This window comes from Lynx canadensis, chromosome B2 (assembly GCF_007474595.2).
Source record: "Lynx canadensis isolate LIC74 chromosome B2, mLynCan4.pri.v2, whole genome shotgun sequence".
In the NCBI taxonomy this organism is placed as follows: domain Eukaryota; kingdom Metazoa; phylum Chordata; class Mammalia; order Carnivora; family Felidae; genus Lynx; species Lynx canadensis.
Window position 1 is genome coordinate 119,889,835 of NC_044307.1, and position 288,358 is coordinate 120,178,192.

The following is a 288,358-nucleotide window of genomic DNA, read 5'->3' on the forward strand; positions in this document are numbered from 1 at the left end:
TTTAGGGCTCTTACATCTTTAATTTTTCATTAGCCTTTTGGAACAAATCTTTCAATGAAAACTATTTTGAAACCTTTGATGATTTCTGCATGTTGATTAAAACAGGTATCTAATTCTGTTTGATTTAGGAACCCTTGCCTTCAAGTGCACTTCTTCAATGATCTTATCTAGTTGTAACATTTTTCATAATGGCCATTACAATTCTAGTTGCTTTTAGTAATATTTTGCCATGTTACTAGTTATCTGCAACTTTAGAGACTTTTGTCCTTAGAAATAAAAGAAGCAGGTGTACCGAGAGGTTCCACACTCAACTCTTTGGAATTCCAGGATCCTATTAATTAAGACTTTGGGTCTCTCAGAGCCAAACTAATACCTAAAAATGATGTGCCGCTGGGTTGGAGATTGTCCATGTTTTGCAATGTGCCTCAAGGCACTCAAGTTTTCTTGAGGTTGAAAGGTGACTAGTGTCTGTCTAACCTGCTCTGTGACCAACTTATCCTAACACAGGAGTCTTTGAGTGAGGTGGCAGGCACTCCAACAGCTTGACCCATGCCCACCAATTCCTGCAGCTTTTTTAAACCTCTGAGATCCCCACAAGCAATAGTCTTTATTTACACAAAACAGGACAAACAAATATGCGCCTCAACACACCAGTAGTAACCAAAAGATGTCACCGTGGACTGGCCAACAGAAGACTGTGCTCACCACCAGCAATTCCAAGTGTGGACTAAACCAGCAGACTCCTGACTGCAAACTGGAACTGGGGAAGGGATTCCAATGTGGAATTTCAGACTGAACCAAGGGCTAAGGACTGGTACTCCGTTAGAGCCTACTGTCAGTCTAGACTGACCTGTTAACCCTGGACGACAAAGCCAATTAGGTCGAGAGCTGTAATGCAAAAATTGCAGAGCTCAACTGAGAGGAGTTCACCAGTGGCCCTTGGCAATGGTGATAAAGACAGTGAACTCAAAAGGGTTCATGGGGCACCACACCTGTGTTTCTCATTGTCCCTGAATGCTGTCAGGAGTTCACCTTGGATCCCATTGCTGCCACCAAAGCTGTTCAGTAACAAAAATTCAGCCCAATAAATTTTAAAGATTGATTTGGCTTTATTTATTGCTTCATGAACCAGGTAGCATCTTGCAAGTAGAGGGGAGCTCCAAAGGGCTACAGAAAGGGAAAGGTTTTTAAAGGCAGGACAGGGAAGTCATAAACAGCAAAAAGGATTATTTCAGGTGAGTTTACCTTCCTTTGAGGGGAAGGAGAAAGTCCATGTGACAGATTACCTCATTGGTGCTGACCAGAAAATTCCTGACTGACTGGCTAAGACTACATTTCTGGGAGAGGCTGAAAGTGAAATTACGTCAGGTATTAAGCCCTGGTTTGGTGATGTGGCCAAGCATAAGTAACTCCATTTGGAGCCTTTGGCTTTCTTTTTAACAATGCCTAGCCATTGGTCAATGGTCTATTTATTGAAAGAATGAATTACTGTATAGAACACTTGGAACAACTCCTCAGAATATGGACAGACAGTTCTCCAAAAATAGCAGAGTAGAGGCGTGGTTGTTGATCTCATAGAAGATGGGCTCTGATTTACTACAGTCAGTCTTCTTGATGGAAGGTAGAAAAAGGTTTTTGGATATAGGATTCTGTAAGGTACTGAGATTTCAATAGAAGGCTAGTTCCCTTGAGCAGTTCAACAAGTTCCATTAATGCCTCTTCTGTATTGCAAGCATTTGTTCCTGTCTGCTGTCTTGATTTTTCAGAGTAGGGCTAGTGAAAATCTCATATCATAGCTGAAGCACAATCTTTGCAGGCTTAAAAGCCACTACTATTTTTTTAATTGAAAAATAGTTGGCACACATACATTAGTTTCAGGTATGCAACACAGTAATTTGACAAATCTCTATGTTATTCTATAAGCCAATATTCTAACTTGTTCTTTCTAGATTGGTAAATTCAGATACTTCTTACAGTCACGATATTTCCCCTTGAGTAACAATGGCTTGAGAAATCATAATAACACTAGTAACGCACTGTAGTAAGTGGTATATAAGCAGTTTTTACCTTCTGGGTGGATTGAGGAAGGCTTTCTAGACAAGGCGACAATTCAGTGGATCTATAGAGAATGAGTAGATGTCACTGGGAAGAAGATGAGTATAATTTTCAGATAAATCAAAGAGAAAGAGTAATTGAATGAGATATTGAAATACATGACAAGTTGGGGGGATAGTGTTAGTTGTCCCGCTTAATTAGGATTTAAGGTGTATGGGCACATAGGGGTAGTTATAAAATGCTGATGTTTAGAGATGAAAGGTTGTCTGGAATAAGATATTAAGCAATTTAACTACCAAAGCAAGCAATTTGCTTATCATTTACAAGGAACCACCAGAGGTTACTAAGCAGAGAAATGAATAATGAGAATTGAAACATCTCTAATTTTTTTAATTTTTTCCTATGTTTGTGCTAACCATGGGAGAAGACTGTATCAGAAGAGCAAGTTTGAGAGTTTCCGCAGTCATGAATAGCTTGAGCAGATTAAGTTAGAGATTGCTGCTGATGGAGGGTTCTAGAAGTGAGAATTCTTTTCAATGATGTGAGTCTTGAATATGAATGGAGATCGGAGATCTATAATAGCGAGCCAAAATGGACAACTCAGTAGAGTTCTGAGTCTGAAGAGATGGCTTGGTGCGACATTGAGACTTGAAGTCAGTCCAGAATAGAATTTGGGGATATAGCCATGGATTAAGTCTCCAATTTCACATTCATGAGGAAAGCCAAAAAAAATGAGAAGGAAAGCAGAAGCCTGGGAAATGTGTCTGTGTGGGTCTGGATTGAGAGGGCATTTCCACACGATAGTTCAACTGGGTTATGACAATTGTTCCTAGGCTGCCAACATCTCTCCCTCACTCTTAGGCCAACTTTTGTGGGGTGGTTTAACAGCATAAGAAAGTATGGGAAGTTCTTCTGAGAAGACTTCCCATTAAAACAACGTCTTTTTTATGGGGCACATGGGTGGCTGGACTTCAGCTCAGGTCACGATCTCACGGTTCGTGAGTTTGAGCCCCACGTCGGGCTCTGCTCAGAGCCTGGAGCCTGCTTCAAATTCTGTGTCTCCCTGTCTCTCTGCCCCTCCCCCACATGTGCTGTGTCTCTCCCTCTGTCTCAAAGATAAATAAATCATTAAAAAATTTTAAACACAAAAAAACTAGTATTTTTAGTCCAGCTGGATCCTATTTGGACACCTTGTCATTGCAATGTTGAGGAAGGATAATCGAATGGTCTTATCACCCTGTGACTGGCATAAAATAGAGCAGAGGCAAAAGGGCCTCAGACACAGACGACCAGCAGTCTGGCTTGCTGTAGAGATGAAAGTATGAAAGATGACCTTACCACAATGGCAAAGGCAAGATGCCTGTGAGAACACGGGCAGGGAGCGAATTTGGTCAATTTGAAGTTAGAATTACGTCTACAGACACTTATAATGAGCTAAAATGCAAAACATATTTGGAAAGGGAAATAGAGTAGGAGTCAATATATATCATCTACTGATGATTAGAATCTAAAATGCCAAAAAAAAAATTCTACAAAGGAATTAATGCAGCAATGCCATTTTAACTCAAAGAATGTTTAGTTTTAAATATTCGTACAAGAATATCAACTTCAGGGCACCTGGGTGGCTCTGTCAGTTGAGCATCTGACTCTTGATTACAGCTCAGGTCACGATCCCAGGATCAGCTCGGAGCCTGCTTAAGATTCTCTCTCTCTCTCTTTCTCTCTCTCTCTCTGTCCCTCTCCCTGGCTCACACTCTTTCTAAAAAAAAAAAAAAAAAAAAAAAAAAAAAAGGCAATTGCTTACTGAATGCTTATGAACAGGGAGACGTTGCTTTCCAGCATACCATATCAGATCTGAGAAACAGCTTAAAAGCAAACAAACAAGCCAACAAACAGAATTAAAAACCGCCTCCATCACTACTACCGCCATTTCTTAAAACACACAGAGCCACCATTTATGGTGTGTTCCAATTCAGTTAACTACTTTCTTGCTTTGAATAATACATGCCTCCAACCTAATTAAAGTGTTCCAGTCAGCTAAATTCGCATCCAAATAGAAGATTAGAACTAGCAAGTGATTATGAAGTAAAAAGAAATCCTGGGAATGCTAAGGGTTCCTTAAGAATATCTGATAGGTGAGTTCATTTAATGACAGAATCAGAAATGGTAGAGTGATAAGCTCAGAAAGCTACATAGGACTGAAGTTAGGCTCTAAGTTTATCAAAGTCTTGAGCTGATTTTGTTGTGCGGGTGAAAAGCTATCTCAAGAAAAAGCCCAAATTATTTCACTGGATTCAGATTTTAGTTTAGCTGTTATGATTTGCAGGCAGTAGACTAGCAGTTTCCTTGTTGTAATACTATTTGCCCTAATCAGAGGAATTTGGGGAGGCAGAGACCGGAGAAGCACAGACTGTCTCATTTTAATAAGAAGGCCCAATAGCAAGCAACTCTCTTCCTACAAAAGCACAATCTGAAATAGTTGCTCTGAATTTCTGCCAGGACACAGCTGCGACCCTGTTGTAGTCCAACTGAACGGTATTCTTCAACATCCTGGGGGAGATTCAGATATCATCATCTTTCAGTCATTATCCCACCAAGGTCCTGTGATTTGGGGATCTGAAAATAAGATACGATACGGAGTAGAAGAGAGTAAACACAGAAATTTGAAATAAGGCCAACCATTTTTTTTTCTTAGTGTAAGGTAACCATGTAACTTCTTTTCAAACCTGGATAGATTTGAAAGGAGATCCTATTAATCATTTTACCAGGACCATGGTGGGTAAGTAGGAACTGTCTTAGGCAGATTGGTCATATAATCAGTTTAGCCACAGAGAACCAAATTTCCAAGTCTAATATATTATTTCTTTAGTTCGTAATAGCTAAGCGTAACTAAAACTTATCTAGGGCTTCATAAAGTGTAAGCTCTTATTCTGGAATACCACCTACCTTCGTGAAAATATTTGGTGTTGCATAGGCCCTATACCTGTGATCTTATCAGGAATAAAAACTCACATTGGAAAAAAGAATCAAAGTATAGTTGACCCTTGAACAACATGGGTTTCAAATGGGTGGGTCTACTTCTACAGGATTTTTTTTTTTGGCTACAGAATAGTACTATAAATATATGTGCCTCAAACCTAATTAAAGTGTAAGTATATTTTCTCTTCCTTATGATTTTCTTAATAACAGTTTCTTTTCTCCAGCTTACTTTACTATAAGAATACAATGAATGATACATATAACATACAAAATATATGTTAATCAACTGTTTGTGTTGATGGTAAGACGATTGGTCAACAATAAGCTATTAGTCATTAAATTCTTGGGGGAGTCACAAGCTACATATTTTCATTTGCGCGGGGGATTGGCACTCCGAACCCCTAAGTTGTTCAAGGGTGAACTATAAATAATTATAAAATGAGTGTCCCCCCAAATTTCTAAAAGATCATACACATTCCGATTTCTACTGTATACATTGAATTAGTCATAGGAGAAAGTATCCTATAGGGAACTAAGCACTTCATAAAGGGTAAATAATCTATTTATAAATAACAGATTCGACTTTAAATCAATAACCATCAGAGAAAATAGAAGTACATTATTCATATTATGTCTGTTCTTTTGAATAGATTTTAATTGAGCCAATTTAAGCTTTAAATTCTTCACTTACAACTCAAACGTAAGTTCTTTATCAAAAACTGAACAAAGTCAATGAGCATTAAAAGAGTAAAGAAGGAAAGTGTATAATTTGTATTGACCAACCACTAGAACCAAAGGCTGTATCTAAGCAAATATGAACCATGGATCCCTGGGCCACCTTTCTTTCTCCTCTCAGTATTGAAATTGTTCTGCAAGGCCAAAGTTGTCTTTCTGAATGTAATCACTAATACTACTGCACCCCTTTATGCTGTTTTTCATAATTGGAAGAGTATGAACGGAGAGCCCCTCTGATGCAGACCTGCAGGATGGCCCTTCTATTATCTCTTCTCCATTCTGATCCCTTCCAATTTCTTTTTATAGATTTCTTTTTATAGAGTCCTATTTTTTTCTGTCTTTACTTTGAGCCTAATCTAGCAATCATTTATCATGGGCAGTTTTCCTAATATGGGAGCAGGAAGGTTTGTTCCTTCATTCTGTACATTTTTATTGAGAGCCCACATGCTCCAGATGTAGAGATCAACAGCAAAAAGAAGAGATGGAAATCCTTCCTCATTACTAGAAGGGGTAAAAAGAAAGCCAGTCTTTCAGGTTCATCAAAAGGGTGCAATATATATATTTTCTAGTCCTAAGATTAGTCACTTTTAAGTCATTCTCGGGCATACGTTTCATAGTATATATTGCATTTATATTATATACATATATAAGTGCAGAGCAAAGCTTGGAATCACAATAATGACTTAGGTTCATTTTGCAGGGGTGTTATGTGTAATCATGCAGTATACGCAGTAATTTGCTTTTGGTATTTAATAGGTCTTGTTTTTTCTTTGTTTTTGCCATCAAACAAAATATATTTCTGTACCAGCACATATAAATTGACGTCATCCTTTTAATGACTGCTAGTCATTAGTATAGATGTGCCTTGTCCCTATGGATAGGACATTTAGGTTGCTTCCAAAGTTTGCAGTGTCGCACGCAATGATGCATCGTCTTACACATCTTTTACACAGATGTGAGTGTTTCTGTGGGAGGATGTACTTTAGCATCCTGAAAAAAACTCAACTCAGAGGAAAAGCATAGGGTACAAGACAAAATAGTTTGTTCTCACCATCCAGGATAGGGCTATATTATTATTTTATGAGACACAGAAGTCTTTGCTGTCACCTTAACACTGGAGAACATATGCACAGAATGTAGATAATGATTGTGTACGTGCAGGGGGTGGGCTGAGAAAGGATAGGAAAAGTGCGATAGGAGAACTTTTACTTTTCCCTTCTGCCCTGGAATGGTTTGTGACAGGCAGGTATTCATTTTATTTAAAATTAATTTTCAAGGGGCACCTGGGTGGCTCAGTCAGTTAAGCGTCCAAATCTTGATTTTGACTCAGGTCATGATCTCATGGTTTGTGGGTTTGAGCCCTGTGTCAGGCTCTGTGCTGACAGAGGAGCCTGCTTGGGATTCTTCTCTCTCTCTCTCTCTCTCTCTCTTTCTCTCCCTGCGCCCCTCTCCCACTCACGTGCATTTGCTCCCTTTCTTTCTCTCTCAAAATAAATAAATAAACTTTAAAATTAATCTTCGAAAAGCATATGCAAAGAAAACAATAGTTTTTCTCTAGTCTCTTGGTGAAAAGCATAAGGCTTCTTTCACCCAAAGAAAATAACAGGTCTGGTTTTTTTTTTGTTTGTGTCAATAAAGTTTAATTAAAGAGCTGTTTCCAAAAAATTTAGGGTGAGAGGAAAGAATTTGTCTAAACATCAGCCTTTTAAAACAAGCAAAAATGAAAAATAAATTTAAATTACCTCTGAACCTCAGTCCTGATTTCTCTTCAGATCAACAAAACTGTGCCAAGTTGAGAACAGTTATGTAAAAAGCCCAACACGAGGAGTTCTTGGGAGATCCAAAAGAATTTCGTTAAATTGAGTAACTTCCTTCCTTGTAACCCCCACCCTGCTTTGTAGGCCTGGCTCCTTTGGTTCCTCATTTACGTCCTGGCCTGGTTTTATTTTTGCCTTTTCCAGTTTAAGAGGTCCAGAAGCCACTTCATGAATAATTAATCAAAACCTAAAAATGATTTATTCCGTGATAGTCTGTACGATTTAATAGTGCATAAAATACCATAGATCCTTGAATCACAAGATTTTTAGCTGTGAGGTGTTTGTGTAGGCCCCCCCAGCTTAGTTTTATAGCTTCTGATTTAGCAATTACCAGCACATAATTTTTACATAATTTCTCTCTGTGTGTGCTCCCATGTGTGTGGAGAGACAGAGAGACAGAGGGAGACAGAAATCTCATAAAAGCTTTAAAGTTGCAGTTTTTCTATGGGAAATATTTTGGGTTTTCTGTATTGTAGCCACTAAATGAATGTACATTATATTGCTGTGGTATCAGCTGATATGTTTCTATATTGTGTAAAGAGTGGATAATAAGACGCAGATCATTTTCCTTCAGTAAGAGAGATCAAGTGAGGCTATGAAAACCTAGGATTAGTCCCAAGTTAAATTGCTGTACCCAGTACATTGCAGCTCAGATATTACCGATCCTTCATTTCAGCCAGGCCTGCCTTGCTCAGCATCAGATCTTCCTTCACCTTTAAAATTCACCACCCCTACCCTTACCACACAGCACACTCACTGGGTATCAACCTTCAGTGAATGGTGTTGAACTACTTTTCTAACTTTTTTAGAGATGGTGCACAGTGAGGAGTAAATGGTATATTGACTCTTCTAAGGAAAACTTGTTCTTTAAAAATAAACCAAAGACGGGTGCCTGGGTGGCAAAGTCAGTGAAGCGTCGGACCCTTGAACTCGGCTCAGGTCATGATCTCACAACGGTTCGTGGGTTCAAGTCCCGCATTGGGCTCTGTGCTGATGGTGTGGAGCCTGCTTGGGATTCTGTCTCGCCTTCTCTCTGACCCTCTCATGCTTGTGCGCTCGCTCGCTCTTTCTCTCTTTCTGTCTCTCTTAAAATAAATGAATATTTTTTTTAATTTAAAAACTTTTTAATAAGGCACTATGATACAGCAGTGCTTGGATTCAGAGGAACAGAGATGAAGATTTCGGCCCGTATTGCTTATTCTTGGGAGGCGTGGCATTATTTTTCCTAAGGCCCACTGTTTTGATACTTAATGTTGGCATTCCTAATTCTGTTTTCCCTTGTTTAACGTCCAATGCTTTTAGGGAAGCAGACTGCCATTTTGGTCATATTAAAGTTCTTCACGGTTGCTCTGAGGCCTTCTCATTTTACTGTTGGCTGCCCTGCATGTATAATACATCATGCAAATTAAAATCCACCCATATCCTGCATTAAATATAATTTATACTGCAGTTACAAGAGTAGAATTGCAGGTGACTAGTTGATGTAATGTTATTTTTTGTAGACATTTAATTAAGTTAATTAATTTTCATTTTGCAGCTTTCCCTTTGTAGTTCGGAGCCAATACCCTCTTTTTCAAGTTTCAGTCATTTTTGTAAACCTTTAAAAATCTCACAGCGCTGGGGCGCCTGGGTGGCGCAGTCGGTTAAGCGTCCGACTTCAGCCAGGTCACGATCTCGCGGTCCGTGAGTTCGAGCCCCGCGTCGGGCTCTGTGCTGACGGCTCAGAGCCTGGAGCCTGTTTCCGATTCTGTGTCTCCCTCTCTCTCTGCCCCTCCCCCGTTCATGCTCTGTCTCTCTCTGTCCCCAAAATAAATAAACGTTGAAAAAAAAAAAAAAATCTCACAGCGCATTGGCACTGGGCTGAAATGGCTAACGGGTAAAATGGCCTTGATGATGCTAATTTAATAGAGGAGTGTATTCTAAAACTCTTTTATTAAAAAACTAGAGCCAGGTCACCTGGGTGGCTCAGTTGGCCAAGTGTCCGACTTTGGCTCAGGTCATGATCTCATGGTTCATGGGTTCAAGCCCCGCATCGGGCTCTGTGCTGACAGCTCAGAGCCTGGAGCCTGATTAAGATTCTGTCTCTCTCTCTCTCTCTGCCCCTCCACTACCAGTGCTCTGTCTCTCTCTCAAAAATAAAAATAAGAAACATTAAATTTTTTTAAATAGAGCCATTTATAATGGTTTGCCTTTCTAACATATATGTGGTTTTTTTTATAGTAAGCTACCTTCCTCAGTTTTCTATATCCATCCTAATTATCTAATTTTTGAAAAATTACTTTTCTTCTTTATATCAATTCCCTTTTCTCTTTTCATATTTTGATATTTAAGATCTGAAGGTACAGTTGTATCTTAAGGCAATTTCTATGACTTACTACTTATTGCCAATTCTTTGAACCACCGATGTCAAAGTGAACCTATTGGACCATTCCTCTCAAAAACTATGGCTCCAACTTTGGCTTCTAAAAAGATAGTTCTTTGCATGATAAAGCCTCCAGCCCCTCAATTGTAGTAGTTCTTATAAAGACCATGTGTATGCAAGCTTACCCTTCATGTTTCTCCAGACATTAATTTTTGTTAACATCTAAACCACAGTGCTCCATGCTGCCCCATTTTGGAAAATGAGGTATGAATGTAACTGTGGGATACATACTTGTCCTTGCCAAAGCATGGGGCACCCTCGGTTCACTGAGTTCAAAATTTCTCATGTCCTTCAAAGTTCAGGAACATTTTAGTCGAGTCTGCACACTGTTCTCAGTTTAGTTGAGAAACTTCTTCTGTGTGGATTTTTGGTAAACGTCCATCTCTCAACTGACACAGACAGAAAAGTGTTTTTTTCTTCTCTACTGTGTCTCCTATTTTACTTGTGGCCATCTCGGTGAAATGCACTTCTGTATGTTTTTATTCAGCAGAAAGGAAAAGCCCCATCCCAAGGTAGTTATTCCCAAGGAGAGAACATTTTCTGTGCTGTAGACATTGGTGGAGAGTGGCAAAATCAGGACAGTTTCAGTGCTTGCGTTAGGAAGACAAATACTTACATCATTAAACCTAAAGCTTGCTTTCTGGTACAGTTTTGTGGCCTGACCAAATTATTGATAGTGATTTCGGGAGGGATCAAAATGCCATGAAGATATTAAATAGAACATTTTTTTTTCTGTTTCTGGTTTATAATCCTGAAGGCAAAGGTGAATTGTATTTTTTTCCCCATACACATTGCCTTTTACAAAAAAGATTTCTATCTTACACCTTTGAGGAACCTCAAAAGTTTTAGGATGTCTCTATAGAGTCCGGTTTCTCTTACTTGGAAAACCTGAATATATTATTGCAGTACAAAGCTCACGTCAAGGCATCCACTCTCGGAGGATGGCACGGAATTCACAGCGACAAGAATGTTTTGGAATGCTGGCAAAGGAGCAAAAACAGTGTGTCCTCCCCACACATTTAGAAAAATAAAGGTACGGAGGACATGGCGTACTCCTTATTAAAGGCTTTGAAAAACACCACACCTCAGTAAACATTCCTCAGGAGCTGAGGAAACACTCTGGTCAATGGCTTACCTCAGCTCCCTTAATTCTGTGAAGCGGACAATAGCACAGACACAATGCCAGCCTTGGAGGAGGGAGAGCCAAGCCAGGGACATGCAGGCACACTCTCTCAACAAGCCCAGTGTCCCGCTTCAGGCAGTTTGTGAACACTCATCGCTAGGTAACCGAGTCTCGGTGCTTTCTTCTGCCCCTGAATGAGCCACTTTACTGTGTAACTTCCTCTTTTTTGGCCTTCAGAGCTCTTGGTGAGGCTCCCTTTGGAGCTCCACGGAGACCAACCCAAATCCAGCTGCCTCTGACGCTGGTTTATTTCCCTCCCTCCTTGGTTTGAAAATACAAGTAGCATCATCCTCTGGGACAGCAACCGGAGAGAACCAAATACTTAGCTTATGATCAGAGTGGATACTGCCGTTCCCTTTTGCTTCCTAAATGTTTCACCTGAAGTAGGAAGTATCTTTTCCACCCAGAAGGAAATGGTCTAGTAGGAGCTTTGCCATAATTTTTTTTTGTAATTTTTAAATTTTTATTTAGATCCAAGTTAAATTTTTTATTTAGATCCAATAAAAAGCTAAATTTTTATTTAGATCCATGATTTTGTATAATCATGATTTTAAGAGTAGAATTTAGTGATTTGTCACTTACATATAACACCTAAGTGCTCATCCCAACGCGTGCCCTCCTAAATACCTATCACCCCACCCAACACCCCTCCAGCAACCCTCAGTTTGTTTTCTGTGTTTAAGAGTCTCATGTGGTTTGCCTCCTCTCTCTTTTTATCTTATTTTTTTCTTCCCTTCCCCTATGTTCATCTTTTTTGTTTCTTCAATCCCACATATGAGTGAAATCATATGATATTTATCTTTCTCTGACTGACAGGCAACATTCTTGGTTCATTCCCATGACAGAAGGTTAGTACTAAACTGGCTTCCTGTCTTAGCTTGTGCACCAAATATTCTCTCCTGATGCCATTTTCCTGAATTACTAACAAACTATTCACTTCACTCCAGCCCCTTTAAACAACCCTAGACTCCCTGAGTAACCTATGCTGGAGTTTTGTAAAAAGCTAGTGACAGCCCCACTTCTGTCTTCAGACAGCATTTCTCCAGAGAAGTGCTTCCCTAATGCATCCCTACTGATATCGACAATTAGAAATACGTGTGAGATGGGGCGCCTGGGTGTCTCAATCATTAAAGGTTCCACTTCAGCTCAGGTCATGATCTCAGGGCTTCTGTGTTTGAGCCCCACATCGGGCTCTCTGAGCCTGTTTCAGATCCTTTGGTTCCCTTTCTCTGCTCCTCCCCCATTCTCTGAGGTGCTCTTTCTCTCTCAAAAAATAAGTAAATAAATAAAGTACGTGTGAGCTACAAAAAAGGCAGGTGTGTGGGCCTCATTCTGAAGATTCTTATTCAGTGTGTGTATTTGTGGGGCCCCAGTATCAATGATTTCTTAATTCTCGGGTGATCCTAATTCACAGCAGTTTTGTTAACTACCAATTTAGACCAGCTCTTGTTGTCTACTCCCCTCCTCATTTCTGATTTCCCTGTTTTTATGATTCCTGTATGTACCTCAGCTTTCCCTGTCTTGTCACTTGCAACTATGACATTTTTCAGATTTGCTACCCCAGTTTCAGCCTCGGCCCCACTCCAGAACATGACTCATGCCAACTCTACTATTCTGGTTTTACTCTCAGCCCTCCTACCAGGCTTAGGCCCCCTTACTTAGGCCCCCTCCTGCCAGGAAGGAACAATCAGATACAAGCACTTAGCAGGACTGGGTCTCCAAAAATGGCACCAGTGCAATAGCTTGATTTGTTAGACTTAAAAGGTTTTATGCAAGGGCTTTATCAAAATTACTATGAGTAACTTTGCCTATATATAAAGAGAGCTAATTCTCAAGATGGAAGTTTAGCTAGAAAACAAAAAGCATTTGGGTAGAAACTAACATAGAGTCAGTGTATTAAAACAGATTGCAAATGATTGGGAAAAAGCCTACATGTGAAAGTTTATTCTGTGCCTATTTCTCAAAAAGGGATCACTGAAGCTCAGAAATTCCCTTCAGAAAAATGTACCAGGCTGATATTCTGCAGCTAGAGGGGGAGCATGTTTATTAAAATCTACTTAGTCAAGGATCATGGATGACCTTGGACAGGGCCAATGTAACAGTATTCTTTTTAGCAGGGTCAGATCTTCTGCCTTTGTTTTCTGCCAGTTTCTTACCTTTTTCTCAATTTTAAATAATGATGTTATATCCTTCGCCAACTCTCTTTCAAGGCATATTCTATATATTTTTTTGTTTTAATATAATTTTTATTGACATAAAGCCTACAAAAAGTGTACAGACTATAAGTGTATACCTTAATGAATTATCACACAGTAAACACATGAAATCACCATCCAATCCATAGAACATTACCAGCATCTTAAAATTCTCTGCTATGTTCTCAAACACTACCCAGACTGCCTTTTAATCCTACAAATTAGCTTTACCTGTTTTTGAACCTTACATACATGACTTCCACTTAACATTGTGTTAGCTAGATTTGGCAATGCTGTTGGGTGTACCAACAGCCTATTTGATTTTTTTAGTAAAGAATGTTCTTAGGTATGTAATATGCAAATATCTCTGTCAAAAGAAGACAATCTAAGTTGCTTTCAAGAAGAAACCACAGCGGGGCGCCTGAGTGGCTCAGTCGGTTGAGCGTCCGACTTTGGCTCAGGTCATGATCTCGCGGTCCGTGAGTTCGAGCCCCGCGTCAGGCTCTGTGCTGACAGCTTGGAGCCTGGAGCCTGTTTCAGATGCTGTGTCTCCCTCTCTCTCTGACCCTCCCCCGTTCATGCTCTGTCTCTCTCTGTCCCAAAAATAAATAAGTGTTTAAAAAAAAAGAAGAAGAAGAAACCATAGTAAGAAGTATAGGCAGCACACTTTGCTTACATCCAATTTGATTTTCTCATTTACTTTATCAGCCTGACTTTTATAGGTGCTTTTTATGTTGAATCAGATGTACAAACTATACAGAATGATGCACATATCATAAGTATACAGGCAAGTAGTTTTCATTAACTGACTGTATCAGTATAACAACCTTTCAGATAAAGCTCCGAATACTATCAACACCCATAGAAGTTCTTATTTTTGTTGTCTTCCTGTCACTACTTATCTGCAAAGATAATTACTATCCTGATCTCAACAACACGTGTTAGTTTTGCCTACTTTTACATTTTGTGAAAATGACATCATGTGAAATATACTTTTCCTTGGTCTAGCTTTGTTCCTCTAATATGATGTTTTTGAAAGTCATCTAGATGTTGGCATATAGCTACAGAACACTAATTGTCATCTCTGTGTGGTATTGCATTATATGAATACAACATAATTTATCCACATAGATAGGGCTTTGCACTCTTGTAATAGTCTTTGAACAGATGTTTCTAATTTTAATGTTATCCAATTTATCAACTGTTTCTTTTTAGACTAGCGTTTTATGAGTCCTGTTTAAGAAATTTTACCTTCCCCAAAATCATTCAGATTTTTACTAGAAGCTTTATTATTTTAACTTTTACATTTGATCTACAGTATACCTAGAATTGATCTTAGTGTGTGGTAAGAAGTAGGAGTCAAATTTTACTTTCTTCTTCTATATGCACATCCAGATGACCCAGCATCATTTATTGGTGAGATATGGTTCATTGCCCTCTGCCTGGCGGTGTCACCTTTACCAAAACTATAGGTGTGTTTATTTCTGGACCCTCTAATCTGTTCCATTGGTTCACTTTGTCTGTCATTACACTTTGTCTTTCTTACTGTTGCTTTATAATAAGTCTTAATACCTGGTAAAGTGAGTCCTCCAACTTTACCTTTTCTTCTTTTCCAATGATATTCTAGCTATTCTTGACCATTTACATTTCCATATAAACTAGTGTGTCAATATTTGGATCCTCCGTGGATCTATTTTTATTGTCTGTTTTTTTTTCTTGATTATCTTTCAAAATTATTCAATGACTTACCATTATCCAGAGGATAAAGTCCAAGTTCCTTATGATAGCATAAAAGTTGTATTTTGCATTTCCATGATTACTAATGAGGCAATCAGATATTCATGTTTCTTGGACATTCAGATATTCACTTTTATACTATGCCTATTCACATCTTTTGACCATATTTAAAATTGGACCATCTGCCTTTTCTGGTTTTTGAGAGTTCTTTTTTTCTTCAGTAAAGACATATATTTGTCTTCATGTATGTCTCTCTTCTCATTACTGACCAACCTTCCTTTCTCAGTTTGAAGTCTAGTAACACTAAACCGCTTAAATTAAAACCATACAGATGTTACTTTGGTTATTCTACTCCCCCTAACTACAGTACCCATCCCCTTCCTTCTTAAACTGTCCAACTCCTACTCATCATGCAAAATTTAGTTTACACCTGATTTCCTTTCACAATTTCTTCCCTGAGGCCCTACCGTTAGCATTGCTTCTATGCCACTCTATGCTTGTCTCTGTCTTGGAATTCAGTTTATAATATCTGAAGTTATCTTTTTATGTATCTGCCCATTTTATGCATCCTTTTCATATCTGTGCACCATCACCTTGCATGATTTCTGACTCGTATTAAGTATTCAAGTCACTCAATATTGATGGCAATCTCCAGTCTAGACAGTTCTTGCCCAAGAGCAGCTGCTGAACAACTTGAAGTCTTGATTTGTGTATCTGTTGCAGCAGTTTTCGTGTTTGACACTAATTTTTGCATCTAGAATAATTGAGGGGATGATACCTAATAATAACATGTGAGAATTTGCTGTGCTAAAGGTTTCTGATTTTCTAAGGAAGCTTGGGCTATAAGTCCAAGTGGAGACTTCTCACTGCAGGACACTTAGCAACTTCCTCTTTCTGGCCTTCAGGGTTTCTGGTTGGATTCCCTTCTTAGATCCACATAGGCTAATCTAATTCCAGCTGCCCCTCTAAAGATGCTGGGACTGTAAGTTCACATGGAGGCTCCCTACTTGAAGAGAATTAAGGCTCTGCTGCCCCAGAGCATTATACCTCTTTAAGGGATTGCCAGAAGGAGAAATGCTTCAACCAACATCTAATTACTAATGGAAATGAAAGGAATAACTTAACCTCCTACCATTATTGCATTCAAATAATACCCAACGTGTTTTAAGTACTCCTCTGAAATCTCCTTTATGTCAATAATTTATATAATCTTTCCTCTGCTTCAGTGAACCGAATTAAAATCCTGCATAGGTAAGAAGAGACTGTTTCTGATGACTTCGATATCTGTGAGATATAGTATCTTTCTTTCTCTGTGGTTATACTTGTTAGCATAAGTGATATTTAGCCTGTGTGTATACATGTTGGTGGGGAAGGGAGGGGAATCAAGAAAGAATAAGTTGTTCTGCCAACCAGAAGCAGTTGTTTCTTGTAGTTAAATTGGATGCTCCCTAAGAAGTGTTTCATTGAAGTGTTTGCTTCAAAATGACTCTGTTCTGCTGCAGTGAGGAGAGACTTCCAGTTAAAACATTTAATTAGTTCCCAATTTAGTCGGCCAGAATGATCAGTCAGCCTGTGTTTTGGAACCTGAGTTTGTACATTCCTTGGGATTGGTGAGTCTTGCCCAGCGGATGTGGTCAACTGTGAATAGTTTGTATGCAGTTCACATCACAGAACAGATTTTTCTCCAGCCCCTTGAAGGAAAGCTAGAAAGGGATTAGGAAAAAGTGGGTGATATGGAGATAATACTTCTCTGTCTTCTCCTTAATCTCCCTACAGAAGCATATAGTAAGGGTATTTCCAGTATTAGAAGTTGTGGACGCTGGGAAGAGTATATGGAACTAAACTGAGCAGGATTTGGGTTTAAACTGATTAGATTGTTTTCACTCACTTTCGAGGTAATCATGATCTGGATAGTGGCTTTAGACACACTACATTTTAACTAAATTTTTTTGGCTAATACAAATAAATGATACACCAGGGTTTGTATGTATATATTAATTTGTGTTCTGTATGTCTGTGAAAAACTCAGTCCTTCAGTCCAGCTAACCATCCTGGTTTTTTTTTTCGCCCATAGTATAAATCTAACCTGCTTTTTCTGTCTATACCAGATGATACGAAGTTCTAACCCAAATTCTGTACAGTAGTAATAAATTAACCTAAAGAGTTTATAATATTTTGCTGAGAGAATACCTTCAGGCTTTCTAAGTTTCTCCTAGCCAGGAGGACTTTGAAAAGATGGGGTCTTTCTTTCCAACCTAGCTCTTTCTCCTTCATAGAACTCCAATCTCATCTGTCATTTCTCTAGTCCTAGCATTTAATGTTCTAGAAATAGCAAATAGAAATAGCAAATAGGTTCCTGCATTGTCTACGACATTTCCTATGACTCTGCTTTTGACTATGATCTTCACTTATCCAGAATGCCCATGCCCTTGCCATCATCTGTATAACAACATTTCAAATGTTATTTCTTCCAAGTAGACATTCCTGAAATCTCTACTTGGGCTAATGGCCTTTCCTCTGAGTTCCCTTCTGCTGTCATGATCAACACAGTGAGTGCAATAGGAGGATCTCAATATGTGTGAGTGAATGCGGTATATTCCCAACCTACATGGATTATCTTCAGTGTGTCCCTGTTTACTAGCCTCTGAGCATCTTGAGATCAGGGACTCTTATTTTGTTCATATTGTTTATATTTGCATTCCTGGAGTCCAGCTACAAGCCTGGATGGAATATGGAGGGTGCTCAATACTTTTTTGATAAGAAAAGTGACAGAGAACATTTTAATACCTTGTGAGCGATAAGAGCTAAGTCTCTTCCAGAAGATGACACAGTTTCTTTGAAATATTTCCCCATGTCTGAATTCTTTAAGATGCCGAAGCTAAAAGCTCACAGATGCATGCGTTACCATGTATCGCTAAGCATGCCCTCCTGCCTCAGGCTTTTCAGGTGGTGAAAGGGGAAAATGTTGGTGATTTACAAAGGGTTTTTACTAGTAGATACAGCTTCCTAGAACTTGAGGATACTAACTGACACGATCTGATAAAACACGAGTGTAAAGAAAGTTTTCATGAAGAATATATCATAGAAGGAAATTTTGCTAATATCAAAGATTCATGGGGGGAGAGTTAGAATAGAAGTAGAAGGTAAATGAAGTCTACTGATCAGTGAGTCATTTGGACAGAATCATAAGGGTCCACCAATGGAAACTGTGTTTTCTTTTCACATATCATGTTTTTGATGCAGATAAGTGAGTTAAAGTAGGGATGAGAAAAACACATATGTGGGCTAAATGGCTAAATTCTACCTAAGTGCTTTGATTCATACGCTTCATTCATTCAGGACTTACTTTTGTAAAATAAGCTCTGTGAGCTTTGGAGCTGGCAAAGAATGTTTGAGTTGAGTGTAAAAGATAACATTCTTGGAAAGCTTTTTGAGATATTTTAGTCTCTGTTTCAGAAATTAATATGAATAAAAATGAGAATACTTTATCTGGGAGAACATAATACCTCTGAAAGTATATATATTTAAATGATCTGGAAATTAGTTTCTTTGTTCTTACCCATTCTGCAAAACAGTAAGAATTTTGTTCCTTTGGATTCTAAAATGTAATATTCTGCTTAGTGTCAGATACCCAAGACAGCTTTGGAACCTAGGACTCAGAAAACAAGCATGGGAGTGGGCTGTTAAAACTAAAAGCAAAATAGCCTAAAACAAAACAAAATGCAAGTACTTTTAAAGAATATGCCCTATGGGAAAACTAAGAGCCAAGTGAAAATAAGCTGCTAAGATCACCCATATAGGGAGGTGGGTGCATAATAGGACCTCACCAAAATAAATGATCTCATCAGATTTTTGACATCTTGGTTTTCTGGATTATTATAATGGGTTGCCTTGCTGTTGTTCTGAAGAAAACAATCTTACTTTTCACTTACTTGCATAGAAAGCACAATTATTCATAAAAGGGGAATATCTTTGCAGAAACTTGAAAGTAGATACATCCAAATATCCAGGACTGCTGGATATGCTTAGAAAGAAAAAGCTGTGCGTTTCAGTCAGTACAAGCTTTGGCGAGTCTGTTAGGCATCACAGTTACAACACAAATCCCAGGTTTTGACTTGTGCTTCAGTAAATTCACACTCACATCATACTGTTAATATGCATGAGCTGAAAAACAAGACAATCCAATAGAATATAAATGGGCCTGATCTTCAATAACCTTGATTTATTTTCTTAGATTTATTGCAGATGCAGCTCAAACATTGTCTAGTGTTTATATGGAATTGAACTGGTAGTAGTATAAAATGGCCATCTGGCTTGAAAGATTGCTGTAGTTTCTGAAACTTTCTCCAAGAAATACCATTTACATACACAATTTAAATTGAATAAAAATAAAAAAGACTACTTTCACTCATTTTGGTAACTGTTGTAAATGGCACATTTAAAAATTTACTCCAGGCAGTTATAATCTGATGACATAGAACACTAACACAGTATCACTGAGTTTAGAGAATGTATTTTACATCTCTGGGCTCTGAAATATTAGCCCATGGATCATTGCCTCCATTTTCCCTTTTCCCATTTTCCAACTCCACTTTTGGTCCTGAAGTTTTTGGAAGAGAGTACCATTTCACATAAAGCTTCTACTCCCCCACCTTCTGGGCATTACTGGCAAAATCAAAACTCTTTTACCCTACAAGAAAGAGAGAGACTTCTCCCCATGTAAACATTGCTGACAGCTCTGTCCCATCCTTTGACTTTCCTAAAAGCATCAGAAAGTTGTTTATATATCGGTGGTTGCTGTGCTTGGAAGTGGTGCCATATTGATGTTCTTCGTCATGTGAAGGGGTTAAAGAGGTCTACCAGCTGGATGAGAGGATCGAGCACTTTCTACTGACTTCCCATAATTATGGAGACAGTCCTTAATTTTTCAACAGTACTCCTGCAGGTCCTTCCTTCATTTTGTTCAAATGGTTCAAATTGGTTCATATTGTTCAAATTGAGCCATCCAGCTGCTGATTGCCAGCCATGTTGGTTAGCCTTCATGAATTTACTGCCTAAAGGTAATGGTTCTTACATTTTTGCCCTCAATATCCCTTTATAATATTAAAAGTTGTTGAAAACCCCAAAGAGCTTTTGTTTATGTGGGTTTATATTTATTGCTATTATATCTATCCATATTAGATGTTAACACCAAGAAAAGAAAAAGTGTTTCCTGGTTGACACTTAAAATAAAAATCATGGGATGCCTGGATGGCTCAGTCAGTTAAGCATCCGACTCTTGACTTTGGCTTAGATCATGACCTCATGGTTCCTGAGTTTGAGCCCAACGTAGGGCTCTGCATTGACAGTGCAGAGCCTGCTTGGGATTCTCTGTCTCTTTCTAATAAATCAAACTTAATTTTTTTAAGTTTTAAATAAAAATCATAAATCTATTACATACAAATAACATATCTTTATGAAAAATAACTATGTTTTCCAAACAAAAAAATTAGCAAGAAGAGTGACATTGTTATACATTTTTACAAATCACTTTAGTGTCTATATCAATAGAAGAGAGCTGGATACTCATATCTGCATCTGCATTCAATCTGTTATGATATGTTGCTTTGAATTATAGTATATGCAGAAAATCTGCCCTCACACAAATATGTAGTTGGAAAAAGGGAGGGGTATTTTAATAGTGCTCTTATGTAGTCATGGATATTCTTCTCTGATATTATAGCAAAAATCAAGAAGTGGTCATTTCTTAAGAGTGAAAATCTTAAACCATATCAATGAACTTTCATACTCTTACTTTAAAATCTACTGTTCTGTCATGTGTTTTGACTGTATCTTTTATTTTATGGAATCACACTTATATCCTTTTGAACATATTAGTTAATAGGATTATGCAGGTCTTACAAGTATTGACACATTTCATTATTTTTTTATAAATGAGTATATTAAAATTATAAATGTTATTTAAAAATTATATTTATACATATATATGTATACACATATACATACATGTTTACATACATACATGTGTGTGTGTGTGTGTGTGTGTGTATATATATATATATATATATATATATATATATATATATCCGGCATTTGTTAATATCACCACCCATCTCATCAGAAGTCTTAATGTATTGAGAAGTATCCAACACAAGATGACAAATTTACCAAAAATCCTAATCTTCACTTTTGCTCTGATTTTATCATTGGTATCAAAACCTGTCAGTTGTTTTCCCTGGAGTAATAAGATAACTTCAATTCGTTTTTGATAAAATGTCTGATAAATTTCCAACTGTGAATAACTATAGCTTGTCTGTCAGTCAGTTTTTTAAATGAAAATCATGTTCCCTGAAAAAAAGCTGTTAGTACAGTTCTGACTCAAAAAAGATCACAAAATATTTTTCCTCAAGACAGCCATTACATTTTAGCAGAAGTGCTTTATGCACATTTCCCATTTCATCATACATAATATTGAAAAGATATGTATTTAAAAGTTTAGAATTAATAACATTAATTCTTTTTACTGTTTCATTAAAAATTTTAAGCAAAACTAGATTGAAAAAAAACTGCAAAAGTGGGACACCTGGGTGGCTTAGTTGGTTGAGTACCCAACTCTGTGTGTGTGTGTGTGTGTGTGTGTGTGTGTGTGTGTGAATATTCTTTTTTTGTTGTTTGTTTGTTTATTTATTTATTTATTTATTTATTTATAATTTACATCCAAGTTAGTTAGCATATAGTGCAACAATGATTTCAGGAGTAGATTCCTTAATGCCTCTTACCCATTTAGCCCGCCCCCCTTCCACAACCTCTCCAGTAACCCTCTCTTTGTTCTCCATATTTAAGAGTCTCTTATGTTTTCTCCCCCTCCCTGTTTTTATATTATTTTTGCTTCCCTTCCCTTATGTTAATCTGTCCTGTGTCTTAAAGTCCTCATATGAGTGAGGTCGTACGATATTTGTCTTTCCCTGACTGACTAATTTCACTTAGCGTAATACCCTCTCATGCTCAACTCTTGATTTCAGCTCAGGGCATGATCCCAGGGTTGTGGGATTGAGCCCTGGGTCAGGCTCTGCACTGAACGTGAAGCCTGCTTGGGATTCTCTCTCTCTCGGCCCGTCCCCTGCTTGTGCTCTCTTTCTCTCTCTCTCTCTCTCTCTCTCTCGCTCTCTCTCAAAAAGACAAAGCAAAACTGCAAGAGCATGGCAGTGAGGGTAGAATCATTACTAGCATAGTTTGAGTCTGTTGCCTTTGAGTCGTGGTAAAGCACAAGAAGCTTTAACTCTATGGTTTTTGCACTGTGAGTATGTCACCACAATGTAAGAAGCAAATTATATCAATATTATAAAGAAAATAATTTTTACATTGCAGACCCCTGAAAGGTCTCCAGAAGCTTAGGAGATCTGGAAGTCACATTTTGAGGACTGATCCCTCTTTTGGTGTGACTTTGTATTTTGACTTCCTCTCTCACTTGCTTTTTGAGTAACATAGCAGCTATTCAGAGGACATTTCGCTTGTCCTTACTGCCAGCCATTTTTCTAGATGCCAAGACAACATTGATTAGTATTGCCATGTTACTCTAAATCGGTACAGCCTATTTGCATGGTCGATGAAAAACATCAGAAAGTCATGGAAGTGTATGTAGGTCATGTTTAACATGTAGGAATTTAATGGGAAGATAATATGTGAAGTACTTAACCCCAGGCAGGGCCTGACACATTAAGACAATAAATTGTCTTTTATGCCTTGGCTTTCAAGAAACGTTGATTGGACTTAAAAGTGGATTTGGTACTCCACCAGTCTCTCTTCGATCCACTTCTATCCAGCTGCAGGCGCTGAGGTCTACTATCTTTAGACCAGGCCCACTTTTTCGTTTGGTCTGTATCCAGTGCATCTAAAGTGAGCTGTCTGCTAAATATTTACAACTTAGCTTTGCATTAGTTTTTTAATTGTAGTTCTATTCTATTCTCTATGTCCACACCTCTGCTCTAAGTATAGCCCTGCCTTAAGTCTTAGCCTGCTTTGCTCTGACCCTTGTGACTCTACCTATCTGTATAATACCCGCTGCTGTTACGCCTCCAAATTTATCAGACATCCAGGACAAGAATGCTGTCCTCACCTATTTCTATGTACTGCCTGCTGACCTCTCTTCTGTTCTAGGGACCCACTGGGAGGGCAGGATTCCTGAGTAGTGATACCTGCCTGAATGCGGCGTATTTGAATACAGATTTGTTCTGGCCTCCTCACCCATTCTGGATCCAGCTACAAAAGATAGATTGGTTTCTGTGAGCCTAACCCCACTACTTCCCAATTTATTTACATCCCCAATGGTCTCTGCATTAAGAACCTACAAGTCTTCTTTTTATTTTCCTTATCATCATCTTCATCATTTCTGTCCATATTATAAGTAGTTATAAGAAGAGCCCTCAGTGAATCTGAGCTAATTTTTCTCCTGGACCCCAAATGACCTGATGAATCTTATCACAACTCTAATAAACCCCTCAGTATTGCTTCTCAATAGACATGAATCCCGTTTTTGTACTCTCTGTTATTGTATATCACAGATGTTTGGAAAGATCATAATGACTAGAGGGTAGAGAAAGAAGGGCAAGACAGGTCAGTGAGACCAATGATGAGGCTCCTTAAAAGAAGCTAGTTTAGAGACCCTAGTGGCTAAGACTAGGGAAGGCAATGGTGTTGTAGACAGATGGAGAAGCTAAGCAAATACTTGAGGTAAAATCAGTAGATCTGGACTGGACATATGGGTTAAAACAGAAGCAATGTTTTTCTGCCTGGTTTGGACTCTGGGTGGACTAATTCAGTGATTCCACTGAAGATAGAAGAAGTATAGAGAATTGAGCTGTTGGAGGAAGATGATTGGGTCAGGGTCAAAGTATCTGTGGGATATCCAAGAGCAGTAAGATAATTGGTAATATGTACTTTGTGCTGTAGATACTGGACTAGACTGGAAAAATACTGAAGCATATATGTCATCAGCATATAGATCATAACTGAAATATGTGGAAGGATGGCATTGTCCAGAGAGATAATATGCTGGAAAAGATGAGGGTGCCTGGAACTGAGCATGGAAGCAACCAAATTTAATGGACATTCAGAAACATTAGGGCCACAAAGACACTGAGGTAGGATGGTCAACATTCTTTCAATAAATGTTATTGGTAAATTGCTAAGCATTCAACCTTTACCAAACCTTGTAGGAGACTCACAAGGGGAAAAAAACCTGAAAATTAAAATGAAGTAGAGCAGAATTTGTAGGATTTTTGTGACCCAAACTGATGTATATTCTGAAGCTATTTTAGTATTTCTGGGCTTTTATTGGAAAAAAGAACATCTCATCTAGAATTGAGATTAAACAGCGTAAGGATAAAGAGAAGGCTATAGAGGCTAACAATACAAAGGGTTCAGAAGAGGGAGTTATAATGAGCCTGAAGAGATGACAAGTTGTTTTACTCTTTGGAAACAGACAGTTAGAGGAGACTGATTAGTGAGCTGTCAAGGAGAGCTGGCTTCCTCGGGCACATTCTGGGCACAGTGGTTCAGATAGGTGGGAACCCTTAACATTAGTAATTGCAACATCTTCATAGAGCCTCATTCATTAGCCTTCATAGAGCCTTCAGTCATTAGCGTCAACATCTCTGTACCCATTCTCAATACTGAGACCATTGAGGGAGAGACTTTCTGTTTGTTAAATTTCATCTACCCCTTCCTAAACTCACATAGACTACTGATGTTACCCATCTTTATAGACAGCTCATTAGAGCATACCAGTGAAAGCAAAAATAAAATCTCACAGGATTTATAATAAGGATAACATAATGGAATTGGCTGGCTGGAATCATGATGTCAGAATAATGATAGCTCTCATTTCAGTGTTTCTAGATGCCAGGCCCTGGGGCACTTTATGTGCATTCTCTCATTAAATCCTTGTAATCCTACACATAGTGTTTACTTCTAAAGAATAACAGCCCCCAAACTTACATATGCAAATACAATTTATTTCTAATGTTGACTGTCCTTACATGTATATTTCAAGGCAATTAATATTGAATTTGTCTAGGCTTTATTTTGATTGGCTGCATCTATCTACAGTTGCCAAATTGTATGTCAAAGCCTGAAACTTCAGTTTGTGTTTGACGATCAAAGGAGATAACTTTCTTTTTTGTTTAGTTTAGGAAAATAGTACTCCTCTAAGCCTATTTGAACCCGACCCAAAACTTCATTTCTTTAAAAGTTTTGTGCTATGGCATTGAAGTTTCTGAGTTTGGCTGTTTTGGAAACATTAGTGATCCTATAAAGAAAAATCACTAAGGAATCACCAAATCAGTATTCTCTTAATGGCAATTTCTGGTTACATTTCTTGAGTACTTAGAGGAGAGGTTCCCCGGAGAAAAATATACTGTTGCTCTTTAGCTTTGTTGTATAAACTTGTCAAACTCAGAGAAGTACATTTAAAAATTATTAATACTATTGGTAAACTACATACATTTCTACTTACAGCTTTTTATTTTAAAGAGCAGTAATCTTTATGTTTTTGTTTTGGATTCCTTTATATATTACTTTGGAAATTAAAAAAAAAAGCGCTAAACAACAGTGTTGCATAACTGAGGTTAACAAGAGTGAACATGACTTGATTGCATTAAATTCTTGAGCCCCATCTGTTTCCACAAGCGTCTCCATTTTCATCCAGTGTGTGCTCCTTTTTTCATAGGCTAGTCCCCATGATTTATCGTGGTCCTACCAAGCCTTCTTCAGATGTCTGAGAAGAAGAGGCAGGCCAAAATTGTTACCCTCTACAAGGAGAGCAGTATATTCTCCTTGAGACCAATGCTGATGGATATCTCCAATAAACAAAACGACATCTGAGAGATCAGTTTCTTTTTGACCTCCTCCTCTTCTCTAACTATGCCATGTGAGACTCCTTTGTTAGCTATTTTTCACTCTTTACCCAATAGTACTGATGCCCCTTAATCCTTGCTTATTCTCCTGAGCAATATTCTCCATAACCACAGCTTCAAGGGTCATACACTGATGACCTCCATATCTCCAAACATTCTCATCTTTGGGTCACATATCCAGGATGCCTATTGGACATCCCACTAGATGAACCTTAAATAACTGAAATCTAACATGTGTCTGTTGCTGAATACTAAATGGTGCATGCATGGGATAAAACTCCACAAAACAAGGCAGGAAATAATGAGATGACTGAGGAGCTCTATACTGAGCAATTCCTAGAGCTCACATATATTCATGATTAGGATACAGGATTGTCCATCTTTTTTGAAGCAGGTATATAACTAGTTGATCTAATCATGCCATCAAGAGTCATGTGCTACATATCCACAGAGCGGCAGTCCTAAAGACTGAATACTATGCTGTAAGCACTTGAAAATGACAATTCCCCATTGTATTTGTATTTCTCTTGGACACCCTACCTGATCCTTCCTCTCCCATTTGGGCATAAATGGGGAAAAACAAAGATGACAAGCTCAATTGAGTTTCATGGTTAACTCTGAATTCCTTAAAGGATCTAAGCAAAGCACAAGTGGATGCAGTTTTGTGTGTACTTAAATGGACATGACACACTTCTCCAGTGTCTCTAATCCTTGTCCATGCTGAGAGCCACGTGCAGGGTTATCCAGCTGGTGAGAATAAACAACCATTCAGGGCTTTTGGCTTTCTCTGTGTGTGAGTCACGGAGGGGTGCTTGTTGGAGTGTAAAGAAAGATAAACACATGGCAGCTCTCTAAAGCCTGTTTCTGGAAACCTAGCAGGAAGGAACAGATAGCCATTGTTCAGAGCCTGTAAAGTGTTATGAGACTGGAGTGGGAAATGCATACTTGGGGAAGACCAGACTTTTGATGGATCAGAAATTGAAATGCTTGTAATTAAACTGGAGCTAAACCAGTGGTGACAGAGGGGTTTTTTGGGTGAAAGGATGTAGAGAAAACAGGACTCAAGATCAAGGAGTTGTCAAGTTCAGTTGGATCAGGAATTCTCGTAAGAAAACAAAACAAAACACTGGAGAAAACCTGATTTCCCCTGGAATTGACTTGACAATGTTCATGAGAAGGAAAAAAAAAAAAGCACTGAAGCTCTTTTGCTAGAAGCTACAACTGTATTCATGGCAATGGCCACCTTGGTAATACAATGTGGTAGGTACATACAATTGCCAGATTCTAGTCTGCCATGAAACCCCATTATAATACCTTTCTGTGGAAGCTTGTTCATGCCGTAAGCCTGTTTAGATTCTGCACATCTATGAAAGAGCTTGGGAAATAACCTGAATCCAGCACTGCCTTCGTATGCAAGTAAAAGGGTTCCTGCCCTGGGTCTTGCCCTTCAAGCCCTGCATATCACAAACACATGGCAAAGGAATTTTGTAAGGAGACATGGGTGCCCTTACTGTGGATAGAGTACTCAGTACTGACACAGTACAACCTATAACCATAGATATTCACGTTGTGACCCACATTGTTGGGGCTCCAGGGAAATGTTCGTGCCTATCTTGTGCCCTGTGTCCTAGAAAAAGTGACTGTACCTAGGACTCTGTTGCTGTTGGACAGAGAAACCACTTTGGTAAGAAGGCAGAATTTGAACAGCAGAAACCCTTAAGACAATAATATATATTGAGTGATTTATCAAATCCCTCCTTGCATATACTATAAATGCATATTCGTTCTTTCATAACAAAGTGTGCTCTTCCAGTAGTGATGAGCAACCATTGTTCTTGCTCTTTTTTTGTGTTCTGATTCATGCTTCCAGAGATATTCCCAAACTAGTGTGGTATTCGTAGCACACGCATACATATTGTGGCTGTGGAATATTTTGCAAGGTTAAAAAATTGATATTACTCTTCTGTTGATATTAAATTTCTATACCCATTGTGTTAGTCATCCAAATATCATTAGACCATCAACAGAACACAGATGTGAACACTGAGATGTGTAAAACTTAAGGTGCTTGTCCTTGATAATTTTCTGACTTCCAGCCATGTTAAAACCGTAGATTTGAACACATTTCCAATTTTGTCATTATGACAGTTGCACATGTCAAAGTAAGAGAACAAAACATATTTTTTAGAGTGTCTTAGCTTGATTTGTAACTTAAATATTAGGACATATGGTATGTTGGCCTTCAATTTTACTTTTGTTTTTTTTTAGTTCTATAGGCATTAAGTAGTTTTCCAATTGGTACAAATCATATTTTTTAATATGCAGAAAACGTGAAAAAAATGTGGAATGCTTCACAAATTTGTGTGTCATCCTTGTGCACGAGCCATGCTAATATTCTCTGTACCATTACAATTTTAGTATATGTTCTGCTTAAGTGAGCACTCCAATTTAACTCTTAATTTGTGTCCTGCAACCCTTACTCCTGGGTCTGTCTGAACACACTTGACCCAGCACTATCCAAGCGACCAGGGTTAGGCGACCTGGCTTCCTAGTTGTAACATTTCAACAAGGAAAGGAAGTAATGTCGTGTTAGCCTGAAAATATCTTAACTATTCACTCAGAAAATATTGTCACATGCCTTTGGTTCTGGTGATGTAGTTTCCTTTCTAAAGAGGATTTTCTTTTCCTGAAGAAAATCAGTCATTTTTATGTTCTGCATCTTACAAAGTTTTTTTTTCACTGAGATTTTCCTCCCAGGAGTTCTGGTATAGAACACATGCAGAATAAATTTGGGTCTTGTGCGGAGAAACACTTAGGGAAATCTTCATTTTTAAAGGTCACTGCTGTCCACAACACTTTATAATAACTGCACTCCCCATTTAGTGGGACTTCAGAAATATTGTTTATGAATTATATGTGGAGATAATGAAATATGATGCCAAATTTGTCTGTTTGCTTGTATACACACACCATACACAAATGTATATAATAAATATGTTCATAATGAATTTACCTCTGTAAATAAATGACAATAAGGAGAGCAGAGATGTATAACAAAATGTGTTAAATCTACATTGGGAGCTGATGTAGTGCCCAGGAAAAATTTTCCTAATTTTTTTATGTTTATTTATTTTTGAGAGAGAGAGAGAGTGAGAGAGAGAGCGTGGGTGTGTGCGCAATCACACACACACACACACACACACACACACACACACACACACACAAGTGGGGGAGGGGCAGAGATAGATGGAGACACAGAATCTGAAGCAGGCTCCAGGCCCTGAGGTGTCAGCACAGAGCCCAAGGTGGGACTGGAATCCATGAACTGTGAGATCATGACCTGAGCCAAAGTCGGATGCTCAACCAACTGAGCCACCCAGGTGCCCCCTGAATTTTACTATAATAGAAAGTAAAAGCCATCTATTAGTTGCCCACAGTAGAGAGAAGATAGTGGTTTGTCCTCAAGTACAAATGATGAAGAGGGGACCCCACCTTGAAGGAAGAGTCCCACAGCTAGGGTGGGTAGTCTGTGCTTCCTGCTACTCCTTTTTATTTTACTAATCTCTTAATGAGTCATCCTCCAGGATGCCTCCCCACTAACAAGGGCCCCGAGCTTCCAAATTCCAGGATGGGAGCCCCTACCTTCTCCTTTTCTTGGAGGTCCAGAACTATATGGACCTGTGTTGCTGCTTGATTTTGTTTCTTGTTATTTCTTAACTAGTTTTGGGATAAAGCTTTAGGCCTTCTCTTCTGAAGGAAAGTTAAGGAATCTTGAGTAGCTCTTTAAAGAAACCAAGCTGAAAAAGCCCTGCCCTTGAAACCATAACTTTAAACATATCACTGCTAAAGATTCTGTTTATTCTTAACATGCTTGGAAACATAGGATAAACCACTTGGAAAATGAAAAACTTGAATAAAGAGCATAATACGGCTTTAAAAGTACATGAGGTTTTTCATACATGTGTTGTATGAAGTGTATTATGTCAGTAAAGTAAATAAAGGCTGGTTTCTGATAAACTTAGTAGCATTAGATGTATTTATAACATCCAACACTTTTTAAACGTGGTTTAAAATTAATTATATTTTGAGGAAAATTAGGCAGTTTACATCATTGGGAGATAATTAGAGACACCCTCCTTTAAGCGTCTTGTAAACCAGACTACTGATTTCCAGGGTGCCGTAATCTGTGCAATAGAACATCATCTGTTCTACTTCACTATTGTCTTCGTATTTCTTTTGTTTGTTTATTTCATAAAGCCCTTTGGACTGGAAACCTCACTGTAGAATTGTCAAAGTGAAAATGAGATCTTTAAATATTTGTTACTGTTATGATTTTTTCTTATTATAAAATTTGAATCATACATAAAAATGAAAGTCAATATCTATTTACATTATTTCGTCCTCTTCTAGTTTCAGCCTAAGCCTCTATTGTCTCTATGTCTTGTCTCCTTTGCCCTTAAACTATACTATACAGTCCTTTGTTTTCTGATTCTCAAATATATTTGTCTTTCTTGGGCAGATAAATTTATCTGTCCCAAACTATTTTGTAGGCATTTCTATTTATTTCTTTTTTTCAACTTGGCTTGGTTCTCACATTCAAACTCTTCTACAAGGGTCCCTTGCTTTCTAGTTTCCTCATGTTGATGAAAATCTACATCATAATTGCTTTATATATTTGATTATTGGGCCCTTCTGCCAATTTCATCCCTTCCACTCCTTGCCTCTTCACTCTTGTAATCAATATGTTTTTAAGTTTCTTTATTTATTTTGAAAGAGAGAGAGAGCAGGGGAGGGGCAGAGAGAGGGGAGAGACAGAGAATCCCAAGCAAGCTCCACACTGTTAGCATGGAGCTCAATGCAGGCTCGAACCCATGAACTGCCAGATCATGACCTGAGCCAAAATCAAGAGTCAGACGCTTAACTGATAGAGCCATCCAGACACCCCTATGTGTTTTAATTCATAACTTAAATGTGGCTATCAAAGGTAATTAATCTGCTGGACCATTTGACTACCTAGCCTGGTTCTTTTCCTCATTATCTACTCAAAACAACCACAGATTCGAAAAACGAGGGGCTCCCAACCAAAGGAAACTGTGCTCTGTCTCTGCCTAACTTAAAACTATTAATAGTCAACAAAAAATACTTTATCACGTTTTTCTAACTGCATGTGTAGATTGATCTCCCCAGTCTTCAAATTTTGTCCTCTTCTTTCTCCAAAGAGTTGTCTTCACTTGGAAAAAATCATACTCGTCTCAGACCATTGTCTTCCATAACTCCATCTGGTTTTTGGAAGTGAATCATGTAGACTGCTCATTCTTCTTTAATCCTCTCACATCTTGTTGCAGTGAACAAATCCCTGCTAAATGTTAGTTCAGGCTCTTCATCCTGGAAATGGAATCAAGAGAAAAGAAACTGCCCTCGGCTGCATTTTTATTTGGAAGACTTATTTCTTTTCCTAAAGACTTTTATTTGGAAGACTTATTTCTTATCCCAATTCCCTTGTTTCTCCCCACTTCTTTCAGATACATTTTCCATGTGTAAAGTCTCCAGCCTGGACCAATGTCACCACTCATCTATGGTTTCCAAAACTCTAGCTACCACCAGCAAAGAGCCCCAAGTGCCACAGACACTGTAACTTATCTGCTGGTAAACTGTTCCCTAGATGTTGGTATATACATTTCTTACCTCTCCAGTTAGAGTGTAAATTCCTTTAGCTCAAGAATGAGTCTGCTCTATGATTGTCAAATACCATACCCTGTGGGTGATAAAATCCATTTAGGAAGTTGTGACCGACACTAAAAATAAATCAAATATAAGCAAAAAGAAGATAGATATCTCGGTGAATTACTCATAGTAAGAATAATAATTAATCAAGATGTGGAAATAGTCTGTTTATCTGTGGATAAATGGATAAAGAAAATGAGTATACAGAGGAAAGAAATATATGTATATAATGGAATGATATTCAGTCACAAAAAAGAAGGAAGTCTTGAATTCGTAACGATATGGATGAACCTTGAGGTATTATGCTAAGTGAAATAAAAGAGAGACAAATATTCTCTGATCCCACTTATATGCGGAATCTGAAAAAACAAAAACTAAGCTCGTAAATACAGAGCACAGATTGGTGGTTGCTATAGGTGGGGTTGGGGAATGGAAGAAATGGGTAAAGGAGGTCAAAAGGCACAAACTTCCAGTTATAAAATAAATGAGTCATGAAAAATGTAATATACAGCATGGCAACTCTAATGAATAATCCATATTGCCTATTTGAAAGTTGCAAAGAGAGTAGCTCTTAAAGGTTCTCATTACAAGAAAAAAAACTTGTAACTATATATGACAACTGACGATATGGATGTTAACCAGGCTTATCGTGGTGATTTTATAATATATATGAATGTTGAATCATTATGTTGTGTAACTGAAACTAATGTTATATGCCAGTTATACGTCAAGTCGTAAAAACAAAATTTAGAAATGGGAAGAAAAGAGTAAGAATTGTTTTGGGGAACCTTTTAGTATGTGCCCACTGGGCCATGACCAACATTTTGAGAACCATAGTGTAAGAGCACAATATGTGCTTGGTATTTGGTCATTTAAAGTTGTTAAAAGGAAAGATTTGAAAGAAGCCTGTCTATGCAGTTCTGAGGGTCTTTTTGTTACTCTTGCTGTTTGGTCTTCAGTCTGTGTGGGGTCTAAGCAGTCACTTAGGTTGCTTCGTCAGCTTGGTTGAGTACCTCCTTCCCTTGTTCAGAACATTTGGATGAACCACAGATTCCCTGAGGGAATTTGTATGCTGATGTAAGCCTCATGATGAACACCATGCATAAACTCCACTGTGGGTTTTCTATCTCCCAAATGGGAAGCTAATTATTATTGACATAAACTGCTAAGTTCCACGCCCTTCAATTTATTTTAGCACATATTCATGGAGTCCCTCCTCTGTGCCAAGATTGCATGGACTGAAGATATAGAGTTGAATCAGACGCAGGTTACACCCTAGAAGAGCTAATGATTTAATACAGGAGCTAACAAACTGCAGCCCGCCGGCAAAACCTGGCCCACGGTCTGTTAGTGTAAAGAAAGTTTTATTGGAACTCAGCCAGGCTCAGCCACACAGAACTGAGTAGTTGAAACAGAAACCATCTGGCCCACAGAGCCTAGATATTTACTGAAATATATCTATGAAAACGTTTGCCAATCTCTGATCTAATAAAACCTCAAAATTGAAGATAATACTTTTTTCTATTATATTTCCATATGCAAAAGTGACAGATATATCAAAAGCAATGTAGTATTCTCCTTATTTTTATGACTAAACAACATTGATCCCTGATCTGTTGGGAGCCCTTAAGAGTTGACGAGAAGTGGCTCCTTTTGAAAAGTTGGTGACAGAAAAACATTATGATCTTAACGAAATGACATTTCATGTTTTTCTCTCTTACACGTACATAACCACCCTGCCCAGAACTGGGATGTCTGAAAAGAGTGCCAATATTATCACAAAAAATTACAGAGCTAAATCAGCTGAGCATTAGATCAGAGATCACCCAGGGCCTGCCCATTAGCTGAGGATAGCTCATGGTTATCATATGCTTGGCTCTGAAATTTTTGAACAATGTTAATTTGAGAAATTAATATCACATTAAAATCTGGGTCTTCCAATTCTTTTGAAACGTCAGATTTGGCAACGGTAGGGAACCATTCCCCATGACGAAAGCCCATGGGAGCTGAAAAGCAGCTTCTGTCTTTGAGTGAGACATACATGCTCCAGATTACTCTGTTTTCTTTTTTTTTTTTAATTTTTTTTTAACGTTTATTTATTTTTGAGACAGAGAGAGACAGAGCATGAACAGAGAGAGAGGGAGACACAGAATCCGAAACAGGCTCCAGGCTCTGAGCTGTCAGCACAGAGCCCGACGCGGGGCTCGAACTCACAGACCGTGAGATCATGACCTGAGCCGAAGTCGGACGCTTAACCGACTGAGCCACCCAGGCGCCCCAAGATTACCCTGTTTTCTACTGCTCCCAAATATTTCCTTGACTCAAGATTGTCAATTCCCATTTTCAACAAATTTACATTGCCATTTTTCTCAGTAAAGAAATTTCTCTGTAGCTGTTCTTTTAAAAGTAGTATGACAAGATTAACCAAAAAAGATTATGTTTTTAAAAAAACTTTGTGAATTTAATATGCAGGCAGAAGGTTTTCAGTCTGCACTCACTTTACTAACTTATGTTCTTTTTTAGCCCCCTGTGGAAATGATAGTTTAATGTCTTAACGCCCATAAAGAAAAGCAGAGCCGAAATGTGGCTTAGAACAGTGATCTCCAAAGAGATCCTAGGGAACGTTTAAGATAAACTACTGAGGTTTGGATAAAAAATACTGGAATCTACATAGTTGATCTCCTTCTTACTTTGTATTTTATATTTTTATATATTTTATAAGCTTATAATATAGTTATAAAGCAGTACATATAGCTATACACACATACATATACGCATACACATGTAACTGGGTAGATAGTCAAATGTATTTTAGTGATGGAGGCATGTGATCAAACTAGCCTGCAGACTTTAGTCTCGGGAACCGGGAGAGATCTGGGAAATCATCACATCCAAATGTTCATTTTACAAAGAAAGAATCTGAAATCCCTGGAGGTGAAGTGATCTGGTCAAAGGCACAGCCATGTTAGCAATATACCCCACTGCCTGCTTTTGTCACCAAGGCCTCCATGGGAAAATGAGACCAACATGGCGATAAAAAAAATCCCCCGAAATAGCTGGGCAATTTGTAGGAAACTCAGACTTCTTCCTCCAGCGTAGCACACATTTCAACTGGTGGTACCTAGAATAGCTTCTCTTTTTTGTGTGAAAAATGGCATCTGACCATCTCCCGACTGCCAGTAGAGGCCACCACTGTGGCCGCCTTCTCATTGGCCAGCTCTCACTGGCCCTCTTCTGCCTTCTTTTCCTGTGGAAATAAAATATAAGGGCAGGAGAAAGGACATATTTGGTAATGTTACGCTCCTCAGCTTCCTGCTCGGGGCTGTCTCAGCTGCAAAATGTCAAGGGAAAAAATATCCCTCCAACTTGGAATGAATTCCAGACAGACCCTGATGCCTGCAAATTTGTCAGAGGGAGAGCCAAGTCCAGAAAAGCAGAACATGAAGAAGGCTCATTATGCGACTTCAAGAGACGCTCAAATAATCAGACACTCTGGTATTTATGATTTTCCCCATTTCAGATGGCCTGTAGTTCACAACATTCCCCTCCCTTCACCGCTGATTCTGAACTTCCTTTTAAATTAAACCTCAACAGTTATAAAAAGACTCTCACATTACTTGTAAGCCACAGGCACTACTGGGAGACACTGTTCGTACAGGCCTGTTTGGGGCTGGAGAAGGACAGCTCTTTTTGATTATTAGTCTGGGAAGGGCAGGCCAGGCAGGCAGACTCACTTCACCTTGACCACACCATTGCCCTCCTCTGCTTACCACATCTGTGCCAGGACCCCCTGCCACTCCCAGCGTTTGATACAATGATCTGTACTAAAAAGCAGCTGTTTTGTGCCCTTGGCTTTCCTTTTTCATTGTGGCTTTTATTGTAATGGGGGCGGGGGGCGGGCACGAATCAACCAGCAAATTGATGCCGACTCTCCTGGTTTGTGAATATACCAACAGGACTTGTTTGTAAGGTTGAGTTCTTAGGGGGGGATCTTAGTCTGTTCCTGGCATCCAATGCGTTTTCTTTCTCCTTTAAAACCATTGCCACATGCTGGCAAAAAGGTAAGGAAACAGGATTTGTAATCCAAACCTCATTAAATTGCTACATACACATTTTCCCTTCTGCTTCTCGCTCTTCAGTTCTAAATGCCGTGGCATTTGTTTGTACTTGGTCACCCTGAGTCCTTATTTGGGTTCTCCAGTAGGCACGAAGGCATCCAAGTATCAGTTTTAGCAACCGATGGAAGTACCCACATGAGGAATCGGGTGTTCAGTCCTAACATGCGGTCTCGACGAATAAGGGGCTTCTGTTTTCTTTTCCTAAACCGTCCAGCATCTCGACGCTGGTTTTGCTCCTCAACAGTCTAAGGTTTGTGCTACTTCCATGGTGATCGACTGTTAGGTCATAAACATTAGATTGTGGCATCACCGGATGAGTCAGTCGGGAGGAAGCTGGGCTGGAAATACAGCTGAAAGCCTCTGTTGACAGACAGATGCCTTCTTAATCATGGCCTCCGTGGGGAAAGGAAAACTATCCTGGGCCCACCCCCGGCATTGATTCACAAACCTGGACTGCTCTGGAAGAGGCCCGGAAAGCCCATCCTTGGGGGATACCACTGTTCCCTCCTCCAGGCTTCTCACAGGATAGCCACACAACTCACAGGAGGGGGAAACTGAACAAGGAAGCTCTTTCTGGTTACTTTCTGAGTGTCAGAAAAAAAAAAAAAAAAAAACAAAACAAAACACACAAAAAAACCAGCTTTCATCTTTTTGACGTCTTGAACTGTTCCTTCTTAAAACAGCTTATATTGTCAGCATTGCCTATTCCTTGGTGCATCCGTTTCTGGTAGGGTTCCTATTCCATTACATCGGCCTTGTCTACAATATGGGCATCCTAAGAGTTCACCTTTTGGAAGGCTGGAGGTGGGACTACACAATATCATTTTGTTCCCCTTCATCAATTTGTCCTGTCTCTTTTAAGCCCTGGGGACTACTAGAAATTTTGCCATCTTTTAAAAATTTCTTTACAATTTCTTGAGTCCGTATCTCATTTTAGAAGAATTGATTTCATATTTCCAAATTTAGGTTTTTAGAGAGCATGATGTCAAGAACCACTGTGCATTAGGCTGCTAGGAGACTAGGCAGCAAGAGAAACAATGTCCTTCCCTGTGTCCCCTATCAAGAACTGCTCAGTGCTCCTGCCAGCCTGTTAGGCTTTATCATCCAGTCATTTTAGACCTGCAAGAGAACATTCCATCAGGGGATCAGGTTCTATCATTTCACTGGTATGCAATGTAAGACCACAGAAACTCTAGTACAAACAAATTTTCCATGGCTCAGATTAATAATAGATAGCACTTAAATGGTCAGTCCAATTGTGTTCCCTCCCTGCTAAGGACAGAACACATGACAATAAGCTGAAAATCCAGCCAGGCAAGTCAGACCAGAAGCAAGGAAGAATTTCTGGCCTCAAGGTTACAGAAGAAGTTGTAAAGTTCACCTCTTGAGGCGAATCTTTAAGATGATCCTGAAAAAGCATATGTGAATGGTTATGATCCAGTTCTGACTGGAGTTGGGGGACACATTTATATGATTTCCAAGCTTTCCTTCAAAACATAAGAGTCTTGCAGTGGTTGAAACGTGACTCTGTGCATTTCTCACTGCTATTGAGATTGTTATTCATGATCAGGCTACTTTTACGTAACAAAGACAGATTCTGCTGGTTGGAAGATAAGTGAGGAGTTATTTATTACACCTCTCTTGTTTCAGTCAGGAGAAAACCTAGGCACAGAGAGGTCATTGTCAGATACCTAGAAGAAGAGCTGGGCCTACAGTGCAGACCCCCCTCAGCTCCCTGTGCTGCGTGCTTTACTGCACCATAGTTTTACTAATAGTATAAATCTATTTAAGCTGTAGCTCCAGTTTGTAGGAATTTTGTTTATTTCGTGAGCAGCACTGAGACAGAAATATGAGAATCTCTGGGAATTGGCATGGCTAAATATTACAATTTAGAAGAATAGTTTAGGCAAAGTACAAAAGAGGAAATGCTATTTAGATGAGTTCATTTCTACTCACTAAAAAAAAAAAAAATTAAAAAATTAAACTCAAGATCCAACAACATTTTCCTTTACTTAGCCCAACATCAGAGGCTTTACACAGCAACTCCCCAAACAAATCTGTTTCATATATTTCATCTTTCCAACTAAGGACCTTTTTAAATATCTGATCTTGAGTTTATTAACTTCTCTTAGAAAAAGTTCTATTTCATCTCTACAAATGCAAAACTGAACCTGATTTTACCTCTCTCTTGTTTTATAATTATTTAAATGGATAATGCTGACTGCTCTTAGAAGACATCCAACAGCTTTAATTTCTAAGATGTGACTTCCTTCCCCCCACTTCTCCCTTCTTTTCTTCCTTCCTCCCTCCCTCCCTCTCTCCCTTCTTTCCTTCCTTCCTCCCTCCCTCCCTCTCTCCCTTCTTTCCTTCCTTCCTCCCTCCCTCCCTCCCTTCCTTCCTTCCTTCCTTCCTTCCTTCCTTCTTTCCTTCATCTTGGAGAACTGCTTGCATTGGTTGTTCATTTGTAGAATTCTCACCTGCCTTTATCTTGGAGGATAATCTATTCATTTTGATGAGGGAACATAAGGCAGCTGAAGGCCAAGCACAAGCTAGCACAACCCCAACCCTCCTAACCTCAGGTGGGTTATATGTGATATTCCTCAGGGACTTCTGGCTGCCTAAGAACAAAGAAAAGGACAATCTTACCAAAAGCCTAACCTCCAGTAACCTACAGACTCCCTTTCCTGGAGTCCTAATATCACCCTCATCAAGATGTAGGGGTTTAAATGCTTGCCACGGTGATGTGGGTAACAAAGGCAAATGAAAAATTAAATTCTCTCACTGCCTACAATCCATTGACAAGTCCTTGCAACAGGCAGATTGACCTTCGCTAGGAGCTCAACTGCATCCTGGATGCTACGGGCAAAAGGGAATCTTGGCTTAACATTATCCTGACCCCCCAGGATCCTGTGAGTCTCCTTAAACACATAAAAATTTCTTTGCAAAAGTCCTTTATCTTTAACCCCCAAGTATATGTTGGCAATTATACTCCAAGCGTATGGCCCCTGATACACATCTGAAGGGTCTCATGACTGAGGTTTTAGTAAACAGTAATAAATGGCATTTTCCTAACGTCAGCTAGCCCCTCAAGGTACTGGAAACCTTGCTTCCAAAATTCCTTGGAGACTTACACTGTCCCTAACTCCCTCCATACCTGAAGGTATATAATCACTCTTCACAATCCCAGTACAGCTCTCTTTGTGCCCACAGGTCCTGTCCCTGTGCTTTAATAAAATCACATTTTTGCACCAAAGACGTCTTCAAGAATTCTTTCTTGCCCACTGACTCCGAACCCCACGATCACCCCCAAAATCCATCAATTTCACATTGAATTCCAGTTAAATTATTCCTTTGGTTTTCTGCATGGAAGCTGCATTCGAAGGGCTTTCTCAATCCTATTCTGGATCAGAAGTCATGGCTCACAGATGCATTTCCTTTGAATGACTTTAATACACAGGAGATAAAGTAATTACAGTAAATGATAAAATTCGCCCCTAAAGCTGATATTAACATTATAATATCTCTCTTCTTCCCTGTTTTGGTCTTTTTAGATTCTTTGTTGGGCATCGAACAAAATCATAGTTTTAGTAAACTTCCCACGAAGTCTGAGTAAGCACTTTCCTAGTTGGTTTGATTTAGGGCGTTCCAAAAGCCCTTTTTATCCCAGGTGTTATTTTATCTGTCAATCAACCGGAAACTAAAATTCCAACTAAGGGATTGCACTGTTCAGGTTAAGACACCTCCAAAACGCAGTGTGGGGGTTGGCACCCAGTGGTGTCACAGTATTAACCCATTAGTACCCATGAGTACGTTAGTTTTATATAATGGATCTCAGCATGGGATCCAAAGGTTATATCCAAGGAGGATTATATTTTGGTAGTATACATGCATGGTCTAGATTAATTATGCCAGGAAAGGAAGCCCAAGTTGGACAAGAGCGGTGGAAGATTAAGGTAAAAATAAGAGAAGGTGCCAAATAGACCATGACTCAATCACAGTTTTCTCTTCACCTGTTTCGGGAGGCTGTGTTTATATTACTCACGTTTCAAGCATTGTGAATACATCTGTTGCCTTCTTTCTCAAAGGTCTTCACAGCTGTTCATGGACTTGACTCTTCAGGTTGAGTGTGAAGTGAATATATCATTAAATGAGGGTTTGTTGGATCCAGAGGCCCTTTTAGAGTAGTATATGTGCAGCAGAGTAGGTAAAAACTTGACAAAGCAAGACAGGAGTTTAGTAGTCAAATTTTATGATGGTTTCCATGGGTCAGGGGAGGCAAGCAAGGCATAGAATGTAAGAGAAAAGGGAATTTAGGTCATTTTTTAAGTTAAGAAAAAACAAGTTGGAATAAGAAGGCTGGAAATACTACTACAAGTCAAATACCCATTTTAGTTCCAGAGATGAATTGTGAGAAAGTAAGTCTCAGCTCAGCCTAGTGAAGAGACCATTGTTGTCTTGCTTTCATTGCTATTCTTTTCAGATAAAGCAACAAAATACATCAGCACTGTGTGTGTGTGTGTGTGTGTGTGTGTGTGTGTGTTGAAGTAGATTTCAGAAGACACAGACAAACTATGAGCTATGCATTACATTTCCATCAATGAAAATAATGGAACATAATCATTTGGCTGCTATAACTGGCTATTTGTATCCAGCAAATTAGAGAAAATCTGGTGATACACAACTGCCGTTTTCCAGAAAGTGACATTTTGAGGGAATAAAATCTTTCTAGGGATTGAGTTTTGGAGATTAGTTAACCTGGCAATTTCGCTGTGGAGTGGGGTTAAGAACAGTGTTGTAATTCAAATAAAGGTATCACTCCTCTCCTTTACCTGTAGACAAAACTGATTACCACCTATTAAGGCTATCAGGAAAATAGTAGCAAGAGTTGTAACAGTTAAATTTTACATCCAAATTAGGGAGTTAGTACAATAAGAGCTTTAATGATTATTTCGAAATCAAAATTTGAACACATGCAAAACATATCCACCGGAGAAACATACATACATTTCTCATGAATTGGTATTTCATTCATTCACTCATTTATTCACTCAACGAATGCTATTTGGAACTACTATGAACCTACTAAATTTTATTGGTCAGGGTTCTTTAGAGAAACGGAACTGCCTAGATGTGTATATATCTTGTTAGTTACATGTATAAAAAGAGGGAGATTTATTTTAAGGAATTGGCTCAGGTGATGGGGAAACTTGGCAAGTCCAAGATCTGCAGGATAAGCCTACAGGCTGGAGAGCCAGGGAAGAGTTACAGTTTGAGTCTGAAGGCAGTCTTTCTGGCAGAATTCTTGGATTGGGCAGTTTCAGTCTCTTTTCTCTTCAAGCCTTCAATTGATTGGACACAGCCCACACACATTACGGAGGGTAACTTGCTCTCCCGAAGTCTTCTGACTTAAATGTTAATCTCATTTTTAAAATAGTTTCACAGTTGGGGTGCCTGGGTGGCTCAGTCGGTTTAGTGTCTGACTTTGGCTCAGGTCATAATCTCAGGTTTGTGAGTTTGAGCCCCGTGTTGGGCTCTGTGCCAACAGCTCAGAGCTTGGAGACAGCTTTGGATTCTGTGTCTTCTCTCTCTGCCCCCCCCCCCCACACTCTGTGTCTCTCTCAAAAATAAATAAACATTGAAAAAAAATTTTTTTAAGTAATAAAAAGTAAAATAGTTTCACAGAAACATCTACAATATTGTTTGACCAAATATCTGGGTAACATGGCCTAGCCAAGTTGGCACATAAAATTAACCATGCCATGAGGGCTAGGCATAGCCCTATTATTTCCTGTTATGGAAATAACCATTATCTCATGGAGCTTACATTCTAGTGCCTTTTATAAATTTGAGACATGTTGCCACAGACTTTACAAAAAATACCTAAAGTTAAATTCAGTTGGTAGCATTCTTACCCTCACCTTTTGGAGATGATGATGATGATGGTGGTGGTGGTGGTGATTATTTAGCATCTTCCTGGGATTACCTGGATTGAGAAACCTCATGTACTAGTAGTTATACTTAGTTTGTTGCCATTTTTGGCAATGCTAGGATCACAAGAATCTTTCTGAAGAATGAGGCATCTTTTTCTTTATCCTACTAAGATTAGAGCAGTAGAAACTATGATCATATGACACTTTCCCTAATACTTTTAGAAAACTACACAAGACATCTCACTGAGCAGAATCAGACTGTGAAGCACATGAGAAAATAAGGGACCAGCTGTAATATCAGAGACACACTACAGAAAGTTTTATGGATTCCAGTTTGTTTACTTGCAAGGGAAATGTCTGAAAGCCTGAAGTATACATTACACATAATTTGGCTGCACTTAGAGGAAAATCTTGGATTGCCCTGAACCTTCTAACTTTTATCAAACAAAGAACCTATTGTCACCTTTCCATATCCTTTGGTGAAACACAGAAAATTTCCATCTATGTTTTACTTATTATTATTTTATTTTACTTTTTTTTTTTTTGCTTACAGTTTTTTTTTTTTTTTTTTTTTTTTTTTTTTTTTTTTATTCCACTTCAATACACCTGTTTTCAAGTGCTAAGTGAAATCACTCCTTATCCTTGGGAGAAAATGACACAAGAAATGATAGTCATGGAATCTTCCTCTGGATGTGGGCACAGAAATAGTTCTCAAAATAAATCATGGCCACACACAGGTAGCTTCTTCATGCGGTGACTTGGTGACTTCACAAGATAGGCCCCACCCCACCCATCTGGGACGAGCATGATGGGCTGTCTCCTCTCTGGAGGCCTGTAATTATAGTACAAAGACAGAGGTGCATCTATGAAAGCAAACTTTGTCCAGATCTCTAAGGTACATTTTGCTTCTACAAATTACCTCACTTGGGGGCTCATGGTAGAAGAAGTCATTAAATGTCTCTGGAAAGATACATAGAAGAGCTGGTAACATTGTTTCCTCTGGGGTGGGGAGCTCTGGGTAAGGGTAGGGGGGGAAGCTTACTTCTCAATGCAAGCCTCTGTACTATTGGAAATTTACTATTTGCATATATTATCTCCTTAAAATTAGCCACCTACCTAGCCGGTTAACTAGCTAACTATATTAGTAAAATATTTTTAAAAATCCAAATAACTATAAATACCTGAATCTTCTGTCATTATTTAGTTACCTGATCAATTTAACTCTTAAATCACTTATTTCCTCTTTCTTTCTTTTCTATTTTTATTTCAGAGAAACTGTGTACCTAAAGTAAGACTGAGGGGCGCCTGGGTGGCGCAGTCGGTTAAGCGTCCGACTTCAGCCAGGTCACGATCTCTCAGTCTGTGAGTTCGAGCCCCACGTCGGGCTTTGGGCTGATGGCTCAGAGCCTGGAGCCTGCTTCCGATTCTGTGTCTCCCTCTCTCTCTGCCCCTCCCCCGTTCATGCTCTGTCTCTCTCTGTCCCAAAAATAAATAAACGTTGAAAAAAAAAATTTAAAAAAAAAAAAAAAAAAGACTGACCTTGTTCCTCCCTGAATATATCGGGCATATTCCTGCCTCAGGTTCTTTGCAAAAATAGTTTGCAGTGACTGGAAAATTCTCATATCCATTATCTGCATGACTTTCTCCTTGCTACTTTAAGTCTTGACTCAGATATCACTTTCTCAGTAGGGCCTACCTTGACCACCCTGTTTAAAATTGAAAGCTTAAAATAGGTGATGGAGATTAAGGAGTGCACCTGTCGTGTTGAGCACTGGGTGATGTATGGAATTGTCAGATCACTAGACTGAACTGAAACTGATACTATTAACTGATAGTTGATATGTCAACTACCTGGAATTTAAATAAAAACTTGAAAAAAATTAAATTAAACAAATATAAAATTGCAAGCTTACACCTCAGAATTCCTTATCCACTGTATTTTTAGTGCTAACTACGTTCTTTTAAAGTACTGTGTAGTGTATTTATTCAAAATCTTTATTGTCTGTATCTCAACACCGAACTACGTTCCTTGAGGGCTAGGATTTGTCCGCTTAGTTTGCTGCTGTTTCTCCGGCATCTAAATACTGCCTGGCAATCGTAGGTTGTTATGAAAAAAATTGCTGAATAAATGGGAGAAAAAAATGAATGAGTTTTCTTTTCCAAATATGTTATCTTCGACCGAATACCATTAAGTAATTTGAGATTGGCACATGTAGTTTTAAATTCTATTAATGATTCCTGTTTTTCAAAAACGTTCTTTAACATGTATTTGGAACATAAATTCAGGAATGATCTTCTCTCATTTTTGCAAGAGGAAGTATACTTTTTCTTCTGTTACTTCACAAATCTTCTGGGTAGCAAATATCCTTGGGATTGTTAATGGTACTTTACAATTTATATTGTTATTATTGTATTATTTCTTGTTTATAGATTTTTAATTTCTGAGAATATTTTGGGCATAGTCATTCTGTTTTGGAAAAATTTACCATCATTGTTTATATTTATCTATGCTTATATGCATTCAACACTCATCGCCTCAGATAGGTTTAATCAACTAGAGTAGTCAACTTGTTACCTCAACCAGAAGATTTAACATAGGGAAATTAAGCACTGAAAAAATGCACCAGAGGACTGAGGGCCAGAGTAAGCCTCTGCCTGTTCCAGTCTCCATACCACTCACCTCTGCTGGAGGAATAATAATGGCTTCTGCTTCTCCCCTTTCTGCAGAATTAATCTTTTCTATTATGCTCTGAGATATAAATGGGCAAAGGATTAGTGTTATCAACCCCCAGAAGTCCCTCAATATACAGAATTCGATAAGCTTCAAACCTAAAAGCAATAGAAAGAAGAAAGAAAGCATACTGAATTCATCAGAGTTTGATCCTATTGTGCCTTTTTAATTTTTTTAAATATAATTTGTTATCAAGTTGGCTAACATACAGTGTATACAGTGTGCTCTTGGCTTCTCGAGTAGATTCCTATGATTCATGGCTTACATACAACACCCAGTGCTCATCCCAACCAGTGCCCTCCTCAGTGCCCATCACCTGTCTTCCCCTCTCCCCTGCCCTCTACCCCCATCAACCCCCAGTTTGTTCTCTGTATTTAAGAAACTCTTATGGTTTGCCTCCCTCCCTCTCTGTTTGTAACTATTTTTTTCCCCTTCCCTCCCCCCATGGTCTTCTGTTAAGTTCCTCAAGTTCCACGTATGAGTGAAAACATATGATATCTGTCTTTCTCTGACTGACTTACTTCACTTAGCATAATACCCTCCAGTTCCATCCACGTTGTTGCAAATGGCAGGATTTCAACTTTTGAGCCAAGGGTGTTTGCTAGTTTATTTTGGAGCCATTGCTGTATAATTGTATGCATATTCCATAAGTAAATGCCAGTGATGAACACATGTTCTTGTCCCTGTTCCTATATAATCATGGCATGATGGTCCAGACCATCTATATCTACTCCCAAGACAGATAATATCAAGGTGGGAAATCCCAAAGGTGCCATCCGTAATCTATATAATATGCCTGTACAATAGTTTAAGAAAATGAGTGCCCATTGTTATTTTAAATTAATAATTGCCCAGTATTTGCTTATAAAACCTTTCCCTACCAATGTCACCTTATCTGTAAGATGAGAATATAGTAGTACTCATCTTGTAGGATTATCGTGAGGATTTAATGAGCTTTTATAAAAACAGAGAGAGAGACAGAGACCAAGTGACAAAGAGTCTGGAACAGTGCCTGGGCCATTGTAAGTGCATAGTAAAATGAGGGGCTGTCATCACCATCGCCATTATCATGATCATGGATTCTTGTCCAGAAAAACTGACAGGTGTATGTGATGGATTGATGCATTGGACTTAATTCTTTATTCCATCCTGCATCTATGCCTTTGCCATGGTCTCTTCCTGGGCAAAGTGTGGTTCTTCACTGCTTGAATTTGAACTTGGTCATATGACTTTTTTCGGTCAATAGTATATGAGCAAAAGTGACAATTTGCCAGTTCTAAGTATAGACATTGAGAGCCCTGTATTTCCACTTGTCCCCTTACACTTCTGCCATTGCTGTGATAAGAGTCTCCCCCGAATTTGCTCATGCCCCTGTAGCCTGGGCCCCAGAATGAATACACATAGGCCAGAGGCGCCTCGGTCAATCCACAGAACCACAGTGACATAACAAAGCCATCCGGCCAAGCGCACCCTAGATCATCTGAACCCCATTCTGCCCACATCCACGTAAATAATAATAAGTGATCGCTGTTTGAAACCTCTGAGTTTAGGGTTAGATTGTAGTGTAACTGTAGGGAACACACACACACTTCATTTCGGATATACCTACACAGAAGACCTACCCCTGACAGAGTCAAGTGATGACACCTGCTTTCTGGCTGAATTATATTACATGTTTTGCCCAAATGCTGGCTGGGGCTGTCTCTGTGAACATTGCCCAGAGTAGTGCCGCAGGAAGTGAGTGAGTGTGTGTATGTGGGGGGGGGGGGGGGGGAGAGGTGAGGATTGGTGCCAGTTTCTGCCTTCTGTGTTTTTGCCACTTTCAACAGTCTGCCAGCTGGTGCAGCTGTACCCTTTGGACAAATGATATGATATCCTGGACATTAGCCTAAATGGTACCACACATGTGAAGAGCTACAGCTGCCATTTGTTGTGCTTCTTGCTGTTCTTGGCTCTGTTGCAATGCCTGGGGGTGGCAAAGACTTCTACACATGAGGTGTGTCTTTCCAAGATTCATAGATAGTGTGTCTTTTCAAGATTCTAAAATTCGCTCAACGCAGCCACTAACGATGATGACCGTGCATGTGGAAAATAGGCCAGGTTCATTTTTGAATAGTTTGATTTTTTTTTTCCCTCAAAGTAATTATGAAAGCAAATTAATCATAGAAAATTAATCATAGAAAAAATATAACATCATATAGTTTGTCCTTCCAGGAAAAAAAAAAAAACTAAAACTTCACTCATACTTTTAGTATATTTTTACATTTTTTAAGGAAAGAACATTTATTCCTTTCTTTGCCTAATAATAGTCATACCAGCATATATGTAGACAAATCCTATGTGGTAACCATCCAGTAAATCAGATATGTAATTAGTTTCCACTGCTAAGTAAAAAGGTGATTTGTTCTGCATATGTGTCCTGGAATAATTGAAAATCATTATTAACTAGCACATACTTCTGTCTAACGCGATCCATCTCGAAAATTTCTGACTTGGTTTAAAACCAAAAAATGTGAAAATGAGAATAAATGTGAGCCCAACAGAATATGTTATTCAACATATTTTTAGTCCATCCCAAACTGAAAGTGATTTTTATTGATGCTATTGGAGATGGGAAAAAGAATAAAAAGAGAAAAAAAAGGTGAATTATATTTATGGTCCAGCCAGAGGTAATAATTTACTGAGATGTAGTATAACCACCCTTCGGAGCATTATCAGTGGAGATGTAAGGAAATAAATATATAGAGTAGTTGTTTTCAACCCTGGTGGCAAAAGAGACACTTGGGGAACTTTTTAAAACTATCAGTGCCAAGCTTAACCCAAAGCCTTCTAATTTAGCTGGTCCTGGGTGGGATCAAGGAATTCATGCTTTATGGAAACACCCCTCATGAATCTAATGTGTGGGGTTAACCCCGCTAGTATATGGCATTTTGAAATTGTCTTAAGTCCAAGAGGATGTTAAAATGAATACACTGCCTATTTTCAGACTTCTTTAGAGGATTTGAACTTCCAAGTAGGGTTTTGGAGGAAAGAAGCAGAGATTGACACAAAGAAGTGTTTTTTTCTTTTAAAATCAATTCTGTAACAAACTGAGGGTTGATGGGGGGTGGGAGGGAGGGGAGGGTGGGTGATGGGTATTGAGGAGGGCACCTTTTGGGATGAGCACTGGGTGTTGTATGGAAACCAATTTGTCAATAAATTTCATAAAAAAAATAAATAAAATAAAATAAAATGTAAAAAAAATAAAAAAATAAAAAAAAAATAAAATCAATTCTGTGATTTGTATTTTCTCAAGTTTTACAATTTCAATCAGCCAAACTTATATTCGTTAATTCATGAGATGGTGATCTTTGCCCACTAGTTGCCTTTATCGGTATTTTTACCCGATGTCAGTCTAGATTGCATTTTCATATCTGTCTTCTTTGTAAACCTGTGACTTCACCCAGAGGTGTGCTGGAGCAACTTAAGGGTGCTTGCAAAAGTGGCCTGTGCATGTCTCTTTCCAACTCTTAGGTTCAGGAATGTCGAGTTGGTAGAATGAAATTAGCCACAAGAAAAGTGTTTACATCATGGAAATTGGCGAATGCTAAAAAATCAGATACTCTCTGATCCCACAGATGATTATTAAACATTTAGTAGCACACGCTGATTTCAGTGGAAGAGAATTATGGCACATAAGTTGATTTTTTAGTTGTTTATCTCCGATATCTTAAAATCAGAAGTCGTGATTTTTAAGTACCTATTAATCTGGGGGAAAAGTAACCTACATTTTACAAGATGCCTCTTCTGTATTTTTTTTCCTATTGAATCCCCTTCCTCATTTTACCCTTTCCACCCACAACAGAAATTCCCACATATTCTGTGCTGAGAAGAGATTACTAGAGTTAGCTGAAAATCATTCTCTGCCGTCTCATGCCTCCACTTACGACCCCATACCAGTGTTCGGTTTTTCATCTCAGCTACACAGCAGCCCTTTTTTGTTTGATGAAAAAAGATAACCAATAAAATAAATTAGCAGTCTTATGATTGACCCTATTTTTTTGTTATTCAAGGAAACCCAAAATGAAGCAAAATAACCAAATTTTGCCAAGGAAAACATTTTCAACCATTTCAATTACTGTTTTAATTGGCTAGGTCTGGCTGCCAGATTATCTTCTAATCTCTACAAGAATGTTATTTGGGAAAAGTTGAAATATGGCCTGCATGGAAGCCACATTCATCTCTTCAGCACATTCTAGTTGGAATAACTCCCTCAGCATACTGGAATCATATTAGAGTAAAATTGGCAGTTCCTGGAAGAACATAATCCATAGATCATATAAAAGCCTAATTCACTATCAGCATATTATTGAAAAGTCTGAAAAATGTTGTGTGCCCGAGTCCAAGATAAAGAAAAGTGAGGATACTGAGATGTTTGTATAGCAAATACCTCTGGACAATGTGCAGAAGTATGTGTGTGTATGTGTATGTGTGTGTGCAGGACTGTGTATGTGTCTGCGTGTGTATTAATATAACAATAGAAGGAAGAAAATGGTTGCAGTTATCTGAGTTGGTTTCATGAAAGCATCTTGGGCTGTGGGGTGTGTTTTACGAAGATTTTATAGAGAAATAGTCCCAGATCCTTATCAGACTTGGTTTAGAGACAGGAAAAGCCTTTTCTTGTTTGTTTTAGCCAAGTCGTGAAGAGATTGATTTTATGACTAGATTATTACATTTTCAGACTGCCATTTCAGTGTGTTCTCGTTCAAGTGGGATGAAGTTACTCTGCACATTATTCTTTAACATTTATTTGTAGTCAGATTCCACAGACACCAGAAAATACACAAAAAAAATATGTGTTGCTATGATAACCAATTGGGTTCTTACCCTAGAACCCTAGTCTTTTCAGTAAATTTGGGTTGTCCGGCACTGTATTGAAATCACAAAATTTAAACTAAAGTAAAGATTACCAGCATCTGTTTCATATGTTGGGACAAGGCCACCACGAAGGAGCATGCATGATTGTGCACTGATAGCCAGAAGTTTTGTTGTAGTTGCTCAGAGTAAATACTTCTCTGAGAATCTACCCTGTGGTGTCGTTAAGGGGTGTGGAGAAGTTTCTTTGGAATTAACAGGATTAAACGACTGGAACTGGGATCCCACACATTTGTCTTCTTTGATCAGCTTCTTTATAGGCATCTGCAGCAGAGAAAGAAGAAGCTTGCAAAGTCCAGTCCACATGATTTAATTCCACAGTGGCACTCATTCACTCAAAAATTATAAACACAATGAATCTCTAGATCTGAAGCTGTCAAGGGAGAAGGGCATGCAGGGATAGAGAGAAGTACAAATTTATGTTCAGGTGAAAAGAATCTCAGGAGTCCCAAAGCCCATATGTCTCTGATGATCTACAGGGACCATCAACCATTTCTTACCTTCCTGGTTGATGAACTGCTTATTTCTTCAACTAACGGATCTTCTCAACTTCTCAGTGGCATTTGTGATGCTTCAGGCCTAAGAGGAACACCTTGAGCTGAATCACTGGTCCAATTTCCCTCAAACTTTATTGTCTTTACCAACCTTGTGTCTGTATTACACCATCATCAGACCTGAGTGAAAGTCTAATATATCTTCTGTATCTCCTCACTTCTCCATCCTGCACGCAGATTTTTCAGTAGAGATTGAACAGAGCATGGCAATGAGACCAGCAGCACTTTCACAACAGTGCCTGAAGCTCGTATCAACCAGAATCCTAACAGCAAGCCCAACGCAACCACCTCCAGGGTCTACATGCTGCCCCAGAGCAGGTTGGCATCCTCTTGCAGGGCAGCACTTTTCAACTTCTTGTCTTGGCACCGATTTGTATGCATCAATTGCCATAAAATCATGTGGTTTGAAGCCATCTTAGGGTACCGAGTTTGTAAATGAGTTAGTTTTTATAATACAAATTAGAACCCTTTAAAGCTTATGTTTGTGTCAGTGTCTCTCTCACTTGCATGCATTCTGGTGTACTTTGCAGGAGAGAATAGAGTTGCAGCTAACTGCTCAGAAACTGTACATCACTATAGCCCAACAACCAAGTGAGAGAGACTGCTACTAATGGGTCAATAACAACTGTGGAGATTCTGAATCATTGGAGCGCTCGACAAAAGAAAGCTAATGGATGATGTGAAAATCCACATATGCCCATGAGAGTATATTGAGCACATAAATGTTGTTGCTTGGTGTGTTCCTGAGAAGAGACATTTGAGAACCACTGTTTTGGAGTCAGAAGCAGCACAGAAGAATTCATTTCAGCTCCAAATGGGTTATTTAACCACTGGCTGTCAGACATGTAGACAGCGTCATGTTTTAGTTTGACCTAGATTTGTAATGGGATGCGCCTAATTCCTTCAATGAAATGAAACTTTAATGAATCTTTAGGTAGAACTCTTAAGTGCCAAAAAACCATTTTCCCAGAGCTAGTGTGAACTTCTTGACAAACTAAAGAATTTACTCTTTTTGAGCCAAGAGGAAACCTCTGTTTGTTATACACTCCCATGCCATTTGATTATTGAGGGAGAAGGAATGGGAGTGGTATCCAAAACAGATGGGAAGGTGAGCACCACGTGCTTATTGTCCCTGGGAGTGGACCCTTCCTTGCCCTCAATGTATGTGCTAAATGAAGTCGGATGTGGTCAGTCAAGTGGTTGTAGCTAAATTAGACTGTTCATGGGAATCAGCTTCTTTGGCCTATTACAGAGACCTTAAATACCATTTTATAAATCCTGAAAATAAGTCTTTCTCTAGATAAACATCAGTAAAGAAAGGATTGGGGGGATACTACTAAACACCTTACATTTATAGACATCTTATAGATTTTATACTTGGAAAAAATACTATTTTGTAACCTGACATGGCAGCCAATACAGGAAAACCAATGAAAGATTCACATGCAGGGAGAGTCGTGTTCCTACAGCAGGAAATAATTATGGTCAGCCATGTGGGAGTAGAGTCATCCCAAAGTTAGCTGACTACAGTGGATTAAGTTCACATCTGGCTGATAGAGACGATCCAAAAATGATTCTGGGAATGCAGGAAAGCATTTGACAGGGCTGTGATTTTGTCTATCTTTGTGAGCACCAGCTGACAGTGCTTCATCCATGCATTCATTATGACATCATTTTATGGACAATTCATGGACCAAGAAGATCTGAGAATCCCTGGGGTGATGGGAAATGCCACGGACATCCATGGTCTTGGATGCTCAGTGAGTAAACAATGATTTTTAAGCAGTTCCCAAGGCCTGAGAAATAGTTGGTCGTCACCCAGGTCTACACCCTTCAGCATGAGTTTTCTTGGGGAGGAGCTGGATATGTCTGCAAGCCCCATACTGGCCCCACATGTCTCTAACTAACTAGAGTAAATAAAGCTAATATGGAGGAGATTGTCTTGAACTGAACTCTTATGGAAAATGTTTGCACGAGGAGTCTGAATGCTAAGACACTAATGTCTCATTTCATTGGTGCCAGTTAATGCCCTGTCATAGCACTGGCATGCATAAGGCATGAGTGCAGTGTTGCTCTGGAAAAACAAAAAGAAATTCAGAAAATTCTTACACCTGCATGCCTAAGCCTTCATGATTATAATATTTTAAGCATTATATGGAAAGATACACTTTCAGCTTAGTAGATAATAGGTACAGATACATGCACACATATATATATTCATACTCATATATAGATATATATAGAATCATCCATCTTGGACATTCAACTGACTTCTCCTATATTAGCTCTCATAACTCTCAAGATTCTACATGATATCTAAACTAGGCTTATTTTCTTCCATCATACCTCTATTCTGCATTTCCACTCCTACCTCAGCTGAGTATCACTGTTCTCTGTAATTCTTGTTTAAGACAACTGAAAAGATACGATTAAGTTTCTCTGAAAGATGTGACCAATGACTTTGTCCTCTGCCAGCTTTCAGGACTTTGTTTACATGTCTCTCATTTTACATTCCATTGCTTCTTGTAGTCATCATTATTTCAATACATGCTCAAAGATCTGGAGTGTGCATCTCAATACATGTTACATTTTGGAAATGATCTGTTAGCTTTTATTTTAGGCAGCTTTGCTTGTGAAAAACAAAGCTGATCTGTATTTTTCACTTAGGTAACTTGACTTCTCTTTTTGTGACTGAACCCAACCAATCAAAATATTCACATTCAGTGCATATTTGTAGTCAGGTAACAAAAGTCTGTAGTCAGTGCATATTTGTAGTCAGTTAACAAAAGGGCCAGGTACAGAAATGATTGAATTTGCAAATTGATCTCCAGTGCCATAATCTCTCCCTTTGGCAGTAATATCGCTAGACCTCCAAGTTTAAAAGATCTGTATCTCTGGTTAGAGGGCTTACGAGGAAAATGCTTTTTTGGCCTGTTGAAATTGTTCTAACTAAATTCATTTTACTTCTTGAACTCATGATATCAAGTTAGATATTTGCTGAACATAGATAAATGAATGGTATTCTCTCAACTAATAGACATGCCCTTAGTTCTGAATGGACCAATTTCAACATCAAACATGTTTAACTTAGCAAACATAAATTGACCATGGGTTTCTTTTGGCAGCTACTAATTTGTATGTCTGCTTGTTCACAAGATGTATATTACTCCCTTATGACCCTGTGCCACATGAATCATATGAACATTACTGATTCCTGATAAAACATACTAAGTATTAAAGCACTATCACATACTTTCAAGTATTATCTCACTGTGTATGTTTATGAAAATATCAATAAACTTTCAATGATACTAATAACACAGTGATTATTTTACCATTTTGCATTCCCGCCAACAGTGTAAGAGGGTTCCCCTTTTTCCACATCCTCACCAACATCTGTTGTTTCCTGAATTGTTAATTTTGGCAATTCTGACAGGTGTGAGGTGGTATCTCGTTGTGGTTTTGATTTGTATTTCCCTGATGATGAGTGATGTTGAGCATCTTTTCATGTGTCTATTAGCCATCTGAAAGTCTTCTTTGGAAAATGTCTATTCATGTCTTCTGGCCATTTATTCACTGGATTATTTGTTTTGGGGTATTGAGTTTGACAAGTTCTTTATAGATTTTGGATACTAACCCTTTATCCTCTATGTAATTTGCAAATATCTTCTCCCATTCCATCGGTTATCTTTGTTGATTGCTTTCTTTACTGTATGTACAGAAGCTTTTTATCTTGATGAGATCCCAATAGTTCATTTTTGCTTTTGTTTCCCTTGACTCCAGAGCCATGTCTAGTAAGAAGCTACTGCGGCTGAGGTCAAAGAGGTTGCTGCCTGTTTTCTCCTGTAAAGTTTTGATGGTTTCCTGATTCACATTTAGGCCTTTCATCCCTTTTAAATTTACTTTTGTGTATGGTGTAAGAAACTGGCTCAGTTTCATTCTTCTTCATGTCACTGTCCAGGTTTTCCAGCACCATTTGCTGAAGAGAGTGTCTCCCCACCCCACCCCCAATTGAATATTCTCTCCTGCTTTGTTGAAAATTAGTTGGCCATACATTTGTGGGTCCATTCTGGGTTCTCTATTCTCCTCCATTGATCTATGTGTCTGTTTTTGTCCCTGTACCCTACTTTATTGATGATTACAGCTTTGAAATACAGCTTGAAGTTCTGAATTCTGATGCCTCCAGCTTTGGTTTTCTTTTTCAAAATTACTTTGGCTATCCGGAGTCTTTTGTGGTTCCATACAAATCTTAGGATTGTTGGTTCCAGCTTTTTGAGGAATGCTGGTGTTAGTTTGCTAGGGATTGTGTTGAATGTGTAGATTGCTTTGGGTAGTGTTGACATTTTAACAATATTTGTTCTTCCAATCCATGTGCATGGAATGTTTTTTTTCATTTTTTTGTGTGTCTTCTTCAATTTCTTTCATAAGCTTTCTGTAGTTTTCAGCATACAGATTTTTTACCTCTTTGGTTAGGTTTATTCCTAGGTATCTTATGGTTTTTGGTGCAATTGTAAACGGGATCAATTTCTTGATTTCTCTTTCTGCTGCTTCATTATTTACGTATAGAAATACAACCAATTTCTGTACATCGATTTTATATCCTGCTACTTTGCTGAATTCCTGTATCAGTTCTAGCAGTTTTTTGGTGGAGTCTTTGGGGTTTTCCACGTAGAATATCATGTCATCTGTGAAGACTGAAAATTTGACTTCTTCCTTGCCAACTTGTATGTCTTTTATTTCTTTTCGTTGTCTGATTGCTGAGGCTAGGAGTTACATTCAGTACTATGTTGAACAACAGTGGTGAGAGTGGACGCAAACTGGTGCAGCCACTCTGGAAAACAATATGGAGGTTCCTCAAAAAGTTAAAAATAGAACTTCCCTATGACCCAGCAATTGTGCTACTAGGTATTTATCCAGAGGATGCAAAAAAGCTGATTTGAAGGGGCACTTGTAGCCCAATGTTTATAGCAACACTATCAACAATAGCCAAATTATGCAAAGAGCCCAAATGTCTATCAACTGTGAACACACACGCACACACACACACAATGGAATATTACTTGGTGATCAAAAAGAGTAACTGCAACATTTGCAACAACATGGATGGAACTAGAGTGTATTATGCTAAGTGAAATAAGTCAGAGAAAGATAAATATCATATGATTTCACTTATATGTGGAATTTAAGAAGCAAAACAGATGAACATAGGGGAAGGGAAGGAAGAAAAAGATGAAAACAGAGAGGGAGGAAAACCATAGGAGACTCTTAAATATAGAGAACAAACTGAGGGTTGCTGGAGGAAGGTAGGTGGGGGGATGGGTTAAATGGATGATGGGCATTAAGGAGGACATTTGTTGGGATGAGCACTGGGTATTATGTATAAGTGATGAATCACTGGGTTCTATTCGTGAAACCAATACTATACTGTATGTCAACTAACTTGTATTTAAATAAATTAATTTTTAAAAAAGAAAACACTCTCTATTTGAAAGAGGAAAACCAAGAAATAAAAGTTTTAGCAAGGCACTCATTCTTATATTGAATCTACAATTTTCAGTACAATTTTTTTTTGTAATTGTTATTGTCTGATTTAATGTCTGCTTTAAGAAAAAAAAAAACACTGGGGGGCACCTGGGTGGCTCAGTCGATTAAGCATCTGACTTTGGCTCAGGTCATGATCTATGGTTCATGAGTTCAAGCTCCGTGTCAGGCTCTGTGCTGACAGCTCAGAGCCTGGAGCCTGCTTCAGATTCTGTGTCTCCCTCTCTCTCTGCCCCTCACCCACTCACAGTCTGTCTGTCTGTCTCTCTCTTTCAAAAATAAATAAACATTAAAAATTTTTTAAAAAAGAAAAAAAAAGCCAAATTAATGTGGCTTTAAATGATAGATATAGAGACTTTAGTGTTTCATTTAACAAGAAGCCAGTGCAATATTTAATTTTAAATGAAATAGACAAAAATCAGTTAATATGTACATTGCCAGTCAAAGCTATTCTATGTTATTATGAAATACCAGACTTATTTTAATATATATTTATCCAAAAGATTAAACATATTTCAGTGACAGGCAATGTAGTATCTTATACAGAATATGGGCATTAGCATCGGGCCAACCCAGATTCATATTATATTTTTGCTACTTAATAGCTGTGTACCATTGGTACAAACTTAAACCAAACCTTAGATTCTTCCTCTGTAAAAAGGGAATAATTATACTTTTTTTAAAAGCTATAGTGACATGTTCATTGAAGCACCATTCATAATAGCAAAACTGGAAGAAAAAAAAACACCTCAGTGTTCAATTCCAGTTGTATTCATCAAATGTTGACACAGTAATGCATGTAAAAAAGCATCTCCAAACTCAGCTATCTGCAATAGCAAGCATTTATTCTAATGCTCATGTGTCTGCAGATCAACTGTGATTGGCTGATTTAGACTAGGCTTGACTGGGCTGCTCTCTGGTGACAGTATTTGGCTCCAAGGTCCAGTTTGGGTTCAAATCTGTTCCAGATGTGCTTATTTGGGGTCCCAAGCTGAAAGGACCAGCATCTATCTCCAGTGAGTCATCAAGGCATTAGAGCCAAACCAATTTGGGCAAGCACAATTATCATCTCTGCCTAAAATTCATTAATTTCCATTGGCCAAAATAAGTTCCATGGCCAAGTCTGACAGTGTTAGAAAATCATCTGCAGTCAGAGGGGAGAGAAGCAAATATTTGCTGTTTAATAATCCAAACCATCACAGTAGCTAAGTAGTATTTTAGTGACTAAGCAACATTCATGTGATAAAGGCTTATCTATCATTGAAAAAATAAAAGTGTAATAGGGAAAAAATGATTGGCATGATAATATGCTTATGATCTGTTTTCAAGGGAAAAATACACTATAAGAAGACATCTGTGTGGAAAATTGTAGGAAGATTTTGGAACAAAATACTAACTAACTGGTTATCTTTGAGGAATGAGATATTGGATGATTTTGATTTCTTCCCTTCTACATGTTTTTCAGTGTTTTCCAAGTCAGCTGGATTGATTACAGATTATTTTTTGTCATTTTAAACACTTTATTAATAAAACTTGTTTTTCCAACTTTAGGAAAACTTAACTTCTTATTTGGAGTGAGAGTATCACCACATTACTGTGGCTCAAGTGAGAAAAGAAATGAGAGAGTATGTTGTAAATTATAAAGCAGAACAAAATGCAGGAGATTATTTTTATAATAATGGATTATAAAAATCCATTGGATTATGTCTTAAATTCCAGTATTCTATATTTCAAGTAGTTTTTCTTTGGAATACAAAAAAATGTTTTTATTTCATCCTTATTCCCAAAAGATATTTCTACTGAGTATAAAATTCTAGGCTGACATTTCTTTACTTTCAGAGCTTTGAAGATATTATTTTGGCTTCCAGTGTTATTATTGAGAAGTCTGCTTTGGTTTAATTTTTATTTGTTTGAAATTATTTTATCTTGTTTCTCTTTTAAGATCTTTTTGTCGGGGCGCCTGGGTGGTGCAGTCGGTTAAGCGTCCGACTTCAGCCAGGTCACGATCTCGCGGTCCGTGAGTTCGAGCCCCGCGTCAGGCTCTGGGCTGATGGCTCGGAGCCTGGAGCCTGTTTCCGATTCTGTGTCTCCCTCTCTCTCTGCCCCTCCCCCGTTCATGCTCTGTCTCTCTCTGTCCCAACAATAAATAAAAACGTTGAAAAGTCCAAAAAAAAAAAAAAAAAGATCTTTTTGTCTTTGGTGTTATGCTTGACAACGTATCTAGATGTGCTTTTTATTTTTGGACTTCCTGAAGCTAAAAGTTGATATCTATCAGTGATGGTTGAAAATTCCAAATCATTAACAATTTGAATCTTTCCTTGTTTACATTCTTTCTCCTTCCCTGTCTATCTCTCTCTTTCTCCATCTGAAACTTCAGTCACCTTCTGTATCTTCTGTTTTGCTTAACTCTAGTTCATATTTTTAAACTCTGTCCCTGTACTACATTCTGCCTAATGCCTTTATTTTCAGATTCATTCTGTGGTTCTTTTTTTCACATGCATCTAGTGACTTTTGAAAAGTTTCTTGTTCTTAATAATCTTGATGTCTTGCTTCTTGAAAGATGTGGCTGATACTCATTTCATAGTCTGTATATGTCTTTTCAAAAGCTACGATACTTTGAGTTTGATTATTTTGGTGATTCTCATTCACAATTGTTTGTATGGCTTTAATCTCCTTCTGAGAATATTCTTTACTAGTTCATTTACTGGGATGTTACCATTTGCAGGCTGTTGGTTTTGGATTTTTTTTTTTTTCTTCTCTGATATCTCCCCTTGCATAGACTCCAGGCTTTGTCTCTACTTTGCCCATGCAGCTGTGGGTCACCAAGTATGGCAGATGCCCTCGGGGCAAACAGTGATTTTGGAACTAATCTCTTCCTTTGTATTTATAACTTCTTACTGTCTATCCGTCAAGATTTCCTTGTCTTTCCCATTAATTTAGACGAGTAATACAAAAATATATTATTTTACAAACACTTATTCAGTAATTCTAAGTATTATTTTCTGAAAGAGTTTTTCTGGACAACTATCCTACCATATTTTCAAAAATAAAAGTACCCAATCATCTTTTTTAATTACCTGCTTACCTGCAGACAAATCAAAGCTCTGTATCGATATGTGCTATGATATGCATGTAGAAATCCCTGAAACTAATCCCATACCTGGCACATATAAGGCAATGAAGGAATAAAGAAGAAATGAATGGAATCAATTATATAATCTTATATCATAAGATCTTTGAAAACTAACTACAAAGTCAAGAAGTGTAAGCCATGTCTATTTTCCCAAAAGATTTGGAATTCATTTAACATTTTTCATTTTACTATAAAGATGCCTGAAAGAGATTTCATAGCCTAGTGAAAATGTTAATTATCTGAGAAAATTAAAAAGTAAAATATCGCTAAAAATCTATAATTTATGCATAACTACATATTTTTAAAAAATTAATGGCAACCAGCAGAGAAACTGCAATTTGATATCAGGCCACTTTAATTGCCTAGTTTTAACTTGTTTGCAGCCAAGAACAAGGCAATCTGATGGGTGTCTTTATCCCTAACTTTATTTGGTAGAAACTTTCTGTCCTCTACACAAATGAGCCTAAATAATAAAGGGGAAAAAATACAATTCGTGCTAAAAACACCTATATTTTAGGGAAAAAATTGGAGCCTGAGTCCTAGAGGAAGATTTGAAGCATAGTAACTTATTTTTTATGTTAATCAGGTATATATGGCCCGATCACAAAAAGCTGAATTCCATGGGTTGTATTTTTTTTATTTTTAGGTTTTGTTTTGCTTTGCTTTTTGAATATTCACAATTTTGTAAAGCCAAACATTTAAACATGGAAATATGAAATTTTTATATACTTTTACTGGGATGTTCCTAAGCTTTCTTCAAAAAACTGCATTGATGAAATTTCCCAGGAAAAGGGCAGACCTGTGTTAGTGTGTATGTGCCTGTGTGTGTGTGTGTATGTGTGTGTGTGTTGTGTCTACCTGTGTGTTTACACTTGTTTGTGGTTCACATATTTTGTGGTTAAATTATCCAAAGTTTGTTCCCTCCCTTCTGATGAAGACTTGCATTCCAACTTCATTGCAGTGTGCCGTTCTTCTGTGTGGTTTGCTTTTTCTTGCATCTGAAAATAATTTGGGAGAAACAGAAACATAAAATTTGATTTGGCCTGAAAAAATTTTTCTTCATTTCTTTTTAAAATGTGACCAGTCCAGCCATTTCCATATAAGGATAAAGAGTCAAAGACTGGCTAATCCAGGAAAAATGTGAACCTGAAGACTTCTTCACATCAGATATTTGGACGAACCAATCCTAAAATATCCAAGACTTATTCCTTGGCTCTGAGAATTGCAACATCATAAGGATAGCTCTTTCCCCATTAGTGGCAATTCTTTTGCTTGTTCACACTTGGCCATTGAGATTTTCTTAAGATTCTTCTTGAAAAAGATTGAGTTTAAGTAGAATGAACCCTGCAGTCCTAAAGTCATAAGAGATGCAAGGCAAAATGATTTTGTTTTGCAAAATATTTAAGTCTGGAGGATTTCACTCCAAAATTAGACCAAAAATAGAAACCATTTTCTAAACTATGGAACATCCAATTCAATGAAACACCACCCAGGCATATTTACAAAAGTTTTGAAACTATGGTATGTGTTTATTATAAAATTAAATGGAAAAGTAAGCTCTAAAATTATATGATGCTACATTAGTACAACTAGGACTTCCTTTAAAGCTGTAATAGAAAAACAAATCAGATAAAAATACACCATCGAACTGTTAATAGTCTTTATCTTTTGTTTAGAGAGTATGGGTCTTCTTAAAAACCTGTCACTTTTCTAAACTTAATGAATGTGGGTATTTTATGATTTTATTTCCATATTATTGATGTATACAGTTATTTTGAAGGGCAGTGTGTTAAGGTAGAACAAGTTTCCAGAAACCTAAATTCTGATTCTGTTCTTTACCATCTAGTCATGAGAGCTTTATAGTGGAATATACTGGAATAGTCCAAAAATACTATTATCCTGAGACTATATTTCATTCACACCTTATTCTGGTGATTTATAGAGAATGTATTTTCTATTTTGTTTACATTATATAAGGAATAAGATAGCTATTTAGAAACGTATTTGTAGTGACAGATGTCACAAATCACATTTTTTCACTTTGAAGTGACATTTCAGACGCAAACATTTGCCTTGATGACCAAAAAATGGCTGGATCTGGTAAGCTTTAAAGTGATTGCTCTGCTTTATGTGGAGAATAAGCACCAATGTGTAATACTAACAGAATACAAACAAAGGTAGGTTAGGAACCATTGCTTTTATGGATTTCTATGTGTTAGGTTGTCCTATGCAAAGGCACATTTCTCTGTTAGATATTGTTGTAAATCCTCAGGCTGTAGTAGGTATTAATCATAGGAAATACTTCATGTGAATTTATATACCAAATAACTAAGTATGTTTTCTCTCAACCCGAATTTTTACATCATCATACTAAGTTAACTTAGTTCTAAAATAAAACCATGAAAGTTTCCAGAATTTTTAACTCTAATGTATACCCTGGTTCCAGTTTTTAAGCTGACATAATCCAGTTTTCAGCATGAACTGTAGAATGTGCCTTCAGTTCCTTAGAAGTTATATACTTTTCTATTCTTTACTGTATTTCAACAGGAATACTTTTCCCTTTAATCAACGGCTGATACATTTTGGTACCTTCAAGTAATACCTTCTGTGGATATGATTTCTTAGAAGTTTTTTGAAAAATGTTATAAAATAGCCTACAGGAGACCACAAACATTCCCCTGCAACATAGTGCAAATTATATGCAAGTCTCATGAACAGCCTACCTATTTAAATTATCCAGTAGAGAGTTCTAACAGTGGTTTGTGAAATTGTAGCCTGTGCCATTTAAGGCAGACCAATTGCCTTAACTGTTTTAAGAGCACATTTGTCTCGACCAGTCTGGTTGAATTTTTTTCAAGGAGAAAGTCATTTTTCAAGCAGTAAACATTCTTATGGATATGAAATCCATATGGAAACCTGGGCATTGTCAAGCAAATACTGGTGGATATTTTGAAAGACCATGGTCATCACTCAATCAGATTCAGATGGGTTTTATTCAAGATGATTATAGACTTCATATTTTAGTCGAATGAGGCTAATGAACAAAATTTTAGGTAAAAGCAAATATTATTGCTTTATTGTGTCTCATTAAATTTTTTAACATTCTGTATTATACATACTGATTGACCTAGCTTGGGTAATGGGCTCACCACATCCCTTAGGAAGCACAGATCTCTAAAGCAAAACTGGGATACTATTAACAGATGGATGGGAATGAACTTTGAGAAGGCAAAAAAAAAAAAAAAAATCCAGTGCTTTTGATTTCTTTTCCTTGTTTCTTAAGTTACAGCCAATAAGGTATATGCATGAAAAATATTAGTTTTCCCTACAAGTGCTACTTATTTGAAATATTTTTTCTCTTTCTTTCTCTCTTGTTCCTTCCCTTCCTTCTTCCCTCCTTCCTTATTTCCTTCCTTTTGACTTTCTGTCATTCCACCCTTTCCCCTGCTTCCTTACTCCTCCCCTTCTTCCCTTCTTCCCTTCCTTCTATCATGGCCACACTGGCATTCCAAAGCACAATATTGGAGGTACAGGCCTAGTTCAAGTTGACAATTGGCACTCAGAATCAAATCAGACAATGATTCGTTTATCATGGCTTTTTTCAGTTTTAGCTTGCTACAAAGTCATTTAGATATGTGTGAAGCATTAAGCTATTCTTTTCTTATAATAAAATAGTAATTGCTCTTTCAAAATTTAAAAAGATAGATTTTTTTTCAATTTCAAGTATTCCTCCAGATATATTTCTGAAAATCCTATGCTCTGCTGTAATAAAATAATTATAGAGTTAGAAAAGTATTTTTAAAAGAAAAAAATTGTGGAAATGGGTCTAGGACTATTGGTTTGCTTCTCAGTGTGCTCAGGGCTGCTTTTTGATATTAAATAAGTAATATTTTTATATTAAAATTGGTTCAAATTTATATAATGACACCAGCGATGTCTTTAAAATAGTGCCCTCTTTAAATAGGGCACTACTTTAAAATAGTGCCCTCTCAAACACTAGAAATTTTATGTTCTGCAGGCGAGCAAGCTGGAGAGCTTTTGTGGCATGGCACAAAACCTTTCCCAAAGGTGCTGTTGTCGTTGGAAGTTGCATTTTCCCCACCTACCATTCAGTCTATTATAAGTTTCATGATTGAAATCTTTCCCATTTTTCTTTTATCTCCTCCTGCAAATCATTGCCTGAAAGTCCAGCTAATGATGTGCATCTTACATATTGGCTGAATTTTCCATATTAGACTAGAAGATGCTGTATATACATGGTTCAAGGCTTGTTTATGATTGTGCATCACTAACCCAGTAGAATCCTCCCAAAGACAAGCTAATCTTGATTGCAGTTACGATGATTCACATTTTTAAAAAATCTAAGCGTATATATAGAGAGATCATTTTATACTAAAGTAATACAGTCAATGGGGCTGATTTCAAACTATCTCTTTAAAATGCATATGCTTATAGAGGGAGGTAAGAGTTCAATTAAAATTTCAGTAATAAGAGAATTCCACTTCTGAGAAGATGGAGTAGATACACTTTTTCTTATTCCTCCTGCTATGGACAACTAAAAATCATACAAATATATAAGAAGACTGAAAGATGAGAGAAGAAGGCAGACTGCCTAGGGACCTCAGGACCCAAGAAATGAAACAGTGGTGAGTTCCTTGTGTTTTATTTTTGCCTCATATATCCCAGACTTGGAACCAAAGAAACTGGTAACTAAGAAACACAAGTGGATACAGACCAAAAAAGCCCCAACCAAAGCCTGCTCTCCATAGCTAAAGGGCCAGGAATAAGAGAGTCTAGCAAGAAAGAAAAATTTTAGACAGTAACCACTCTACTTTAGCTAAATACCACAGGAAAACAACATCAACAGTATGGCCCCACCCGCACCCATGCCTGCAAATGCTGACAAGGAAGTCTAGACTTCCACCATCATCAGGCTATGAGGAGTGCCCTCCAGCATTGGGGTATTGTCAGGGAAGCCTAGTGAAGCATCAGAATTTTCACCACCATCCAGCAGTAATGAGGCCATCTCCCCACTCTCTCGAGTCACATGCAGAGCAGTAGAATGTATTCCTTTCTCTAGGATGGTATCAGAGGATGCTTAGTGAGGAGTATGAATTCTCACCTACATCTAGCAGTAATAAGGAGTCCCTTCTCTTTTCAGAAGCCAACAGAAGCTGGAAGGGAAACCGGAAACACATCTAGCAGTAATGAGGTAATACCCACACTTTACCTGCCACAGTGCTGTGAGAGGAAGCTAAAACTAAACCCAATAAAATTACCAGATACATGAAGGGACACTACATAACATTTAAATGTCAGTTCACCAAAAAGACCTACGAATCCTAAATGTATATGCACCAAAGAGCAGAGCAGCAAAATATGGGAAGCAAAAACTGATAGAACTGAAAAAAGACATAAATTAGTCCACAGTAATAGTTGAAGATTTCAGTATCCTTCTCTCAATAATTTATAGAACAACCAGACAGAAAACCAGCATATATGTAGAAGAACTCAACACCACCATCAATCAGCCCACAGGCTTGAATTGACATTTATAGAAAACTCCCCCAACACCAGCAGAATATACATTCTTCTCAAGGATCCATGGAACTTTGCTGAAATAGACTATATCTTGGGCAGTGACACAAACTACAGCACATTTAAAATAATTGAAATTATACAAAGTGTAGTCTTAGACCACATTGGAATCAAACTAGATACCAGTTGTAAAAAGATAGCAGAAAAACTTCTAACCATTAGTTTATTTATTTATTTTAACGTTTACTTATTTTTGAGACAGGGCGAGACAGAGCATGAACAGGGGAGGGTCAGAGAGAGGGAGAAACAGAATCTGAAACAGGCTCCAGGCTCTGAGCCATCAGCACAGAGCCCGACGCGGGGCTAGAACTCACGGATCACGAGATCATGACCTGAGCCGAAGTCGGCCGCTCAACTTACTGAGCCACCCAGGCGCCCCTAACCATTTGGAAACTAAACCTGAGTCAAAGAGAATGTCTCAAGGAAATTTAAAAAAATACATTGAATTGAATATTAAAAAACAACATATCAAACTGTGGGACATAGCTAGTGCAGTTCTAAGAGGGAAATTTATATCACTAAATGCTTATATTAGGAGAGAGGAGATGCCTCAGATCAATAATCTACACAAATAAGTTTTATAACTTAGAATTGGCCAAATCTTCAAAAAGCACAAGTTACCACAACTCACCCAATATGATATAGATAATTAAGATTATTGCAATAGCACTAAGTAGAACTATTAAGAAAATTGAATTTATAATTTTAAAACTATACAGATATTTAAAGAACAGCCAACATCTATTATACACAATATTTCCCAACAAAAAATAGAATAGGAGAAAACATTTCTGAGTTAGTTTTATGAAGCTAATATTACCCTGATACGAAAATAAGACAAAGGTAGTACAAAAATGAAAAGTAAGGACTAATAACCCTCATTAATATAGGAGCAAAAATCCTTAACAAAATATTAGCAAACAGAATTCAGCAATATATAAAAATAATTATATGTCATGACAAAGCAGAGTTTATTTCAGGGATGCAAGGCTAGTTTATTATTTGAAAAATCAGTGATGTAATCCACCATATTAATAGGCTAAAGAACAAAAATCACATGCTGGTATCAGTTGACACATAAAATGCATTTGACAAAAATTCAATATTCATTTATGATAAAAAAAAAACTCCCAGAAAATTAAGAATAGAGGGGAGATTCTTCAACTTGATAAAGAACATTTTCAAAAATAAAAATGAAATCCCTACAGCAAAGACAGACTTAACGATGAAAGACTGAATGCTTTCCACCCAAGATCTGGAATAATTCAAGGATATCTGCTCTCAATGATCTTATTCAAGTAGTAACTAGAAATTCTAGTCAATGACATATGGCAAGAAAAGGAAATAAAAACCATGGAGATCATTACACCCCCAAAAGTGAAATACTTAGGTCGAATGCTAACAAAATATGTGCAAGATGAGAAAAACTACAAAACTCTGATGAATTCAATTAAAAAAAGAACTAAGTAAGTGAAGAGATAGTCCATTTTTGTCAACAAAAAGCCTCAATATTGTTAAGATGTCAGTTCTTCTCAACTTTATACATTCAGTGCCATCCCAATCAAAATCTCAGGGAATTATTTTGTAAATATCAATAAAGTAGTTCTAAAGTTTATACAGAGAGGCAAAAGATCTGGAAGAGCCAACACAGTATCAAAGAACACATTAGAAGACTGGCACTACCTGACTTCAAGACTCACTATAAAGCTACAGTAATCAAGACAGAGTGGTATTGGTGAAAGAATAGATAAATAGATCAATGGAACAGAATAGAGTGCACAGTAGACCCACATAAATATAGCCAACTGATCCTTGATAAGTGAACAAAGGCAAGACAATGGAGCAAACATGGTCTTTTCAGTAAATATGCTGGAAATAACTAGACACCCACATGTAAGAAAAAAAAAATGAGTGAATCTAGATACAGACCTTACACACTTCACAAAAAATCAACTCAAGTGGATTATAGACATAAGTGTAAAATACAAAACTATAAAACTCCTGGAAGATAACACAGGAGAAAAATCTAGATGATCTTGGGTATGGCAATGACTTTTTAGGTACAATTCCAAAGGCATGATCCATGAAAACAGTAATTGATAAACTAGAACTTCATTAAAATTAAAAACTGCTCTACACATGGCAATATCAAGAGAATGAGAAGATAAGTCACAGACCAAGGGAAAATATTGGTAAAAGATATATATATATCTGATAACACTGTTACTCAAAATGTACAGAGAACTCTTAAAACTCGGCAGTAAGAAAACAATAACCCAATTAAAAAAATGGGTCAAAGATCTTAGCAGACATGTCACCAAGATATACAGATAGCAAATAAGCATATGAAAATATGCTCCATATCATATGTCATGCAGGAAATGCTAATTAAAACAAGATACTGCTACACATCAAGCAGAATGGCCAAAATCCAGAACACTAACATTAAATGCTGGTGGGGATGCAGAGCCACAGGAACTCTCATTCACTGCTGATGAGGATGAAATGGCACAACCACTTTGGGACACAGTTTGGCTGTTTCTTACAAAACTAAACATACTCTTACCAGGCAATCCAGCAATTGCACTCCTTGGTATTTACCCAAAGAGTTGAAAGCTTATGTCCACACAAAAACTTTATACAGGTGTTTATAGTAGCTTTATTTATAATTGCCCAAACTTGGAAGCAACCAAGATGTCCTTAAGGAGGTGAATAGTTAAAGAAACTGTGGTACATCCAGCTAATAGAATATTATTCAGCTCTAAAAAGAAATAAGCTTTCAAACCATGAGAAGACATGGAGGAAACTTAAATGCATATTACTAAGTGAAAGAAACCACTGTGAAAACACTATGTACTGTATAATTGCAACTATATGACATCCTGTAAATAACTGACTAGGGAGATAGTAAAAAAAGTCAGTAGTAGCCAAGGGTTGGGGGATGAAGCAATGAATAGACATAGCACAGGACTTTTAGAGCAGTGAAAATAAGTTGTTTGATACTATAAGAGTGGGTGCAAGTTAGTATACATTTGTCCGGACCAATAGACTATGTAGCACCATGAGTGACCATTAGGTAAACTATGGACTTTGGCGCGATAATGATATGTCAATGTACATTCATCAATTATAGTAAAGGTTCCTGCTGGTGAGGGATGTTGATAATGGGTGAGGCAATGCATGTGTGTGGGCAGGGGGTATATGAAAAATCTCTGTGCCTCCTCTCAACTTTTCTGTGGATCTAAAACTGCCCTCAAAAGCAAAATCTTAAAAAAAAAAAAAAAAAGCCCACATGGATTATAAAGGAAAAAATAAAACTGTTTATATTTGTAGATGATATGATTGTCTCTGTAGAAAATCCCCAGGAATCTATAAAAACTACTAGACTTGATAAGTAAATTTATCAAGATTGCAGGATACTAGAAAAGCATATAGAAGTCCATTGTAAGTCTCACACAGGTGTTGGACAGCATCAGCAGGGTCACTGGGTTAATGGTGTCAGCAGCAGTGTCCAAAGCTGCAGGTGGAAAATGACTGAGTAAAAAAAATACATGTATATTTTTCTGAGAGAAAAACAAGTGGTGGAGGGCAGTGGAAAAGAAAGAGAATCTGAAGCAGGCTCCATGCCCAGCATAGCATAGACCTTGATGTGGGGCTTGATCTCCTGACCACGAGATCATGATCTGAGCCCACGTCAAGAATCAGATGCTTAACCAACTCAGCCACCCAAGCAGCCCCCAATATTTTTTAATTAAAAACTAATAAAATAAAAGTGGATTGTAATTCTGTATTGTAACAGTGAACTGTCAAACACCAAAATTAAAAATACGATGCCATTTTTGTTCACTTCAAACAAAAGACATTTAGGTATAAATCTAACAAGTACGTATGTTAGAAACTGTAAGATGCTGATGAAAGAGATCAAAGAAGATATAAATATAGATCCATTGGATGTTTGTGAATTGGAAGACTCAATGTAAAAAAAGATGTCGGTTGTCCCCAAATTCCCATACAGGTTTAACACAATTTCTGTCAAAATCCCAGCAAAGTTTTTGTGTAGCTGGAGGTAAGATTATTTTAAAATGTATATGGAAAGGCAAAGGAACTAGAAAACCCTGTTTAAAAAGAGTAAGTGGAAGGAACTCCTCTTCTTGATTTCAAGACTTACTATGTGACAGTAATTAAGATTGTGTGATGGTGGCGGAGGAATGCACACATTGATCAATGTAGTAGAATAAAGAACCCAGAACTAGATTCATGCAATTATAACCAACTGATTTTTGATGAGGAAGCAAAAGCAATGCAATGAAGGAAAAATAACTTTTTCAATAAAGGGCACTGGAGGGATTGGATGTCCATAGCCCAAAAAAAAAAAAAAAAGACACCAACCTCAGCCTAATCTTCACACCTTATATAAACTATATCAAAATGGATCATAGACTTACTGGTAAAATGTAGAACTTCAAGGGGCGCCTGGGTGGCGCAGTCGGTTAAGCGTCCGACTTCAGCCAGGTCCGTGAGTTCGAGCCCCGCGTCGGGCTCTGGGCTGATGGCTCAGAGCCTGGAGCCTGTTTCCGATTCTGTGTCTCCCTCTGTCTCTGCCCCTCCCCCGTTCATGCTCTGTCTCTCTCTGTCCCAAAAATAAATAAACGTTGAAAAAAAAATTAAAAAAAAATGTAGAACTTCAATACTTTTAGAAAGGGAAGAGAAAAGAGAAAATGTTATGGATCTAAGAGTAGGCAAGGAGTTCTTAGACTTGATACCAAAAGCATGATCAGAAAGTAGTCAATTGATTTCATCAAAATTAAAAAAGAAAAACAACTTCTGCTCTGAGAAAGACCTTGTTAAGATGCTCAAAACAAGCTACAGACTAAGGAAAAAAAAATTCCAGACCACATATCCGACAAAAGATGAATATCCAGAATGTAGGAAGACTCAAAACTTAGAAAACAACTCCATTAGAAAACGGGCAAACACATTTCCCTGGACAGGATGCACAGATAGCACATAAGGGCACAAAAAGATATTCAACAACATTAATCATCAGGGAAATGCAAATTAAAATCTCAATGAGATTTAACACCTATCAAAATGACTAAAAGAAAAGAATAGTGACAACCCAAATGCTGGTAGGAATGTGGAGAAACTGGATCACTTATACATTGCTGGTGAGGATTTAAAATGATCTAATTGTTATGGAAAACAGTTTATTGGTTTCTTAAAAAACCAAACATGTAACTGCCATACAACTCAGCAATTGTACTCCTGGGCATTTATTCCATACAAATGTAAACTTATGTTCGCACAAAATCATGTACACAAATTTTCATAGGAGCATTATATGTAATATAAACTGGGGTGGGGAGGGGAGATCCTGTTTAATGGATGAATGATTAAACACACTGTGGTATTCATATCATCAAATAGAACTTCACAATAACAAGGAATTAACTATTGATACACATAACAATTTGGATGAATCTCCAAAGAATTACATTAAAAAATGCCAATCTCAAAAGGCTACACACTGTATAGTTTCATTTATATAACATTCTTGAAATAGCCAAACTGGATAAATGGAGGACAGATTAGTAGTTTCCAGGAGTTACAAATAGGTGGGAAGGAAAGGGAGACAGGAGAGAAGGAAGGAGGTGGCTATACTCTAAGGGCAAAATGAAAGATCTTTGTGGTAATGGAAAAGTGACGCATCTTTTTGTTTTTTAATCAAATCCTGTTTAATCTTTTGTATATTGTTTTTTTTTTTTAAACTGAAATGCCAGTTGGTTAACATACAGTGTAATTTTAGTTTCAGGTGCACAATATAATGATTCAACACTTCCATACAACACCTGGTGCTCATCACAATAAGTGCACTACTCCTTAATCCCCATTATCTATTTCACCCATTCCCCCAACACCCCTTTTCTCTGGTAACCACCAGTTTGTTTTCTATAGTTAAGACTCTGTTTCTTGGTTTGCCTCTCTCTCTCTGTCTCTCTTTTCCCCCCATTGCTCATATGCTTTGTTTCTTAAATTTCACATATGAGTAAAATCATATGGTGTTTGTCTTTCTCTGACTGACTTATTTTATTTAGCATAATACTCTCTAGCTCCATCCATGTTGTTGCAAATGGCAAGATTTCTTTCTTTTTTATGAATGAGTGATATTCCATTGTGTATATAGACCACCTCTTCTTTATCCATTTGTCAGTTAGTGGACACTTGGGCTATTTCCATAATTTGGCTATTGTAGATACTGCTACTAGAAACATTGGGATGCATGTATCCTTTTCAATTAATATTTTTGTATTCTTTGGGTAAATATCTAGTAGAGCAATTGTTGGATCGTAGGGTAGTTCTATTTTTAACACGTTGAGGGACCTCCATACCATTTTCCATAGTGGCTGCACCAGTTTGCATTCCCACCAACAGTCCAAAATGGCTCCCCTTTCTCCACATCCTTGCCACCACCTGTTGTTTCCTGTGTTTTTGATTTTAGCCCTTCTGACATGTGTGAAGTGATATCTAGTTATAGTTTTGATTTGTATTTCCTTGATGATGAGTGATGTTGAGCATCTTTTCATGTGTCTGTTGGCCATCTGGATGTCTTCTCTGGAGAAATGTCTGTTCATGTCTTCTGCCCATTTTACACTGAATCGTTTGTTTTGTGGGTGTCGAGTTGTATCAGTTCTTTATATATTTTGGATAGTAACCCTTTATCAGATATGTCTTTGCAAATATCTTCTCCCATTCCATAGGTTGCCTTTTGGTTTTGTTGGTTGTTTACTTTGCCATGCAGTAACTTTTATTTTGATGTAGTCCCATTAGTTTATCTTTGCTTTTGTTTCCCTTGCCTTAAGAGACATATGTAGTCATATGACACATCAGTCATAGAAATTACTGCCTGTGCTCTCTTCTGGCATTTCTATGGTTTAAGTTCTCCCATTTAGGTCTTTAACCCATTTTGAGTTTGTTTTTGTGTATGGTATAATAAAGTGTTTTTCATGTGGCTGTCCAGTTTTCCCAACACCATTTGTTGAAGAGATGTTTTCCCCATTGGACATTCTTTCCTGATTTGTCAAAGATTAATTGGCCATATAACTGTGGGTTTATTTCTGGGTTTTCTATTCTGTTTAATTGATCTATGTGTCTGTGTTTGTGCCAGTACCATGCTATTTTCATTACTACAGCTTTGTAATATAACCTAAAGTCTGGAATTGTGATACCTCCAATTTTGTTTTCCTTTTTCAAGATTGCTTTGTCTATTCCAGGTCTTTTGTGGTAAATTTGAGGATTGTTTCTTCTACTTCCGTGAAAAATGCAGTTGGTATTTTGATAGGGGTTGCATTAATCTGTAGATGGCTTTGGGTACTATAGACATTTTAACAATCTTTATTCTTGCAACCCATGAGCATGGAATGTCTTTCCATTTCTTTGTGTCATCTTCAATTTCTTTCATCAGTGTTTTATAGTTTTCAAAGTATAGGTCTTTCACCTCTTTGGTTAAGTTTATTCCAAGTATTTTATCATTTTTGGTGCAATTGTAAATGGTATTTTTTTTTAATTTCTCTTTCTGCTGCTTCATTATTAGTATATAGAAATGCGACAGATTTCTATACATTGATTTCATATCCTATAATTTTACTAGTTTTGTATCCTGCAACCTTAGTAGCTATTTGCTGGAGTCTTTCAGGTTTTTTATATGTAGTATCATGTCATCTGCAAATAAAGTTTTACTTCTTCCTTACCAATCTGGATGCCTTTTACTCCTTTCTCTTGTCTGATTGCTGTGGGTAGGACTTCCAGTACTATATTGCATGAAAGTGGTGAGTGAACATCCTTGTCTTGTTCCTGACCTTAGAGGGGAAAGCTCTCAGTTTTTCTCCTTTGGAATATGATGTTCACTGTGGGTTTTTTATATCAGGCTGTTAGGGTATGTTCCCTTTAGACCTACTTTGTTGAGAGTTTTTATCATGAATGGATGTTCTACTTTGTCAAATTCTTTTTCTGTATCTATTGAAATAATCATATAGTTTTTATACATTCTCTTGATGTGATGTATTACATTGATTGATTTATGAATATTGAACCACCCTTGCATACCAGGAATAAATCCCACTTGATTGTGTTGAATGATTTTTTTTACTGTATTGTTGGATTCTGTTTGCTAGTATTTTGTTGAGAATTTTTGCATCTATGTTCATCAGAGATATTGTCCTGTAGTTCTTTTCTTTTCTTTTCTTTTCTTTTCTTTTCTTTTCTTTTCTCTTCTTTTCTTTCTCTTTTCTTTTTCTTTTTCTTTTTGTGGTATCTTTATCTCATTTTGGTATCAGGGTAGTACTTACCTCATAAAATGAATTTGAAAGTTTTCCTTTCTCTTGTATTTTTTTGGAATAGTTTGAAAAGAATAAATATTAACTCTTCTTTAAGTGTTTGGTAGAATTCACTTGTGAAGCCTTTGTTTGTTGGGAGTTCTTTGATTACTGATTCAATTTTATTGCTAGTAACTGGTCTATTCAAATTTTCTGTTTCTTCCTGCTTCAGATTTTGTAGGTTGTATGTTTCTAGGAATTTATACATTTCTTCTAGGTTGTCCAGTTTGCTGGCATATAATTTTTCATAATATTCTCTTATAGTTATTTGTATCTCTGTGGTGTTGGTTTTTGTTTCTCCTCCTTCATTTGTGATTTTATTTGGATCCTTTTTTTAATTTTTTTATTTTTTTATGAGTCTGTCTAGATTTTTATCAATTTGGTTGCTCTTTTTGAAGAAATAGCTCCTGGTTTCATTGATCTGTTCTATTGTTTTTTAGTTTCCATATCACTTATTTCTGTTCTAACCTTTATTATTTCCTTCCTTCTGCTGGTTTTATGTTTTGTTTGTTCTTCCTTTTCTAGTTCCTTTAGGTGAAAGTTAGGTTGTTTATTTGAGATTTTTCTTGCTTCTTGAGGTAGGACTGTATTGTTACCAACTTCCTTCTTAGAACCACTTTTGCTGTATCCCAAAGGTTTTGGATTATTGTGTTTAATGTGATGCACCTTTAACATGTCCACATCAATATCTTGGCTGTGATAATGTACTACAGTTTTACAAGATGTTATAATTTAGGGAAAACTGGGTAAAAGGTACATGAGATTTCTATATTATTCTTTAGAACTGCTTGTGAATTATCCCCAAATTAAAGGTTAGTTTTTAAAAAGTGTCCAGTAAAAATCACCAAAATTAAGGTTTACAACATCAAATTGCTACTTAAAATTACTTATTTTCAAATTTTAGAGTGAAAATTATCTTTCCTAGAGGTACTTGGGGTTAGGATAATTTCCATTTAAGGTCATGGAATTTCTTGCTGTCAGTTACTTCTCCCATCCTGTATTAAAGAAATTCTTGCAGTGCCATTTATAAAAGTCATTAGCAGTCTGAGTTGGGGATGTGATAGATTCTAGATTTAGCCAGTTATTAAGTACTCAGAAATATTCAGTTATTAACTACTCACATAAATGATTGTGGTATCCCTTTTGTCTCCAAGCATATTTATTAACTTAATATAAAAGTTAATATAACTTTTAACTGTATTAAAAGATGGATAACTTCCAACATTGGTAGAGAGAAGGGCACATACACAGTTGGTGAGAGTGTTAATTGCCACAGATTTTTTGGAGAAATTTGGTAATAAATAATAAAATATAAAATCTCTCATAGTCTTTGGCTCAGTTGTGGCTCTTGTAGAAATCAAACATAAAGAAACAATCATGCACAAGGATAAACAAGTATGTTCACTATAGCATCAGTTATGATCATGAATACCGAGAAATAACCAATAGTGGAATGTTATATTCACACTATGGAATATTATAAAGTCATTGAAGAAATAGATCAATATGAATCCCTGATTTTAGGGGCTAGGGGATTGTTGTTTTCCTTTTTACTTTATATGCTCCTCTGTTATTTAAATATAGTTTCAACAAACACAGAGTATTTCTGTAATTTTTTTCATGAAAATTAAATGACATTTATGATAGTTAAATAAAGCATGCTTACTGAAATAGAACTAGCACTGTGAAAACATTTGTATATTTTTGTGGAAAATAAACTTGCTAAAATAATTTTTACAATAATTTTCCAATTACTAATATTTGTTAACACAATTATGAGGATAATTATGTGTAGTAAAACTTAGATATGGTTCAGCTTAAGATTTCAAACTGTCAGCAGACTTAGGGGTATATATAAATGTATCTGTCACTTGTAAGTTTTTTCTTTAATTAATCAGATATCAAAAAAATTAAAGACCTAAACTTTAATAATTTTCTAAATATCTGAGAAAAACTACTGTTTCCAAAAAGAGGTCAACATGAGTAATGAATGTGTGGGCATTGGACTGGACATTGAACAATTTCTATATACAAAACACATCTTATATTAATAATGGTATTAAGAGTTTTCACTATATTTAGGTCAAATAAATAAATAAATATGATTCATTTTTCAGCTGTTTATTTGAATAAACCTTTAAAAGAAAAAGTAAATATTTCAAATATTGACATTAAAAATCTTTACTATATCGCAGATTTCTCAGGACTTCGGTTTTCTCACCTTAAAAAAAGGGAGGGGCAAGGAAAATACTAAATCAGTGGTGAGCAAACTTTTTTGCACCAGGTCAAATACAAAAAAAAAAAAAAAGAGTATTGACAGGCTACATTTTTAGCAATGGAAATTGCATCTTTTAAAATCAGGAAATGCCACAACTATCAACTGGGCTTAAGCAGTCCTTTATTAATTTGCTGTCACTTCAGGGTTTCAAAATGTTAGCCAATTTTCCATAAGTTGCATAAATGATATACACTGCAGTATCCAATTATAATGTTGTGGCTTGAACAAAGTTTGTTTTTGAAAATACTTCTGAAACAAATTTATTGTATAATCTGCGTGATGGTTAATTTTATGTGTCAACTTGGGTTGGTCATGGTACCTAAATATGTGGTTGAGCATTATCCTGAATGTTTCTATGATGGTGTTTTTAGATGAGATTACCATTAAAATTTGTGGACTTTGAGTAGAGCAGTTGTAAATGGGCCTCATTCAATCAGTTGGAGGCTTGAAGAATAAAAGACTTGAGTTCCCCAAGCATGATAGAATTCTGCAACAGCAGTCTTTTAACTTGATGGCAACATCTGCTTTTCCTTGAGTTTCCAGCCTGACAGTCTTTGGACTTGAACTATAACATTGGCTTTTCTCTGGGTTTCCAGCCTGCTGGCCCTTCCTGCAGATTTTGGACTTGACTGCTTCTATAATCGCATGAGTCAATTCCTTAAAATAAATCTTTATATACATGTAAATCTTTTACATACCTATACACACGTGCACGCGCGCACACACACACAGTCCTCATTTCAATGTATCTCTGACTTAGTCAATAGCTTTCACTGATTGTTTAGTGAATCCATTCGTGAATCTTCTTTCTTTGCAGACCTGACTAAAGTACACCAACATATTAAAGACCACAGAGGTCCTGAGTGGGGGCAGTGAATCTGAGTTTTCCCTCTGACAGATTAGGCTATATGTGGCCAGAACTCTCATGTAGTTCCTTCTTTGAAGTTTCTCCCAGAGAGACCCTATAGTCCATAATTCTAAATGTAACATTTACTATAAATAGGGTGTATAAGTGATTGTGCAATTTGGAACAAAAAAACCAAGCGGTGAACACTTGAAACAACTGTTGCTGTTATGGGCATGGGATTTTTATTGGATTTGGAAACACTGGTTTTCTCATAGTAATGATGGTTTAACTGGTCAGGCTGGTGATAAAAAGGGACTCATAGATAAGGGATTCATAGATAAGATCATGTAAGGGACCCATGGTCATAAAGCAAAGGTACAATAGCTGCCAATGTTTATCATCATTCCAAATACAAAATTGTGCTTCATCTCATAGAATTTTAGAATTGGAAGAGATGTTATAGCAATGTTACTTCATTCAACCTCTCATCTTAGAGATTAAGAAATCAGAGTCAAAGAGGTTAAATCACATTTTATCAGACCTACCATGTCTTAAGATAAAAACAGTATGTAAGGATAAGGCACAGGAAGCACTAAACGGCCCAAGCAAGCAGCAGCATCTGGAGTCTCAGACTGACATTTCATCCATCACAGTTGTATGAGACAAGACCTCTTCACCAGCGTTTACCTATTCTGCATAGGAGGTCTTATAACAACTGACAAAGAAAGAAAAGAGCAAAGCTGATTTATGAACTGTCAGCTCAGTATGAGTATGCAGGCTAAAAATGGATTGGGACTTCTCTACAGCCCCTCTCCATGGTGACCTTGAAAGACACTGGTTGGGGAAAATCCTCTCAATAGACAGAGCTCCAAGTGGCACAACTGATCAGTCTTTTTCGTTGGAAAGAAAATAGCCCAAGATTAGAATCTATGCAAATTCATGGGTGGCAAATAGCTTGGAAGGAAAAAGATGGGAATAGAGGGACAAGAAGGTCTGCAGTCATGGTTTGTGGATGGAATAATGGGAGTGGGCATAAAGTGTGAAGATCTTTGTATTGCATGTTTGTGTCCGCAAGAGAACGTCTATCCTGGAACAGGCATTAAACAACCAAGCAAATAGAGTAGACAAAATGTCAGCGAGACCATGTCAGCCAACTCTCTCTGTCATTAGAGAACCCAGTGTTTGAACACTGGGTACAAAGAAACAGAGCAACTATAGTGTGAAGGATGGAGACTCTGTGTGGGCCCAACTATATGATCTCCCATTTACTAAGACTAGTATAACTTCTGCCACTGCTGAATGACCAACAGTTAGCAAGAGAGACCAATGCTAATCCCCAGATACAGCACCATCCCTGCAAGAGGCCAACCAACCATGTAGTGGCAAGTTGAATATATTGGCCTCATTCCACACTAGAAGAGCCCTCTATTCATTTCGTGTTAACACTGTTTTACTCTATACATATTCTGGTATGGATTGGCTTTTCCTCTTTGAAGAACCCCAGACAGCATTATCCATAGGATTACAGAAAGTTTAATCCACCCACATGAATTCCCACTAACATTGCATGAGACTAAGGCAGTAAATAGTTCTTAACCAGGGCTAATTTCCCCCCAGGGGACATTTGGCCAAGCCTGGAGACACTGTTGTTGTCACAACTGGGAGGATGCTACTGACATCTAGTGGCTAGAGGCCAGAGTTGCCGCTAAATATCCTACAATGTATAGGATAGTTCCCCATAACGAAGAAGTATCTCACCCAAAATGTCAATAAGCCACTGTTCAAAAACTCTGGACTAAGAGGCCCACTGTATGGCCAAAGAGGTGCAACCGTGGGCCCACAATCATAAGATTCACAGGTGCTGTCATAACCCACAACATCCAAAAGCAGCTGGCATGGAAGAGCAATAGAATAGCTTGTAGATAGCACAGATAAGGCACAAGCTCAAAAATGAAAACATGCAAGGATAGGGAGTCATCTTCCAGGATGCACTATATACTCAAATCAATGACTATTATATGGTGTTGTGCCATTAGTTAGAATACATGGTGCCAGAAACATAGGGATGAAAGTAGGAATGATCCATAGGGAATTGCTGCTTCCTTTTTCTGAAATTCTGACCTCTGTGTGTTTAGTAGTCTTTGCTCCTAAGGTGGAAAACATCCACCAGGGAAATACAAAGTAGGATTTATGCCTGTGTACCTCATACTCCTTATGCAAGAAGCCAGCAACAAGGAAAGGAGCACCATATTCATAGAGGACATTGATCTGATCATCAGTAGGAAGGCTGATATGACATATTGGGGACAGGGAGGGATATGTTTGGTATATGGTTATCTCTTAGTACTTCTTTGTCCTATTTCGATGGTAAATGGACAAACATAGTGGCCACGGTCTCAGAAGGTCAGAAGGGCTTAATGACCTGGGGTTTAGATAATCAGAGATGTGACTTTGGGTCGCCCCACCAGCTAAGCCACCAAGACCAGCACAGGTACAAGCTGTGGGAGACACGAATCTAGGATAGATTGTAGAATAAAGAGACAATGACTTATGACAGTTGTAGCCTTAAACTCACATGCACCAGTGAGAGCTAGGGTTTTCCCCATTAATTTTCCTCTAATAAGTTTACCCTAAGAAAGACAACCACCAGAGTCCTAGAAGAATGACTTTTCGAACAAGAGGAGCAAAGACGTGCAAGAGCAGACAGTAATGGATGCTGTGCTACCCTGCCCAGATCCCTCTTCCAGAAAGGAAGGACTCGTTCTCTCAACTGCTGAGTGTGTTGCTGGCTGATAGCCCTCAGTTGCCAGTCCTGTCTGGGATTTGCTCTCCCCTGGAGAGAGCCTCATTGCTCAAGATCACTCTTTTTCCAGAGGGCAAGATGCATCCCAAGACTGGTTGATGTGGGGTATGAAGGCCTTATCTCCTCTCCCCAACTCAGGGTATGTCTAAAGGGCCATTACAACCTCATGGCTCCCCTTGGGCTCGCCTTAGGTGTTACTGCATTGTGGCACAGCTTCTCCCTTGGTCTCACTCTGCTTCCTTACCATCCTGCACAGGTGTTCATCCTTACAGAAATTCCCCCAAAACTTTGTGTATGCTAAGCTCCATCTCATAGTCAACTTTCTGGCAACTTGCAATTTTAATACCTACACTGCAGTCCATGTAAAGATACAGTGAAAATATGCTGCTTCAACTTGCCAGAACTTTCCTTCTTCCTTGAAAGCTTCCCTTCAAATGCCTGTTCACAGACACACATCATCGTCTTCCTTGCTTTCACCTATTCTCTTTCATGTTTCGGAAAGTTTTCTGCTAAAAGCCAGAACGGCAATTGTTAGGACTACAAAGAAAAGCACATAAGAGGCTGTCCTTTCTTACTTAATTTTCATCTGCAGCAAGTACCCTATGATATAAAGATTGAAAGGGATTACAATTAGTTTAGTTTACCAAATATTTGGCCTGATGCATTTGTTTATGAAATGTAAAACTCACCTTGATCTTGACTCGGTTTTACGGGTGCTCCTTTTTTCTTCTTCTTTCAAATGCGTAGACTTTATGTCAATGTTGATTTTAATCACCTTCAGGAAGACATAACTTTGATTTGTCCAGCGACAGGGTCAGGTTCCTATGTTTTTCATTTCTCTTCTTGTGCACCCGCCTATATTGGGGGTGGAATTGGGGGTGCTGGCTGAAGGGAAGGGTCTGTGCCAAGTGTTAAGTGAAGAACAAATGAAGAATCTCAATAATATTACAGCCCACTTGAAATTATAGTCAAATGTCTTATTGGCCAGACCTGAATTCTAAATATTTCCATTCAGCAGATAAACCCAGACTATTCTCTTAAGTGTACATTTCTATGGGAAAAAAATCAGAAAAAAAAATAAATATAATTGGGATAATTTCTTTAAGTGCTTGATAAAATTCACCAGTAAGACCATCTGAGCCCAGCCTTTTCCTGGAGGGGATTTTTTTTTTATTGAGATTTAATTGACCTATAACATTATATTGGAAGTTTAGGTGTACCACATACTGATTTGATGTATGCATATATTGCAAAATGACGACTATGACAAATCTAGTTATCCATCATCACACCTAATTACAATTTTTTTTCTTGTGATGAGCACTTTTAAGATCTACTTTCTTAGCAACTTTCAAATACAATACAGTATCGTTAACTATATCACCATGCTGTACGTTACATCCCCAGGACTTATTTATTTTATAACTGAAAATGTGTACCTTTTGATTACCTTTTAATTATGACTTTTATTTACTTAATAGGACTACTCAATTTTTTCTTTCATTTTTATCAATCTGGCTTGATGTTTTTCTCAAAAAAAGTTTATCCCTTTCATCTGATTTAATTTCTTTTCATCAAATTTATTACAGTATTTAATGTTTCATTTTTTCTTATATTGTCAAATTTTCACCTATATCACTTACCATCAGCCAAAAAACTTTGTCTAGCATTTCTTGTAGTGCATATCTGCTGATCAACCCTTTCCCAGGTTGACAGGTTGACATTTTTTCTTTAATAAGTTTCAAGATGTTGTGCCATTGTCTTCTGATTTTCACTGTTTCTGATGAGGGGTCAGCCTTCTTACTGTTGATCCCTATATTTAAAGTATATTTTCTTCCTGCTCTTATTATGTACTATTTGACTTTGGCTTTCAGCAGTTTAAAATAATATGCCTGGGGTTTTCCCCCTGCATGGTGGTTGCTTAGATTCTTATAATTATGGGTGGATTTTTTAATGAAATTTTGAAATTTTCCAGCCAATATTTCCTCAAATAATTTTTCCACTCTATACTCTCTCCTCCTCTCTTTCTAAGACTCCAGTTACACAAATGTTAGTTTATTTACTGTTTTTCTACAGGCCACCAATGTTTTGTTTTTGATTTTGAAAATAATTTTTATGCAAAATTTGCTATTATTATTAATAATTCTGATACAAAAATCAAAAGGTAAACACTATCAACAATTCATATTATACTATTGGAAGTAGAAGTTTTTTTCTTCTCTTCCAAAGTTGGTACCTCATTTTCTTTTTTATGTCTATTGTCTTTGCCAGGAATTGTAGTCTCTATTGATCAAAAGCAAGGATAATAAGCATTTTTATCTTTAATATAATCTTAAGGGGAAAATATCTAAAATTTGACCATAGGGAAACAGTTTGCTAAGATTATTGAAAGATATCTTCAATAAACCTCAGAGAGTTTCCTAATTTTAAGTATTTTGCTGTTTTTAAGTAAATTTTGAAATTTGTTGCTTCTGTTTCTCTTCAACTCTTGGGGAAATACAGGGCAGTCCTCACTAGTGCTAGTCTCTAAACATTGCAAAATGTCTCCATTTCTGAATCCATGTAGGATTGCACTTCCTTGTCCCATAGAAGTCAGATTCGCTGTGTTATGTGCTTTTGTTTATGATGTGGGCAGAAGAGATAAGTGTCACTTGTGGACACGATTCTTCAAAGTCAATGTGCTGTGGTTTGCCAGGTTCCCTTCTTACTTAGTGACTATGTAAGCATTGGTACAGTAGGAGCTTCCCTCAGCCTGCATCCCTCAGTGACTATGGTGAACAGAATTTTTTGTCAGTGTTTATTGGACGGGTAACATGAGAAAAATTTAATTTTTATCATCATCAACTGCTCAGATATTAGGGTTGTTTATCACGAAGAATAGCCTAGCCTATCTTTGTTTTTATTTTTATGCTAAACCATTCTTTTATTGGAGATACTTACATGTGATCATAGTATTTTTAATTTCATAGCTTCCTTTTGTAGATAATACCATATCTGGCATATCTAATAGGCAAAACCAGGTAAGCAATGAAATTTAGGAAATATTTTCTTTAAAAAAAAAAAAGCATTTTCTTCCAAGTTGATTATATAGTTCCTGTTCTCAGGGAATATTAGCCAGACAGTTTATTTAAAAAAATTAAATAAGTTCCCAAAGATAATTCTACCTGTGCTATGTGAGTTTGGAGGAAAAAGAAGAAGAAAACTTTTCTAGACAGAGTGATCCTGGAAGGCTTCCTGGAAAAGGTGACACTTAAACTGAGCTTGAAGGATGAACAGAGTTCATAGGAAAATTCTAGGTATGGTCCATTAACTAAATATATTATTAGGAAAGTATAAACAAGCTGTATTAGTGGAACAGCCACACATACACTTTGCCTCACTTACAATAAACAGCAGAGTTAATCTGTAGGAGTGTGAATTTGATTCTATAGGCATCGAAGGCTTTTGGGTAGGGGAGGAATTTTTTAGTTTTAGGAAGATGATTAGTATTACCATAGGATGAATTGAAAGAGGTAGGTACTAGAGGCCATGAGAGATTGGGAGGGACAAGGATTTTTCATTGTCAAGGTGAGACAGCGAGGACCTGGACAAGGGGATGGAAAAGAAGGGGCAACTTTGCATTTTGTTGAGCTACATTGTTTACAGGTATGTTCGTCTGTGACTTAGCACTTGGAAACCTAACGTTCTTGGGTTTTGTGTACTGTAAGCCATATAAATAGAGTCTGTAACTAGATACACCTTGTTGGATAACCACTTTTTTATGTTATTGACTCAGTATGCTAATGTTTAACACTAAAGCCAAAAGTGAAAACGCAGATACTTAGGGAAGGACAAGTTGGCAGCACAAACTTCGGGGACTTAGAGTATTTTTTTGTTTGTTGTTTATTTTTGGCCTTGTGTTACACTATCAGCAGTTGTGATTCAGGTATCCTTGTTTATTCCGATGGAAAAAGAACCATCCCACTGAAACCAAAGTGCCATTATAAAGAGCTAGCCTCAACCAATAGGCCCGTACTTTGCCATGTCTCACATGACAGGGAAGGGGTCACATTCAGGGACCGTTGATCAGACTTTTTGTCTGCTTTTGAAAAGGCATTTGGAAAATTGTGATATTTTTTCATGTTCTAAAGCACCATCTGTCCAAGGGAGAGGGGTTGGCTGTCAAGCATGGGGGAGTTTTGGGGGGTTCTAAAGTAGTCACTTTGAGAGTCGTTTCATAATATATTTGTCCGTGTGTCTTTCTTCCAGTTCTGGTTTTGTTACCTTCTCTCTGTGTTCAATATAAACAGCGGGACAAAGGGAGCTATCTTCCTGCTGCTCAAAATAACTACTTAGTTGGGTAAAATTTATAATGTTGAATTCTACTTTTAGCCAGGAAATGCAAACAAAGCTTGGAGACTGCTTGTTCCCTGACCCCAAATTCATTCCATGTTGCTATAGCATCACCCCTGAGAAAATGGGCCCGCCTGTTTTCCTCCCCATAGACGCACTCAATGGGCTTTTGTCAGCTCTTGAATTATAGCATTAAAATTTAAACACCAGGGATTTAATGGAGGATTATTATGACACTCCAGTGCATTCTTTCTGTTGCCACTAGCAACAACCCAAGGACGAAATAAAATAATTGTTTTAAGAGATGCTGTTTTCCTAAAAGATGAAGGCTCTACTTCACATTCTTAGAGTTTTATAAACTGGTTTGTGTGGGACTATTACCATGAGAAGAGTACTGATAGTATATAATACCAATCCAATGATTGAAGGTATTTTTTTTTCTTTTGGTTCACCAATCTACAAAAGCAAAAGATATTTTCACAGGCCCCCAGAAGATGAACTTCAATCTGTTGCTCCCAAACACATTCTCCACTGTCTGGAAGACGTGCAAAGGCAATGGTACAGCGTTCTCCATCTCAAATCCTTCAAAGTGCTGTGGGAATAAAAGAATCCCCGCCAAAAGCCCCAGAGAGATCGGTCTGTCTGTATGGTATGGTAATGATTGAGGCTAGTCCAGATAGGTTTCTGGGAGAAACCCAGCTATTGAAACTTAATGAATGGAACTGAGAATTTCTTGTTACAATACTGTTTGTTTCTTCGATTGGTCATATCCTTGGATCTAAGAAGACATCAAAATACATAATAAAAGCAAGATATTGTAGGATTGGTCTTTGAATTCCCATTGGTTATATATTCTGAGCAATTTTCTTATAGGTAAATTTGCATCTAGATTTATTTTCTCTACCAGCCATTTGCCTACTAATTGTGTGACATTCTTACTTCTTCCCTGTTCTGATGTCAGAATTCAGGTTAATATTCAGGATTGTATTTTTCTTTTTGGCAACAAAGATTGTAACAACTTTCGTTGCAGCTCCCACCTACCAAAATATGGATACAGCCTTTTTCCCCCACTTTCAAAATATTTGTAATTTTTTTAGTCTTTGAAATAAATTTAAGTTCATTGTATAAATAACACAAAATGACTAACAGGCAGTAAATAAAGAGTCCTTCGAATTTTCACCACCCAGTGATAATACTTCTTAACCTAAATGTGATTCTTTATATACAGCAGTGAAAATAAGTCTTATTCTCACCAAAGACTTTTCAGGATTCCCTTGTCCTCTTCTCAGAAGCAACCCTATCACCAATGCCTTGTGTTTTCGTTCACAGGCAGTCCATACAAACATCTTTATATGTGCTATTTTTCACATGAAAATGATAAATTTTACATTTGTCAACTCCTTGCCTTTTTATGTAACAATAAATCTTGAAACAAGAATTTGTATGGAGGACCATAGCGGTGGTATTGTTGTGGGACCAGAGGGTTTGGGGTTTGAGGGAGGAGTGTAAGGGATTTGCCTAAAAGTTGCCTTTTTAGGCAAGCACACCATTATTTGCTAGGTTGTATGTAACCAGTCAATAAATGGAAAAGGTTACGAACCGTGCTCTATTCATACTTTACGTAACACTGAGAAAATACTGTCCATAAAAACAAAAAAAAATTATTTTTATTTGTCATGTTTTGGGGTAATTTGACCTGGTTTTTATGAAACAACTAGTTTCTCTGTCTAGTCCCTGAATTAGAGATTTTTAATAGTTCCTTGTCATTTGCTATCAAAAATAATCCTTGCAAACATGACTGTATGCAAACATATCAATATACTTGTACTCTAAATTACTAGAAGTTGAACTACATAGGTCAAAACATAATGTCCACAGATGTTCACCATCAGGGAATGAGACCAGGCATTTAGGAGAACATCTGTGAATTGAGGGCCCCTTTGAACCAATGGCATCACTTTGGAAAGCACAGTGGGAAGTGGAATTTCCCCAAGAGAGCAGCTGCCACTTTTCATATAAAGCTGAGATGTAGCTGGACCAGGCTGACTGTGCTCTTCAATATATCATTTTCACCCAACAAATGATATTTATTTGGCTATTCTCCTTATTAGGCTATTCTCACCTTGTTAGTCATTGAGTTCTAGTTGACCCACCCAAATAATGGGACTGTCAAGCCAGAAAGTCACAAGGCTTCCATGGATCAGGTGTCTAGCTTTTCTAAGAGCCCAGTAACAAGCTATAACTGGTTTCAAATAAGCCATACCTGGTAAGTATGCCAGAGAGGTGAAGAGTCTGAAACCCCAGTGTCCCTCAGGGTAGAGGCTGCCTCCCTTTGCCAGAAACCTCAATTGCCTAAAACTTGTCAATGAAACTTGAGCTCAAAGGTGTCATTAGGGTTGTATGTTCTATTAGCACTTACCTATATGTGGTTTCCATGATTGGGAGAATCCCTTTAGCACTTTTGGGATGAGGAAGTACATTCAAATATGGAAGAAACAACAATACATTGAATTGGCCCAAATTTCTCAGCTCCCAAAGTCACATTAGCTGCCCTACCCCCAACTTTGAACCCTGCCCAAACTCCATTCCCAGAATCTGGTTGCCCACTCACCCAGCGGGACTGGGTAAGATAGTGACTTGGACAGTTGTATTTAGCAGAGTTCCCCAGTATAATGAGTGAGATCATCTTTGTACGATCTTTGGTCTCTTTTGGGGACAGGGAGAACTCTCTGTAAAGCAGTTGAGATCACAAGAAGGGAAGAGAGTAGTCAGAGGGTGTGGAGGGAGAGAGGGGTTTTATGCCATTAAACAAAGCTTTACATTCAATTTGAGTCGGTTTTAAGCACATACTAACTAGCTTATAGCTCAACAAAAAAGAACTTCTGACGATTTTGGTGTGCCCAAAGCTCTGTGTTGAGTAGCAAGGTCCTCAGCAGTGACACCAGTTATTTTGGCTTTGGAGCCTCTTTGGGTCATCAGTTATAGCCTCACTACCTTTAGCTGAGGTTGTAGGGCTTGCTGCCCCATTGTCATGGTAACATTAGCCATCTACCTTCCGAGAGGAGAGTGAGTAAAAATCAAGGCACCATTTGGGCAGCTTCATTCAATCCTACCTCTCACTGCTCTAAACATTTATTAACAGGCAGGGCAGTAGGGGAGTTTTACCACACCACTTCCCACTTGCCCAGCATTTACTGTCAGATCCCGGAGAGTCTCGTCACATTTTCAGACCTGGTCTGTGGGACCCTTTCCTTTCTCTTCCAGAAGTCAGCATCCCATCCCTGTCACCAAAACTGTTAACAATTGTGAAGGATCTGATATGTTCTCTTGTTTGCCGACTAAAAAGTTAGAATTTGTATGAAGGAACATAGGGGTGATATTCTTGTGGGACCAAAGGGTTGAGAGCTCGAGGAAGGAGACTAAGAGGCACCTTGATAAGCATGATTAGCAACATGAACAACAGCCATTTTTGAGAGTTCCTTTTGCTCCCAAGTACTGTGGAGGTGACACAGATGGACCCAGATATAGCCTACATGTGCAGTGGTTTGCATTCCAGAAGAGAAACCCTTAGTATAAAGGTCAATATTTTATAATGAGCAGTAAGCATGTCTGTTCTTTGATCCAGAGGGAGATATTATCTTCATTATAGTAGATAGTAAGCATGCCTGCAATTTTTTCCAGTGGGAGACACTATCTCTACCAGTCAAAGGTATTCATTATACAAACATTCTTAAAAAGGTAGTCCTGAAGAGGTGCCTAGGTGACTCAGGTTGTTAAGCCTGTGACTTTTGGTTTCGGCTCAGGTCATGATCTCACAGTTTATGAATTCAAGCCCCAGGTCGGGCTCTATACTGACATGTGGAGCCTGCTTGGGATTCTCTCTCTTTCCCTTGCTCTCTGCCCTTCACTCACTCATACCGTCTCTGTTTCTCTGAAAATATATTAAAATTTTTTTTTTTTAAAAAAGGTATTCCTGAAGAAAAAAGTCAGTGCCTCTGTTCTTAAGATGTTCCAAACTGTGAGTCTCATGGAGAACTGTTTCCCAGTGCATTCCATGGTCTGGATGTACTTAAATGTATTCAACTTGCCATTTTCCACTCCCCCCACTGGTGGGAATTCTTTTATTAAAACCCAGTACCAGCTTCTGTAAATAATTCCTGTGTATTATTTATTTCTATTGGATTATTTCCAAGGTCGAATGATTAGGTAGAAGTGGATACATTTATCCTCAACCAAGAGGTTGTTAATATTAACATTTTGAACAGGTGTGTCCAAGAATGACCCACTCCCTAATGTGGAAAAAAAATAGTGATTAGCTTCATATTCTTTAATTTAATCTCTCCTAGAAAAGCAACTAAACACAGAGACTATAGAATTTAATTAGACCTTCTTAGTCCATTTGGGCTGCTGTAACAACAACAGACTGGTGGCTTATAAATGACAGAAATTTATTTTTCACAGTTCTGGGGACTAGGAAGTCCAAGGTCAAAGCACTGAGAGATTCAGTGTCTGGTGAGGATCTACTTCCTCGTTCCTAGAGAGCCATCTTTTCACTGGATCATCAAATTGTGGAAGAGATAAGGGAGCTCTCCAAGGTCTATTTTATAAGGGCATTGATCCCATTCATGTGGGCTTCATCATGACATAAGTACCTCTCAAAGTCCCACCTCCCAATATCGTCACATTGGGGATCAGGTTTCCACATAAGAATTCTAGAGGGACACAAACATTCAGTTCATCACAAAATAGTAATAAAGAACCTTAAATATAATGAATAGGCAATTGATATAGTTACTTTGAAAAGACAAAGCTCTGATATAGCCATTATATCTTATTCGGACAATGAGAAAAGGCTAGAAAATGTTTACATGCTTGTTTCCATAAAATTTAAGGTAAGTCTACACTTAGCCTATATCTCATCATGATGAAAATTGAGTTTTTGTCAAAAGTTTATTTAAAAAGGAAAAAAAAATTCTTAGAGATTCTACGGACTTTTCGTTTGTAATTCCAAGTATATATTTTTTAACATAAGATAGTACGTTTGTTAATGTTTCTTGTAAACTGCTGTAGTCACTTGTCTTTAATTATGTTTCTTGTATGAGATTGAGGTTACCCAGTAGTCTTATAATAATTAGCTGATTCTAAGACCTCCTTAGTTTATTCTATAATTGCCGTGATAATGGCTTAAACTTAGTAGCATCACAAACACACTGAGAATTTTATTTTTTTAGAGTGAGTTAGTTTATTTGTTTGTTTGTTTATTTATTTATTGAATTTTATTTTTTTAGAGTGAGTTAGTTTGTTTGTTTGTTTATTTATTTTGAGAGAGAGAGAGAGAGAGAATGAGAATGAATGGGGAAAGGGCAGAGAGAGAATCCTAAGCAGGCTGTGCTCTGACAGCACTCCTAATGTGGGGCTCCATCTCAGAACTGTAATAAATAAATAAATATTTAAAAATAAATATTCTTAAAAAAGAAAGAATTTTTTTTAATTTGTCAATAAAAATAGAAAGAGCCCTCCGTATCTACAAATGGTGGGAAACATTTCATTCTGCCCTTTAATTAAAAAAAAAATTTTTAACGTTAATTTTTGAGAGATAGAGCAGGAGTGGGGGAGGGACAGAGAGAGGGAGACAGAATCTGAAGCAGGCTCCAGGCTCTGAGCTGTCAGCAGTCAGCACAGAGCCCAACGTGGGGCTTGAACCCAGGAATGGACAGAGAGACCATGATCTGAGTCAATTAAGAAGCAGCTACAAGAAAAGCTTCCTGCCCTCCCCCTCTTTGCCTAAAAGCAGGACATACATTTACAAAGGTGTCCCTCTTCTTCTCTCGACCAAGAAGGACAAAAGTTAATCTCTGGAGACTTTAGACCTATCAGCCTGGAGATGTCTCCAGAGGAATCTATATAACAAACTTCACTGCCTAGCCCTTATCTACCATTAGTGTCCCATATATTTACCTCCACAATTAGCCACCCCTGGAGACCAAAGGTCCTTTTCCTGTGTCTTGTCACTTCTCTAAAATTGTTTTGTTTCTTTGCTAAGATACAAAGTCAAGTTCTAACCAAACCTTCTGAGTTGCTAGGGAGGGTGACTCCCATGTATTATATGCATGATACACATGTCAAAAAACTTTTATCTCTTGATAAATAAATAATAAACAAACAAACAAACAAACAATTTATTACTTTGTACTCCTAGAGGTCAGAAACCTGACCCAGATCTCACGAGAGTAAGGTCAAGGTGTGAACACAGCTATGTTTCTTGCTGGGGCTCAGGGGAAATTTTTAAAGGCTGCTATGTCTCCAGGTTTATGGTTTCTGCCATCTTCAAAATCAGCAATGGTGGGGTGAGTTCTTACACTGTCTCTCTCCAATTCTCCACAGCTGGGAAATGTTCTGTGCTTTTAAGAATGGAAAGGATTAAATTGGGTCTACCTGGGTAATCCAGGCAAACCTTCCCTTCTCAAGATCCTTAAGTTAATCACATTTGCAAAGTTCCTTTTCCCAAGTAACATAGATTCCAGAGATTAGGATGTGGAGATCACGGGGGGGGGGGGGGGGGGAGGGAGGAAGGGGGCGGTTGGGAGGGAATTATTCTCCCTACCATACCCAACAAGTAAATATGAGAAAGGAAAATTAGAGGTCATGAACATATGTGCAAATATTTTACACAGTATTTTTACAAGTATTTAACAGTATATTCAACAAGTATTTTGGCAAAAGACTACTTTGGGAATCTGAACCTATGATCATATTATGGTCAAGAAATTCAACATTGTTGAATTGCTTAGAAAATTTATAAATATAATTCAGTGTGTTAAAAGAAAAAGACATATAATCATCTCAGTAGCTACAACAATTGCTAGAGTTCAACAATTATTTATGATCTTTAATACTCTTAGTAAACTAGTAGTAAGAGAATTTCCATAATCAGATAAAAGAGATCAATGGAGAACCTATATTAAACATCAACTTTTGAGACAAAATGCTCCTTTCAACATGGAAGCTTAAGATAGTCAAGTAAGACAAAAAGAAAGAAATTATAAAATTTATAAAATTTGGGGGAAAAATCTAAAATCTTTATAATTCACAGATGAAAAACCCTAAAGAATCAACAGAATGAATAAGACAATATGGCCAGTTTCTTGGAAAAAAATTAATATATAGAAAGTTGGGGGTGCCTGGGTGGCTCAGTTAAGCATCTGACCTCAGCTCAGGTCATGATCTCCAGGTTCATGAGTTGGAACCAGCCATTGGGCTGTCTGCTGTCAGCACAGAGTTGGCTTTAGATCCTCTGTCCCCCTCTCTCTCTGCCCCTCCCCTGCTCACACATGCAGGCTCTCTCTCTCTCAAAAAAATAAAATAAAATAAATTTAAAAAATTAAGAAAGAATAAAACTGTATATAGTTGCAATAAAGTGTTAAAATGTAATTTTAAAATAGATACCATTTTTTAAATGTCAACTGAGAGTATAAGATGCATTGAAACATAGCCAACGGAAATGTGTAAGGCCTTCAAAGATAAAACCTTTAAATATTATTGAGAGGCTTTAAAGAAGGTCCAAATAAACATAAAACTTTGCCATCTTCAAAGAAGACTTCTTATTATACAGACATTAGTATCCCCAGCTATCCTACAAGTTATCATCTAGAGTAATCTTTTTGTCTCTGGATCTTGAGACAAGTGTAATAAATTTCCAACAACATTATTCATATAAATACTTGAAACTTAAATGATCATAAGCAGAAAACATCATAAGTAAATAGGGGTAGAGTGATCAACTGGAATGTTATACAAAAGTGAAAATAATGAAGCTTTAAACACATGTGGGAAAAAGTGATAAAACATTACATATATGATTCAATTTTGTAAGACTCAAAAAACAAGAGAAACTAAAGAATATATTTTGGAAAACTTTTTAAAAATGAACAATGAATTCAAAATTCAGGAGAGTGGTTACTTTGGGGACAGGATGATAAGATATGAAAAAATGTACAAGTATACACAGGTAGTTCCAAACCTGTTGGTAATACTCTAGTTTATAAATCTGGAAATTGATTAATTGTTGTTTATTTTATTATTACGTTTCAGAACCTACATATATGTTACATATATGTAACATATGTTATATATTAAACACCATATAATAACAATTTTATAAGTTATGTATTATAAATAAGAAGAATAATATTATTAAAATAAAACAAAATACAACAACTATAATGTTCTCACCATCGGTGATAACTTTGGTTAATATTTTGTTGTATTTCCTTCCAGTATACACACATACACACACACACACACACAAAATATTTCCTTTATTTTATTTTTCTAAATAGGATCGTATTATTTAGAGTACTAGACATTTTCTCATTTTATAAACATTGTGAGCATTTCCTTTTTTTCTTAGTACTTCAAGATAGAACTTCTAAGGGTTCTATTAGTTTCCATTATCTTAATTGCTGTAACTTATTTACCCAGCACGCTAGTTTTGACATTGACATTGCATTCTTGTATTGTTCTGATCGTGATGAATACAAGAGTACCTAGTCCTTTGTAAATATAACCTAGATTGTTTCCTTAGTATAAAATTCTAGAAGTAGAACTGCTGAATGAAAGTATACAGATTTCAGTGATCAAATTGACCTTTACTTTAGACTACACCCATAGGTATGAGGCATAATTTTTCCTTCCTCACATACTGTAGTATTAAATTTAGTGTTTAGCATTAAATTTAATACTGTAGTATTGAAAAAAACACCATGTAAATTCTGGGAGGAATAATGAACCTAGTCAATGGAGAAATCAATATACCATTTTCTTATTCTTTCTTTTTTGCTTCTGTCTTCCAGTCATATACATAAACAAACCACTGTAGATCACCAAGTATTGGGAGAAAATCAGAAGAGCAAAGAAAGAAACTGATACCCTAGGCAAAAGAGTATTCTTATCAAAGGAAAATTTAAAACACTCATCCTAAACAAGTTTCCAGAGACTATTTTATCACTAAAACAAAAATATGTTGCTGTGAAAAAAAATCCAGAAAACCAAAAGCTTGAAACTATGCTTCCAGAAATAAAAATATGTTAAAACCATGATTATGGAAATAAAATTATTCATAAAAAGATTAAATAAAAAATAGTCCCTGTAGAAGAACCTAGTCACATTAGGACAATCTCCCAGAATGAAGAGCAAAAAGAGATGAAAACTGGATTATGGATGTGAAAGTGTTTTGGATATTAAGCCACTACATACATAAAACATAGCACTATTATGGGTAGTGGAATGTAATATACAATGGAAGAATTCTAAATATTTAGACAGAAGATTGGGGCAAATATATTTAACTAATACATAAGGATATGAGGATACCCATGTGTTTGTATCTGATTGAAAAGTTGAGTAATACAGTTTAACAGTTTAGTGTAATACTACTGGCTAACAGAGTAAAACAGTTTAGTGTAATACTACTAAATCACTTTTTCTTTCAGAAGACAGCTTTCATTATAGAATTATTTTCCAGCATTGTGGAAATCACATAGGTTCCTAGAAGTTACAAGATGGAATTTCATTCAAGCTAGAAACATGGGTAGCATGGAGTTTCATGCATGCTTCTGTGATTGTACGAAAGCAGTGCTCAGATGGGTATACACAAAAGACCAAAAATGGTCATTAGGGAACATGGGTCAGTTTTACCACTTCTTCAAGGGTTGACTTAAGTTCAGACTTACAACAAGGATTGTGCATAGTTGTTACTTCACCTCAGCTCAATTTTCTTTTTTAGCGGCTTTAAAACCAAACAACCACACATAACTTCATTTGCATGTCAAGCTCTCTGTAATACATTCACGTTTGCATTATTAAGCAATTTGAGTGTCTGCATGTGGGTTTTCCAAAAAGACATGTGCTTCCTACAAGATAAAAATGCTCAACTTGATGGTCCCAAACTCCTGAAATAGGACCCCAAACGTACCTGAAACCCAACAGTAATAATTCCAGGAAGTCCGCTAACACCCTTGCTTTCAAACCACAGATATATTCCACTCCTTGAAAAAGCACCTTTGGCCTAGTGTCGCTTCTTAGCAACAAGAGGTTAGGTTGGTGGCATACACCATTTCCAACAAAATGAGGAAACCTAAACCACTGACGAACGTTGTCAACTCCAGAAATTGGGATTAGGTTATGGAGGAAAAAAAAATATTAAAGGAAGTGACCCTGATAAATATTGACTTTCTGGCAAGTTTGGATCTATTCATACTAAATAAAAATATGAGGTTTCTTAGTGACACTTGACCTATGAAGTCATCTCCAATAATGTTATAATATATTGGACAAGAACTGCAAAACAAATGATTCCCCTAACTGAGCCAAATTATTACAACAGCCTTTGACTAATTCTCTCCATATTATGCTTTCCTTTTGCCAATTACCACTCACTTCCTCCATATGGTTTTCCTAGTTTATAGGAATTTCAGGCTGTCCATATCATAAACTTAAAGAACAATGACCACAGACAGAAAGTATAAGCAAAATGTAATCATAATGCAATATCTTAATTGGGAAATAAAGGTGAAAAAGAGCACAAAATTACTGGAAAATGTACAAGAAACAAGAGATAAATTTTCTGGGTTAAGTTCAAAGAATTAGACTAGACTCTGAGAGCTCTATTTTCCAACTCATTTCTGACTTCTCATAAACAGAAGTCAAAGTCTAAGTTTCCATAGCATTTTCCTCTTTCTCCTCTCCTAAATTGGGCTTAATTCAATTGGCCATCATATTCTTCTATAGGAAATGACCACTGTTAACACAATAATTTTATACTTGATACAGATATATCTCCAAGTAAATAATGTCATGAGTAATATAAATTTCGATCATATGTATGCCAGACAAAAAGCACAGTGGCTCCACACACATTATGGTATATGGGAAAACGAATGTAAATATGAAAAATAATGCATGGTCCTTATACCCATAAAAACTTGCCAAAGACAAGAGAAAAAAGACCTATTCAAAAAGGTCCAGGAGTCATGAGCGTAATAAACAAAGAGGTGAAGAGGGCCCGGGGGGACTAAGTGCATGCTGGGTTTAAAACTACATTTTGACATTTGAATGCTGATTTTATGGCATGAACTTTTAAAAAGTCCTGTTCTGCTGCCATGGTTGAGTGCTCTTCCAGATCTGGGATAGAAGGTCACTTTTAAATACTGAACCATGATATAATGTAGGATGTTCTCCTGGTTGGATTTCAGGAAAGCCAGCTACGCATGAAGTCAAGATGTATATATCTAGCTCCAGCCAACTGGATGTAATACATAGCTCAGGAAAATGCCATGTACTCTATTTACGTCAGAAACTCTGACTTTAATATTGACAAAATAATTGTTGCAATTTATCAAAGAAAAACAATCCACCATAAAAATTTTCTTTTGATGTTATGGGGATAAAACGATTGTTCAGTTGACTGATTAAACTCACTTTTCAACCAACTGTTGTTTTATAGAAACATGGTCCTGGCTTCACAACTCTCTTTTTTCCCCAATTCAATTTATGATTCATTTCATGACCATGAGAATATAGTAAACTAGTGCCCCACTTATCAATGGTTTAACAATCATCATGGGGTATATTGAGTAAATCAGTAGATATTCCACTGGAGCAAAAGGAATATAAAGGTGCAAAACAGTCCCTAAACAGGCCTGAGTTCTTTCGTATCCTGCTGTTCAGCATGTTGTATTTCCCTGGGCAAGTCACTTTGACATGTCAAGAGGGAGATCTGGCAAGTATAAGATTGCCAACACCTGTTTCCCCTGGCCACATTATAAAGAAATCCTATTACCATGGGGTAGTAAAGGTTCATTTTGTTTTGTTGTATTTTGTTTTAATCAGGAAGGCAGAAGAGCTTATGCAATAGGTTTGGCTCTGCCTCTTGGTAACTGTATGACATTGTACACATTTCACTCCCTTTTCGTGCCTCAGTCTTCTTATTTGTAAAATAGAAGTCGGACTAAATAATCTCTCTGGTTCTTTCTAGCTCAAAATGCTATTATTGGAGAAAAAAAAAAGTGCCTCTAGGCTTCTAATTTGAACGCCAGGTTTCAGCCTGATGTGAATTAAACTGTCTGGGTTATAAACCAACTAACTACAAAACAAGGTTTATAATGGAAACAACAAGTGACCCTTGGCTGCGGCAAAGCTAACAGTTCCCGCTATAATATTCAGTTACCGCTCATATCCCTGGGCAGTAACTAGAGTGTTATGTAACAGTGACTATTGCAGGATTACCCAATCCTTTCACCTAACCCTAATTGTACAGTCTGCTTGTGGTTCCTTTAATACCTGGTTCTCTTCAATGACAAGCTCCAGCGTAGCTGCCACCACTAAACCCAGCTCTTGCTGGTTTAAAATAACAGTTACATGCAACTTGCAAGTACTGTCCTTTTTAGAGTACATTATTTTTGCTTCCCCTCCTGCCCCTTTTCTAACTGGCAACGACTTCTTGCCCAAAATGACCTAGCACTAGGAAAAATTCTAACAAATAATAAAATGCTCCAGTACAGGTAGAGTACATACTGTCCTCTGACTTAAGGCACAGACCAAGTAAAGAGGTCCAGCTGGAAAGACCTAGAGGAAAGGCAGAGAGAGATGATTTATGTTAACTACAACAAATCTAAAATGGAATGGAATTGACTCTTTTTGCATTTGCATATAGCCTGTACTCCCTTTATTATATACAAATGTTTTAACTTTCAGTCAAAAAGGATGGATGGCAAATTTAGAAGAAAAAGAACATTTTTTTTTTATTGAAGGGCAATTGACATCAATTTTTATAACACAAAAAAGAAATGGATATCTAGGTAAATATCAAGTCTGACACAAGATGAAACAATAGGTTTATTTCAAGATTTGCATATCATCTGAAAGGTTCGTGATTAGAAACAATGTAAACAGTTGTTCCTCAACGTAGCACAATCCAATAACCTTTTTCTCAAAATATATTAATTTTTTCAGCTTACAGGATTTTCACATTCCTATTTTTGAAAACACGGGTCCGCAGAAAAAACAAAGTAACAATCAAAACAGATAACTTAATCAAATAATCTACACTTTTTCAATGCATGGTTATATTAACATAATAAAGATATTACATTTATACATTTTGCATGCTATTTATGTTTACCAATCACTGTCATATAAACATTGATATTTAAATATTATGAATAATATCAAAAATGGGTATGTATTTTATTGTTACAATGTATTTATCTACTCTGTTTGAATTTGATTATATCCAATTTTTGTATGTATTTTGTATGAATGATACAATAGACACACTTTTGTAAACGTTTTTGCCTGAATATCTGATTATTTTGTTCCTTAAGCAACATGCCTTAAGCTATTTATATAGACTGCCAACTAAATCTAAAAGCTACAGCTAAAATGTAAAATTATTTTTCATCCCCTAATGCCAAGTAAGTGTATTATACTATAAAGATAGAAATGACACAAGGTAAAAACAAAAAGTCTGTATGTGATGCAAAGTGTTTATATACCTGGGCACTTCATATTTAAAAACCATATTTTTTACGTTTATTTATTTTTGAGAAACAGAATGAGACAAAGCATGAGCAGGGGAGGGGCAGAGAGAGAAGGAATCTGAAGCAGGCTCCAGGCTCTGAGCAAGCAGTCAGTACAGAGCTTGATGCAGGGCTCGAACCCACAAACTGTGAGATCATGACCTGAGCCCAAGTCGGACGCTCAACCAACTGAGCCACCCAGGTACCCCATATATTTCAAAACCATATTATAATGTGCTAAATTCTAATAACTATCCAGAAAGAGAAATTCATTTAATTACGTTACGTATGTTAAATAAAAATATTTGTATAAAACCAGGTTTATGGATGACAATCATAAAGAGACTTGGTTGTGGATAGATTTTTAAATATCATGATATAAAACAGAAATTATTGGTAAGATGAGAACTTCCCACTATTGACATTGCATATGTACCTGCAATCACACCCATCCTGGTGTCCTTTTTATATATGTATACAGTGGAAGGAGTGCTTCTCCTTCCATCTGAAGTTAAATCTTTGACTTACTGTCTGAGCTCAGCATCCCCCCCGCCCAACACCTGCTTTCAGGGATATTGCTTTATTCATTGTTTACCTCCTCTCCTGTATCTAAAGTTCCTTACTCTGTACTAGATTTTTTCCATCAATATTTTAAATGTGTACAAGTCTCTTCCATTGTTAAGATCTTTTCAGTTTCCACTTTCTCCCCTACTTATTACCCTATCTCTTTCCTCCCTTTAGCAGCCAAATAGTTTTTGGAAAAACATTTGTAGAGGCTGACTGTTTTCCTTACTGTCCTATCACATCTTAAGTAGCTATAAAAGGGATCCCACTTCTGTCATTCAGTGGCCCTTGTCACACTCTTAATTGTCCTATTATGTCTCATCCCTGGCCAGCCTTTTTCTGTCTCTTTGGGCTCTCCTTCTTCTTTCCACTCTTGTGTAAGGCTGCTGCCTTTTAAGTCATGTCACAGTTTATTACCTTCTGTCTTTGAATTTTGAATACTATATTGTTAATTAAGCAACACAATCAACTTTGTAAATACATATTAGTAAACGTTTTCATCATCATTATCCATTCAGTTTGTATTCGCAGTCATACATTCGCTTAGCTGCCATAGTTTGTACTCTTTTTTCTTAAGCCTGCTGCTGGAGCTAGAAAATCCCCCATTTAAGTCCATTTTCAAAATCCTAGAATTTTCTAAATAAAATAGCAAGTTTACAAAGTGAAAACAAATGTTATTTTAGAGGAGCGTGTCTGTCTATTTGCTAGGGGAAACAAAGATCTTTGAAAGCAAGCAAACTGCTTTCTAAAATTTATTTTTACCATGAGCGGACATGAAGGATGACCCTGAGAGGCTTGGCTGCCCAATGGACAGCCTCATTCTTGTCAGAAGTGCCTGCTACTGGCACCAGAGAACATGTCCTTCCTTGTATCCGTCAGACTTGACTCGGCAATTAGCGTATGCTGCCCATACATGACACAGGGAAATGAAGAAAAGAAGATTCCAAGCTGACAGCCTATAGCTGGGCCTCCCTCTCTCAAAGCTGCTCCTAAGAAGGTTGGGTTGTGTTTAGTCAGGCGCATATAGGACCAATGCCCTGCCTTCTTCACATTCTCGAAGATACTGTACTTAAGTTCTTTCAATCGACATGGTAAGATACTGCTTCAAGTTTAACATCAACGTGGCGAGATACTGCTTGTTTTCTAGTAATGAGCTTGATTAATGCCATTGTCTGGTGACACATTTAGGCTTCCTAATAGAATTTTTGTACTGATGTGGCTTGAAAACAGTTCGCGTGGGTATGTTTGGACTCTAATTTTAGTGAATTACATGGTAATGAGGAGCAGAAGAACTGGTTTATGCTGGCAAATTCTTAAGTAGGGGAACCAGAGAACCAACCAGATCACCTCTGAGTGCATGATTCTGAACATCTGGATGCCTATTGTTTTGTTTGTGCATATTTTACTTTTAATACAACTTTTTGTGGGTTCGTTAAAAGTCTTCTCAAAAGTAACACTGTGCGGCGCCTGGGTGGCTCAGTCGGTTAAGCGGTTAAGCATCCCACTTCGGCTGGGGTCATGATCTCACGGTTCATGAGTTCAGGCCCCACGTTGGGCCCTGTGCTGACAGCTCAGAGCCTGGAGCCTGCTTCCCATGCTCTGTCTCCCTCTCTCTCTGCCCCTCCCCCTCTCATGCTCTGTCTCTCTCTTTCTCAAAAATAAATAAACATTAAAAAAAAGTAACACTGAGAAGACCTCTAAAATGTACATAAAAAAGTGTGCTTTAGGCCAAAATAAAATTGTTCTTTGGACTTATAAAAACCAGACAAACTACATGTAAGGATAAAATTCTGAGTGGGAAACAGAGCCCAAACACCAAACACTCTACTAACAGACCTACAATTGGTAAAATTATGCTCTTGTTTGGCACAGGTCAAACATTCCCAAAAGTTGTACAGCCACATAGTGGAAATCAGACATAAAACAACCTTAGCCATTGGGTGAATTTTATTACTTATCCAAGTAAAAAAGCACATTTTTAGGGCATGACAGACTGAAATGTAAGAACATACAGTACAAACTGTACGCTAATAAAACTTTGACTTGCGTGTGGGTTGGAAGCATGAATTTTCATGGCTAGACCAAGTTATAATCGTATTCTTGGGCTTTGGATTTTTCCTTTTTTAATAGTTCAAGGATAACCTTCTATTTTGCAAATTGTTTCTCAAAATATGGATTAGAGAGAAAAAAATGGAAGTGGTAATATTGCAATAAAAGAGTCTGAATAAACCTTTGGCAAATAGAAGGCCGTTTCCAAATGATTAGTCAGAAGTCTATCTTAATTTGGAACAGAGTTCTGCCGAAGACAGTGGAGGAATGCACACACACACACACACACACACCAAAAAACAAACAAACAATGATAATGTATATCCAGCACTATTTAGGTTTATATTTGTGTAGGATAAGCCATTTATTATAGACACTGAAAGTGGTTATTAAGCCAAACAAGATATTAAGAAGAGTACCATAGCCAAAGCCAGGATGCCATCAATTATAAAACCCTTCCTTCATATATATCAGGTAATTATTCTTGGGATAATGCAATTGTGAACACAGTGCTCATTCAGATAAAAATCCCACTGTAGATCAGCTGTAATAACTTTGTTTATTGTAAGATGAAATGGGAAAAATCAAGCCCCAAATATCTCCTGAGCACAATACCCCTAAAAATGTTTGGGTAGATTTCTACAGGTTTCTTATCTATACTGTCAAGCTTAGCTTCTTGAGAAACAATGTTTTATTTTGTTTTACCTTCAACACAGAGCATAATAGCTTTTATATTGAATCTCTAAACAAAAGTTTATTCAACTAACTTGCTAAGAATTTGTAAGTTTAAAAAAATTTTTTTTAATGTTTATCTTTTTAGAGAGAGAGAGTGTGAGTGAAGGAAAGGCAGAGAGAGAGGAAGACACAGAATCCAAAGCAGGCTCTAGGCTCTGAGCTGTCAGCACAGAGCCTGATGCAGGGCTGGAACCAATGAACTATGAGATCATGACCTGAGCCGAGGTAGGGCACTCAACTGACTGAGCCACCCAGGTGCCCCAAGAATTTGGAAGATTGGATAAAGTAGCTCTCAGATTGACTCTAGAAGAGTGGAAGATCTCTTTAATAGAGTATTATTTATAGCCTCAGGTTGAAAGGATCATTAAATCAAGGCATAACTGGGACACAAAAGAAATTAACACATTAAATAGGCTGAGACTATGAATAATTAAAGAACCAAGTAAATGGAGAGATAGTTCATGTTCGTAGGTAAGAAGACTCAATATTGTCAAGATATTAAGTCTTCTCAACTTAATTACAGATTCAATGCAATCCCAACCCAGATCTAAGAAGATTATTTTATGGATATCAACAAAGATTCTAAAGTTTATATGGAAAGGCAAGAGACCCAGAGTAGCAAACATATTATTGAAGGACAAGGACAAAGTTGGAGGATGGACACTCTCTGACTTCAAGATTTTCTATAAAGCTACAATAATCAAGACAATGTGGTATTGGAGAAACAACAGACAAACAGATCAGTGTATGAGAATAGAGATCCCAGAAACAGACCCACATAAATATAGTCAACTGATCTTTGAAAGAAACAAAGAAACAAAGGCAATACAATGGAACTAAGATGATGTTTTCAACAAATGGTGCTGGAACAACTGGATATCCACATGCAAAAAAAAAAAAAAAATCTAGACACAGACCCTATACCCTTCACAAAAACTAACTTAAAATGAATCATAGACATAAATGTAAAATGCAAAACTATACATTCCTAGAGGATAACAGAGGAGAAAACCTAGATGACCTTGAATATGAGCAATGACTCTTTAGATACAACCCTAAAGGCATGCTCCATGAAAGAAGCAATTGACAAGTTGGATTTCATTAAATTAAACTTCCATTCTACACAAGACAATAAGGGAATGAGAGACAAATCACAGACTGGGAGAAAATGTGTGTGAAAGACTCATCTGTTAACGGACTGTTATCCAACATATATAAAGAACTGAAATTCAACAATAAAAACCATTTAAAAATGGGCCAAAGACCTTAACAGACACCTCATCAAGAAAGATACACAGAGGACAAGTGTGGGAAAAGGGGCTCTGCATCATGTTATCAGAGTAATGCTAATGAAAATGACAATGAGATGCCATTACACATCTGGTAGAATGGCCAAAGTCCAGAACACAGACAACACCACATGCTGGAGGGGATGTAGAGCAACAGGAACTCTCATTTGCTATGGGAATGCAAAATGAAACAGCCACTTTGGGAGACAATGTATTTAAAAAAATAAAATAAACATACTCTTGCCACATAATCCAGCGATTGCACCCCGTGGTATTTCTCCAAAGAGCTGAAAGCTTACGTCCACGAAACAAAACCTATATGCAGTTGTTTTATAGAAGATTTATTCATAATTGCCAAAAGTTGGAAGCAACCAAGATATAGTTCAGTAGGTGAATGGGTAAACTGTGTTACATCCCAACAGTGGAATACTGTTCAGCTCTTTATGCCATCAAGCCATGAAAAGACATTGAGGACACTTAAAATGCATATCACTAAGTGAAAAAGCCAATCTAAAAAGGATACATACTGTATTATTCCCACCATATGACATTCTGGAAATAGTAAAACTGTGGAGACAATAACAAGATCAATGGTCATCAAGTGTTGGCTGGGGGGATTGAGGTGAATAGTCAGAGCACAGAAGATTTTTTAAGGCGGTGACAATAGTCTGTATGACATCATAATGATGGATACATGTCATTATATACTTGTCCAAACCCATTGAATGTACAGCACCAAGAAAAAACCCTAAGGTAAACTATGGACTTTGGGTGATCACGATGTGTCAATATAGCTTCATCAATTGTGAAATAAATACCACTCTAGCAGAGCATGTTCATAATAGAGGAGGCTATGGCTGTGTGGGGACAGGAAGTACATAGAAAATCTCTGTACAAATCCTCTCAATTTCACTGTGAACCTAAAACTGGTTTTAAAAAATAAAGTCTTAAAAAAAAAAAAAAAAAGATACCTAGACTATCATGATGTGTGGCTTTCCCCAAGTCCATTAATCTGTATGAGCTACAGTTCCTTATTAATATTAAAAACTCCTCCAACTCTAAAAGTCCAGAGCTCCATGAGATGACTGATCTCAGCTGGAGATGACCGTATGCCAACACCATTTACCCTCATCCTTTTATTGCTCCAAGTCATTTAGAAGGAGCCCCTATGATTTGTTAACTTTTAAACACAATCAAGTTCATTCTCCCCAAGCTAGAAACATCTCAGATACATTGAAGCACCCACATCATTCTGTTTGTCTCTGAAGCAGATAAATGGTTATATCCAAGAGAATTATAATGTCCCTACCTTTGTCCCATTTCCCAAAATCTTACTTTCTCAATTCTCCAAATTAGTCTTGTTGAATAAATTGTTTTCTGATAAGGTGAGGATGTCTAGCAAACAAAGCAAATTTAAATGTTTGAAGTCCCAGCTAGTGATCTTAGTACAGTATAAACAAAGCCAGCAACAACTAACTTCATTATTGCATTGTTAACCTTAAACAATCTTTAGAAAGTTCTCATTTCACAGATGGATCTTTGCTAAAACGTGCCCACTTTGGCTGTTTAGGAATTCAGAACTTTAAAACGTGTAATTTTTCCTACTGGAAAATATCGATGTTCAAAAAAAACCCCATTAGTTTTAGTTGCTCATTTTCATGAAAATAGTAAAAATTAACAAATATTTATGAGTTTAAAATACAATCCCCTCGAACAATCCAATCTCCCATAACTCCAGGATGCTACAGCCATGACCTCTTCAGGACCTCGTCAGCAAGCAAATGCATTAAATTTACTTCAGACCTGTCCTTGAATCCAGTATCTTCAGGGCAACATTACTTCATAAGTCAGGGATCTGCTATCAGGGAATGCACCCCAGTCCGCTGGCAGGACAGTCCGAGTCGCCAGCAGGAACAATTGGGGAGGTTGCAGGCTTGTTTATGTCAAAAGCTCTTGGTGCTAGACAGCAAAAGGAACTCCTTTAGAATTTGTTCCCATAATAGTCCCCGAGGTAATGACGCACAGCTGTGGAGAGGAAATGGGCTTTTTAATTTGTTAACCATGCCCAGAAAAGAAGAAAACAAAATGCTCAAAAGAGACTATAAAGAGTTCTTTTTCAAGTCTCCTCCAGAAACAGCTAAAAAAAAAAAAAAAAAAATCAGTACAAACTATTCCCCCCAGTCACACAAAATGTATGTATATATGGCTTGTTTGTTCCTTCATATGTATCCCAACTTTGATTTGAATCTAGTGAAATCTTTTCTTCTGACTTCTCAATTTCACCTTTTCTTAATGATCACGTTGTCTAAAGCCTGCTACCCTAAGACTCCAGAATCATTACTGCTGAAAGAGCCCATTTGGAAAAATTCAGCAAGTCGGGGAAAACAGACCTAGACTTTTAGCCAAAAGATTGAGTTTAAGAATGTGATTTTCTTTAAAATGCGGGTGTCAGGTTTTTAGAACAGGACGTTAAGTATTTTAATCCAACTCCACCCTTACCCAGGCTCTTTCTTTTTAAGAATTGTTTCCCGTTTCTTATGTTTTTAATGCATTTGCTTTGGTTATCATGAAATATTTCAAATATATGTCAAGTAAGATAGTACCATAGCAAGTGTCTGGAACCAAGGTCCATCTACCAACCTCCATCAAGTTTATCAAAGTTTATCTACCAACCTCCATCAAAGTTTATCATACTTGCCTCAACTTTACATGTTTTTTGTTAAGAAACAGCTCATTACAAATATGACTGACGTTCCCTGACCACCTCTCTCAATCTTAGGGCATTTCCTTCATTCTCTGCCTTCCCAGAGATAAGCATCAACCTGAAGTTGGTTATCATTCTCAAGCATGTTTACACCATCACAACACAATGTCCAGTGTTGTTTGGCAGGTTTTAAGATTTTACGGAAATGGTATCATGCTTTATGCATCCTTCAGTCATGTCCTTTCTTCCATTAATATTGTGGGGAGACTCAGTCAAGTTGATATGTACAGCTGTAGTTCGTGCCCTTTCATCGTGTACCATATCTATTTGCAAGATTTTTCCACAATTTATCTGCCCAATGTTTTTCTTTTTCTTTTTCTTTTTTTTTTTTTTTGCTATTACTCATGACACTCTGGACATTTTCATACATGTCTCTTTGAGCACATATACCACAGATTCTCTAGATTTCAACTCTGTTTGATATTGCCATATTTCAAAATGGATGTAACAATTTACACCTTCTACCAGGCTCCAAACCTTCGCAACACAAGTTATTGCCAATAATAGATATAATTTTTGTTAATCTCAAGTGTGGTTTGCAAGCGTGAATTTCTTTGTTTTCTGGCATCTTTGCCATGTTTATGAGATTTCAGTTTCTATTCCAACCCATTGCTGGATTTATGGGAGTTATTCATTATTTCTATATAGTTATTCTTTGTCAGGTATCAGCATTATTAATATCCACTCCAAAATGTAGATTTGTGAAAACTTTGTTCATAGGTATTTTTGTTTCCTGAATAGATGTTTTCAAAATTAATATACTACAATTTATCCATACTGAACTCGTTACCCATCCTAAGGTCATAAAGATATTCTCTTAAATTTTCTTTTAATAGTATTAAGTTGATCATATAATGTTTCTTTTTCAGCCTACTAAGATAGGTCCTTAATAAATGTCATACTTCATTTTTTAGTACTTCATTTAAATTTTCATCTCTCGGGGCGCCTGGGTGGCTCAGTCGGTTAAGCGTCCGACTTCAGCTCAGGTCACGATCTCGCGGTCCGTGAGTTCGAGCCCCGCGTCAGGCTCTGGGCTGATGGCTCAGAGCCTGAAGCCTGCTTCAGATTCTGTGTCTCCCTCTCTCTCTGCCCCTCCCCCGTTCATGCTCTGTCTCTCTCTGTCCCAAAAATAAATAAACGTTAAAAAAAAATTTAAATTTTCATCTCTAAATTCACAAAGAAGTTTGTCTTCATAAATGGCTTTTCTTGTACTATCTTTGTTTGGCTTTGGTATTAATATATATTAATCTAACAGAACCAGTTGCAATTTTCATTCCTTTTACAGTCTTCACATAGTGGAGGTTATGCATTCTTTGAATGTTTTATAAAACTTACTTCTAAAATTTTTCAGCCCATATTTGGAGAGAAGGGTCAGAATCCCCTAAAATACTGAAACAATTGCTATAATCATGCCAAGGGTTAGTAGTTATTTTCTGTTTTATTCTATTTCTTTTTAGCACAATTATTGGCAATTCATTTAATTGTTTAAATATATGGAACAAATATTGTTATTAGCATGCACAAATGATTTTCAAAGTTGCATTGGATCTATATTTATGTCTATTTTATTTATGTTATTTATTTATGTCTTTTCATTTTACTATATCCATCAGATAAAAAATTTGCCATATGGGTATAAAAAAGGACACTTGTGTTGAGTACTGGGTGTTATATATAAGTGATAAATCACTAAATTCTACTTCTGAAACCAGTACTACACTATTTGTTAACTAACTAGAATTTAAATAAAAATTTGAAAAGAAAATAAAAACCAAGGGCCCCTGGGTGGTTCAGTTGGCTAAACATCCAACTCTTGATCCCAGCTCAGATCTTGATATCAGGGTCATGAGTTCAAGCCCCACACTGGCCTCCACACTGGGCATTGAGCCCACTTAAAACAAACAAACAGGGATGTCTGGGTGGCTCAGTCTATTGAGTGCCTGACTCTTGATTTAGGCTCAGGTCATGATCTCACGACCCTGTGTTAGACTCATCGCTGGGTGGGGAACCTGCTTAAGATTCTCTCTCTCCCTCTTCCTCTTCCCCTCCCCTCTGCACCCTTTTTTTCTCTCTCTCAAAACAAAACAAAACAAAACAAAACAAAACAAAAAAATAACAATTTAGTTACTGATCTTTCTATTAGTTCTTTGTTGTCATTTCATGGATTTCTGCTTTTCCATCTATAACATCCTTTCTTCCTTCTTTAGGTTCTTTTTGTTCTTTTTCTAGGTTCTTGAATTAAAAGCTCATCTATTTTCCAAGCACTCTTATATACTAATAAATGCATTTAAAAGTCTAACTTTCCTTTTAAACAGTCACTCACTAGCAGTTTTATTCTCAGACTCATTTTAAGAGGAGGATTTTGATTTTTTTCCCTCTATTCCTCACTCTGTCACCATTTTATATAATAGTTTTGCTTCCACAGGTGATACATGTTTGCTTTTTTTTTCCCTTTGTTTCTTGTTCCAGAGTTAAGGATAGTACCATTATAGAGACAACCAAGAATATTGTAAAATTTTAAAACTATATATGTTTACATTTCTTGTAAATCATTGGTAATAATACACAAAGTGTTAAGACAATTACTATTTATTCCCTGTCTTATGAAAAATTGATATAAAAAAAAAACCTTACATATAAGAGAAAGGACTTGAGGGGGAATGATCCATATGAAATGATAAAATGTTTGCCTTAATGGTAATGTCCTGTTATGCTTCTCCAATATTTTATATGTATCTGTTGACAACCACTTGAATGGGATGATAGAGCAGAGAAAAAAATGCGTGAGTTAGAATCCATTGGCAGTGGAAAATAATCAGGCACTGTCTTTGGGCATTTGCAATCAAAAAATGAAACAAACAAACAAACAACCCAAACATGGTTTCTAACAATAAGGGATGCACTGCCTAGTTAAGCTAAAGCAATCTTTAAATCATAATTTATGTAAATGAGGAAATAAAACCCATTTAGAAAATAACATATTTAGACATAACTCTTTGGGTTATGTCTATGTGAAAGAGGCCTTTAGTAACAGAATAATAGAAAATAAGGACAAGCATAACTGAGAAAATGGGAGTGTGAAAAATATATTTTTATTAAAAATGCCAGAAATAGCATACATTTAAATTTTTAAAAACTCACTTAAAATCTTTACAAAAAAACCCCATAATTTAGAGAACTTAAATCTGGACCTTTATTGTTCGTTTGTTTTCAATAGAAATTTTATAATTTAGTGCTCTTGAACTTCAAATTACTTTAATCCTTTTTATTTACAGGTTTTTATGGTACTTTCCACAACTTGTGAACCTGTGTTTTAGCATATATTCTTACAGTAGCTTACAAAGAAGAAATACTAGCACAGAAATCTAGAGACCTAGCTTTGTATGTAGTATGTGGAAAGAATACTTTTGAATTTGACACATTTTTTATTTCTGCCTCTGCCACTTACTCTTGTCATTAGAAATTTCACTATGTGGGGTGCCTGGGTGGCTCAGTCGGTTAAACGGCCGACTTCGGCTCAGGTCATGATCTCGCGGTCCGTGAGGGCTGTGAGTTCGAGCCCCGCGTCAGGCTCTGTGCTGACAGCTCAGAGCCTGGAGCCTGTTTCAGATTCTGTGTCTCCCTCTCTCTGACCCTCCCCTGTTCATGCTCTGTCTCTCTGTGTCTCAAAAATAAATAAATGTTAAAAAAAAAAACAAAATTAAAAAAAAAAAAAGAAATTTCACTATGTGATGTCCACATAAGGAATTTTGGTGTCACTGGTAGTTTATCTACCTATCTAGCTAGCTAGCTCTACCTACTTATCTATTGTCAAAAGCTTATGAAAAAAACAGAAGTGAAACCAACAAATCACTTAAGTAGAGATTTTATTAGTAAAGGACAGTAAATTTTATTAGTTTTTCTAATTTTTTAATTTATTTTTATTTTTTATTAATTTTTACTTTTATTAGTAAAAAACAGCAATTTTTATGAATAAAAGACAGTTTGCAAACCAGAAGCACTCAAACCAAAACATGGAATGAAGCTTGGAGGTGTATTGTTATAAATAAAGCAGCTTATATAGTAGGAAGGCAGTGAGTGTTTATTTTTTTAGTGGTTGGTTACAATATAAGAATTTTCTTAAATGGAAAGGGATTGGTTAGTGGTTACCTCATATCAATGTTGGTTAACTATTTAAGTTTTGTTTATGATTTTCAAAAGCATAACCAAGAGGCGACCCAGGTCAGGTTGACTTCACTTGTCTTGTAACATAAACTAAATTAAGCTTTGCTTGTATGGCTAACTGGCTTTGTCTGCTCAGGGAATTTTCAGGTCTGTTCTCCATTTGTGTTTGATATTAACACTATCATATATCTGGTATCCTTTTCAACCTGCAGTTTCATTACTTCTATGCATGTTGTAACCCATTACTCTTCTGTAACTTCTATAAGATGATGTCATAACTTCTAGATCTACCTTTCATGTCATTTAATTTTTCTTTTTTTAAATTAAAAAAAAATTAACGTTTATTTATTATTGAGAGACAGAGAGACACAGAGTGTGAGCAGGGGAGGGGTAGAGAGAGGCGAGACAGAGAATCTGAAGTAGGCTCTAGGCTCTGAGCTGTCAGCACAGAGCCGGACTCAGGGCTTGAACTCACGAGCTGTGAGATCATGAGCCGAAGTCGGTCGCCTACCCAACTGAGCCACCCAGGCGCCCCCATTTTAATTTTGCTTAAGAAATGAAGTAAGTTTCATCTTCTTTACCTTCTAGGGTATGTTCTATAAGAAACCCTTGGCTTGATCTTTCATCATGTTGATTTTTTTATTTAGCTTTTTTAACATATAATTTTTAGTCTCTTATCATGCAAGATTTCAAGCATATTACAATAGAAAAAATATTATAATGAGACCTGTGGATCTGCCATTAACTTATCTTTAATAATTATTAACACATGGCCAGTTTCGTTTTATCTACCAGTACTGACTCTGTTAAATTTTAATTTCTATGATCAGATTTTTAATTTTCACAATGTTTAATTATTTATTCTATGTGCTACATGTTGACTTGTAGAATTCTCAGTTTTCAGGTATAAATTATTTGGTTACACAAATCTGTGGCCTCCATTTCACTGTGTTCTTAAATGTTCATTGATTCTTGATTGTGCTGTCAATTTCATGGCCGAAATTTCTGGCTAGACTCTCTGCTGTGTGTGTCTGCATGACCCAAGGAGCAGTTGATGGTAATGACGAGCTGCTGGAATTTGTGCAGCGGCCTATTTGCAGAAATGTCCTGGAAAAGACAGGTGCCACTGCACTGAATACATCAGCAGCTGGTCTTCTGTGTGTGAGTACAGATCACTTCTCCTACGTCTTGCCAACCACTCAGAGTTCTGCCCCATTCCTCAAACCCAAGCTCCCACATACTGGTGCCTCTAGGATGCAGAACATCCTGAACGGCCAAGAAGTCATTTACCAGGTTTATTGCCTAGATGCTGCTGCTACTGTATCCAACTAATTACCCTAAGAGTTGCCCCTGCCTCTGTCTCCTTCCCATCCCCCCTTTAGGTCTGTTCCCAGGGCCTGCATAATATTGCTTCACTCCTATTTGCTTTCCATCTTTCAGTTATTCCCTATAGCTTCTGCTCAGGGAGAGGTTTTTCAATGGGCTGTGGGGGTGCCTGGGTAGGTCAGTCAGTTGAGCGTCCGACTTCGGTTCAGGTCATGATCTCATGGTTCATGGGTTCGAGCCCAGTGTGGGGCTCTGTGCTGACAGCTCAGGGCCTGGAGCCTGCTTCGGATTCTGTGTCTCCCTCTCTCTATGCTCCTCCCCTGCTCACACTCTGTGTCTCTCTCAAAAATAAATAAAGATTAAAAAATTTTTTTAAGAATATGGGCTCTGAACTCAGGCAACCTGGATTGAATCTTGGTTGGATTCTTGGAAATCTTTCTATTTCCTGTGTGGCCTTAAGTGAGTTTATTAACCTCTCTGTGCCTCAATTTTCTCAACTGTAAGATGAAGATCAAAATGGTTGTAAGGATGAAATATGTTGGCATCTAAAATGCCTGGGTGGCTCAGTTGGTTGAGTGTCGGACTTCAGCTCAGGTCATGATCTCACAATCTGTGGGTTCAAGCCCTGCATCAGGCTCTCTGCTGTCAGTGCAGAGCCCGCTTTGGATCCTTTGTCCTCCTGTCTCTCTGCCTCTCCCCCCAACTCGTGCTCTCTCTCTCTCAAAGATAAATATTTTTAAAAACCATTAAAAAATAAAATGCTCAGAAAAATGTTTGATTTAGAGTGCCATATGATTCTAAAAAACAAAGCCAATTTTATTAAACTTGCCGGGCAAAGGAGATCCGTGTTCAGAAACACCTCTGTACACAAAACCTGAAAACACCAATTCTAGACAGGCACAGATTTTAAAAAACTCTATCGAACATAGGGAGCAATTCTGATTGGCTCCTAGCTTTAAGCAGGACTGTTTTAATATAGGTGGCATTCTGATACGTTCCAGTTTAAGGCTGGTTTGTTTTTATCTTGTAGTTTTTATACTATTTCAAACAAACAAGTTTCTCAAAGTGTATGATTTTATCTTATTTTTTACCACTTTCTTTAAAGCTTTATTTATTTATTTTTGAGAGAGAGAGAGAGAGAGAGAGAGAGAGACAGAAAATGCAAAGCAGGCTCCAGGCTCCAAGCTGCCAGCACAGAGCCTGATGTGGGGCTTAAACCCATGAACTTCAAGATCATGACCTGAGCCGAAGTCAGAGGTTCAACCAGCTGAGCCACCCAGGCGCCCCTCAAAGTGTATGATTTTAAACAAAAGGGTTTCAAGTGTTATTTCCTTGCTGCTGATATGATTCAAAGAACAAGGCTTTTGGGTACTCCATCACTGAGGCTCACCAGTTGGAATGTTGTAGAGCTTAATAATAGTAAGTGCTTAGTAAATGCTACTTGCTACTCCTATTATTACTGTTACTACTTGGAGTAGATATTGTTATATCTGTTCGTCATGTGGCCATTGTGCCATCTGTTACTACCCATGTGACCTTGGACAAGTTATTCAACAACTTTCATCCTCATATTTGTCATTTGCAAATTCAGAGAACACTATCTGTCTCCTCAGGTTCGATTGCTATGGAAACTAGAAATAAGGCATGTAATTGCACGATCATGGTGACTTTTCAATAAACTCTAGTGCTTGTAATTATAACAAGTAAATATACTGTTCTGGCTCAAGTGGTTAAAATATCTGTTGGAAAACACAACTGTCCCTGGATTCGCCTGTGACTAGCTGTCCCCATCAAGTGGAAAGATTGCGTTGTTCTGATAAATGCAACATGATTTAGTGCTCAATCTAATAGTTCATTTAGTGGCCCAACAGGCACTGCTCATATTTCATTATTGTGGGTTATTTCCACTGCCGCAGTTTCCAGTATTGTTAGATAGGGCATTATGGTGCTTGAGCTCTATCAGTTCAGAGTAGTGTGAATCAGGCGTCACACAGGAACTAAAAGGTAACCTAGGACAGTGACCCTTAAATTGGGATAATGTGGGCTAAGGCAAAAACTTAGTAAATAGTGGGAGGCACAGTTTTGAGACAGTACATTTTTAGGTCTTTAGTTCAGTTTGTACCCTTTCCTCAAAATGACCTACCTGAGGACCCAAGAAAGTGTCTTGATGGAAGTGAGATCCGAACTCTACCACCTTTTCTATCTATTGCCCCCTTCCTTTTCATTTTATAAAATAAACACACACCCACGGGGATGCATACTTCAAGGACATGAAACAGGAGGACACTTTGGAACAGTAATATTTTGGGGTGACATTATATTGCCAGTCAGGTAGTTTTAATACTCAACTTCCAGCAAAACTGAAGAAGAACCCAATAAATCTATTAACTGGTGGAGTATTAAAACTCTTTCAATGACTGATAACAATGTGATATTTGGCACTTAAGTCAAGAGGAGTTCAACAAGTGAATGCAAGTGGTCCAAAAGTCCCCTTCATGTTTTATTTACGTGATTATGTTTTTTTTTAGTTCACATCTATGAAAATTTTTAAATAAAACAGAATTGAAACTGAACTCTCTCTCATTCTAGCAAAAATTAATATTCCCCCAGGGATAGGTGACTTACTAAAAATAAGAAAATCTCATTCATCTCACTAAGAACTGCATTTCTTTTTTTTTTTAAGTTTTTTTTAAATATTTATTTATTTTTTGAGAGAGAGAGACAGAGTGCAAGTAGGGGAGAGCCAGAGACAGAAGGAGACACAGAATCCGAAGCAGGCTCCAGGCTCTGAGCTGTCAGCACAGAGACTGACTCGGGGCTCGAACTCACAGACTGTGAGATCATGACCTGAGCTGAAGTCAGATGCTTAACAGACTGAGCCACCCAGGCACCCTGAAAACTGCATGTCTAACATTTCACTTTTTGTCTTAATAATTAGCAACATTTTAGTGTGTTTTATATCATTTTAAAAATTGTATATTGGTAATAACTGTCATGAGAACTCAATCTAGACAAAACATTTAAAACATAGAGTCTCATGGTCATAGAAAAGTTAAAAACTTTTAAATTTCACTTTCATTTATTCAAAAAATTTAGTCAACACTTATTAGGCCTTGTCTCAAGTGCTAGGAAGTCAGCAGTGACAAAACAGAAAAGAAATTTCTACCCATATGAAGTTTGTGTTCTACTTAGATAAGGCTCAGATAAAAAACAAGTAACAAATGCATAGAAAATTTAATATTTTTGTGCCAAAACATGTGGCAGAGTATTTAATGATTCCAAGCATGAAATATTTTAGGATATTTGGTGGGGAAAAACACGAGTTTAAGGGGAGAAAAAGAACATTAACATTAATAGGAAAGGCTTGAGCATGGGTGATGGTGAGAATCATATGGCTATAACCTTAGATCCCACTGGAATATTAAAAGACTAATATAATAGTATCCTAAAACTTTTATTTTATTTTTTAATTTTTATTTACTTTTTACAATATACTGGAAATCTCATCCTTCAAAAATAATGAAAAAATGTAGATATTGTCTTTAAAATGTACGAGTGTACACAGTTTTACAAAACCAAGTGAAGCAAATCTGAGGACCACTAGATAGAGTTCTCATTAGGGGAGGGCAAAGGATGATGCTAGAATGTAAAGTAGTGAACACAATCTTGATTTTATTAAATGTATTTTAGTCGTGTGATAAATATCACTTAAAAACCCGGGTATGAATTCATGTCAATTTTTTCCTAAATATTCTCTTTATGTTTACATCAAAGCACACAATTGTTTGAAATTTGAAAAACCAATGTTCTTTTAATAAATACAGTGATTGAACAACTACTTCTGATGTTTAACCAAAAACAATCTGACAAAACCTCAAAACAAACAAACAAAAACAGTGAATTCTGGAGATTTTGATAAAATTATTTATTAAAAGAAAAGGGACCCACCTTTATAATACTCATCATTAGTTTGGAAGTTACTTCTAATAATAGTAGAAAATATTTGTGTAAACATTCCTCTGATTCAACAGCTCCTGAGACCTGGGGTAATTGAAACCCATTATATCTGTTATGATTTTGAACATCCAGTACTGCACTAACCTAACTCCTTTGTTTCTGGTTTCTACTCACTATAAGAAAGCGATCATAGGTGAAGTTAGGAGGGCTTGTCTCCATCTAGTGGTCAGTATATTGTACTAATACTGTTATTCTACAATCAAAATATCATGGGCATTTTATTTTCTTAACTACAGTGAAAAATGACTTTGACCAAGATACTATCGTTATTTTCTAACCATGTCTGTCAAATTTGACAATAATCAGCTAGAAGATAAATATCTTAATATAGATGCATTGATATATATGGCTTAAATATATTGCCCACCCAAAATTCCATTAGACTGTTTCTCTGCTCAAAAAAATAAGAAGAAAAAAAAGACTCTCTTCCTATTAAATGTAATTTCATAGTTTTTCCATGTACCCTATTTTCATATTAGGCATTTCATCTTGACACCTACATGTAAAATAATATTCATTAACATATACAGAAGATTGATGACACTGGTTAGGGCTGTTCTTAACTAACAGAAAGAGTATTGTGTCTAATTACATTTAAAGTATTGTTTATCAAATAAAGGGACTAATTCCTAATGGGTCTGTCATACCTAGTATTTTCCTTTGTAGAAATGTGCCATTCTTCATAATGACGTTTTTCTCTTTCTTTTTTATAAATCCATTATAGATAAGAATAGAAATCACATATTGAAATTGTATTACAAATATAATACTACTTTTATTTTTTGGTCTCATAGAGTTTATATTATTATCTCCATTTTCATTTAACAAAGGTGTCAGGTGACTCTCCTACCCCATTAAGACCTTAATAAGATTGGCTTATACATTAAGCCTAGAAGTCCAAACCCTGCCCCAAGATTTCTGCAAATGTCCAGAAGGTTCACACTCTCAAAGCCATCTCCATCCATGGACTTCTGCATTCACACAATACATCTGTTGTCTGCAATATGGCAAACCAGACATGAAACTGGACCCCTTCTTAATTTCCAAAAAAATACCAATTCAGCCCTGGCATACATGAGTATAGGAAGTGTCGCCGAAGATTAGAAGGAATGGAAGGAAGACAGACAAGTTTAGTCACATCCATTCAAACTTCAAGTTGAGCATTAGGCAGGTAAGTTCCTAAGATGTCCTCCTTTCTCTCCCCTACTGGGAAACTTACAGTGGTCCTTCTCTCCACCAGCTCTTCAGACTCCACCAAAGTCATTATGACAGATAGGATGATACCTTTACAAAGGAATTGCAAGCACTTTTTTTCTAACATAAAAGAAAAGAAATTGATGCTCAGATGCACAGTTTCACAGGAATACTCTGCTAAGTATTTGAAACACAAGTGAGTAAAGATGTCCTCCAGATCTCAAAATTTTATATTCTTTTTAAACTTAAAAAAAAAAAACAGAAAAATGGTTGGCCTATCAGGTGAGAAGTTATTTCCTATATAAAGTGTGGATTTAATGTGTAAGCAACTCAAATAGAGGTCCACCCAGCCGAGGAAGAGGGAAAAAAACTTGTCTCTGTCTTTAAGCCATTTATGGCATAATCAAATGGTTATAGTTTTATTTTGTAACCTAGAAATTGCTTGCCTTGAAGCCCTAGAATATGTGGTAAAGGGTGCCTTTATACCTAAATTAAAAATTCAAAAAATTAAACATGAAGGTAATACCCTGACTTCATTTTCATTAGAAATAAAAATAGGTGATCTCATATGAATTATTACAGGTTAGGTTTGCCTTATTTTTTTTATTTTTTCAATATTTATTCATTTTTTAGAGACGGAGAGAGACAGAGCACGAGTGGGGGAGAGGCAGAGAGAGACGCACACACACAGAATCCAAAGCAGGCTCCAGTCTCCAAGCTGTCAGCACAGAGCCCGACGCAGGGCTTGGACCCACGAACTGTGAGATCATGACCTGAGCTGAAGTCAGACACTCAACCAACTGAGCCACCCAGATGCCCCAGGTTTGCCTTATTTTTAAAAGTCTTGGTATTCGGAAGGTGTCCCCCTCAGCTTTTTCTGACCTTTAACCAGTTTTCTCTTGGCCCCGATTACCAGGAGGAATAGAGAAGAGCTCAATCAGCAGAATAAATGGATAAGATTAGAGGCTTGCCTCAAATTAAGAAAAGGGCTTCATACTATGAAAAAAGGTGATATGGGAAAATGACAGAGACCAGTTAGTACTAATTTATAGGCTATACAGTTCTTTCATGTCATAACAGAAAATATTTGTTCTACAGGTTAAACCTGGCTTGATATACTGGGTTTGAGTAGTTAAAAGATTTCTGAGCCATTAGGACAAGGGTCAAATGGCAACAAATCATGGCCAGTGACTTTCGTGGTTTCTTCCACCCTCTGGGAAATAGGAAACTGTGTAGGCTTCTTAGGAGAAAAAAAATGGCTAGATATATTCAGAAAAATCTTACCAATACTAACTCCCAAATGACAAGTGTATTTCATACTGGATAAAGATAAAGGAGGCAAATATCATATCATGTATTTCACTGTCACAGAATGTAGAACAGCAAAGCTCTCTAATTCCTCAATACAGCCAGGTTTTCCTTGCCTGAGACTCAGTTTCTCCTCTTTTCCCCATCACCTGCTGAGGTCGCTGGTCTCCATAAATGGCTCCCCAAAGAGCCTTGCCTCCTTTTATTCATCACCTGTGTACCTTTCCCCCTTGAATATGGACTTTCCCTCTAACTCATTGGGAAACAACATAATGCTGAAGAAGTGATGCTACAGGGCAGATGAACCTTGGTCAGGGAACATCTTACTGATTCCATCTCAGTTTCTTAGGGCCTTACTCTCTGTGAGCCTTGAGCCACTATGCAAAAAAAAAAAAAAAAAAAAAAAAAAGTGCTCCAGTTGTGACAGGGCTTGGAACACATGGCATGAATATCACATAGAGCACAGGAATCTCCCTGTCAAGCCCTGCCCAAATTCCTTACCCATAAAGTTGTAACATATAACAAAATGGCTGCCTAAAGGCTCTAAGTCTTGGGGTAGATCATTACACAGCAGTACATAGAACACTGGGTTCCCATCAGATCACTTTCCAGGACTCAACACAGATTTTGTACCTTTAGGGAAGCCTTTTCCCACCTCATAGTCTAGGTTGGGAATCCCTTCTAGGCACTGCCTAATCCTAGTAGTTTATATATTGTATTATAATTGTCCACATATTCTTGTCTGTGACTAGGGAGAGCAAGGATCATGCCTGAATTGATTATTATGGTACCCTCAGAACCAACAGTGCTTGGTATTACAGTACTGTAAACAAATGTGCCCCATTTAATCAATGGATGCATTTCTTATGCAAATAAACACAGATCTCTTACTCCACTGAAAATAAGCCCTTTCCCTGTTATACTATTTGATAATGAGCTTCCAGTAAAAGCAATCATGTAGACTATATCTCAGCAAACTGTAAGAGGAACATGCAGTGCCCAAGCCACAAAGCCACTCAAATTATTAAAATAACTGGAGGTTTAAGAAATAGATTTGGGCAGTAGAATTTCCTTTCTAAACATTCACTGAACTCCATTGTTCTGGATTTTGACCGAAGTTTGTTTTATCTTGGATCAGTGCTATTCTCATAGCTTTTATGGGTAAGAAGAATTTTAAGACTGTGAAGGCTCATGATTCTGTGTATTATAAATGAAGAAAAAAGCCCTCTTGTATCCTATAAATAAGACATCTGTGAATTGGCAAACGCTAGCACAAACAAGTTCATTTTGTGACAGTAAAACTGTCACGAACACGTTTAAACTGAAAATATACAACTAGGAAAAGTTTACAAGATGCAGATGTCATGCAAGGCAGCAAACTGAGCCAAATGACCCAAAAGCTGTAATGGGCAGGAATTTTTATGAAATGAATAAGAAATCAGAGAAACTGAAACGCAGATACACAATAGGATGACCCTTACTAATATGTCACTTGGTGGGTTCTCGGAGTCATCTGTAAAGTGGATTCTTTTTCCACAAGTATCTGACCTTGATTGAAGAATTACCAAGGAAAAGGCCAAAGGTATGACCACGCACCCATCTCAAGTCGTTAGCTTTGGTCAGTCTTCTTAACTCCTGGTAGTTGTTTATAACTTCTTGTGAGACCCACCTCAGTGCTCTTCTATCATTGTGTGTCTGAGAAGGTTCTCTGGGATAAATGGTATTACAGCTTCTGCCACACACAGCAGCCCCCACACATTGCCTTCTCTGTGGAATTCTTTAGGAAATGAAATTCCGATGCACTGACATCTCAGTTAGAGAGGAATTTTTCCTACAACATATTTCTTACCAAGAATTTCCTATCAAAGAAAAGGGCAGTATGAGAACACTGGACCCATGTGACTTAATAAATTTTTTTCTGACATACTGCAAAATGTAATATTATTTTTTATATCCTAATTTACTTTTTCCCTTGCCTTTAAGGTCTTGTATTGTCAACTGCATCTTATATTATTTAAACGTTATCTGAGGGTACAAGCAGGAAGGGAACCCCTGTGAAGTCAATACTGTTATTCGAGTTTCTCCCAAGGGGAAAAATTCAGATATGATTGAGAGGTTACATGTCACAAATTAGAAAAGAATACATTTTGAAAGCGCCATATAATCAGTTGAAGCCTCTTTTCTTCCATAACTGATCTGTTTCTCTGTATTCAGAATTATATAGATTGGAACTCAGCATGACCTTAGATATATAGTCAAAAGTTCTTATTTTAAAGTCAAAGCCTAGAAATCTTTTTTTTTTTAATTTTTTTAATGTTTATTCATTTTTGAGAGAAAGAGAGAGAGGGAGACACCGAATCCAAAGCAGGCTCCGGGCTCTGAGCTGTCAGCACAGAACCCGATGCAGGGCTCGAACCCACAGACTGTGAGATCATGACCTGAGCCAAAGTTGGCCGCTTAACCCACTGAGCCACCCAGGCGCCCCTCAAGGCCTAGAAATCTTAACTAAACTGCTCAGATTCACAGAGCTGGTGGCAAAGCAGGAATTATCTGCTGATGTTATTATGAGTTTGTTTGACATTAATTTATTTGTCTATGAGACCCAGATACTCAAAACTTCTGAGTCACATAGAAAGTAAAATGTCCTTGAAGAAGAGGCAGAATGCTTTATAAATCCTGCATTCAAAATAACTAAGTACAATTATTGGGGATATACTACTTCCCCCAAAAGATTTTATTTGCCCGCTAAGTGACAGCGGAAGAAATAAGAAGAATTCCCAAATAACAGCAGCCAAGAATAGTTAGATATTTTTCCAGTATTTTTCCAATAGATATTTTCCCATATTTTTCCAACTCTTGATCAAGTACAATATTTTTACTTCCTGCGAGGGGCAAAAAGTGGGCCGGTAATAAAATGATTTAAGAAAAGCGATTTAAGAAGCAGGTACTCAGTTTCTTCTTTTAGTGAAGAAAATGGAAACAGGGAAGTAGGCTTTTGGGTAGCATGAGAAGTATGGAGGACAAAGGCTGAAGTGGGAAGAAACCAGGAATATAAAAGAAAAGGATTTCTTTAAGGGAATCAGATGCATAATTATTTGAGTATAATTATACCAAAGAAAAACTCTGGCACAATTTCACTTGGCATATCACCCTGCCTCTTCTGACTTTGATCTACTGATCATGTTTTCCCATCCAATAAATCCTTAGCCATTAGGAAATATTCTTACAATGCCAACAGATTACTTGTATAAGGCATAAAATTAGTTTAAAAATAGAGTTTTAATTGTTTTTTCATGCCAAAGATCAACAGTAATCCTTTCCCAAGGTTGTGTTTTCTTTATGTCTTTGCTGTATAACATTTCTATTGACTTTCTGAACTCAAGTACCAAACAAACAAAATGGCAGCCAGCAGGCCTCACAACAGAGGAGTAAGGATAAATCCATGAACAAGCCAGATGTTTCACATGCTTGGGACTACACTTTTCCATCACACCTCATTATCAAGCCACCCATGAAGGTGATCTTATTGAGGTCAAAGAAGCTGATCAAAGACATATAATTAGAAAAAAAAAAAAAAAGATTATCACATGAAGCTTGAGGTTTCTTCCTTAGTAGTAAAGTAAGAAAAGAGGGAAAGATTAAATGTTTCCAGAGTTGAACACTGTGTTGGGATAGGGCTCTTAATGAAACACAGCTGCTAAAATTTGCTCCAGAGTTTAAAACAATAAACCTCTGATATTCCATAGAAATGATAACTCTGTTGAAGTGCTCTTCCCAGAGCCAAACCCAGAACATGGGATTGAAAATATCAGGGCTCAGAGAATGCTGAAAGATGAAAACTGTTTCCATACGTGGAAATAGAGCACACATCTCACAAATCAAGGATCAATTCATTTAGGCCAGGAAGGAAGGTTAAAAATCCAAATCACTTCACTTATGTGTTGCTGACATCAGCGTATTACTGTAGGTACTCATTAGGATGGTTAACATAATGTTTACATTTTCTTTCTGTGGTTCTTTTCCACTCTCCAAGTTGATTAGAAACATCACAAAATCTTAGATAGCCATATTGCCATTTTGTCTTTCATACTTAAGAAATCCAGCAGATGACCTTTGGGTGAGCATCTTTATGCAAAACTCAGGATAGTGGGGAGATAATCATGAAGAAATGATTGCAAACATCTATTCATAAGTTATGTACTGTAACGAATTGTATAAATTATTTTTTTAGAATTTGGACAAGATTAGCTGATTTTTCAAAAGAGGGAGGAAAAAAAGAACTTGGAGAAGCATAAAGGAAGCCCCAGACTGTCTTGTTACTAAAGACTATTTTTGGTTGGTTGGTGGGTAGATGGGTGAGGTAGACTTGTTTCCCCCTTAGAAGAAGAGTAATACTGTCCAAGGTCTGTTTCTTGAGATAATGTTGGGGTTTTCCTGGATGACAGTAAGTAAAACTGGTCTGGGGGACAATATATATTGAAGACACCCTTCTCCATCTGAAGACATACCAGTAACTATACTTGGTGTTTCATGCTCCTTAATTTTATTTAGTTTTCACAGCTTCCCATGACATATGTGTTTTATGATTCTCAATTTATGGATAAGAAATTTAAGGTTCAGAAAACTGGTGGCTGAACAGGTTTTTTTTAGAGTTTTGGGAAGAAGCATTTTCTTACAAAATTTACCCCTAGCAGAATTTTCTAGTGAATCACTCACAAATCTGTTTATAAATTTTTGTCTCCCCTGTGCAACAACTATACTATTTCTTATTTTATTGATGTAGTCAACAAATCTTTATGAATTAACCACTATGTGCCATGTACTATTCAAAGCACGAAGGATGCAGGAGTGAAGTAAGCATAGAGCATAATTCTAATAAAGGTAGAGTAAATAGACAAGGGAAATGCATAGTTGTGTCAGATGGTTTTAAATGCTATGTAGTAAAAAGACAAGAAGGGGTAATGTAGAATGCCAGGATGCAAGAGGAGTACAATAGATTGGTCAGGGAAGGCCTATTGAAAATGTAAATTTAAGAAGAGACAACATTGGAGAAGTCACCAGCATTTCTGGTGTCTGGGACAAATGAATTCCAATTAGAGACAACAGCTGGAATAAAGGCCCTAAAGCCACATGTGTTTGAGGAACAGCAAGCATACCAATGTTACTAGAATGTTAGGAAGGGTGGGAAGGGCTTCAGAGAGGTTATTAGGGTCATGTCACAGAGGACTTTATAAGCTCTGGTAAGGCTTTGGCTTTGGGTTTGAGTAAGATGAGAAGTCACAATGGGTTTCGAATGGGATTGTTATTATCTGATTTAAGTTTTCAAAGGATCCCTCTGGATGCTATATTGAGATTCGTTTATAGAGGAACACAGGTAGAAGTTACATGACAGACTAAAAGATCATTCTACATGCTGGGATAAGATTTATTTATGGGGAGCCATGTTGGAAATTGTCAATGTGGCTTATTTATGTGACTCCCCATGCATCTCTGCCTTCCCAGTTCTTAAGATTTCGTCTCAAATGGGGTCCATGGAAACTCCACCTGGCAGTCCGTACAGCTCATTCCCATAGTTAGAGTAGGAGGTTTTTATTTGTAAACCATTTTAGTGGTGCTACTTGTTATGGGAAAGATACTCCATCAGCATTGACTTCCTGGGTCATTCCTTCCCTCCAGCTTCACAGACCCCTATATGAACTTCTCTATTTTGGTTACCTTTATTTGTTTTTTGGTGGTGGTGGTGGTGGTGGTTGATTGGTTGGTTGGCTGGTTGGTTGGTTAGTTTGGGTGTGTGTGTGTGTGGTGTGTGTGTGTGTGTGTGTGTGTGTGTGCCTTGTGGTTTCCAAGATGTCTCAAAGCAACATTGAAAATAGAGATTGGCTTCTGTTTATCATTCTTATACTTCTGGATGATTTCCTTTCTGATAGTCCTTATTTATTCCTGCCAATCAGTGTTTTCACAAGTATCTCCTTCCCTCCTGCTGAAGAACTCATAGTGTTTCTTATAGCTCAGATTTGCTGAAAATGAACTCTCTCAGCATGGATTTTTTTTTTTGGTCGCTTTAATACAATATTGTCTTTTTTTCCCCTTTCAGTCCTTTAAAGTTGTCTTTCTGTATTCTGGCCTCTGTTGTTTCTACTAAGAATTCAGCCTTCATTTTTATTGGTATTTTCTGGAGTGTAATATTTCAAGATTACTTTATCCTTAGCATTTGGCAGATTGACTATGATGTACTTAGTTTTGGTTTCCTTTATATTTATCTTGCTTGGGGTTCACTAAACTTGAATCTGTTGAGTACCACAGATCTCAGACACTAGCTGATCAGTTTGTGAATTTTTCTCTTTTCTTTCTTTTTTCTTTTTGCATTTTTTTCTTTGTGCTTCAGTGTGTATAAATGTTGTTGGTCTATCTTTAAATTCAAATTCACTGATCCTTTTTCAGCAGTGTCCTGCTTACTGTTAAGCCCATCAAATGAATTCATTTCTGATACTGAATTTTCTATTCTATAATCCCATTTAGTTCCTTCTTGTAGTTTCCACTTTTCTGATGAAATGTCTCACCTTGATATATGTGAGTCTTCTTGTATTGACTGATTCTTCTTTTGGTTTTGGATTACCTTCCAGTCTCTTTGCATGTCTCATAATTTTTATTTGCTGGACATGCTTTGTCACTGTCTCTTTTCAGCTACATTTTCACTTGATCCACAGGTTTGGTTTATTTATTCACTGCCACCACCTTTCTGCTCTTTTTCTGTCCTTCATTATTATGTCTCCCTTGCTTTTTATCACATTGGTGTTTTTTGAATGCCTCTTGGGAGTAGTGGGCTAATTTATTGTGAGATAACCAAGTCCCTGTTTCACTAAACCCTTGCAATCTATTAAAATAAGAAAAACAAATGCTTCAATTCTTCCATTTTGGAGAATTCTGATTCATACCAGTAAAGGTTGAGATCAGGGTGGATAAGAGGAGCCAGGGGAGGTATTATGAAGGAGGAGAACTTGAAGAGTAGGTTATTGACCAACAGAGAGGGAGGAGAAAGAAGCATTTTTGGCAGAGAGAACAAAAACCTAAGGGATAAAGAAAAATAAGTAGGACATTTGCAGATCTGTGAAGAAAGAGATGAATAGGAGAGCTAAGGTTATGTGAGATCAGAAAAAAATCATGATGAAAGAAACTTTTTAATTCTCTTTTTCCTCCTTGTTATTTATTCTTTTATGATTAAATCATATGAGTAGTATAATATCCTCTACATTATTTCATTACTTGTCTACAAAGAGCTATCGATGCTATTTCCTGCCCTAATATCTTTATGCTCTACCCTATATGTTCAGTAACTTTATGAAAATACAATTAGGATGTTTTCTATTTAGATTTGACTTTTCCTTACCACCTTAGATTAATTCTTATCTCCAAAGTCAAATAATAGAAAAGTGAAAAATGAATTGTCAAACAAATGAATATTTCATCTGTGAGGGTTGAAACCACCAGTATGAATAATTATTTTGGTGAATTTATTGATTTTTACCAAACTTGCCAATCAATATGGTTAAAATAATTAAAGTATCTATATTAACACCAATGAATCATGAGACCCAAACTCTTAATTGTCATTTTTCATTTTGTCAATTGCCGTGCTAGAAACTATTTTCTCTTCTATAAACCTTTAAATTCTCTTCAAATTCTCTTTTATGACCTTTAAATTCTCAACTCTGTTGGACTTCTAACACATCAAAAACATCATCAGTATTCTACAAAGAACAAATAATAATCACAAAAAGTGTCTGCTCTGTGGTAAAAGAAATTCCTGACAGGTTCCTCCCTAAATAAAAATAAATGGAATGACTCCCATAAAATTCATGTGGTCTACACAGAAATAGTTGGACTTCATTAAGACCTCAAAAATGTCTGGTTAAAAACATAAGAACCACATTAGGATAAACTTCCTATTGATGAGATCTCTCAGATCATGGAATCCCCATTAAAACAAGCTTATCACTGGAAACCCTGAAAAATACACTGAACAAAACACTAAGCAGTAAAAGTAGCAATCACATATTATGTGAAGGCAGACCAAAACTCCATCTTACCCCCAAATACTAAGATCCTCAGAGATTCATGTAATACTTGCATTTTCCCCCTGCTATCTAGAGTTGCTTCTTCAGTTAGAAATTATATAAGCATATCTTGCCTCTGTGGTTTTGGTTCAACGTCTTTGACTTGTTAGATTATTGATAATCAATGAAACAAAATGAAACTGTCCTTATTTAGAAACCACTGTCTCTAAATCCTAGGATTTCCACAGTGTTCTCAGCATTGCTGATAGAACTCTATTTTGACTCCCTATCCAATCTATTGGGAGGCACAGGACTTACATTTATGAGAGGGCTGGCCAGGTCAGAGCTGCTTTCCCTGGCCCTGGGGGAGAAGAAAGTTAATTAGGTTGCCAAAGATTGAACTTAGAAGCTTTTCTTCATTAATTTTATTGTATTCTTAACATGAAATGTAGAACTAAATTGCCATGTAAGAAAGTAGTATTTAAGATATCTCTGTGGTATGTAAATTTAAACGATTGATATGACAGTTTGATCATAAAATGATTAAAATCATGACACTGTAGAAGAAAAATATGACTGTGTTGATGCAGATAATAGTGATAATCTCCAATAAAGATGCTTTATTTGAATAGTGACCCCACACCAAAAGAGCAAGTAATGTTTTATGCTCTTGGAGTTATTTAACCCAGAAACTTCTACTCTGGTTGCATGCTTCTTTTAACAAGGCTACAGAAGCATCCATAAGAAATACAAGTGAAGCATACCCCTTATATAAACACCTGAAAATGTTATTGTGTCACCTTTCAATCTGTCTCCCCTGTTAGATTTGAGCGAGGGACTATTTCTTTGCATAGTCGCATCTCAAATTCCAACTCCATTCCATTGTGTCCTTGAATGAGCAGTTTGGGTGCAATGCCTGGAAACTGAAAATTCAGTACCTGGTTTATTTGCTTCTGTTTGCCATATGTAAAAATAATGCAGGGAAACAGAGCTGAAGTATACAAGATGAAGGAAACATATTATCATAAAATATGCTAATGAATTCGTTATCCCATGTGGAACTGGTTAAGACTTCTAAATACCTTCACCAAGCTACTAACAGTTTATAAGACATAATTTGTATAATCCCAGATCTCTAAGTATATAAAGCATATAAAGTATTTCTAAAAGAGAGCGTGACATACTGACTTCATTGATCTCTAGATTGTCATGGCTTTATTCCTACGAATGGAATGATTGATAGAATTCTATTCCTTATCGGTTGCATAATACAACCTAGTGTGTGTGGTTCTAGTGTTTCATGATATATTTTATGTGGTTGGCATATGATTCTCTTAACAGCCTGTACCCCAAAGTTATGGATCATTGGTGTGGTTCTTGTGTTGTTCACACGATATTTCTGAAACTTGGATATAGTTCATGTTTTACTGATGTGATCTGTTCATGTCTTAAAGAATCTTTTTCATTTGTTGTTGTGTTTTTTTTTTCCTTTTTCAAGGAGGGACTCGTCTGGAATTCTTTACTCTTCAGGGTTTGGGGTTTTCTAAAGGTTTCCAACATTGAAGAGAACAACTTTGTCATATTAGGAGAGGAGGAACTGCTGTCTTTAATGGCAGGTTGACAAAGGCACTTTGTCCCTGGTGTCATTTTATTATATGACTACTGTGTTCTCCCAAGAAGGCTGAGACCACCTACCTGCACATTGAAAAACACAGCTGAGATCTGTCTTTGTGACCCAGACACATGGCCTCTCAACTTTTCTCTGTACTGAAGGAAAACATCATAGCCCCAGCCAGATGAAAACAAGCACTTTTTCCCCCCACTTTTTCTGTGGGAAAGATGAGCTGAAACCAAAGTTAATATATTTGAAAAATCTGGGAAAAAAACAGAACAGATTTTTTAGAAGTCATTCCTTTAGCCCCATCGGTATGCTATTTGAAGGACTCTTACAAAGAAAACTTCTGTTGGAGTGGAAAACACTGAATGAAACCCATGTTATGTGAGACTTTAATTCCCTGGAGCTGAGAAAGGTGAAAGAATCAGGTCCCTATACTCTTGGACTGTTTTCATTAGTTACCAAGAATGTTTATGCAATCGGTTTTAGCTACTTCATTAGGAATCCCCTTCATCTGTTTGATAGAGTTAACACCAATCAGTTAAAGCTGATTTTAAAAGCACTGCTATTATAGTATATATAGCACATTTGTGAGGACAAAGATGTAGAAAAGGAAGAACTTGTTTGTTCTGTTTATTTTTTGAGATGTTTGTTATTCACCAACCGTGTATCTGCACACATGTCAACAATGCAGCCTAGCGCGTCTGCACTGAATCAACTATGTAATGTGATTTAGGTCTTAACGCTTTCATCTTGGAAGGGGTATTCTTGGCACAAAATACCTGATTTTACACAATGAACTCATAGAACCTGAGCCAATCTTGTGAAGCCATCGGCTCATGTAAGGCTAAATCACTTAATATAATCCCTGCATATGGCCTCTTCCATATTTTTAATCACCACATTACTGGCAAATTTAATTCAACAATACCAAAATGAAAACTGCTGGGCCATTTGGTATTTTGCATGATGAACTTTCCCCTTTCTACCAAGAGCAAGAGTTTCATTTCTATCAGACTAAACAAATTAACTGAGAGGACTTTAGCCCAGTACTTCTCTAGCTTTTTGGAGTCTGATTCACATTAAGAAATATAGCTTACACCAGGATATAAATATAAATCAGTAAATATATGTTAAAAATATATGTATATATATATATATATTCCATCCAAATATGCAAATATATAATCCAAAAAAAAATTTTCACGATAGAATACTCATGCTCATTTTTTCCCTAAGAACTGAATTTATTATTTTTAAATCTTAATTATTTTTATAATTTTTTTTCTCTTTTTGTTGTGGTTTGAACATTTAATATAGATTTACCCTTTGAACACATGTTTAAGGACACAATACAATATTGTTAACTATAGGCACCATGTTGCATGGTATACTCATACTTATTTTAGATGGTGGCCTTCGATAGGTTCTGTTCTATTCTACTTCATTAATGTGAATTTTATTTATTTTTACTACTCAGTTATGTGTCATGAGTATTAATTTGAAATCCATGGCTTTCTATGACATTCACCTTGGAGTTGAAAGCCTGGCACACAATAAAATTGCATCTAAAACAATTAATAATAGCAAACTCTTACTGAACACTGAGCTAAGCACTTGTTTTAATTTATTCACTAACCTATAAATCTCCATGATAACCATGCAAACATTTTATAGTATAAAGGCATAGGTGGGCAGATTTCTTGACAAGGGTTACATAGGTCGTTAGTGGCTGTAGATATGAGCCCAGGACTACCTATGCTCTTAGCCACTACATTAACACCTAGACAGAAGGCTGAGTATTTGGTCATGTCCTTGCCTTAGGAATATTTGGTTGACCCCAAACTCTTGAAATCACAGAAGATATTTGGAACACTTTACATGGTCCTCAGAGGATCTCCATAGTTCTAAAATATTTATGGTCTCCTCAACACTCTTAAATTGTATATGAACTTCAATGGGAAGGCAGTGAGAGGTCTTTGCCTAGGATTGGCCTTCGCATAAAAGTCAGTTTATTCTAAAGCCTGGGGCAATAAATGTACTGGATGACTTATTCTAGAACTAATAAGAGGGAACAGTAGCCTGTAGTACAGGCCTATGATCAACCCTGGGGATAAGGAGGTGGGTAGGATCATAGCTTGCAGCCTTTTCTTTTCAGCAACTGGAGTGATCAAAGCACTAAAGTCACTCCCAACATAGAAGAGAGATTCATAGATGCAGTTCCCCTATTTTGACAAGTTCAGTTTTGCTTGGCCCCCGACCTTTGTAACAGGTGTGGGACTGACCATAGTCTTTCACTCCTGTTAACATATGGGGCAGCAATCAACAACTCAAATTTGTTGAAGAACAACCTTATCATGATATCTCAGAGTTCAGTTAAACAAAGGTCTACCCTCATAGACTACCAGATTATTGTGTTCTGATCAAGTCAGACTAATTGATGAGCAAGTAATTAATTGGTTCAGAGAGTGCTCAAAATGAGTAGGTAGTTTAACAGAAATAACTAAAACATTGATTAAAAGTTTAACATAATCCTAGGTTTAATTCAATCAAAATAATGATTATAGATATTGGTGAATGCGCAAATAAGGGCAAAGGGCAGGCCTAGCTGTCGGGCAAAAAAGATGAGAAGTGGATCTCTTATAGGCAGGCAGTTATTACATTTTTCATTCATTTGTTATTTTTGACTGAGGGGGGACTAAAAACCTTCTTACCTTGAGGGTTTTTTTTTTTTTTTTGACTGACTTCTCTGGAATGTCTAAAAAGAATTAAAAATAATTTTAAATTATGCCTTCTCTGAGCTTCTTTATCCTTGGAAAAAAAATAAGTATAGTCACAGCTAAATTTCAGGACCACAGTTTTCATAGTATAAATATGCTCTTACCTGATACGTGCTTTTGCCTTCCATTCCCAGAATGGAAACTCTATGAAGGCCGGACTTTGGTCTGCCTTTTCTCATTGCTGTATTCCCAGCATTCAATTTCCTAAGAATTTTCAGCTACTTATTTTCTAAATGGTTACTTTTTTTAAGTAAAACATTTTATTTTATTTTTTAAAGTGTATTTATTTTGAGAGAGAGAGAGAGAGAGAGAGGGCAGGGGAGGGGCACAGAGAGGGAGGGAGAGAGAGAGAGAGAGAGAGGGAATCCCAAATCCCAAATGGGCTCCACGGTACAGAGCCCGACATGGGACTTGAACTCACAAACCATGAGATCATGACCTGAGCCAAAATCAAGAGCCTGATGCTTAACTGACTGAGCTATCCAGGCACCCCTAATGTGAAAACTTTTAAACCATTGAAAGGTTTTTACAAATAATTTCATTGTTTTTTTAAAGCATACATTTCTTAAAAAGCGTAATTCTCTTAGGGTAATATTTGTTTCTTTGCTTAATAAAAACAGAGTTAGTATATACAATATAAGCTGAGAACAGAGTCTGCGTACAGTTAAAGAAGTTCAGATAATCAAAACCTCAGTGAAAGATGCTACAATATTCCTTTCAACTTTAGAAACCAAGGGTCTGTTTTTTGAGGAAGCGTCTTGTGATACATTTGTATTTATCAATGGTGAACAAAAATTATTATTGAATAACAGTTCTTACAGTGATTGTAAATCATTTTTCAAATAGTTAGTGATGAATTAATAATGAGGTACAAGAGCCAGGTGTCTAAACTATTCCCTAGGGGGGAAATGCTCATCTATGAGAGATATTTTTCCTAAATTGGATGTTGGTAACAATGACGGTCTCATACACAGGGTTTTTAATTACTCAAGTCACCGATCAAGTAGAAACAAGTCTATGAACTCCTTGTGGAGTTGGAATATTTTGACCTACCCAGGAAGACAACATCCTACACCAAAAGTCTTTTCAGAGATGCAAAATGTGCATGGCATTTGTTTGTGCATAAAGTTGTAAAGCAGATCTCTAGAAAAATCAAAACTCTCCTTATACTAACCACAGGGATAATTGAATAGGATATTGAAAGGTAATTATTATCTAGGCTTAGAAAATCATGTTTCTCCCAGTTGATGTACATATGTATATCTTTCATAGACCTCATGGCCTGTAGGTCATAAAGATCCTCAAAGATGCAGACTTTTAGATCCTATTCAGCTCATTAGCAAGATAAATTAGGGATTTCTTCTGAACCCTGAAACCATCATTCATTTATGAAAACATTTTGCTTTAATGGTTAGTTCTATAACAAAGAGGTTTTTTGTGTGTTCAAGTCAATAGTTACATTTCAGGGAAAATGTGTGTGTATATACTATAAATAAATTTATATGCTAGTATATATATGTATATATGTATTTATACTATAAATGGAGATAAATATACATCATATATATATATATGTATATATATATATACAAACACATATATATATACACCTCCCTGGTTTCAGTAAATTATATATCTTTACATTTCATAAGTTTAAACCCACCAGGTTTTACCGACCACCCTTAAGATGAAAGCAGAACTCAGGAGACCCCTCTGGGTTTTTATTTCACTTAGTATTTGCCCTCTAATTATCCTGTCTTTATTGCTAGGTTATTGATGTATTTGTCTTACTCAGCATTTTAGTTGTTTTCAGCAGGAAGTTGGTCAGAAAGCCTTGTCCACCATATTGCCATGATCAATAGCTGTGTTTCATGTATTTTTTTTAAGTTAAACCACTAAATGTGACATCACAAAGGTGTATAATTAGTTCACTATTCTATCTCCACTTATATGTAAATACATCCCACCTCCAATACGCATTCCCTTTGTGACAGGGAAAGTTACTTAACCTTTATGTTTCACTTAGAAATGAGGATAACCATAGATCTTATTCCGTAAGTTTGCAATACAGTTTGAATGAGTTAATGCACATAAAACAGTATAAGTGCTTGACATGGTATTAAGTGTTGATAAGGGGTGCCTGGGTGGCTCAGTCAGTTAAGCATCTGACTTCAGCTCACGTCATGATTTCACGGTTCATAAGTTCAAGCCCCCGAGTCGGACTCTGTGCTGACAGCTCAGAGCCTGGAGCCTGCTTCAGATTCTGTTTCCCTCTCTCTCTGCCCCTCCCCTGCTCATTCTCTATCTCTCTCTCTCTCTCTCTCAAAAAATGAATAAACATTAAAAGGGTTGGTAAAAGTCTAGCTATTATTTTTATGCCTATACCTATTCAGAAAAACAAGTTTTTGTGTGACTGGTGTAGCTGGCCGTGAATGGCTAGAAAAGCCCTGCTCAAAGACACATGCCCACTTGCAAATTTGAAACTAACAGAAGTCTTGACAGAGTTTGAGAGTGTTTGGTTGACAGAATGCCAGAAATTTTCATCAATGGTTTAAGTAAAACAGTGAATACATATATAATGTACGTTCAAAATAAAGTAGTAATAGTATTATAAAGGAAAAATCATAATATACTATAAAAAATAAGTGGAAGCAGTTAATAAAGATTAACACATTATTCCAGAATAGTTGTTACATGAGCTGTGATGCTTATGGTTTGTAGGCAGCTAGATGTTCTATACACAAGACTTCTAAATACTTTAATATAGTGGTGTTTAACTCTGCCTCATATCCCTTCTGCAGTGAAATGCTCTACCCCTGAGCTATGCCCCCAATTCATATCGCTTCTGGATTCAAACTATTGTGATACCTTATATTTGGAGAACCTGGGGATTTGAACAGGTGATTTGTGAAGAATTCTAAGCTGTTGACATATTTATGTCAACAAAGTATAATCATACTCAGTAATGGGTAGAGAACTAATTTTGAGAACCATTTGAATCTAGGCTCTCAGACTAAGTTTATGAACTTCAAGGACAGCAATAAATCAGTATTCTGAGAACTGCAAAGAATCAATAGAGACTTAAGTTCTCTAGGTGCTCCGTTGGCATTTGCTGCCTCTGCCATTGCGGTTGTTGATGATAATAATGACAAGGAAAGCCTCATTCTCCTTGGTAACCTTGATCATTAAGGTATAAAATACACGTCTTCAGCATTTTCTTTTCTTAATTTTTAAAATGAGTCTTCAATGGATGAAAGGTGATTTAGGGACGGTATCTCTGGAGGCAGAGGGCTGTTTGTTCACAGGTTGGGGACAAGCCTGTATGGCTTGCATTTGCAGCTTCCCACAGTGTTATGGAAACACAAGTTAGCCTTGGCCTAGAAAAATGGCTCTCTGTCATTCTCTGGATGTGTGCATCTTCTAGGCACAGGCTGCCAAAACAAACAGGCACCATCAGATTCCTTTCCACCTCCCACAGAAGAGTGGCCTTATTGAGGGTGACCTCTAGAATGGTGAGAAAGGATTCATTCACCCATCACTGCCTTTGCCCTCCCCAAATTCTTAGACCCTCACTTGAACCCTGCAGGGGGTGCAGACAATCAGCAAAGGAATGTTTTCATAAACACCATTTTTCAGACAGTTTTTCATCAGTGAAATACGAAGTCATGCTGGAGCCTTCCTCAGCCTGTACTGCTGTGGACTGGTTCAGTAAAATGCCACCTTGCTGTTGATCACGGTTTTTATAGACCTACGTATACATGCAAATGTACTTAATCTGTAGGTACTCATTAGTGTGATCTGAGATGTGCCCTTGCTGTTCAGTGAAAGGTGCAGAATGTTAAAACGCTGGAAAAGATTTTAGAGATTAATTAATCCAAGCCCTCTTTCCATGTAAAATGCACCTTGCTTGTGGCTCAAGGATTCACAACCACTCAACAAAACACTTACTATGGGAAATATCTTGAATATTTTTATAAATCTGCCTATCATTCCCCAACCCTTTTGAAAATATTTATTTTATAGGATAATGGGTCCAAGTCACCTGTTAATAATTACAGTGAGAAATTCATTCTGATGCTTACACGTTGTAAGATCGATGAGAAAAGACTTTAAATGGGGGGGAAGAAAAGTATGTTATGAAGTATTGACAGTATAAGTATCTTTATTGTAATCATCTGATTCTAAGAGTATTTTTATCTGGTGGTGTTTTCAAATGAGTAAGCCGAAAGCAAATGTGTGTCTCAGGGCCTGATATGTTACAAGCCTTAAACTTGGTGTCTTAAAGCACATGAAAGAAAACAGTTCTTGTTCACAGAGAGCTGACAGAAGTGAAGGTATCGCAACGCGTTCGCGAATCAGAGGACAGAATGATATGGAATGGAGTGCCAAATTGCACAGCACCCAACAGCAGGGAATCAGGGTGACAGGGAGATCAAGGGTAGCTGGGGAAAACTTTACAGAAGAAGTGGGATGTGAGTTTGCCTATGGTTACAAGGGGAAGTCTTTTGTTTTTATTCCATTTAGCGTGGACCTTCCTAAGCATGAACTGGCATGGAAGAACTATTTGTGACCACGTCACCGAATGAAATGGCCAGCGAGGGAATAACGTGGCTTTTGTAGACCACACATCTACTAGTCATTAATAGGATCTTCTGATCCCTAAGTGGCAGGGTTTCACTTACCAGGTCTGTTGTATAAGTTTAAACACAGAATCTGGTGGAAAGAAATAGGGTCTAGAAACAGTGATAAAACAGGAAAGTGAAAATCACATGACTTCCTCAATTGTAATATTTCATCGTGTAGTATTTCATAGTTCATGAGTGAACTTTTCAGCTTTCCCATATTAAGTCCTTCATCAGTAGTTAGTATATAAACAAAAATAAATGTTTGCAATTTATTGATGATGTGACAAGAGGAACGGTAAAATCAAATTCACAGAACAGAAGGTCTTGACTAAAGTTTGTTCAGCAGAAAAGCATGGCGTATAAGGGAAAGCGTTGGCTGCCCCGCCATAGGAAAATATTTATAAAATTATACCACTCACGCGTAGACACACGTTAGCACACTCATCACTCAACCAAAACAACTTTCAAACTTGTTTCGGGTATACCCTTTTAATAGTTCACCCAAAGGCAGATTGCATTCATCGCTTTTTATGAAACGAAAAGATATATAATTAGCTGGAACCAAGGCTAATTATAACATATATTATAATTCTTATATTTTATATAATAGCGTATAAATCTATTTATAGTACATACCCACCTACTTGCACACACACACTTTTTTCCTGAAATGTAAGGATTTACTTGAACACATGAAAAACCTTTTTGTTATACAATTCACCATTATTTTTGAGACAGAGGGAGACAGAGCGCGAGTGGGGGAGGGGCAGAGAGAGAGGGAGACACAGAATCTGAAACAGGCTCCAGGCTCTGCACTGTCAGCACAGAGCCCAATGCAGGGCTCGAACCCACGAACCGTGAGATCATGACCTGGGCCGAGGTCGGACGCTTAACCGACGGAGCCACCCAGGTGCCCCTACAATTCACCATTAAAGCAAGTATGTTTTTACCAGTAAATGAGGGTTTCACAAAGGTTCAGAAGAAATCTCTAATTTATCTCGCAAATGAGTTATGATTTAAAAGTCTGTGTGCATCTATGAAGCTCTCTATGACCTATAGACCAAGTCTATGACATACAGTAAACTGCTGCATTAGGGATCTATTGCGATCTATTAGTGATCCACTCCAAAACACATAACTTAAAGCCAACAATAATTATTTATTATCTTTCAGTTTCTGCAGGTTGTGAGCCTGCCCAGAGAAAGGAGATACAGCTTGTCTCCATTCTACAAGGTTGGGGCTTCAACTGGGAGACTGAAAGCTATTAGTGGAATTATTTGGGGGTCTCGTTCACACACATCTGAGGCTTGTCTGCTGGTGTTGGCCATTAGCTCAGCCAAAGCTGTCAACCAGAACATCTACAACATGACCTCTCCACGTGGCCTAGTTTTTTCATGGAGACTGGGCTCTCAGGGAAAGTGTCCTGAAAGAAAATGCAGACAGAAGCCACATTCTTTTTATGACATAGTCTCAAGTAGTCACACAGCATCATTTCCACAAACTACATTGATTGGGACCTTTACAAGCCTCTGCCTAGATTCGAGCAACAACAGCCATAAATACAGGTCAGTGTCTTTGAGGAGGAAAAAGGAGCTAGTTCTCTAGAAGGGCTCTCCGAATTCTTCTGAGGTGATGAGTAAGGCTCTAGTTTTGAACTGGGACAAAGGGATCATATGTGTGTTCTCTCTGAGACTCTTCTCAAACCCCTCAAAATATACCTACCAGATCCATGCAAGGAATCACTGTTGTTCTCAAATTTATGTTTAGCCTTCTCCATATGTCCTCACAGACTGTGTGCCCTCCAGACCCTGCCTATATCATCAGTTTTATCTTTCACTTTCTTAACATCTGATTTTTATTACATGGCAATGTTTTAGTTGTTAAAAAAAAAAAGTAGGCCCCCACCAGTTATGATTAGAAGTCAGTGACCCAAAAACTGTTCCATTTTGGACCGGTCTATATAAATCCTTGGCCTTTTGTATGGGAACTGTCCATTTGTGTACTTGGCTTTTGTTGTTGTTATTATGCTTCCTGGCTTTCCTTTGTCTATTCCTTGAGAGTAAGGCCACCAAAACAATTCCTGAAATGATGCTGATTCTTCAAATCTCTCCTGGAAGCTAAAGAGGAAACATGTGTTTTGCACATTGGAAAAGCTGGAAATGGCTATTCAGGATTTGGGTTTATTCAAACCACTGATTTCTAATTTGTAAAATTCTTCAAATGCTGTTGGACATAGGAAGGTCTACTAAAATTGTTGAAGGTGTTTACTTGTCTGAATTACGTATGTTTTTGGGCATTTCCTTGAAGGACACGGTGAGTTAGCATGGCTCCTGCTTGATGTTCCCCTTAGCTAAAGATACATCGCTGACCTGACTTTTCTGTCACATCATATTCCTTATGTGCCAGTCTGTCACCAAGGATTTGTTGGGCAATTCTCGCACGCTGGATCCCTGGTATCCCATGGTACACAAGATTTCCATCGTTCTGGCCACTGTGAATTTATAGTCTGGTGATTATGCAGCTTCCTTTATTTTTGAGAAAAATGTTATTTTTTTTTTTTACCTCTGTAGGGTAAACATAACATTTAATAAGAATTTGTCACAGTTGATAAAGTATCAATGCCTTTTGATGCCAAAAGGGACCGGTGAGTTGGTTATAAAATAACTACAGATATTTATAGTTGCAACGATGATAAAATCTATGCTGCAGGACTTTCATATTTATATTTTCAGGAGACACATGATATCTGTGTCAGTTGTATAAGCAAATAAAATAGCTTAAATGTTATTTATGTATGTACTTATTTATTTTATTTAGTGGTAGAGAGAGTGGGAGCGGGAGAGAGGGGCAGAGAGAGAGAGAGAGATAGAGAATCTTAAGTAGGCTCCGTGCTCAGTGCGGAGCCTGATGCACGGCTCAATCCCGCAACCCTGGGATGGTTACCTGAGCCGAAATCAAGAGTCAGCTGCTCAACCGATTGAGCCACCCAGGTACCTCAGCAATATAAGTTTAAATGATTTTCACTTATGACTCTTCTCTTCCCAGCTACAAACAATACTGTTTCTCCTACTTTTAAATGTTCTTCCAAGCAGTGGAGGGAGACAGTGATGCTCCATAAGTCTGATTTGTTGTAGCCATCCTAAACGTATCCACTCATTATTTTTTTTTCTGAGATTGTTGTAAAATAAACGATGTCTACTAAGTTTTGGAAATATGAGTGGTTCTCAAGAAATGTTCCCTAAGGTAAAAACAACAGTCAAACAGAACCAAAATCTTCTTACAAATCACTGCTTGACTGGTTTTACTCTCCTATAAAAGCCAAACTTGTCGAAAATTGACCTGAATTCAATATGTAAACCACTTTTCATATAGAGATAACTTTCCAAGTAACCTGGAAGCAATTTGGAACATATTTCTCCTGCAATTAATTTTCCTAAGAATTTTGTGGAAATGTTAACCTTCTTAAAGTGAGATATATACCACAGGGTTTTTTTTTCTAATTATCTATTTATACACGCTGTATGTGCGTGTGTGTGTATATATATGTGTCTGTGTATGTACATACAATAATTATTTATGAAAGAACAAGGCAGATCTGAGACAGGAAAATGGACTGTTTATTTTGCTGTCTCTACTTCTAAATACTATGAAAACATCCTCCTTTGCTGCCTATTCAAACATTGGCAAATTACTTAGCAACAAGCGCATATATTTGGGGTATATTTTTTTAGTCACCACATCAGTGTCAGGGATAAGAAATATTATCAGGCATGTGCCTTCCAAAAATATCACATTATCAAAAAAAATAAAATCGCACCAAGTAGGTCAACCATTCATTAAAGTCTGGGGTAACAGCAGTCAAGAAAAAAGTAGGTCTGGCACAGCATAGAGAAAAGCACTTTGTCTACAAAAGAACGAATACTAAAATTTGGGTAGGGAAGAGGAAATTTCTTCCTCTTCAAGTTTTTCTTTAATCTTTAAGTATTCATTCATTCAGTAAATCTTTATTAAGTGTCTATATTAAAGACCTCAAGGCTGGGGGGTGGGAGAAGTGGAGAGGTGTTCAATGGGTATAAAGTTTCAGTTATGTTGGATGAATACATTTTAGAGATCTGCTGTACAGCGTAGTGCCTATAGTTAATAATGTATTGTGTACTGCCAAATTTGCTTAGAAAGGAGATCTCATGGTAAGTGTTCTCACCGCAAAACAAAATAACACAAAAACCTACAAAAAGAAATGAACACAAGGAAACTTCGGGAGGCGTTTTCTATGTCTGTCATCATGATTGCGGTGATGGCATCATGGGTGTTTGCACAAGTCCAAACTCATCAAATTGTCCATGTTAAATATAGTCCCTTATATATCGATTATACCTCAATAAAGCTGGTAAAAAATTTTTTTTAAAGAAAAAGACATTGCTCTAGGCATTCAGGACAAAGCCGTAACAAAAAAGTATCTGCATGGATCTTACTTTCTAGAAGAGGAGACAGAAAATGAACATAATAGAATATCAGTTAGTGATATCCTACCATTGCAGGTGACATGTCTTCAGCCTAAAGTTTATCACCATCATGATCACATACATCCACATTAACATTGGAGTGACCGTCTTAAAATAACTTTTATTCAACACTCATAGAATAATCACTAGGCCAAGCACTATGCAAAGCAAGTTAAAAGATAGTATCTCGGCACTCTGGAGGCTATCTAACACAGGTGAAATTGGCACAAACCAACAAAGGAACACCTACTGGTTATGCAAAGTTAATTTCTAATCAACATTTGGTATTACGGAATGTGGGGTTACAATTATAGGAGGACTAGGAAGTGATATGTAGACTGCCTGTCTCCAGACTACTAAACAGACTTCAAACTTTCCCCAACAAAGGAACAGACTTTCATTAAACTCAGGGAATTGCCACAATATTTTCCCCATACTCATTATTCTAAGAATGCCTAGATAATCCTTTACACTTTCTGTTACAGCAACGCCAGAGGTTAGCATGAACAACCTCCTTCCTAGGATCAAGGCATCATCCCCAGGTGATCCTTATTGTTTCCCTCAATGCCATCTTGCTTTCAAAGAAAGTCCCAGCATGGGGACAGAGTATCACAAAAATCAAAAACAGAAAGCAAAGTATAGTTGGGTCTCATATGAACTGATTGTGAGTATGGGAAACCCTAAACCTTCCTGACCACAGCCATTAATCCATGTTCTACGTTATGACCTTGTGAATTCAGACAATAATAATTGGTGGACTTCTTATTTTTCCTGACGACTGATAAATTTGACACAATACATCTCTTTGGGCAGAGTCTTTGGTTCCAGGTGACATCATAAGGTCCCAGTCAGACAATAGATTACTGTCCTTGGGTCACAGGTCAATGTAAGATCCAATCAGTGATAGCAGTGTGGCCTGTGGTGCCTTCTGAGTGAGGGCGTTTCTGAGGATGAGGACGTAAATAGGAGAGAAAATGAAAAATGTGAGTATCCACGTTAAATGAAAATATATCACCTAGAGTTGACCACAGAATAGCACATTGAATTATCAGATTCATTAACTATCCTACAGTGGATCTCAGTATCTCAAGGTGGTGGGAAAGAGAGTAGGTAAATTTAGTTGGAAGGAAGGAGAATAAAAGAGAGAAGGGGGAATTAAATAAGCCTTCCCATCCAAGAGTCACATTCAGGTGGTATACAAATGGGTGATTCTTTGGGTGTATAAAGATAATAGCAGGAGTCCCTTCCTAGAATGGAGTGTGATTGTCAAAGTGGGGTCAATATAAAAACCGCTTTTTCCTCTTTCTTAATTTTGCTAGAAGCCAGATCTCTGTGTTTGACATGAAATGGCAAATTTTCAGTGTTCATCTGTAGACTTAACAACATAGTTACGGTCTTAATGTCCATGAATAATCTAGCAAGGAAAAAGATGAAAGCATAAAATGCAGAAACCAGCAAAATCCTTCCGAGACTGGAGGAAGAGTGAACTGTATTAACAGGAATGAGCTGAACACATCTCCCCAGGCTACATAGTCCCTTCTGGACATATCCGAAGACTCAACTCCTTGTCTTCCACAGGAAGGGGATATAATGTCTGCCAGTGTAACTACTTACCATGCACTCTACGAGACCCCGTTCCTTCCCAGAGGGTCCAGCTCTGTGCTAAAAAGCACAAGGAAAAGCAAATGGTTTGGAAAGAAAACTTGTTGATGTCTCTTTTCCCCAAAGGTACTTCAAGCAGTAAATGAACACACACAATCTGTGTTTATTTTCTTTTAAATATATTTTTGAAAATATTATGTGATCCAAAATATGTGTTTTCAATTTTGCTTGCCATTCCCTGGCCACGAGTGATGTATTTTATCCATATTCATAACCATGCACAAACTTTCTATTCATAGCTCACTGCAGTATAAATTCTGGCTACAGGGAGAAATTTCCCTGTGGGCCGCATATGGTAATCCTTTACCAGAGGCCTGGCTCCAAATCAGTGTTTGCATTCCTCTGATGGCTCAGGTTAAATGTAAAGGAGTGAGGTATTTGGGTCTTCCTTCAAAAGATTAACTGCATTTACGTGTCCAGGGAGGATAGGACAGTGTGTCCATAAAGCCTTGCTAGCTTCAGGAATGTCTAACCTGACTTCCTGTCATAAACATTACATTTATGAAAAAAAAAACCACTTTAGAAATACGCCTGTTCAAACTCGGTGCAAACCCTTCCAACACCAGCTCACCTTGGCAGCGGGAAACCAGCACCACAGTCCCCAGTGCCCAACGCCAGGAGGTCATGGGCATCCCCACTGTCCTCCTCTTCATCCTCGGTGTGAGGAAAGTCATGCCCCCTGGGGTTTCTTCTGGGTGGGAGAGGTAGCCCAGTGTGTGTGCACCGCTTGGAGAGGAGGCATGTTTACTAAGGGATAGCTTCAAAGCTGTCTCATAGAGGAAGTATCTATCCCCATGTCCACCCCTATCCCAGAGAACAGGGTTTTAGTTTCAGGTAGGAATCTTGGTTGGATCCCCCTCCTTTGAGTGACTATGGCCTGCCTCTCTCCCGTGCACTTTGATGAGGTGACACTGGCTAATGACAGGCTCCTCTTGGTGCCCAGCCTTGGAGGGTACCGTGCGATGCGTGCCTGTGGGCTGATATCTGAGATGATCCGGCCTTTGGAAGTGAGTGAAGTTGCCTCCTGGGTTAAGACAGTGAGTCCAGGGCATTTCACTTTTCAGAGTTCTTCACCCAGTCACATCTTCCCACTTGGCATTCATTCCTACGGCTGCCAGTGAACTGAAACTGAGAAGCTATGAAAATATACACAGGAGAGAGAGGTAAAGGAAGGGCATGGGCTGCTCCATCGGGCTCCAGTCATAACTTCCTCTGGTTTCTTGTTCTTGATTTTCTTTACTTGGCAGTTTTGCACCAAAAGAGGTATCCTCCTTCTCCTCTGATTTGTCTTTGTTGGGAATGTAGGGTCAGTTCGGGGGAGGAAGCAAAGGGCTGTGTTTAAATCCAAAAGGAAGCAGTCACAGAGCGCTCCTTCTTTCTGAGGGGTGCCGTTCCTCTGAGGTAAAACAGGAGCAGAATTCGGGTGTTGTTATCGTACATTTCCCAGATGCGGTTCTCAGGTTTCCCGCAATGCAACTCAAAAAAATTCTTTTTACTATTAAACTTGGATCCATTCATGTACAGTTGTTGCAATCAGTAATTTGAGTTTTTTCAAACTGACTGGCATAAAGTTAATAGCATAGACCAAGACCAGCTGTGTCAACAGAGGCCAAGAAATTATTGAATGGCCAATTCATTGATATTTATAATCTTGTATAGATAATGTGCCAGTAATTATCATCAGCAAAAGGTAATGAAAGGTTGATCTACATTCTGTATACACCAAAGACAACTACATCAATAACCCTCCTATTAATAACTTGGGTATGTCTTTCTCCAGAACAAGTCTACAGTCTGCTTCATTCACCGATAGTATACTTCTTTCTGTATCTTATGTATCTAAGAAAGAATTAATGAACACCTACATTTTCTGGGAACTGTGCGACACTCGGGGGATATAAGATATGGCTTTCTTTTTTAGCATATCATAAGCAAATATTAAATATAATTAAATATAATTTTGGAGATGAATAAGCCAATAATTATGATACAATGCTATAAATATAATTTTGGAGATGTGGTTAAGGTATTATAGAAACAGAAGGTATATATCTATGTCATATTGGGAAGTGGATGTCAGAAAAAAATTTCTTTGTAGAAGAGAACTTTAATTGACTCCTGACTGATAGACAAGATTTAGGAGACCAGGATGATAAGGGAGCTCAATGGATTGTTCTAGCATGTGCAAAAGAATCATTATGGAAGAATGTTAGGAATCTGAAGAATCCATAGTTTGCTAAGATTGGAATATAGTATGCACTCTGGGGACATGAGAAGTTAACATGGAAGAATTAGGGAGGGGAGTGGTTCATCAAAACTTTGATGTCATTGCATGCAATTCGCAATTATCCTGACATCATTACCTTCCTGGGGAAGACAGTGCAAGATTTTCTCAGGAGAATTATCTATGGTTATTTTAGAAAGGTCATTCTGACAGTGGCATTGAGGACTGATCAAGAAGAAAAGAAGGGCAAGACTAGTATTAGGGAGGCCATTAAGCAGCTACAGAAATTGGGTTTCAAAGAAAAGGAACTCTAGAGTCTGAAGGGAAAATACTCTAAAGTTCAGTGCCCAATTTAGGGGAAGGGAAAGTACATGAGTGAGGGAAATGTCAAGAACTGCAAAAGGTAGGAGACTTTACCCTACTTATGCAAGCTAACAATTTAACCTACCATAGTTTCGTGGATGCTGATATTAACAGATACACATATCCAGGGTCAAAGGAGAGTTGATTATTCATACCAATAGCAGTAGCCAGAGTATCTGCATTTTTGTGCCAGTTCCCTGAACCTCCATGTCTAGAGGGAGATACAAAGAAGGGCCAGATGACACCTGCATACACAGTAGAATGCATTATAAGAAAAAACTCTCGAGTTTAGGGAACCCAAAACTTTTATCATGAGCATGAAGCATACCTGTCCTTTCCTCTGGAGGGAAACACTCTTCTGTATCTTCCATGACTGTAAGCAAACCTGCACTTTGCTCCAGAGAGAGACACTACTTCTGGCTTTCAAGGCTCTTTACAAACATCCTCGTAAAGACAATACAGAACAATGGACACTCAGTGCCTTGCTTGCAAGACTTGCAGAAATATGAGAAACCCATGGAGAACTGTCTCACAACAGACAACCCCCCAAGGAAAAGAAGAAACCAGAATGTCTTCCAGTTCTTTGACATGAGCACCTAGATGAGAGAACTGCAGTGGAAACTGGAGGAGAGGTTTTGGTTCCTCATGGTATCAAAGCTGAAATGGTAAAGTAAAATGAATCTTCAGTATCGCAAGATAGATACATCAAATCACATATGACAATGGTTAACCTCTAAGTTCACACGGAGTTTAGAGTTCTCATCTCACTATTTGAGTGATGAACCTCCTTAACCAGTATGCTCCTCTCGGGAGGAAATTCAGAACTGCTGCCACCTTTGAACCGATGTCCAACTTGGATATCTTGATATGATCCCCATTCTTCTGGCCTTCTAAGAAGAATCAGTGATATTAAGAGAAACCATTTCAAGAGTAGAATTAGCAAGAGATGTATGATTCAATCTTTGACACACTGTGAAAACGATGGGTCTTTCTGAATCTTTCCCAGACCAAGGATAGGAACAGTTTTAAAGAGACTGTGATCATTCACATGGTATCTTCCAAGCTGAGAGAAAGACCATTGAGTGTGTTGTGGACTGAATTATGGTTTAGGGGTCTCTCATACATCTATTCCCGGGTTCACCACAGCATGGATTTCCCTGAGTTGTAATTCTTTGGTTACAATTGTTCATCTCTTCCAATAAACCATAATTCATTTCTTGAAGCTACAGAGTGTCTACTCCTCTTTATATTCTCCCCATGCCTTATCATGTCAATTATGTTATATAAATTGTAAATGAAAAGTCAACTTATTTTAAGTTTAACGTTGGCATTTTAGAAGCTCTTTTGTCCTCCATACCATATATCTTGGATTCTATCCAATAAGTCAAATTATCTTCAGAATTTAAGTATAATGGCTCAAGCAGTTTCTACAAGCAAGATTTGGAAAACCTTATTATGTGCCATCAATATTTTATTCTTGAGTGAACATAATCCCCACACACCGAAAAACTGAATCACTCTAATCCATATGTTCCTTCTTAAGGTCATTAACACCTTTGGCTACTTTGATGGAAAATAAATTGCTCTATGAAAAAAAAATAGTGACATCACTTTATTAATCCGCAGATTAAATATAAAATTTTAGTTTCTCTGAATCTTAACAGCCCAATTAGCATTTGTCTTGCTGTTAGCCTTTTTAGAGAGATACGATCTATTTACATGTGTTAATGTTTTGCAGTTGCTATAGTTTGCCCAGGCCCCAAGGCTTATGTCACTAAAACCATTACAACATTTACAAAGTGATTTTGGTATTACACAGAGAACAATCAGTGGCTTTGTATACCACCATTAATTTATATTTGAAAATTCATGGTCTGGAGTTTTACAGTAGAGTGAGATGGTAATAATAAAATTCGACAGAAAAAAAAAAAAAAGGAAAGTGCTTCTAGATACCTGATTAGAATGATTTGGAGCAGGGTTATGGAGACTTATCAAGATTTTGTTAAATCAAATACTTCTCTAAAGGGGTCAATTATTGTATTATTTTCGGAGGCTGGATTAGGTTCTGAGCAAAGTACCATAAACTCAATGGCTTAACAAAAATTTATTTTCTTACATTTCTGGAGGTTGGATGTCTAAGACCAAGGTGTCCGCTGGGCTACTTCTTTCTGAGGACTGTGACAAAGAATGTGTCCCATACCTCTCTCCTCTTCCAGTGGTTAGTTGGAAATCTCTGGCATTCCTTGGCACATCACTCCGCCTCAGCCTTGAGGTTCTCCCTGTGTGTGTGTCTCAACCTCCAATTTCCTCTTCTTATAAGGATACCAGTCAGCTTGTATTAAGACCTACCCTAATCACCTCGTTTTAACTTGATTACCTCTATAGAAACTCCATCCTCAAATAAGGCCACATTATGACATAGTGGGAGTTAACACTTCAACATATGAAATTTGAGAAGACATAATTCAACCCATAAAAGCCAACAATATCCATATCCCCACTTTAATAGTCAATCCTCTTTTAATGCATTTGGCTCTCTTCTCCAGAAGCTACAATCTCTTTCAATGACAAACATTAGCCGGCAAGGAACGAATAACACTTCAATGAATTTGCTTGATTGGAAAATAATTTAGGTCTCAATTTTTTATTTCAGAACTTTAGGCAATATTTTTTTAACATAAGCCAGAAATAAAATTCCAATAGAACTGAAATCATAGTTTGGTGCATCACCACTCCCAACTTCCATCTAGAATTTCAATTATCAAGTAAAAGATACTGAATTATGTGCTTAATTATGTGCCAAAATGTCTAGGACTGTTTTGAGTACCTCCCAGGCCCTTAATAAATATACTTAACTTTCTCTAAATATATCAGTTATGAATTCTAGGCTTAAGAATTAACGCATTTCTTTACTATCTACAAAACAAGCTAATTCCCTTATAGGCTTTATCCATTGGGTCAGATGGAAATCTCATCCCAATGGGATTCTAATGTTTTAATGCATAGACATACCTTGTTGAACTATCCTTATCTCATCCGTCCAGGGACAGCTCTTTCGGGTTCAAAAGGAAATTCCTTTTTTCTTTTCTAATGTTTATTTATTTATTTTGAGAGAGAGAGAGAGAGAGAGAGAAAGTGAGAGTGAGTGAGAGAGAGAGACAGAGAGCATGCATGCGTGCTTGTGCCGGTGGGGGAGGGGCAGAGAGAGAAAAAGAGAGAGAATCCCAAGCAGGCTGCATCCCATCAGTACAGAGTTAGACACAGGGCTTGAACACACAAACCTGTGAGATCATGACCTGAGCCAAAATCAAGAGCTGTACGCTTAACTGACTGAGCAGCCCAGGTGTCCCAAAAAAGAAATTCCTTCTTATCTCATTCTTATTCAAACCACTCCCTCTGGCCTCAAAACTTATTGAAACAATAGATTTTACACCCTAATAGGCTCAAAGCCTAACTTATTAGCAATTAGAAAACTTATTCTCCTTTCCCTTAAGACAGATTTTAATGTTTAAATCTTCCAGGAAGGAAAAAGAAATATTTGTATTTTAGTCTTCTAGTAAGTTAAAGAAAGGGAAGGAGGTAAGAGAATTCTGTTGATATAATCAAATTCACATCCAGGCTAGACTCTACTATAACTCCTTTGAGGACAGGAGTCAGATCTATTGAATCCTCCTCTCTGTGGACAGTGAGTTGCTAAATGCCTAAAAGTAGTTCTTTACTGCCACTTACCTAGGAAAAGCCCTCAGGCATTGTGAGGGGAAAAGTGGGACAGTGTATTTAAGTTCAAAAGACAGATATTTTTGAGTGAGAAGACCCATGTTCAAATTTCAGCTTTTGCTGTTTCACCCGTTTTGAGCCTCGGTTTCCGCAACTATAAAAGAGATAAAATCTTTCAAGACTTTTGTGAAATTTAGAGATAACTTATCTCCGCTGTTTGCCTCATAAAAGTACTTCACATACGGCTAGCTGTAGTATTTGTTATTTATCATTTTGTTGTCACTATGGTTTTACATTCCCAACTAATCATAGAGTTTGGCACATAGCTGCCACTCAATGAGAGGCGCACTATGGAAAGCTGAAGCTTCCTCATGCTTTCCATCAGCTAGTATCAGCCTACCGAGGGTTAAACTTTAGTGCTTCACTATAAGACACTGTGGTAGATAGAATAACGCCCCCCTCTAAAGAAGTCTATGTCCCAGTCCCTAGAACTTGTGAATATATTACTTTCTAGGGCAAGAGAGGATTTTGAGGGTATCATTCAGTTAATGATCTTGAGATGGGGAGATTATCCTGGTGGACCCAATGTAATCACAGGAATCCTTATAAGAGGGAGCAAGAGGGTCAAAGGAAGAGAGACCAGAGAGGCGGATGCAGAAGTTGGGGGAATGTGCGTGGAAAATGGAAGTCGGGCTGCTATCACAGAATACCCCTGATGGGGTGGTCAAAAAACAGCCATTTAGAAATCTTCTGGTATCCCGGGAAGTGACTTCACTTTGGGGGAGTAAGACCAGCAGAGTTGCAAGGGGTTGCAGAGACTAGGTTGCGGCCACAGCCCACTGCTAGTTTCGCAAGCACACCAGTGGAGCGTGAGAAGATTACACTATGGGAAACCATTCTGCGTCTACGTGGGGCATCTTCACCCTTGAGTCCTTTTGCTTTTATTAAATTAGACCTTATGTGGCTTGGCTTGGCATTACAGGAGACTGCAGGTAAAGTTGAAAGAAGACAGATGATGTTCCAGGGCACGGGGTACAAGATGCAAGAGAGTCAATCACTGGATGGTAGAAGGGACAGTAGCGTAGCCCCCAGGACAAGAGAAAGCTGTGTGCGGGGAGTTCATTATAGATGCTCTGCAGAGAAGAGGAGAAAGCCTTCAAATCCCATGGTGATTTGTATGGTAGATTCTTCTTTTTTTTATTTATTTATTTATTTATTTATTTATTTTTTTTTTTATGAAATTTATTGACAAATTGGTTTCCATACAACACCCAGTGCTCATCCCAAGAGGTGCCCTCCTCAATACCCATCACCCACCCTCCCTCCCTCCCACCCCCCATCAACCCTCTGTTCTCAGTTTTTAACAGTCTCTTATGCTTTGGCTCTCTCCCACTCTAACCTCTTTTTTTTTTTTTTTCCTTTCCCTCCCCCATGGGTTCCTGTTAAGTTTCTCAGGATCCACATAAGAGTGAAACCATATGGTATCTGTCTTTCTCTGTATGGCTTATTTCACTTAGCATTACACTCTCCAGTTCCATCCACGTTGCTACAAAGGGCCATATTTCATTTTTTCTCATTGCCACATAGTATTCCATTGTGTATATAAACCACAATTTCTTTATCCATTCATCAGTTGATGGACATTTAGGCTCTTTCCATAATTTGGCTATTGTTGAGAGTGCTGCTATGAACATTGGGGTACAAGTGCCCCTATGCATCAGTACTCCTGTATCCCTTGGATAAATTCCTAGCAGTGCTATTGCTGGGTCATAGGGATGCAGGGCTGGTTCAACATTCGCAAATCAATCAACGTGATACATCACATTAACAAAAAAAAAAGAGAAGAACCATATGGTAGATTCTTCTTAAAGGGATAGCTACCAGTAACACGTTGCCACCAACTTGTTGAACATAAAGGGAATCAAACACAGATAAGAGTCCTTACTCATTCCCAGGGCAAGTGTTCCTCTGTAAGAGTTTCATTAATCAGGGATGCTGTTAAGAAGAAAACCAAGAACATACAGTGTCCTGGAACCTAAGTGAAGAAAGTGTAAAAGGGATGATCATTCATGCCAAGTGCTGGTCATAGGTAAGATAAGTTGCAGCCTGAATGGTTATCTGAGATTTATAGCTGCTATATTTAAATAAAATCAATGTATATTTCATATAAGCATCTATTTTATGCCTAGACAATGCAACACTTGGGCACATAAACATGTAAGTTGTTCTTTCATTTGATATTTAATTGTGAGCGGGGGCGGCAACGCACCCCGCTTGTACTGCCACTCATAGCACTAACTCATCCCCACTGTGTTACTCTGCACCCCGTGAGCGCTATCCTCCCATTGCTATGTACCCTCGGCTTTTGTTCTGGATTATTCTGCCCTGCATACTTTTCGACCTTACGTTTCTTCAGCCAGAAGTGTCTGCACCCTTGTCCACTCAGTTATCCCTCAACCAAACTCAAGTCTTCCTCTACAGGAATAGCCTTCCTTTTTCTTCTTCGTTTTTGACTAACGTTTATTAAGGGCAATTGTATGCTGGCACCGAGCTAACATTTTCCATGCATGATCTCATTGAATCCTCAAAACAACCCAAGGAGGAAGGTTCTGTTATTATTCCCACTTTACACAAAAGGCACAGAGAAGATAAATCATTTGCCTGAGGGTCACTAACAGTTAAGTAGTAATCTAGGACTGTGAGCCAGGTCAGTTGACTGATTCCAGAACTGGAGATCTTAACTTCTATACCACCCTCTCCTCCCACTGCCCCCCTTCTTTTTCCCCCCCCCCCCCCCACTCCCTGCCCAGAGAACAACTTGCTTCCCCTCAGTGCACTTGCCTGCCTGCCTTCTTGGCATTACATACTTCTATCATATGTCCTATGTTGTTTGTTAGGCAGTTTTATATATGTCTATCTCTTTATTAGACTCTGAGCTTCTTCAGGACTTACACTTTTTTTCTTTTCCTCCTTACCGTATTCTCTTCACATGGATATATGGTAGGATCTATAGCAAGTCCTTAGTGTTTGTTGACATGTTTCTCTTCCGTAGTACAGAAAGGCCTTCTATGTATTCTAGTCTTAATATTTGGCTTAACAACGATGTTTTCTGGTTGTCACCTAAAAACAGATATATAAATAAGAAGTTTCCTTCTATTTCTTGTTTTACCATGTAGGCTCCCAGGATGACATCATTTAACTGGTGTTTTTTTCTGGATAACTGGATAACTATGATGGAAAAAACAACAGAAGAAGCAGATTTTGACTGACATTTTGATGCAATTGATGTTATGAGTAAAGAAGTGCTCATTTTCCAAAACCTGAGGGTTCAGAGTAAGTATGTGAAATAAAGTAGAATTCTAAGGGAATGTTTTTCACATGTTTTTGCTTCCTTTGCAGTAGTAGATAGACTCTTGAATGATCAGTTCTATACTAGGAGGGGCTGTGTTTAAATTAATGAAAGAAAAGTTGTTTATGTATTTTTGCTTCTCAGGCAGGGACCTCTGGTCCATTATTAAAATGGCCAGCATTTTATTTTTTTCTCTTTTTCAACGTTTTTTAAATTTTTTTTATTTTTGGGACAGAGAGAGACAGAGCATGAACGGGGGAGGGGCAGAGAGAGAGGGAGACACAGAATCGGAAACAGGCTCCAGGCTCCGAGCCATCAGCCCAGAGCCTGACGTGGGGCTCGAACTCAGGGACCGCGAGATCGTGACCTGGCTGAAGTCGGACGCTTAACCGACTGCGCCACCCAGGAGCCCCTGGCCAGCATTTTAGTTAAAACTTCATCACATGTTGGCAACACAGATCTGGACCCTGAGCCCTTGACCAAAATATAATTTATGAATCTTTGCATGCTAATATGTGAATCATTCATTTTTAAGCATCTATTATGGTAAAAAAACAAAAACAAAACAAACAAAAAAAAACCCCAAACGGCTATTTTGAAGTTCCGTAGACAGAAACACCACCTCCCACCAGCTCTGACTCTGATTGGGTCTTGTAAGCTGGACTCACCCTGATAGATGCTTCACACTGGCAGCCCAGCCCCGTAAGAAGGCACTGTGTGTCCAGCAAGCACTAACTCTCCCGTGCAAGGCCATGGTGCTCAGAAGGTCATGCTACCCTACAAAAGTGAAAAATACAGTTAATCAACTTCAATCTCATGGACTCCTAAGGGGATGTTGCTATGGAAAGAGGAGTGTTGGTTCTAAGGTAGGGTATTTATTCCCTAACGTATCACGTGTCCATTTCAAAAGTAATTAATTTCAACAGAAATCTTTCCAAATAGTATTTTCTATATTTTTCTTTATGAACTAATAACCAAATGTCATTTGAGATTTTGTCCATCACTTACTATCGCCAGTACGAACATGTCTTAATGAGCTCTGTTGCAAGGCTTTGATTGTTCTGAGGTTTCTCGAATTGATCAGGGTTTGGGCTCTTGCACTAAATGGCCTTATATAAACTGATACAACTGATAAAATGTGAGGGTTTTTTTTTTCCTTTTAGCGTTTTCCCCATGTTCTCCTGTGTACTCACTCCTTTCTGTGAATAATGTCAGTGATTGCAGATCTGAGTTGCCTTGGACTTGACAACCATTTATGTCTACAGTAACAACCGATAAGTTGTGTGATGCAGTCACAACTCTGATGTGTGTACATTAACAGTGAATACAGTTGGCGTGAGGGCAAGCTGTGCCCTCCCAAGAATACTTTGTCTGTCCCTTGGTGCCTTGATTTGGTTTGTCCTTTTTAGCTGCTCACAGCTGCTTTGTTTTTTTGGTTATTTTGTTTTTTCCTGGCTTGCAATTGTATTCAAAACATAAAACGCTGCCAAATAGATGAGTTTCTTAATAGACCAGGTGCTGAAGTAATGAGTTCATTTATTTTGTACTTGCACAATTATTTTCATCTGCCGCGTTCCAGAATTTGTATTTGGTAGTGGTAACTGGCCTCTGAAACCTTGGCCTGGCTACTTGCAAATCCTTTCTGGCACACTTAGCAGCTGTGTGACTTCAGGCAAGTTGCTCAACCTTTCTGTGTCAGTGGTGTCATATCTATGAAATAGAAGTTAATACGAGTACCTAACTCATGGGGCTCTTGTGGCCTACACGAAGCACCATTGCATGTTAGATTTTGTTAACATTGCTATCACAAACCTGGAACCGTGGATCCTCAGTGTTAAACTGGATCAACAAGGGTGGTCAGTATCCATGATCTGGCTGTAATGTCGCTGCCTGCAAAGATCTTTTCTAAATGTAATCAACCTTCACTTTGAAATATCAGGGGCACCATGACTCACTTTTCTTTTGGTGCTTACGGTACTGCCAACTGCAGTTATGGGGGAAAAAAATATCTCTATAGAGGGCAAGAACTACAGTTTTGATTGCCGTGGCCTAAAGCACCAGCGCTCAATCAAAAACTAATTTGAAATTGAAAGCAGATATATATATATATATGATAGCTTTTTCACTCAAAAAATATATATAAATGCATATAAAATAGCTTAATCATAAAATATATATAGAAATATATATGCGTGTGTATGTGTGTATATAAATAAATATAAATATAAATATAAATATAAATATAAATGTATATATATTACTTCTTGAGGAACACTCGTGATTAATGATACAGAGGAAAACTTGCCCTGGGAATGAGTAATGTTTACCTGGTAAACAAAGTTTTCAAAATGCTTTTTCAGCTCTGAAAATCAGTAGAAAAAACCAGTCACCTCAAAGAATGTGACTTCTCAGTAATAACAGCAGGACCTTCCTCTCATGTCCAGACCTTTCTCTGGGAAAGGGAAAATCAATACCCTGCAGGGGATTTTCCAGGTTGACTTTCTCCAATGTTCTTTGGCTCTGGCGATGCTTGTTGACAGCCCAGACGGAAAATGTTGAAACTCTTAGACGAGCGCCCTTCCAACTACATCAAGCTGAAGCCTGTGGAATATCTCTTTGATATAACCACTCTGTTTCACACTCTTCCAATTCTCTCAAGCTCAGAGGGGAGGACTGTGGATTTCATGTGGCCCACTTATCAGCGATGACCGGTCTGTCTGTGTCATTGGTGACAGATGATGGTACTTGACCAGTTCACATTCCATGAAAGTATTCACGGACTCAAATGTGTGTTATGGCGAAAGGAGAAACGTGGCGCACTGTAGGGTAGATGTTTTGTGTAGCTACTTCCAAAGACAAAATTCACCTCGGAGGGCACCTTGGAGGCGCAGTTAAGCAGGAGGAGGTGTGAGGTGAAGAAAGCACTGCGGTCTTGAGGGCAGGGAAGAAGTGGCCTCTGAATAAGGTACGGTGGGTGTGCCCCAAGTGTCTCGATGTACAAACATCCCCTACCCCCCCTCACTGCTCCTCTTCTCTGCTTTCCCTCCTCGGAGGGACACTCCCCTTCTGACCTCCCTCAGCCTCTCCTTGCTACCAGACAAACAAGCTAGATCAGACACTTCACACCACCTTGTGGCGACATCTAACAATCTTCTAAAAGAGTGTTCGTTTCTTTTGCTCAGACGTATTCCCAGAGCTTTCATGCAGCCACTCCTTTTCTAATTAAACAAGTTTTATTTATTTAACCATATAGGATGACTGCAAATCTGTCTCATACCATTAAATATTGTCACGTACGCTATTTTGTACTTTTGCAGCACAGTGGTCGTTAAGGATGCTCTGTCACCATTTGTTTTTGTGTATTTTTGCTTTTGTGCCACTGATTAACAATCAACTCGGGGGCGCCTGGGTGACTCGGTTGGGCATAAGCGTCCTAGTCTGGATTTCAGCTCAGGTCATGATCCTGATCTCATGGCTTGTGAGTTTGAGCCACGGTGCAGAACCTACTTGGGGTTCTTTCTCTCCCTCTCTCTGCCCCTCCCCTGCTCACTCTCTCTTTCTCTCTCTCAAAATAAATAAACTTAAAAAAAAATGATGAACTTGTATAATATAAACATTTCTTTCTGTTAAACGTAAGGCAGAACTACCGTTGAACCAAAGAAGCAATAATTTTATGAAATAGTAATAATATAAAATTGTAACGTCAGGAAGAATGTAGAGAGAGAATCATATTCTGGGCTTGCTGAGCTCTGCTTAGGGTTTCAAAACTTCATTCCTACACATCACCAGGAAGCACAGAGAAATTGGTTGCCCTCCTGTTTTCCTAAGCTAAGGCCTCCTCAAATAGTTTATAGCAGTAATAGGCCTGCTATGATTCACCTCTCTTCCAATAAAAGCTACAAGTCATTGGTATATCCCAGACCCTCCTTTGTTCATAAAGATTCAGTAACTTGGAAGATGGATGGTGTGTCCTAGCTGAAGAATAAAGTCTCCATATAAAAGAACAGTTGAATTTGAAGAAGACTCATTACAGTGTTTGTATTGTTCAAATAAAAGAGATATGAACAAATAGCTAAAGGCATGGAGGTGTCCATGGATAAAAAGAAATGTCATATTCAAAGAAAATAGTAAAGAGAGACTTCTAGGTTTGGAAAGAAACTTCCAAATTCTGATTCATTAGCTGAGAAAGCGAAGAGACATAACCAAGTTCACACATGGCGCTTTGGTGGCAGTGTGGGACAAGAGCCAAGTATCTCTAATCTTCAGTTCGTTGGCCCTTCTTGCAAGAGAGGAAGAGATTCAGGCCTTGTTGAAATAATGCTAATGAAGCTAAACAAGACAGTGCATTGTTCTAGGCTGTATGTAAGAAAGAGTTCTATGCAGAAGAAGAGGAGGATTTTATCATAACTGTAGGTACACCAAACCACCTTGTCCACATTTCTAGACGACTCCATGAATAAAGACACAAGTGCTACTTCTGGGTTTCTTGCCAATTACATTAGCAGATTTCAGCAGATTGTTAGACTAAAAGGTGATTAGGTAAGTTCTGAAACTGTTTCATGCTTGGGCTTGTACCAACTGCAGACGTAGCCCTCCAGTTTGCACAAGGAACCTCCGAAGCCAACTTAGAATGAGATTCTTGGTGGGTAACATCCTTCTTGGCATATCTTTAAAAAAAAAAATATTTTATTTTATGTAATCTCTGCAACTTAATGCCGGGTTTGAACTCACAACCCAAGATCAAGAGCCACATGCTCTATAGACTGAGCCAGCCAGGTGCCCCCGTCTTGGCATATCTTATTTCCAAAAAAGCCAAGCTTCCATGTAACTGCTATCTGTTCTATTCTCAGTCATGGATTTCAATGAAAGTTCTGCTTATGTAACTAGAAAAACATCACATCTGATTTTTATCATGTGAAGCTAAGGAGAAGTTCCCTCCTATAAAGTTTCTTTCTCAGTAGAGCTAGGACACTCTTACTATTTTTTTATATGATGGTGGTCTTTGCACTTGAGGAGCAAGTGACAAGGAAGACAAGTGTTGCTGGAATCCAACATGCTTCCCCAGCATGCGCCGTGCCATGATCTGTATCACTCATGTTGAGCACATCAGAGGCAAACATGTTGGGACATCTGTGGTTGTGTGATGTCAAAGAAAAATTTACTGCAGGCTTTGGCTTGACAAGCTTTGAAATATTTCCCAGTTTTTCGGAGATATTACAATACATTCCACATATAATGGATTTATTATTTTTTTTATGCCGCCGAAATGTGCTATATAGGAAAGACAATATGGGAAGTTGCCTATGTCTACAGGATTCTAGCTCCTGTATGTTTCAGTGCTCTACACATACAAGTTAGGACCTGGGCTGAGTAGGGAGAACAATTATCACTAACACATTACATTGCTGAGCTACCAATCTTTGTATAAAATGGGGTGTCTAGGCATTCAGACAACAAAGCTGAGGTCATACAAAATGGTGACTAAGGATGTGGCCTCACAGACACTGTTGCTGTTATGTAGAATGAGAATAGCTATGCTTTAGATTTGCTGTAAGTATTCAATTGTACAATACAAGTTGAGTACTACTCATTACTTGCGCAGATAGAGTGTTCTAAAACTGTTACCTATAATCAGCATGACATGATGCTAATACCCTGGATTGGAAGTGGGAACAAGACAATAATCTACACCTTGTTTGAATGATTGGGAATAGTAAAATATTTGAAGTCACTTGACCAATTGATTTTTTAAAGATTTGGAATAACACAGACTTATGCTTAACTTGCCTTTTTAAACAGTTCATTTCACATGGGGTGCCTAGCATAGTGCTTTGCATATAGTTTGGGGATAATAGATACTTGTAAAACAAATCAAGTTTTAAGGAATGAATAAATGCATTGTTATTTATCACACAGCATGCAATTTGTTCTTTCAAATCCCATGCAAAAACTGCATAGAGATTTATCTTTCACCTTCATTCGCCTGAGCACATATGAGAACTGTAGGAAGATACAAATACAAGACAATGAATAGTCTTACTTTTCTGGCCCTCATTTAAATAAATGTGTTCATTTTGAGTGACGATATGTTAGTCGTAATGATATATGTTTTATTGTAGAGTGCCTTACAGTTTTTAAAGCACATTCACATGAAATATTTCACTTAGACTTTCTGGGCAAAGAATGTGGAGATCATTGTCACTATTTTATAGAAAAGGAAAGATGTTCAGGCAGATTGACTTGTCTAAGGTCATACAATTAGTAAATGAAAGAGAGAGAGGAGTCTGCACAGGACTTTCTCAATCCATGTTTCTTGGATGGATGGATGGATGGATGGATGGATGGAAAGATAGATGGATGCCTGCATGAACTAATGAATCAGTTACACATATTCTAAATTTACTGCTTTTTCTACTACACCAAAACAAAGAAACTAAAGAATTGTATCTTAATGCTTGTATCTATTCTTACTCTCATATCTTTTCTATTTATGGCAAAATTACCATATTTGAAAAAACAAGTTAATCTGTGCACAAATAATTACTGGCACCTACTAGGTATTAGGTACTGACAATATAGATGTAAGAAAAAAAGAATCTCTTTAAGAGTTCATATTCTATTTGTGAATTGGCGAGCCCAGACAAGAAACACTACGATAGAATAAATGTGATCTGTTCGGCTGGTGCTTATTTATGGAGAAGATGAAATGGAATAATATGACAGAGACTAGAATATAGAACATTACAGGGAGGTTAATGTCTTTTCAGGGCTAAATGAAGAGGCTTTTCTCCTGAGGTAAATGGGAAGAGAGCAGTTGTGAAGATGTTGAGAGAGAACCTTACTTTTTCTTTCATTATTTTTATAAATGGTTTTAAGAAATCTATATTTATATGTCTCTCTATATATTTTTAAATATCAATTATAAGCAGTCTATTAATTTATAAAATCTTCCTACCTCTTTATTATTACTTACAAGCATTCTCTTTTAATTTTTTGTTTGTTTGTTTGTTTATTTATTTATTTATTTATTTTTGAGAGAGAGAGAATCCCAAGCAGGCTCTCCACTGTGAGCGTGGAGCCTGATGCAGGGCTCAAACTCATGAACAGTGAAATCATGACCTGAGCTGAAATCAAGAGTCAGATGTTTAATTAACTGAGCCACCCACGTGCCCCAGACTCTCTATTAATTTTCCAAGTTGTTGCTAATTCTCAGTACTTTTAAAGCTGCTTAAATTTTACAGAGAGATGGTTTATGCATATATTCTAAAATCATTTTTTGTCTGTCTGTTGCCTTAATTGGATTGATTCAAATTGGGGTAACTAAAATTTTTCTTTTATCTTTTCAAGAAATTTCATTTGTGTCAAAGGAGTCTGAAGGGAATATCGGTATCAAAAATTTATGACAAACTGGAGTAAGAGAAGACGATTACGAGGACGGGAGCAAATGAACATTCCCTTTTTCCAGATTTTTAATTGGATCCTGGTTATTGATTTTTCCACAAATAATGTTTAGAGGAAATTCATGATTTAAGCAAAGCACAGTTTAAGAGATGTGGAATCTGTCACCATAACAAGACTAGACATACAGTAAACCTGAACTAGAACCCCAAGGAAAGTCTTGGAAAGAGCCCTGTAACTTTATAGTTTTTGAAGATAGTTGCAATAAAAATGTGCAGAACAAAACAAACTTAACATGGAATCAGGTCCTCTCCTGACAAGTCTGATGCATCTCTGTGGGTGCATCATGATGGCAGGTCAGGGGACAGAGTGATTGCCTGTTATGTGCTGTGGATTTTAGGCAAGGAAACACAGGAAGCTGTGAATTGTAAGAATGCAATTTTCAAACACACACACAATATAATGTTACCTAAATGTAATGTAATCAAAGTGGTAGAATAAATAATTAAACTATGGTATTTCTGTGTTCAGGAGTAAATAAGTTAAATACATGTATGTAAATAATATACAAAAATAATTTAAAAAGTGAAAAACAGCATGGTGGGGGGGGGCTTGAAAATACAGGCATTTTTTCACTATATAGTTTAAGAAGTTTTTTCTTTTTGTTTTCTTTTTTTATTAAGTTTTTAATTTTAATTCCAGTGTAGTTAACATGCAGTGTTATATTAGTTGCAGGTGCACGATATAGTGATTCAACAGTTCTATACATTACTCAGTACTCATCGTGATCAATGTACTCTTAACCCCCTCACCTATTTCACCCATCCCCCCGCCCACCCTCTGGTAACCATCAGTTTGCTCTCAACATTTAAAAGTCGGCTTCTTGGTTTGTTTCTCTATAGATATCTTTTTTTTTTTCCCTTGCTTATTTATTTTGTTTCTTAAATTCCACATGAGTGAGATCATATGGTATTTGTCTTTCTCTGACTGACTTATTTTGCTTAGATTACACTCTGTAGCCCTATCTATGCAATTGCAAATGGCACGATTGCATTCTTTCTAAAGGCTGAGTAATATATATATATATATATATATATATTTGCACATTTGGACTCTTTCCATAATTTGGCTATTGTTGGTAAGTACTGCTATAAACATTGGGGTGTATATGCCCCTTCGAGTCAGCATTTCTGTATCCTTTGGATAAATACCTAGTAGTGCAATTGCTGGGTCATAGGGTAGTTGTATTTATAATTTTTTGAGGAACCTCCATATTGTTCTCCAGAGTGGCTGCACCAGTTTGCATCCAGGAGAACTACCAATTCTACTTCTATTGTACCAAGATAGATGGCATTCACTAGATTCGCACGAAGATAAATCTGGACATTTGGAGCTAGAGTGTCGGCATAATGTCATGCTTACTGTCACAATTAAAGGATATTAGTTTACATATAATATTTTTTATTTTATTTTTAATTTTTTTTTTAATTTTTTTTTTCAACGTTTATTTATTTTTGGGACAGAGAGAGACAGAGCATGAACGGGGGAGGGGCAGAGAGAGAGGGAGACACAGAATCGGAAGCAGGCTCCAGGCTCCGAGCCATCAGCCCAGAGCCTGACGCGGGGCTCGAACTCACAGACCGCGAGATCGTGACCTGGCTGAAGTCGGACGCTTAACCGACTGCGCCACCCAGGCGCCCCTACATATAATATTTTTTAAAAAGATCTCCCTGGGTTCGTGATTAGAATATATGGCTGCACAGATGTTTCCCAGCCGATACATAAAAATGTTGCTATTTTCTCCTTAATATCCTAATAGTAATTTCCAAAGGGCATAGTACTGGATTTAAATGGAACGTTGGTCAGGGAGCCTGGGTGGCTCAGGTGGGTTAAGCATCCGACTTTGGCTCAAGTCATGATCTTGCTGTTTGTGAGTTGGAGCCCTGCATCGGGCTCTGTGCTGATGGCTCAGAGCCTGGAGCCTGCTTCTGATTCTGTGTCTCCCCCATCTCTGCCCCTCCCCTGCTCACGCTTTGTCTCTCAATAATAAATAAATGTTTAAAAAAATAAAAAATATGTATATTAAATGGAGCATTGGTCATTTTTGGTTGGCAAGCGCCACCTCCTCATCAGAAATTTTAACGCTTTCTGAAGACAATGACATTTATGAACTGGAAGGAAACCTGGCATGCTTAAAAATTGTGAAGAAAATTAATCTATACCTTGTGGTAGAGTATTCTGATTTTCAGCTTATGATTACAAAACTAAATTTAGTTATCCAACCAATATCTAATATGCTAAGCCAATTTAATTGATAGTTTTCTCAGAAAATTAAATGAAGCAAAATGAGCTATTTTAAGGTAGGTAAATCTTACACCATAAAAGATAGCTGCTTTTCAAATAACGCCCATTGGATTTTCAATATAACCTATTAGAATTTTGTTTTTGTCCCTTTTTTGGGAGATGTTTTAAGTGAAACATAGAAACCAAAATCTACAATTTGGCTTCCTTTCCTCCAAGGCATTCTTATGCTCAATTCCCACTATTTTCAGTTTTATTCAGTTGTTCCAAGAACATACCTTTTCTCAAAAAGTAATTTTTTCTCCAACTTCAAAGGGAAAATTTAGGAAAGGTCAGAAAACGCAGACTCCCTAAAAGTGTACTTGGCCTACTTCTTCTCAGAACTTGAAAACAATTGGGTTTCTTTTTTTTTTTTTTTTTAATTTTTTTTCAACGTTTTTTTATTTATTTTTGGGACAGAGAGAGACAGAGCATGAACGGGGGAGGGGCAGAGAGAGAGGGAGACACAGAATCGGAAACAGGCTCCAGGCTCCGAGCCATCAGCCCAGAGCCCGACGCGGGGCTCGAACTCACGGACCGCGAGATCGTGACCTGGCTGAAGTCGGACGCTTAACCGACTGCGCCACCCAGGCGCCCCGACAATTGGGTTTCTTTAGTTCAGTCTCTCTACATAACAAAAACTATAGCAGAATTTGTTGCTGTAACTGTAAGCTTGACCAATGGCAGAGTATTAAGCTTAGAGCTCAGGACCATCAAATCACTTTTGTCCCTACTGGTAAGAACTTAAGTTCCTTTATAGTTGGTCCCTTTTTGTCACTGGTTCTCACAGTCAAGACTGGTCTTTATAACCACATACATTAGCCCAAAAGACTTCACTGCTTTCTTCAGGTTTTCTGTTTTAAAAAATCAGAAGCTTCGCAGTAGACGCATGTCTGACCAGCGTGCACTGATCAGGTAGGATATGCAGACATTACATTTACAATTTATTGTAGGGATGTGATATCATGATATAATGGTAGAATGTAGGAATGTGATACCATGTGATATGCGATATAATGAGTTACAAATAAATAAGAACAAATGATACTACAGAATTCCTAGAAAAGCATGAGGTCAGGAATCAAGTGTAATTCACAGGGATGGGAAGTATTAAAATAAAATCTGTGGTGATTTCAACGTTCTAAGGAGTTGAGTAGGTGTTTGAATAGTAGTGACAAAATAAATCTCTATTCAGTTCCTTTCTACTAGGAAAGGCTGAAATGTCAAAGTCCCTGCTGTGTGATGACACCCAGAGTAGATAGTTCCTTGTTGAGTGGCACACATGAATGAGTCCTTCGGAGGTAAACGTAGTCTCAGAGATGAGTGAATGGTGGCAGATTAACTTGAAAGACATGAAAAGGTGATGGGCCAGAAAAATGGCGGAGCAGAGTGAGTTAGGAGAGGCCTTGAGCAAGGAACAGGCTGTGTAACACGACCAGGGAAGTAGCCTAAAGACTTAAGAACAAGGACGGGCAATAATTAATTTTGTGTTATTTGCATCCCATCACTGTAGAAAATCACTATGTTGCACCTAAACTTTGGTAAGATTTGAAACAAACAGAGCCACCAGTCTGGTGAACTCATCATTTTTAAGACTTAGCCCAAATGTTACCTCTCTTCATGACTTGACCTGACCCACCCATACCCCAAGAAATCCATCAGAGAAAAGCAATTTCTTCTCACTCTATGTTCGTAGAGTACTCCATAAATAACTTCTAGAGCTTACCCACTGAATTATATCGTGCTGCTTTGAAAACGCGTCTCATCTATTAGACCATGGGCTATTTTAAGCGAGGGCCCCTTTCTGTTCATCCCTGTGACCCCCAAATATTAGTACCATCCTGGGCTTGGTGCCAATAACCGTTCAAAAAATTTGATTGAAATGAATCGGTCAAGCAGTTCTCTAAGGACAAATAAACTTTTCAAAAAGAAATAAAAGGTAAAAATGAGAAGCTTCAACAGCTGCTCGCTGATCACGTAGCTGGGTGAATAGAGAGATACCCAAATTTAATTGTATTATAGTAGCAATTAGTATGGACTTCAAATGTCCGGCAGATCACTGTCCAGGACACGGCACTTTGTACACAGGGCCCTTACGGCCTTTGTACGACTGTATTACTGCTAATTATTTTCAAGTCTCCCGCAGAAGGTAAGCACCTCAGCCGGGAATTTCATGCATTCCTGTATACCACCCCTGAGGTTATAGCACCTGATGTACGTAGTATGGTTCTAAAAAAAAGTTTGAGAAAGAAAGAAGGGACAGGTTTAAAAGAGTGAGGGGGGGAGAAAAAGACAAAGGGTAAAATTTTAAGAGTGTGGTATAAAGTTATGACAAAAGAATTTTTTTGCTGGGTTGGAGGTGTCTAGGCCAAGGAAGGCAGTCACACACACACAAGTTTCCAACTTGACTGCCACTGAGCCAAAAGAAAATCTGATTCCTCCCGGTCTCCTCCTCGCTGCTCAGGTGCCACATGCGTATCTGACTAACGTCAAAACAGAAAGCTGGACTCCTCAAACAAAAATGTGCTGGCAAGCCATCCGGTGACCTTTAAGAATCAATCACTGAAAATGGGCACTGGAGTGAGAGGAAATGATCCTCAGGTGGCCGTCTCTCTTCTACATATGCTGGTTGGCAGAGTGGCAGGCAGAAAATTATAAGGAGCACATTTCTTGTTTTCAAACTGCCTGCCCAAACCTTTCAGTCTTTTCCATAGCTTTACTGCAAAAAATAACACTAGCCTTAAATTTAACAGGATGTGAACGCTCCGTCTACGTTTTGAGACAATTCCCCTCCTATGCCGCTGCGCAGCCTCCTGGCCTTTCCCTTCTCACCCAGTGTGATCTGCGTAAATTGTTTTAACAGCCGGATACCAAGAGCAAATATTGGCCTTTCTTCTTCCTGTGTCCCAGGATTTTGCCCTTATCCAAATGCAGCCCGGCAACCGGCCAGAGTCAGAAGGAATTGCCTAGGTCTTATTTATTAGCTCAGTGTGGATAAACACAGCTAATCAGCAGCTCTCACTCTTCCTTCCTTACTCGGACACTTTCTTTCCCTTTGCAAACCTGGGGTCCAGCTGCCTACCTGAAGCAACCCACTGGGGCTTCTTTTTAGAAGGCCATGCCCCGTGCGGTGTGAGACAGCAAATGCAATGCCTGCCCTGTAGAACATACAGCTTCTAGAATAAGATTACTCCTTTCGCACGTCTCCAAGTAGTACCCGTTCGCAAGCTTGACACATTGTTTGCTACTGAATAATTCGTAGAAATAGACACAGGAAACATGTTGTGTTTATTTCTTTGTTCCTCTTCTGTTTGTTTTTGGAATGAAAAGGAGGAGGGGAGGAGAGACAGTCGCATCATGTTTTAGCACGCATTCTTTTAAGTAAAAAAAAAAAATCTTTCAAAAAACTCAAAAATCAAACTATATTCGAACTTGGAATAGAGGTCGCCTTTCCTAAAAGATACGTTTCTAGCACACGCAGAGGTCAGTCAGAAGTAACGTTGAGCTGTTCTCTAAAGCAATGCTGTATTAGAATAATCCGGTTATAACATTTTTGTCACCAGCCTATAGGAAGAAATTGCCTCACTGAAGAAGTTTCTATAACGTTCCGAAGTGAAGCTAATACTGTACATGAAATACGACTGGCGAAACGACCTTGTTTTCATTTTGAACAAACCTGCCCACTATGATACATACATGTAATAGTCACTGTACATCCAGCTGTGAATTAAATGTGAGGATATACATGCTTTGGAATAAAATGTGTGCTACATTACCATCGAAAACACTTTATTAGCCTTATTTCTCTTATTCATGTATCACATGGGAATAAATGTCAAAATCTCTTCATCTGTGTCCTCCCTGCGCTTCCTTCTTGGAAATTTGCTGTGAATGTATCTTCAGGGCCGTACAGCAGTTGAACTCAGGGAGTCTATTCCTGCGACCTTGAAGTCTACGGCAGCAGTAGGAAAGGCTTCTTTGCGACAGGTTGGTGTAAAACTACGTTTGTTGGCAGGACAGCTGGCATCACTCCGCTGGCTCCAAATTACAGAGTAGACATCCTTAATCAAGGAAGCTACTTTCTCCTGCAGAGTAGAGATTAGACTCAGCCTTGCCAAATACGGAGATCCAGACGGCTAAGTAAACCTATCTCTTGGGCTGCTTATGGAGTTAGAGGAAGTCCGTTCGGTTCTCTGAAGTCCCTCTATATGTCTTCTCCTTGTGGTCTCTTATCTATCACAATCACCCTGGGACTCTGTCAAGGCCAATTGGAGAAACTTGGTCGGGACACGATGAGCTACTGCTTTTCTACAGTTCTGAATTAGAGAGAAGAAAGTTTCTGACCTCTCCCGCCCTCTGAGTCAGAGAACTTTCCAGAATGCTAATAGTACTGGACAGGCCTTGCTCCTGGAGCAGCTAGTGCCACGACAGGAGAGTTCTGCAGTTTGTAGAAGCAGCACATTCTGTTCCTTTTCTTGATCAGCCAGCCAGAATAAATGAGAGCGGGGCTCCCCTCATGCCTACAGCTGCATTCCAGCATGGACTGGAGAGGTGCCCCTGACACACGGTGTTTTCTACTGGGAAACGTGCTAAAACTAACCAGAAGTTCCTCAAGTCCTGGCTGGGGAGGTATCACACAGTCAGCAGAGCTCACTTTTCCTCCCTCTGCACACTCTTCCTCGCTATCTCTGGAGCAAGTGACCTTTGGCATTCTGGAGGATTTATAATTGTTGTGTCTTAAACTTGTAACTCTCTAGTAATGACCAAATTGTGGACATTTCAGTGGGCAGAGCACTTTCCTATACTAATTCCAGGCATGAGCTACATACAGAAAGATTTTTTTGTGTGACTTTTTCTTCCACAGGCCCCATCTGGCATTTGCAGCCCAAGTCTGAGGAAATCTAATGCGCAAGTGAAACTTCCATCTGCCATCTATTAGGCTTCCTGTCTAATGTTGCCTCTTTGGGAAAAAGGCACCTGGTTTTCCAATAAGCCATCTGGGGAAAGAGGGTGAATGGGTCCGGTTCTCTGATGGCTCTGGGGCACCACGTCGCTGAGGCCCGCAGGCAGGAAGCCCACTCCTCGTGAGAACAACCCCCAAGCCCTCCCCGTGAATGTCAGCAAGGCCATGACGAGGCACTCCTCTACCTACTCCAGGCTACCTCCAAGCCCCAGCACAAGCATTTGACTTTGGATCCGCTCACCTAGCCCCACCCCCTCTAGCGCTGGCTTTGGCCAGAGCGGACCTCCCACCCCAGCTCAGGCCTGGCCCTGGCGTCCTCAGCTGCTCACACAGGTTAGGCGTTCTCGCTTGTGTCCCACACAGACCTGCATTCCTGCCTTCCTGCTGACCGATGCACCTGTGCCCTGGAGTCCTGTCTCTCCACATCTCTACTGTGTCTCTGAAATCAAGGTTCTGTCTCTCAGAAGGCAAGGACGTTGGTTGGGCCAGGGCACAAAATAGTGGTGGCAGGTGGGACGGGAGAGAGCCAGATCCTGGGGTTGGAAGCATGGTCTGGGGACCGTGGGTACTTGTGTGTTCCCTGACCTCATGCAAGTCTCTGACCTGCTCTCAGGCTTGGTTTCTTCATCCTAAAAAGTAGATCGTACTAACACTGAAGGAATAATTAAATATTCTATTTGAAGTCTTTGAGACCGGGCTGGCAAGCACATGGAGCTTCTCATTAGGAGCTTTTTTTTTATTGCCGTGACACCAACATACCTCCTGAAGAAATGAATCTCAGCATTTGCCATACCAAAAAGCTTTCAAATCAAATATGCCTGGGAAATGTTGTGAACTGAAGCTTACCCAAGGTCACATGAGGTGGAGCTGCCAAAACTACTTAACGGCTCTGCTTCCATTTTTCTGACCCACAAAATGGGACCAAGAATAGTCTCTTCCCCCTATTATATTGTAAATCATGCGCCATATATTAAACATTGAGAAAAATACCTGGCATATCACATGTCAAGGAGAACTTTTACAACTATTATGACTACAACTCTTTAATGATACTGAGAAGTCTTGCAATTAAAAAAAAAGAAACAAAAAACAACTTTCTAAGTTTCTGAACCATGTGTTTCCCAAACTTACCTGGCCACGCATCGCCTTTCTGGTGACCAGCGGAACACATGAGCTGAAGAACTGAATCCTTTAGAGGCGTGCTGTGTTCAATAAGAAGCTTCTGGAGATGTTATGTCTTAACTGAAAGAACTTCTTATGCTGTAGTCATAGCCACTGAGCAATCCTTGACATGTATGGTTCATGCTCCAGGGGAAAACATTTGATAGTGAAGCATGGGCTTCAGAGTCCAGACTCAAGAGCATCCTAACAGAGGGCCAAGATTATGGGTCTGAGACTCAGATGGTACTGAGTCTAAATCCTCACTATTTACTATTCTTTTTTGGAAGAGAATTATTTAATCTCCCTAAGCTTCAATTTTCTCATCTATGAAATAGGAACCATTGGGGCAACTTCGTAAGATTGTTACCTAGTGTAGTGCATGGTTGAGCCTCAAGAAATTATATCTCCTGGTTATTATAATTGTATTACTATTATCTTTGTTATTATAATCCCTGATTCTCTGCCTAACCAGCATATGGTTTTCAGCACAGTACACGTTTTGTTTATGTCTGGAAATTCCTCATGGACTTTTGAAGGTTAAATGAGAAAATGCACTTGAAGAAGGTAGCCCAGGGAAAAGTGTTCACTGTAACACTTCTCTTTCCCCAGCTTGTACCTTCCTATAATATTGACTGTAGCCCGTTTCATACTGGTCCCCATTGTTTCTTGTATTGAGACTTTTTTTTTTTATCAGAAGGTAAGGTAGATTATAAATTCTCTCCCCTCACTTGAGCCTTTTCTAAGAACCTAGAATATACTAAACATATAGGAGATTGTGAATCACTGTGTGAAAAAAGTGGAACGTCAAATATTAATCAGACTAGTGTAGGAGAGAGTTTCAACCTAGCTTCTTTCTGGAACCCTTCAAATCAAGACCTAAAAGAAACACATTTTCTAGTTTTATGTTCCAGTGTGAACAGGCCCCACTTCTCCACAGATCTCTTGGCATACTTTTTTCTGCCTGAATTGAAGTATTATAGTGGATGTGCCTTAAGTTCAATCACAAAGTCTCCAAGTTGAGACAGCAAATTCCTATAGGTATTTTATTCTGCAGAATCTTATCTTCCCAGAAGCAGTCTGCTCTGCTCATTTTAGTGGCCTGAGTAGCTTCCAGAAAGCTGCCAGTAGTTACCCACAGCCCCTAGGGCATAAGTCAAAGTCCCTTAATTTGTCTTAAGGATTGTGTGTTAAGATAATTATATGACAAAGGGCACCCCTTACATCTGAAAGTCTAGTGATCTCAAATTTCTACCTTCCATAACTACTCAGAAGGCAAGAATGGGCCCTGTGATGATTAATTGCATATGGCAACATGACTGGGCTAAGTGATGGCCAGAGAGCTGGTAAAACACTATTTCAGGGAGAGTCTGTGAGGGTGTCTCCAGAAGAGATTAGCATTTGAATAAGTGAACTGAATAAAGGCAAATCATTCTCCCCAGTGGGGAAGGCTTCATCCAATCTCTTGAGAACTTGCTTAAGTAGAACAAAAAGGTCCAGAAAGGATGAGTTTGTTCTCTCTCTCCCTCTCTCTCTCTCTTTCTCTCCCTCTGCTTGAGCTGAGAGATGCATCTTCTCCCGCCCTTGAACATCAGCACTCCTACTTCTTGGGCCTTCAGATTCAGATAGGGATTTTCATCATCAGCCCCCATTTCTCAGACCTTTGGACCGGACTAAATTACACCAGTTCTCCTGCTTCTCCAGCTTTCAGACAGATGTCTCTGACTTCACAACAATGTCTGCCAATTCTTATAATAAATCCCCTCTAGTCTATCTGTTTATCTGTCGTGTACCTATCATTGATCTCCTATTGGCTCTGTTCCTCTGGAGAATGTTGATGAATATAGACCTCATAGGATGGCCATACTACGCAGACAGTTTCAAATTTAAAGTTCATTTACACTCTCTTTATTTTAGAAAGCTGAGAAGATAGACAATTTTTAAAGTTTATGTATCTATGTTGAGAGAGAGGAGGCGGGAGAGAGAGATCAAGCAGGGGGAGGGGCAGAGAGAGAGGGAGAGAAAGAGAATCCCAAGCAGGCTCTGCACTGACATGGGGCTCAAACTCACGACCCGTGAGATCATGACCTGAGCTGAAAGCATGAGCCGGTTGCTTAACCAACTGAGCCACCAGGTGCCCCAAAGATAGAAAAATTTTTTAAATGAACCAGAAAAGTATACCTCCATTTAGGAAAACTATGTTAATATCTATTTTATTTTTAAACAAGCCTACATTGTGAACAACTCGGTTCATTTAAAACAAAATAAAACATAGGTAGTTTTTTGCTTATTACCCAGCACACTTTTTGAAAGTAAGAGCTGTATCTTTTCTCCCTGTTCACTTTGCATACAGTACAGCTCCTGATATTTAGCAGGGACAAAATATGTGTTTCATCTAATAATTTCTATTCAAGCAGAAATATTAATAGAAATATTAAATATAATAAAAATATTAAATTTTATAGTTCAAAACATAAAAGTTAATTTGCACAGCTTTCATGACTTAACTGGTTCCTCCATTTCATGATAAGAATCATATCTGAATTCTCACAGATAGGAAATGTAAAGGTTTCTATTCATTGAAAAAATTCAGTGAAACCAGTATGTTTTTATTACACCAGACACCAGTTAAACATTCAGATTCTTGAGATAAAATCTAAATTTAGCAACACTTCTCACAAATGGATGTTGGCAATAAATTGAGGAGTGTCTTATTGTTTGTTTCAATTGGAAGTGTCTAGGAACACTTATATGTCATTGTTTTTGACAGATTCCACTGTGTGCAAGACAAGAGACTGGGAAGCACTGTTTGGGTTCAAAACCAGTACTGTACTTTATGACAAATGTCTTTAAAAGGCATATATAATAAAGGGTTAGTATCCAAAATCTAAAAAGAATGTATCAAACTCAACATCCCCCCAAAACAAGAAATTCAGTTAAGAAATGGGCACAAGACATGAACAGACATTTTTTCAAAGAAGACATCCAGATGGCCACGAGACACATGGAAAGATGCTCAATATCACTTATCATCAGGGACATACAAATCAAAACTACAATGAGATAGCACCTCACACCTGTTGGAATGGCTAAAATTAACAACACAGGAAAACAAGAGATATTGGTGAAGATGCAGAGAAAGGGGAACCCTCTTACACTGTTGGTGAAAATGCAAACTGGTGCAACCACTCTGGAAAACAGTATTGAAGTAAAAAGTTAAAAATAGAACTACCCTATGATCTAACAATTGCACTTGTAGGTATTTATTCAAAGGATACAAAAATACTGACTCAAGGCACATATACCCTAATGTTTATAGCAGCATTATCAACAATAGCCAAATTATGGAAAGGGCCCAAATATCTATTGACTGATGAATGGATAAAGATGTGATACAGACACACACACACACACACACACACACACAGGAATATTTCTCAACCATCAAAAATGAAATCTTGCCATTTGCAATGATGTGGATAGAGCTACTAAGCAAAATAAGTCAGAGAAAGACAAATACAATGTGATTTCACTCATATGTAGAATTTAAGAAACAAAACAGATGAACATAGGGAAAGGAAAAAAAAGAGGAGGCAAACCATAAGAGACTCTTGATAATAGAGAATAAACAAGGTTGCTGGAGAGAGGGGAGTAGGGAATGGGTTAAATGGGTGGTGGGTATTAAGAAGGGCACTTGTTGGGATGAGGACTGTTATATGTAAGTGATTGAATCGCTAGGTTCTACTCCTGAAACCAATATTACACTATATGTTAACTAACTAGAATTTAAATAAAAACTGGAAAAAAAAGATGAACTTTATTGTTTTTATTATGCAATAGAAAATTAGGATTGCATTCAAGATTTCTATGCAGATCCTCAAATGCCCACCCAACCTTCTGACAAAATTCAAATCCTTAAATTCTTATCTGGATTCCTTCCTGAGAATTTACCACTCTCTTTGCAAACGTGACAAATCTACCACAAGGGGGCACTGTGCTCCTAATTGGCTCCAAAAAGAAGCTAAAATCAAAACCTCATTTGGCATTCAGTCTTGGCTCATACACAAAGGTTCCAGCTGTTGCAAAAAAAAAAAAAAAAAATGTTTACATGGGTCTATTGTATCTGGATGGTGATAAAACAGATGCCATTATGAAGTCAATAGTTCAAAATGCAAGGAAATAAATATGTGATGAGAACTTTTGGCTTGCTTACACTTCAAATCATTTTTCATCTGTACCACAAGATGGCGCCTCCTTCCTGCTCATAGCTATGTTGCCCGCACTGAGCCAGCAACAATTTCTTTTTTAACACTTCGGGTTGAATAATCAGCACTGTCATTCTGAAAGTATTTCTTACAGGTGGAAGTTTTATTAAGAAACTTTTTTAACTGTTACTTTAGCTTTTTTGTATTTTTCATCTATGAAAATGTGTTATTTGTAGAGAATGTGTTTCTGTTAAAGATGAGCAAATGTTAAGACAATAAAATGGAAAACTATTTACTATGAGGGATTTTCACTAGTCCATTGAATATAAGCAAGGCTGTGTTTCACGTGTCTTTCATGTCCAGTATTAGCTTTAAAATCTGTCCACAAAACTGATAGAAATGTTTCTTTCACACAATCAGCAAAAATTCTTCCATGAACCATGAGGAAAATAAATTGTTTTTTGAGGAAAATGATTTCATTTCTTGGTGTTGCAATTGGGTTTTGGGCTCTGAGTTTCTGGATCGTTTTCTAACTCAGAAGGCTTGCCCGTGTTTTGCCTTTTCACTTGCGTGGTCCATTGTTACAGTTCTCAAGCTTGAGGCATTTCTGGGTTGTCTTGCAGCATCTTGAACTGTGACTTTTTGTAGCATGAAGGTGATGTACTTTCCTCTCTAGGAAGAGGAAGGAAGAGGGCAGCATGAGTGTGTGTATGTTTATTAGAAATATAGACCGAGATGATAAAGAATTTTGATGAGTATTTTTGAGAAACTATCACATTGCTTTAATTAACCAATTGTGAGCATTCCAAGCCCATCCTCTGAGATTACGCTTCAGTAGGTATGACATAAGGATGAGACTGGGAAGTTTTATGTTAACAAATTATTCCAATATGATTCCGACACATCCAGGTTTTGGAATCACTGACAAGATAACTGGCAAAAGACCAAACAAAAGATAATAAGAATTTGACTTGGGGGTGCCTGGGTGGCTCAGTCCATTAAGCGGGCTAAGCGTTGGACTCTTGATTTTGGCTCAGGTCACAATCTTACAGTTCGTGGGTTTGAGCCTCCAGTCAGGCTCTGCACTGACAGCTCAGAGCCTGCTTGAGATTCTCTCTCCTTCTCTCTTCCTCTCTCTCTCTCTCTCTCTCTCTGCCCTCCTCCTGCACTTGTGCACACCTACTCTCTCTCTCTCTCTCCCTCTTTCTCTGTCTCTCTCTCAAAATAAGTAAATAAACTTTAAAAAATACAATTGAACTCATAACACTCAAGGATCTATGAGACACAGGGACAGATGACTATGAAAATTGAAGAGGTGGGTGAAATCTATGATGAGTTCAAATTTTCCAGTTTAGGTGAGTGAGAAGACTGTGGGGTCTGTTCACGAAAAGGAAATAGATAAGAAGATGGACTTTTTGGAGCAAGATGAGTTCTAATAAAATTTGACCTAATATAGATGCCATATATATTCTTACAAAATATAGTATATACCTATATAACATAACATATAATATATGTTATATATTATATATAATGTAACACCATATATATAACAATATAATTACACACACACACACACACACACATATATATATATATATATATATATATTCCATGTTGCTGTATGTAGTCCAATATGTTGGAGGCCAGGAATTATCATGATACAAACAATAATGAACCCCAAGAAGGACAGAACCCTAAAGAGCACCAACATTTAAGCCTGAAAGTTGCTGGACCACATAAATCCATTCTGTATGGCTCACTCAGCATTTTCTAAATTTAACTTAATTTTAAAAAATTGAAACTTTTAGTTTAGGCTTGTGTTCTTTAATTTGACCAGAGACTTCTTCTTTCCAAATTTTCTAATAATTGACAAGTACAATGCTTATTTATATTACTGGCTTGGCCACCATAGTTACTGAATTTGCCACCTTAAATTCAAGGAGTGGGTAGAGTTTAGGAAAAGATGGAAGTCTGGGGAAGAACAAGAAGAGAAACTCTGAAGAGAGAAGGAGGTAGTGATCCTTGCATTAAATGTGACTGGGAAGTGAGATGAGACTGGTCTTGGAAGCAACCTGGATTATCATCTAATAATTTGTAAAAGAATCCATTTATTCAACAAGTGTTTATTGAGCACTTTCTCTGTACCTGGTAGTATGTTGGGAGCAAGTGAGACAACAATAAACAAGATGGTTAGAATTCTTATCTTTGTGGAATTTAAAGGTCAGAGGACATAGAAAATGATGCGGGGAATATACAGTAATGAATCTTCTGAAAAAGGGAGCACATGATATTATTGGGTAATAGATGAGGAACCACCAATCCAGATGTGAGGGATGGGAAGAGTCAAGAGACCCCTGGAGAAGTGGACACCTACAGCTGGCCCCTTCTGTCTGGATGTCTGACTTCCTGTGGCTTGAACCAATCTGACTCAAACTCAGAAAACTCAAGAGGTTTCTGCTCCTCTTGCTTCTACACTCCTCCCTGACCTTACTGTTCCCTTTTCAACTGGGCCCCATGAAATGGATGGAAACCTCCCATTCCTGCCCCACACCCAAGGAACCCCGTTGACCAGGCAGGTACGCTTTTCTCCTTCCTTGTGGGAAAAGTAACAATTCAGGCAGAAACCAAGTCATTTCAGATATCAACCCATAATGAGATTTGTTGACATATAAGCTTACCAATTTCATAAGTATTTATCTAGGCTGTCCTGTTCAGTGTCAAAGGAACCCAGTAATCTCCCCGAGTTGAGGAGACAGAACGGGGCTTACAAGAAAGCCAAGGATGTTAGTATTCACAGGAAGGTTATAGAGAGGAAAGAGATGAACAGAGAGAAAACCCCAGGCATCTGCAGGGGTCCTCATTAAGCATTCAGTTGACTACTAATCAGCTCAGCTGAAGCCAGGGGAAAAACCATCTGAATTGTTTGGAGGGAATAGTGCCTGGAGGTTACACTACACTGAAAGTAATGCTAGAGTCTGTTTCCGCCAGTCAGAGTGAAAAACTCATAATTAATGGGGGCATTGGCTAAAATGCTGAGACATTTCTTGCTTCAGAAGTGAGGAAAAAATTAACCCTAGGCTAGATGTTTCCACCAACAAAACTTAAAAGATCTGGGGATTGAACTGTTTCCAAGTAACTTAAGAGTGATCCAGAACAAAATTCAAGAATACTCATAAGAACACAAAAATATCCAGCAACCACTACAGCAAATTTCAAAGTGTCCAGCATTTAATCAAAAATTACTGCCAAGAAAGTCCTGTAAGGATACAAGAAGATACAGTCCATGGGGGGGGGGGGAGTCAATCAGTTGAAACTGATCTAGAGAGGGGAAGGTCATGGGATAGTAGCCAAGGGCATTACAATAGTTATAACTATATTCCATATGTTTCAGAAACTAGAGGAAAGATAGAGCATGCTAAATAGAGAAATGGAAGATATAAAAGATTCAGTTCAAATTTCTGGAGATGAAAACTACAATATCTTTGATGAAGAATACAAAGAGTGGTAATAGAGGGGCGCCTGGGTGGCTCAGTCGGTTGAGCGACCGACTTCGGCTCAGGTCATGATCTCACGGTCCGTGAATTCGAGCCCCGCATCGGGCTCTGTGCTGACAGCTCAGAGCCTGCAGATTCTGTCTCCCTCTCTCTCTGCCCCTCCCGCGCGCGCTCTCTCTCTCTCTCTCAAAAATAAATAAACATTAAAAAATTGTTTTAAAAAGACAAGGAGTAGTTAATAGAGTGTACATTACTGAAAAGACATTACTGAAAAGACATAGCAATGGGAAATGACCAAAATGAAGCACAGTGAGAAAAAAGACTGATCTGAAAAGGTAAATACATAAAGCACCAATCACTGTGGTACAATTTCACGAAACCTAATCTACCAACAATTGGAGTCCCTAAAGGAGGAGGCTGGAAGACAGAAAAAATATTTGAAGAAACAATAGCCAAAATTTCCCCAAATGGGATGAAAACTCCAAATCCCAGATCCAGGAATCTCAACAAGCCCCCAGTGCAAAAAACATGCTGAAAAATACATCAAGGCATATCATAATCAAATTGCTCAAAACTAGTGATAAATCAAAAACAGAGAAAAAGACCCACTATGCACAGAAGAATAAAGATGATGATAGTACATTTTTGTCAGAAGTAATGTCAAGAGCAACGTGTATAAAACACTAAAATAAAGAAAAGAAAGAAAACTAACAGCCTAGAAATCTTTACCCAGCAAAATGTCTTTCCAAAAGAAGGTGAAACATAGACTTTTTTGCAATATAAGCTGAATGAATTTAATGCTCGAAGACCTGCACTGCAAGAAATGTTCAAGGAAATCTGACAAGCAGAAGGCAAATGATACCAGATAGAAAGCTGGATCTACATAAAGAAAGGAAGGTACTGGAATGTTGATTGCATGGGTCGAATGCTTTTTCTTATCACCGAAATTTCTTTAAGGGTAATACACTGTTAATGTCACATATCATGGGGTTTATAACACATGTAGAAATAAAGTATATGACAATGACAAAAAGGTCTCAAGAGGAGAAATGGGAACATACCGTCGAGAAGTTCTCACACTGTGCACAAAGTAATGAGAAATCACTTGAAGGCAGAATGAGAAAAGTTAGAGACACACACTCTACCCCGTCCAGTAACCACTAAAACAACATAACTAAGAGTCCTAAGTCGCCAGCAAGAAAACAAGGTGAAGTTATAAATAAGATTCAGTTAATCCAAAATAAGGCAGAAAAAGAGAGAAACGTGAACAAAAACCAGATGGAACCAGTAGGAAACGGTAAGGTAATAGGTTTGGAACCAACCATATCAGTAATGATATTGAATGTAAGTGGTCCAAAGACACCAGTTAAAACACAGAAATGACCAGATTGAATAAAATAGCAAGACCCAACTACACACTGCCCCAAAGAAACTCACTTTAAATATGAAGAGGCATATCAGGGAAAAGTAAAAACACGGAAAAATAACTACCATGCTAACACTAACCATTATCAACTAAATAAATGAAAATTACTTTGCTAAGAATAGCATCAGTCTGCTGACTAAATTTATTTATGTGAGGAACAATATATAAGGGGGCGGGCCATGGAATGTGTGAGGAATGTCTGTACCTTCCTCCCAATTTTGTTGTAAACATTAAAGTGGTCTTTAAAAATAAGGTCTTTATGGGGCGCCTGGGTGGCTCAGTCAGTTGGGCATCTGACTTCAGCTCAGGTCATGATCTCGCAGTCCATGAGTTCGAGCCCCACGTCGGGCTCTGTGCCGACAGCTCAGAGCCTGGAGCCTGCTTCTGACTCTGTGTCTCCCTCTCTCTGGCCCTCCCCCGCTCACATTCTGTCTCTCTCTCTCAAAAATAAACATTAAAAAATGTCTTCTAAATATAAAATAAGTTCTTTAAAAAAAAAAACAGTATCTACAATTAAGTGTCTTCTGTTAAGCACTTCTGTTTGTCCCTTAAACATCATCCAAATAATGTTTCATATATTTCCTAACTGTAGGAGAGATGAAAATGTTGTGTTGTTAGGGCGTAGTGACATTTTAGAGCAACCACTAAAGGAAACCGAGTGTTAAATGAGAGAGCGGACCTGAGCAGCGGTATATGTATTGTTGGTATCCAGACATTATCAAGGGAAAACGTTGTTATTTTGCTCCCGTACACTCTGACAGAATCAAGTTGGCAATGATCTTTGAATAAGAAAGACTGTTCTACAGAAGTTGAGAAAGTCTGGCTTTTGGAGGGAAAGGTTTTCATTAAAAATCACATCAGCCCTGGCAACGAGGCTGAGACCATGGAACATTCTCAGACACACCAGGGGCCCTCGCAGCTTCAGCTGAGATGAGTCACCAGACAACAGAGGCGGCACAAATGAGTTCAGCTGAATTAAAGGGCACAGCAGCCCCCGTCCTCGTTGTAACTGCAGCTGGCCCCAAGCTGGAGCAAAGCAGACGTTCCAGATGATGTTTCTCAACTCCCATTCCTGAAATTGAACGTTCTCCTGACACTCCACACTCCCCCACTGAGGACAGATCCCAATCCTAATAGTATTTATTTGTGTGACTTCTCCAACAAACACGCAGTGAAATGTTTCTGGTACTTAAAAAACTTTTCATGTACACTTTTTTATTTTGGACTAGCTTAAGATTCACAAGGAGATGAAAAATTAGTACAGATAGTCTGTGTACCATTCACCCAGCTTTCCCGAATGACGACACCTGATATAACCATAGTGCATTGTCAAAAGGAGCAAACTGATCCTGGTATAATACAATGAACTAAACTACAGACAGTGTTGGTATTTCGCCAGTATTTTCATGAACTTTCTTTCTTCCTTTCTTTTCTTTTTTTTTTTTTTTTTTTTTTTTTTGGAAGAGAAGGGTACATAGACTGAGAGATCTCATCACATGTATATATTTGTGTAACTATCACAATCAAGAAACAGAACTACTCGATCACCACAAAGAAACATCCTCACTTTATTCCTTGATAGTCAAATCCTACACCCGACCCTAATTCCTAGCAACCACTGGTCTCTCTTCCACCTCTACGACGGTGCCATTTTGACAATATTATATAAGTGGAATTGTACACTGTGTAATGTAGATTTTCTAGATTGCCTTATTCACTGTGCATAATGACGTGGAGAACCGTCCAAGTTCTCATATAGCAGCTCATTCCTTTTTACTGCTGAGTGGCTTTTACAGGGGTTGCATGTACCCCGGTTTGTGTTTCCATTCATCCATTTAAGAACATTTGGGTTGGGGTGCCTGGGTGGCTCAGTCTGTTCAGCGTCCCGCTCTTGATTTTGGCTCAGGTCACGATCTCATGGTTGGTGAGATCGGGGCCCCACATTGGGCTCTATGCTGACATCGCGAAGCCTGCTTGATATTCTGTCTCCCTTTTCTCTGCTCCTCCCCTGCTCGTTCTCTCTCTAAGTAAATAAATAAATGTTATAAAAAAGAACATTTGGGTTGTTGTTTCCAGGTTTTAGTTATACAAATAAAGCTGCTACGAACATTCATGTAAGTTTTTGTGTGAACACAAGGTTTCCTGTCTCTAGTATAAACACCCAGGAGTGTGAAGGCTGAGTTATATATTAAATGAATGTTTCCTTTGATAAGAAACTAACTGTAAACTTGTTATCAAAGTGGCTGCACCATTTTATATTCCTACCAGCGATGTGTGAGTGATTGATACATTTTTGCTTCATATCCTCATTGGCATTTTCCCAGTGTATTTTTATTTTAGCCATTCTAACATATGGACAGCGGTATTTGTATGATTGTTGTTCATTGTGTTTCTCACCCATTAGGCGGTCGGTTCCAGAAAGTTAGGAAATTTGTCATGTTTCTGGCCTGATCAAGTTGGTGCTAAGCACATGCTGTCCAGCTGAGAGGAGGTAAACAAGAAGAAAGACAGGAAGGGAGAGTCCGAAGGTTTAAGGTAGAAGGTAGCAGGGAGGGTGGGGAGACATCACGAGGGAAGAAGAATGACGAATCTAAGGGGCCACAGTGTTGGCTCAAATGGCTGGATCCCCCAGTGATGGAGAATGTTCCTGCCGCTGGCTGGGCATCTGTTCACACAGTGGAGGCCACGTCCCTTAAAAGCAAAGGAGGCCTTCAACAATATGTGGCTCCTTCCGTTCTTTGGTAGGAAGAAGGTCACACCTACTCCCAAGGGACAGAAGGGAGCCCGTCTTTTCCCTTGACCTCCCTCTCCGTAACTTTGTTCTTTATCAGTCAGGCCCATTTCTTCTTACAGCAGACTGAAAGACAATGCACCTGCTGTTTAGAGGGCGCCCGTTTTCAACTTGGCACTAGATTCTCCTCTTAGGATAGAAGCCTCTTGTTTTCCTTCTTGTTTTATACAGATGCCGCTTTTGTGGGTGACAGGAGAGGATGCATTAAGGGCTAATTATCTTGCCAAACCTTGGGTATGGCTTATGCACACACCTACTGCGGACGAAGAAAAAGGGAGAGAAGTTTGCTTTCGACTCCTTTTTAGCGCCTGTTACCTCTTGTAGGAACACACGTTCATTCTTTTACCGGAAGACCCCTCCACCCAGCACATCTCCTCAAATCCTTTTACTCCCACCACATCCTACTGAATTCCTTTTCTTTTCGGAAGGAATAATGAGGTTGGCTGTATTATTGTCCCCGTGACCAAATACTAATGTTCTATTTTTGAAATTTTAGGCAGCAGCCAGGGGGGCAGAGTTTTTCCCTTCATCCCATACGCCTTCGAATTCCTGAAGCTGGATCACATGAATGGTTATCAATTTTGCCTATTTACAGAATGAGCCCTGCCTACAAAACCTGGCCTTATACTAGTTTTGTTTGCTGTGTTTTTCCACCAGAAATAAGCTATCCCATGAAAGAACTTCACACGAAAACAATTTATTTTGTCTGATGTTACATGCTTTGTATTACATTTGGTACAAAACACTCTAAGTTCAGAATTTGTTTTAGAATTTTAAATACTAAATATATTTAGCTTCTTGGGATTTGGGAACCCACTTTAAAAATTTTTTAGGGGCGCCTGGGTGGCTCAGTCAGTTGAGCACCTGACTCTTGGTCTTAGCCCAGGTCGTGATCCCAGAAGCATGGGATTGAGCCCTGCATCAGGATCTGTGTTGAGTGTGGAGCCTGCTTGATTCTCTTTCTCCCTCTTCCCCTCTCCCCTGCTTGCTCTCTCTTTTTCTCTCTCTAAAATATTTTTTTTAATTTTTAAAAGATTAAAAAATGTCTTCAATGTTTATTTTATTTATTTGGAGAGAGTGGGCAGGGGTGGGGCAGAGAGACAGGGAGACAGAGAATCCCAAGCAGGCTCCACACTGTCAGGGCAAAGCCCAACGAGGGGCTCAAACCCATGACTGTGAGATCATGACTTGAGCCCAGATCAACAGTGGGACACTTAACCAACTGACCACCCAGGTGCTCCAAAAATTAAAAAAAAAAAAAAAAAAAAAAGCATAATTGGAGAAACTCTAATCTACATATTTCACAATTATTCAACAAATATTTATAATGAAAGGACTAAAGACAATTCGCTATGCTAAAGTCTAGAGGGGTTACAAAGGGAAACGATAAAAACTTTTCGGCTAAATCACATTCTACAGTCTAGCGGATGTGGATTTTTCAATAACCATCAAAAGAGGATTTTTTAAAATTCAATATTGTATCATACCTTTTTCATTGTACTTGGGTCACCTTTAAATCAACCCTTTGTTCATTGTAATGAAGTAAGGCAAAGATTTAAAGTCAATTCCTCACGTCAAAATAGGTTCTTAGAGCTACCGGTGAGCTTCAGACTAAGCATGCACAATTGTCTTCTGTAGATACACACTATTGGCCAAGGGACACAGTCCAAACTCTCCTCCCCTGCAGGCTCTCCGCTCACACATCCCGGCCCCCAGTTCCCTTTTCATTCTGGTAGGTAGAGTGTTCAAGAATATAATTTATAAACTAGATAGAATAGGATAGGACCAAATCACATGAAAAATAAAATTTTTATTAGAGATCCAGGCATATCTTACTTAAAGAAAGCTCTTTTATTTTTTTAAGTTTATTTATTTATTTTGAGAGACAGAGAGAACATGAGTGAGGGAGGGGCAGAGAGAGAGGGAGAGAAAGAAAATCCCAAGCAGTGCTCTGTCAGTGCAGAGCCCGACGTGGGGTTTGAACTCACGAACCCTGAGATCATGACCTGAGCCAAAACCAAGAATCAGATGCTTAACTGACTGAGCCACCCAGATGCTCCAAAGAAAGCTCTTTTAAACTATTGATTTAAATAAATTCATCTACAGATAATACCAAAAATAAGTTAAAATTTCTAAAAATACCACTCACATTGAGGGGAAATAGAAAACTTAGCCGTATACAATATACCTGTCAAATATTGCAAGTAAAGATGTGTACTATAGGTGAAAAGAAACTATGTCCTATGGCCATCAGAATTGATGCCATATTAGCTATAAAAAGGGACTCAAAAATTAGAGTCGTAAAAATCCAACCTACAACCTCTGTTTTTCTCACTATATTTGAGTTTCAGCTTTTTTTGTTTACCAGTGTATTTCAAGTCTGTAGCAAAGTGTCTGACTCAAGGTTGAATATGACTGATGAAAAGTTAAATTTGTTTAAAGGATGCATAGAGTTCTTGCAGAGCCCATATGTACAATCACATCTCAAGTAAGAAAAGACGGACTGCAGGAAATCTCTGTTAACCATAAAAATAGAGATTTTTAAGAGAAGGAGAGAGAGAATTTCTGTAGTTAATGAGGAATCACAAAAGCAACAGAAGAAAACTGGCAGCCTGAGAAGTAGGCTCAGTATACCGTATTTGCCCAGTTCTCCAAGTGCAATTACTGTATATGGCTCCTGACCGGAGTCTGAAATTGTCAAAATTAACTCCAAACCCTGTGGTTTCATAACTTGGAGACTATGGAGTTTTAAAGAACAGAGTACTTCATATGAGGACTGAATGGATCTATGGAAAGCAACACCATTCTTACAAATCCACTGTGCTGAGTGATGGAATCTATGACTCTAGCATCTGTGACATTAAGCATTGGAGAATTTTCCTCAACTGTCCTGGGAAATCCTTTACACGGAGCCAGTGATGTAGATTCAGAGAGTTTTAGGGGGGGAAATTCCTCCACTGCTTCTTGTTTGCAAAGTGCATCCTCACAACTGCTCATGATTTCTGCTGAAGGGCTTCGAGCCGTTAAAGTTTACTTTTAAAGAATAAAGAACTAATGGACGAAGTAATAAAGAGACTGGGAAGTAGTGATCAAGATGGTTAGATCCAAATTAAAAGTGGAAATTAAATTAGAAAACAAAACCAAAAAAGTGAGAAATGAGAGAACAGAAGGTTAAAGAACCAAATAATTTCAAAATGGAAGGTGAAGTATGAAAGGCAAGCTACAGTAAAACAGCAATTTGGAAATTTTAAAAGGAAGCTTAGAATCATCTCTGTAAAAGCTTAACAGACTTAAGACTCATCTTGGAGCTAAACCCTCAGAAAGAAAGTTTAAGCTTCAGGTAACTGAAGTTAGAATTAGCTCCAATAGGAGCACCTGGGTGGCTCAGTTGGTTAAGCATCCACCTTTGGCTCAGGTCATGATTTCATGGTCTGTGAGGTCTGTGCTAATAGCTCAGTCTGGAGCCTGCTTTGGATTCTGTGTTTCCCTCTCTCTGCCCTCCCCAGCTCTCTCTTGCTTGCTCGCTCTCTCTCCCTCTCTCTCAAAAAATAAAAAGAAAGAAAGAAAGAACTCCAATAAAAGTGATAGGGAAGGAAGTAGAGTTGGTGTGAAAGGTCAGACCAGGTTCTGTAAAGACCAGCAGATACACGGAGCGCCCTCTAGTGGCTAATAGAGAGAAATACTTTCCTTGTAATACAGATCCCTCCCACACCACTCTTTAATTTCCCCTATCTTTCCTTATTCTTGCTTAACAGAATATCACTATATGTTTGGAAAAGTCTGTTTTTCCAGATATACACTATTAAAAGAAGACAACTTACGGAATAATTGCTCAAGGTGATGTGAAGTTACTGGTAATCAAATATGGAAGAAAATGTTTCACAAAGCAATAAAAGAGCAGACTTTATAGCCATTCACATACAAAACTAATCATATGAAAGACAAGAAAGGTAAACTGGTTCATTTTAACTCTGAACTAGCATTTCAGTGAGAAGAGATTATTTCCAAGAGGAAAAAAAGTGCAAAATATGGTGTTTTTCCTCCTCAGAAACATAAGACATAACAAGCAGTCATGAGAGATTCTTTTGAGTGAGTGATTGTCAAACTCACTCATATCTAATATTCATTTGATTAAGTATCATTCACTCAGCCAAAGTGGTTTGGGTAAAGTCAAATTTTAGTTGCTTATATCTGAAAAGTAAGAGAAAAAAAATCTCCATTTCTTGTCAGAGAGTGTGCATCTCAATGTGAGATCTTGAAAAGAGAGGAAGAAAACTAACCTTGACAGCTCGGTGTGCCAGGTGCTATATCTTCATCACCACTTTTAGTCCACAAGCAACTTTATAAGGTTAGATCTTATTATTCCCACTTTATCAGTGAGAAGACAAAAACTTAGTAAGTCCAAGTAATTTGGGTCTGACTTATCCAGGTGTAGTTTGTAAAGTGATTGAAACGGGTCTCCCATGATTCCATGCTGTCTATTTAGCTTTTCTGAATATAAGCATTCACTTATAAGAGCAGTTGTAATTAAATGAGAAATGTTGTGAAAACACTGCAAGTTCCAAAGCATTATATAAATGCACAGCATTATTTTGCTCGTGGATATTTAATAGGGTTATTTAAAATTATTAAGGAGGCAATTGGTTCAACTCAGGCTTGCATCCTACACTTGTAGATTATTCCCCACCTTTTCCAATATCTTTTCTTTTGTATTCCGTCAGTTGCACACCATTAGTCTATGTCTATCGATCGTAAACTTTCCAAAGACAGACAGCCTTATTTGTCAACTTTTCTCAAATACCTTATTCATCCCGTGTAATTCGTTTTAGTATATTTCATTTTACTATTTCCTCTTAAATTCCTTTTTAGAACTCTCTCTATGTATTATACTACCTCTAGATTGATAAAAATGTAGTGTTTGTGTGTTGGCAAAATAAGAACCGGAAGGAAGGAATAGACCAGTGAGCACACATGAAAGGACTAGGGCTGTTGGGCTATGTTTTGTAGTCGCCCATGAACAGTTTGGAATCTTCCAAAAACTTGTTACAGAAACCTGAAGATGTTCTGCCAGGAAGGTAGTGTGCCCCAAAACATGTTGCTTGGTGAATGTTGCTTCACCACAGCATGGTACATTGGGAGATGTTTCATATTACACAGCTTCTCTTGGACTTTCAAATGTAGATTTATATTTTATTTTATTTTTTTAATGCTTACTTATTTTTGAGAGAGAGAGAGAGACAGAGAGACAGAGAATGCAAGTGGGGGAGGGGCAGAGAGAGAGAGGGAGATACAGAATCAGAAGCAGGCTCCAGGCTCTGAGCTGTCAGCACAGAGCCTGATGCAGGGGTTGAACTCATGAACCACGAGATCATGACCTGAGCCGAAGTCAGTCGCTCAACCAACTGAGCCACCCACGGGCCCCTTGTGTATTTATATTTTAAAGACTCTGAAGAGTTCTGTTGTAAGCCTGTTTAACCCTAAAATAGTTTTCCATGACTTTTTATATTTTCCAGAGAACACAGCTCTAGCCAGGGGAGTAAGGGTTGCTGCCATCAGTCTATTCAATTATCCGTTTTCTGCTCATGAAGTACCAGTTTGACTATGCTGGACTTGGGAGATGTTTCATAGTACACAGCTTGATTTTGTAGGGCTTAGATGATCAAACTAAGATATAAACTAGATTCATGGTCCAAGTCTATGGAAAAAGGATGGTCCTTGATGATGAATAAGCTTTTCACAAAGCTCAATCTATTCAAGTGGAAGGACTGGCATTTATTCTGAATACTTCCGCTTTTCAAAGCGAAATGTTGGTGATGGGAGATTTTAGCTGACTCAGCCAGCTATGAGCCTCATCACAAGACTATCATCTCCATCATGGCAGAGACAATATCTGCTTTTGAGTTCTGAGGCCAACACTCTAGGGTAGAGCCTGGTTCCAAGCAGGCTTTCAATGGCATTTGTGAAACAGCAGTTATTCTGATTAGTGCTCCATTTGACAAAATGTGTAGTTGGCACCCCTCTACTGGTCTGATTGTTTCCAACTCAAAATCACTGAGCTAGATGAAAGTCAATTGTGCTAAAAATATGTATTTCAGCAGAGACAGCTTCTCCTCTATTTTGCTACAGGCAGCTTATAATTAAGCATTATACACCCAGCCCCTTTTACATCCTAGTGAGGCCATGTGACTAATTTTAACTGACAGAGTGAATCTGGAAGTGATTTATGTCACTTTTAGATCATGTATCTCTCCATTAGCAAGGTGAATGCACAGGACCCTTAGGATCTGGGGTTGACGGAGTCACCAGCTCTCGAGTACCTGAATCACCTTAACAAGTAGAGTCAGTTACCAAATGAGTCACATGCATTGAACTATTAAATAAACATGAAACAAACCTTGTTGTGTTAAACCACTCATATTTTGGTATTTGTTGCATTAGCTAGTGCTAGCTTGTATCAACATATGGATTCCCACAGATATCCTTTCATGGACATATACTAGAAGCATATGCACCAAAAGGTTAATTGTCTAGGTAATAGGGCTAACAGATTTTGCCATTTCCTTTTTCAAAGTTACCATATTTTCTAGATTTCCTTCAGTGAATAGGCATTATTACACATTAGGTTTATAATCAGGGAAAAACACAAATAAATTATAAATATTTTTGAATGAGTCCAAACTCCAAGACCTCTTGCTCTTTTGTTTTGGGGGTCCTTCCTCACTCCCTGGATTTTTCAAGCCCTTTGTTCTGGACCTCCAAACCAGGCATATGCCCATCTGTAGCCAGAACCGGCAAACTGAGGAATAATCCCCCAGCGGCATGTGAGGAATAGTCCCAACCTAACTTCTCTTCTCGCCTCTGCAAAATGGTGGGCTAATGCCTAGTGGAGAAAGACCACATGGGTCACTGTACTGTCGGTGGATCCTTAATTATGTCATTCACATTTGTAACTTTGTATTCTGAAATAATTTCAAACGCCAAAGAAGAGATTTTTAAAAACCCTTCACCCAAAGTCTTCAATTGTGATCATTTTACTATATTTGAATTATCATTCTCTTACTGTAGATACATAGATAGATAGATAGATAGATAGATAGATAGATATAGACAGATAGATGATAGAATTCTGAACCATTTGAAAAAAACTTAAACAAGTTGAAGACATCTGGCAATATTCATCTAAGTTCAACTCACAGTTACTAGTTTAAAATTCTTGAAAAATACAACTATTAATTCTGTAATTTCATTCAAAGTAATTTATTGGAAGAAGATACTTATAATCACAGCAAAGTTTATCATACTGAAAAACAGAAGGCTTATGTGTCCAACAATGAGTTTGGGTGAGCAAATCGTACAGTGTCATCATGTACAGGGCACTTACAGTGCTTCCTTATGTCGTCCTGTTTGCTATTCATCATTGGTCTCCATAGCCATTAAAATTGAAGTTCAAAGTTCTTAATACGTCTGCCTCTGTGCATTGCATCTGTTTTATTATCACTAGGACTCTCTTGATCCTGCCTGAGACCACCTCAAAAAAAAAATGATCACCCCCAAAAACCCTCAACCTCACATGGCTTTGATGAATATTCGCCTTATCACATGTTTTTTCCCACCCTTCCTGCATTAAGAATCAAAGCAGGGATCACCAGACGTGGACACTCCATCCTCCACTGGTCTCAGGCACTCCTTCCTGCTGCCTAGGAGACAGGTAATGCAACTTGACCAAGGGCAGCAGCAAAAAAGCCGGGGCTGTTCAGGAAGTTCTGCTCATTGTAAGAACAAACTAATTTAGAATTGACCCGAATCCTACCAGATTTTCAACAGATCGGCTATCCTAATTTCAAATAGAGAGTCCTGTGCCTCAAACACATACATATTCATGAGAATTCCTAAGAGAAAAAGAATGTCAGCTTTATTCTTTTCAACATCAGCTGAAGAAGTTGATTCCCTGGTTCCACCAACGCAAGCGGCCAAAAGCTGTGTATCCCTTTCTAGCCTGTAGATTCACCTTCCTGACTCAGAACACTGAAAACAAACATATCACTATGGAAGTTCCACAGGAAATCACTTTACTCTGACATCTCAAATTCAGACATTCTGCAGTAAAATAAACACGAAATTTCAAACAGGGAGAGTTGGGGATTATCGTGTTCCTCGTATAAATATCTGTATGGAAAATCACAAAATTCGATATAGCACTTATGAAATAAAAACAAGTAAACTATGAGATACGCCTCATAAATAGTACAAACATTTCAGTAAGTGGATAAATTCTGACAACCAGAAAGGAAACACTCTAAAATACGGTATTTATTCAAAAGACGATGTTGTTTGCAGGAGAGAAAGGGCTTAAAAGAATGGAATACAAAATGCAACATTTTCAATCAATTTGGCTGGAAACATCAGTACTGAATCTCTTGCTTCTCTCAAGGAGCATACAAGATACCACACAAAAACTTAATTTTATTGAGTTTATTCATACGATCCCAAAAGACTTTGCTTAAGAAATGAGGAAAGGACACACAACAACATTTGGCTGAACTATACCAAGGGAACCTAAAAGGAGACAAGATCTTCCACTGGTGACATTCTACTAAGGAAAGTTAGTTCATTAACTAATATAAAAAATAAATCTACAACAGCAACTGTGACTCAAATTGAGCCAGGATGCGGCACGTGTGACACCCAACGTGGTCAGGGAGGTACTGCAGAGACCTCACGCCCTCCTAGGTTGGCTCAGACTATCCCCCTTTGACCTGACACCTCATAAAGGACCCCTCACAGCATGGGGTTTGCAGCCAGCTACCTTTTCTCCTCAGCCTACAGTCCACCATATACCATTTCCGTGTTTCTTATAGCTTCTTTCTCTTTAGAGAGTGATAGAGCTCAAGATAAACTCCCCTGTCCAGGGCAGAGCAGGGAAGGATAAAGAAATGCTTTGAGATGGGTTTGGGGTCATTTGGGGGTACCAAGAGACTCAGATAAACCAAGAAACTAGAATGGGCATCTTCAAAAAGCACAGAGGTAAGGGGCCCATTGGTTTTTCCCAATCCCATTGGATTGACAATGAAACACAGAAAGAACCATTGTTGCCCTGGGGAAGTCACACCCAAAGAACAAGAAAGAGGAAGGAACACGGGAAGAGAGAGTGCTTCCTTTTATGCTGTTAAGATGGAAGTCTTCTGAGAAAGGAACATAGAAGCCAAATGATCAAGTAAAAAGTGAAATGGCGATGATGAGTGTTTACATAAAATGAAATATGGAAGGAAATCAGACACTCTTTCACTTCCACTTGACTTTGTCCGAATTTTTAAAATTCGGTGGTGTTAAGTCAGTCCAGTTTTGCTTTATTGGCAATGGATACATTTTATCAGACGTATCTGAGCAAAAGAAAGAGAACCCAATCGGCATCTCTCGGGTAGACAGGGAAGGATGGTGTAGGGAGGAAGGGCGTGTGTGACGGGAAGGTCTCCACACTCCTCACGCTCTGCTCTTCATGTCCAAAGTGTCTTTGACCTGACACGTTCGGATCACAGAAAACACTGTCCCCCAGCACAGAATTATGACCACAAGTGTGTGCTGTGCCACAGGCTGCAGAGTACCATGAAACACACGAGCAGCTCAAGAGGGTGGTTTCTGGGCGGAGAAGAGGAAGAAGACGTTCCACACACCAAGGGCTCTGCTTTATACGGTCTTTCCACGTGTGGAGGTAATGCTGTCATCCCTTGAATCTGAAAATGAAAAAGTAAACAATGCCAGTGATTGAAGAGCAGGTTCGCGGCCAGGCTCGCTCAATACCCCTCCACCCCCCCCCCCGACTTCTGCAGGGTAAAAGGGGTGGGTGGCATGGTGACTGCTTAAGGAGTCAAAGGTCAAAGGAGTTGGAGCCTGAGGGATTCTGAGGGAGGTGGAGAAGAAAGCCAGATGCGCCTTTGGGATGGAGAGACACAAACCAGGCTCTGTTGCTTTTCGAAGCTCTCATCTCATCCTATCCCCGCTTCATTCCAGCCTTAGCTTAACAGCCAATCTCCCTCTTCAAAGGGAGTGGAATCAGGAGTTTTCGGTCAACCCGAGCAGTTATGGAACAAGTAAATTATCAGACATATCAAACGACAACTGAAACATCGGATTCATGGATATTTGTCCGTTCCTTAGATTTTGCCTGGAGGGGATTAGGTAACATGTGACATCTGGCTTCTCCGAAGATTCAAACAAAGTAGGGCTCACCGACCACTCCGCGTTGTCCGTCTTGGAGCATCTCACGTTCACCGGCAAGCTAAGGACAAGCTTGTTGAAGGAGAGACCTTCCTTTTTAGCCCATTTAAATTTATTCATTGCGTCCATGAAAGAGAGGTTTTTATACTGCTTGGGGCTTTTGATAATGAAAGGCCAGGTCCTGAAATTAAAATAACCACAATTAGTCAGGTTCAGAACAAAAGCATGACACGTTTCCATCACCGTTCAACATTCTAAAATAGACCTCACGCTGGTCCATTTTTACACACATAGAAAACCTAACGCAAAGGATTGATAGACCCATCAGCAATTGCCAGAAGAAATACATGCCAAGTAAGGAGTCTTTTGGAAAGAATGAAATTCCTTATTGTAGTACCAGATGGGTAATACCCTAGACAAATAATTTTGACTCAGAAAGCTTCCCAGCCTCACAACTCCTTGCTTATGTGTTTTGGCTCTAGGTAACAACGTAACTCAGTACACGTTCAGTTCTGCAGAATGTAACGCGAACGGCGTAATGAAGAAATCTGTAGGCTTTTTTGTAAGAGACAGAAATTTCAATTCCACACAGTTGAAAAGCCTGACCCCTGCTGGCTGCCTTGTTTTGGCTTGCCTAAGAGATAATAAATGTAACAAATCTGGAACTGAACCAGTGTTCTAAAAATTCTACTGAGAAAAAAATACTCTTGCTTTTACTTGCCACTCTAAAAAAACACATTAATGTCCAAGAAAGGAAGAAGAGATCCCAGAAGAATGATACAATCTGCTTGAAAAGATACTCTTCAAGTGATGTCTTTGATTAAATGTTAAGTTTTGTGTTACTGATTCCCAAAAAAAAGAAGTGTAAGGAAGTGTTGGAACACCACCAAGATTTACATGAATAAATCCATGGGTCTTCCCAGAGATTATCATGGGTAACCAGCAGGTATTTGGCTCCCACAACATCCCAAGAAGCTATTTCAGTGGTTTTGGTAATTACCAACCAATTAATTTCCAGTTGAGGCATTCACACTTTTAATATTGGATCTTCTTCATTTATTTATGCCTTTAATTACTCTCTCTCTTACACACACAAGCTACTCAGGCACTTGGAATATTAGCTTTTTAATTAAATTGAACATCTTTTATTGACCTTTTAGAGATAATAAATTTTCAATGTCTAAAATAAAATTATTTCCCCCTTACTCTAATAAGTGAAACAATGAGTAAAACATTGGGTAATATACAAGGACCTTTACATTCTTCATTTCTAACTTCCTTTTTCTCTTAATTAAAATCAGTATATCTTTGTTGAGTTTTAAATGCATTATTTTGTACAGAGACCTTAAAGTACCTAACTTTAAATAAAGAAAAAGCAATTGGCATCACACTACACTAAACACAGCTAGCAATGACCTAAAATCTATAGCATTCAAAATTTAAACATCCTGTGAAGACTTGTAGAGATGTCAATCAGAATTTGTACAAAATAATAACTTGAAAGGGGCCCATTATGTTTACATACAAAGTCCTTTTAAACACACGAAAAATTACAGCTAGGTTTTATTAAAAATAAAAGTTTTAAAATCAAATATTAAAGGGGCGTCTGGGTGGCTCAGTCGGTTGGGCATCCGACTTCAGCTCAGGTCAGGATCTCGTAGTTCATGAATCGGAGCCCCGCGTTGGGCTCTGTGTTGACAGTTCAGAGCCTGGAGCCTGCTTGGGCATCTGTGTCTCCCTCTGTCTCTGTCCCTCTCCCGCTTGCGTTCTGTCTCTGTCTTCACAGAAATAAATAAACATTAAAAAACTTAATTAAACATTAAAAATAAAATTTGCTTTTCAAAAAAATAAGATGTCTCTCTTGAAAAAAAGGAAATCAATTTCACAACCAGGGAGAAATGCTGGAAATCATCAGCCTGTAATTCCCTAAAACACCACAAGGTGGCACTGGAATCTGTACTAAGGCGCTAAAGCGGTTTAAATCCGCTGCGCTGCCTGCTGCCTTGCAGGTAAGAGTGAATAGAGTATTACACGTAGATGAAATCTTTAAAAAGCTTTGCTTCTAGAATAAATCAGGAAACTAGTTGTTGTTGTTGTTGTTTTTTTTGAGATTTCACAGCATAAAGTAACAGAAGTGCTGTCAGCAAACTTGCTAATTTACTGTAAATATATGAAAAAGGATCTAGAAAAGGGCAAACCTAATGGCTCACGTGATGACAGCATGACTGGGGCTGGTGACCTCGGGACATGGCTGTGAGCCTCTCTCTATGGCAGCTTGACTCATATTTATTGTCTCCTCTCCATTCCTGCTGACGTCGTTCAGGCCTCTATTCTATAATGACATCACCCCAACAAACCTCCCACCCTCTCTAGCCTGCTACCCCATATTTCCTGATTAACCCCTGGAGAAAAAAGAAGAAGAGACAGAAAGAGGAGAAATCCTGAAAAGGTAAATATTTTTCCTTAAAAGACTAAGCTTTAAACCAGAAACAGGTAACTTTGAAGTAGAAAGTTCTGCTCTCACCTGGGACCGCGAGCTGGTTAGGAATATTGGGAATGGTCTAGAAATTCAGTTACATTTCTGCATATCTGAGCAATGTGTAAATGTCTACCCAGATGCATCTATAAATAAGAGGGTATTATTTATATATCACTGTAGTTGATAAAAACAAATTATATTAACATGATGATTTATTATGGGTGAGAAGTCTTCCTTTGCAAATTTAATTGACAAGTTGATTTAACAATATATATATATAAATGAAATGAACTTAGACTACCCTAAATAATTCGGGGAAAAGAAAAAAAAATGACAAAATTTTGGGACTTACATGCTCTTATTTCAAGATCTATCATAAAACTATGATAACAGAGAGTGATAGGAGAGAAAGGCTAAATATGAACATCAATGAAACAGAATTCAGAGTCCAGAAATAGCCAGTATATGATCTAATGATTTTCAACAAACATTACAGGGCAATTCAATAGGAAAAAGGTAGGTTGTGTTTTTTTTGTTTTGGTTTTTTTAGTCAAATGTTCTTGAATAACTTGATATTCGTGTGAAAAACAATGAACCTAGATATTTACCTCTTAACACACACAAGAATTTACTCAAAATGGATCATCAACCTACATATAAAAGCTGAAAACTGTAAACTTTTTAGGGGGAAAAAAAGGCTATTCCAAAGAAAGCTCCTATGAACATTATTGTATTAGTCTTTGTTATGGACACATGTTTGGCATTTTCTGAGCTAGCACGTAGTGGCTGAATCACTGCATTAGATACTAAATTTATGTTTACCTCATAAGACCCTCAAAATATTCTCCAACATGATGTACCTTTTACATTCTTTACATTCTTTACAAAAAAAAAAAAAACAGGAGAAAGAAATCTTGGGTAGGCAAAAATTTCCTACAAAGAATATCAAAAGCACAAAATAAACAAAAATGATAAAATGGTCTTCAAAAAATACAATTAAAAAATGAAAATGAAAATCTCCACAGACTAGGAGAAATTATTTGTAAAATGTATCTGACAAGAAGCTTCTATCTTAAGTATAAAGAATTCTTTAAAAATATAAAGAACTTGGGCGCCTGGGTGGCTCAGTCGGTTAAGTGTCTAACTCTTGACTTTGACTCAGGTCATGATCTCACGGTTCTTGAATTCGAGCTTTGCATCAGGGCCCACGCTGACAGCACAGATTGTGCTTGGGATTCTCTCCGTCTCTCTCTCTCTACACCCCGCCCCCTTCGCTCGCTCTTGTGTGTGTGCTTTCTCAAAATAAATAAATAAACTTAAAAAACTTAAAAAAAGAAAACAAGCAACCCAATGAAACAATAAACAAAACTCTGAACACTTAAAAAGAAACATATATAAATGACCAATAAGCATATGAAAAGTGGCTCAACACTGTTAGTCATAAGATAAATGGAAAATAAAACCACAATAAGGTACCACTACATACACATTAAAATAAATAAAATCTAAAATATCAATAATACAAAACACTGGGCATAATGTTAAGCAATAGGAGCTCTTACACATTATTGGTGAGAATGTAAAAGGTACGTCATTTTGGAGAATATTTTGAGAGTCTTATGAGGTAAACATAAATTTAGTATCCAATGCAGTGATTCAGCCACTACGTGCTAGCTCAGAAAATGCCAAACATGTGTCCATAACAAAGACTAACACAATAATGTTCATAGGAGCTTTCTTTGGAATAGCCTGAGACTGGAAACAACCCAAATGTCTTTTTTTTTTAATTTAATGTTTATTTACTCTTTGAGAGAGAGACCTAACATGAGTGGGGAAGGGCAGAGAGAGAGAGAGAGAGAGAGAGAGAGAATCGGAAGCAGGCTCCAGGCTCCGAGCTGTCTGCACAGAGCCCAATGCGGGGCTCGAACCCACGAACTGTGAGATCATGACCTGAGCCGAAGCCGGACGCTTAACCGACTGAGCCACCCAGGCGCCCCAGACCCCAAATGCCTTTCAACTGGTGAATCAATAAATGAATTTTGGTGTGTCCACACCAAGGAATACCACTCAGCAATAAAATGGAATGGAATTCTGACACGTGCACCAGCATAGATGAATCTCAAAAACCTCCAAATCAAAGAAGTCAGGTATGAAAAAGTACATGCTATAAGATCCCATTTTTTAAAAATCTAGAAAAGATTGAACTAATGTGGCGACAAAAAGCCAGTTTGCTGTTTCCTGGGGTTTTGTGTGGGAAGTGGGGTTGTCTCCAGATAGCAGAATAGAACTTTTGGGGGTGATGAAAATGTCCTATATCTTGTCCGTGCTGGGGTCAAGTAGGTATACACATCTGAGAAAACAGTATAGTTAAAACAGGTGCATTTTGTCATGTGTAAGTTCTACCTGTAGCAATTGGACGTTAAAAAATAAATAAGAAAACAGAAATCAAAACATACCAACAGGCCGATGAAAAAAAGGCGACAGAATGCCATACATTTTATAATCTAATTGTTAAAGAAGAAAGCCAGGAAGTCTGACCTAACAAGATATAACTTCTAATCCTTTTGACACCCCAAGAATATATGAATATTGGGAAGCCCACAGTAAAGTTGTCTCCCTAACTGTAGAGAAGACCCCATGATGTGAGGCCTCAGACGTTCCTCTGTGAAAGGGGATTCAATCCCAACCAGTTAGGAAACTTCCTTGGGGCGCCCCTGGCTCGCTCGGTAAAACACGTGACTCTTGATTTCTGGGTTGTGAGTTCGAGGCCCATGTTACGTGTAGATTACTTAAAAATAAAAATCTTTAAAAAAAAAAAGAAAGAAAAAAGAAAGAAAGAAAGAAAGAAAGAAAGAAAGAAAGAAAGAAAGAAACAAGCCTTCCTCAGTAGATTTTCTAAAAAACATCCGAGGAAGGAATAACCCATGTACTGTAATACAAAGTTAACAGTCCCACCTCTATACCCACAGCCCTTTACCCTCAAAATATAGTAAGGTGTGTACATAAAATATGTGAGCTGAACCTCAGACTGTGGTGTAGAAAGATAGAAAGCTACTGTCAGATTTGTTTAGAAGGTAGACAAGAATTCTCTCACATTTTTTTTTCAGAGCAAAGAGAAGTGTTAGAATTAGCTCAGCATAAGCAAGAAATGACATAACAACCTTGCAAACATAGGGTAAAGAACTTCTATTACATTTCATGAAAAGGGACAGAAAAAGTTGACTCTAGTAGCAAATATAAACCAGTGATACTGGAGAGAATTCCCATAAGTGTTTCATGTTGTAAATTTATTTAATAAAAACATGAATTGAATTAAATAAGAGCCCGCATACAAGAATTTAGAACAACCGAATGAGATGAAAAGGGAGATAGCAGACCAATGGAAATAAATTTAGGACAAACCAAATTTAACACCAAATAAATCAGAAAAAGCAAGAAGCAGAAGAACCCTTCCAAAAAACTACAAGAGAAAGTACTTGTGACAAATTCCAAATAGATTTTCAAAAAACTTTGTAGATATAATATAAGAAAATTTCCCTGAAATGGAAAAAAAAATAAGTGAATATATGAAAAACATTTCATGTTTCAGGAAAATTGAATGCAGATGTTCCACACCGAAGTATGTTCAGTTTAACTTATGAATTCTACAGGTAGACGAAGAATGTTCGCATTCATCCAAAGAGACTTCCCAAGGGAAGGGGAGGGTATGACCGCAAAACGTTATATCCAACCAAATGCTGTCCAAATATAAATGCAGAAATTCTCAAATACAAAACAAAACAAAACAAAACAAAACGCCCCAGTCATAAAGCATCTGGAAGCCCCGCTTGATTAACTAACTTGCAGATAACATTCTGATGAATCAAACGAAAGAACTCAGAAATGCAGAAATCCTATAAGATTAGGGATTACCACTGAATCTATTTAACTTTAAAATTTTCATTAAATATTGTGGGACTTTGGTTTGAGAATTAGATGCATAAATTTAAAACCTTGCAAATACAAAATTATAATATGAGTAATAAATACTTGGAAGTACGGAAAGGGACGTGGGAGAAAATATAAAAGTATGAATGTCCTCATCTTTTATGATCTAAAATCGAAACATGTAAAGTGTGTGGGACATTTTAATGTTTTTTACAATCTATGTTCTCAACATTTAAGACCCGTTTACAAAATATTGCCCCTTGTGGCTAAAACCAACAGCAGCAACAGCATTCATCTGAAGTTCAACAACTGTTCAGTTTTAGTTTAGTGGTTTTTAAAAAATTTTTTTTTAATGTTTATTTATTTTTGAGACAGAGAGAGACAGAGCGTGAACGGGGGAGGGTCAGAGAGAGATGGAGCCACAGAATCTGAAACAGGCTCCAGGCTCCGAGCTGTCAGCACAGAGCCCGACGCGGGGCTCGAACTCACGGTCCGCGAGATCATGACCTAAGCCGAAGTCGGATGCTTAACCAACTGAGCCACCCAGGCGCCCCTAGTTTAGTGTTTTCATATAAATTAAACAAAATTACGATTTAATGTTTTTATTTTAAACAGTGCACAAATTATAATCTTTATTACAGTTAATTTATTCATCTTTATAGCAACACCTACATAGAAAGATATCTGTAATAACCTTCAATTAATGTTAATATTGTTTATTTCTTTTCTTATGTATTAAAGTTTATTTATTTTGAGAGAGAGAGGGCGCGTGCACGTGCACATGTTGAGCAAATCAGGGAAGGACAGAAAGAGAGAGGGAGACAGATAATCCCAAACAGCCTCCATTCTAGCACTGAGCCTGACTCAGGGCTCAATCTCACAAAGCATGAGATCATGACCTGAGCGGAAATCAAGAGTCGGACACTCAATGAACTGAGCCACCCAGGAGCCCCAGTATTGTTTATTTCTAACATAATTTGAGATGATTGCTTGTGTCTTTTTTTTTAAAACCTTTTCTTCTGCACTCCTTAAAAGCCCTATAATAAGCATGTGGGATTTTTACACATTGTAAACATAAAGTGACTTTTCCTACAAAGAAAAATACAAACACGACCCTTGATTCTTTTTTAGAAATAGAATAAATTATATCAAACTTTCCATCACATAAGCCTCACTGGAACTACATCGTGTTGATGTGTGGTGCAGCAGAGAATACAGAATTTATCTAAACTCATGATCTTTTCTGTTATCTGATCTTTATGAGTGTTTTGTTTTTCCTTAAGCCTCGCCAGATCTGCAGGAGGCAGAGAAAAACTGCATCCCTTAGAACAGACAAATCCTGAGACAGGATGTAGTTGTCTCTATGTTTCTATCAGCTCCTCCTCTAATCCTAGGATTGTTACTGAATGTTTGAAATAAGACAAAGCACCGAACTAATCATTATATTCAAAGCACAGAATACGAGATTTGGGGCTACGTTTTAAGTGATATTCCTCTTGAGTACTGTATCCTGAAACCAAATTCACAACATTCTCTTAAATAAAACAGAAAACAAAATCACCCCAACTGTCGCTCTTTCTGATCTTTTAGCCAGCACCTTGTTGGTTTGGCTTTCAATAACATTTATGTCAATGTGATAAGCTAACTTGAAAGACTGATTTAAAGCTTAAACATAATTTTATAACAGAGCCTCCTTTTCACTTGTATTTTTGAAGAATGCCTAAATTTAACCATGTAGTTAAATGGTTCTGTGTGGGCAATGACATCTCAAAACTGGTCCTGTTCTGTGAAGCAATTCTCCTTGTCTTTTCAAGAAATGAAAAACCCAGCTTCAATATTTCCTGGAGGAGACCAAAGGTGTGGACTCAGAGCTCTCTGTAACTTGGAAGCGGAGCATTTTCAGAGGATCTACACAAGTTGAACACCAAAGAAAATAATGAGGCGGTAGAATACACTTTTGAACCTCATCGCCTTGTAAAACAAACAGCTTTCAATGTCCATGCGTTTTCAAGATTCTCTCGGATTAACCCTTGAATAGGAAAAGTTTCTAGCCAATATGTAAAAACAAAACAAAACAAAACAAAAACCAATATTCTAAAGGGGAAAAAAAAAGACTACCAAGTCTTTGTAAGAGATAATGTTGATATTTTAAACAAGACTATCCCCTAGTGTTTTTAGAATGACATTTTACATACTGTTTGGATAGTCACTACTATTTTATTTTTTGCATATGTAATTATTTATTTTGAAGAAACAGGCAGATATCTAGCTACCTACCAGAGGTAGGCGAACAATGCAAACACTAGCTCCTTCATTGCTTATGTAGATATGATGTTGAACAGCCTCTTAATCCCTGAATTTCCATTTCCTCTTCTATACAAATAGGATTGTAAGCCCTACCCTACCTATTGGAAGTGTGTGAAAACAAATTAAACGAAATTATACATATGGAAATACTTTATAAACTACAAACTAATTTACACAAGCATTTTGTTATTTGTATTTTAGTAGGTACAGATTTCTGACGGTCATTGGGTTGTCTGGATAGGAACTCACTAGAACGTATTCACAGATAGTAAGTATAATTCAAAAGAAGAATGCTCTTAGTTCATAATCTACAATCTCTATAATATTTTGGAATAAATAAGTAGACCATAATTATATTCGACTCAGTGAGTGCATTTACCACGTTCTCATTAAGGGTTTTTTAATCCTTAAACACACTCCCTCAAAGATCTATGTGTTTCTTTTGCCCAATTTCATCAGTCTCTTTTATTTTGAAAAGTCCTAATCATTAGAAAATTCTTCCTTATATTAAAACAAAACCTATGCTCCAAAATTTCTACCAGCCACTCTAATTCTTCTTTGCGCTATTACCAAAAATGAATAAAATCATTTTTCCTACATCAGCCCTAATATATTCAAAGCAGAACTTTTGATTTCTGCTTCAAATCTGTTTCCCTACAGCACTCACACATCCTCATTTTCCCCTTCCTCTTTTTTTCCCCTCATCGTCTCCCTGAAATGCCATCAACCAACAAGTCCAGTGTGTGCTATCTTGAGAAAGTAACCTGCTTGCAACCATTGCTCATTAGTTCTACTGCCATCACCTTGGTCCCGGACACATTCACCTCTCAACTGGGCAATCACAACAGTCTCCTGGTTGGTATTATTATTTCCAATCTGGTCCTCCTAGAGTCCTTTCTCAATTCAGCAGCGAAATCAATTTTGTTTATATCCAATAGCGTTTTCTTTGCACTTAAAACCCAAAGTCTTTATGTCACCTATAAAGTCCTACATGATCTTTGTGTCACCTACAAAATCCCACTTGAAGTCAGACCTCCTCACTTATTCTCTGCCGTGTTTCACTCTGTTCCAGCCAAACTCGCTTTCTGGCTGTTCTTTGAACATGCTACCTTCATACCCACCATAAGGTCATTACAGTGGCTCTTCTGTCTGCAAATAGTATACTTTAGATCTTTCCATGGCTGGCTCTTCACCACTGAGGTCTCTGCTCAAACATCATCTCCTGCCATGGATTGAATGTTTGTGTCCCACCCACCACCACCGCCCCTGCCCCCTGCCGCAAATTCATATGTTGAAATCTTAACACTCAAGGTGGATGGTATTATGAGGTGGGGTTTTAGGGAGGTGATTAGCTCATGAGGGCAGAGCCCTCATGGGATTAGTGCCCTCATAAAAGCAGCTTGAGAAACCTCCCTTGCATCCTCTGCTATGTGAGGTTACGGTGAGAAGATGGCCATCTCCATCTACGAGGAAGTAAGTCCTCACCAGACACTGAATCTGCTGGCACCTTGATCTTGGACTTCCCCGCCTCCAGAACAGTGAGCAATAAATTTCTATTTATAAGCTACTCTGTGTATGGTATTTATGTTACAGCAGCCTGGACAGACTGAGATACCTTCCCAGAGAGGCTTTTACTACCCTACTGACAACAGCTACATACCTTCGTCACTGTCTCAATTATTTTCATAACATTTACTAATATCTAAAATTTTATATTTATATTACTTATTTCCTCTCTCCCTCTGTAGCGTATATTCCCAAGAGGGCAGGAATAATAATGTATCTTGCTAATTATTTATCTTAAGTAGTTTCTATGATGTGCAATTGTGCAGACAGAGTGAACCTAGCAAGCCTGAGACTTCCATCCTTAGAAATGCCCATTTGGAAGGCTGGCCTTTGGCTGATGTCAAGGAACTTAATTAGTAAACAATTTCCTATACTGATATAAAACTTTCTCTAAATGAAGAGTGACTCATTGCACCTAGAGTATTTGTACAAACAATGCAATTTATGTTGACCATCTGCTTTCCTTCTAAGAGTCTAGATTTTGGTACTTACTAGGCATAGAACACCTATGTAACCAGCCCTTCATAAAAACTCTGAGTATTGAGTATCCAATGAGTATCTCTGGTTGACAACATTTTATGCATCTTGTCATACTTTGATGCTAGTGTTATTAAGTACATTCTGTGTTATTCCACTGGAGAGGCCCCTTGGACACTTGTACTGGGTTTCCTCTGGACTTGGCCCATAACCTTTTTCCTTTTGTTAATTTTGCATTGTATTCTTTCTCTGCAATAAATGTCAGCCATGAACACAGTAATAGGCTGAATCCTTTTGGTCCTTTTAGAAAATCACTAAACCTGGCAGGAGTCTTGGGGACCTGGATATGCCAACCAAGAAGCTCACCTTGTCACCCAGCTAAAAAAAAAAATTAAATAGGATAGGACTTGAAAAAATTCTATAACATGGTGGTAAATCCAATATGAAGACAAGGCCATCCTTCTCTGAAGTATACTATCCCACTACGAAATCCATTTACTACTTACGTGACTGGCCTATAGATCTCCTTAACGCCAATGAACTGAAGTTGTTCCATAATGTCAGGAATACTTGCACATCGAGTAAGATTAATTCTTGGGTAGTAAAGAAGGTATGAAAGACACATTTCATTCCTGGTACTTAATCCTCCCTGAAAATGGAAATGTTTTATTTAGAAAAGTATATGTTCCACCAACTTTGACACAGCACCCAAGCCCCCAATGTCATACAATTCCATCCAGCTTTAATAAATCTTAAACCTGAAAAATAATAATCTCCTTGACAATTTGATTTTTAAAAAAGGTAGACACACGTTGAAAAATTAATAGAATAGAATTATTTCCATCTCTTTAAAAGTTGCCTTTCTTTAACAACCTAATAATCTCTTTCAAGTTCTATTCATATGATGTGAACTTCTCACCACAGTGAGGATTATGGGGCTGTTTGATTAACAGACAGGTTATGAATCAGTCAGTTTGATGGAATCTTTGCCCTATTGCACTGAATTTTCTATAATCTTGTTTTCATGTGTATCGACATCAGCAGATGCATACCACAGGGAAGACAGGTTTCACATTTTGCATCCAGGTAATAAACTATCTACTGAAATTAAGAAGATCAAAGCTTCTCAGAAGAACAGAATCTAGAATAGAATCTAGAGTTGCTACAATATATTATCCACAGTGTTGAATTTTCAACCAAAGGTTATTAAATATAAAAAGAAACAGGAAACTGTGATCTATGCTCAGGAAAAAAAAAGTTAGCAGCAGAAACTGATTGTGAGAAGATACAGATGTTGGATTTAGTAAAAACTTAAAAACACACATAAATATGTTTAAAGAGTTAAAGAAAGATGTTCAAGTAATTAAAGGCAAATACGTTAAAAATGAGTAAACAAGCAGAGAATGGCACCAGAGAAAGGAAAACATAAAAAAGGACAAAATAAAAGTTCTGGAGTTAAAAGTTATCATCACTGAATAAAAAGTCACAGGATGGGTTTAACAGCCAATTTGAGATGGCAGAAGAAAGAATCAGTGACCTTGAAGATAGATTAATAGAAATTTTCCAATCCAAAGGACAGAGAGAGAAAAAAAAAAGTACAGAAAATGAAAATATCCCGGAAAATATCTCAAAATGCAATATTAAATGTTCTAACATACAGGTAATTAGAATTCTACAATGAGAAGAAAGAGAAAAAAAGGGTAGAAAAAATATTTGGAAAAATAATGGCTGAAATCCTCCCAAATTTAGTGAAAAACATGAACTTACAGACCCAAGAAGGTCAACAAATTGCCAAAGATAAATATGAAGAGAGCAATACCTAGACACATCAGTCATACAGATGAAAGACAAAGAGAACATTTTGAAAGCAGCAAGAGAAAAATGACACATAGCATACAGGCGAACAATAATAAAAAATGACAGAGACATTTCATCATAAGTGATGGAAGAAACAAAAAGATATTGGGATTATAGGAGCTCCTGGGTGGCTCAGTCAATTAAGCGTCTTTCTCTTGATTTTGGCTCAGACCACAATCTCACAGTCGGGAGATTGAGCCCCACGTGGGACTCCTCACTGGGCATGGAGCCCGCTTAAGATTCTCTGTCTCCCACTCTCTGTCTCTCCCCTGCTTGTGTTCTCTCTCATCTGTATACCCAGATGTGCTAATATTCTTTAATGGAAACTCCATCCTTTGCCACTTAAATCAATGACATGTCTATTCTAAACCAAGTTTCCGTACAGGGGGTTTATAGGCCAGTCTCCAAAGTTCCTATTATGTTCTACTGTTCTAACTCTGGACCCAAGTACACTATCGATCACCATAGCTTTAAAATAGTCTTCATATCCAATGGCTTGTCTCCACCTTTTACTTTTTAGTAGTGTCTTGCCTATTATTAACCTTTGCTCTTCTAGGTAGATTTTAGAATCAACCGGTTCCATATAAAAGCTAAAACTAAAATTTTTAGAAATACATTTTTTAAAAAGAGAAAATCTTTGCAACTATGACTAGGCAAAGATTTCTTAGGATACAAGAATCTAAAGTCATAAAATTTCTGTGAATTTTTTATTGGAATTACATCAAATTTTTAGGCCAATTTGAACAGAAAGATTACTTTATTGGGCTTTTCTATCCATGAACATAGTATCTCTTCATTTCTTTTGGTATACTGTAGTGTTTTGCAATCATGATTTATAATTTTTTCCAGAGACCAAGTAATATTAGATTTTAAGTAAATATTAGGTTTTATTTCTATAGAACTTCTTGAGATAGTTTCTTATATACTAAAATACAGTTAATTTTAGATACCAATTTTCAGGGGGGTTTTGATGTAGAAAATTACAATGTCTGTGAATACTATATTTTGCTCCTTTGCTTCTTCCTTTCTGATCCATAGATATTTTTTTCTTTCCCAGTAATATGTTGCATAGAAATAGTGATAATAAATACCTATCTTCTTCCTGATATTAAATTAGTACTTCCAATATTTCATTTAGTTAGATATTTGCTACAGATTTTTCATAGGTAAGCTGTATCTGGTTAACGCACTTCTCTCCTATTCCTGGTTTGTGAAATGCTCTTTTTTTTTTTTTTTTTTTTTTTTTTTTTTTTTTTAATGACTGACTTAAATTTTATGAAGTCTTTTTCTGCCCCTATTGACGTGGTCACATGTCTTTTTCCTTCAATCTCTTAATGTAGAATGGTATTAATGTATTTTCTATTTTAAACCAATTTTACATTCCTTAGCTAAATTAATCCCAAATTTGCTCTAACATTGCATTTTAATATGATGCAGAATTTGGCTTGTCAATACTCTGTCAAAGATATTTCCATCAGGTGCATGTTGCTGACCTCTTTCATACTGTCATCATCAAATTTTAGTATTAAGGGTATGCTGACTTCATAAAATGAGTTGGTGGGAGATGTTCTCCGGAAGAGACTGGGTAAGGCATGAATGTTTGTCAGGACTCCCCAGTCAGTCTGTTTCGTCAGAAGATCGACCTTAGGGTCATACAATTCATTCTTCCTTTTGAAGTCTTGATTCATCTAAGTCCAGACTCAAGCAGATGGTCATTTGTGATCACAGGTCTTTAATAAGTTTTGGTGAGGAAAAACTAAAAGACTAGAGATAGCTTTTCATGAAAGAGCAAATAAATTCTACTGCAAATATTGCTATAGTATCACTAGTTAACCTGATAAAATGCTAAAACAGCTCTAACTTCTCTTTTATGATGTTTCATGCTCAAGAGGTTCAGGAATTTTGCCTCTAAATTGGAATGCTTTTTACTTTTTCTCCTTCTCCACAAATGAATTTTAGTAATAATAAACATGTTCTTACCCAAGTCATCCGGGCTCTATCTTTTGTGTTGTAACGACACTCAGTAATGAGATTATCTCCCTAAAACATAAAAATAAAAGCTTTCAGATTGGAGTTTAGTTTTCTTTATTTATGTAATCCATTTGTAGGCCAATAGTTTTATTTGCTACATGAGTAGATTCATTAAGCAATTTGATCCAGGGAGACCTTTGATCTACTTAATTCTAAGAATACTAGTATAATAAACAAGCAAACAAACAAATAAGGCTCTCTCAGGCCATACTCCACCATGTTCTAGCTGAATGACCTTAAATAAGAAAAGAATTAACTGGGCACAATTTATTTATTTAAAAAGTAATATATAAAATAACTGCTATTTTTGCACAGCTGTTGTGAGGAGATTAAATGATACAACACACACTTAGCTCTTCGATTAAACATTTCATAAATGTTAGCCATGGATACTAGTTACTGTGTTACCTCTTCGTTTATATTGTTTTCTTTAAAAGTCTTTAGTCATGTCTTTATTTCCTTACAACAGAATTCTGAAGCAAAATAATAGTAATTTATTGCTCCAGTGTTTTCTAACCTTTTGAACAATTCAGTACGCATAGAAAATAATTTTTTTTTTTTTATGGCTCACCCCTGAGGTAAATGGACAGACGGCTATTCATAGACCAAAGAGAGCTCGCTCTGGGTGTTGGTCCCTAGATTTGCTCTCCCTGGCCTACTGCTCAGAAGGTGCAGAGATCAATATCTCAACACATGCTCTTCCATAAACCCAAGTATTGTTGCAAGCTGGATTACAGAGTATAGTATAATTAGTTCTGTCCAAAAACTTTGTCAAATGAAAAAATTATCCTTATATTCATTTTCACTGAACTGTAACTTCCCCAAACCATCCTATGGTACAAAAAAGATCTCTGATTTTTCCCATCACCAGAATTGCCATGCAAAGGTTTCCTGGAAAGTTAAGTAAGAAAAGAGTAATGTTTGGTACTCAGAACCCAAGTTTTCATTTTCTTCTTAAAACAACTTGAATTGCCCGTGGGAATAGTAAGAAAAATGAGTTTTGATTTTGGAAAAGAGATCAAACACATTCCATCTGGGTTGTGCAACACCCACAGTGGGTGGTTTAAAGAATGTGAATACGATGAGCAATTCATTTTACACATAGAAACCTTGCTAAATCTCAGCTGATATATGTCTTGACTTTTCTAATATTCAGTGAAAGAGAAGAAAGCATTCATACTGGTAAGATTGTTTGTTCTTCCTTTAGATACTGAAACTCCTGAAAATTGAAGTCAAAATCATCATCATAAGCCAGTAATCTCAATTCCTCCCCTTTGCGAAAATGACGGAGCCTGATGCCCCTGCCCGCCAGGTGAGCATGAAGAAGCACAGCAAACACATGGATTCCACTTGGCTTTTCAGCTTCCAGAGCCTAAGGGCAGGGCACACAGAGGAAGACACAATTAGCCCAAACAAGCGCATGTTCAGACAGTTCACAGTAAAAGAGACTTGGAGGGACAACTAAGAAGAAAATCTAAAGCAATTTAAGTGAATGCTTGAGCAGCCAAACATTTTGAACTTGGATTTTTTCATGACTTATTCCTAGCAGGGTTATTAGCTTTGTGAAGTAACGTTTGTAGGGAGAGAAGAAAGGGAACAAATGCTTACTGGGGACCTACAGAACCACTCCTAAATATTATCTTTCTTTTTCCTTGTTTTAGGAGGTAAAGAGTCAATCAAAGCTCCTGGCAAAAAGACTCCAGTATGTTAGTGACCTGTAAATGGAAACTCTTAAAAGGACAAGGCATTCCCACTTTTTAAGATAAGAAAACCAAGTGGAAGAATGGAATTATGTGAATTGTCCATGGTCCTACAGCTAGTAAATGATGTCATGGCAATTTGCATCATGGTCTAAATAACTCAAAGGCCTCAATCTTTCCACTTCATCCATCTGCCATCTGTCTACAATTCTTTATGGTTCATAAAGAATATGATCGAATATGATTGAAATATGTTTGCTTAAGAAAAGAAGAACTATAAATGGAAGTAGCCATTATTAAATACTTAAAATATTTTTTTCTTATCCAATATGTATTTATTGGAATCCAATTAGGTATTCTTGCTCTTTGGTTTAAGTAGGGAAACTATAAGCAGAGAAAAGGAGAAAAAATTGAAAACAAATAATGGAAAAAAAAACAAATGTAGATGAAAGGTAGAGAAAATGCAAAAGACACTAGATAACCAAAGGTAGAAATTGTAAAAGAGAAAATAAAGTGTCCAATATGAAATAAACAAAGGAAGTAGGTCAGGAAGAAAAACATCCTGGATATTAGTCTTGTCCAGAATTCTACTCCTATAGACTTCAAGATTTAAAAAAACCATCAGATGTCTTCCCACAATGATAAATAATGGCTTTAAAACATGACAACAAGAAAAAGATTGGTAATAATAAACATGAGATTTTCCAAACATAGTTTTCTAAGAGCATTATTCTGTAAGTGGCAGCTCGCAGTCTCAGATGTTCCACATACCTCTTCTAGGCATTCCAGAGTGCAGTGACCCTCAGACCGAAATTCAGGCATCCCTGGAGGGATGGTATGGAAGAGGCTTACCCAGAGGCCAGCCTCAATCACCCCAGCATCGTATTTCCTTATATCTGTTGTATGAAATAACCTCAGTCCAGAATTATCTATTAAGCCTGGAATGCGAGCATATAGTTAAAAGTGAGTTTGAGTTCTTAACAAAATAAAAATAAAGGTTCTCCACATTTAGTTGAAATGGGTTTATTCATTTTCCTTAAAACTTCATAAGGGAAAGAATTACACGTAAAGATCACTGAAATACAACATTCAGTTTCACAAATGGGAATTAAAAGACAAGTCGCCATACTGTCTGCAACCATTTTTGACTTCCAGAGCATACCATGGGAAAAATGTTTGTGTGGTCTAGCTGATATAGTCCACAATTATCTAACATAAAGACAAAAGGGAAATTCTAAAGTCACTCAATAGAATGTAGAATAACTCAACAAAAGTTTTATTTTATACTGTTTTCAGGTAAAGTTCAGTAACATTTCTATAAAGGGAGAAACCCCTTGGTCTAGAAACCATCTGCTAATAGAATAAACTACTAGTGATAACGTTCTTTATAGTTTGCCACCATTCTTTTAATCATTCAACCACGGTCATTCAATCAACAAAAAATAGTAAGAATCTATTATGTGAATAGCATGCATGATAATAGGCATGGGGGGATTAACGATGAGTAAGACACATTCCTTACTGTGACAGTTTTCATAGAGGGGAAAGTATGACCCAAACCCTTCATAAATTTGTTCCACTGACTTGGGACTTAATTGACTCCTTTCTGGAGGGTTGACTTACCTACCTGTGACTACCAAATTGATGGTTTGGAACAACTGACATATACATAAATTTATATTAATTGGTGTGATTAGTTTTATTGTTTCTCTTTCCCACCACACTAGAATTTCCATGAGGGTGGTTTGGTTTGTATCATAAAGCACAGACCCAAGACAAAGTTGGTGCTTAGTATTTGCTGAGTAGTTGCATAAATGAATGGAAAATAGTAACTTTCATTTGCTTCTTTTGATAGCTTCATATTGAATCTTTCAACTTTTTGGTTTTGGAATATTACATAAGTCGATTTAGAAAAGTAGATTTAGAAATCAAATGTAAATACGCTCATCTCTTCATTTCAATATCATATTACGCAGTGTCACTGCATAAATATTTCTTAAGCATATTTATGGTTTTCCTACCATACAACAAAATCTTAATATTATCTAGTGATGAATGGCAGCTTTTCATATGTGCAGTTAGAAAGAAAATGTTTCATAAACACTGTGTATTTAGGACTAATTTACATCGCAAATAGAAAAATCTATTATTCTACTTTCTGGAAAGTAGCATGCAAATTGTTTTTTTAAGATCAGTGACCACACATGCCCATTTGCCTGGTTCAGTGCTGGTTAATCATTTTTGTCCCAGTATAATCATTAATAGGACCCTCTTTCGCTCTAAAGAGTATCCTAATTTGGATGACAAATATATAGGTTAATTATTTCTAACAATGATGCTAGTTTGTTTCAACTCTGTTAAGTTAGGTGTTCTAAAACTTTTAAAAATCAGAGGTAGAATACACGAAGAATAAACTCACCCTCCTTATATGTCGGATTGTCATAATGGACTTCCAGGAGCACATAACGAGGATCTAACGGTGTGCCAAGGGATAATCCAACATGAGGTGGGTAGGAAAAACCCTAAATAAGGAAAATTCCATGAGACGTGCCCTATGAAAGTCCCTACAAGCTCTATTCCTCCAAAAACCCCAACCATTCTCAAAGATATTTCAACATTCTGGAACCCCATAATCTATAGTGGATAAAATAAAGGGGCTTAAGGAAAGAATCCCTGCCAGTGGAAAGAAAAATAAGCTACCCTCATATCAGAAATAGTGTATAAAGCGGGGTGCCTGAGTGGCTCAGTCAGTTAAGCATCCGACTTCAGCTCAGGTCACGATCTCACGGTTTGTGAGTTCGGGCCCCGCGTCGGGCTCTGTGCTGACAGCTCAGAGCCTGGAGCCCGCTTCAGATTCTGTGTCTCCCTCTGTCTGCCCCTCCGCTGCCTGCACTCTGTCTCTTACATTGTCTCAAAAATAAGTACACATTTTAAAAATTTAAAAAAATAAAGAAGAAATAGTGTATAAAGCTTTACTTATAAGTATGAGAACCGTAGGGGAAAAACATGATCAATGAATAGTGTCACATCTCCGTAATCAGTCATTAGCCCCACCTCTCCACCAATGGCCCAGGCAAAAATCACAGTCTCGCAGGTGAGGAACGCATCAGGCATGTTAGGATGGTAACACTCATGGCCATAGTCCAGAACGCTGTCATTAAAGCTGCTACTGCACTGATAGAGCAGGATGTGGTGGACCAGACTCTCGTGGCCTCTCTGTATCACTGGCTCCACCTAAACAAGCACAAATGAGAGGGAGGATGTGATAAATCCAACCACCCGACAACACCCTACGGTAAGCATGAAACTAGCATAAAGCATTAGCAGTTTTGCGAAGGAATCATTTGTTCAACGATGTAAAGGTTATGATGGGGTTCAAGTATGATGCATTCTGGATATGAAAACAATGATGGTGATGGGAACAATGGCAACGGCAAAGATGAGATGATAACCTGTTCCTCCAAGAATCACAGGATTTACTAATCTGTTTGTGTTTTGAACTCACTTTTGTTTTCCTGATCATTCTGCATGGCAGCTGTTTCAAAAATTGCTTTCTTCCAGGCTACTTTGCCCTTGGTCCCCTCCTTTTTTTCCTTTCTTTTCTCCCCCCGCCCCACACATAAAAAAAAGAAATTAAGGCTATAGACAGGCATAAACTCCCTCAGTCTCACTGTCTTCCACCTCAAAATATTTTTATCCATCCCTACTGAAGGCAGTAGATGATGCCTTATTCATCTATTACCTATCTATCTGTCAATACCTATCTATCATATACATATCTACCCGGTGCTGAGCATAGTGCTGGGCACAAAGTAGCGTTCAATAATGGATATTTTTATTCTAGTGATTAAAATCAAATTGTAATAAGAATCTTACCATTAGAATTTAGGAGAGAAAATAACACGGTAGTGATGTGTTCCTGTGACACTGCTGAAATTAGGAGAGGGAAGGTAGAAACCAGCGAACAGAGAAGGGGCAGTAAAGTGGGTTCTAATCTTGACAGCACAATGCATATGAACACGTTCTTTCCGTTGTCCTTTCTGTAAGCTCCCTTCATAACACTTGCACACCTCAGCCCAGGGAACTCACAGCGAGCTGAGCACATCCTAAGGTCCCAAAGTGCCTTACCTGCAGAGGACGTACAGGAGCCCTGTCTGTACCTAGTGTAGCTGGGCTACAGGTGTTGCCACCAGCCACAGGGTTCTTTGAACGCTCCATTCATCTGCTAAAGAAACCATGGTCTGTCCCTAAATTTCCAAGGCTTGACCTGTCTTAGAGCTCAACGCCTTCCGCCTTTAGCCTTGACTACTCAAAAGCAGGCGAATGCATTTTGAAACCCTTGCTTGTCCTCCAATTTAGACGTGCTTATGAAGATGAAGTGTTCTCAGCTATTGTCTCCTAAGGCTTTCCACTTTGATTTTCTACATAGTTTTTCTTTCTTTCCTTCTTGTTTTTAAATCAGAGAATCTAAGCAGCCAAACAGGGAAGCAGTAGGTAGTAGGCAGAGATCTGAATAGGCAGCCCGGGGTTCGACTTTTTAAATCCAGCTTGCCTTTGTGTTACATAGTGAGTCATGCCATAGCTAGCCCACACGTACATTTTAACATCACATTCACAGCAATGACACTGCGCATGGCTTTGTTTGCGCTTGTCTCTCATCTCTAAAAGACTGTGTGCCCTGAAGGCAGAACCTATTTTCTATTTTGCCTGAAAACGACAGTTATTGTTCAAGCATGGTTGCATAACACATTACACAGAAGGGCAACTTAGGATGCCTATTAGATTTTAGTTTCCATGTCTAGTTTGAGCTCTCTCGTGAAACTTGACTTATTCGGGCACCTCAGCACTCCAAGGGGAACAGGGCACTGCTAATATGTCCAGAGTAAGAGAGGGACGTGAGGCATTTTCACCAAGTGCCTTTTCAGTTCTGGCAGAACCTGTAGGTTGCACTGAGCTCCACAAGGTAGGTCCTAGAAAGGAGCCATTAGGGCTTTAAAGAAAAGCTGGCTCTTGCCAAGGCAGCTACAAAGACAGACGGTCTTCATCGAGGCATAGCAAGAGAAAGCTGAGAATGTTCATGATGAATCATGTGTGGCTGGTGGTGCCTGCTTTGAAGGAGCATCACTAAACTTCTTGAGAGAATCTTTGAAGAGCACGCGTTGTTGTCGCTGCTGTTTTTAATATAGGAAACGCTGAAACCAACCCCAGGCTTCCCAACTACCAATGCATTCTAGGAATAATAATAGTAACATCTGCATTTTACTTAGCACCTACTATCTGCCAACCACTGTATTAGCCACTTGCTACATTTTATTTAATATTTACAATGAATCTATAAGGTAAATATTATTGTCTCCGTTTTACAGATGAGAAAATTGAGACTCAAGAAGATTAAGTAACAAACTCAAAATACCATGGCCGGGCAATCGTAGATGGGGATTTGAGACTAGGCAGGTCTGACCCCAAAGTCAGTATTCCTCCCACTGCAACACATCATTGGAGGAGGACACGTTGGAGATGCATCGGGACCTGGAAGCTTCTGCCTGTGAGCAGGGGGAGGAAAGAGTGGGAGCCTTATGTCTGGGGGGGGATTCCTGCCCTCACCCCAGTCGCGTGTCCTTTGGCCCTTAGGGAGAGAAGACAGAGTGTGGCCTTTCAATATGTTCTTTCCTAAGGAGAGCAAATAGCAAGGTCTCTCCTCAAAACCTGGCAAGGTCTTCAAAGAAAATTAAACTGTAATCTGACCTCCAGATTACAAACTGAGGGTAAAGCCTGGAGGCTTTTTCTAAGAAAACAATACATGTATAAAACAACAAGAAAACGTTCTGCATGCAAACCTGAGCACTGATCACAGGAGAAAATAAGAAGGCCGTGAAGAAGCAAAGCTCTTGGCAAAACAGAGAGGATGTGGGAAATGAAAGGGCAGACTGAGAAAGAGAAGTGCCCCAGAAGGATAACAACTGAACTAAGGAGCCACTGATGTCAGAGGAAAAGCACAGGTTACCAAATTCTTGAAGAACAGAAAAATTTTTGGAGAAGGAATTTTAAGATGACCATGTAGAATACTTAAGGGGAACCCCAAGCATATTCTTATGGGAAGGCATAACCTGCTCCGTGCAGGGGACACGTTCCAGGGATCGGGAGCACCTTGACCAGAATGGGTCTGGCTCTCGGTGCCCCAACACGGAACAGAATTTCCCACAGAGCTTCCTGCCACGTTGACCGAGCATAGTGATGCCAGCGCACAGCTACCCATCCCCAAAAAGCCTGCTGGTCATTATCTGCTGCTTCCTCAACCAGTTCCACAAACCTTCGAAGCAGTCACATCACCTGTTGTGACATTCTTCTTTAGCCCAAATAAGGCTGCGGCAGAGACCAGAGGGCACTAGAGGAGGTTAAACACTGCTCTTTCTTGGATATTCGGTAATTGTCCACACGAGAAAGATTTTTCCTTTTGCATCATTGCATCATTTGAAATAATGGTGGTGTTATACATTTTTATATTAAAAACCTTTCTGAGGCAAATAAAGCTATAGTGTAGTGAATCACTGCTGTAAGAGGTAGCACTTTAAAAGGGCGACTTATTTTGGTTGCTTCAGAGATGTCACATTATCATCACAATCTAAATGGGAATGCCAAAGGTTACCTCTATTAAAACAAAAATTAAACTTATAGAAATTGCCAAAGGAGGTCATGGCAACATAAAGTATACCAATGCGGATAAATTGGTATTTCTGAGACTGGAACAAACGTTCAATTTCATTTTTAGGCCGGCTGTATGACTGCAGAAGGAATAAATAAAAAGGAATCGAAAGTAGTGCATATGGAAGTGGGTGGCAATGACACAAACGCCTGATGACATGTTAAACCGTGTTATTAACTACAGTGTTCTCGTACACAGGTGGCATTTACAGACCAGAACGGATGACAGTTCCATACACCCACCTTCATATGCAATAGAGGCCAGGCAAGGATGGCCTGGCAGCTGTGGGTTACCTGTTAGCCCCAGTGCCTAGTAAAGGAACAGCCTAGAAAAGAAACCACAGGTGGAAGGGAGGTGAGGAGGAAGCCTTCAACCTGAAGTATTCTTAAGAGTAAAATGGTCTCTTCTTGTACCCTATGTCTTCAAAAAATTAAAAATAGAACTACCCTATGTATGACCCAGCAATTCCACTACTAAGTATTTACCCAAAGGATATAAAAATGCTGATTTGAAGGGGCACATGCACCCCAATGTTTACAGCAGCACCATAGACAATAGCCAAAGTATGGAAAGAGCCCCAAAATCCATTTACTGAAGAAAGGATAAAGAAGATGTGATAGATAGATAGATAGATAGATAGATAGATAGATACAATGGAATATTACTCAGCAATCAAAAAGAATGAAATCTTGCCATTTGCAACAACGTGGATAGAACTAGAATGTATTATTCTAAGCAAGATAAATTAGTCAGAGAAAGACAAATATCATATGCTTTCACTCATATGTGGAATTTAAGAAAACTGATGAACATAGGGGAAGGGAATGAAAAATGAGATAAAAACAGAGAGGGAGACAAATCATAAGAGACTTTTAAATACAGAGAACAAACTGAGGGTTGCTGGAAGGGAGTCTGGTGGGAATGGGCTAAATGGGTGATGGGTGTTAAGGAGGGTGCTTGTTGGGATGAGCACTGGGTGTTATATGTAAAGTGATGAATCATTGGGTTCTACTGAAGCCAATACTATACTATACTATGTGTTAACTAACTTGATTTTGAATAAATTTTTAAAAATTAAAATGAAAAAAAGAGTAAAACAGTCTCCAGTCAGTTCAGATAACTGGACCTTTGAGGTACTCTTGAGAAGACTTAGCAGTAAAAAAGCAAACAATAAGAGAGCTACTAAGCATAATCAAGACCAAGGTGGAAATGAACATCAACTATAAAACTGGGAATTGAAAAGCTCCAAATATTATACTGTTCTCATGACCTCATCACCTTCTCTTACTCTCTCTATCCAGGTCAATATGTCTAGCATAATCACTGCAACACACAGACTACTTAATAACTATTTATTGAATGGAAATGAAGCCTTTCCATGAATGAGACTGAGTCATCAAATTTATTGCCTCTTAATTTCTTGATTGTCTAAACTCCAGTGACCTACCCTGCACCCCACTTCAGCTGCCCAATCCCACCGTCCCAGCCTTCACTTAGAACCACTCAGGACTGTGCTCCTCTGAAACTCTCTTTCAGTGCTTTTTTCCTGCTCTGTTGGTTCTCGCACGCCTCCCCAGCTTCTCAACATACCACTTTTTCCCAGGAGGCTACTTGAACTACTTGTGCACCAGCCCCTCACAATGGACTCAGACACTCACAGCTGCGGATCAATCCTGTAATCTCCCCCTTCTGATCCTCTACTTGGGATACTGAAGATGCTTGCACAACCATTAAGAGCTCAAAAGTCAGGATTCACATTTGTACTTCCAGGCATCAATCTTTCTTTATTTTGCTATGTTCTGTTCCTTGGCTACGGATGAGCATAATCTGTTCGGTGCAGGGCACACATTTCAGAAAATGAAAGCAGTTTGCTCCCATGCAAACCTTTTAGCATCTATGTATACTTGCTAATCAACTCTTGGTAAATGACTCAATTATTTTGGTAAGAGAGGAAACAATTTCAGTTCACTCTGTCACTGAATGAGGGCAGAGTTGGGGTGGAATTTGATACAAAGGACACAATATGGTTGGAAAATTTTAAAAATTATATAATATAATGAAATGAGGCTAAGAATTTTACTCGGTGTGACCTAGGTCTATAGAATAGGATTAGATGGGGATAAGAAAAAAAGTTCCTAAGTGTCTCAGAAATCCTTAGAACCTAGAACCAAGACCACTGTATCAGAATAGAAGGTAAGAAAATCTTAGTGGGAATGTATATTATCTTTCTGACATAAAACATTTGGGGTCCTTGACAAAACTGTGCCTGCCTGATGGTCTCGTACCTGCACCTACTGTGAAACTGATTCAGTTCCAAAAGGACTTCTCCCAAAAAGCCACTGAGCATTGGCAAACTGAAGAATCCCCATGCTTTTGCAAACGTCAAATACCAACTACCTTAACAATAACAATAAAGAAATATATATAAGGGCACCTGGGTGGCTCAGTTGGTTAAGTATTTGACTCTTCATTTTGGCTCAGGTCATGATCTCATGGTTCGTGAGTTCAAGCTCCAGGTCGGGCTCTGCACTGACAGTGTGGAGCCTGCTTGGGATTCTCTCTTTTCCTGTCCCTCCCTCAGTTGCACACGCATATGTTTGCTCTCGCTCTCTCTCTCAAACTAAATAAATAAATTTAAAATTAAGAAATATGTATGTTTTTAATTGTTTATTTAGTTTGAGAGAGAGAGCAGGGGACAGGCAGAGAGCGAGAGAATCCCAAGCAGGCTCTGCGTTGACAGTGCAGAGACCAACACAGGGCTCAAACTCACAAACTGTGAGATCATGACTTGAGCCAAAATCAAGAGTTGGATGCTTAACTGACTGAGCCATCCAGGCGCCCCAAGAAATAGATTTTTTACTTACTTCCCTTGTGCTGGGTTGAATAGTATCCCTCCAAAATTCATGCCCAACTGGAACCTTGGAATGTGACCTTTTTTGGAAGGAGGCTCTTTGCTAATGTAATTAGCTAAGACGAAGTTACTCTGTCTTAGGATGGGTCTGAATCCAATGACTAGTGTCTTTATACAGAAAAGAGAAGGAGATTCAGATTCAGACACACACAGAGAGAAGATGGCCATGTAAACATGGACACAGAGGTTGGACTCAAGCTGCCACAAGTCAGGGAAAACCAGAGACCATCAGAAGCTGGAAAAGCCAAGGAAGGATTTTCTCTTAGAGACTTTGGATGGACCATGGCCCTGCCAATGCCTTGATTTTGGACTTCTGGCCTCCAGAACTGTGAGAAAATAAATTTCTGCTGTTTCAAGCTACATGGCTTGTGGTCATGCTTATCATAGCATCCCCAGGAAGCTAATACATCCTCTGCTCTCAATTGTTTTAATCATAAACTAACAATTCACAGATTTGTACATTTTTACCTAGGTCATGAGTATCCCTGCATTTGTTTGTGACAAAAAATTATTACAAATATACATTGTTTCCCCTTACATGATTGATGTTGTATAATTCCATGTACTTACATAGTCATAAGGCTATTTCACTTGATAAATATGCAAGTGCACTTGAGAGAGTTAAAGAAGTTTTATTATCTGTAGCTAAGTATATGTGTACCTTACTTTAGTTTTTACATTTGGAGGGTAAAAATAAGTGGGCGGGAAGGGTGGAATGCCCTTCTTGACTTGTCCAAGTACGAGAGAAAAACAGGTGTGAGAAAAACAGGAGGTTATTAGAGCTCTTATAAGCAATTTTCCTACACTTATTCTTCCAAGTCTACCCATTTAAGATGTTGCTTGTTGAAACATGAGTAGAGCATAGCTCTCCAAAAACAACTTGCAATTCAATAAATTAAAAATTAAAACAAAAGGAGAGAGGTGATGGGTGAAATCTGTAATGAGCTGGAAATCTGGTAAATCTCCATCACTTTTCTTCCTGCCCATTCTTGTTCTTGGCACCCTGCTTTCCATACACACCCCAGGCACAGGTTGCTGTCCATGTAAAAGCCAGGAAACCATCTCTGACAGAGGTTATCCAAAGGGCATCTGGTTCATAATGCAATGCTGCCTATGAAAACATTTCAGCCCAAACTAGCAGTGTAGACAGACAATTACAAAATCATGCTAATATATGCTCAGGGGATTATGGTAGGATAGGATAGTAGATGGTATCTACCTGTCCCTCTTTCCATCTCATCCCTAATGGGGAGGGCTTTTTTAGCATGACAATATATCCAACTTATGAGAGGAGACAACCAAATTGAGCAAGAAAATGATATCATTGTCTCACAGGTAATCCACTCTGAAAAAGGTCAGAGTTCAAAGCAAAACCTGTCCTGCTGATATGGGGCTCAAACTCAGGAACCATGAGATCATGATGTGGGCCAAAACCCACGAGTCCCTGTTTCTTCATATTCATGCAGCTTTGTGACTTTGTGATTTCCAGCTATACAAATGAGTCTTCCACCAGCACTGTGAAACAGTCAACAATTCTATGTTCTTCAGTCTCAAAGACTGGGACGGTCACCATCTTGACACCTATAGCAATATCTAAAATGACAACACCAGGGTTCTCAACAAATGTAACTTTCACCACCTCAGTTTCACAAAACATACCCCAGATGCCATCGACAATGACCACAACCCACAACAGTTCAGTGACATCTGTTACTTCAGCAGTAACAAAGATGTATCAAAACTGACCTGTTTCCTATGCTGAAAATAGTTGTTAAATGCCACATTTACGTCTTTGTTCCATTCTGAAAAAATAGAAATGATGTCATATTAAATAAATTAATGGTATAGATCCTAGTATTCTTGTCCCTGTGGAAAATGAGTTTCCAACTTCATCAGGCCTGCTAATGAGTGTGAATAAGTGACTTGTCCTACCAGGGAATTGTACTTGGATACGATTTGAAATGTGCCACACCTTTCCCCCCTGGGCCCCTCATTAGACAACAGAATTAGGCAGCATTCCGTCTACATGAGTTCTAAACCAAATGGTTAGCTTTGGTTTTCATTCATATGTGCCATAAAGATATTTTCCAATGGTATTAGATACAGTGTAGTAACAGAGTATCAGCACTCTTCATTTTCTGCATTTTTAAAAAACATAATGCCTGTGAAACTACAAATTCAGAACCTCAACATTTTCTTTTGAACTTATTCAAAGTTCAGTTCCACTTAAAAACTAGTTATTACATTTGTGATAACAGCAGACTTTATGGTATTTTCAGTGTATTTTTAAAATTTGTTTAAATGTTTATTTATTTTTGAGAGAGACAGAGAGAGAGAGAGAGAGAGCAGGAGAGGGGCAGAGAGAGAGGAAGACACAACCCAGAGCAGGCACCAGGCTCTGAGCTGTCAGCACAGAGCCTGACACGGGACTTGAACTCACAAACTCTGAGATCATGACCTGAGCCGAAGCTGGATGCTCAACCAACTGAGCCACTTAGGCGCTCTTTGTGTATTTTCATATGTTTCCAAGCCACAGTTTTATTACTATAATTTGTATTTTATTTTATTTTTTTTTTAATTTTTTTTTTCAACGTTTATTTATTTTTGGGACAGAGAGAGACACAGCATGAACGGGGGAGGGGCAGAGAGAGAGGGAGACACAGAATCGGAAACAGGTTCCAGGCTCCGAGCCATCAGCCCAGAGCCTGACGCGGGGCTTGAACTCACGGACCGCGAGATCGTGACCTGAGCTGAAGTCGGACGCTTAACTGACTGCGCCACCCAGGCGCCCCTATAATTTGTATTTTAAATCAACTAATTTCTCAAGGTCTCTTGATGCGATAAAACCAAAACAGTTTCAATTTCCAATTTATTCAAAAGGAGAAATTTCAGTTAGAACCATTTATTCAGATTAGATCTAGTTGCAAGATTAGACCTGTGTTGTGCGGACCTATTGTTAAGGCACTAACTCTTAAGAGGACCAATAAGGGGAAAAAAAAAATCCCCAAATCGTACTGCCTCTGAGGTTGTGGTAGGCAATCTAAGTTCAGCATCACAAACAGCTTCAGATGCTGGGGTTGCAGTTCTGCGGATGGGGGTGATCGGGAGATGTGTTAGATCAACTAGAACCCAGCAGTCACTAGACCAAGCAGGCTGGAGAGCAACCTTCTACAACGAGACTTCCTCTTCCCCCATTCAGCATTCTTATGTAGAAATTCAAAGTTTTAGCTTAGTATGATGTTTCTTAAAATCACCAAAGCATACTTTTTTGTTTTCTTCTAATCACAGCAACTATTAATTCTAAAGAAAATACATTATCAAAATTTGATATTGGCAGCTTTGTTGGTGGTATTGTATTAACACTGGAAATCTGTCGATTCTTTACATTGGATGCAAAATGTGTTATTCAAGAAGAGGCATTTGGTATGGAACCATGTGAGTTTTGATTAGCCAGAACTTTATTATAATTTCTGTGTTTCTTTAAATGTCACAAGAAAATACCAGGATGGGACACAGATTTATGAATTACATTCCTACTAATCCTCTATGCCCAAAGTAAATTGTTTAAAAACATGGAACGCTTCACAAATTTGTGTGTCATCCTTGTACAGAGGCCATGCCAATCTTCTCTGTACCGTTCCAATTTTAGTATGTGTGCGGCTGAAGCACTATTAAAGCTGTTTTACTTGATGAATATGCAAGTACCCTTGAGAGTTAAAAATATTATGATTTACAGTCATCAACTTCTGAATGTGAATTAATTAGGTTCTTTTTTTTAATGTTTGTTTTTTATTTTTGAGAGACAGAGACACAGAGAGTAAGTGGGGGACAAGCAGGGAGAGAGAGAGAGAGAGAGAGAGAGAGGGAGAGAGAGAGAGAGAGAGAATCTGAAGCAGGGTCCAGGCTCTGAGCTGTCAGCACAGAGCCTGACATGAGGCTTGAACTCACGAACCGTGAGATCATGACCTGAACTGAAGTCAGACCCTTAACTGACTGAGCCACCCAGGCACACCAAATTGATTAGGTTCTTTTTGCCAAACACCTCAAGAATATAAAAATACAGAAATATAAAATATTTTAAAATTACTCTTAAGAAAGTTTATAACAGCATTCTTAATATGTATATTGTTCTTTGAATTTTTAATAGATTATTCATGAATTCTAAGGTTGCTTTTAGCCTTACATTAACAAATATTAATGTTCAGTTAACGGAGATGTTCAGTAAACTAGAGGTCACCTAGCTCCTCTAAGAAATGTTACATTAATACCAATACAACCCACAAGGCATAGTGAAAGATCTGATGGTCAGGAGACTAAGTTCCCTTCTTGGCTGTGTCACTAGCTGTGTGACATGACTGTGAGCAGGTCAGCAGGTCATAGCACACAGGCTTTTTTCCCATCATTATATATGTGTGTGTGTGTGTGTGTGTGTGTGTGTGTGTGTGTGTGTGTGTTTATATATGTATTGGAGCTCTGAAGAGCTCTAATAATCTATTTTTCTCACACCAAGCTAGTATACTTGGACAAGTCAAGAAGGACATTCCGCCCTTCCCACCCACGTTTTTTTTACCCTCCAAATGTAAAAACAAAAGTAAGATACACATATATTTAACTATATATAATAAAACTTCTTTAACTCTTTCAAGGGCACTTGCATATATATATATATATATATATATATATATATATATGCCTTCATCTAATTCTCAAAACAAGCTCATGAGTTTAGGTAACAGAATTATCACCTATTTTATAAATGCAAACAATAACGCACATGTAAGTTTAAAAATTTATCCAACTGTCAGAGCCCGGATCTCACCACTGGTGACTTGGATCAGGAATTGGTGCCCCTAAACCAGTATGCTGATATACAGGAAAACCTTGGTTTGCGAGCATAATTTATTCCGGAAACATGCTTGTAATCCAAAGCACTTGTATATCAAAGCAAATTTCCCTATAAGAAATCATGGAAACTCAGAGGATTCCTTCCACAACCCAAAAATTTTCATATAAAAATAATTACAATACGGAATATAATACAAAATAATAAAGAAAATACAAAATATAAAGAAAAATAAACAAATTAGCCTGCATCTAGCTTTGAAAACCTTCATGGCTGGTGTGAGGGAAACAAGAGAGAGGAGGGTTATTGTGTAGGACGACTTTCACTACCACTAATGAAATCACTGCTACCCATAGGCTCAACGGAATCTTTTTCTGCATGGGGGCCATTGTATGCATTCACACAGGTGTTGAGCACGGTACAGCATTAACAAGTTCTTAACATATACTGTATTTAATGTAACTGGCAATAAGGCAGCAAAGGATCTATATCTGCAGGCAGCCTGATCCAGAATGAAGCAAAGCATTCCTAAGCTGACTCTTGTATGGAAAAGCAAAGGACTGTCCGTAGGTGCTTTGAAGTGACAAAAAATTCACTAGCGCCAGTTGTGGGCACCTTCCAACGTTCTGAAAAATCACTGATTTCTGCCAAACACCTCGGCCTGAGACGGAGCATCCAAGCACGGGAAGGAAACCGCCCACAATCCCACAGCGAGATAAAGAGACAGACAGAGTCAGAGACAGAGAGACAAGAAGCATTGGTTCAGCTGTGATCATGTGACATTCGGCATCACGTACTACTCGTATGGCAAGACATCATTCGTTTATCAAGTTAAAATGTATTAGAAATGTTTGCTCATCTTGCAGAACACTCACAGAACAGCTTACTCGCAATCCAAGGTCTTACTGACTCCCATCTTGAATGGCAGGGGAGTGAATGAGACAGTGTCAGTGCTCCACCAAGGTCACTTTGGGTTTCTTTAACCTTTTCTGGGGGACTTACTTCCAATCACTTGCACCTGTAACTTTCCTCAAAGGCCCAATCTTGGGCTCACTTTGCAAGGAGCAAAAAATGCCCCAAAATGTACGTTAGTCTGAAGAAAGTGAAATGGACAACTCTAAACAAAATGAATGTTTTCCATGGGTGCTATGGACTGAATATTTGTGTTTCCCTCAAATTCACGTATGGATAGTCTAACTCCAAAGGTGAGGGTATTGGAAGGTGGGGCCTTTGGAGGACAATTAAGTCATGATGGCTGATTTCTCATGCATGGGATGAGTGTCTTTATAAAAGAGACCCCATGGAGTTCCCTTGCCCCTTTCACCATGTAAGAACACAGTGAGAAGACGGCTGTCTATGAAGTGGATCTCACCAGACACCAAATCTTCTGGTATCCTGATCTTGGACTCCAGAGTTGTGAGAAATAAATTTCTGCTGTTTATAAGCCGCCCAGTCTATGGTACTCTGTTAGAGCACCCCGAGTGGACTAAGACAATGGGATTAGGTTACAACTGGAAGTACAGTGCAATAACACCCTTGCTTGGCTTTCTCTTCCTCAGTCTTACTCTCCCACCTCGTGTTTTCTCCTGGCACTTCCTTAGTCATTTGTACACACATCCTTCTTTCAAAGGACTGTAGCTGAGAACCCAATATAAAACAAGTAGCATAATGGAAGAGCATTTTATTGGACCACATGTTTTGGGGTTTGAATCTAATCTGGGGGGTTTAAATCTTGCCCCATTATTTTCTATTTATTTATTTTCTTATTTATTTATATTGAAGTATATTTGACATGTAACATTGTGTACATTTTCAGGTGGACAACATTTTGATTTGAAACATTTATATACTGCAGGGACACCTGGGTGGCTCAGTTGGTTAAGTGTCTGACTTCCGCTCAGGTCATGATCTTGCAGTTTGTGGGTTTGAGCCTCACATCGGGCTCTGTGCCAACAGCTCAGAGCCTGGACTCTGCTTCATATTCTGTGTCTCCCTCTCTCTCTGCCTCTTCCTCACTCTCCCTCTCTCTCTCTCTCTCTCTCAAAAATAAACATTAAAAAATTGTCTTAATATAAACTCCTTAAAAAAGAAACATTTATATACTGTAATATGATCATCATATGATCATCAAACATGCTAAAAGACTAGGTCTTAATTATCTCTACCACAAAAAAAGAATTGATAGTTATGTGATTTTTCCATCTCGTTTTCCTAGTTGCTCAACTTCTCTTTGTCTCAGTTTCCTTATCAGTAAATCAGTGACAATAAGGTTTACTTATAAAATTACTTGAGAATCAAATAGCTGACACATCAGAAGCAACAAACGCCTTGTAGGTGTTCAAAGAATGATGTGAGTATATTTATTAAAAGTTGGACTCTGGGTTTTAAATACAATTTTAACATTGCACCCAAATAAATAACGTCTATACTGGTAATTTATTCACAAAGTTCAGTGTTTCAAAATCTAACTTTAAGACTTTTGTGTTACAAATATTCAGGTAAAAAAAATATTGCCATGGTCACATGCTGTTTTGCAAAATACATAATCATATGAAATATATATTTATGTGTGCCATGTCAATTTATTTAGGATTTAATTTGTATAATAGTATGTTCTTTACAGAGAAGTTTTTCTGAAATATGACCTCCCCCCTTCCTCTAAAAGAAACATAGGTACACTGACACTTCATTTTTTAATTTTAATTTTTTTTTTTTTTGAGAGAGAGGGAGCAAGCACACAAGCTGGGGGAGGGGCAGAGAGACAGAATCTTTTTTTTTTTTTAAGTTCATTTATTTTGAGAGAGAGAGAGAGAGAGAGAGAGAGAGAAAGCATGAACAAAAGAGAGCAGAGAGACAGGGAGAGAGAGAGAATCCCAAGCAGAAACCACACTGTGAACACAGAGCCCAATGTGGGCTCGATCCAAAGAACCATGAGATCATGACCTGAGCTGAAATCAAGAGTTGAACAATTAACTGACTGAGCCACCCAGGCACCCCGAGAGAGAGAATCTTAAGCAGGCCACATGCTCAGCATTGAGCCAGACACAGGGCTTGATCTCATGACCCTGGAATCATGACCTGAGCAGAAATCAAGAGTTAGATGCTCAAATGACTGAGCCACCCAGGCGCCCCTACACTGACACTTCTCGTGTGTATTTATGCACAGTTTTGAATACACATTTCCCTTACTATTTTGCTCTGAAAATCTTTTCATCTCAAAGAGATGTCTTCCATTCCATTCATTCATTCTTCATTCATTCATTCATTCATTCACTCAACTAATTAAAGAAAAAATACCCCAACTATTTGGCTCTTTATCCGATGCCAAGAAGTAAACAAACACGGGTCTGACAATCATACAGTTTATATTCTAGAAAGGTAGAGAAGTTAAGACCAGAGGATGATAATTTTTGGTTACCTTCCAGCATCAGTTCCCCCAGAAGAACTACCAGGATCCTGAATTGGCTTAGCCACACTCTTTGACTAAGAATGATTCCCACTTCTCTTAAGTGGCCCAAACCCATCTATGTGGTCCCAATCTTGAACTTACATTGGTCAAATCACAGCGACTTTCAAGTGGTGGCTGGCAGAAGAGCTATCCTCCCAAAGTAAGAGAGAAAGTGCTATTTCAGGGAGTTTGGGCTGTCATTTTTCTACCATAAGGGAAAATAGCCTAAGGCTGAGGCCCAAACAATATTAAGGGCAAAGCTCAAAAGGAGCTGTAGCTCTTGAAACATCATAAATCTCTGGACAAAGGGATTTGCTTGAAATAAACCCAAGTGACGTTCAGTTGAAACAAAAAGAAGTTCGGTGCTGATAGTAATTATCAATGACAGTTGTTTTCTTCAGTCATCTTTGGTTTCTTTCCCCTCTTTAGTCCATGAAAACTGAGATGACTACCCAAACCTGGATTAAGTCAGAAGCTTTGTTAATTCAGATTTCTGAAAAACACAAAACGAAGTTCCCCAAACAACTAGTTGTGTTCTGTAATGTGTTTGGAAACCACATTTTTTTCATGAGAACACTGAATACTTAGAGCATGCCAAAGCAATATGACTCATCCTAATTTATATTTCTCATCTTCAAAATGTTTCTCATGTTACACTCTAGGCACGGCATTCACCCCAGTCCACACTTCTATACATCCCACCTGGGTTCCACCAATAGCCACCAACCAATCTTCTTGGATGCTTAGGGGGTAGCTTTCTAGACAACACCCTGTATCCCAACCAATCTTCCCAAATCACTTTTCATCTTGGACATCTGACTGATAATATTCAGTGGCTCCACACCGCCCGTTCTATAGCGATCAAGTCCACACTTCTTTTTCTGACATTCAGGATCCTATGTGGTTTGCTGCACATTACCTACACGGTGCCCTGTGCATGAATTCCCAGTCACAGGGATCCGTTCCTTTTACACACAATGTTGTTCTTACCTCCATGGTTTCGTTCCGTGTTTTCTTCACCCAATATGTCCTCCTACTCGCTCTTGAAAGCCCAGGTTTTGTTTCCCCTGGATGCCTTCTCTGATTACTTTGGCAGACATTTGCCTTGTTTCTCTAAGCTTCTTTCAGGAGGCAGTACTGTGTGGTAGCATGAGGCCAAAGACTTGGTTTGGAATTCAACATCTGGCACTTACTAGCTGTGTGATCTAAGACAGATTGCTTAACTTTACTGAAACTCAGTTTTCTTATTTACGAAATAAAAACACGAATCAACTTTTAATCCATTATAAAAAGTAAAGGAGAAAATGTGTCTAGCACATAATCATTTGTATCAAGCAGTTGAAAACGATCCTCAGTTCTGTACAACTTAGTACTTTTTTATCGAATGTAATTAGTGCCTACATAAGAGTTTTTCTTCTTATTTGGAGTAGCAACTCACTGTTCTGCTAACTTGTTGACAATTCATTACATGGAGCAGACTTTTTCAAGGCCTTTATTATTTGCGATGATTGTTGTAATGAAAATACAACATCAAGACTAAATCTTGCTGGTTATTTTTTGGTATGCTCTTGCTTACCTCTTTATAAGTATGAGCTGTTTTTAAATGATAAATTGAATTGTTTTTCAGGTTAATCTGCATTGCACGGCAATTCATGGAATTGAAAGTTCATAGAAAGTAGATGTGATTTTATTGTTTCACGCTGCAAGAAATAAAGTTCTCTGAACTCATTTTATTACTTCAACACATGACTTTCAATGCAGCAATATGTATATCAGAGGCATGAGTATATATGGATTTCTTCCAATCCTATGCACAGCAGAGAGACACGCGTAGATCAACGTGTTTTACACAGGATAAGAATGCAGGAAACGGGGAACTTCTCATGGGAACATAGCTCATCACAGAATGACAGAGGAGATAGATCTGTGCAAAAAAATGCATAGACAGTACAACTTTATTTTACGTGACCCATCTCTTATCCTGGAGAAGTGAATTAAAGGTTAACAGAGGAAAGAACTGGAAGCGGCGCGCACCTGAGCAAAAAGATAAGTAAACATTACGTTACCAAAACCAAGACGAGAAGAGTTGTAACACTGATGTCAAGTAAAGGGCCGGTTCCTTTAACACAGGGAGAAGACAGCCATAACTACTAAGTCCACATACCAGTTCTCAGAATAAAACCTACCTTGCCGGACCTTGATCTTAGACTTCTCCACCTCCAGAACTATGAGAAACAAACTTCTGTGGTTTGAGCCATCTCGCCTATGGTATTTTGTTATGGAAGCCCAAGCAGACTAATACAGAAAATTTGTAAATGGCATAAAATTGAAAATAATTTAATGTTGCTCTTTATTAAATTATATTAAATTTAGACAATGGCCTACCAGACAATCATAAAAGAATAGGATAGGTCTGTACATAATGTAGTGGAACACTTCCAGGACATACCGTTAAATGTAAAAAGCAAGTGTCAAAATAGATGACACTATTGTCTCCTATATGATCCTGAGATCTAAAAATAAAAGCAAGAAAAACCACATATATCTATATAAATATATACTAATATACATATATAATATATATTATATACTTATAAGTATATAAAGTATATAAATACTTATATAAGTATATAAGTATATAAATATATACTTATATAAGTGTGTATATATATATATATATACTTATATACATATATAATATAAAGAAAGACGGATGAAAATATACACAGAAGTAAACATAAACATAAAGGTACATGATTGCATACATATAGAAAATTTCAGGGGTACCTGAGTGGCTCAGTCAGTTAAGCATCTGACTTTGGCTCAGGTTAAGATCTCACAGTTTGTGAGTTCAAGTCCCCCATCAAGCTCTGTGCAGACGTTTCAGAGTCTGGAGCCTGCTTCAGATTCTGTGTCTCCCTCTCTTTCTGCCCCTCCCCTGCTCATGCTCTCTCTCTCTCTCTCTCTCTCTCTCTCTCTCAAAAATAAACAAACATTAAAATTTTTTTTTCAAAAAAATTTCAGAAAAATATAAGAAAATATTAATTTGGCTTACAGGAAGTAGGACTTGAATGGTAGAAGTTAGAGCTTTTTGATTTTCACTTCATGGCCTTCTGTATTTGAATTTTTTACAGTGAACACATATTAATTTTATAATATATTTTTTTAAATTTTGTTTTCATCACCTACGAGCTCAATGTCCCTGACAAGTTAATGAATATGTGAGACAGAGATTATCTACATCCTACCTCACAAGGTGATCTTGAGAATTACATAAGATATCAGGTAACCCCTCACAGTGCATGGTATATACAAAGTATACATCAAATGTTAGTTTTCATATTTTCTACGCATAATCTATCTACAGTATTACATATGAAGTAGATATATGCTATGCTATTATATACTTAATCATATAAAACAAAGTCTCCAAAAACCTTCAAAATTGTTTATTTCCCTACACAATGCAAAATAATCTATTTTGTTTAAATTAAATCTGTTATTTAGAGAAATAATTGACCAGGATGTATTTTGGGCTAGGTTTCTAAAGCAACATGTTGATCCTCTGCAAACTCAATTCTATCTTCTGCGTTTGTAGGCTCTTAGAAAAAGAAAAATAAAAAAATAATAACCAGAAGAATTTTCTACCCCAAACCTGTTGTCAAGACTTCATAGCCCAATGGCAGATGTGAGTATATGTGGTTCACCCGTGACTAGGGGCAGCTGCTGCTGGGAGGGTCCCCACAAAGACAGTGAGACCTTCCTTGGTTCTGCATCAAACGTTTTCTGTCTCTGGATTGTTTTTCACTTTGTAATCTCCTTTGAAGTAATGGTTGCTAGTCTGCTTTTTATTGTTGTTGTTGTTGTTGTTGTTGTGTGTGATTTTTTTTTCTTTTACAGTTTAAAGGACTAATAATTCCATCCATGAAAGGACAGAACTCAATTACTAACAGATGATCCTTATGATAAAATGTCACAACCCCAAGTTAGAGGAAAGAAAAACAACTTCATTTTTCATTTACTCCAATACAACTTACACATAAAAGGAACTAATTTAAATGTCTGTATAGTAAAACTAACTTTTAAAAACTTATTTTCAGGGCATGTGGGTGGCTCAGTCGGTTGAATGTCTGACTTCGGCTCAAGTCACGATTTAGCGGTTCGTGAGTTTGAGGCCCGCGTCAGACTCTGTGCTGACAGCTCAGAGCATGGAGCCTGCTTCCGATTCTGTGTGTGTGTCTCTCTCTCTGTCCTTCCCCTGCTCACGCTCTGTCTCTCTCTGCCTCTCAAAAATAAATAAACACTAAAAATTTTTTTAAACTTATTTTCATATCCTAAAACTTCCAGTACTTGTGTCTGTATATAATTTACTGTAATAATTTGGCAGTTTGAAATAAAGTATATTATTTTAACATTTATTTGTCATAATTTAAGGATTATACTTCCTGAAGAAATTTAATAAATGAACCATCTTTGTCTTCTTCTAAGAGTAGGGAAATCATCATTGAATGACATTTCTTATTCCCTCAGGCACAATTTAAATATTAGACCTAATTGTAGGCAACAAATTAATAACACTGCCTCATGCAGAATTCTTGGTTGGCTTTTATCCAGAGGTCTTGAATTCACTGCTCTTTCATTTTAAATTAAATTTGAATGTAAAGTATGTTGTTTTATCCTGTAATGAAAAGAGAAACTGATGTTGAGTGTTTTTCTCTATGATATTGAACAATGTTGCTTTAGAAGTGATAATAAATGCAGGTCTTCAAATCCTACTTAATTTTATTGAATTCTGGCCCTCTCTATAAAGCGTCTGCAAGCAGCCCAGCAGGACTGTTCAGTTCGGCACTTAAGTTAGTTACAGACTCCACAGTGTCACACACGCAAAATTCCTTTGTCCTGGGAATGAGATAGATTTTCAGAACGTTGTTTACAACTCACTATAATTGAATTAAGTCTAGATTCGAGTCATTAATCCAACAAGCACTCACTAAGCACCACTATCAGGAAGTGCACCCCGAGCTGAAAATCCAAGGACGTGCCTGGCCCAATGGGAGAGAGCCTGGTAAAGAGAGGAGTCCCATAGCCAATACGGGGGTGTTATGACATCAATAATAACTACCACTGGTGAGCATTTACGTGTACCAGGTACATTGCACATATCAACACATTTAATTTCATTTCATCTTCCTGCATTCTGGAGAAAGGTATTACTCTCTTTGTTGCCTAGATCAGGAAACTGAGGCACAGTTACGTAAACCAAGCAAACTTGCAGGGCTGCTGTGTAGCTTGCTTGAACCAGCACTGGGGGCTGACCGCTAAGCACCATTCTCTGGGAAAGCGTGCCTGCCTTTGTGATCTGCCGTGGAGGTGTGAAAAGGCAGTGATGGTTAGAAGGGAGCTGAAGTCAGTTCAATAATTTTGTACACTAATGTAACAGTATGCTTCAGAGAGCCATTTGATTTTTTTTTTTTAATCTTTATTTACTTTTGAGAGAGAGACAGAGTGTGAGCAAGGGAGGAGCAGAGAGAGAGGGAGACACAGAATCCGAAGCAGACTTCAGGCCCTGAGCTGTCAGCACAGAGCCTGACACGGGGCTTGAACTCACGAACCGTGAGATCATGACCTGAGCTGAAGTCGGACACTCAACCGACTGAGCCATCCAGGCGCCCCTCCATTTGATTTTTTAAATGGAGTTTTGCTGTCTGGTTGGAAAAGGGATAATAAAATAAAAAAAGAAAAAAGAAAAAGACTATTTTTGCTTGACCTCATCCAATTTGTTTAACCATGACTATAATTAAGAAATATAGTCTTTTATATTTCAAGAAAGTGAAGCAAATAAATGAATATCAGTGGATGGCTTCTGTCATTCTGGCTCCTTTCTTATTTTCTATGTGTTTCAAACATGAGTTCTCCATAAAAAGAAGTCTTAGTTTGCAGGGCAATTCCATGAAAATGGGGAAACAAAAAACTGAAGTGTGTTCAGACTATGACTGAGTTAAACACTGGTCTTCTGTGGGTGAATCTCCAGTCTGGGTGGATAACCCCTAATCCACGAAGACTTTGCTCAGCTTAGTAAACAGGTTCACACTGAATTCACTTTTTCAAAGCCTTTAAGTCTCCTGCTGCCTTCCAGCTATTTAAATAAAGAAGTCTCCTCTAGATGTAGGTTTCTGGAAAGCAAAGCAAATGTTTTATTAATCTTTGAAGTTATTCGTTTGCTTGCTCGCTTTTGAAAAGTTTATATACAGAGACAATAATATAACATTATTCATATAAAAACCATCCAGAGCTAGTTAACATCTTGTCATTCCTACTTTGCTATCCATCTTTGTCCCCACTTACTCCAGCACATCTCTCTGTTCCCTCTAGGTGCTCATGTTGACCTCAATTGCCAACCTGACCATCAAGGTGAGAGCCAAGTATAAACTCAGGTACTTAGTCTTAACAAGTCTGATCTGCCTTTTTTCCTAAACATGCCAGCCAAATCCTTTAAATCAAACCTAAAATAACTTTTCCATTCAATACTTTTTATCAGTTTAAATAGTCTCAGGTCTGCAGTTATAGAAATTACATTCAAAAGGGATCTACTTATGAAGGAAACATAAAAAGCATGGGTGATTTATTCCATATTTGCTCAATCAGATAAAAGCCACACTCAACCGAAATGTCATAATTTACAACCTGCGTAGATATTCAAAGAGAATTTTGCAGTTTCAGAAATGTGGCCAACCTCCTTTCTTGGCAGCTAAAACAAGAAACCGAAAAAGGATCTGATAAATTGAGTTGCGATAATAGTTCCAAAAGGGAACACACCATCTTCTCTCCCCCATGAAACATCACTTCTTTCAGATTTGTTTAAAAGTCTTCACCCCTAACATCAAGCGAGTGGGGAGGATTTCCATCTCTACTGCCACAACAACTCTTGTGGGCATTCTCTCCTTATTTCCAAAGACACTTCCCAAATAAGGCTGCTTTTCCTCTCACATACATTTTCCTAACATGTCCAGGCTAAACTCTTGGCTCTAATCCTCTGTATTCTAAAATCTCCACAACAAATCATGCCATTTCTCCAGCCAAAACCCAATAGTCCCACGTTGCCTCAAGAGAAACTCACTTCTTGGCTTACAATTCCTGCTCTCTGTGGTCCTTTCACAAGATCTCCAAACATTACCAGGAATATGTGTTCTCAGTGTCTTTGATCATGGCATTCCAGCCTTTTCATCCTGAACCTGGCAAAACTGTATTGTATCCATCAGAATTTGTACTTCCAGTAGGAAAACTAAATGTTCAGAACACCTCTCAGTTGGAAGACTGATTTTCATGATTTCCATGATTTTCAAAACTTAAAACAATGTGTCTTGAAATATATTGATAAGCTCAGTAAGAAATTAAGGAAGACCAAAGGTAAAAGAAGAAGAATATAAAGTCAAAATCAAAGTGATAAAAACAGAAATTAAGGCTCCCGTGGGAACATATGTCATACTATGATTCTAGAGTCTCCAGGAATAATGGTCACAGGATAGGATCATCAAATGATGTGGGACTCAACTTGACACACACCTCTCCCTCCCACACCCCTCAATTAAATACAGAACCGGAACCCTCCGAGCTCATACCAATCCAGTAAAGTGAAGAACTAGAAAAAAAAAAAAAAATCTAACTGCTAACAAAGGCAGCTGATGAAAAAACTTGTCTGTCTTTGCCACAGTTCTGGGTTATTATGGATCAAATGTTTTTGTCCCCTCCCCCCTCTTCAAATTTATAGGCTAAAGTCCTAACTTCTAATGGGATGGTATTTGAAGATGGGATCTTTGGGAGGTAGTTAGGGTGCATGAGGTCACGAAGGTGGGGCCCTCATGATTGGATTAATACCCTTATAAGAGACACCAGAGAGCTTGCTGTACTCCTCCTCTGCACCCCATCCTCGCGCATTAGGAGGTCATACTGGCACACGGTGAAATGGCAGCTGTCTACATGCCAAGAGCAGAGGCCTCAGAATGAAACCCACTTTCCAGAACCTTGATCTTGGCTTCCTGGCCTCCATAACTGTGAGAAATAAATGTCTGCTATTTACCTGTCTATGGTATTTTGTTATGGTACCCAGAGCTGAATAAGACCTGGTTAGAAGAAAATAACAATATTCTCCCCTGGAGGTGTGTAAACAAAGGTCCAGCCTCATGAGACAGTAAGATTTGAATTTACAGTCCTGTACAGTTGGGGAAATTCCAAACCAAGAAAATAAAGGATCCCTCATGGGTTGCCATCCCCTGGCATCTGGCAAAAGTAAATATAAATATAATACCTCCAGGAGGGAGCATCCTCTCCTCCGGTACCTTGTGATTTCCATGGATGACATTAACTTGGCAAAACTTAGCAAACACTTGGGGAAACAAGAGACTATCCACGACATATTTAGATTCCCAATGACTTGAGCCATTGGAATTATTAAACATAAAATCAAAAATAACTATGTATGCTTCATTTTTTAAATGTTATGCATTATATTTATGTGGTTAAAGAATAAAGACGAGCTTGAAAAGATGAGCAAGAAATATCAAGATTGAATCAGCATATTTGAAAAAGAACAAAATAGAATTTCTAGAAATAAAAAATAATTGGGATTTAAAACTCTATGGGTGAGTTAAACAGCAATTAAAAAACAATTTAAGGAAGAATTACTAACGGTGAAAATATTCTGACCTCAAACTTCTCCAAGACAACATTTCTTTCACTTTTATTAAAGTGTAATTTGACAAGGGCACCTGGGTGGCTGAGTCAGTTAAGCGTCCAACTTCAGCCCAGGTCATGATCTCATGGTTCGTGAGTTTGAGCCCCGCATCAGGCTCTCTGCTGTCAGCACAGAGCCAGCTTGGGATCCTCTGTCTCCCTCTACCTCTTAAACCCTCCCCTGCTCACACTCTCTCTCAACAATAAACACTTTTTTTTTAAAAAAAGGTATAATTTGACATACACTAAGCTGCACATATTTAAAGTATAAAATTTGTTGTTTTGACATATGTACATACTCATAAAACCACAAGCTAGATAATGAATATGCACATTATCCCCCAAAGTTTCCCCAGGGCCCTTGCCAACCCCTCATTGTCTTCCCACCTTGCTTCATTCTCATCCCTGGAAACCACTCCATGGCTTCCTGTCACTATAGATTACTTGAATTTTTTAGAATTTATAAAAACTAGAATCATATTATATGTAGTCATTTTTTTCTGGCTTCTTTCATTCAGCATAATTATTTTCAGGTTAATCTACGTTGGTTTTATGTATCAATAGTTCATCCATTTTAATTACGGAGTAGTATTCCACTGTACATATACGCCATGATTTGTTTATCCATTCACCGATTAATACACATTTGGATTGTTTCCATTTCTTAGCTATTATAAAGTAAGGTGCTACAAAAACTCTTTGACAAGTCTTTGTATGATCATACGCTTCCATGACTCTTGGATACACAGCTAACAGCAGAATAGCTAAAGTAAATGACAATGTATGTTTATTATTTAAGAAACTGCCAAATGATTTTTCAATGTGGCGTACCACTTTATATTCCCATCGGCAGTATATTAGAGTTCCAGTTGTTCCACATCTTGCCAACCCTTTAACTTCCATATGGCAATTCTTAAAGGTGGTATCCCAGTGTGATTTTAATTTACACTTCCTTAATCAGTAATGATGTTGGGCATTGTCTTAAGGAAGTGGACTGATATCAGGCAGAGAAGGACACTGATCTCTGAGAAACAAGAAACAAGTGAGGTTAGTCCTGTGGGTTGTTCAGATGGCTGTCTATAGAGAGATTTTTCAGGCTGTTGCATAGGAAAGTGAAACTCAAGCAGGACCTGCCATTCTCCTTGAGTTGTGGAGATTGAATTGGCCCAATGAGGCCAAGTAGGTTACAGTTCACAGAATATAATATGGGAAGGGAAGAGATGCACAGAGAGATAACTCAGGACACCTACATAAAGTCTGCTTCAGGTGAGTTACTGAATACTGATCCTTTTACAACAGGTAAAATCACCCTAAAAAATCCTACCCAAGACCAGGTAAAAATTATTCTAAAGGATTAAAAGAAACCATGATGGAAATATCACAATGCAGAGAATAGAGCCTTTCCCCAACACAGTGGAAAATCTTGTAATTCATACAGCATTAGGTAAAAGTACTCAGAAGGGCTTGCCTTGCAGTGGGTAAAATGAGGATCTAACAAAGCTCATAAATAAGATCTGAAAGGTCTGATTTCAAGTAACTTAACTACGTCCCAGAACAAAGCTCAAAACTATTTACAGAAGTGCAAACATAACCAACATCCAGTAAGGTAAATTAAAAATGTCTGGCATCCAACAAAAGATTACTAGTTACACAAAGAATTAGAAAAATAAAACCCATAATGACAAAATTCAAACCAAATTAACCCAGAACTCATGCAAAAGAAAGAAGCAGATATTATAACTATATTTTATATGTTCCCAAAGATAGATCAAAGACTGAATATGTTAAATATAGACATGGAAGATACTTTTAAAATACTTAAATCTAAATTTTAGAGATTAAAACTGCAATGATTGAGGTGAGAAATACAGTGTATAGTATTAAGAGCAGAGTAGATCATAAAGAAGAAAAGATTGGTAAATTTGAAGACAGAATAATAAAACTACCCAAAATCAAAGCAGGCTAAAAAAATGAAATGCAAATGAGTTGCAGGATAACTTGAAACAGCCTGATATACTTACAATTGGAGTCACCATAAGAGGGGAATAACCGAAAAGCCTATAACTAACAGCATACCTAAAGATGAAAGACTGAATACTTTTATCCTAAGGGAAGGAAAAGGCAAGGAATCCACTCTCACCATTCCTATTCATCATTATACTGGAGGTTCTATACAATGCAATAAAGACAAAATTTTAAAAAGAAAGAAGAAAAGGCATCAGATCAGAAAGGAAGAAGTAAAACTGTCTTTATTCTGAAATGGCATGATGATCCCTGCAGCAAATCCAACTGAATTCTAGCAATGCTGCTAGAACTCATAGGTGTGTTTCGCACATTTAAGGGCCAGAAGATCCACATACAAAATTCATTTGTACACATTGGTGACAGATAATCAGAAAATGAAATGTGAAGGTGAATACCATCGAAAATACCATCAAAATATTAGATATTTAGGAATGAATTTGACAAAAGCTGTATACAAACCCTACGTTAAAAACTAAAAACACTGCTTAGAAAAATCAAACTAAATATTCATGTCCTAGAGTTAGGCAAAAATGTCTTATAAAGCCAAAAGCATAATCATAAAATTTTTAAAGTAGACTAGACTTGGCCAAAATTAAGAACTTCTGTTCTCCAGAAATACTGTTAATCGTGAAAAGACAAACCACAGATTAAGACAAAACATCTGCAGATCAAATATGTGGTAAACAAATTGTATCCAGGATATTAAAGCATACTCAAGGCTCAATAATAAGAAAACAAACATCCAATCTTAAAAATGGACAAAGATTTGAAGAGGCGTTTCACCAAAGCAAATAGAGGAACGGTAAATAAGCACACGAAAAGGTGCTCAACCTCCTTGGTCAGTAGGGAAATGCAAATTTAAACCACAATGAGATACAACCATTAAAATGACTAAAATTTTAAAAGACTGACTATTCCAAGCGACGGTAAATATATGGAGCACCTGAAACTCACTTATTTTTGCTGTGAATATAAAACAGTGCAACACTGGGGAAAACTGTCTGGGTCTGACAGCCTTTAAAAGTGTTAAACACAGGGGCGCCTGGGTGGCTCAGTCGGTTAAGCGGCCGACTTCAGCTCAGGTCATGATCTCACGGTCCGTAAGTTTGAGCCCCGCGTCGGGCTCTGTGCTGACAGCTCAGAGCCTGAAGCCTGTTTCAGATTCTGTGTCTCCCTCTCTCTGACCCTCCCCCGTTGTTCATGCTCTGTCTCTCTCTGTCTCAAAAATAAATAAACGTTAAAAAAAATTTTTAAAAAAAGTGTTAAACACATTGCATTGCATACAACCCAGTCATTCCACTCCAAGGTTTACATCCAAGGGAAAAGAGAGCATGTGTTCATAGAAAAAGTTGTACCCAAATGTTCACGGCAACTTTAATGGTCATAGCTCCAAAATAAAGACACACAAATATCCATCAAGTGAATGGATAAACCAGTTGTGCTATATCCATACAATGGAATGCTATCCAACAATAGAAAGAATGAACTATTATGGAAAACTGTCTTGTATCTGAGTTAGAACTCCTTCTTGGGGCAAGAGTACTGGTGTGCCAGTCCCAAGACCAGGCTTTAAATGGCTTTTAGAGTTTCTTCTCTCTCATTTGGAACCTTGCCACCACCATCTGAACAAGTTTAATCTAGACATCTGCAGAACATGCTCCATACTATAAAGGAGAACCCACTTCTCAGCTGAGGACTCCTAGCCCCACCTACAAACTGCTGACTCCCAACCATACGAGAAAGCCCAGCCACCATTCAAGAACCAGCCTACACAACCCAAGCTGGTTACAGACATAGGAGTAAGCAAAGCGACAAACAGAAGAACCCCCTGGTCGATCTGTAAACTGCAATATGTGTGTATGTATTTAAAGGCTTTGAACGTTGGGTGGTTCGGTGCACAGTAATGGCTGATACAAAATGAATAAAAAATTCTGGTATATTCAGATAATTAAACTCTATAAAAGATGGAAATGAACACATTTTTTTGACACACAAAAGCATGGTAGACTCACACATTCTGCTGAGCAAGAGAAGCCAGACACAAAAGAGTCTAAGGTTCATAAAGTTTAAAACAGGCAAAAGTAACAAGTAGAGATCAAAGTCAGAATGGGGTTAGGTCCAGAGACAGGTAGTTACCTAGAAGGGATATTGAGGGCCACTTTTGGTGGACTGGTAGTGTTCTATTTCTTGATCTTAATTCTGATTCCATGAGTTAGTTCACCTTATGAAAATCCAATGAGTTGTATACCAGTGTTTTGTGAATTTTTATGTATGTAACTCAATAAAAGAGTTTTTAAAAAATGTTTAGGTTGAACAGGAAATTCACCGAAGAGGAAATATAAATAAAAAGAGCATCAGTCTCACTGGTAGTCTGAGAAAAGCAAGTGAAAACAATCATAAACATCAGTTTTCACCCATCGGTAGACAATAAGTTTAAAAGACGGCAATACTCAGGCTTGAAAGGAAGTGAAGAAATATTCACACATTGCTAGTGTGTAAATTTTAGAAGGTAATCTGACAAATATATTAAATTTTTGAATGCATATAACCTTAACTCAATGCATTTAGAAATCTTTCCTACAGAAATGAAACCGCTAAGGATACATATAAAAGAATATTTATTAAAGCATTGTTTCCAGCAGCAAAAACATTAAATCACCTTGAAAGTGAATCAGCTACAGCCGGCTGCCAAAAAAAAAAATGTGGTTTGTACATATTAGGGGATTTCATTATGCAGATATTATAATAAAGGTGTTATTATGTTTTGAGCTGCACTTCTATGGGTGGCAATTTGAAAAAACAAATTTCAAAGTAATATGGACAGTGATCCTACATTTTTTTTAAAAAAAGAAGGGTGATTAACTCAGTAAAATCCTATATAATTTTGTAAGGGTTTTCTTGAACATAGATTATAGAAGGACCCAAATAAATGTGTTAACATTGGGCACCTCCAAGCTGGATTTTAGAGAAATGGGGACACCACTATTATACACATTTCACCTTTTTTTCCTGTTGTAATAAGCATATGTCACATTAAAAATGAAACAATTACACGTTAGATAATACTTTTGTAAATTTCCAGCATTTAATTTTTTTCTTAATTTTTTTCTAATGTTTATTTATTTTTGAGAGGGGGGGAGAAAGAGAGAGAGAGAGTCCGAGAGGGGGCAAAGAAAGAGGGAGACATAGAATCCGAAGCAGCCTCCAGGCTCCGAGCTGTCAGCACAGAGCCTGACGCAGGGCTCGAACTCACAAGCCGTGAAATCATGACCTGGGCCAAAGTTGGACGCTCAACCGACTGAGCCATCCAGGAGCCCCCGGCATTTAAATTTTTTAAAAAAGAACACCAAGTCACTTAATAAATACAGTTTTCAAATCTTATGTCAAATCAGTGCAGGTAGACACAGGCTTCGTACAAAATGGATTAAAAAAAGGAGAAAAAATGGGCATCCGGGTGGCTCAGTTGGTTAAGCGTCTGACTCTTGGTTTAGGCTCAGGTCATGATCTCACAGTTCATTCTGCGGGATTGAGCCCCCACCTCGGGCTCCCTTCTGACAGCAAGGAGCCTGCTTGGGATTCTCTCTCCCTCTCTCTCTCCCCCTGCATGCACACTCAAGTGTGCTTTCTCTCTCTCAAAATAAATAAACTCAAAAAACAAAACAAAACAAAAAAACAGGAGAGAAAAGGCTAAGCGTTCCCTTAAGAAATAGTGTACGGTCTTGGGGCGCCTGGGTGGCTCAGTCGGTTGAGCGTCCGACTTCGGCTCAGGTCATGATCTCATGGTTCATGGGTTCAAGTCCTGCGTTGGGGTCTGTGCTGACAGCTCAGAGCCTGGAGCCTGCTTCGGATTCTGTACCTCCCTCTCTGTCTGCCCCTCCCCCGTTCATGCCTTATCTTTCTCTGTCAAAAATAAATAAACATTAAAAAAAAAAAAAAGAAATTAGTGCACAGTATAAACTCCTTAACCTTTCAGACAATGAGGGATAAAAATTTAACAGTTGTGATCTCTTTTCAGGATTATTAGAGGAGCACCTCATATTACATATGAATTTCATATGATTATTAATTCAAGCTGAGGAACACATAAATTATTCCATAAAATATCTTTTAGCAACTTGGAATAAATATGCTTTGAAATAATGTGACTGAACCAACAATCTGTTGGAAAATTTTATTTGCTATATGAGTGGAAAATATTACTCAGTACTGACATTTCCTGTTTATCATTAAAAAAAGAACTGAGCTCGCTAACCTTGCAAATTTAATTCAGTTGTAAATCTTACAACCTCTTGCAATAAGACCTTGCCTTACATAACAAATAAAATGTATCTGGCAGGCTCACTCTTAAAAGAACTAAGCTTTATATCTTAAAAGTGAATATAGAAATAAAAAGCAAAGATAGTAAAATAGTGAAATCCAAGATATAAAAAAAAAAAAAAACTAACATACCATATGAAACCCAGTTGGATATAAACAAATCTATTTCAATGCTTTCCCTTTTTAATGTCTCAAAAAAGTCAATGAAATCAAAATGAGTTTCACGACTGCTCTAAATTACTGGATAATTATATCTAAGTAATTTTTAAAGTTTGGAAAAGCTTTAAAAGTTATTTCATTATAGATTATTAAAATGACAGAGCAGAAAGGGATATATATCTGGCTATATTTTTTTTATCTTGAAATTGTTTTCTATTTCATATGTTGAAAAAAAAATAGACAAGTAATAGCAATTTGGAATTTATGACCTAAATTTGAATTCTAGTTTCAATTAATTAACTAGAGGAGATAAGCAGAGTTTTTCCCCTAGACTTCACTTTCTGCAACCATGAAATAAAATGTTGCCAAAAGTAAACAGGTTTAGAATGTTAGAGTAAAAAGAAAGTGACTGCAGAATGACAGTATTTCACATCTACCATGCTTCAGATGCTTTATAAAAACATCTTCAGATAATTTTCCCAGCCATCTTCTAAATAGGCAGGATCTCCATTTTGCCAGTGAAGAAACTAAAATTCCGAGTTCTGTTGAAATTACCCAAGTTCACATGAGTGGTAAATGAGCCAGGATTTGAAAACAGCTCTAGGTGACCAGGCAAACAGGCACCTCCAAACTTAGGCTCATATAAATTAAATGAATTGTACAAGTTCCCACTGCAAGACTACGTGAATGATGTTTTGTAATACTAAGTACACTATGACGTTAAGTAAAACACGATTTTTCCTGAGCCTCAGTTTCCTCATCTGCAAAATGGCATAAATAAAGCAGTGTCTATTACATAATGAGTAATCAACAAATATTTGTTTTCTAAAATTCAATGTTTTTAAAGCACTTTCAGAGTAATCTTGAGAAGACAGGAATTGTTATTTCCATTCTGCATATGTGTATATAGTCTTACCAAGATAAAATGTAAGAAAAAAGCAAATAACATGGTCCTGATTGTCATAATGTGAAACAACGATGTTCAGTTTCCATCCAAAAGGACCAGTTTTGCCTTGAAGTCATGAAGTTAAAACCAGCTATTGTGAAGGACATACCCAATTTTATTCATAAAGATGAGTTTAGAAAGTGGAAAATTTTAATAATTATAAATATCATCATCTAAATTTGAAGCCTAGTTTCAATTAGTTAACTGGAAGAGAAAAGCAGTTTTATTCACTAGACTTCATTTTCTGCAAATGAAAAAAAAAATGTCTTCAAATGATAAGGGTTATAAAATTTAATGGTTGTGGTCTCTTTTCAGGATTGTGAAAGGCCATTCCCTGAGCATGTCATGTCACATATGAATTTCATATGATTATTAATTCAAGCTGAAGAAGAAAAAAATTAGTCCATAAAATGTCTTTCAGGGTGGTTTTAAAGCAGCATTTTTTTTAAATCTTAGACCATAAGTAAATTATCTCTTGAGATCTTCATTAGGCTTATAGTCCAATAAAATGAAAAACTAAATGATATAAACTCCCACGAAGAAGCTCACATACATTACATACATTTAAGTTATTAACAACACGTAACTGACATTGACAATGGGAACAGAGGTCCAACAAACTCAACAGTCAATCACTCTACAGTGACTGCAGCTCTAGGGAAGTCCTCTTCATTTCCACAGGAACTGAAAGGCCATCACTCTCTTCCCAGGAAGAGCCTGCAGCTTTTCTTTCAAGAACTAAATGGTTACAGCACATTGTGCAATGAAGAGGTAGCCTTGATTTCTATTTCGGAGACTATGACGCAACTTGCCAGAGTTTTCACATTAAGTGAGACTGGTAAGTTCATGTCTGGGGATAAAGCCACACAATGGTATCATTCAAGATAAAAATCAGTGACCCCATTTAGGTACTAAAGGCCACGGTCTGCAGTTCCTTTCAGTGTTTCACACTAGGGGCTTTGGTACGATTCAGGCATTCTCCGATCAGAAAATGCAGTTACCCCGACAACAAGTAACTGGAGAGATTCTGCATTCTAATCTGACACGACTCGAGGATGGATTTCAATGTTAGGCAGCAGCTGTGAGCTGGCTGTAGCACAGGCAGATGTTGGTTTCAGCATCCTGTATTCTCTACCACATGTGGGACCAGATGGAGCTTCCGCACAGACAAATGTGTAATACTTGGGAATTCTAACGCTGAAACAAGAGCCTTACTTTTGAGCCAATGAATGCTGCTCTCTGCAAACCTAAAAGTCATGTTTTGAGGCTAAACTAGCAAAAGTGCTCATACATGTTTATTTAAAAAAATATACTGTCTTCTTCGGGGAGAAGTATACAAACAGGAAACTTACCGACAATGCGCAAGTTACTTAACTTCTCTGGGCTTCAGTGTCTTCCTCTGTAAAACGAGGATATTAATACTACCTACTTCCTAGTTTTTTTCTGATGATTAGTGATCCACAAAATGGACAATGCTCTCAGTTTTATCACGTGCTTAAGCATGGGAACAGAGTTTGTGTCCTAGGCATCCTCACCACACATCCCTACTTCCCTAAGATCCATTTAGTTGTACTTTCCCCAAATTGTTCTCTCCATATGGCTTGAGATGGTGCTCAGACCTTCACTCCTTTCTTCTGCCTATACTATGTACTTTGACAGCAACGTTCACTTTCCACCGTTCGGGTTTCTCGGTTATTCAGATGTGCATGTCTTCTCCCCATCTAAACTGGGAGGTCCTTGGGGTGAAAGACTATGTCTTATATTGCCTTCTATCTGACAAAAGACGTAGTACGGGGGCACCTGTGTGGTTCAGTCAGTTAAGCCTCCAACTCTTGTTTTCGGCTCAGGTCATGATCTCACGATCCATGGGATCGAGCCCAGCACCCAGCTCTGGGCTGACAGCGCACAGCCTTCTTGGGTTCTCTCTCTCCCTCTCTCACTGTCCCTCTTCCGCTCGTTTGCTCTCAAAATAAATAAATAAACATTAAAAAAAAAGACTTAGCTGAGGCAACATATCATCTGGGAAATGTTTCTTCAAAAAAAAAAAAAAAAAAAAGACATAGTACTGAGTGCTGTCCAAAGCAGGCGCTCATTAGACACTCTGATTCTTCTTTGCAATTGGGAGGGTAGTGCAAAGGGATGTCTCCAGCTGATTATGATACATAATATATTAAATACACTGATTTCTGAAACATACCACAGAAGGCCTCTCCTATATTCTCAGGACTTCCTCATGCCAAGCTAAAGCCTGAGAGGCACTAGGCAGCATTTACATAATCATTAACAGTTATTTACATGGTCTTGCCCTTACTTAATATTTAAAGTCCCACATAGACCAATTCTGTGAGATTTCAGCGATAAACAGATCGCTCTTTATTGGTAATGGAATGCATTTAGAGTCAGCAAGGTCGCCTTCAGTATACAGTTTCTAAAATGAAGCCATTACATTATAAACATTAATGTATAGAGTTTACTTCGATGTATATATTTCACTAGGTCATAAATCTTCTCCCTTCATAGAAGAAAGTATCCCTTATATCTGAATTAGTTCATGTTGAAATTTTATAATGAAAGTCAGCTGTGGTTCCAGGAAACAGCTGGTGTTTTTGCCTCTCTGCTTCCATGAAGAAATATGCAATGCATCAAGGAATGACTTATCTCATAAACTGCTTAAATTTTTTTCATATGCAGACAGCTAGCAGTGTATTTTGATAGGAGATGCTCGGTGTGAGTTCAGTTTTTACAATATTTGTTGAATAAAACAGCATATTACTATAAAAATGAGTACTGATGCTACTTAACATGAAGAACCTTTTACTAGGTGCTAGAAAATATAACCTAAAAACAGTCTTTCCCAATCTGCTGGGAAGTTTTAATAAACGTAAAACAACGATTCTCGCTCAAGGAGCTTGTATCAAGATCACTTGGGGACCTTTCCAAAGGACAGCAACCACCACCACCAACATAAGGGGCTCCATCCCTAAAGATTCTATCAAGATGATTCATCCCAGGTTATGAATCAAGAAAAGTACAGTGATTCAAGGAAGCAAGATTCAACCATAATGTTTTTGATACATGAGAGTAAATTTTTCTTTATAAAACAGATACATTATTAAGCTTTTTGTATACTCCAAATTTTTAAATTTTTAAAAATTTTTTTAATGTTTGTTTTTGAGAGAGAGAGAGAGAGAGAGAGAGAGAGGGAGGGGGACACAGAATCCGAATCAGCCTCCAGGCTCTGAGCTGTCAGCACAGAGCCCGACAGGGTTTGAACCCACAGGCTGTGAGACCATGACCTGAGCTGAAGTCAGACACTCAACCGACTAAGTCACCCAGGCGACCCTAATCTAAATTTTTGATATAGAAATACATTCATTTGGGAGCGCCTGGGTGGCTCAGTCGGTTAAGTGCCCAATTTGGCTCAGGTCATGGTCTCGTGCTCCAAGAGTTCGAGCCCTGCATTGGGCCTCTCTGCCCCTCTCCTGCTCACACTCTATCTTTCTCTCACTCAAAAATAAATAAACATTTAAAAAAAATAAAGCAAAAATAAAACATTCATTTTAAATGCTCCAAGAGAAGCTTGATATTAAATAACACATCTATGCAGTCCTTTATAACTTGATTAGGATTATATAAAACTAACCTTTGATTTATGAGTTTTATAAACTCGAATAGTAGATATCTCATTTATTTAAAGTGAGATCCTACCACATACATAACCTTTTTCTGCTAATTACTAGAAGTCCCCTTCATAAAAACCATAAAAAAAGTCATTGTTGCAATCAAAAAGCAAATAATGGACGTCATCCTGTTTTGTAAGTATATAATTTTTTACATTGAAAACAGACACCAAAATAAAATTGGCATATTATATCCCGTGGGAACACACACACAAATTATCATTTCTTTCACGACTTTTTAGGACAACCTTTTATCACAGTTTATCTTATAAATTTTACACATATATCAAATGTATAGGTTTGTTGTATAAATTTCTGTTTTTCTTAATTCCAATATTTGACTAAAGTCATAGAATTTAAGAGCTAACAAGACTACTTAGAACAACCTCTCAGTTACACAGATTTACAGTCTTTGAATTGTTATTAATCTGAATGAATCTCTGGAACGGCTGTGGTGTGGCCACATTAACTTTTGGCTGAGCGAGGGCTAGTGTAGGATGAAAACCGTGCTCTCAGCTGGTTCATAGGCCACACTGAGATGCCAGTACTTCTGGCTCTTTCTCCAACAATGGAGCTCTTCTTGTTTTTAGGGTACTTTTCTCTGGGTATTTTGCCATAAATTGAACTTCCAAATTAAAATGTTAGTACTTCGGGGCACCTGGGGGGCTTAGTTGGTTGAGCATCTGACTCTCGATTTTGGCTCAGGTTATGATCTCATGGTTCGTGAGACTGAACCTCAAATCGGGCTCTGCACTGACAGTGTGGAGCCTACTTGGGATTCTCTCTCTCTCTCCCTTGCTCTCTGCCCTTCCACTGCTCTCTCTCTCTCTCTCCCCCTCAAAATAAAAATAAACTTTAAAAAATAAATAAAATGTTAATATTTCTTTCCACAAGTCCCTTTTTATAGACAGTTATAGTGAAGGGGAATAAAATAGGTCATTACCGTTATTTTCACTTAACTCCAAAAAGGACTGTAACTGCTCAAACAGGAGGCTATGGTCTTCTTCTCAATGATCCTTATGCTACAAGATGTGTCCCATAAGATTAGCAGGCCATTCTTTTCAGTGAAATTATTTCCAGTTCCTATCTCCCTAACATCATCTGTGAGATTTAACACTGTGCGCCTTTTTATAGCATGTGCATAATCTTTCACCTAATCATCTTAACTCGTCTTATTTAAATAACTTCCTAAATCAAAAATGACATTTTATATGTGGCATTTCCTGTTAAGGAGCATTTCTAAACCCCACGTGTGAAAAGAGCAGAGTTCTGTGTGCTCAAAATGCTGCCCAAGTAGGTCTAAATCAATTCCCAGGATCTTTGAACTGGTATCTCTGGCGGGTTCTGATGGGATTATTCACATAGCCCTCGGCCTATGCACCAATCCTGTAAGGATTCAAAGCAGCCTTGGCTCTGAGAAAGTGACTCAAAGGCCCTGTGGCCTGATACAAGCTATCCGACATCTCTCACCCAAATTATTTGTCACTGCAACATATACCAGCTAGAAGGCTTGGGCTAGTAGAATTGCATGGAGAAAGGTCCACTACTTTTGCTAGGAAGATCTGTGCTCAGTCTTCGCTCTGTGTCACAGAATTTGTGTATAGGGTTAAGCAAGTTACTTATGCAAGCTATGCCTCAGTGGGTTCATCTGGAAAGTGGTGGTAATTCAACTTGCCTTGTGGGAGGCTGTGAACATCTAACAAGAGAAGCTATTTAAAGTAGTAAGAAACAGATAAACATATTGCCTGCATATCTCCCTGCATTTAAGTAAAAGTCATTCCTATCTTAATATTCCCATACTTCTTCTGAAACCTACTTTGCCATCAACACCTAGAATCCAACATAAATATCTTAGTATGAAGTTAGTGCTTTTGATAAAAATGCTGCTCATAAATGATTTACCAACTTTTATGGCCAATAATTATCAATAAATGTGCTAATGCTTTTCAATTTTGTCATCCAATGTTTTAGACTACTTTAAAAAGATGTCCTAGACTGAGATTAGAGTTGGGCAATAGAAGAGTAATAAAGAAAAATAAATATCTCTTTCTGTCTGTCTGTTGAAAATGGTATTATTTAAGACCAACTTAAGGAAGGCTAATGGGTGACCTAAGAATGTGAAAGAATATTTCCCAGAGGATAGTCACCAGCTGGCTTTTATCCTTACTCAGACAAGAACAGGAGGAAATTAGGTTAAATTTCATTTCGGTTAGAATAATGAGAGCAAGCTATGAAATCTAATTCCCAGGGAATCTTTTCTTCAAAATAAAATAAAAACTGACTTCCTACTGTGGTTTCAGTGCAGCCCTGATAAGTATGAGAAAATAGTGGATGAAGTTTGAGTCGTCTGTCTCTATAATCCCCATCAAGAGAAAAAAACGAAAAATTATGACCCCTTTACGCAACAGGTGTTTTCACTGGTACTCATTACATCTTCACTGGAAATCATTTTTCCTGCTTTACGAGTAAAGCTATAAACTCTGAGAGTTGAGTTTGTCCAAGGTCATCAAGCTAATGAAAAGCAGAGTTGGAATACAATCCCTACCTATCTCCAGAGCCCATACTACGCACTGTATCAACCGGTCAGCCTTGCTTGCCTTGGCACTCTTAGGTCCTATCCTTATTTAAAATTTGCATTCTGTCCAAGATTCTGATTTAGATTTGGATTTAGATTTAGATTTAGATTTGGATTTGGATTTAGATTTATTTCTCTTTCTTTCTTCCTTTCCTTTCTTTACTTTTTCTTCCCTTTCCTTTTTTTCTTTCTTCCTTGTCCTCTTTCTTTCTCTCCTTCTTTCTTCCCTTTCTTTCTTTGTTTCTTTCTTTCTTCCTTTTTTTTCCTTCTTTCCTTACTTATCTATTTACTTATTTATTTACTTATTTATTTGTTAACTTCGATTTATTTCATTTAGATTATTTTCCAAGATTTAGAGGTATCTGAAATCCAATGTAAATTGGAAATACAGCCGGTATTTATGAGCTACCTAATATATGCCAAACATATAAGAGCTCTATGGATATTATTTCATTTGATGATGGCAGTTACCATTTGAGACAAGTACTATTATTATCCCCTTTACAGATGGAAATCTAGGCTTCAAAATACATGCTAGAGGAGCCCAGGTCCAAGGGATTAAAGAAAGGGGCTTTTAAACCTCAAGGGAAATCGTGGTGTCCTAAGCATTTTTACCCAGGTACGCCTAGGGATAGTAAGAAGCAAGCGTATCAGGAATTCAGACCACAGGGCATCCAAACCCCAGCACATATTTCACTTTTAGTTTTAGCAAGTCATAGATATTTAGAAGTAAAAAGAGCCATTTGGAATCATCGGGCCCAATCCCTTTATCTTACAGACAAGGAATCTGAGGACCAGGGTGAGGTTAAGTACTTTCTCTAGGGTCAGAAAGCTAATTAGTGACAGAGTTAGCAATAAATCACTTCCATGAAAAAGCATGCTTTCAAAGTGAATTCAATTACCTTGTACTCTCAAGTGGCTATTAAGAACACCCAAGTAGTTAGACAATCTCCAATGTTTCTGTGAAGTAGATGTAACTCAAGAAGATCGAGAAAGAACTTTGCAACACTGAACATTCTAAGTCAGCAAGCTTTAAAAATGTGCTAATTTGAATCAACTTATCATTGACAGGAGCAGTGCTCTATTCACTTTTTTTTTTCTGTACAAAGTTATAATTTCAGCCACAGTAAATGGCCAAGTATTCTTCATCTCTTGGATAAAAGATACATATAAACTTTCAGATCCACTGATACATGTATATATATTACATATAATATATATAATTATGTTAATAATTACAAACTCTAGATGACAAATTCCCAAAGAAAAGGATGATTCTTATGATTTTACAGCATAATTTTTCTACAAGATAAAGAATTATCCATTTTGTCAATGGGTGACAAAATCCACAGGTGCCAGTAGTAATGCATTGGTATTAAGAATTTAATAACCAAATATAGTGCTGCCATGTATTTAAAACGAATGCAAAGTACTTTCACAAAAAGCATACTTTGAAAGTTAATTTCTTTCAACATACTAAATAGATCTAGCTAAATATCCAAGATTTGCCTTTGTGAAATATGGTTGAATTGGTAAAAATAAATAAATAAATAAATAAAAGGGAACATTGGTAAGCCAAAAACGTTCCAAAGAATTGTAATGTAAATGAGTGAAAATACAACTATTTGGTTAATAGTCAATAGCAAACACCTGTTAGTCTGCCACCTAACAGAGGGAAACTGAAGGTGAAGGCATGAAAAAAAATGAGAACTAAAGCATACAGTCTGTGGAAATGCACCCTGATGAGAAACCAATTCTATCAGGGAAGAAAAAAATCACATCAATGAAAATATATTTTGAAATATGATTTCAGGGGAGAAAATGGAAGACGATATACTGACAAAGAGGAGAGCATTCTAATAGTCAAATCATGTAGCTTGACAGTGAAAATTCCTACAATTTACTAAATTTAACCTGGAAATCTTACACATTTTCAGAAATAGAAGTCCTCTATCACACTTGACATTTCAGAATATGTTAATGCTAAAGTTTCCCATGTGATGGTGTTCTTATATTAAGAAGAAGAAAGAAGAGGAGGAGACGAGGAGGAAGAAGGAGGAGGAGGAGAGAGGAAGAGGAAGAAAGAAAAAGAGGAGGAGAACAAGAAATAAACACAATAGGGAAACTGAACAGCAATGTTGATTTAACATAGTGCATAAACCCAAATGTTCATACTACATGTCTAGGATAGGAAAATCAAAGTTTTGGAGGACTATTTCATGGCTATACAGTACTCTGGCTTCAAGAACATTTCATGGTCATTCAATATCAATTATCCTTAGATTTTCTTGTCCTAGGAAACATTCCCCCAAATTAAATCATTCAGATTTATGAGTGACACCAATGGAAAAAAACAGCAGCATCTAATATCAAGTCAAGAAAGATGTTCTGTTCAGTAGCAAGTGACAGCACAGTATCTCATTCTATTGATGAATAGAATAGAATAGAATAGAATAGAATAGAATAGAATAGAATAATGATAGTGTTTTGTTTATCTCCACTTCACATTTCTACACAGGAGAAAGTTTTCACGGTGGCCTCCCTACATGAAGAGTGAGAATCTAGGTTTTATTTGGAATTCTGACTCTCTAGAAGGGATTGGCAGGCTTGGGATCCCTCAGCAACCCAGAAACCTAATAAGATGATCAATAGATGAGCAGTTGTGTTTATTGCTAGTGATCTACATAATTTTATTTACTTTATTTAAAACTATGTGCCAGGCATTGTTCTAATTACATATGTTAAACTCCTTTGATTCACTTAATAGTTGTAACAACCCTATTAGTTGAGGACTATTATGCCCATTTTCCAGGCGAGAAAACTGAGGCACAAGGAAGTAAATAATTTGTCTGAGGTCACACAACAAGTAAAGGTAATCCTCTCTTAAAACTCCGCAATGGTCAACCTTTCAGCATGATGCTCTTTGCTTTTCTGGGTCTCTTTACTAAACAGCAGTTTTCAACGAAAAGTCATTCAGACAACAACATTGAAAATAAATGGCCTGATAATAATAGTTGGGGTTGTTAAGAGTTTTCTATGTGTCAGATATTGTGGTAAGTGGTAATACAATTTTATTAACTACTATTTAACCTTTAGTCTAAACAATTCCATAAGGAAGTTACCATGCAAATTTAAATGATAAAATTGACATGTGAGTGACAAATAACTCACCCATGGTTAAATGCCTGATGATGGAAAGCAAGGATCCAAATCTGGCCCACCAGAGTGCAGAACCCACCTATGCTACCATGAGGCTCACTGTCTCCCTATTAGAAAGGTGGGCCTTGAAGGCAAGACGGAGATGGGATGATGAGTCAGCTTGGATGTTTTTCTTGTCTAACCCTAACCCTAACATAATAGACAGTCAGCAATTATTTATTAAATCAAATAAGATAGATCATGCTTAAACAGATGAGTTAGGAGTTTAGTTTATCTATGAGGAGAATTCTCTGACAAAAGCTACACACACACACACACACACACACACACACACACACACACACACACGGGTGTGTTACACCAGTTGATAACCTCAGCTTCTGGCAGAGTATATCCAATTGTCACCATCAGGTGATAATGATGTTACTATTGACTACAGAGAGCGGAAAGAATCACTTTCTCTAAAAAATTTTAAATTTAGGGTAAAGCTATGTATTTGGCAAAGCTTAAATAGGGTCATGTTTAAATATGGAGATATGGGCTGGACAGTGGGTCTCGAGAGTGAGAGACACAGAGGTGATCTCATATGAGGAGTGGGGTTTCGATATAAATTACCAAGAGCTTTCTTTTTCATAATCTCCATTTCTGTCTTCTAGTGTGGCATGCTGTCATCTGACAATACCAATATTTTGAAATCACAATTTTAAACATTTTTCACAAAAACCAAAATACAAATCAATAAATGTGAAACCCAACTGAACTGAAACCCCAATAATTTTTATCATAATCCCATTATTCCTGTGGATGAAATTATTTGCCTTTATTAGTTCATAATTTTAGAAATTATTTACCTTATTATTTCATATTTTTGGTAGTAAATAATTTTTATCATTATATGATTAAAATCTAAATTAAGTGAATTAATATGTTTAAGTTTACTCATTCACATTAAATATATTCACACACAGACACTGATATATTTCATTTATCTGCTTAGTTTTATAGTTATTACAACTACAAAATGTATGTTGGGCAGCACTATTAACATTTAATTGCAATTACACACTTTTCTTTGTTTGAAATGAGAGCCCAGACAACAAAATTGATTTCTCGCCATATTACTATTATCAATGTTCTTAAAACTTGTTGCAAACGACACATAATATAATACAATATAAAAGCAATGTTCTTTTTTCTGAGAAAGTATTTTTGGTTTTTGTCTCAGAGAAGGACTGAGGCTTTTTGATACAGTGACTCGCGGGACATAAAATACAGAATAAAGATAGGCACCTAGCTGATGGCTCTTCAAAACAGGCGTCTTTGATTCTATGGAAAGAAGATATATTTGTCTTAAATTACTAGAAATCATCTCTGCTAAGGAAAAGAGAATGGGAATTAGGTAATTTCTTAAGGTAAGTTTTAGATCTATGAATTCTACCCTAGAAATGAATTGACCTTTTATTATAAACTGGCATGAGTTGCAAATGAAAACTGTTTTTTAAAAACTGTCTCAAAACGTATACAACCTGAATTTTTTTACAACATAGATATTTTGAATTTATTTTCCAAGTAGAGCTTCCTCTTCTCTCTTTTAAGATTTCATTTTGAAGTAATCTCTACATCCAACATGGGGCTCGAACTCACAACCCCAAGATCAAGAGTCACCACATGCTCCTCCGACTGGGCCAGCCAGTCTATTTAGGCTCATTTTTTTTTTGTAAAATGTTCCATAGTACTTGACGACCTTTAGGATATTTTAGGATTTAACAACAAGCTCAGAAATCTATTCTGTAAGTGGTATTCTTAAGTAATAATAGAATTTTAAATGCCAGCGACCAACCCTCTGCCCCTGAAGCAACCAAATTTTGTATAACCACCCCCTCCTCTCTGACTTGCAGCCTGTACCCCAAACCCCCTCTTGCTAGGAGTAAAGAATTTCCATCATCCTACAGAACTCCAAATATTCAAATACATGCCCACATATCTGAGTATTACTCTAAAAGCATATGCCGGGAAAGCTAGCTAAGAATTCTCAGATGGGATACCAGGTAAATGTCCTACGTACAGAGTTAGAACATATACTGACCTCCCTTAAGAGCAAATACTTTTATTTCATTCGACTTAATTATTAGCATTAATAATAAGAAAAAAATGCATTAATGTAAGTAGTTAAGGGCTTTGTATCCTATCCGTTAACATTTGCTGAAAAATGAATCCAGGACCCATTTTGTGAAACATGGGCTTTTATTTCTGAACCTGTAGTTTTACATTTGTCCCTTAAGCCGAGTTCCCATTAAATTTGCTGCGAATGACACACAGTATTATATGGCACATAGTCTATATAAATATAACATCCTCTTTTCTGAGAAAGGCTTTTCATTAGCATAAGGGAAGGCCTTAGGCACTGGTATTAAGGCACATGCAAGAAACAGCAAATAACATTGCACAGAGGTAAATGGCTTATCCAAAGTCTCATGGTTGGTAAATCTTCTGATTGCAATATTCTACAAGTATTTAGGACTACTTAGTAATTCAAAAAACATTCCCTTCCCCTGCTCTTCTTGCCTCTGTAAGTAGTGATGAATCATATCCGTAAGCAAAAGGCAGTTCTGTGCCACTAGACAAATATATTAGAAACTAACAAATCTAAGTCACTTTACAGAATGTACTCAGTGTTTCCAACTCTGCCAAGAGGTTTTGAGGTTAAGAGGGGAAGTGTTATGGTGACCACCCTCTGCAGACGAAGAAACCAGGGCATTATCCCAGAGCAACTTACCTGAGAGCACGCAGTGAGCTAAAGAGACGACCTGCGAGTCAAACCCATGCATTTCCCTCTCGATTCTAGAATCCACACGTTTTCTCCTTTCTCACATCCACACTGCTTTGTTACAGAGTCCGAGGACTGACAAAAAGCTGATGATGTCTGGCCTTCTGAACGTTTAGAGTATTTGTATGCATGATTTAATTCAATCTTATTCTTTCCTGTGTCAAGGACACTTCTCCTACCTTCTTACTATAGTTTCCTGGAGAGTATGGATTATACATTCAGCCTCTGTGTAACTACCAAGCAGTACCTAGCACAGAACCAAGGACATGGAATCCTTTGAAAATACCTGTTTCTCCACTAGCTAGATGCAAAAGTTTTGGGAAGCTGTTCCCGGTGGAGGTGGGAGGGAGTTAGGTGCCACAGGCAAATTCTGTAATTTTTAATTTTGTAGGAATCCACCAATTTTCCTATTTTCTTATTTTCAAAAAATCACTGTAAAAATAGTTTTTTTTTTTTTACAATATCCAATGTTTACAATGAAACAAGCCATTCTCAAACAATCTTGGTGGGGAATGTAATGTTCCTGTATATAGTTTATCAATATGCAAATACATTATTTAAATTGCAAGTCCAGCAATTCCAACTGTACACAATGTTGCCTAGGAAATAGGTAGCACTATTCAAATGCATCTTTAACTTTTACCTTAAAATGTAAAATTAGGAGCCAAAAGCCAAAATCCTAGCTACAATCCAAGATTTCCCTCTAAATTCAGTAACTCGTAAGACAGGGTGTGAGTCAGAGAAGCCAGTTACTTTGCTCTTGAAATAACTTTCATACAATTGAAAATCATTTCTATTTTTTAAATCATTTTCATTTTAACAACAATTTCTCCTACATTTGTGCAAATTAAATTTAGCCTGTGAGTGAGTCACGTACCTTTATTACATGATGCTTTTCCTGGAACACAGGAATTTTAAACATTTGGCACCAGTAGGTCGTACCTTTGTTTGGGATGGGGACCTGTCTTAATAAAAAGGGGAGGGGGACACAAAGTCACATTCTCTTGACACACTATTAAACACAAAAGTGTAAATAAAAACTCTTACACGCTTTCCATAAACCCACCCCTCCAATCATAAAACCTGAAAAAACTTACGTCCTGATTTACCAGGTCAAAGTATGGGATGGCTGTAGACAACACGCTGGTTTTCTCAGGATTCAACAGCCGCAGACTCTTGGTGCCACGATTGGAGTCATGGTACTTGGGGCCGGCTTCTCCCACATCTTCATGGTGGTAAGCCCAGATCACTCTCACTGTGCTCTCCTAGTGAGCAGACATGGGCACCATTATGTCTCATGAGAGCACTTCCCTTACCACTGAGCTGAGTTTAAGGAATTCTATTTAAAGCAGGATGCAGACGTGGAAAAAAAGAGAATAATGACATTGGAAGCTCTCAACATGGTCTCTAGCATTAATTGTGTCAATTTGATTCAATTATTAAGTGTCCAGATAGGTGAGTTTCTTTTTGGAAGAAATGGTATCTCTTAGCTTAACCGACTGCGCCACCCAGGCGCCCCTAAACGGTATCTCTTAGCACACAAGATTATGGCTTCCAAGGCAGAGTGAGAGGCAACTGACTCAGAGGTTATGCTTCCGTGCACAAGGCGACGGTAAATCGTCGTCACGCCAGGTCTGCGCACCAGCAACTAGTAGTCGCCAAGCAAATATTCTTGTTAAGAAGCAAGGATTCTGGAAAACTAAAGTCACCTTCCAGGTTAGCACCTTTACATTCACTATAGATTTTCCCCAGAACTGGCCCCGTCACATGTACGAATTGACAGAAAGTGCAAACACAGGAGGAATTTCTGATTCTGGGTTTATTATCCTAGAATCTAGCGTTAGGCATTTTATGAATCCTGGGAATTTCCAAGGGACTAGGGTATCCCAACAAGGGAAAGTACTGTCAGGTGAAATTGGTTTCCATTTAGCAAACAGGAGAGATTGCCCGAGGGGTGGTGGGTCAGGGGGAGGGCTTGGTGAGGTATGAAGAAATTGTTCAGTCCTCCCACAGAAAAAGGTGTCTTTGCCAGATCTCTGTAATAAGAACTTTGAAAATAAATAATAAAGCAAAAGCTATTTATTTTAAAAGCTATATTCTTTCTTAATAAGTCAAATGACTATAATTATTTTTCCCATTAAAGTATAATTGCACGGTATATTACATAAAAAGTGATCCACGTTTTTGCATGTGTTTTTCTTCTTCTTTTACTCTTTATGCTGAATGTTAATCAAAACTGCCTTCATATTTTTACATTCCCATTTTTAAAGCTTTGATTTATCAAATAAAAAAGATAATTTGATTGATCTATATAAAATGAAACTGATCCAAGGAATTCATGGAAATTTCCAAAGTACCACATGAATTATATGCTGTCTAAATATTTAATTTGCATATGCATAAAGATATTAATTTTTGAATGAAATCTGACAATAAGAAATCTTGTGTCAGGAGGCAATTGTAATCAGTCTACTATTCATCTTGATTTTGGAAATTTACAAAAATAAATCACTCACAAATCAGATGAATTATACCCTAAAATTCAGTATCATAATTCCCTCTTGTGTAATACATTTTTTCCAACCTTTATCTGTTGTATAGTCTCAAACTTTATGGAGAAAAAACTAGAAATCTTACAGATAAAATCATACCCACTTTAAATGGCCCTTCAAAATGTTAGATTCACACAAAAATTGCCTTTATTGAAATGCATAGTCTTAGATTTTCTGTGGCTTCTAAAAAGAATTCAAAGATATTCCAAAACAGACTGTGTGACTTTGTTTTCAAAGGTTATTTTTAAATATTTGTTCCTTGTATTCTATAAAGTCTTTCACCACTGTAAACAAACGTACAATTTATTCCTGTGGCATCCACTCATAGACTACTCACCGTTATACTCTTGTCATTTATGTCACATGTATGCAGTTCTCTGGTAAATTCAATTATTGTGTGTGTACTATTTTCCATGGCATATTCCAGGTGGTAATCTTGCTGAGCATCTTTTTTTAATTCTCTATTTGCATTTGTAAAATAATCCTGTGGAAAATATAAAAAAGAAAAATTAGGCTATCCCAAATTCAGAGTGGAAAAAATTTAGGTTAAGAATATTTAGGGGCACCTGGGTGGCTCAGTCAATTAAGCATCCAACTCAATTTCGGCTCAGGTTATAATCTCAGAGTTCGTGGGTTCAAGCCCTGCATTGGACTCTGCACTAACAGTGTGTAGCCTGCTTAGGATTCTCCCTCTCCCTCTCTCTCTGCCTGTCCCCTGCTTGCATTCTCTCTTTCAAAATAAATAAATTTTAAAAACTTAAAAAAATATTTGCAGAACCTGAAAAAATTGATTCTGGATTTGCTCACTACAAAATACGGTATCTATAGCCATTTTTAAAGTCCTGGGAATTTTCAAGGAACTGGAGTATCCCAACTAGGAAATCAGTTCCCTAAAAGAGTGGCCCATATTTGAATTTCTGGCCCTTCAGGAAAATGTGGGAAGGATTTTATAGTGTCATAGAGCATCAAAAGAAATGGAATAAATAGACATTCACGATCACCTAGTGATTTTCATTGATACAAATGAAAAGAGGAATTTCAACACTGTGAAATGGCTTACCCCAAATGGAATTGACTAGTTTGTGATAAAGACAGGACCAACCCCAAGATAAGCACTTTTCTTACTATTACAGCAAGTGGAACTTCCTTTCACCACTCCTGAAAGCTAAGAGACCCCATCTGAGGTTATAGGCCATTTTAATATGTGTTTTAATAGCAAATGCATATTAAAATGAAATGGAATGGAAAATTATGGAAAGAAATGAAGCTAGTTGAATTATAAGACATCGAAAAACTGGAGAAATTTTGTTTTTATGGATCACCTATGATTTTTGTACTAAACTTGATCAATGGTATCCAGATCACTTCTGGGAGGCAGACAAATGCAATGGGGAGATCATGGTTTTGAAATAAAATGGCTAGGATCTGATCCCTAGCTCTACCCCTAAATAGCCTTGGAGAATTGTTAAAGTCAAACTCTGAGCTTTTGTTCTAACATTAGTAAAATGGGGATAATACATATCTATTTTATGGATTTTGAAAGATAAAGAAATGAAACCATATATGGGGGGGAACTGCCGATTTAATATTGCCCATTTACTACTAATTTCCTTCCCCCCCTTTGCAATATCATTTGGTTTTTATCCAAAATATTTTCCTATATCATTCACCATTTGCTTTCTACAGTAAGAGTTATAAAATTCATGGTACTAATTTTCATTTCTTAGAGAAGACACAAAGTTTGCCTTAATTATGATGGTCTTTGCATACATGATGACATTTTATCTCTAAAAACTCATAAATGGTTGGGGTGTCTGGGTTAAGCATCTGACTCTTGACTTTGGCTCAGGTCATGATTTCACAATTCATGAGATGGAGCCCCATGACGGATTCAGCCCTGTCAGCATGGATTCTCTTTTGGGATTCTGTTTGTCTCTCTCTCTGCCCCTCCTCACCCCTCTCTCTCTCTCTCAAAACAAATAAAATAAACTTTAAAAAATATAAAAATTTGTATTTAAAAAATAAAAAGTCACAAATGGTTGATTCAGACAATGCATGCTAAAAATGAACTACTGGGAGCTCATCAAAATAAAAAGCTCCTGCACAGTGAAGGAAACACTCAGCAAAACTAAAAAGCAACCGACAGAATGGGAGAAGATATTTGAAAATGACATATCAGATAAAGGGTTAGTATCCAAAATCTATAAAGAACTTATCAAACTCAACACCCAAAAAACAAATAATCCAGTGAAGAAATGGGCAAAAGACATGAACAGACACTTCTCCAAAGAAGACATCCAGATGGCCAACCGACACATGAAAAAATGCTCAACATCACTCATCATCAGGGAAATACAAATCAAAACCACAATGAGATACCACCTGACACCGGTCAGAATGGCTAACATGAACAACTCAGGCAACAACAGATGTTGGCGAGGATGCAGAGAAAGAGGATCTCTTTTGCATTGTTGGTGGGAATGCAAGCTGGTACAGCCACTCTGGAAAACAGTATGGAGGTTCCTCAAAAAACTAAAAGTAGAACTACCCTATGACTCAGAAATTGCACAACTAGGCATTTATCCACGGGATACAGGTGTGCTGTTTCGAAGGGACACATGCACCCCCATGTTTATAGCAGCACTATCCACAATAGCCAAAGTATGGAAAGAGCCCAAATGTCCATCGACGGATGAATGGATAAAGAAAATGTGGTATGTAAATACAATAGAGTATTAGTTGGCAATCAAAAAGAATGAAATCTTGCCATTTGCAACTACGTGGATGGAACTGGAGGGTATTATGCTAAGTGAAATTAGTCAGTCAGAGAAAGACAAAAATCATACGACTTCACTCATATGAGGACTTGAAGAGACAAACAGATGAACATGAGGGGAGGGAAACAAAAATTATATAAAAACAGGGAGGGGGACAAAACAAAAGACACTCATAAATATGGAGAACAAACTGAAGGTTACTGGAGGGGTTGTGGGATGGGGGATGGGCTAAATGGGTAAGGGGCACTAAGAAATCTACTCCTGAAATCATTGTTGCACTTTATGCTAATTTGTATGTAAATTTTAAAAAAATAAAAAAATAAAACAAGTTTAAAAAAAAGAAATTAAATATATATAAAAAAAAGAAAATGCATGCTAAAACATAATTGTACCTATTTTTACTAACATTAAAATTACATTTGAAGAAATGATTGCCGCGCTCCGCAAAAATAAATAAGTAAATAAATAAAAATAAAGTATACAGGAAAAAAACCTTAAATTGTAAATGTCACACTCAAATGGATGGCATTTGGTATTTTTATTCCTAGTACCTTTTCAAGGTAGCTATCAAGCGTATGTAAATTTCACATGCAGATCATGCTCAAAACCCACATTATTAGTGATGGGTGGGGCCTAACTAAGCTTTTTTCACCCTGGTAACAACCAACTCACTGAGTACATATCACGCACCAGGACCAGTTTAAGCATGTATTAATACATGCACATGTGTTAACTCATTTAACCTTTACGTCAAGTCTATGAGATAAAATTATTTTCCTACTTCACCGATGAAGACACTAAAGCATAAAGTTAAGCATCGTGTCAAGTTCACAGGGCTGGTAAATAGTAAAGCCAGTATCAAAGCCAGAGAGTCTGACTCCAGTCTGTATCCTTCTTCATCGTTATACACCGTAGCGGCCATTGCTGGAAAAGTATGAGTTAGTTTATATTTTCTGTCTACAGAAATGTTTCTGTAAACATTTTTTCCATGTAAAATGTTACTTTTTCTACTGGTAAAGTTGGAGGCTGTCAAAAAATTTATTCTGAGAGCTGGCTGTAACTGTGAAAACAATTCAAATGAAATACTCCTATCATATTGTGATTTTCCCACTTGTGATCTCATAGATTTTCAATATGTAGATGAGATAGCAATGCCTATGGACAATGAGAGATTCAGATAAATTGCACCTTTATACTGAGTTCACATTTCACTACATGATTCAAGCAATCACAGTTTTTGCAAACAAAAAGAACACAACACAAAATGCAATCAGCCGGAAGAGTAGAATAATTATCCTAGTCTTGCAAACATGCTTCCAAAACCATTAGTCCCACAGAATATTCAGCTGGCTCCCCAATGTTCCATTCCTTCTATTTCTACTCACCAATAACAATTCCTTTCAGCTATCCCACCTTATTCTGGCTTTTCAGATAACTTAGCTATGAGAATATGGAAGAAACTGCACTCGGGTCTCACTGAATATCCCTTGAGCGCATCTATCCTGTGTAAACTACTGAATGTCCAATATTTCAAAAAGATGGCTTCCAGACAAGCTCTGGACTCTTGGCAAAATGTGATTGTCTAAAAGATGCTGATATCTTCAACCTTATGGAGGGAAAACATGAATGGATTTTATTATAACTGAAATGTGAAACAGTCTAACCACCACCATAATTCCATTATAATTTGTTCACATTTTCTAGTACTTAAGGCCTATTTTAATATATGTCTTCAAATTTGATCATAGTATACCTTACTTATCACAACAGTATTATTGGTTACATGTTTACGTAAGCTGGGCCCCTACTGATGCTTAGAAATCCACATGTTAATCTCTTACTGTTTTCTCAGGAGGCCTCCCAAGACAAATATTCTAACCTTCTCGATTTAAGATGCCAACATTTCCCCACCCTCAGCTTATGATCACGCATCTCACTTCAAGAGAATTTCAGTTTCGACACACGACAGCCACATCTTGCCTTTTTTCCATCCCAAATAACATCCAGTCTTTTGGAATTATAAAAATAGTCAATGTAAAAGAAAGCAGGAGGGGCGCCTGGGGTGGCTTAGTCGTTTGGGCGTCCGACTTTGGCTCAGGTCATGATCTCCCAGTCTGTGAGTTCGAGCCCCACTGACAGCTCAGAACCTGGAGCCTGCTTTGGATTCTGTGTCTCCCTCTCTCTCTGCCCCTCCCCCACTCATGCTCACCTCTCTCTCTCTCTCTCTGAAAAATAAACATTAAAAAAATTTTTTTAAAGAAAGCAGGAGAAGAGAAATATAAAACAAAGAGCAGATGGGACAAGTACAAAACAAATACATATAAATGAAATAAAAGGGAAATATTACAATAGATCCTACAGACATTGAAAGGTTAATAACTTCATGGAGATGCACGGGTGGATCAGTCTGTTAAGCTTCTGACTTTGGCTCAGGTCATGATCTCACAGTTCGAGACTTTGAGCCCCACATCAGGCTCTGCACTGGTGATGCAGAGCCTACTTGGGATTTTTCTCTCTCTCTCCCTCTCTCTCTGTCCCTTCCCCACTTGCACTCTGTCTCTCTCTCAAAATAAATAAACTTTTTTAAAAAGGCTAATAATATTATGCACACCTAGACATAAAAAACTTGGATAATTTAGATGAGAGAAGGGCAAAGTTTTTGAAAGACACAAACAAGTCAAATTTATTAAGGAAAACAGATATTCTGAATAGCCCTATGATCTACTCACGGGTAAAAATCTTCTTACAAAAAAAAAAAAAAAAAAAAAAAAAAAAAAAAGCTAAGCCAAGGTGCTTTCACTTGGAATTTTGCCAAATATTTATGGAAGAGATAATACAAATCCTTCACAAACTCTTCCAGAAGATAAAGAACAGAAAACACTGCCCAACTAATTTTTTGATGACAGCCTTACCCTGATACCATAATCAAAGGCATTACAAAAAAAAAATGAACAAAGCAGTATTTTTCATGGGCTGAAATGCAAATTTTCTTTATATGTTAGCAAATATAGTGATACATTTTTAAAAGGATAATATATCGGGGCAACTGGCTGGCTCGGTTGAGCGTCTGACTTCGGCTCAGATCATGATCAGGTCATGATGTTTTTGATACGTGAGAGTAAATTTTTCTTTATAAAACAGATGCATTATTAAGATTTTATGTGTAGTCTAAATTTTTTTTTTAATTTTAAATGTTTATTTTTGAGAGAGAGGGAGACACAGAATCCAAAGCAGACTCCAGGTTCTGAGCTATCAGCACAGAGTGCAATGCGGGGCTCAAACCCACCGACCATGAGACCATGACCCAAGCTGAAGTCGGTCACTCAACCACCTGAGCCACCCAGGAGCCCCTAATCTAAATTTTTGACATAGAAATACATTCATTTAGGGGCGCCTGGGTGGCTCAGTCGGTTAAGCACCCGACTTGGGCTGATCTCACAGTTTGTGAGTTCGAGCCCCGCATCGGGCTCTGTGCTAACACCTCAGAGCTTGGAGCCTGCTTCGGATTCTGTCTTTCTCTCTCTTCCCCTCCCCTGCTCCTGCTCTGTCTCTCTCTCTCAAAAGTAAAACAAAAACATTAAAAAAAAAAAAAAAAGGATAACATATCATTAGCACGCAGATTTGGTTCAACATTACAAAATCAATCAATACAATTCATAATATCAAAGTCTAAAAAAGAAAACCATACAATCATCTTAATAAATGCAGAAAAACTATCTGAAACATTCATTCATGGTGAAATCTCTCAGTAAAGAGCAGCAGAAGGGCATGCCCTTAACCTTATAAAGAGCATCTGTAGAAAATCCTACAGCAAACATCATACTAAATTCTTCCCCTAAACTTGGGAACAAGTCTTGGGTATAAGGCAAGGATGTCCACACTGCCAGCTTCCAGACAGCCCCACTATTGACTGTCCATTTCTGACAGTTTATCTCTATTTTTTCCCATTCCTAACCATACACACCAAAGTTCTGTCCTTGACATTATACTCCCCTTTGTATTTCATCCTTTGGGAATCTTGTCTACTCCAAGAGTTTCCAATCATCACCTTCATTCAGTATCACATATCCAAAAAGTCTAACTCCACTTGGAAGTCTTAGTGTCCTTTCAAAATGCAATATATCCAAAATTGTATTTACCCTTTGTCTCCCTGATTTTCCAGTTTCCCTGATTTTTTTTCCATTACACTGCCACTCTCCTATCATCCAGATTCAAAACTGCAATCTTCTTTAACTTCTTCCTCAATTACTCATACCTCCACAGAACCCGTCAGTTCCTTCTTTGAAAAAATAACCCGTCTTTCACTTCTACTCGATTACAACTTCCTCTACCTCACTTCAGACTATCACCTGCATTATTTCTGTCAAAGTTTTCCTTGAAAATCACTCTCAGTGGATCACTGTGTTTTATTCGATGGTATATGGTAGAATTCCATTGTAGATTCAAGTTTTTCTACAATTTAGTCTAACTTAATTTTCCGTGTCTATCACTAATCCTAACACATGATCTCTACTATCTATTTATTATTCCCCTCAAATTCTGCCCTTTGCCTTCTTCTCCTTTTGTTCACACTCTTCTTCTGTGTCCTCCCTACTCTCTTCACCCCACTGAGAAATCCTCTCCACTAACTCCACCCATTGAAACTTAACTCCATTGAAATGCTTTCTTCCTTCAAGACTCATGATTCTATCTGCTCTATGAAGTTTTCTTTGATCATTCCAACTGGAAGTGATCATTCCCTCTTAGAATCCTTACTCCTCTTTTGCATTCCCATGTCGCCTGTAATATATTCTAGACGTAGAATTATCTTCTCAACCATGTAGTAACTGCCTAAAAATAGAAAGCTAACCTTATCAATCCAGTTATACATTTGTACTTTTAATATAGTTGTGTGCTCTGTAAATGGAACAAAAAGAGGGAGAGTGATTATTTTCCCAATTGCTCTCAATTACATTTACATATGGTTAAGATCCATGTGGAATGTGCTTAACCAGATGCTAGGATGAGTTGAGTCTGCATGATCGGCCATCTAGACACATCTGGCACTGAAATCTGGGAACGCTGTTGTGACCTTTTAGCCCCTAAATGGACATGAATCTTATGGAACTGACATCCTCATTTAGAAAAAAGAGTTTATGCATGCAACAGCTCTTTGAAATCCTTTTACACTAAGAAGGCATTCCCCACCTATTTTAGAGAAATAGGACAAAAAACCAAAAACAAAAACAGATCTAAGAGAGAGAAATCGTGTTTCAGAATCTTTTCTAATGTGAATTTATATCCCGAGTGACTTGTATGTTGCAGATGCTTATTAAATATAGGTAATTTTAAAAGGAGCATCCTGCCTTTCCTTTTGCCAATTCTAAATAAGGGGACAATTATGGAAATAAAAGAGAAGAACTCAAGAACCATAACCCAATATTCACATCTTAATGGTATGAGAATAGATTAACTTGGGAGGTGCACAATTATTCCCCAGAAGCACCTTAATTCTTCCTTCAGCCTGTGTTAAGAAAATACATGAACTATAACCAAACACAGTCTTAATGGTGTCGACATTATACAATAAAAAAATGGCATATTGGCAAACTTTAAAAGGATAATTAAGTGAGGCCAGAGAAGAGAAAAAAACCAAAAAAAAAAAAAAACTGCATCCCTAATTTCCTATCATTCAACTATTCTTGCCAGGAGGAAGAAAAGAAGTAAGGGAGGGAGAAAAAAAAGAGATAAAAAGAAACCAAGTCAGTCAAAGAACAGTCAATCTTGAAAATCCTTCATGCATATTGGCTAAACCTAAAAGAGTACTCTCAGTGAAGTTAATGGTTTCCTGACAGTTTGACAAAGGGATAAATGTTATCTGAGTAGGTAATTAAATGGAATAATTATTTGGTACTATTATCCACTTGGAGAAAAAATAAACTGGAGAATGAAATTGACGGTAAAACACCGACCAATTAAGAATCTGATACCAGTAATAGCACTTAGAAATTTATTTTCACCAAACCATACTGTGTAGCACTTATGAGATATTTATGGAATTTTCCCAGATCACTATTACTCCCTGGTTTTCACCGTTACAATTAGAACTGAATGGCACCCGTCGCCCCCACTACCGGTCCCAGTTAGCAAATAGAGCCCAGATGCAACACTGTCACACACCCATGGTAAAGACCGTTCCTCAGCCATCGTCCTATGGTGCCTGATATTCCAGTACTTTTAAAATAAAAATAGGGGGCTTCTGGATGGCTCAGTTGGTTAAACATCTGACTCTTGGTTTTGGCTCAGGTCATGATCTTGTGGTTTGTGAGTTCGAGCCCCGCACAGGTCTCCATGCTGGCAGTGTGGAGCCTGCTGGGGATTCTCTCTCCCTCTCTCTCTGCTCCTCCCCTGCTGTGTGCTCTGTCTGTCTCTCTGTCTCAAAAATAAATAAATAAACTTAAAATAAATAGGATTATTGATCACAGTGCACTCTCATTGCCACAGTTGGATGTCACAGCCGTTATAAAAATCTAATTGTATGATATATATTGCATATATTATAAATTAACATAAAATACTGGTAAATAAAAGTAGGCTTCGGGGCGCCTGGGTGGCTCAGTCGGTTAAGCATCCGACTTCAGCTCAGGTCACGATCTCGCGGTCCGTGAGTTCAAGCCCCGCGTCGGGCTCTGGGCTGATGGCTCAGAGCCTGGGGCCTGCTTCCGATTCTGTGTCTCCCTCTCTCTCTGCCCCTCCCCTGTTCATGCTCTGTCTCTCTCTGTCTCAAAAATAAATAAACGTTAAAAAAAAATTAAAAAAAAAAGTAGGCTTCAATTAAGTATCATTAATAACGGGCTTTATGAGGACAAGAGGGTTGAGGAGGACACAGAGAACCATGGTTCTGTAAAGATTTTGTAAAAGCTTAAAAATAAAATTTGAAGATGTTTTAATTATGTAAATATAAAAGCTGATTTGCAGAAGTCATTCTTCTTTATATTTACTCAGCTTTAATATTCTGTAAGGTGAAATATGAAGTAATGTTACCCTACATAAATGGGGTTATGTGGATTTCAATCATATTCTAACTCAGCTACCTACATGAAGATCAGCTTCAATATGAATTGTCAATGAGGTATTATTTTTGTTTTTATTGTGGATTACTATTATTTTAATCAGGTGTTTAGCTTGTTTTACTTTTTAAAGATAGAATATTACCTGCTACCCTTGAAAATCTGAGTTGATAATTAGACTCCAGCAATCAAGTTAATCCGTGGTTGTGTCCTAAAAATGAAACATGTTCTCACAGGATATAGCTTCTTTTGAACACCATGCTTTGAAAAAGATTATGAAATACACCATCGAGGTTTCAAAATGCTGTGTGCCAATAGTAAAGTAAGTGAGCATCAGCATCCATTGGCATTTATCAGTTAGCACAACAGCAGGAATCCTGACTGCCACTTTAAAACTAACCTCCTTAAAAAGCTAGCTGCGATAATCTGCAAGATTGCTCTGACCTCGTGTTAAAAAACGTGATTACACAGATGTTAAATTGGTTCTTAAGCATTGTCAGTCTTTTTTCTCTCTCTTGAATAAAATCTCTGCAACAGAAAAGAGCTTCGACCGGCACTGTGTTAAACAGGATGAAGTGAAAACCCTTCTGGGTGTAATAAAAGATATGAATAAACCCGGCCCAGCCTGGAGAACTGAATGTAAGCACAGCTGCAAGGGAACCTTGAGAAAAATGTTACCATCTGTCATCATTTTCTTCAACAGGTGCTTGTAGTTTTTCCTCTTTTTGGAAATCTCAAAAGCCTTGTTACTTCAAACATTTCTGTTTGTAATATCAGCTTCTATAATAAGTGTTACGGTGGTTCAATAATATTGATAGTATAATAATAAATATTTTTGTGTTAAAGAGAATCTTTGATCCTAAAAAAAAAATCCCAAACTGGATAAACAAACTATACAAACATAATCTTCAGATTTCAGCGTAAGCTGGTTTTAAGAAGTCATTTCTTCACTAACCTCAGAAATTGGAGAGGAATGTCAAAACAGAAGGGGCGTGCCTTCTAGAAACCACTTCAGATAAAATTGAAACTCCTTCCATCTAATAAGAGATCTGTGAATAGCTACTGGAATGCCAAAATAGGAACCCTGGTAGCTTGTGTTCCAATGAGGGGCCCACCTGAGCAATCTGTCAGTCCTTTAAGTGCCACCTTCTGAAAATACACATCCTGCATTTTCCCCTGTAGCCAATCACCTCAGTTCAGTTTTCATGTAGAGTAATTTAATACTTTGCTATAGTTATAGAATTATCAGAGATAGAGTGCAAAATTAACATTTTGACTCTTTAGGTCTAACAATAAACTTCAATGGAAAAAACAATTTCAGATTTTATCATAGAAATAAACCGTATTTTACCATCATTTCATCCTATTCCACTATCTTAATTTTCTAAAAGTTTACATGACTTCTTTTAACTATGACCAGTGAATGCAAGATATAAATTTTGAGAAGAAATCTCCCTTCCTTCCTTCCTTCCTTCCTTCCTTCCTTCCTTCCTTCCTCTCTCCCTCCCTCCTTCCCACTTCTCCTTTCTTCCAACACATATTTCATTGAGCAGCTAGTATTCCTAAGCTTCTGTTGCAGGGCTGAGGGCACAGGACTATACAGGATAGCAGACAAAGTCCACACTATAATGAAACTTATAGTTTAGTTTGGGGTTGGAGGAGGCAAACAATTTTTAAAAAAATTTAATAATAATATAATCAAGATGCTTAGATAATAAATACTTAGAGGACAATAAAACAGATTATAGAGAAGGATTGGAAAGCCTTCAGGTTGAGTTATCAGAAAAGTCACCACTGAGGCTATGATATTTACTCTGAGAAATTAACTACAATTAGGAGCCAGCCATGAGAAGTATGGATGAAGTAGATCCCAGGAAGAGAGAGCAGTTATTGGAAAGGACTTGAATGGGGCTGGGTATCCATTTTGATGAAGCAAATAAAAGCCAGGATGGTTGAACTGTATAGCGCCCAGGAGAGAGGTCAACAGGAATCAAATGAGGCCCCGGACATCATAATACCTTATTGGTTAGTGTAGGAAGTTCAAATTTAATACTAAGCTTATATAAAAGTCATCCCAGCTTTAAGCAGCAAATGATATACTCTGATTGACATGAAAAGTGTGTGTGTGTGTGTGTGTGTGTGTGTGTGTGTGTGTGTGTGTGTATTGCTGTGGCTACCATGTTGAGGATGCCAAGAAGTAAGAGTGGTGGTCAGAAGACAGGAGTCATGCAGTGGTCCCAGTGGTCGGTGCTTGAGTGCAAATAGTAAAACTGAAGGGAAATTGGCAGTTTTAGATTGAGCTTGGAGGAAAAGTCAACAGAACCTGAAGATGTGTTTCATACATGGGGTGAAGCAAAGAGAAGAAAAAAGGATGACTACTAATTTTTGACAGGAGCTACCAGGAGGTGCCATTTACTGAGATTGAGAAGGCTGGGAAAGAAAGAGATTGAGGGTGAATAAGATTAAATTTGAGAGGCCTACCTCGATATCCCAGTGGGAAGGTCTGGAGACAGAGAACATGCAGACTGGTACAAGAGAAACCAAAATAATGCAGCCACCAAGTTTCAAAAATTCACCAACTTCACATTCAGCCTCCCTCATGAAGCCCTCCATTTTCTTCTGAGTTATATACAAATCACGAAGCATTCTTTTTCTTTCTTTTTTTTTTTCAGATTTCAAATACACATCCACTAATACACATTCACTAAACATAAATCAAATATAGTGAAATACATAGTAGGGAGAGAAATGAAATTCTCTCAGACACTGTAACGACCTAGGGCCCACCCACCCACAGAGACAGGACAACTCCTGAGACAGGTTAAAAAACAACATCGACACTTTCCAATATAGTTGCTAATATCTTCTCTCCTACTAAGTTCTTGAATAACCTAAAAGCATGAATGCAGAATAAAGTTATTTTCAGCATCTCATTAAAGCTGGAGGCAATCTGAGGGACACCTGATCCTAGTTCCCACCAGAGGAGGATTTCTCTCAGAAACATTTTTTTTTAATTTTTTTAATGTTTACTTATTCTTAAGAGAGAGAGAGACAGAGTGTGAGTGGGGTAAGAGCAGAGAGAGAGGGAGACACAGAATCTGAAGCAGGCTCCAGGCTCTTAGCTGTCAGCGAAGAGCCTGACACGGGGCTTGAACTCACAAACCACGAGATCGTGACCTGAGCTGAAGTCAGACGCTTAACCGACTGAGCCACCCCGGTGCCCCTCTCTCAGAAATATTTTTAAAGAGATGATTACACAGTATTTAATACCTGCAGTGACAAGCTCATGAATTTAGAACTTCACAAGGCAATCTGTTCAATTTTAAGACCTCCCACTGTCAGAAATACATTTGTTATATTGGCTAAAATCTTCTACTCTTTAATGTGTATTAATTGGGTCTTTTTTCTTCCTTCTGGAGCCTAACATGGAGCATCTAATCCCTATTTCTTGCGGAAGACTGTCCACTATTTCAAAAACAATGATCACGTCTTTTCTAATCATTTTATTCTCCAGGCACAACACTGACAACTGTTTCCCATTGCCCAGGTAACCCTGATTTCCAGAGATTTCAACCATGTTTGTAATCCTCTTTTAGAATCTTTTTAAAAATGTTATTCTAGAACCTATCTTCTGATGCGATTAGCCTTGTACAGAGTACTATGTCAATATCACTTTCCTTGATGTAAACAGCAGAGTTAATAGGTTAATATTGCATCTGTGTGTATAGCAAACATATGTTTTGAGTTAAAATGAGCTAATAGTTAGACCTTTTCCATATGAATTCCAATTAAATTCAACTTTATACATTTTTTAACCAAGTGTTTAATTCTATTTGTATTCTCAGTGAACTTTTACCTTTTAGTTTCCTCTTATTATTTTAATATATACTATCTTTGAGTCTTTATCCTGTAGTCTAATGTAGACAGTCTGTTATCAACATATTTGGGGTATGAATGTTTAAATATTTATGATTATAATGAATTCAACTTTATTAGTCCATCCTATACAAGAAATCATGAGAAACCTTGCTAATTACCTTATCATCATTCAGATGCACCATTTATTTAATACTCCAACTCCACATCCAGCAAATCAAATGCAAGAGAAAATGCAGTCTTGTCAGTATAATCTGTGTTTTTTGAAACCAGGCTGGTCTCTGGTCACTAATGGTTGCAAAGTATTCACAAATCAATTGCTTAAAGTTTGTCCTCAAATTTTCTTAAAAATTGCTATCAATATTCCCCATCTTTACATTTAGCGGATACCTTTTCCCCACGTTGAAAAGCTGCCATATTTGTCTTCGTGTCATCTTCTGACAATTCTGACATTTCACTGACTGCTTGATTGATTATAATAATATGCTGTATTTAGTACACACTTTCAATGTGCCACATACTTTGTGTAAGAGCTTTACATGCCTATTTCATTTAATCCTCACCCAAACCCCGTGCTTTCGATATCAAAAGTCCCTTCTTCATAAAGGAAACTGTCATTTAGAAAGGTGAAGAAGTTTGCGAAGGACCACACATCCAAAAGGTAGCAAGCAGTGCCGGGATTCACACCAAGGATTCCTGCTTTTAGGTGTTCAGCAGTTATTCAGCAAGGATTTCTTGACAACCTGCCAAGTACATGGAATTGGTCTTGGTACCTCAGGAAGATGTGGCAACACTGACAGTCATCGACTTGTAAATGTTCCATCCATACCCTAATAAAATACTAATTATCTACCACTCCTGCTATCTTTTCTCCCTCTCCCTTCTGTGGTGATGGCTTGAGGGCATTTCACTGCTTATTAGTAACCTTAGAGAATGGAGCTTTGAAGGAAGGGAACGTATGTATCTATTTACATAACTGGAAAGACACTTGAGAGTTTTCCAATTGCAGAGGGAGTCCATTGTGTTACTGTTAATTCTAATAAAAAGATTTTAAAGCAGAACATGTCCCTCGCCTTAAATACAGGCTGAGAATTATCTGGAACTTTCATTTATTAATGCTCCTTTGATGCCCTGTAACCATATATAACTTATAAATTTTAGACTCTGTGTGGGCAGATATTCTTGTTGCCTAGAAATATGGCAGCTAGTACCAACTGGCAAAAGGTGTGTCGAAATGAGAGAGGGGTATGAGGAGGAGACAGATTTCTGGTTCAGCACATGTTGAAATACACCACTACCCACAGTCCTTCCACTGCCACTCTTGTTTTAGCATGTATTTTGAAAATATACTTAGAATTGTCAATAGCTTTGTTAAACTCATCTCAGAAGTGTTTCCATTTTAGGGAAATCCACTTTATTTTTCTATTTTATAAAATAATTGTCAGTATCCAAACATATGCTAGCCTTTGCTTCAAAAAACACACTTCAAAGGCACTGTGAATTACTTTGCATGGAATTCTCCTTTGTATCCCCCTGCCCAATGCCTGGAATCTTCAAAGCTTCTGTAGGTCTACCACAAAGGAGTAGCCTGATTTCTATCAAAGAGCCGGACCACATAAGATCAGTAGTTCCTGAACATGTCTGCTGCTCCTAATCACCTGGGAAACTTTGAAATTTATTAATGTCTATGTCCACCTCCTCAGATTGTGATTTAATTGGTATGGAAGAGGGAGGGCGGTTACCTGGATGTTGGAATTTTTTAACGGCCCCCAAGTGATGCTAATATGCAGAGAAGTTTGGGAACTTCTGGCATCAGAAGTATCTTTCCCAGTGCCCGGTTCTCTGTTGGCTCCACTGCTCATCACTGGGCTATAATCTGCCACACCATGAATCCATTTTGGCCCTGGTTGTTCAAAGTACCAGCAGGCCTAGCTTCTACCCATGAGTTTCCTTGTATGAGTGAGTTTCAGTGCATGAAATTTGCAGCGGAAAAAAGGGCAGCAATGTAGTTTTATTTAACAAACTGAGATTTCAGAGTTTTAGTTTAAAAATTGCCTAAAAGATAGAAATCTTCTACAGGCACATGTGGTTTTGCTGATCTAGCTTCTCCAAGTTCTTTGGGTCTCCAATGTTATTGCAGATAAGAAAGAACAGAGGATAAGCGAAAAACATTCGCACCTAGAATTAAGAAAGAAACTCCTATAAAATCACCAAGTCTCTAGATCAAAGCTTGAGAGACTCTAGTGGAGCTTACTAAACATCTGTGTAGCAATGCCACAGAAATAGAAAAGAGAGCTTGTGTGGTTCAGACATTTGTTAAAACATTAATTATATTTCTTCCAGGTAGGCAGTTTCCTATATTCGAGGTCTACTAACTTCTTTGATGCGCATGCCAGATCATCTTTTTCATAGTATATAGTATTTTGAGTTGTAAACACTATGATTAATCTCCAAAGGCCACCTTTAAGACCTGGGACATTTGTTTTCCTTCATGTCTTGATTATAAGCATCCTTATCTGAAATAACCACATGGTTACTCCTTATCACATCACCCTATTTTAATTCTCAACATTTCCTTGTATTTTTATTTGTTTATGTACCTGCTTATCCCCCACCAAAATGTGAGCTCCGTGATGTCACTGCCTTCATCTCACTTAATGTTATACCCTTATGACCATTCATTGGTTAAATGAGTGAACGAACATCCCAATATTCACTGCCTCACTGTGATGTGAGAGTCAAGTGATCCCCCTACTGTGTGACCTGGAGCCCCAAGTTTATGCACCTACAAAATGGGAGAAATAAGACATTGTTCTCACAGGGGTATTGTGAGAATTGCAGAAGATCACACACTTTAAGGACTTATCAAAATGTAGGGCATATACGAAGAACTCAGTAAATGAAAAATCATATCATAGAAGTGAATATCTATGACATTTATAGTGGAACAAAAGTAAGAGAAATACTCTGATTTTGTCTTGCCAATCTGTTTTAACATGTATTTCATTATACATGTTCTTTCACTATTAAGGAAGAAAATTGGAATATGTATTTTTTAAGTTTATTTTTGAGAGAGAGAGAGAGAGAGAGAGAGAGAGAGAGAGAGAGGGAGAAGATACACACACAAGCAGGAGAGGGGCGGAAAAAGAGGGAGAAAGAATCCCAAGCAGGCTCCATGCTGTTAACACAGAGCCGGACACAGGGGCTTGATCCCATGAACCATGAGATCATGACCTGAGCAGAAACCTGAGTTGGACGCTTAATGACTGAGCCACCCAGGTGCCCCTGGAATATGTTTTTATGTATGCAACTGCTTACTTGAAGGAGAAGACAGAACAGAAAACCAGGACTCAGAGGAAATAAATCCAGGCTGATGATATACATGGCCTCCAACAAGCCATTTAACAGGTACCTAACACTCACAGTAAAAACACAGCTCCTCACCTGTAAAAATTGGTGTGGGGAAAGTTTGGAAATTTGAGGGGAATCAACTGAACTCCGAGCTCTTTTTAAGTCTGTTTATTTTTTAGTAATCTCTGCAGCCAGTGTGGAGCTCAAAATCATAACCCTGAGATCAAGCGTCCTATGTTCTTCTGACTGAGCCAACTAGGCACCCTTGAACTCTGAACTCTTAAGAACAGCAATACACAAAACATCAACACTTAACTCATAAAAGCAATAACTGTTTAAAGATTTTCTCATAATTTTTGGATATAGGAGATGAATAGGAAAGACCTCAATAGCAGATTAAATCTGGTCTATACATTATTTGCATAGCCCTCGATATATAATTCCAACTTTACAGTTAAGAAAATTACCCATTTGAAGTTACTTTTATAGAAATTTCTGCTTATGTGCTATATGCTATCCTTATGAGCATCACTTTTTTTTTTTTTTAATTTGGAAGACAGATTGGGAAGATGTTTCCTGGAAAAATAACTTTCTATTTAAAAGTTCTATACTAGTTATCTTTTTAAGTTACAATAAACAGCCTTGTGGGGCATCTATATGCACTTTTTCTTTTTACATATGGATCAAACATTTTCAAAAACATGATGACATATAATGAATTCATTCCTTTTGCCAGCAACTTTATTGTAAGAGGTCTGTATTACAAAAAACAAACACACAAACAAAAACGAATCAATAAGCCACCATTCACTTTCTTTGAAGTGGACTCTGCCTTCCCTTCCAAGAGTCCAGAAATATGCCATTGGTTGCTTGAAGCCTCGAACACTGTTGGTCAGTTCAGGTGCATTGTACCCTTGGTTCTTCGGTCTGCCCTGTATCCTCAGGCTGGCATTATGAAATCATCTGCTCTGCCAGGGAGAACCACACAGCTGAAGAGTATCATCTTGTGTGAAGCATTACGTTCGTGCATGTGTCCTTATTACTAATGCACAAAGCACGAAGCTTGGAGACATCCCCTCGTCATCTGGAAATTGGGGTGTGTGGGGGGGGGGGCATAATCTGAAGACTTATAAATATCTCTTAACAAAGCCCCAGCTGAGCTGTGTCAGGATTGTACACTCTCTTCATCTTTCCCTTACAGCTTTTCAATTTGCTTTCCAAACATTTCTTTGTTGCCTTTGGCTGGGGCGCACTTAAAAGCAGCACATCGTTAACCACAAAGAATGCTCACTGTTTTCTGTGATTTCAAATCACAGCACAATTTCCAAGCACTTCCTCAGCGAGCAGCCCAGCAGCAATTACCCTGCTGCTGAAGACTTACTTGTCAGCACAGAAATGTTTCAGTTTTAGAGACAGCCAACACCACAAGGCTGTAACAAATGATGACATATGCTCCAGCTTCCATTCACTAGCGATTTCTACCCCCAAAGGAAGAGTGAATCAATTTTTGTGCAAATTCAACAGGCACATCCGACAATGCTGCCCTCTTCTCTTAACTCACACAAACTAGGCATTCATCAACCCGGATTACTTGCCTCCAATAGGGACTCAGTTGCTAAGTGGTTCGGGTGGGGGTGGGATTGCACTGTGTCAAAAAGGGGCAAAGTACAGGGAAAGGACATGAATCCATCAGGGAAGTGAGAGTTGAGTTCATTCATTGAGACAAAATAGTGAGGTTTTCAAAAGCCAATGCAAGAGGAAAGACTGCTTCCCACCCCCTCCCCAGGCAATCCTGTGAAAGACAGTGCAGAAACCCACGGCAGCATCCCAGGGGTCCCAGGGGTCACATCTCCCCAAGAGAAGCGGCTCTCCAACAGTGTATCTGATGGAGACAGGCTCCACTTCCCAACCATGTTTTTCTCTCTCATTTGATGGTACCTGGTTATATACCATTTGAGGAACTCTCTCCAGACTGGGCAGGTGGGTTACAAAATGGACAGGGCAAGTTTCCATAATGCCTCATCTCTGGGTCTATAGGTTTTAAGGGTGGCCAAACCTACTGGCCTGAGGCGAGGAAATCAAAATTTGATTTTTCACTGCACAGGACTACAAGCAAATGTCACACTGCCCTCTGGAGGTATTCTCATTGGGTCCAACCCTGAATTAGTGATTGGCAACCACTGAAAAATATGGGTTGTAGAGGTTCACAGGTCTTTTTTGGCAGGGGAGTATGGAGGAGGAGAATTAAGTGTTCGCTCACTCCTTGTGAGTGGTGTGAAAGACTACAACGGAAGAAGGTGAATGTCAATATCGCCTCCCAGTCTCAGCAGCATCAACAGAGATTAGACGCATATAGACAGACTCTCAAAAGTGGTGGTAAGAAAGAGACTGTGACTAGTCAGTGGGGATGGGTGTGGAAGGAGGTATTTTGCAAAGATGACCTCACCTGTATATTCCGTTCCCCTGTGAGCTCCTTATGATGTGATACTGAGGTGGAGTCTATCTTCCCTCCTGAATCGGTGGGATAGGGCCACAACAGAAGATGACTCAAAGGCTAAGTTATAAAAGCCTATCCAGTTTCTACCTGGGCCTCTCAGGATATTCACCCTTAGGACTCAGCCACTCCGCTGTGAGGAATCTGAGTAGCTGCATGGAGTGGCCACTCTCCCGCCACCATGGCACCTGCTGAGATCCCCAGCTAAGAGCCAAAGGCAGCTGGCGTCAGACAAGTGACTGAGGGAGCCTCCTGATGACTCCAACCACTCACTTTGGAGTTGGCATCAAGTAAAATAGAGATCTGTCCCCACTTAGCTCCTCCTCAAATTGCAGATGTGTGAAAAACGAAGGGTCACTGTATTGAGCCACTATGTCTTGGGGTGGTTTGTTACACAACAGGCAACCAAAAAAAAAAAAAAAAAAAAAAGGCAAGGTCCCCTCTGACACGGCACATTTCTTGGCACAGAATAAGCTGGACCTGAAGAGAAATGGGACCTTGCCTCTCTGCCTTTCATGGCTTTTCATAATCTGGGTTGATTCTTCACCAATCTTAGCTTTTTCCCCTCTTGACCCCAGATTAAGTCGAGCTCTATCTCAGCTAGAATTGTGTGTACATGCGTGCTCTACGTGGTGCTTTGCACAACATGGAATTGTGGCCAGTATTTAGTGATCAGATTTACACACATCTACATTTCTGTCTTCCCCCCCAAAAGGCAAAAACAAAAACAGAAGATCTGCCAATACTTGATTTGCATACCCACATAACAGTAATTTGGTCACAAAAACTCTTTTTGTCCTCAATCCTCTGTCCTGTCTGTTGCATTAGATCAAGCCCATCACTTTGTTATACTTGCTGTCTGACCTCTACAGGCATTTGGGTTTGTGGCATCTATTTTAACCAACAATTCTTTACTGGTTGGCTGGAATGAATTCTCACACAGTTATCCAGGAGTTCATATCCTATTGAAAAGAAAAGCTTAAGATAATCAGCAAAATAGAAGTCAGAATAATAAAAAATATATATACCTAAAGGTCAAGTTTTTGAAAGTTAAATATATGAAAATATATTTCATAAAATATATGAAAAAATATATTTCATAAACTATATGAAAAAAAGCCACAAGGGGAGGTGACTGGGATGTCACCTTGGGTTATTACCATACAGCTTCATGCCATCTGCAACCATCAGCAGCCGCTACATATACATGAGAGCCCAGAAGCCAATGAACGCTCTGTCTTGCAAAGTTCGTTTGCACTGGGAGCAAAATTACCTGAAATCCAAAGTCTACTAACTGAATCGAATACACTGTTTAAGAACCCTATTTACCTTTTGGTATAGGTGCTGAGGAGGGCCTTACTACACCACTGTATAAAGACTCTCAAGGTGATAGTTTCTAGAGAGAAGATTCGATTTCAAGTTTTGGAAAATCACCTAGCCTGGATGACCCAGCTGGAACTGATACATTTCATTTTATTTTCAGTGTTTGGTGTCTTTCATTTGATTAAAGAGGTTGTTAATAAATTTTTTCCCATATAACTGACTAGCATAATTTTTACTGCATTTTATATGTCCTGTAATGAGTGGGATTAAGGAAATGGACCAGTTAAAGGATGTCAGTCCACTAAGAAAATAATTACCATTTGTATATGGAAATAAGAATTTTATTTCCTGAGGAATAAAACTGAAAAGGAATATCCTATTGCTTTCTCATTAACTATGTGGGAGAAGTGACCATTTTCTAAGGTTTATCTCATAGTGATCGGATACACTGATTACTTTAAGAAAAGTTCCACGGTTCAAAGTCAACCCAAAGAGCACTGAGTTAATTCTCATGCAGTCTTTATGAGAATCACCAGCAGTGTGAAAACACTCTGTAGTTTAACGAAGTCTGTTTTTGTGGTGGGCCAGTTATGACATGTTGAAACACTACTCTACGCTTGGTCTTTCATTTGATATCAAATTGGATGGGCTTTCTAGAAACGCTACTCTCTGGCGGGAAACAATATCAAGTTATCCTTTAAAGTATACCCTGTTTAGGGGTGCCTGGGTGCCTCAGTCAGTTAAGCGTTCGACTTCAGCTCAGGTCATGCTCTTTTGGGGTTCCTGGGTTCGAACCCCAGGTCAGGCTCTGCGCTGACAGCTCAGAGCCTGGAGCCTGCTTCAGATTCTGTCTCCCTCTCTCTCTGCCCCTCCCCCACTTACACTCTGTGTCTCTCTCTCTCTCTCTCTCTCTCTCTCTCTCTCTCTCGTCTCTCTCAAAAATAAACATTATAAAGTATACCCTGTTTTATGATATTACCATAGTAAGATTTTCCACGTCCCTTTCAACAAAACATGCAAGCATAGTTAAGAGGCATAGTACCCTCCCCACCCAAAACAAGCAAACACACACAAAGACTTGGCTCACACAGATATTTAAACAAGGTATTTTCTACTTCATATCAGAAGAGAGTTACGTTATTCAGCTAGTGAGGCCTGTGTTTGGGGTCAAATTCATGGTTTACAAATTCAATGTCTGAGATGCCGCTGCAGGAAGAAATTTATACATCAGTGACCTCAACAAAGTGCAATCCTCATAAAACTCAATTTTATTGGAGCTGTGGAACACTTATTTTGGGAGGAAAGGACTAATTTATGAAAAACCAGACAACAGGATGGTTTTGAACTTGTTATTACTATCATTTTCTTTATTTCTACCCAGAGTTAATAGCTGAGTGCCAGAATTAGGGTTAAAACTGGATGGCATCTCAGCCAGAAAGTTGTGGAAATCAAACTTAGAAGTCAGGAATAAAATTACTGAGAAATGCACTTTGAAATCGATCGGGTGCTTTGATTTTAATATCATCAAAACCTTAACACAATACCAGAACAGCAAGGAGTTTTCATTTGGAAGAAGAGACTTTTTGCAAAGGGCAGTATTTTTGGATGAACTTTTATAAGTAACAGAGTATAGTCACCACGATGTTATGTAACTGTGGAAAAGTGTCCAAATGTTGTCAAGATCAGATAAACAAAGATGTCCAGAAGACCTAACCACCTAATCATTATGGTTACTTCACAATTCTTTTTTTCCCCCTCCTATGCATGAAGTTATCCATGAACAGGCAACATATCTACTCTGACTCTTTCAAAGCAAATCAGCAGCTGTCAAATCAACTTTGTTGGCTATTACAGTAAGCGAAAAGTTTCTCCACTTAATACAGGATTTTGCCGGGGAAACTAAAGATTTTGCAGGTCTCTGAATGCGGCATCCTAACGGGCTCCCAGAAGAGCAAAGTTCCTAAAAGATTCTTAGTGGGGGGCCTTTCATTCATCTCTCAGATGAGGCAGCTGACCCCAGCTCCGTGCCTGGGACCCCAGAATAGCTATGATTTGGGAAGTTCTGGGATCCTGGTCCCAGGCAGCAAGACAGCAAAGTGCTATAAAGCTCACAGGTCCCTCCAACCCTGAGAGCCGTCCTGCTAGAGCCCCAAAGGGTCGTTCTCCTTTCGCATTAGAGGTGAATAGGGATGCGTGGCAGGTGTGCATGCAGGGGATCTATTAAGCAGGGTGCTGGGGACAGGAGAGTGTTCAGAGACAAGCTGCCCGAGGTCACCGGTGCTCAGCTTCCCGGGGCGAAAACTCGGGGCCAGGCGGCGGAAGCAGGGAGCCCAGCCGCAGGCGCCTTTGGCTCCGGGGGTGCGGGAGCTGACCGTCCAGGGGAGCGCGTGCCGGGCGGGGGCTGCGGGGGGGCGGTGGCGTCCAGCCTCCGCCGCAGGGGACACCGGGTGGCCCCCGGGACGCCGGTACTCGCGCCTGCCCCGAGGGCGGGACGGGACGGGGCTCGGTGGGGACGCGCTTACCTGCAGGTAGGGCCGCCCGTGGGCCACTCCGCCCACGACGATGTCCGCCGAGGCCATGGCCCCGGTGGGCGAGAAGCCGAAGCCCACGTAGCCGGCGGTGCGCACCTCGAGGCGGAAGGCGAGCCCGCCGCCCCGCGGGCCCCAGCTCAGCCAGTACTTGCCCTCGGAGTCGAGGAGGGTGCGGTGCGGGAGGGCTCGGCCCGAGCCCCCCCCCGCCGCCGCCGCCGCCGCGCCGGGGAGCAGCCCCCACAACAGGAGCAGCGGCCAGCGGCACATCCTCGGGCGCCTCCTGCCCGCCGGCACCTGGGTCGCGCAGACTGGCGGAGCGAGGAGGCGGCTCGAGGGGCGGCGGCCGCGCGCGGGAGGCCTGGGCCCGCCCCCTCGGCCCGCCGCGCGCCCGCCCGCGGGGAGGGGCCCCACCCGCTCCCACTCCCCCTCCCCGCCGCGGGCGACCCCCGGCCCGTCGGGCTGGCGGCCTATCCACCTGCCGCCTCCCACCCGGGGCTTGGTCCCCGGGGTCTAGGTTCCGTGGGGAGGGAAGAGGGGGGGCGTCCTGGTTAGAGGAGGCAGAGAAAAGGGGGCTGGGGCCCAGGGGAAAGGAGAGGGCAGGCTGGTTCTGGGAGACCGTGGGCGCTGGCTGGGACCGTAGGGCGCGGGGGAGGTGGGGGGGGGGGGGGTGAGGGGGTGGAGGAGGAGGGGCGGGGTGAATCCCTGGGGAAAGGAGAAATTGGTGAGGGAGGGCAATTTAATCTGTCAGAGAAGGGGAGGAGTTGAGGGATCAAAAGGGATAATCCTGGGTTTGATGGAGGGAAAATGAGGGAAAGTCCCAGCCAGAGCAACTCTTTTAACATTCCTGTATCCATTGCAGTTGCTTTTCCGAAGCCATTGTACTCAGGGATCCCCCTACCCCACAGAGGAGCACCATTCATCTCTCCCAGGACATTTGTCTCACCCTTTCACCCTGTGGGAGTCCCAAGGTTGGGGAAGTCTTGCTCATGACGGCGGGAGTCGGCTCTCTGATGCTTGCCTTCCGCCTGGGTTTGGTGTAGTTTGGTTTTGATGGGACAACTACTGGCAAACTACTTTGCTATCAGTGGGGTAGGTCAGGGATAAAGTATCACTTAGAAGATACGCTATAATTTGAAATCTTCTTTTCCTGCTATTTCAAGTTTCGATCGTAGTCCGGTTCAGCAAAAAGTGTTTTCGCCTCTCCCTATGACCACATCACTCCTGTCTTCAGAACGCTGATTACTCCATGTGGCAACTGTACATTACCTTCTTTATTTAGTCATTTATTTATATTCTGTCATGTTTCAAAAAAAGAAGTTTTAAGGTGGCTTACAACAACACAATGTAAAATAGAAGATCAAATACTAGAGGATATCAGACGAAAATAGGTATAAGAAGAATACTATAAATATGTACTATTAACTCTGGATTTGGGGGCTCCTCACAAGCCACCCGTACATCCTGTTCCCCCTCTTCAAGTTTCGTAGTTCAGCCTGATTTTTCTTCCTCCTGTTTTCTCTTTCCATTCCTCTTCCCAGAACTTTTCCAAAGTTACCTCTTCCCAAAACTTTTCCAAAGTTTCCAAAGTTACCCGTCCGCATCAAAACTATGTTCTCCCAAGGATTCGGGCATATTTCACCATGTCTGGAAGGAAACCAAGTGGATCGGCTCACCAGAGAGTTCAAGGAGTGGCCTGAGAAGAGCCAATCCCAGGAAGAGAGGAAATACAGGTCTACAGGTTTAGCCAATGACAATAGGGCAGCAACAGAGAAGAGTGCCATTGGAACTGTCAGACAAGGCAAGAAATAAAAAAGCCTGAGATGCCTTAAAAGACCTGAGGCAACAAGAGCATGAACTATCAGGAGCAGTGGGGGTGCACTGCCCAGACATCACAGACAGCAGGAGAAACTGCAGCAACCTAAGAACTGCAATCTTAGAGCTGAGTATCTACAAGCATCAGGGACTTGGCTAGTGCTGCTGGCTCCAGCCATGAAGAGAAGAGGAATGTGGAGAGAGGGGAACAAAATGGTGGACAAGGGGCGGAGAGGAATGGGTCTTGGCACCCTGCGAGGCACACTCACCACACTGAGCAGGATTTCATAGAAGTTCAATTATTCCAGAGCCATCAAAGGCCAACTTCCTGCTCTGTGACCCTACTGTTATTCCTAGCAGGGAGGAACCTGGGACACACAGCTATATCTGCTTCCTGAGGTTTGTTTTATAAGTCCCAAATCCCCATCTAGAACCTGACCCCCGTTTCGTGTTCTAGCCTCACCTTCCCTCACTCTCATCTCACTCACTCACCCGAGACCCTCTAGATACATGAAAACTACCTCTAGAATTTTCAAAAGAGAGCCCTGCTGTTTCCCATCACTTTTTCAGATGTGCCTTTTCAGATTGCTCACTCTGCCACATTTGCCTTTTCTCCCCTTTGTTCTTTGAAGTATTTTCTGATCCTTCCTCCCGTGCTCCTGCCAGATGACATTGGCCCCTCCATGGTGGTGTTCATGCAATGTTCCATCCAGACTTCATGATTGCAGCCCTAACACCTCGGTATCTTTATATGTTTGTTTTCCTCCATTAGCCTCCTTAGATCAGGAACTGCTTCTGGTTCCTGGTTATAAACGCATTGCTTAGAGTGTAGACCATCATGCAACAGGTGCTTAACAAGTATTTGCAGAAAAAGTGAATAGATGCATTTCCAGATCTTCCTGGATCCTCTTTACAAAGTTGGACAGTGGGGAAAAAGCTTGGCCCCTAGATGTGTTGAATGTTCTGCTCTGCATTAGTATTGAAGCAAAAGCAGGAAAAAAAGACCACGCGTGGATGCACAAAAGAGAAAGTCTTAAATGGTGTTTATTATTTCATTAAGTAAAATCATTGAGTGTGAAGTTTATTGTCTTCTGTTTGTCTGTAACTGACATCATATCTGAAACCCCCGAGTGCTCAATAAATATTAAAACTAATAAGATCATCTTGAGATTAGGTCAATAAACAGATCATTATTAGCATAGTTCATATGCAGGAGACCCACTCTGCTTTGACTTGAATTACCTCAGTCAATGGATTTTATCTAAGTGCTTCATATGCTGCCTGAGTACCTTAGATCAGCACTAACTGCCCATTCAGTTGCACAGAGGACTCACTTTCCCAATTTGGAAGTTAATTACTATATAACGTCTTGTCTTCAATTTGTAAGGAAAGCAAGGTGAAAGCATAGGTCTATTACAAATTTGGACTATTTGGCAAAGAGGAGAATGAAATCAGTGGTGAGGGCTTTCAGTGTTATTATTTTTTTAAACTATTGTTTTGGTAAAAATGATACTTGCTCCTTACTTAGAGGGAAAAAAGTCAGGAAATGCAGGAAAGTATGAATAAGAAAATAAACTAAAAAGATCACCTGAAAGTCCACCATCCAAAAATAATCCTTGTATGCATTCCGAGAACATCATTCCGGAACTTAGTCCCATTAAAATCTTGGAGGAACAGCCTCTTGGACAAGAATTTGCGAAGAAACAGGTGAATTAATTTTGGAAGACTCCACTTGAAATAAACAGACTCTAAACATGCCAGTTACAATCCCATTTTTTAGGTTTCTTCTCTCCACATGTATCCAAAAAGGAAACAGAACCAACAGCAGTAGAGATTCAGTAAGGTCTTACTCAAGTACAGAGCATTCAACCAAATTACTCATTCTTAAAATGAATCATTTTCTCACACTTTTCAATCAGGAATTTTAAATGTAATGTTTATTTTGAATCCTCACCCATTCTGATACACAGCTTGAGATCAGCCAGTATGACTACACCCATGCTGAGCTCCTCACCTTCCTACCCTCTGCTGTGGAAGTTTATTTATATTTCCACATTCATCAACTGCAAGAGGGGGAAGAGGAGACAGGAAAAAAGCCCAAGGGACTCTAACAAACCAATGCAAAGTTGCTAGGGCTGAATGGGAATTGTCTGAAATAGGTTATTTCTTCCTTAAATATGGGAGTATCATAATTTTCCTGTCTACTTGTACCTAAGGTGCAATGATAATACTAAATATTTATAAAGTTCCTGTCTTCTAGGGAACTCAAAGAAAAATATTTATATAAGTGATCTCAGTAGTTCTCCCGCTTCAAATAGGGAAACTGAAGCATTTTCTCGCTCTTATGAGGATAGGCTCAGTTAACAGAGGATGAAAGCTGGTCATTGTGATGTGGGAAACAAAGGCAGAAGGAAATGATAGATAATGTTAAATTTCTTTATAACCTGCATCCCATTGACAAATACTTGAGGCAGGCAGAATATAGCATTCCTTCAGGAACTCCCCACTCTCTTAATGTTAATGCTTTGCTAGAGGGAAAAACAACCTTAGTTTCACAATAGCCAGGCCTCCAGTAGCCTATAAGTCTTCTTTAGCATATGGCAATCCTTTTGTAAACCTCCCCTTGCCTTAACCTCTCCCAGCTCCCAAGTGTATAATCAGTCCCTCCTAACAATCCCAGGGCCGCTCTTTCTGCCCAGAGGTCCTGTCCCTGTGATTTAATAAACCACCCTGTTTGCACCCAACATTTCTCTTTCTTGGCTGTGGGCTCTGAACCCCTACCACTACTCCAAAACCACATCCATTGGTTCAAGTTAATACTATGAGTCAGTACAGAAAAGCCAAAAATAGAAATAGAACTTTGGTTCCTTCCTTTTTCTTTCTTTCTTCTTGATTCTTCGTGCGGGCGGGCGGGAGGGACGACAAGGGAGGGAGGGGGGAGGGAGGGAGGGAGGGAGCAAAGGGAGGAGGGATGGAGGGAGGCAGGGAGGGGAGAGAGGGGGAAGGGAGGGGGGAGGGAAGAACAGGGAGAGAAGCGGGAGGGGGCGGGCGGGAGGGAGGGAGGGCAGGAGGGAGCGGGGGAGGGACAGGAGGGAGAAAAGAAGGGGGGGCGGGAGGGAGGGAGGGGGGCGGCGGGGTGGGAAGCATGGGAAAGGGGGGTAGGGAGTGGCTGGAGGGAGGGAGGGGGAGGCGAGGGAGGAGGGTGTAGGCGGGAGGGGCGGATCTTCGGGCGGGTGATGGGCGGGTAGGGCGGGAGTAGGCTCTGAGGGCCGACATTCCTCCCTCCCTTTCTTTCTTTCTCTTTCTTTCTTTATTCTTTCCTCTTTCTTTCTTTCTTTCTTTCTTTCTTTCTTTCTCTCTTCCCCTCCCTTTCTTTCTCTTTCTTTCTTCCTTTTTTTCCCTTTTACCTCCATATTTTCTCTAGCTCTCACCTCACCTTCAATAAAAAACAGTAATTTTTAAAGCCACCAGGTCATCACCATGACATTTTCTTCCAGAAGAGCTGATATTTTTCACATGGGCAAGACACCATGAGCCACTATTAGCCCAATGATACACTCCTCACTTCAATAAGGGGTGAAAGTAATGATGACTATGAAGTGTAGGACAAAGGTGAGGCTATAGGGCATGTACTTCTATTCTCAGGAAAATGAGATGGCTTTAACGGACTTCTTGAGGTTACTTTGAAGTGGAGGGCCAGTTGGCATTGGAAATCACCATTAGGCTCTGACATAAGAAAACAAAAATCACAGCAAGCCAACCACGTTCTCTGCTGCAAAACCTACACTTTGATATTATCTACAAACTATGCTCTGAAATACGACTGTTTCAACTAAAAAAAAAAATCTGTGAAAGAAAAAAATAATATTCTATTTTATCGCTAATGACCATCTGTTAGTATTTCCCTTTATAGGGAACCATGATGTATTATCAGTAATGCGGTGAAGAAAATGATCTATACTAGTATTTAGCCTATATTATTATAAAGCCATGCTTAAAAAGTTGTTTGGGTACTGATGACAGCACTAGGCCGTGGAATTATGCCCTTCATCAGCGTGATCTGTAGCATAATGAAAATAACCGTTTCCTCACATTTTGGCAAACTGCCCTTCCGTGGGGAGGAAGCCATATTAGCTGTCAGTGATGGTGGGAGGAAAATGAGGAGTGGCAAAATGTGCTGAGTTAATCCTAGGAGTGTCAGTTTGACAGTTTGACAGTTTTGGAAGGAACCTAGTCAGTACGCTCAGCCTGCAGCTGGGGAAAGTAAGTCCTAGAGAGAAGTGAGTTGTTCAAGGTTACAACTTTTTTAATAGATGCCAGCAGGATGCTGGGTGCCTGGCACAATTAACAACGTTTGACTCCTTCCACATCCTTCTCTTAACAGTTAGTTCTTTTAGACGTCTCGTGTTCAATTCACGTTGGTACTGGTTTTACCAAGTTCTAACTTCTGTAAACATGTTTGGAGAAAGAATAGAGAGGAAGAAGACAATGTGAATGAGTGCTATTCTCCCCAGGCTTAGGGCTCCCTAGATATTATCCTTCTGGTTATGCGATGCATTTAGCATGTAAGTAAGTGTGCTTATACTTCTGTGGACATCAATTTAACGAAAAGCCTAAGTGCTTAGATGAAATGAGCAACCAGTATCAATTCAAAACTGAATATGAAGTTGGCTCCACACCAAGAATGAGATGATTCAGTACCACTTGATTCCAAAGTTCTGCACGTGGTTTGGGAAAAACTTAAAGAAGTACGTACTATAATGAAAAAAACATAAAGACCAGAAATATAAATATGAAAATGTAATTCTCCAAAAAGTTAATTGAAGTCATTACAATACGTAGGCATAATAAATAATAAAAAAATAGGCATAATGATGAAAATAATAGTAAATAATGAAATAGTAAATAATGAAAAAAATAGGCATAATAATGAAAAGAGGTTTCCTTAAATAAAAAACTGGAATAATTAGCAATTTTTTTTTCCATGTAGAAACTGGCAAATATAAGACATAGTCTGGGAATGAATGTTAAATAAGTCTTTGATGCTCTCTAATCAATACTTGGATAATGGGAAAAAATGTAGCAGCAGGGCAACAGGGCAGGTCAGAGACCCCAGCAGGGAAGCATCGTGGTGCCAGAGTCCTTGGGCACGATGAGGAGTGGTGGGACTGGACAGGATGCTTCCCGGCTCTTCTGGGCCCACAAGTCTGTCAGAGACAGTGAACAGGCCACAAGAAATGGACCAACACCATCCCAGAAAGCAATAGGAATTGAGAAAGGAAATTAAAAAGGGTAAAGGGCCAAAGCATGGGAACCAGAGAGACGGGCAGCGCTGGCAGGCGCCTCTAAGGAGATGACTTTTGAGCTGAGACCTGGATGATGACTGAGAGATGGCTGGGGAAGATCCGCAGGGCAGATTTCCGGAAGGAACGGCAAATGCAAAGGCCCTGTCTCGAGGGGTTGACTGGAGCCAGAGGTTGCAAAAACCGAATTGAGCACAAAGCCCCACAGGGAAATGGAACCCTAATTCCAGCCCAGTTCTTTATGACCCACAGCCCCATGGTCTTCCTACTACATTGCCTCTCAACACGATACTTCTGGTACCTTAAATTTCATCTTTGCGATTCAGTAGAGGTAAAGAGCTCCTTGGAGGAGGCTGCCGTGTGGCCTTATTTACAATAGTGAAAGACTGGAAAGCACCAAAGCCCAACTACAGAAGAACATCTAAGCGAATTATGTCCCACTTCAAAAGGACTCTCTTGCAGTAGTCAAAAATGCTAATTATAAAGATGGAAACCCAGGGAAAGGCTGATGGTAGTACATGAAGTAAGAAAAGGCCCCGTGCAAAGTAGTCTGTATGCCATGATTACAATTGTGTCAAAATACGGCCTTGTGTAGGGACTTGAGGAAATGTGAAGCTGAGAATACTTGTGCGTTTGGTTGGTGGAGCTGTTTTCATCATGCTCAAAATTATACTTTACAGTTGGTGTTAATTTTTATTCCAAGAAGTCTGTGTGTCTAAATCCACCCCACCCCCAGAAGCCTACTTTAGGCCCCCCCACCTCCATAACTTCCAGTAGGGCATCACATACCTTCTTCATGGAGTTGTCGTAAGGATAACGTGTTATACCTTCTCATAGCAGCCTGTACTTTTTCTTCATGGTGCTGGAGGCAGGATAAGTTACTGACGTGGCAGCTTGTGCTTTACGTGTTCTACTTCCAGCCACTCATTTAGATATTGTAATTCCTCCTCTTTTTTTTTAAAGTTTATTTTATGTTGCGAGAGAGTGCAGGCGAGGGGCAGAGAGAGAGAGAGGAAGAGAGAGAATCTCAAGCAGGCTCTGATCTGTCAGCGCAGAGCCTGATGCAGGGCTCGAATTCAAGAGCTGTGAGATCAGGACCCGAGCTGAACTCAAGAGTCAGGATGGAGCCACCCAGGCACCCCTGTAATCCCTTTTCACAGAGATTTTAGCCTGTTCCTCAAAGACCAACAATCAAAAGCCCCAGGTCTTCTTCACTCTTCTCCAATTTTGAAAAACTAAACTCATGGAAATGACTGTAGTGGGGGTGAGGGGAGGAGGAAGAGGACTTGGGAGAAGCCAGGAGCAGTACTCCATATACCGTTCTTATAGCATCCCTACGACAGGCAGGGACCCTGTGCCTGCCCTCAGAAGGACTCCAACTCAAAGGATATGAAAATCCCTGGAGCTCCTGGGTGGCTCAGTGGGTTAAGCATCTGACTTCAGCTCAGGTCATGATCTCCCAGTCAGTGAGTTCAAGCCCCACATCAGGCTCTGCGCTGACGGCTCAGAGCCTGGGGCCTGCTTCGGATTCTGTGTCTCCCTCTCTCTCTGCCCCTCCCCCACTCATGCTCTGTCTCTGTCTCTCAAAAATGAATAAACATGAAAAAAAATCCCTTTGATTAAAAATCCCTTTGACTAGAGGTACCTGGGTGATTCAGTCGATTAAGTGTCTGACTGTTGGTTTTGGCTCAGGTCATGATTTCGCAGTTCATGAAATCGAGCCCAGTGTCAAGCTCTGTACTGACAGAGCAGAGCCTGCTTGGGATTCTCTCTCTCCCCCTCTCTCTAACTCTCCCCTGCTCTCTCTCTCTCTCAAAATAAGTAAATAAATAAACTTAAAAAAATGATTAAAAATCATTACAGCAATATAACCAACACAAAGAATCTATTATGAGCCAGATAACTTTCATGGGAAAAATATATATATACACATATGTATGTAAAAAAGAAGAAGGAGGAGGAGGAGGAGGAAGAGGAGAAACATGTATGTTCACCTCCTATGCTGCAAGATTTTATTTCCGCTCATTTGTAAATGGAAGCTTAGTCTTAATCCTTTGGAAATGTCTTCATTTAAAGGTTCATATTAGGGGCACCTGGGTGGCTCTGTCAGGTAAATGCCAGACTCTTGATTTCATTTCAGGTCATGATCTCGCAGTTTGTGAGTTCAAGGCCCAGATTAGTCTATTAGGCTCTGCAGTGACAGTGCAGAGCCTCTTTGGGATTCTCTCTCTCCCTCCCTCTCTCTCTCTCTCTCTCTCTCTCTCTCTCAAAATAGATAAATTTTATTTAAGAAAAGATACATATGTTAAAGAAATGAAGGATTAAACAATTTTGCCTTACAAGGGCACCTGGGTGGCTCAGCTGGTTAAGCATCTGACTTCAGCTCAGGTCATGAACTCGTGGTTAGTGAGTTTGAGCCCCATGTCGAGCTCTGTGCTGACGGCTCAGAGCCTGGAACCTGCTTTGGATTCTGTGTCTCCTTCTCTCTCCCTCTGCCCCTCCCCCACTCACTCTCTGTCACATATGAATAAACATTAAAATTTTTTTTTAAATATTCTAAAAATAATTTAGCCTTACATAAATGCAGTTTGGTCTTCGAAAATCATCTTTTCCCTTACTTAGATAACTTTTAAAAGGCTATGCATTTATTTATGTATTTGGTTTTGCTGATATCTACTTTTTTTCCCAAATTTGTATTTTAGATTCTAGTTAGTTAACATATAGTGCAATATTGGTTTCAGGAGTAGAATTCAGTGATTCATCACTTACATACCACACCCAGTGCTCATCCCAGCAAGTGCCCTCCTTAATAGCCATCACCCATTTTAAACTAAACAATCAGATTGACTGTCACTGCTATAATTGGCCAGATAATTACTGTCACTTCACTTACAGCGGAGTTTACCAAAACAGAGTCTATTAAAACCCTAGGCCATTAAAAAATTAGCCATAGGAGTAAAACTACCAATAATAATGAGAATGCAAGAGTATGACCAGAAGGGTAATTTCTAGAGAGCCCTAGGCTTGGGGAGAACAGCACTGTATTCACAATGCCTTTTTCCTCTCTCCTTTTTCTCCTTCCACCATGTTTGTGAAAATTAATATTTGGTAAAAACCAATTTCAACAATGAGCTTGAGACATTTAAAGAATAAAGAATAACAATTAAGGGGAGGTTATGGACAAAGCCAGGTATTACAATCATTGGGAGTAAAACCACAATAGTGGTGATAATCATAGCAATAATAACAATAAATTTATTGAGTGCTGTAAGTATGTTACATGAACCATCTCATTTAAGCTTCACAGTAATTATATGAGGTCAGTGGTGTTGTCTATTTGGAGGAAATTGAGAAAGAAAATTGCTTTTTGATGTGTGTAAGAGCAAAGACAACAAACAGGATCTTCTCTCAATTGTGAAGGAAGAAACCCCTTATAATATTAAATGTTTACTAATACCATACACTGTTATGGATCTTAGAAAAGTCTTTATATCTCTTATCTAACCACTCTATTGGTAGTATTTTTAATGAAAAAAAGTAAAATAAACAAACAAAAAAAACCCCCAGAAAACCAATTTGCTACAGATGTTTGAAGCTTTTCTTGACACAAATCTCTAAAATTTTGTGTGGTTACTGTGTCCCCAGAGGAATGGTTATATACTGAAATTGGTCCTATGGCAATGGAACATATAAAAATTTAATGGTGAGGGACGTACGCGAAGAGGTAAAGTGAGTTCAAGTAAAATTGAAGGAAGTGAGTCATCTTTTTGTTTTTTATTTCTCTGTTATTTTCTTTCTACACTCCCCCCCCCCCCCCCCCCCCCAACACACACACCTTAAGATAATTCAGTTATTTTTGCTAGGGAGAATGGTAATTATAAATTCACTTTTCTCCTGTCTTCAGATGTTAGGAAAAGGAGAAGTAGATGTATTGAAAACTCAAACTTCATGCAACATAAAATGAAAGAGAAGATAAAATGTTCTCGCTAGGAACAACATAGAAAAAAATAAATAGTCAAGCTCTCTCAAGTATGTAATCAGGGCTTGGAATTCACAGCAGCAAAAAGTTATGGAGAAAATTGCCCCGGTCACATTTTTTTTTTTTTTCAAATTGTAGGCTTATTTTGTGACTCCTAGTGACATTAGAGAGTGAAGGGATTTAGATAATTCTGACAGTGACTAAAAGCATTAACCAGTTAATGGGTATTAAATATTTTGAAAGCCTAATTTTAAAAAAGAAAGCTTGTTTTTTGAAAAAACTGACAACATTTTATTATTGCTACTTTTATTGCAGGTCTGTAAAGTCAGAAAAAAAATATTCAGGAGAGTAAAAAACTGCCACAATTTTGTACATAAACCAGAGAAATAAAAATATTGTGTCTGTATCTCTTACACTGCTGAAAAACATTTTTCACAATTGTAACCAATGTTTTGATTTGAAACTATTTCAAAAATATCTACCCTTGTAAGGTAGGCTCATTCATGTAAAAAATATTTAGAAAGTCTAAGTATTCCAGGAAAGGGAATTGACCTGACCTATCGGATCACTTTGACCTGCCTCCCGCAAATAGGAAGTCACATAATCAGTCAAAAGAGACCATCCGCTGCTCCATTCTTCCACCCTCTTTAAAAGTGATACCTTGGGGGAGAGGTGGGGGAAAAAATAAAAATAAAATAAAATAAAATAAAATAAAAGTGATACCTTGATTCGGTCTTTCAGAAATTCCTGGATCAATACATCTCCCAAGGAAATAATAAGTAATACTGAGGAAAGAATATTAATTTTTTTAAAAAAAAATTTTTTTTTTCAACGTTTATTTATTTTTGGGACAGAGAGAGACAGAGCATGAACGGGGGAGGGGCAGAGAGAGAGGGAGACACAGAATCGGAAACAGGCTCCAGGCTCTGAGCCATCAGCCCAGAGCCCGACGCGGGGCTCGAACTCACGGACCGCGAGATCGTGACCTGGCTGAAGTCGGACGCTTAACTGACTGCGCCACCCAGGCGCCCCAAGAATATTAATTTTAATTCTCGAATTCACTGTGAACAAGAACAAACACCATGCAATAAAATGCACGTTATTTGAGAGGACCGAAGTTAGGCAAACTGATAAGTCATATGGCAGAAATTTCCTAAAGCGTGTTTATTGTCAATTCTGAATTACCTAAGGCAGCAAATGACCCCTTTGATATGAAGAAATTACCTGAAAAGTGTTTGTCTAAGGCGGTGTGAATTCTGCGTGGTTTTTTTGGTAACCAAAAGTGGGAAAAGAGGAACACCTGGGTGGCTCAACTGGCTAAGTGTAGGGCTTTTGGTTTGGGATAAGGTCATGATTTCACGATTTCATGAGTGGAAGCCCCTGTTGGGGTCTTTGCTGATAGTGTGGAGCCTGCTTGGGATTCTCTGTCTCCCTCTCTGCACCTACCCCACTCACACTTTGTCTCTTTCAAAAAAAATAAAAAGTCTTAAAAAAAAAAAAAGAGTGGAATAAGAGAGAACTAGAAAAAGCAGCAGATGGAATCCCACTGAATGAGTCAGAGGAGTGGGAGACGTAAGGGTCAGGGCGATAGGAAAACGCCAAAGTCCTGTCAACATCAAGCACATGGCCTCCGCCTGCATTGTCTCCACCTCCCTCGATAGCCCATTTCAAGTTAACGCTCCATCGATTATGGCCATTGCCCAGATTTGGCTAGTTTGTGATTTTTCACAATACAAATAGAAAGCTTTCTTTCTAAAGCCAGAGAGTAGAACCTTGGGATGTTCCAAAAGAAAGCAGAAACTTAACTAGATTATCCAAGGCTACTCTGCCCCAGCCAACTACAATATTGATGAGGGGGAAAC

At 38.2% G+C, this 288,358-nt stretch overlaps 1 protein-coding gene, 2 long non-coding RNA genes and 2 other non-coding genes across 6 annotated transcripts; 2 read left to right on the top strand and 3 right to left on the bottom strand.

Annotated features, from left to right (window-relative positions):
- Positions 1–17,610: 17,610 nt before the first annotated feature.
- On the top strand, positions 17,611–164,541 carry LOC116738080. Of its 2 annotated transcripts, none has more exons than XR_004343664.1 (3): positions 17,611–17,701; positions 148,617–148,773; positions 163,392–164,541. It is a non-coding gene; the product is annotated as an uncharacterized LOC116738080 (long non-coding RNA). The 2 variants fall into 2 exon arrangements; XR_004343663.1 differs by lacking the exon at positions 163,392–164,541 and adding an exon at positions 149,953–150,282.
- Positions 28,372–28,478, bottom strand: LOC115515075. Its single transcript, XR_003969141.1, has one exon. It is a non-coding gene; the product is annotated as a U6 spliceosomal RNA (small nuclear RNA).
- On the top strand, positions 50,198–52,379 carry LOC115514401. The gene is made up of 2 exons (XR_003968960.1): positions 50,198–50,325; positions 50,538–52,379. It is a non-coding gene; the product is annotated as an uncharacterized LOC115514401 (long non-coding RNA).
- Positions 164,542–183,805: 19,264 nt separating the features above from the next.
- MOXD1 (monooxygenase DBH like 1) lies at positions 183,806–275,669 on the bottom strand. The gene is made up of 12 exons (XM_030316366.1): positions 275,394–275,669; positions 252,339–252,485; positions 250,547–250,714; positions 250,327–250,410; positions 206,181–206,360; positions 205,546–205,648; positions 203,898–204,064; positions 202,607–202,798; positions 201,376–201,435; positions 198,045–198,187; positions 186,795–186,963; positions 183,806–186,298 (listed from the first exon to the last, which is right to left on the bottom strand). Exons 1-12 carry the CDS (start codon positions 275,667–275,669, stop codon positions 186,128–186,130), a joined length of 1,860 nt encoding a protein of 619 aa, XP_030172226.1. The 3' UTR covers positions 183,806–186,127.
- Positions 216,307–216,409, bottom strand: LOC115515063. The gene has a single exon (XR_003969133.1). It is a non-coding gene; the product is annotated as a U6 spliceosomal RNA (small nuclear RNA).
- Positions 275,670–288,358: the final 12,689 nt, after the last annotated feature.

Excerpts from the sequence above, each read along its gene's own strand:
- MOXD1 (XM_030316366.1), bottom strand. The coding sequence starts at position 275,669 with ATGTGCCGCTGGCCGCTGCTCCTGTTGTGGGGGCTGCTCCCCGGCGCG. Across the intron at positions 205,649-206,180 it reads CCTGGGCCATTGGTGGAGAG|GGTTTTTCCTACCCACCTCA; the intron begins GTGGGGCTAATG and ends TTCCTTATTTAG. Across the intron at positions 201,436-202,606 it reads AAGAACAAACAATCTTACCA|GGAGATAATCTCATTACTGA; the intron begins GTATGAATGCTT and ends TTTATGTTTTAG.